Below are 217,111 nucleotides of genomic sequence, written 5' to 3'. Positions count from 1 at the left end.
CCAGGGCCCTATTATTTTGCTTCTGACTGTCTGTGAACCTATTCTCACCAAGGCAGTTATCTTCTTCTTACACTGTTGCTAGTTTTACCCTTCCTCCTAGTTCTTGGCACCCTTTGAACTCATGAGTCTATGAAGGCTTTTGTATGCCTCTTACAGGAAGGCCTCCAGGCATCCTTCAGCTCTCCCTGCATACTGAATTATTTCTGTGTGGATGTGTGTCTCTCAGTGCACCTGGTTTAGCTGTATGGATTTATCATGTGACGGCAAAGCCTTGTACTTTACTTCACTGGCCCAACGTGAACACTCAACTCACTGTTTAGAAGCATGCGCCAGGCGTGGATGCATGATGTGCATACCTGGGTGTTGAAAGTGTGTGCCTCTGTTTGCTATCACAGGTCCTCCAGGGGCACTCGGAGGACCGCTGGCTGCCCTGTCAAGGACGAATCTAGAAGACTGGGCCCTACTTGGACCCCATAGAATGTCATGCTGAGCAGAGAAGAAAAGAAGGGAATGAGTTAATATGAATGCTGGCAGATCTCAGAGAGTATTTTGCTCACAAAAACTGAAAATAGCATGTAGAAGTAGGACATTTGAGCCTTATGGAAAAGAGTTAAAGGATATGTTGTGACAAAATGCTCTAAGCCCCGTGTGGGTCTGAAGCACTACGGATCCAATGGGTCATTTTCAGCTCATGAAACATAATACAGTTAATGTCTTGAAAATGAAGATTTCCATGATGTCAGAGGGGTAGTAGCTTGGGGGAGGGAGGTTACCACCTTGTGAGGGGGGTAAATGTCTAACTATTGTGTCACTTGGATACCTGAAACTAATAAAACATAAATAGTTAATTAAATAAGAACTAAACTTAAAAAAAATTTTTTTAAATGAAGATTTGCCCCCATCTGCCTTTATAACGCAGATGTCCCTAGCCACAGACTTCCACGTCAACAACAGGACAATGGATTTCCTTCAAGCAGCAATGCTATGAAACTCTCATAGACACCCTGGTTCCCAATAATTTTCCTATGAGATCTGGGAAATAAGTGTCAACAGAGCAGTAAGGAAGGAGGGAGAAGCTGTGGGAATGTTGAGGGCTCTGGCCTCTGAGCTTAACTCATTGGGCTCTCTGAACCTCCCCCTCTGGCCTGGCCCGGTCCTCTTCCCCCTGAGACTGGGCTTTGCTTTCTCATGAGTGTTGAATGTGTCTTGAATTAAACATTTCATTTAAAACAATGCATTTTCCTCACATGTATTAATTGCCTCCTATGAGATAGTCATATTACATCAAGACTGCTGCTAGTCCATACGGTGCTTTTGGACAAATCAGAAAAGGCCTCCCTTACACTTTACCCCCCCTCTATTAAAAAAAATTGTCATAGGGACCATTTTGTTTGAATAAGACCCTTTAGTGCCATCTTCAGGAAAACTGTCAGTGACGTCTAGCGTTAATAAGCACAGGCCCTAGAACCAACCAATTTAGATTCAAAATCTACTTCTGCCTGTTCCAGTAGTGTGACCTTGACAAACTGCTTAACTTTTCTGAGCACTAGGCTTGTCCCACTTGTAAAATGGGTGTAACATACCTAACTATCAAGCTTGTTATGGGGATGAAATGAGATGATATATGTAAAGCCCTTGGTATTATGTTTATTAAATATTATGGGTTGTACAGCAATGACAGGAAGAAACACACATACTAACAGCACACATATTGTGTAAACTAAAAATAGGATTTATTGGGGGGTAACTTATAAGCATAGAAGTAATGAGTGTGCGTGAGGCTCTGATGTCCCATTATCCAGCACAGAGGTGTGTGCTGGACCCAGCACAGTGGGACAGGCACATCACGGGAAGACCCCAGGAGAGGGCCCCTGTGCTGTTAGTGCTGTGTACACACTGGAAAGAAGCATGGCATCATCCAGGTACCTCTGTGGTGATGGAGCTTCCTTGTTAGAAAGGGGAGGGCTCCAGAGCTCAGCCTGTTCCTCCCTTAGCCTACTGACAACTGAGCTGGCTTCTTGCTGCAAAAGAGGAGGAAATGGGCCTCCAGGGACGTAGGATTTTCTCTCTCCTGTAAGTGTCACACAAGAAAACGTGGGAGGAGACTAAGGCATTTGCTTGCCCATGGCAAGGATTATACTCAGCTTTTCCAGTTTCTACGACCAGGGATTCCTGTACTCGGCCATGCTGCCTCAACTAACAAGTCAGCTTGGGAATCATTGAACCAGTTTAACTAAAACTAATTCCAAATCTCTTCAAGTCATAGATTGAAAAGCCATTAGAGATACTGTCATTCAATCCTACATTTGTGGACAGAAGTGAGACTCAAAGTAGCTAGTGGATGTGGTTACCAGTAAGCAGTGGCAGAGTTCGGACTTGAACCTTCATCTTCCAAATCCCATTTCCTCTAAAATTGCAATGAAGGGCAGTGTAACCTTGTGCAGCACACAAGTCACAGAGATCCAGTTAAAATAAGGCTTTAATGGCTTTAATCTACAAGGGTCTGAGGAAAAGACATTAGCTTCCAGAGTAAAGCAAGAGAGCAAGGAGACCCAAGGATAACTGATTCATTTTGTTCAAAACTTTTGACTTTTGTAAATAAGAAAGAAAAGCCAAATAGCAGATAGTAATTAGGAGAACATCACTTATTAAAACCTAAGAGATGTAATCAAAGGTTTGTTGAGAGGAAAAGGCATCCTTTTAAAACCTTTTTAGTTTAAGAAAAATGAATGTGAAGGAAGTGATTAAGTCAAGAAGATGGAAAAAACTTTTAAATCTAAGGAAAGAATTCAAAATGAAAGCAGACTATAATAACGATGAAAACCCAATCAGTTGAGTCGATTGTTGGGAGACAATCCTGCAAGTGTTACATTCCTGCCCTCTCAGGGGCAGAGGCTCAGGCTGCTTTTGTCCTGGACCATCTCTTCAAGGAGATTTGTGTAGCAAACAGCTTTGGAAGATAGAGGGAGTACCTCCACCCAGAGCCAAGGCATGCTTACTGTCCATTATAAAAGATTCAAGCTCCTTAAGCTTAGGATTCAGGTTCCTCCCCTGTAACTCAACCCATTATGTGAGCAGGTATCATGGCGAGAAGTGGGGCTGAGAGAACTGACCCAAATGCTGTTCCTGTAGCTCTCTCCGACCCAGGAGGCTCAAGTGTTCTGCCAGCCGACTAACTTGTTAGTATGTGAGTAGGGTAAAATCTCAAGCCCTTTGCAGGTCTGCACATTAATAAAGAAATTCAGAGCTCATTGGAAAGAAAAAAGAAAGAAAACAGCCACAATAATAAATAATCCATTAGTTAGCCTATCAAGAAAAAAAGGGGTAAAAATAAAGAATTAGAAAAAGGATTAACACACATGTATAGGAAACTATAATTTTTTTAAACTTTTATTTACTTATTTGAGATATAATCAACATATAACATTATATTAGTTTCAGGTGTATAACATGATTCAATATTTGTATGTAGAAAACTATAATTCTTATAAAAGAACCATTTGTACAAGTATGTGCTAATATCGTGAAAATTTGAGTGACATAAATCATTTTTTGAAGAAAATGTAAAATATCCAAATTTACTCAAAAAGAAGCAGAAAATCTAAACAGGCAATCCCGTGCAAGACATTGAGAGGCCAAAGCCAAGGTGTTGTTTTACTTAGTGGATCAGCCACATTCTTCCAGTGCCTGCCCATTGGCTTTTCCTGGCCTTCCATCAAAGGCGGATGACCTCATCAGCCATCAGCCAAAAGGGCTCTTGTTTGGCTCTGCTTAGAGTTGAGAGAGAAGGTCAAATCTCCCAGCCTTAACTGGAAACATTATGGTGTGACAAAATGACCACGTTTAATTGCATTTTTTCACTGGAGAAATAATTTTTATGAAACAGTACACATACATATTTCTTATGAGCCCTGCCTGTTAAATGTTATGCCGTTTTCTTTATTGATAACATAACACCTTTGCCCTGGAAAGGCTGGTTAAGGAGTGACTGATTTCATTTGGACAAAGACAGAAAGATTCCTTTGGTGCGTGCCAGTGCTTCCCTTTGGTTCAGTGTGCTGCCCTATAGGACGGCCCTTCCCTATGTATCCCACCCATTGTCACAGAGCAGTGCTTCTCCAACCAGCAGCATCAGCATTACCCAAGAACTGGGGAGAAAGGCACATTCCTGGGCCCCACCCCAGAACTACTGATTCAGAAATTCTGGGGGTGGGGCCCAGCCATCTGGGTTTTAACAAGCGCCTCCCATGATTCTGATGCAAACTCAAGTTTGAGAAGTGCTGCAATAGGCCTCATTCATGTTATCAAATTCAGCATCTATCAGAGCCCACTTCCTGTTGGTTGCATCAAAACTACTCAGAAGGAAAAAATTCCATTCTTGTGCACCCCCATCTCGCTATAAATAGTGAACACTTGCTCACCAGCGAGCAGCTGGAGTTCCTGCCCATCCCTGTTAGAGCGCTCCGGGCTCCATCCGACAGCTGCTGCAGAATACCAACAGTGGAAAGACAGCGGTGTTCAGACGGGCGGACGGGGAAATTCTGCCATCTTCCAGGCCCTGCTCAACAGACTCATAAAGTAGTTTAGCAATAGACATTTTTTTTTTAAATGAAAAAAGTTAAGCTGGAATTAATTCAGTTTACTGCCCCGAATCCTAACTCAATGTGAGATTCAAAGAGACAGCAAGACCTCAGGCAACAAAACTGGAAGGACCAGAAACCTGAATGCTTCCTGTCTTTGTTCCTAATTCACCGTTGGACCTTGGGAACATTACGTAAGCTTTTAATTCTTTAATATTCCGTGAAATATGAGAGGTAATGACCCCTCCTTCCTTCATCACAGACTGGTGGGTGGATTCAGTACATGAGCCAGAAAAGAGGTTTTAAGAGAAAAAGATCTACAAGCAGGACTGGCTATAACGTGGGTACTATGGCCCAGTCCCTACTCACCTCCTCCAAACTCAGGGGGAGAGTTAGCATTTTAAAGGGCTAGCATTTTAAAGACCCGCTAGCTCATACACACACGCAATCTGAGCTGCTCATCACACCTCAAGGCAAATTGGGCTGCTTCAGCCTTGGCCTTGTCCCTCTGACTTTAGGGGGTGGAGAGAGGTGGAGGGTGCTTTTCCATGATTCTCTCTTACCCCATGGCTACCTTGATCAAATATTGTGAGCCCAAACTAGGGGTTCATGCTTAAGAACTAAAAGGTACCTTTGGAGAAACTAGGCAGGATTCTTTTCATCCAGGGGCATGCTTTCCCTGTCACCTCCTGGACAATCTCCCCTGCACAAGCTCTTCTAAGAGGTCTGTGGTCTGCTGCACCTCCCTCCATTGGGAGCTCGTGGAGAACCATGTCTTTCCTTCACTATCCTTTATGCATTCTGGGTGCTCAATATATGTTTGCTGAACGAAAGATAAAAGAGGAATGAATGGATTAATTCTTCCCCTTTAAGAGCGCACTTGACACACATTTTATCCTACTTTCTTTCACCAGCTTACAGCAGACAACATTATCCCCACTGAGAACTGCCTGGGGCCATTGCTTCTTGAGATGTAGGATTTTATCACAACAAGGAAACAAGAAACTCAGTTGTCGCTCCTACACCCTTCTTTTACATAGTAAACCGAGGTTCAGAGGAAGAAATGACCTGGATCTGTGTATCCTCTAGAAACTTGATTGTTAGTATATTAAGTGATTGGGTGATAATCAGTATATCAAAGGACTGAGAAACCTCGAAGCAAAGAATGGATTTGGGATATAACTAACATCTGGGCACTGTCTTTGAGGAACGAAAAGCACACTCACACACAAGTCAGCATTTACACCCGTGTTCATACAACCCAACTAATTCAGCTGCAGTCACAGAGAGCGGGAGGTAACGCTTTTGAAAACAGGGTTGAAGCAGTTTGTCTCCCACAGACCTACCTGCCTGGGTCCTTTCCAGAGTTACGGATGGCCTCTCCCAAAGCCCCAGGGGAGAGGGAATGTGCCCCCAACGGTCCCTTATGTATTTTTCAAGGAATACTATCAGGACTTTCCAGCTAGTCTTGATCTATCCTTACTTGTTCTAATCATGTTAAGAGGGAGGCGTGGGTTTCGTCAGTCTTAGAGATGAAACAGCTGGGGCACAGACAGCAGCGTCCTGCCCAGTTGCGCCAGTCACCCTCAGGGAAGGAATTCAAAGTTTAAAATCCAGTTTCGCCGGCAGGGTGGGGCTGGGTGGGGCTCTAAGGTGCCGAAGGCTCTCCTGTCTCTGCTGTCTCCCCTTCCGCTGCTCCCATTTGTCTGCTTCCTTTGCCTGTCCCAGCACCTCAGTGTCCAGGCCTTACCCTCTCTGGCCTGGCACCAGGTCTTCCCCAGAGCCAACCACACTTTTATACCCCAGGCCTCCCACGTGACCTCTCCTCCTGAACGTAACTTGTGTCTCCTGCACCGATCTCATTTGTGCAAAGTAAAGGACTGCTGTTTCCGATTCACCAATGGTAGATCAGAAAGGGGGATAAATGGCCAGAGACAATGCCTCCATCCTCTGATAGTACAGGGGGGCCACATTCAGATCATACCACTTACTCTGCTGAACTGGGGTACATGCCCCTTGTTCTCCCTTGAAAGGATATATGCAGAAGGCCGTAAGCAAGTGACAGAAAAAGGTCTCCACAAGTCCCCAAAACACACCTCTTCCATGGTAATGGCACCCCCATTTGTGCACTGTCTGCCAGGTATCAAGCATTCCAAATCTCACCGCCACCCTGTGATGTGTTATTACCCCCATGTTACAGATGAGAAGACCAAGGCTCAGAGAAAGTCGTGGATATTAGCTCATTGGTGGTAGAGCTTGAATATGAATCCAGGTCTACTTGACTTCAACAGCCAGATTTCTAACTTCTACCTTCTTGTATGTTCAGCCTAACTCTGGCATGGCTGACTTGTTCCAAGCTGCACTGAGAGCTGGCCAGTGTCTTAGTGAGGGGTGTCGGCTAATGCTCCGGGGGTAGCCTCTTCCTCCTCTTCCACATCCCAAACTCTCGCCTCTGTGGGAAGCTGATTTCCTGCAACTTTTCTGTCTGGCCTGACCCCACTCCCTCCAATCTCTCTACACTTCATGGGTGGTTTCTGATGGAAAGGTGTGGAAGGCTCCTTATAACTATCCTATTAGTTCTCCTTTTAAAACATAAAAAAAAACAAGTTTGCATTATAAAATGTGGAAGCATGACTCAGTGAAGTAAAAAATTATGTCAGAACAAAGGACATAAAAGCCAGAACCCTTAGAAAGAGACATACCAAACCTGTATAACCCATCACAAGGCTGTTTTTTGCACTGAAGAAATCACGAGCACCTCTACCTGCTGTGTCCTTGAAAGACTCCAGAACTGCTCTAAGCAGTGGGAGAGCCTTTGTGCTGCCCTTGCAAACGTCACCGGCATTAAAACCCTGGCCCCATCGGAGAAGAAAGTTGGAGCGGTGAAACCAGCTCTTAACGAGGAGTCAGTCAACTGCTTCACTACTGACCAACCATGGGCAGGCAGGCAGCCTCTCTGGGCCTCAGCTCCCCATGTGCCAGTGACTTTCAAATGCTGGTACCAAGGTAATGATAAACAAGTCACCTGGAGAGCTTTTTAGAAGTTCACCTTCACCTTGCAAGTCTGAATCTCTCTCAGGTGCAGCCTAGGAATCGATATGTTTTATAAGTTCCGTCTGTGATCTCTACCCACGGTCAGATTTGGGAATCATTGAACTCGATAATATGTAAGCTACCTTCCAACTCTAAAAAATATATGAAATTTTCCTTTACTCCACTAAGGGCAGCCTGATAGCACCCCCACATCACTGGCATTGCCAAGTGCATCCCAAATGTCAGGGGAAATAGGGACATTAGTTTTATCGTAGACCAGAGGATGGATTTTGATGACCATTTGAAATCAAGACCCAGTGAGGGGCTTAGCTGCCACCCAACAGAGAAATGGGGTTTGGTTGTTGCCAGTCTGGATGGAAAGCAGTGAATACTTCTCTGGAAACAATTGGTAACACATTCTTTGCCAGAGTCCTGCTGGAAAGAATCCCTCCCTCTTTAAACAAAGCAAATTCCTTGCCTTCAAGTTTACTGACAAACAGAACCAACTTAAGAGTCTTATGTTTTTACGTCTGAACATACTGGATGAGCAAAACCTCTGTGATTGTAACATCCAGCGGGGGAAGAGATTTTAGAAAACAAAATGTAAGACACTAGTTCTTACTTTGGAGAATTTTTGAAAGAACTTCTATTACTGTTATGGATTGAACTGTGGGTTCCCCCAATCTCCCCCCCAAAATAAAAGATATGTTGAAGTCCAAATCCCAGGACCTCAGAATGTGACCTCTTTTCGTAACAGGATCTTTGCAGACAGAGGTGATCAAGTTAAAATGAGGTCATTAGTGTAAGCCCTAATCCACTGGGTTCCTTCTAGAAAGGGGGAATTTAGACACAGAGACAGACGCACACCAGGTGAAGACACACGTGGAGAAGTAGCTGCATTTCGTAACGCTGCATCTACAAACCAAGGAATGCCAAGGATGGTTGGGAAACACCAGAGCTAGGAAGAGATAAGGAGGGATTTCCCTGCATGTTTCAGAGGGAGCATGAGCCCTGCTGACACCTTGATTTCGAACTTCTAGCCTCCAGAACTGGGAGACAATATATTTCTGTTGTTTCAAGTACCCCTCGGTTTATGGTACTTTGTTACAGCAGCCCTAGAAAACAAACATAGCCAGCAACCTACATTTTAAAATAATGACAACAACAACAAAATTATGGCTGCCATCTGTTGCTGGGTTTTACATGCATGAATTCATTTAATCCTTTTAGTAACCCAATGAAGTGGGTTTATCATCCCCACTTTTATTCTATTGTCCTTTCCATTTTAGAAAAAGGGTAGGCATGGCTAAGTAAGATTAAGAAATTTGCTGAAGATCAGACAGCAAAAAAGGGGTGGATCATGAATTTGATCTCGTGCTACCTGACCCCAAAGCCTTCCCCATATTATACTGCTGCTGACACGATAGAGTAGGCTCCAAGGAAGAATTAAAACTGGTAAAGAAAACCAAAGTAATTCCTCAACCACTGAGGCCAATGTTTATGGCCTAGTCTCATTATTTTGTTTAAAGTAAAATTACAGATCAGATCTAATAGGTAAATACTAAAATAATTAAATAAAATGTAAAATAGTTTTAAATTAAGTTATCTGAGATGATCCAGGCCCTGCTTCTGTTAGCATAATCAATCGTTGACTCAATATATTAATAATAAAGATGATAAAAACAGTGATATAAGAAGTGTGACTATTTCCATTTCACAATTGATGAAACTGAGCCACTGTAGAGAGAGGTGTCTTGTCCAGACCACATGCTGTGGAGAAGCAGAGCCTGGGCAGTCTAACCTTCTTACTCCTAATCCAGTAGGCTCTGCCTCCTTTAGAAGGAAACATGTGTGATGTATTCCACATATGCCTGATTACAAAGATGACATCTATAACGTGATCCTTATTCTTCCAATGAGATTCTGTTCCCCCTGAATTAGCCCAGTGGAATATAGAAACTATTAGGTCTGCAGATGAAAGAGTCAGATGTCTGTAATAATTAATATATTAATTTGATTGCATACATATTTAAATCACACATTATATAAAAACAATCTCTTAATTAGGAAATACTGCTATTTTTTTTAAGCGAAGTTATTCTTTTTATTTATTTATTTATTTTTATCGGAAGGCACAGCTCACAGTGGCCCATGCGGGGATTGAACCGGCAACCCTGATGTCATTAGCACCACTATCGAACCAACTGCGCGAACTGGCCACCCCTGAAATACTGCTATTTTCAATCTCACAGGTCATGAGACAATTTTATTCAAACTCCTCAAAAATGTCATCATCACTAGAGCCCTTTCTTCTCCTGCCTAAGCTCTTAGAATTCCATATAAGACACTGTCATTGGAAATGTTACCTCATTTTGTATTTGTCCTCTAAATTTAGATTCATCATTGCTGCAAGTATAACTATTTACTGCTATTGCTTTTAAGTGATCCTTAAGGATTCATTTACATGATATACAACATTTAACAATTGTGAGGTCCTCTTTCAAGGAATACTAATTAATCATGTGTTAAAATTTCTTTGCTTCCTTTACCAATTCTGCCAGGAGACCCTCTCTAGAAGCTTCAAAATTAGGGTTGATTGAAGTTGTTCCAGGTTAATGCGTCTTTCCCAAATAAAACATTTTCTCATTCCAAATAACACAACGAATTTTAGAAGGACCTCCCTCCCGCCAAAAAAAAAGAGGTCCCCCTGCTTTGTGAGGCCTAACTTTTGGGCCATAAAAGCTTTGGCTTCAAGGTAGCAGCACAAAAACCACAAATATGGGCGGGTGGGGAACGCCTGAGTGTACTTACTGGTAATTTCAATAATGAAATGATGTCTTGCAATGATGCAACCCAAACTGAACCCGTTATTTTTTTAAGTTGTATTATCCTGTTTATACTTAGATATCTAACTCAGGCAGCATTTCCCTGGGAAAGCTCATGAGCCATGTGATTGTTATACACTCGGGTCTCGGTTGTGAGGAAAAGTTCTCCTGTTGATTCTACCCTCTAGAATTCAACGGTTGAAAGTGTTCGTGTCAGCCACACCTGGCCTCTGTTGCACGTAGACCTGCAGGAATGTTCCCCCCAGACAGGCTGAGAGACCTGCTCAGGACCGAGCTGTCCTGACCAGGTGGGCGTGGCTTTTGTCTGTAGCCTCAGCCAATCAGACGCAGGGCTGAGGTGTGGCCAGGACAGCTGGGCTGCCACCCTGTTCTGAATCTTCCACAGCCTAGGCCCTACCCCTGGCCCTACCCCCTCATCTTCCTTTGTTCCTCACGCACTAGTTTTCCAGAGAAACATTTAAATTGTATTTCTTATTCATTCTCCCTGTTTCGTTTCCTAGAGTTTCAACATATTTTTTTTCTACTGAGCATTGTGGGTTAAATAGGCTTTTGTGGACAAGTCTGGGAACATTGTTTGCAGTGAAAAATGCCTTCTGTGTTGGAAACAAACACCATACACAAAGAACTGTTGGAACACGACCTCTTTGTAGCGTAGGGACTCCCTGTCCAGCCTCACGTACCAGGGCTAAAGCCTGCAAGCCTTCTCTTTTCAAATCTGGGCAGCCTTTTTATTTTTTTTTAAAGTCTCAATCTGGGATGGAAAGCTATGAATCTGGCCACCTGGGGAGGATCCTAATAAACAAGACCATTTTGATTTTTTTGTTTGTTTGTTTGTTTTATCGTTGACTATCTAAATGGGAGGGGTGGGTATAGAAATAAAGTGATATGATTGCCTTCTTCCTCTTTAGGAAAACATCAACCCTCTGAGGAGAAGGGGTGGGAGGTGACTAAACTGATCATTTGACAAAGATAATCTTGATTAAATCATCTAACAACCATACTTTGAGCACCTACAATGTGCTGGCCACTGTTCTAAGCATTCCACTGAAAACTCTGACAAAACAAACAAGGTCTATGGGGAGACTGACACTAGGTGACAGAAAAAAACAAATAACAAGAACATGCAAAGTAGTGACAAACGCTCTGATGAAAATCAAACGGAGAAGTATTAAACAGGGGATGTGGGCCTGGGCAGCTGCTTTTGGTTGGATGGCCAGGAAAGGGCTCCCTGAGGAGGGATTTTTACATGAAGACCAAAACCCGGCTTGAGAAGATATAGGGAAGAGGATTCCAGGTAAAGGGAATAGTGAGTGCAAAAGCACTGAGGTAGGACAGAACTTGATTTTACTGTAGGAACAGAAGAGTCACTGTGGCTGGAGTATAGCAACTGAGAAAACCAGAGGGGACTAGGAGAGTTGCTTATACAGGTGGCAGAGGGACCAGATCCTGCAGGGCTCTGCCTCCAAGGTAAACTGCTCAGATCTAATCCTAAATGCAAGGACAACACTGGAAGGCTTAGGGGATCTGACTTGAAAGGCCCACCTACTCCAGAGAAGGCAAGAGGAGAAACAGAAGCGTCAGTGAACACGATGACAGTGGGAATGATGTGGCCATCAGGCTCTGTGTACTGTCCTTGCCGGGTGCCTTAATCGTTACATGGATTAATCCTCACAACCACTCTATAGAGTGGAAGGTACTAGAATTTTCCAATTACACGTAAAGAAAATAAAGCCTGGAAAAATAAAGAAATTTGCCTCCAGCTGGTAGTTTTTTAAAAACCTCCTTTTACATTTATGTAAGTTAATAACAGTCATGATAAGAAAACTTTTTTAAATAAACAAAAAAATTAAATCACTTGAGATCACATCGCTCTGAGATTACTACTGTTAAATCTTGGGTTGTATTTTTCCAGATGCAAATATATTATCTACTGTTCTTAAAAGCACATGACTGCTGACTTCTATATATAACATAATTCCCAGATTACAGATTGTTTTACATTTTTATTATTAATTTTAAGAATACTGTCCACAAATCCATCTTGAATGATAGTATGAAAAAAGTGTCAAACTGTAATACATAGAATCAAGTGTACTATTGGATAGTTAACTAATATGATGTACTAATTAGGAATGGAGTTATCTGGCAAATTATAGAATATTATGTATCCCACTTTGCCCACTTTGCCTATGCTTATATATTTTTAGAAAGCGTCTGAAAGGATATATACCACATTTTTTAGAGGTTAGTCTTGGTGGTTAGGGTTTCAAGTGAGTTTTACTTTCTTCCTCATATCTCTATAATGAGTGTTTTTCTTCTAAAAGTAACAAAGGACATGGTGGTGTAAAATTATAGATTAAGGCTAGATTTTTCCTAATTTAATGAAGTGCTCCAAAAAGTATTTTTCAGCCCTCTTCCATGCCCACAACTCAAAAGTCATCTGTCAGATGTAATTTGCTCCCAAGAAGGCCAGACTCAATCACCTGTGCTGTGGGCTTGTCTGGGTGGGCCCCCCAGTGCCAGAGACCATCTCCTGAGCACCTCCCATCGTGCTAGGCACCGCGAAGGTCATCATAGCAACGGCAAACCTAATTTCTGCCCTCCGCCTCAGCCACCACAGCCAGAAAAACAAACTGAGTGACTTGCGCTTGAGCTGTACACCATCTGAAATAAGTGAAGGTACTCTGAAATAAGGGAGGGCCACTTGGGACCTCCATACAAACATATATGCTCTTGTGCTTTTGTTCCCATGAAATTTGCTGTTAAGAGCTTCCTCAAGAACTCTTCCTTTACTCAGCAACGTTGTAGAATTGTTTCTCTAACACGGTCCTGTTATTTCTTTTTTCCTCTGCTTGTGCCTTGTCGTGGTTTAGACAGCTATGGCTCCAATCCCACTACTACTGGTTATGTGATCTCAGACAAGTTATTTAAACTCAAAGTCTCAGGTTTCCTCACCGATAAATGGTGACAATATTCCGTAAGGTCATTTTCAGGATTAAATGAAATCACATGGACCAAACTTCTGGGATACAGTAGACTATCTCTAAATGCCATTCTCTTCTCACTTTTCTCCTGCCCTCTAAAGAATCTCATTACTCTGCATGAGACGTGTGGGCCTTGATCTGAGCACCATTCAGCCCCGTTTCTGTTGTGGGGTGTTGGGCAAGTCTTTAAACCATCATGGTTTGGGGATTACTAAGAGATACAAATGAGATTATAGATACCAAATTACTTTTTTTTTTTAACCAAATTATTTTCTATTCAAGATAAAACTCTCCAAATACTAGAAGAGTGTGGCGACAGGAGAAACAAGCCCTTGGCTGAAAATGAACTTATAAATAAGATTAATCCTCTACATAACCCAAAAGCTTTCAATGAACATTTCCAGAGGGACTATTTTGAAATAAGAGAATTAATTGCAAAACACCCAAATCTAATGCAAGACTAGTGGGAAGGAAAAGGAACTTGACTTGCCCCTTTTGCTTATGTCATATACAACTGAGAATGAACCTCGCCTGCTTCAAATCACAAACTTTTGGCACATCTGAATGGGTAGAGAGTGGCAGGGAAGCCAGTTGAGAGAAGGGGAGTGTAAGCAATATGGAGGAGGTGCCCCGCCTTCCCAGCTGAGCAATAACTAGGCTGCCCCTCGGATGGGGACCCATGCTCAGCCCAGGCTTGCAGCATGCCCAGATGCCAGGCTGGGAAGAAATACTTGGGGTGTGCAGACGAATGCACTACAGCAGAGCTGCTCAACTAGCATTGTTCTCCAAGGAGACAGTGCATGGCCTGCCACTGGGCTGCTTCTCTGTGTTCTGTCTTGAGCACAGGAGCATTGCAACCGGGCTGGTTAAATTTGGATGAAAGATATTCCAAGAGGTTGGCCACAGCATCTCTTCCTAGGAATTGATCTATGGACTCAGCAAGGAGGATCAAGAGGACCTTACATAACCTGAAAGGACACCCCACATTCAAAATGACTGCAAGGCAGGTCCTAAGCGAAGTACATCCTGGGAAGGGATGGCTTGGCACCACGTCCCTCTGCTGCCTATGGGTCCAGGGTGTCATTTCAATGCCAGGGATCCCAGAAACACTTCATCAACCTATCCTTGTTTATGACTTAACAGGGCCATGTGAAGCATTTTTCATTTCTGGATATTCAGTCCAAAATCCGAGTCCTGTTTGGACACTTTGCTCTCCCTCTGTTATAGTAGATGGCACCTGCAGTGTCAAGGTGAAATTTCACAGCCTAAGTCATCACAGCAAAAGGCCAAGCTCTGTACTCCTGCACAGAAGAGGAAACACACATGAGCTGGGTACCCAGGAAAAGATGGACAAGCCTATCACAGCATAGGACATATGGCCCTTCATAAGCCCGATCTCTTTATTCAAAAGGTGTAGTAACCTGAGGACCGTTAGGCTGCTGTTGGCAGCCCATAAAGCCAAAATGAAGTACTTCTCCAAAAATTTTGGGTACCAGGTCACCCTCAGAAAGTTAGACTGGCAAAATCTGCACCCATGATACATTTGACTAGAATTCAGGGACAGTGAACCAAGACAGTAACTGAATTTGTGGCTGAAGAATTTGGAGCTACCCCAAATGCCCATCAAAGTGACTTGCCTGTCATATCAGGAGGGTAGAAATAGAATGTGATTACAACTTTACAAATGTAAATCTGCCTCGTTGGCTGTAGAAGATGCTGTGTGGAGAAATCAGTTTGAAGAGATGAGAGCATGCAAAAAAGAAGCCCAAAGTCTCAGAAGCTGACAGGGTCATCGAAGCAGGGATGGGTGGGCAGCCTCCTTCTTTCAGGACACTGTGTCAGGAGTATTTCTCCTGTGGAACACACGACTAATTTTATTTATTCTAACTCCAAGGTAACTAAGTAAACATCTGGATGGAATTTGTCTTCTTAAGTCCATTTACCTATAAAGGGAGACTGTGCTTGCCCTGATAGCATGACCTGATAGTCTGGTCAGTTGGTCATAATTCAGGTATGTACATCAGTCTCTGGGGTCTGGTTAATGTGAGTCCACTGGAGGAAGGTCAGGATCTGGGCCTTGATGATATTATGACTTTTGTGGTAAGTCAGTTAGCTGGAAATACCCTTCCAGTCACTGTGTACAGTAATGTCAAAAGACTATACAGTATACCCAGCCTCTGCCATGTTAGAATTTGCATATGGCTGATTGCAGGACCCAGCAATCTTAGTGAGAGCCCAGTAAAATCCTTTTTTTTAAAAAGCAAAAAAGTAAATTAATACTTAAGTTAAAAAATAAACATATTTGGTTTTGAGGATAGTTGTATTTTTCAAATTTCTGCACCCTGTGGATTTTTCTGAGTTTCTAAAGCAGTGGCCTCTTTAAAATTCATTTCCAATTCTTCATTTTTGTTTTTCAAATTGCATCACTCAGAAGCTTCAGCAGACCCCAGCCTGATAAGGCTTTTCATATTCCATCATGCAAAGACCAAAAGAACCAGGCCTGTGAACGGAGAACATTCGCCCGGAGTGGACCCAAACAGGGAGATTTGGGCTGCGTCTTCCCTTCCTCCATGCCCCAAAGTGTCTAAATTTAGTTTACTGGTTAGACTGTAATGGCATGAACATGTTGCAAGAACAAGAATCAAGCAAGAGAGGAAAAAGAAGCTTCATGTGGCATGAGGTATTTTAACGCCATGGCAACTCTGATGTCGTCTCTGTTATTTAATTCACTTCCTCAGGTCAGGTTATTCTGCCCTCTCTCCCCCCTGCACTTCCTGTTGCTGTAATCAAATCAGGTCACTCTGAATTCCTGAGTGCTCTTCAGGACTGCAGTCATGTCTATTTCCAGCAGAATGTGTTTTCTCCACCTCTTCCTTTGCTCCCGGACCTGTGTTTGGTGCCCTTGTTCCCCATTGCTCCTCTGTGCTCCACAAGCTGTAAATGCCTCTTTCATCCACATCTCCTCCCCCGTGCCCTTCTCCTTGCTGCTCCTTTCCCTGCCCCTCCTTCCTGCTGCTGCACTTGTCACCAACATAGTTAGCCGCTTGATTTGTGACTCAGTGCTTCAGAACCCGAGGACCGTGGCTCTCCTGAAAGGCCCATGCCTCTCTTCCTAGAGTAAGATAAAGTCCCTCCTCGTCCTGGGGTCTCAGTGCCATCGGGTTGAGATGACTGGGGCACTTGAACATGGTGGCTTCCCCTCTCCTTTTCCTGTGCATGTCCCCGGGACTCTCCAGGCTCTTTTAGCTTTTCTCCAGGAAAGGTGGACAGAGAAGGTTTGAGCCCAACTCCTTCCTCACTTCCAGATGAAAAAACTAAGGTCCAGAGAGCTTCACTGACCAGCTGCCTCGGCAAGTCCTTGGAGGAATCAAAACAAATAGGCTGAAAACTCAAACAAGTTGGCGAATTTGGTGGGGAAAAATCTTGTTAAGGCATGAGCTCTTATGATTATCTAAGAGTTCTTGCACTCGTTCCATCCTTGTCTTCCCGCCAGCAGTGTAAACAAGCAAAGCAGAACGGAGACACCAGCCATAGATCCGCAGGACACCTGGAGAGCGCCTTGCCTTCCAGGAGCGTGGAGGCTGGGAAGGCTGCCTGGGCCCCGCGGCCTCCACCATCAGGGCAGGTGAGGGGGCAGGGACAGCCCGCACTAGGGAATTCTGCAGAGTTCCACATCCATTAGGTTTTTCCCAATTTGCAAGTGCGCATAGTGGTAAATTGACAGAATTGTTCCCCTAAATGTAGGAAAGTGTATGAAATACAAGATACCTATAAAAATATATTTACTGGAAAAGTTATATCATCTTATAAGTCAGCCCCAGCCTTCTCTGGGGAAAGACATGGGTGATAAAAATGAAGAAAAGAACTCAGTATTTTCATTGCTTGCTGCAGTGGAAGAGGGATTTACGTTTCCCAAGCTGAGGGTGGAAAGGAGGGATATGTCCTTGGGTGCAAAGGAAGCAAGCCAGGCAGCTTAGCAAAAGCCACCCCTTGGTGTGAGCGTGGAAGCAGGTCCCACGTGGGGTGCCGTGCGGTCCCCGCGCTCCCAGCGAGGGCTGGTTCTGGCGCATTGATCTGCTGAGTTAGGCCCTGAGCCACGCAGCTGCTGCAGCTACGCACTGTGATTAAGAGCTTTGTTGATTTTCTAGCCCAGGACCACATCGGTAGGGACAGAGTACGACAGGAGAATGGCGGGAAGCCAAGAGGAAAGAGGGTTTATGAAATGAGCTCTCGATGAAGAAAACTGTGGGGAAGAATGCGGTGGAAGCAGATTTGGGGCCAGTAGATGTGGGAAAGTAGAACACCTCAAAAACTCTTCCGACTTGAGCTGAAACAAAGCACGTTGCCAACACAGGCAGAGGATCCCGTCTGTGAGAGAGACACTCAGCACTGTTTATCTACAACAGAATATTCCTCTCTGCAAAATCACCGCTGACATTGCCTAACCCTCATTCTGTACCAGGCACTGTGTTGGGCTGTAGGGTTGTAAATAACAACCAGTCCGTCTAGAGAAGGAGATTGAACACATACCTAAAACGATTTGCAAAAAATGCAAATGTATCTTCAGGGAGTCATAAAAACATTTCGCCTAAATTTTGGGCCCAGAGTCAGCAGGAATGAATGGGGGCTAAAGGAGGCAGGACTGGGTTGGCTGCGGCCTGCCTCACGTGCAAAACTGATGGAGGTTCTCCGGGTGGCGGCTTCCCATGCTTACTGGTCCGGAGGAGGCGTGCTTGGGGATGCAGGCTGGGCTCCCAGTGCTCCTAGGGCAGCAGGTGGAAAGGGAGCAGCTGACAGTTTGGGTGTGCAGTACAGGCTGGGAAACCCTCATGGCCCCAACCGGATGGCTAGACAATCCTTTGGAACCGAGAGATAGGCGCCGGGCATTTAGGACGCGATTCTTGCCTCCAGCCCCACGTACCCATCCACCACAAACTTGTGTATCTGTGGCTCACCTGTGTGTTTTGAGGAGAGATTTCTTCCAGCCTACATTTCCCTTCCCTTAGCCTTCTTTTAGTAAAGAAATAAATTACTTTTGCTTCCTGTTTGCTTTCAAAAAATTCTTTTTTTGCCCCTGAAAATAAACTGGAAACTGGGGAAGATGTGTATCTGATGTGTTTTTGTATGTCAGTGTAATACACAAGGGAGGAGATGACATATTCAAAAAAGGAAAATAAAAAAATATATAACTCAAAACCAATGAGTGACCAAGCTCAGTACCTAATGGCTTTTTTTTTTTTCCCAGTCAAAAATAAAACCCCATTTCTGTGGTTCCTGTGTGAAGATGATGTGACCTGTGTGGCTCTTGCATCATCTACCTTCCACTGCGAGAAACACCTTCTGTGTGCAGCTTTGGAACCAGGTGTCTGCACTGGAGGGCTTCGAGGAGGCTCACCTTCAGCCAGAAGAGTCCGAGAGCTGTAGACCAAACTGGACGCCCTCCGAGTGCTCCAGCCCAAGCCAGAGGGACCTTATCCCAGTGTAGCCTCAGCCGTTTATCTCCGGGGGGAGACACGCAGGCTAGCAGGGCTGCTGAGCAGCACCAGTCTCCCAACTCATCATCCACCACCCTTCCCTGTCTTTCTAAAACAGTCAAAAGGGATTGAAATTCCTGGCAGTGTCTGGGACAAATGTCCCTACCACTGTTGTTTTCTTCACAGAGGAAAACTGAATTTAAGAAGAAGCTCATAATACCTAGCATTTAAATGCAGAGCCAAAAGTCAGGTGCGGTCTCCCTGGTGCTAGAGGTTCTTTGAAATCTTCAAAGCCTCATTCGTTGTTCAGAAAACAAAATCAAACAACTGTCTTTGCTCCCTCCTGCCCCCTCCCTCGCGCAGTAGCTGTTCTTGGCAGCTGTCCCGAGCGGCACCCGGTAATTCCACGGTACACTGTGTCCATTTGCATCCATTTAACCAGCTATTTACAGCCACCCTTTATGCCACCTGTAAGAGGCAGCGCCACCATGACACTAAGTGGCTTGGCCGGGAACCGGGTGCCCCGTGATATTGTCCGCTTGAAAAGCCTGAATTTATGGAGTGGTTGGCACTTGGAGAAACAGGGTAACAGCTGGGGACATCACAGGAACGGTGCGGGAGGCGCCAGACGCACGGTCCTCCCTCATCAGCTCCGCTCGGGGGCTCCTTTGCTAAGACCACACGGCGAGGAGGACCCTGCGGGCCTTGCGAGCAGCCAGTTTCCTGCCTGATACGGAGTCCGCAGCCGTTTGGACTTGACTTTCTGAATCACCGAGACGCCTGGCGGTGCGGAGGGGGGCGGGGACGCGAGGCGCCGGGGTGGGAGCCGCAGTCCCGCGGCCTCGGGACTGGATGTCACCCCCTGGAGTCTGGCAAACATGCTCGTATGTGACGCGGCGACAAGGGGACACCTGCGCTCCCGTGCGTGCCGCACTCGTGCAGCTCCGGGTGGCAAACGGGGTGAAGTGAGGACGTGGGCGAAAGGAAGTTGAGGCGCAGGAGCGTCAGAAACACTGCCTTCGCGTCCCTGTTTTTGGAGGCTGTCCCGACGTGGGGGTCGGTGGGGGGCACCGCACGATGGACTTCCAAGCTGCCCGGGCACAGCTGGAGGCCAGGCGGGCAGGGCCCCCCGAGGGCCGGTACCCGGTGGTCCCACGAGCCCACGAGACGCCCGCGGCGCCCAGGACCGCGTGGTGCGCTCCGAGCTCACCGAGCTGCCCAGAAGCCGAGCAGAAACCCTGACGGGCCCGGGGCTGGTGGGCTGGGGCGCGGAGGCAACGCGGACTCCGAGCGCCTTTCGTTTCAAGGAGCCTTACTTCTGGGAAGGGACAGGGAACTGTCAATCAGCGAGGGAGGGAGCGCCCGGCTCCGGGTGATGTCAGCGGATCAGCTGCTCGCTAACAAAGAGGGGGTATTACAGGAGAAAGTTGCGGCGGCGGCGGCACCCCGGAGCCTCGGCGGAGAGGGGCAAGTAGGCGCAGGGAGGGGGGACGGCTGCGGCAGCAGCAGCTGCAGGCCCAGGAATTGGAAGGGCTGTAGGGGGAGGCAGTGCGAGCAGCCCCGACTGCTCCTCCTCTTCCTCCTCCTCCAAACTCGCAGGGTGCAGCCCCAGCGCTCGCCCAGCCGCCGGAGCGCCCGGAGGGACGGGAGGCAGCCGCGCGGCCCCGAGCTGGGCAGGGTCCCCCGCCGCCATGGACAGCGACGACGAGATGGTGGAGGAGGCGGTGGAAGGTACACACGTTTGTCTGGGTCCGGGGGCGGAGGCGCGCGGAAGGAGCGGCGGGCTGTGAGCGGCGCTGCGCCGAGCCCCGCGGCCGCCACGGTAGCCGACACGGGTGGCCCGGCTCCGGCGGGGGCGCAGGCCGGGAGCCGCGCTCCGCGGGGCCGGGGTCCCCGGTAGGGCACGGCGGCTCCACCCCGCCGGCCGCTGCCTGCATCCCGGGCTAGGAGTTTCGAAACCTGCCCTGCGCTCTTCCCCCTCCGCGGATGCAAGGTGGGGGTGCGCAGCAGGACGGTGCTTGGAGAACCGTGGTCTCCGCGGAGCAATGCCCCCGCAGCTTTTGGCAGCCCTGATCCCCTCTCCGGCCGCCGGCCCTTTCCTTCTTCTTGCCCCTGCGAATCACCGTGACCACGGCTGCGGCCGGCTGGGTCCCCCCCCCCCCCGCCCGCGCAGCGCGTGGTACCGAACCTGGCACGTGGCAGCCGCGGCCCGAGCGGCCGCTCCTCCGAAAAGATGAAATCATTGCAGGGCGAGGGACTAGGCTCCCGACCCGGGGCTTGAACGTGCGCAGACAGGGAGCGGGTGGCCCTCCCCTTTGCTGTCCCCAAGCGAACTCAGTCACACCGCCCCCTCCCCCTTCCTGCTTCCGAGCCGGGTGCCGCCGCCACGCTGTGCAGGCGCGCCGCAAGCCCGGACCGAAATTGCTGGGTGACACTTAACTTTCTGAATTCCATGCAGTTGGCTGTGGGTGATATCACCGCCGGGGTGTCGTGTTTCTCCGCCCCTTCTCTTCTAGCGCCCCTCCCCCGACTTTTCTCGCACTTTGTTTTGCTGAGTTTCTCCACCTCTTTTTTTGCTAGTTCTAAAAAGCGAGGTGGGGACGTTATACAATCTCGTTGTTTGTATCATGAGATGTTATGATTTTGTAACAGTGAATACTGGAAGATACTCTTTAGCGTATTTATTTATTTGATTCTACCCAGACAGTACGTCGTGATGTTTTGCAATATTGTGTGGTATTATTCCAGAATACTTTAAGCATCTAAGTAAACAATTTTTAGCTTTTGGTTGAATCTGGTTTCTACCTCATTTGTATAAACAATTTCTCATAAACGGTAAAGAGAAACAAAGTAGCAACACCGTACAAATGCATAAAGATACGTACTTATGGCTACACTGGGAAAAGAAATCCATTTTTATGTTTCCATAAAACATAATTGACTCTTCAGCAGCGCTCCAGAGGTCTTAGGATGAGATTAAGTAGAATAATATTTCTGAATTCTCTGAAAGGTATCCATTATAATGTAACTATTAAAACTTATTTCTTTATCCATCTTCAAAGAGTGTTTCTCGTTGTTTTAATTTCACAATGTTGTGAATTCTCTGATAAGTAAAACCAGTGCTGGGGCTTGCTGGGGCCCAAAGACATTGATGGAGTCCGTCCATTGAAAGGCTTCTTGCAATTAAGTTATTGACCTCTTGTGCCTTCATGTTGTGCAAGATAAATGAAAAAACGCTCTTCTCAAGTTGTCAGGGCTTTCTCTCATTCTTCAAAGGGTACTTCTACTTGAGCTTGTAAAAATTTAATGCAAACCCTTGAGCGTGGGGAGAGCTCCCCAGGTTAAACTATTTTCCCCTTTGAAGCTGCCTAGAAATAGAAGGCCCAGTTGTCCATGGTCCTCAAGCTCCTTGCAGAATGTGGACAAGCAACTTTAGAAATGTATCTCAATGTTGTTTTTGAGCTTGTCTAATTTGTAGAAACAGAGACCGTTCTTTATATAAACAAGGACTGTTCTGTTATATAGGGTGACTATATACATGATTGTCCAAAATCAGAATATGCCTGAGAATGAGAGGGATCAGTAGTAATACTTATGCTGGTAAAACAAACACAAACTCACAGATACAGAGAACAGATCAGTGATTACCAGAGGGAAAGGGGGTTGGGGAGTGTGGATGAAAGGGGTGAAGGACGTCAATTATATGCTGATGGGTAATAACGAGGCTTTTGGGGGTGATCACTTTGTAGTGTATACAGATAAATTACAAAGTTGTACACCTGAAACTTTTGTATGTATATCCTTAATGCCGGGACAACTGGGTAAGCCTTCAGCATTTGGGGCCATCCAGGACACATGATGACTCAGTTGTACCTGAGCGTAAACAATTAGAGTAACAGACTCTTTAAAAGTCCTCAGAAGCATCCAAGGCTCAAGCTCACACAGTGTCTAGAATGTGTGAGGAGACACACGGTAAACTGCACCAGTGGGCTTTTCTCCAGCCATTCTTGGCCTTCTTAGTGCTGTTTGTAATAGCCTTTACTTAACATGTAACACATCATGGGTGACTGGTATAAAGCTAGTCTGACTATCTTGGAAGGACCAACTAATCTGCCTCTCTCCATAAACAAAAACATTTCTCAGTAGTTTCACCGACTTAGCTATCATTATTATTATTATTGTCGTTGCTACTATAATTATTTAGTTCTTATTTTATGCAGGCTCTGTGCTGAATGTTTCACACACACATTACCCATTCAGTCTCATGAGGTGGGTACTAATATTATCCTAATTTTACAGAGGAGGAAACTGAGGCATAGAGCAGTTAAGAACTAATCCAAGGACACTCAGTGGGACAGCAGACAGGCTTGGACCTCCAGAACCCACCCCCATCGTACCCAACACTACATTTTTCAATTTTTTTGATTTTTAATCAATCGTCAGATATATGACATACTTGGCAGCCGAGCCTGGAAGCGACAGTTAAATATTATGTCAGTATCATTTCTTTATCAGTGGTTAACTTTCTAGAGGCTGGTTCTGATGGAGTTCAGTGACTTTCGGAAAAATGTATTTGGGGAAAGAGTTTCACTTACAGCCTCTACAATAAACATCCTTTTTCTTCCTCCTAAGAAATTTACTGTGGGGGGAAAAATTGGTCTTTTCAGGACTTGATTTGAAATGCCTTTTGTCTCATCATACACATTTGGGTTCTCTGTCAAGGCGGAACCAGCTCTGGTGAAGTGCTAAACTCAGGATGGATCCATGCGGGAGGGGAGCTGGTGGTGGAGGGCCGGTCGTGCACCTCGCCGCAGAGCTCCTTGGGGATGGCAGTGTGGCGAGCCCTGGGCCTCAGAGGCCTGAGGCGGCCACCTGAACTCCCGCAGTGGATTCAAAAAAATTCTTTTGAGTCTCACTGGTTCAGTGGGAAGTGATGTTTATCTTTGGGAATTGAAATATTTATTACTATAGTATGTCTTTGTCTCCCCACAGACAGACAGATGACTACAATGTGGTTCCTAAGATAATTTCAAATTAATATAGCATATCTAAACAGATGAATTACCGGGCTTGAGACGAAGTAAAACTTAACTTCCAGCTTGAGAAAGGAGATGGGGAAAGAGTTCCCACAAGGGGTGGAATGGAGTTGAGCCCAGTTGACGGGGAACATTGTGAGTATAGACATAGAGGTATGGAATTATGCAGGCACGCCCAAAGACAAATCATTGGGTTCTGCTATAGCAGAGGGCCCAGGAGGAGAAAAATGGAGAGTAAGACAGGGAAATGGTGGCTATATCACAGGTCAAGGGCTGGGCCTGTACTGGAAGCCACAGGAAGCTGTGGGTCCCTTAGAGCTGGGAACGACAGGATCAGAACCTGCTCTGGGAAAATGAACCGGCCGTGGTGTGCAGGTGAGGCCGTCACCTGGAAGGCTCTTGGCAATAGTCCCAATGTGCACTTATGAGGACAGGAAAAAAATGGAAAGGCCTGGAAATGTACAGGAGACACTCAGGAAGAACACTCAAACAGGGGAAATAACAGAATCCCGGAACTAAGGAGCCCGAATGAAAACAAGAATCTCAGTGTTCCTGCCCTTAGCCCCTCAAAATACCAAGAATATTTTAACTGTCTCCTTAATATCTATCCTGCCTGTCTCTGTTAAGATTGCTCACTCTCTATACTAAGGAAAAATGCACACTGCGTGTGCTGGCAGCGCCCTTTCCTGTGGCCACACCTCAAAACTGTGACCCTCACCGCTATTAATTGAGCTCTTGTAAAGAATTACCCTCAGAAATCAAATTATGTTTTTAACAACCAGTGTCAACGCATCATCATGAGGGCATGTTCTTTGCACCAAATCGAATAAGCTTGCCTTTTTTGTTATTATTACTTTTTTAAAGCAGTTCTAGTCTACAAAACCAGCAGTGCATGTAAGAGTCCCTTGTTGTAAGGAACACACACACACTCCACTCTTAGATCTCCTGTGAGTAAGCCTGAGGCAGTAAGCAGCTGGGTGTGTGATCCGGAGGGAATTTGCCAAGCCCAGATGTAATCATCACTGCCAGAATACAGGCCTGCCTCTCATCCGGTTAAGGAAAAAAACTCAGGTAACACAAAGGCGGAAATTTCACTTTCTGTCCATTCAGTAGAGAGTGGTCTTCAGAATAAAGTGAAAAAGGAGACTCGTGAGACTGTTACATTTTTGTTCCCTTTCTCTACCATCTGTAAATATGTAAAATGCTGCAGACACACAGACAGCACATAAGGTGGGACAGACAGCATGATTGAGCAGTCATTCCAGTGAATATTCCCTGTTGTTTGGCCCGGTGTTCAACCTCCGTTTAGTGGGAACTGGCCTGGATGGCTGGCTGTTGGCTGATCTGGCGCATTTCACAAACTGACCTCACTCAGAGCAAGAAGGACTCGGGTTTCAATTTGAGTTAGGTAACACTTGGAAGGGACAGGAATTCGCAACCAGGATATGCTGTTGGGAAAGGCTGGTGGTTCTATGAGAACTATCTTCATTACAAAGTCTCTCCCACTTTTCTCCCTGGGACCTGGGCACACCTCCCTGTTTAGAGGCACCTGCTTCCAGTTTGCCCTTCCCTAGAGAGAAGCAGAATGGAAAGACCTGGGCAAGGGGCTTTCAGCATTCGGTAGCACATTCAGAGCTATTACGGAGTTCCTTGGGCAAGTCATGTACCATTGGCTTCCTCCTCTATAAGCGTGGCACTCGGGAGACTGTTGTGAGGTTAATTTAGGTAAAAGGAATGCACGTAACCCAGTGCTAGATGAACAGTAGGCACACAAACCTTTTTCTTCACTAAATATCAGTATCTCTCTCCACGAAACTGACTAATACCAACAAGACAACCTGATCTGTTGTCCAGATGGCATTTCACCAAGAGTTGGACCAGAAGCTCTTCTAGCGCTGATGTCGAAAGACGTGAGGGCCCTGCAACCTGGTCTGTTCTCTTCCCTACGTCTCTTTCTTTGGGAAGTCTTTGTTGTTCTTACTGTTTGGGTTGTGCTGCTGTTTTCTATACAAAGTTCTGCTTAGGACAACCACACTCGGCTATTAAACACTAACGGTGGAAGCCTTGAATGATGACATCCCTTAATATTGAGCTCCAGTTCATTGATCACATCCTGTTCATTGATCACATTGTCCTCCTTTTAGAAGAAAACAACAAATAGGCCAAGAAGGGGTCCTGCAGTGGCCTGATAGAGGCAGATTCAGAACTTTCCCACAACAAGCAACCTAACAGTTTAGAATGGCAGGGGAGCGTCACGCATCCAAGCACTTCCTCCACTGTTTGTTGAAGAAACGGCCATCATTCCATCATTCGGCAGCTCTTCTCTGTTCCTCTCTCTCCCTGGAGACTAAGAAGGTGATGGGACCCCTCTTCACTGGCCTGTTGAAAGAGGCGTTGAAACAAGTATCCTTCACGAAGTGGGGTTGATATTTCTGCTTTCATCTCAATACCGTCCCTCTAGTGCTTTTAGTGTGTTATATGACACTTTCCATTTTCTCTACTATCTAAATTCCATTGCTAAGGGTGCATTTGCAGTGTTTTATTCAGAAATAGGACTATTGTCACTGAAGAAAGGCGGATATGAATTTACAATGGGTTTTCCCCCTTTGTGTTGTTCATGATTATCTTAATATTTCTCTTGATCTAAAGTAGAATAACCAATTTTATCAAACACTAACTTTTTAAAGTCTGAAATATGCAAACTGTTTTCTTTGAAGGAAGCATTTCCAACAAATTAGCAAATACTTCGATATAAGGCTAAAATGATTATTCTGATATTTATACTTAAATCAAAAGTAAAATGCCAAAACCAGAGGAATGTTAAGAGCTAAATCTAATTTGATCCCAACAGCATTTCATAAAAGAAGGCTTTTAGCTATACATTGAGTGGGGCTTCTTTTTTTCTAATGAAAAGGAAAAATGATTTATTTCAGTAAGAGAGATGTCATCAGTAGATATTTAGAAAATAATGGTTCAAATTATTTCATCTGACTCAAGTGTCATTGAATTATGTCACATACAATTTGTTATTGAGTGAGAAAAAAGCAATTATGGCCCATTTCCCTCCTGACCATTAATTTCCTGGCTCTAGGTAGAAAAAAAAAAATTGTGTGGAGAGGAAAGGAACTCTATCAATTGCAATTTAAGTAACAATGTTTTATTGCAATATATTCTAGGTAATATTCTATACAGAGTCAGATGTAGCAATAAAACAGTGTATTTGTTCATTGTTGTTTTATGCTTATGTAATAATGCAATAAAAATTTAAGAGCTTGTTTGTTCTCTATAAGAGTTTTTACTTACCATCTCTTCCAAGGGATGCTATTCTTTTATCACTTTAGAAGAAATCATTTTAGGACACTAAAGTGTTCATGGTGGTGAGATGGTTTGTGCTTTCTTTCATGTCTGTGAGCCATCTGGAAGCCACATTTAAGTGTTTAATGCCCCTGCATTGCACACAGTGTTTTCATCTATGACCCAGGTCATTAACCCAGGAAAAAGCCAGTAGATTAACTACTGCCTTCAGTTTCACCCGCCTCTGCAAAACTCAGCTCACCAGAATGATTGGGGAGACATCAATGAGTTGACTGCTGGGTTTTGGGAAATACACAGATAATAATTAAAAAAAAAAAAAAAACCTAAACATGGACTGTAGACATCAATGTTAGAATATACCAGTCTGTGACCCAGGCAGAAAGAGCAATTTAAAGAACACAGTATAGTAACTGCGGCTGATGTTCAAAATCACTGCTTAAATGGCCATGTGGATGCTTCTAGCTGCATCTAAAGCACAAGCCCTCCAAACACAGTGGAGAAGGTATATAACAAGGTTACTACTAAACATTCACACCTGGGAGATTTTGTAAAGGAAAGCAGTAAGTTCAGGATTAAGCTTAAATTCAAGCTTAGAAAGACTCTGAGTTCATGTGTTAGCACAAGGAGCTTTATAAATATTAGGGCAGTTTTAGAGACATGGCTAAGCCCCTTGTTTGAATGTGATGAATAGCAATGGGGTTTTCAGAAATCACCTGGCTGGTTATCCTGCACACCATACTATATAATGATATAGAAAATCATACTGTATAATAGTTCTAGAATCAGATGACTTATTGCAAAGATACTGTATCTGGCAATCGCCTGTAAAATGGTGCTATCTGAACTACATTTCTGTTAAGCATGAGTTTGGGGGCCTTAATGCCAAATATGAGAAGTACCATGTGGGGAGGTACTTGGTAAACTGAAACACGCACTGCAGATGATATTATTGATAAGAACTCTCGGTCCCCAGGAAAATGCAGGATTATGTTCTGTTCGTGTTCTGAAATGTGTCTGAGTCTCTCTATTGTGGATCCGTCAGTTCACAAAGTGTACAGAACAGTCAGGTCGACACTGCGCCGCAGGCAAAGTGGGAAGCCATTGCGTGCCCTCTCCTGTCTGGCAGGAAAGGGACCGTTTGGCTGCTCAGGGGCCTGGCTGGCGGCACGAGGGAGCACGGCTGCGTCGGTGGGGAAGCAATGAAGATGCTAAGTTTGCCTTAGTGTTGTGGTTCCCTTTCCCCAGGGCACCTGGACGACGACGGATTACCCCACGGGTTCTGCACAGTCACCTACTCCTCCACGGACAGATTTGAGGGGAACTTTGTTCACGGAGAAAAAAACGGACGGGGGAAGTTCTTCTTCTTTGATGGCAGGTAGCACTCAGAGTTTTGTTTTGTTTTGTTATGTTGGGGGGTGGGTACCAAATTACTTTGTTTGGAGGAATGATACAAATGAAATAATGTAAGTCGATGTGCTGGTGCAGCTGACAGAAAACGTAAAAGGAACCCCAACACACATGCATGCACTGCTTTGGGGACCAGGGAAGTCACCCCCTGTGGTCGTGGGGAAGCCAGCCTAAGGCTTAGCTCTGTCATCACTGCCTCTGGGGTGTGCTTGTCAAAGAGAGACTTTGCGGTGAGGTAATTGCTCAGTTGTTTGGTGGATTTCATCTACTCAGATAACGAGTCTCAAGGAAACCACACAGTAGGGTTGTTTATGTCCGGGCCCGGTCTGTGCATGGCCAGCAGTGACCGACGCACGCGTTTCCCCACGTGTACTGCACACTCCATTGCATTCAGCCCGCCCTCTCAGTCCTCGCGGTCTGGCTTCTGTTCTGAAGGAAGATTCAGCCACCTGGTTGGTCCTGCAGCTTCACCAGTTTCTCAGCATGTTCCCTTTCCTCATGAGATTGGTCAAGAAAACATGTAGCTGCCTGATCACGGCATTGTACACCAGAAGCTAAACACAAATGAATGCCAACTATAATTTTATATATATAAGGTGATGGCTCGGTGCAAGGTCGGAGGGATAGTGGATGGGGGGTCCACAGTGTGAGGGATATAAATGATGAACGTCTAAGTATTACCTTGTCTTGTGCACCTGAAACTAATACAAAAAAAAACACACATGTAGCAAAGGTCTGCAAAGCCACATCACCGTGGTCCAAGCACGAACAGGTAGACGCAGGAGGTGGACAGCTCTGGCCTCACAGGGCTGTAAACGCCTGTCTGGGGATAACTGCTCTTTCTGTGTGATTCCTTCTCTTGTGATAGCAGGTAAACTGTCCAGAGGGAAACTTTTCCTATTTCCTCCTTTCCTTATTTCCATAACAGTTTAGTTATTGCTCTCTTCTGGACAGTGTCTCTTTTTACCTCATGTTGCAATTATTCTTTCATTTATTCAGCAAATATAATTCATGCAAATGTCTTATTTCTTTTACAGAACAGAGGTTTCCTTGAGGGCAGAATCTTATGTTTCATCTCTTATGCTTCATAGCACTTTCCCTTAATTGGATACTTTAAAAAAATTATTGCTGAATGAGTGTGGGAGCTGAGAGAGAGTCGAATTCACCCAGAAAACACACACACACACACACACACACACTCATGCTTTAAATCAGGTAGTTTGATGATCAGAGCAAGTAACTGACTGGCTCTGAAAAAACAGCCCAGCAGGTTTGGTTGAATTTCGTGTTGGTTACCTGATTGCTTCACAGACCAAATACACAGAGCACTGATGGGCAGGACCCAGCTTCTGAGACGTAGCCAACTACACGTGAGCACCACAATACTGACCCCTCAGCCCTGGGGTGCCCCGTGGGCCACACATTTCCCCAGCACCTCCCTTCCTCTGTCAAGCTCCTCACTTCTAGCTCCAAGCACCTTCCTGCAGGCACCCCAGTGTGTCGTACAAATGCAGTAATTTGCATGCGTGTCATGACATGAAAAAACGGAAGCACTAGATCAGGTTTAAGCACAAGGCCAATAGCTATCTACAGGACAGGAATAACAGCCTATGGGATAGAAATAAATAACCTTTGTTAGCTTTCTTCAAATAGATGGGGACTAATGCCTTGAGGGGAGGTCAGTATCATGCTTTTATGACATATGACGAAGCGGCATGGTGACAGGTTCTCATCACCTTCTTTCTTAAGCCCACTATTGACATGTTATGAGACACCTGCGAAAAAGATTCAGTGTAAAAATTAATGAGTTAGTCTAGTCTTCTGACAGGAACAAAGGACGTGCAACTGATTAGGTCTTTCTAAGGGGGATGTAGGCTTTCGTCGTGGAGAACTCAGTTGTTTCTACAGGAAGCAGCACCTTAATTTACAGTTGTCTATTCATTTTTCTCCCTACTGCCCCTCCCAATTTTTAGGGTCTGATATGCTAGGTAAAATAAGACGGGGGCCCTACACCTTTCCTGCCAGTCAGGAGGATTTGGTATGGAAAAAATTTCCCCCAAAAGGCTGAGATCAGGTTTTAAAATAACAGGTGAGGAAACAAAAAGTTTCTATTAGAGTTTTAAAAAGTTGTTCAAACCTGTAGTACTTGCTTGTGTTCCTATCAAAGGGTTTGTTTGCAATTGTGGAACCTGTGTTTGCAAAATCACAACGTGTGGCGATAAAAGATTTAGACAGGTACATCCTAATCTTATATATTAATAAAACCTGAACCCAACTGTGTGATGTTTTTAAACTACTTTATTGAGGTATGATTCCCATGCAAAAAGCTGTACATATTTAATTTATACAACTAGAGGAGTTTGGAGTTAAATATATGGCCATGAAACTGTCACCATAATCGATGCCATTAACTGGGTGTGTGATTCATGGGACGGTGTCACACAAATATGAATTTATGTCAAGAAAATTCCAGAATCAATTTTTCCCTTAACATAGATTATGATAAACCCAAACAAGGATTTTAAATATTAAGATCACCAGGAAAATGGCCCTGTTAAATTTTTTAACCAAGTTCCTAGATAGAAGCAAAATATTTTACTTTGTTTTTAAATTACATGTGTGGCAAATGCTTGGTTAGAATTAAAAATTTCAAGAAATACAGAAATGTAAAAAGTGAATGTGTTCCCCTTTTGTTCAACCTCACCCCCATGTCACAGAGGTAACCACGATTGGCAAGTAATTTAAGCATCTTAATTAAATATTTTCAAGGCAAAATAAGAAATAAATACTTCTAAATCTCCAAATTAAGTTTAAATAGCCAAAATGTACACTGTTTACCTTTGTACTACTGTCTCAGCTTCAGAATGTTTGCTAGTTTTAAGATCTCAACAGTCTTTCCTTCATTGTATGACAAAATGTAACACAAAAGAGCTAAGTTATTACAAACTGCTTATCAAGTCGGAAATCTCAAGTCAGACCACTCATCCTTTACCAGACAGTTTATCACACGAATGAGGAATGAATATGAAAATTGACCCTTAATTTGAAAATTGTCTTTTCAAGCAGCTATTGTTTCCTATTTTTCCCTCTTATTAAAGGAAAGAAGAAAATCATCCTAAGATTAAATTATTGGGACTTACTGTCTGCTCTGGTCCTGAGGTAGACATTTATGCAGCAAGGCGAAAGGAAGCTTGGGGCTTTGTTGGCTCTGCAGTGATTCGTGGAGCACTGTGGGGTGTTATTAAAATGTTTAGTATGCAAAATACTTTGATATACACATCTCAAATTTTTATACTAATCCCTGATTCTAGATGTTTATTATGTTTTTTCCCTTAATCGTTCTCATTTCAACCAAGATTTATGGATATAAAGACAATTTAGCAGGACTTCTCAACATCTTAGAATAGTTACAAGGAAGTGGTATCTCAATGCTGATTGGCTTCGGGCTGTGTAATATTAGGGAAACGTGCGGGTTTTAGCTTGGTTACTAGGTAGAGATAATTCATTCAGTTTTATTTTTTATGTTGTTTTTTCTTCTCCTTATGGGCCAATTAGATTTCAAAGTATTATTTACTGCTCATGACTTCACTTTCCTGTGTGCTCACCATTTTCTGCTGTTGATTTGCTACATTAATGTGTCTGGCTAAGAGGGCTCCTTGTAGCTTATCGTCAGCCAAATAAAGTAAGCGAGGCTGTGCATCTGATGAGCCTGAAGAAGGCTGATGTTATTCCAGGTGACAGGTCCATGCAGGATTTCTTGTGTTTGCTTTTCAGAAAGTGCTTGCTCACATTTCAGAGAAATTGGAGATAGAATGGACTTCTGAAATCATGTATTCCAAACCTCCCACACAAGGCAAAAAAAAGTCCCTTCTCTATTCCTGACAGTCATCCAGCTTTTGTTGGAACCAGACTCAACAAATACATTTATCTGTATTCTAATGAACAGTGCTGATTAAGGCAAATATTTTCATGACATACAAGAAGAAAGGGAGTGGAAAAGAAGTGGATAACTCTGAATACTTTTCATCTGTTCAACATGGGACACGTTGCCTTCATATAATCTGGGAAGTCGGTTCTATAATCCTATTTTACATATGAAGAAACTGAGGCACAGAGTGGCGAAGTAACTTACCCAAGTCCCCCTAGTTAGTAAAGGTTGGAGCTGAGATTCCAGCCAAGGTGAGTTCAAGGGCAGAGCCACCCTTCTTCTCACTACATCTACTGCTCTCCTCTAACGAGACACGAGGAAATACTTCTGATCCTGACGACCTTGCTTCCATGCTTTAACTTTACTTGAGGTCACTCATTAGCTATAATTGTGAGAAATTCAAAGGAGTCCTGGGGTGAATTCAGTTACTTTCTTGTAGGAGTCTGAACAACTTGGTAGGCATTTGGCAGTTCGATGGAAGGATTTCCTGAGGAACAACTCAGAGGGGCCCTGTTCCTGAGAATTGGCCTCTTCCTCATTTGTAAAATGCAGATAATTGTGCCTACTTCTGAGTTGTTGCAAGGACCGAATGAGAAAACCTGCAAAGACCTTGCAGAGTGAACAATACCTAGTAGGCGCTCACAGGAAAGCATGGATTTTTTTTCTTCTGTTACTCTGTTATCTGCATTTTTCCAGCTTTATTGCGATATAATTGACATATAACACATGTAAGTTTAAGGTGTTTAGTGTGATTTGATACATGTGTATATTGAGAAATTGTTACTTCACACATAATTAACATTTTTGTGTGTATGGTGATAATATTTAAGATCTGTTCTCTTAACAAGTTTTAAGTATATGACGCAGTATTGTTAATTAAAGTCACCATGTGGTACCTTAGAGCCCCAAAGTTATTCATCTTACAGCTACAAGTCTGTACCCTTTGGAATAGAGTCAACAGAATTGCAACAACTATATATGTTGTTAGAGGGGTAGTAGATTGGGGGAGAGAGATTATCACTTTGCGAGACGTGTAAATGTCTAACTATTACATTGTTTTGTACACCTGAAACTAATAAAAAGAAATCCTTAATTTAAACAAACAAACAAACGAAAGGTCTGTCCCCTTTGGCCAACATCTCACCATTTCCTCTGCCCGCCCCGCCCTCCATCCTCTGGCAACCACCATTCTACTCTCTATTTCTGTGAGTTGGGCCTTTTTAGATTCCACGTGTAAGTGATGACATGACACATAGTGTTTGTCTATCTCTGTCTGACTTATTTTAGTTAGCACAATGCCCGCCAGGTCAAGGATGGATTATTATTATCTTTTATCATTGTTGTCAGTGTTATTATTAGTCGATAGCAGTGCTGGCAGCCTTTTCTCAGGGTTTGTTTTCAGAGAGCAAAATTCAATCTCACTAATTGCTTCTCAAATATTCTCTTGTCCTCTTGAGCCTTTATAAGAATCAGATCCCACAGGCTCCTAGACCATCTGGGAGAGGGTAAAAACCTCTGCAGGTGGACAGCACATGTTACACGGAAGCTTTGGCAGTCTCCTCTGCGCTGCCATCACACCGTGGAAGAAGCTGAAGCTTTCTGGCTGGATGGAGCCCAGCAGACATTCTTCTTCTTTACTTAGTTTCAAGTATTTTAAAGGAGAATATATATTGTCATATAAAATCATTCCTAAAACAATGTTTTAATACTAAAAATCACTATTTCATTTGGCTAGAGATGGGAATTTAAAGTGGAATTATGATTCCTTTAAAATTTCCCTCTTGGTTCTTACATCGTTTTACATTTTACTGCCCGAGGGGAAGGGAACTCATGGGGGCGGGGAGGGAATAGAGTTTATGCCCGTGAGGTGGAAAGCCCAAAACCTTCTAGATCCCAAAACTACGAAGAAGAAGAAACCAAAGCTGCTACGTGTCCTCAGACCACTTTTGTGTATTCAGATATTAAAGAGAATTTTTAAATGAAAATACAGTAATATTTGCGTAGAATGCAGATGTGTCAGTCTAGGTGAAAGAGAATGTGACCCATACTTTCTTTTTTCTGAATGTCCTCAGGGATTTTAAAAGTTTGGTTATATGTGTTTTAAGGAAAGAAGCAAGGAAAACATACCTGGAAGCTAAGATATATAGAGGTGTGCTTGCAGCTCATGAATAAACTAACGTGAGCAGAAAATTCTAGAGCAGGAGTCAGCAAACTTTTTCTGTATAGGGTGAGGCTTCTCAGACCACATACAGTCTCTGCGCAACTATTGAACTCTGCTGTTGTAATATGAAAGCAGCCATAGTGGATACAGGAAGGAATGTACATGGCTGTGTTCCAATAAAACTCTGTTTACAAAAACAGATAACAGGCCCTGGCTTGCCAGCCTCCTCTGGCTGAGGAAGAAGTTGGAGAGAAAGGAAGCACCCTTAACACCAGACTGAGAAGCTTTTCTTTTATTTCCCCCCATAACAGAGGATTTCAAAGCTTCACTGCTCATTCTCACTGCTCTGGAAATCCATTGGGATAACATGCCCCCTTTGTCATCAGATCCCATCCAAGCCACTATAAATATTTGTCAAAATAATGCAGTTAAGTTTTGCTCTCCAGTGCCTTAAGAATTTGCATTTGGGTATCTTCCATCTGTTGAGCTAAAAGGAAATATCAGTTTGTTCTTAGTATTATGGTACAAATAAGGGTGGGCTTCACTGCCAGGGGGTGGGACAAGCTACTGGATATGGTGGAATATGTGCAGGTCCATATGATTGTTTAACTGATTCACAAGACCCATGCCTTGTACATTTGATCATGAACCTGGGAAATACTGGCAGACTAGTCCATCCGGGAATAACTCCACCCAACACACAATTCAATTTTCAGAGCTGCTGAGAATCCAAAGTTAACCTAGTTTTCACAAATAATATCCAGGACACCCACTGAAAATGGTATGGCAGATAAACAATGAAAAATATATTGGTATAACTATGTCCCATCCAATATTTGGGACATATTTATACGAAACATTTATTTGCTATTTATCTGAAATTTAAACTTCACTGAGCCTCCTGCATTTTCTCTGGCAGTCCTAACAATGAAGATACAGGATTAGTTTTTTGCACTATTTATTGCATCATTATGTCAGTTGATTAGTTATCCTTCAGCAAGGCTGTTCTTTTTTTTAATTAATAGTGGGAGTCTAATGACAGTCGAATCTCATTAATTCCAACCTCACTGATTTAGAATTTTGATTATTTATGCAAAGGTTCTGCTGAAATGTACTTTAAAATAAGCCTATTTGTCATTGATAGTACAAACAAAAGTGAAAGAGAACTATTTATCTCCTTGGGAGACTACAAATAGTGTAATTACAATGTAATCAGAGGCTATTGTCATTTAGACTGTATGTTTCATTTAATAATTACAGACCATTCTGTCATTTATTGAAGCAAGCCAAGACTTGACCAGGCAGAGTCAGATGCAGTCCCCCTAGCCCTTGCATTCCACCTGTCCCCAGTACACAGTGTGTGCCAGTCTCTCCTGTTTGATGGTGTTGGTTTTGTTCATTGGGCTTTCTAGAACCTCACTACTTAGAAGGTACCCTATAAATGTGTGTTAGGTGGGCTAATGAATGAGTGCTATCTGTACATGGTAACATAATCAAAGTGTCTTTGTTGCTACACATCTTACATTTTATATTTAAAAAGATAAATTTGAGCTGGTGCCCCCCTCATTCCAAATTTGAGTCCATAAAGAGAGTTTTTGGTAAAGTTAGTTTCATTGCATAATGGCCTACGTGAGGCTAACACTGAAAACATGTTATTGAAATTCTGCAAGTGTTTTATGAGGAGAGAGAGAAAGAGAGAGAAGTGCTTGTAAAATCACCATGAGCACCCCTCTCTTCTGTGCTAGGATCATGGGTCTCAAACATTATCAGGCCGCTAATGATGTACAAGTAAATAAGGTTTAGCCTACAATCTTCCGTACTTGCTTCCATTTTCCATGATCATGTACACACATACACACACATACACACACACACACCAATTATGGCTGTCACTGACAATATATTAATGATTTCAAACAAATATGTAGGCATTTACACATGCTAAACTGCACTTGTATTATTGGAGACCACTATATGCAAGCCAACTGAAAGATCCTTGGGTCTACCAGTGAACTCTGGACCATTTGTGAGGGAAATTAGGCCTGAGTGGCTTATATGGGGAAAGCGTGACACCAGAATCTCTATTGCCAGGGAATGGTCAGCATCTAGTCTTAGAGACATACTCAGATGAGGCTTGTTCTCAGTTTCTATCTGTGGCTTCTTTCTTCTCTATTTCCTCCAGCAGAGAAAATGCATTCATAGGAACTAGGGGATTAAGAATGAAATCTCCCTGTATGTTCATAATCCCACCCACATTTCAGAAGTATTTTTCCCAGAAATCTAGGAGAATTCAGGAGGGTGATCAGGGGCTTTTGGATGTGAGCTGACTCATGGTCTGACGACTGCCTGTGTTCTTCCTTGTCTCACAGCACCCTGGAGGGGTACTATGTGGACGACGCCCTGCAGGGCCAGGGTGTTTACACCTATGAGGATGGGGGCGTTCTCCAGGGCTCCTATGTGGACGGAGAGCTGAATGGTCCGGCTCAGGAATACGACACAGACGGGAGACTGATCTTCAAAGGACAATATAAAGATAATATTCGGCACGGAGTATGCTGGATATATTTCCCAGTAAGCCTTGCGATGGGTCATTTTGCTGGAAAATAGCATGTTTTAAGACAATGCTTTGACTCTTCACAATAAAGAGTAAAATGTATTCTCTACATCAGCAAATGTGAAGCCATGAATGTTGAGTCACAGTAGCTGAAACTAACAGTTCATGGACTATGTCCTTTCAGTGACTTAGATTGCCAGTCCTTCCACCTTCCATGAGTTTCTTTTCAGTTGGTTTGGAAAGGGATGATTCAGCATGACTAAAACAAACTGAAACCAACTGGTTATATTGTGTACCACTAATGAAGACAAAAATACAGAACTTTTAAACAATATTTCTTTGATTTACTGTAGAAAGAGGTGGTAGAATATTTCATAGTTGCATTTAATTTTATTCTGTTTCTTATACGCAAGAACTAATCCAGCAATTCCCCATATTTTTGGACTTACTACACTGTAATTACTTGATTTTACAATCTTATTGTTTAATAAGGTGCTTTGTGGTTTATATTGCCTAAATTGATTAAAATTAACTTGCCTTTGAGTATATGATAACATTTTATGGTATGTCTGGAGTTTACTGGAGCAAAAAGATGTGGCAAAAACCATAATTGGGAATTAATGCTGTGATTTTTGTTTGCATTTCAAACATCCCATCTGTTGTCAGTAAATTTTCAGAAAATGTTTTAGAAAATCGACCTTAGAAAATATTTTATCTAATATTTTATTTTGTCTAGAGCTTCAGTCAAAATATATTTTTCCTTACTCTGAACCCTATCTTCCTATGATTAAAAAGTATTAATAAAAACAAAGTATCTATTACATGTAGAACAAGAAAAGTGGTCCCAGCCAGAGCTACTTATACATTATTGTTCTTAAAAAAATGTTATACTCTGGGAACAGGGCATAATCAAAGAACATAGTAAAACATTTTAAAAATAATTTCTAAAGCATTTGCACACCCTCTCGATAGGATCTGCAATAGATCAGAAGTCCTTTCAGTTACTGCCTAGAAGGAGCGAGAAGAGGAATGTGGTGGGGGCCACTTACCAGTTTAGAAAGACCTGAAGTTTCCTTGCTTCAGGAGTACGTGGGATGAACGTCTTGCCGCTGAGAGGACAGTGACTCTTGAAGTCAGGAGAAGTGGAACTCTGCGTGAGGATGTGTGTAAGAAAGAGGCAAAATGTGGTTTAGCAGGTTCTCCCACGACCTGTCATTTTACTTGTGACTGTGATCAATTAAGTCCCTAGAGATCAAAGATGCACTGGCCGAATGTGTGGGTCCACCTTCCTCATTGTAGTTGCATTTTGAAACCTAAATGGGCAACTACATTTTAGCCTTTAGCCTTATTAGCTTTTTTTAAATTATTTATTTTTTTCAGTTTCAGTTGACATTCAAGATTATTTTATATTAGTTTCAGGTGTACAGCATAGTGGTTAGACATTTATATAATGTATGCAGTGATCCCCCGATTAATCATTATCTTACTATAAACGCCAAAAGAAGACTCTGCCATGGGAAGGAAATATTGGGGAGTTATAAGCTGTCAAATTAACATGATTGAGAACATTAGCCTTCTCTCCAGTGGCTCTTGGCAGTGGAAGGGGCTAATCCCACCCCTTTGCTCTCTGGATTCAGAATCAACTAAGAAGCAGGCAGAGGTGTCAGGGATAACAGTGTGGGTTTTATTATGGCAGTGTTGGATTGGAGAGGTGGTGTGGGCTCCTACCTTCCCCTCTGAACCGAACATCTGGACCAGCTGCAGACAGAGCAACTAGAAAGCTGCAGATTTCTCCTGGGGAAGCAGGGCCTCCCTGGGGGAGCTCCCCTAAGGGGAGGACAGGAGTGGAGAGGTAAACAGGTGTACCTACGGGCACTGCCAGTTCCCAGGCCCCTGGAGACAGGGAGCAAACATGCGGCAGGACACATAGGAGCAGCAGGCTTTCTCCTGTTCTAACCCCAACCCAAAAGCGAGATGGGTGTCAGTGGGTGTCAGACTCTGCCTTCTCACTAATGAGTCCTCTTCTCAAGAGAAGGAGCCACTGGACAGAGGAGAGAAAACAGCTTCTTCCCCAACCCTCCCTGACACGGCAAACAAGGAAGTTTCTGTGATCTGGGGTCAAAGCAGGAACAAAAGGAGGAAAAACTACTGATTCTCCCTGCAGTATTTATAAGCTCACTCTATGGACAGCTTCTTTTTTTCAAAATTTTATCTTGGGACAGGGCAGACAAGTTTTTAATTAAACATTCATAAGCCCTTTTGGAAATAAAAGTAGAATCTCTGCTTTATTATTCTAGACAAATAAATTCACTTGCCCCCAAAACCAAAAGTTTAAAGCATACAAGGGTAAAAAAATGTAAGACCCTAGAAAGGCAGAATAAACAGCACCGCTGCTGGCTTATATTCGTTTGGGCGTGTAAGAAGCACAAAAGCTCTAACACCTCTCAGCTAAATAGCCACTGAAGCCTGAAGGCAGGTCTTGCAGAAAGCATCAGACCCATTTATGCCGGGTTATTAAGAATTAACTCGGGGAGGAGAAAGCCATAATAGATCCCTAATGCACTTTCTCCGTGAAAAATGCTTCCAAGTATTTTTCTTTCTATGAAGTGCTGTGGTTCGTTTTTTAGTTTATAACCTTTTTTCTCCAAAGAGCAATTAGATTCAAGGAACTGCAGAAATCCTGTACCCGATGTTATTCGTTCCTGCTGGCTTTCAGTAAGCAGCATTTTTGGGTTCACTGAGAAATTATCCTGCATTACTGACTCTGAGTAGCTGCTCCTAGAACCTCTGAGTTGGGGAAATAACCAAGCTTTTAGAAGATATCCTAGTATTACTATTGTTACATCAAATCCACAGAGGTCTTAGAATTTCAGTTATACCATAAGGACCTTCTGGTGGGGGAAAGGAGACAACTCTTGCAGTCTAGATTAGATTATTTTGTGATTATTTATTAGGTTGGTGCAAAAGTAATTGCAATTTAAAAGGTTAAAAATAATTGCAAAAACCGCAATTACTTTTGCACCAACCTAATATTAGATTATTTTTCGGTATTCCAAGTCACTTCAAAAAGTGTTTATGGATCGGGAGCATTTGAGATCTTGCTCCTTGTCATATGTCATCAGTTTAGCTCAATATTAGGTTGGTGCAAAAGTAATTGTGGGTTAAAAATATAATTGCAAAAACCACAATTACTTTTGCACCAACCTAATAAACTTATAAAAAATTACAAATATATATGTGGATTACCTTCTGTGTCCCTAGCACTTACCAGGATATAGAATTCTATGACAGCCTCTGCTCTAAAGCATTTAATGACCCTTAGGAATGAAGTAAGTGACAATTAAACAGGAAGCACAGCTGGCTTCTCTCCTGGAAAGAGGCAGGAGGGAGCAGTAAATAAAGAAGATTGGGAAGGAAGAAGTGATGGGGAAGGGAGTGGAATTTAGTTGATCTTTTTTCACTTTTTCTTCTAACTCCCAAAAAAGTGATGGTACAGGATTCTTAGAAAGGTAGTGTCCAGAAGACCTTTTTGTTTATCTCCTAGAAAATGCAGACAACTCTCTTCACTCACGTACACTAAATTAATTCTTACATACATTTGAACTAAAGATTTTCCCAACAGACAAGCAATCCAAAATACGACATTAAGAAGTGAAATCATATGAATAGTGGGTCAGACTGTCTTGCCACAAAGCCTCATCATACCTGGTACTGGCCCAAAGTAACACGTAGTTACATTTCCTTTAAATGTTTGTAACTAATATCACAAATATGACATATTTGTTTCTTAGATCATAAACCAAGATAGAGTATCAGTAACTTGTGCAGGATTATAAATTGCAACTCAATCTCTGACTCTAAATCAGGCCTCTCTGCCTCTCTGCATATAACTTCTAGAAGTTTATCCATATGGGGCTGGATGGGGAGCTAGGCGTCATGGGTTTTGCACTCTTTTGAAAAGTTCTGAGTTCTTAAACTGTTATGATCTGTATTAGTGCTATTAACCATGGGAGTACACAAGAGAAATTTCTTGAAATGCATGTCATAGAGATAAATACTATATATAATCTTCTCTGGGTTTTGGTTTCTCCCATTAGGATGGAGGCAGCCTTGTAGGAGAAGTAAATGAAGATGGGGAGATGACTGGAGAGAAGATAGCTTACGTGTACCCTGATGAGAGGACTGCACTGTATGGAAAATTCATCGATGGAGAGATGATAGAAGGAAAGCTGGCTACCCTTGTGTCCACTGACGAAGGAAGGCCTCACTTTCAACTGATGCCCGGAAGTAAGTAGAATCTGCTTCAGGTGGACTGCTCTAATTCCAAAGCAGGTTGTTAGGGCTTATATGAGAGAAGTTAATTTCTTCATCTAGTCCACTTTTATCAGCTTTGTTGCGTAAAAGACACCTCAACACCTCAATAGTTTACAATAGCAAACACAAATCTGCTGACCAGCTCATCTCGGCTGGGCTTGGCTGGACCAGGGTAGCCCTGGACTGAAAGCTTCTAGTCAGGTTTCAGTCTGCTCTATATGTCGTCATTCTAGGGCCCAGTTGGAAGGGCCAGTGGCAACCTGTGTCAAGATCTTCTCAGGTGGGTCACAGGAGGCCAGAGCATGAGCAGACACCTGTGATGCCTCTTAAAGCCTCAACTTGGAACTGACACAATGTCACTTTCACCCACATTTCATTGGTCAAAGCAAAGTCACATGGCGAAGCCACACATCAGTGGGGCAGTGAAATATACAGCAGGCACTTTCACAGCAGATGCTGAAAAATAACCTGACAAGAGTATAGCTGTAAAATTCAAATACAGGGAAAGAGTAAAGAAATGACAGCAATAATCCAATCAATTCCAAACATGATATTTCAGAAAAAAAACTGAACTACAGATTAATAACATTAAAGAATCAAATTAAGCAGATCTCCAAATTAGTACAAATTATAAAGCTGACTCAGCTTGAGCTCTGATTGGGAAAAGTAAATGCATATTGGCATCCAGCCCTCTTCAGAGCCTGGCATCTGCCTGGAATGCACACTTGATACATGAGTGAGCCCAATGGAATCCATATTAGGAAAAAATCCTATTTCCTTTTAGAAGTACAGTAGAGTACATAAAACATTTTTTTCTGATTACAAAATTTTATATTGTAGAAAATCTGGAAAATAGATAAGGGGAAAAAAAATCAAGACTTTTTTGAGTGTTTTTAGTGGTACCACATAGGAAAGCTGTTTGAGTTGGTCTGATTCCTTGAAAACAATATATGCATGTATTTCTAATCCCAGTTAAGCTATAAAGAGAGAAACAAGAAAAGATAATAAATGTAGGCATTAATGGGCCTAAATAATCTTTAGCTATTTGTGATCTGAAGGAGACTCTCCAAAGGGAGGTTTTGTCCAAAAATAGAACCTGTGGAACTTTACATTTAGGTCCAACTTGGGTTGTCTTAAATATCTCTTTTTTTTTTTTAAGTTAAAAATTGAGGCCCTCTAAATGCAATGTGGGGTTCTGGGTTGGGTCTTGGAAGAGAAAGAAAAACATTGTGGAAAAACTGGTGAAATCTGAAGAAAGCCTGGAGTTTAGTTAATAGTAATATAGCTATGCTGGTCTCTTAATTTTGACAAACATGCCATGTAACATAAGAAATTAACATTAGGAGAAACCATGAGGGGTGTTTGAACTTTCTACACTATCTTTGCAACTTTTCTGTAAATTTAAAATCATTCCCAAATCAAAAGGCTGTTTGTTGTTGTTTTTTAAGTGCAACAGCAATCGTTGAACTTCACACTCTAATATCTGTGCTGTTCACGTATGTTCCGAAAGGAGACATGTTATAATGTTCAGAAGTGAGGAGACTCAGGCCAGGGGAGGATCCCAATGGGTGATGCAAATTTTAAAACTTCAGAAGTGGCAGCATTTTTAGTGGCAGGATCCTTGAACTTCAGAGTCACTTAATTTGTGAAGAGAGTAAAGGGGGTCAAATATATGGTGACAGAAGGAGACTAGACTTTGGGTGGTAAACACACAATAGAGTAGACAGATACTGTATTATAAAATTGTACAGCTGAAACTTATATAACATTATTAACCAATGTTACCCCAATAAATTTCATTAAAATTTAGAAAGGAATAAATAATGACAATGGGGGGAAAAGAATCACTTAATTTGAGTCTCAGCTCCAACATTTACTGTATTACATTTTTGGGCAAGTTACTTTTATTTATCCTTTTGGAACTGTTTCTTCACTGTAAAATACAGACCTTGGCACCTACCATAAAATACCATAATGAAAGTTGTTGTTACTACATTCTTCTTGGTATTAGTAAAAAAACAAATTTTGGAAAGTCAGAGTAATCATTCTTAGGGGAATGATGGTTTTGCTTAGAACCCCTGGTTGCAAATAACGAACATCCTCTTCAAACTACCTTAAGGCAAACAAAAACAGGGCAGGGGAGCGGGGTGGAGAGTTCACTGTCAAGATTCTGGCGGTCTCAGCTATTTTAAGGACTGATGAACAATTTGGGTTTCAGAAGGATCAGAAGCCATGGCTGTTTGGGATGACTCAAAAGAAGCCATGCACAAATCTTTAGCATGCTGCCACTTTTGCTTCTCTCTCCAATTCTCTCTTCCAGTTACATTTATTGACCTACTGATCAGCCAATAGGTCAGGTCTTACAGGGTCATGTGGCCATCTGGCCCAATGGTCCGGGATGGAGGAGGAAAATGGAATGCAAATACCTCTCCTGAAATATTCCTGACCTCTCCCCCCCACACCCTTTCTCTCTCCTTAGATTTTTGTAACCACAGATTGCTTCCAGGTCTTCACTTTCTTCTTGCTCATTTCTTTACCATGCCTCTGGCTGGAATTGCTTCTCTCCTTATCTCCACATAGGAAGGAAGTCCTATTCCTGGCTCATTCCTATTCCAGCTTTAAGGCTTGGCTCACCTCTTAGAATCAGTGTTGGTCAAGTGAATAAATGAATTCTAGCCAAAGATCCTAGTATAAACTATAGAGAAAAGGAGGAAAAGTAAAGAATGCCTTCTGTTTGCCTGGAGCATCAGGAGTAGAGGAAGGGGCAACAAGCCTTGGGAAAGGTGGCATCAATTCGCTGAAAGCAGGAAAAGATGTTTGTTACTCCTATATGTATCTGCACAGCCCCCCGCACAGAACTTGCATGTGCTTGGCATTTAGCACATTTGTGATGAGTGTTAGTCTAAGGAAAGGAGATGGAAGTTCATAGGAGAATTTCTGCACAATAAAACGTGAATTCCATAGAAAAAGTTTGTTTAAAAAGTGTGGTTTGTTTGATATATCTCCTTGGGCAAGGGAAACAAAGGGAAAAAAAATAAATGGGAGTACATCAAACTAAAAAGTTGTTGCACAGCAAAGGAAACCGTCAACAAAACGAAAAGGTATCCTACTTAATGGGAGAATATATTCAACAATGATACATCTGATAAGGGGTTAATATCCAAAATTTATAAAGAACTCATACAACTCAATGCCAAAAAGACAAACAATCCAATTAAAAAGTGGGCAGAGGCCCTGAATAGACATTTCTCCAAAGAGGACATACAGATGGCCAACAGATATATGAAAAGATGCTTCACATCACTAACCATCAGAGAAATGCAAATCGAAACCACAATGAGATATCACCTCACACCTGTCAGAACGGCCATCATCAAAATATTAACAAAAATCAAGTATTTGTGAGGATGTGAAGAAAAGGGTACCCCTCGTGCATGTTAGTGAGATTGCAAATTGGTGCAGCCACTGAGGAAAACAGTATGGAGGTTCCTCAAAAAATTAAAAATAGAACTACCATATGACCCAGCAATTCCACTCCTGGGTATTTATCTAAAGAAATCAAAAGCACTAATTTGAAAAGATATATAACCCCCCATGCTCACTGCAGTGTGATTTACAATAGCTAAGATACAAAAGCAACCTAAATGCCCGTCGATACACAATTGGATAAAGAAGATTTGGTACACATGGAATATTACTTGGCCATAAAAAAGAATGAAATCTTCCAACTCTTGATATATGGATGGACCTAGAAGGTATTATGCTAAGTGAAATAAGTCAGACAGAGAGAGACTAATACTGCATGATCTCACTTATATGTGGACTCTAAAGAACAACATAAACTAAGAAACAAAACAGAAACAGACTCGTAGCGACCGACAACAAACTGATGGTTACCAGATGGGAGGGGGTTGGGGGACAGGGTGAAAAAGGTGAGGGGATTAGGAAGTACAAATTGGTAGATACAGAATAGTCACAGGGATGTAAAGTACAGCATAGAGAATATAGTAATATTGTAATAACTATGCACAGTGCTGGGGGGGTACAGACTAATCGGGGGGATCACTTCTTACATTATATAAATGTCTAACCACTATACTGTATACCTGAAACTAATATAAAATAATATTGAATGTCAACGGTAATTGAAAAATAAATTTTAAAAAATAATAAAAATAATTTAAAAAGCCGATTCCGAGGGGGGAAAAAAGTGTTTTTCTGTGGTTTGTTTTCCTTCCTTCTTTTGAACTAACTTCCTTTCATGGAATGCATGATGGTCCATTGCCAGTATGGTCTCAGATGCATGCCTCAGCCTTTCCCTGCCCTGCTTCTATGCAGGAGGGTCTGCCCCTTACAGGCTGCCTTTCCCAGGCTCCTGTGCCTCTGGCTTCTGTCGGGGTTTGGCCAATTGGAGGCACTGGCCAGGGACATGAGAGAGAAGGGAGCAGGGAGAAGCCCTCTTTGTATCCAGCAATATCTCAAGAAGTGGCCTCTCTCCTGACTTCCTCTTATACCAAGAATGTCTCCATAGTTCCAGCTTCGCCAGGCTACCCCAGACCTAGAACTCTAGGAAGCCCCGCTCTGCCTGTGTCCTTCTGGCTTGGGGTTGTGGCTTCCTGCTTTTGCCAGTTTCTGGGCTCTTCAATGCCCCATCTGGCTTCTCAGCTCTCCCATCCTCTGTGTAACCAATTTCCTGAATTCAGCTCTCTCTAAAATACTCTAATGGTCTGTTTCCTAGTTAGACACTGACTGACTGGGTTGTTTTCTAACTCTTAGTTTGAGACATTAATTTGGGTTTTGATTGTAATATAAAAAAAGGAATAGGTCCTGGTAACCCCTGAGAACCTCTAAGGAATTGCTTAATTGGAGCATTGTGTGTCTTCCTTCACTGTGCTCTGGGGTGATTCTCTGAGGCTAATCCTTTGCAGAGAACCAATGTTAATTCTAGGCCAGAGGTTAATTCTAGGACCATAGTTTCTGGAATAAATTACTAATTGGCTTTTGAACCACTTTAATAGAAATAGGATGACTTTGTAAATGCTTCATCAAAAGTAGTTCTGTTCTTAATTCTGGTGAAGCCAAATGTTTATTTTCAGTGAAAGAGACAAGTGCCAGGGCTGGATGGTTGGATTCTATAGACTGTGTCTAGTATGAAGAAAACCACAAGAAAATTTTAAGACCATTATCCAATATGATCTGACCAGAGAGATCTCAAAGTTTCATGACAAAGCATTTTCTTGATTAAAAATTATAATTATGCAAGCATCTTTTAAACCATTTGAGTCAAGAAAATTCAAAAGCAAAAATAGGATTTTAAGGGCTACTTCTAATGGCTATTCATTCAGACCTGAAACTAAAACTCAAGAGCAAATCTAAACACCGTGTCCATTTATTTTGAAGAAGTTGATTCTAGTTGGTATAACCTGAATCAACATTTTTCGTTATTTAACTTTTCCTGGTCCCATGGACACAGAGAAGTTTTAAATGCTTCCCCCTAACTCTGTATCCAGACTGAGACTTTTGTTTGCTTTTTAGGTTCGGTGTACCACTTCGATAAGTCAACTTCATCTTGCATTTCTACCAGTGCTCTTCTTCCAGATCCGTATGAATCAGACAGGTAATTTTTTCCTTGTGGTTTTAATGGCACTGTTTGCATGAGGTTAAATAACCCTGGTGGTGGGAACGCATGGTCCTCTGTGGCCCTCTGCTCAGGCCACATTCTTGACCAGAAAACAATGTTCATATGTTCTGAAGAAGAATGTTTTTATTCTCACATAGAATCTGTGCCTGTAAGAGAGTGTCTCCACTGAGAAAGCACAGAACAGCTCGTGTATCCATTCTAGAATGAAATCTCTACATTCGGGCCAGGCGGCCAGCTATGCCCTGCCCAGAGCCCTTTCTCGGGGCTCTGGTGCCACATGCTGGCCTCTGGGGGAGCATTTCACACTCTTTAAGGCTCTAACCTGGGCAGGGACCAGAATGCCTTCTTTTCTACTCAGCCCAGCTGAGGGAGGCTGGAACGCAAGGCAACTGACTCACTAAGGGAGAACAAGAGTGAAACGAAGAAAATATAAGAAGCATAAAAACATTTCAGCTTATGAATTACAAGTGTCTGATGCTATAAGCTCACTCCCCAAGTGTCAAGTCCTGTTCCATTTCCTGTCTTATCTAAACTCAGCTCCTGATTCTTGCTATAGCTTCTCTGGTGCCTTTCTGGGGTTCTTATTCCCTAGCAACTGGCCTATTGATGAGTTAAGAGACCGTCTCTTGGCCTCACTCTTTGTAAGCCTGGCTTACAAAGCCTGGTTTCCATTCACTTTCTGCTCCCATCTGAGAAATAGGCCTCTTCTTGGTTCAACGGACACGGTTGACCCCACAATATCATAATGATTGAATGGCCTCTTTCTTGACGTGAGGCTCTGGCCCATTTACAAAGGGAAGGGTTTGGTCTCTTGTTAGCCTTGAAACACAACAGTATCATCACCATATGTGTGTCTTTCTGGTTACTATCATTGTGATGATGTTGGATACCAATATCCTCAAAACTTACCAGTGGTTTATGAATGCAAACCTTTTATGTTACACTCATGGTTCTGTGGGTTGGCGGAGGTTCAGTCACTTTTGACTGGGCTCATCTCAGAGCAGCTGGACTAGGCTGGACTCCAGGTTTCAAGTTGGGTTCAGGTCTGTTTCACGTGTCTTCATTCCAAAATTCAGGCTAAAGGAGCAAGAGCCACCTGGGCCATTTTCTTCTTGAGGCGATGAATAGAAACTCTGGAGGTGGCTGGCAGAAGCTTGCCATGCTTCATAACACCTGAGACCTGGCATGCAGTCACTGTGCCCACATTCTAATAGCAAAGCAAATCATATGCCCAAGCTCAAAGTCAGTCAGGCAGGGACGTATCCTCTGCTGGTTCTGAAGAAACACTGCAAGGTCACATGGCAAAGTGGCAGGATGTATAGTTCTCTCATAGGAGGGAGTAAACAGTTGGAGGTAGTAATTCAGTCTTCCACTCCATAAAATAAGCATGAGATCCGTGTAACAGAAATTACAGATGACCAGTTTCACTAGGGCCATCACATCCCAGTGTCCGAAGGAACTGAAATAGTTGATGGAGCGTGTGCTCTCTGTTAAATCCAGTTCAATAATCACGAGTGCTGTTTTCTTGTAAAACAAGGGGTAGGCGAACTTTTTCTGTACCGGGCCACATAGTAAAGATTTTAGGCTTTGTGGGTCTCTATTGCAACTACTCAGCTGTGCCTTTGTAATACTAAAGCAGTCATAGACAATACTAAACAAATAGGTTGGGCTGTGTTCCAATAAAACTTTATTTACAAAAATGGGGGGCAGCCAGATTTGGCCCCTGGGCCAGAGTCAGCTGACCTGTTATAAACTCCTTTGTTGGGAAGTGCTTTTTGGATGGATTTTATTAACTATTTGTCACGCTTTCACATAAAAGATTCATCTTGGGACTTAATTAAAACAATTTTTCCCTCCTATTTGGCACTGACAAACCTGGGTATCACTTTAACTAGCTTTGGAAAATGTTTTATTTGTCTAGGAAGACAGTGAAAATTGACACACTAACTAAAAACATAAAATTTTTAAAACCTTGTATCAAGCACTGAGTTGCTTTATGAATGTCCCATAATAACCCTTTTATTAGAGAACAAATTTTGAACATCACTCTCAAAAGAGATATAAGTACCAGTTCTTCAATTTCCAGTGCCAAAATATTTTAATTTTCCTTCCTCCCTTCCCTCCTTCCTTCCCTCCTTCCTTCCCTCCTTCCTTCCTTCCTTCCTTCCTTCCTTCTTCCCTGCCTCCCTCCCTTTTTTCTCATTGGATTATTATTGAACTGACAGTTTGGATTCAGCAGCCATAATGATACTTTGGTGGTTGGTGTAAGGAGTGACATATCAAACTTAAAGAATCATTATTTGACTCTTTTTGCTATTTAGGGTTTATGTTGCTGAATCTCTCATTTCCAGTGCTGGAGAAGGACTATTTTCAAAGGTAGCAGTGGGACCTAATACTGTTATGTCTTTTTATAATGGAGTCCGAATTACACACCAAGAGGTGAGTGGAGTAGAAGTGGAAAATCCACTCGATTTGTTAAAGGGCTTTGCTTCAAACACCCTTAATTTTCTCATTAGTCCCTTTATTTTAGTATTTATTAGAAATGTAAAGGAACAAACAGATAGGCTTTTTTGTAAAATTGATTGGGTATTGTCTTATAGCAGTCTTCAGCCTGCTAAAGCAAAAATACCATAGACTGGTTAGCTCATGAACAGCAAAAATTTATTTCTCAGAGTTCTGGAGGCTCAGAAGTTCAAGGTCAAGGTGTCAGCAGATTTGGTGTCTTTTGCCAAAAGTCCACTTTGCTTCCTGGTTTATGGATGGCCCTCTTTTCTCTGTAACCTCACGTGGCGGGAGGGTTGAGGGAGCTCTCTGGGATCCCTTATATAAGGCCATTATTCCATTCATGAGGGCCCCTATGACCTAATCACCTCTCAAAGCCCCGCACGTTGGGGTTAGGTTTCAACATGTGAATTTGGGGGGGAAACAAACATTCAGCTTATAGTAAATGTTTTCCTCTGTGAGTCTTAAAATGATTTTTTTTTTTGGAGTTCCACAACTATTTTATTGAAAGTGGGGTGGCGCTTTCAATAATACAGTGATTGCTTTGTCCTGGACAATACCCAGTGTCTGAAAAACTGAGATCCAGTTGGACTTTGTCAACAACTAATTTCTGACCTTGGGCAGGGAGCTTTATAAGAAGACCCCCTGTTTGTGCAAAAGCTATACAATCCCCTTCCTGGCTTCTATTGCCAAAAAATAATTTAAAATAAAAAGTTAAAGAGTCGAATCACTTCTTGCCTTTAGGACACAATCTTTGTTGTATGTCCCAGATTTCATATTTTGTTTCTGTTGTTATTTCTTCACTTCACAATTAACTTCCTTAAGTATCTGCTTAAGAGCAGAAAGTCCAACGATTCTAGCATAGGTTGTACTCTCCATCCTGCTCTGATTTGTATTGAGTGTATGGGATTTAAATTTATCACTCATCCCCCACATTCATGCCCTCACTTTTCACTTACTGCTATGGAGTGAGAAGGGGGGAAATGCCATGAAATAATGAAGTTCTTGCACATTCAAAGCAGTCACAAAGTAAAAGATGGCAATGCACTCCACCTGAGCTGTGGTCTGGCACACAATGACCCCCTGTGACGACCAGACCTCTGGATTAGCAATCCTGAGAGGCCCAGAAATTCAGCATATGAAAGGTGGCTCAGGATACTGATATACAATTTACTTATTCAAATCTTTTACAGATAAAGAAACTGAAGCCCAGAGAGGTTAAGCAATTTGCCCAAGGTCACAAATACAGCCACCCGCTAAGTTCGAGCAGGGTTTCTCATCGCAGAATCTGGCTCTGGGTAAATGAATGAGGCAACCTTCTTGCCCTCCTGAAATTTAGATTCTGTTGGGGGGATAAGAGTACACGACTAATGGCAACATAATAATAAATAATAGCTTAATTATTTCATGGCATACCATATGCCACATATCAATATCACAAGACAGGTCTGGAATATTAAGATCCATAAAGATTTTTTCCCCCTCCCATCACTGCTCTATCCCTACACCTACAACAGTGCCTGGCACACAGCAGGCACTCAGTAAGTATCTTTTGAATGAATATCGGATACACATAACAGCTTACATGTAATTTAGAGGCAGGAGAGTTGGTATACCTCTGAAAGTCAACAGTTTTGTTTGTGCGCAAATGTGATCGTCTTTGTTTCAAGTGGCTGCTCTACTGGCCTCAGCAGATCCTGGGGTGTGGTTTGGAGGCCAGAAGCCTGTTGGTTGCACTGCAGATAGTGAGTGAGTCATGTTGCAGATGAGAAAGCAGGCCGGTAACTGTGACTGAGCTGGTCACAGTGATTGCCCGCCCACCTGTAACAAAGATGTGGGACTTTCCTAGAGTGCAGTTTGCCATTCTTTATATTTCTGGTTCTTTCGTTTTTCTTTTGCTTTCTTTTCCTCACTGTAGGGGTTCAAGGGATTTGGGGACTGATCCAAGAAAAAGCCATGACCCCAAGGGGCAGTAGCACACAGCAAGCTTGGGTGGGGTTCAGACAGGGTGCATGAGTGGGGATGTCCTCCCAGCATGAGAGGAGGAGGGCTGGGAACTCCTGAGAAAGAGAGATCGTACATGTCCAGGTGGCACGGAGCATGATGAGGAGTCTGTGGACCCGAGAGCTCCAAGGAAAGCAACTATCTGGGGTCTTCATGGTCTGGGTTTATCTTATCTGTTGCTCGAAGCTGGGGAGTGAGGGGTCCCCTTCAAAGCAGACTCTAAATGGCTGAAACTGCTTTGTTTGGGCTTTTTAAATTGGATGTGTAAAAATTTAAGTGTGGTGCTGGCAGACTTTTGAGGTGACAGTTTTCAGCCTGCAGCAAATAAACCAACAACCGAGGGATACCTGGTTATATTTTTGGGTATCTTTGTAAGGGACTTTTAATCCTTTTTTTTCATATAAGATAAGGCAACAATCAATAAATAGGAAGTTGAGCTCCCCAGGGATGGCCACATATGTCTTTTGCACCAACAGTGGAGGGGTGCCTTAGGCTCTTTGCAAGTTCGTGGCACTCAAACCATGAAGTTCAAAGACAAATGAGTTACATCTATCGATGTCCTTTAAGCTTTGGGGAGAAAGGTCCCCTCTCATGCTCACCTTTTTTGTTTTTTGCAGGTTGACAGCAGAGACTGGGCCCTTAATGGGAACACCCTCTCCCTTGATGAAGAAACGGTCATTGATGTGCCTGAGCCCTACAACCACGTGTCCAAGTACTGTGCCTCCTTGGGACACAAGGCAAATCACTCCTTCACTCCAAACTGTACCTACGACATGTAAGTGTGACACTTAGTTGCTGGGCAGATCTGTGCCTCAGGGCCCTGAGGTGGAGGGGAGCTGGCGAAAGGTGTTATCCTGCCCCAGATTAGGCCGCTCCCTCAGAATCTCCAAGGGTCCCCCGCCAGGGGTCTCACGGTTATGACTTGAAACTCAGAATCTAAACAGCCCCACTCTTTGGCCTTGGCAGGCTAAGAAATGGAAAAGTGCTTTAAAGAGTAGAAATGCTATGGAAATACCATACTTAGTGGTTACTGTTTATTACGGCTCATTTTTGTCCTTCAGTTGTCTCATTCTGGAAAATTAAGGATAGTGGTATTTAAAATAGTAAAAATTGAAATTACTGTGCATAGTGGACATGAGGGAACGCTTTTATGATGTGAAAGGAAGGAGGAAAATAAAATCCTAAGCATATGGCCTGCAGTCTCAGTGTTGGAAGAGACCTATAAAATCAGAGTGCCTATTATTTGACAATAAAGACGAATGAAGTACTGACACATGCTACAGCATGGATGAGCCTTGAAAACGTGCCAAGTGCAAGAAGCCAACCACAAAAAACCATTTATATGAATTGTCCACTATAGCCAAATTCATAGAACAGAATGTAGATCACTGATTGCCTAGAGCTGGGGGGAGTGGGGAGAAGTGGGGGTTTCTCAAGAGTATGGGGTTTCTTTTGAGGGTGATGAAAGTTTTTAAAATTATAGTGGTGATGGTTGCACCACTGAAAAATTACTGAATCGTTCACTTTAAATGGATGAATTTTATGATATGTGAATTACATCTCAACAAAGCTGCTATTTTAAAAAATCAAATAATCCTACCTCCTTCTCGTGGTTTGAGCCTCCCCTTCCAAATGTTTATTGAACCTCTTCTTGGAAACTGCCATTGATGAGGAGCTTACTCTTATCCCTAAAGGCAGCTGTCTGGACAAACTGATATAGATATTATGAAATTAGCTTTTGGGCTCTGATGATGAGAAAGGTCTTTTCACTGAGCCTAAAAGGTTTTCCTGTCACACCCAGCCCTTGGCCCTAATTGTCTCCCTTTCTCATGCATTATGTCAATCTCTCTTCCACCCAGTAGCCCTCCAAATATTTCAGTTTTCATGTGCCCCCTGAATGTTCTCTTCCCAAAGTCAGCACCTCTGACTAAAGGATGCACTGGGATTTGTTGTCCTATGATCACTGCTGTCCTTCGCTCAACCTGAGAATGCCGGTTCTTCCCGGGAGCCACGGAGCTGGGTGCAACCTTTCCTGCTCAGCTGTAGCTTTCGGTCCCCCAGTCCTCTAGCTGTTAACGTAAGCAGGATCAGATCACGTGCATTTAATCTGTAGGAAAATTGCCAGGATGTGACTGTCCCTTCTTGCATCCCTGAGATGGCTTAAAAATTGCTCTGGCAGTGACTTCTCTCCTTGGCAGTCAGCAACAAGTACTGAAGCTACAACTTCTGTTTAAAGGGCGGGTAGAAATGGCAAAGGACGTGTGTCATGTGAAATGAAACTGACACTGTTATTAACGCCAAGGCTTTCATGGCCAATGTGAATTAGGCCAACACATGGCTTCAAGATGCATGCAGCTGAACAACAGCCCTTTAAAGCAGGGGTAACTGATGATACATGCTACGTACTTAGACTGCTGTTTCAAAGCAAATCAGTTCTGTAATGTCACTGTAAGGACATGATTTTTCTCCCCAAAAAGAAGAGAGCACAGGACATAAGTGAAGGAACCATTTGTATAAAATCAAGCCCCTGTACTCTTCAGGGTTATTTTTTAAAAGTCCAACATGACCAATTAGTTATTTGGGGCAATGGGAAGACCACCTGAAGGATAATCAAATATAACATTCAAGTATCAATTCAGGGCACTTACTTGTTTCTAAAAGCATTGGTATTGTTACGCACACTCAACATAAACAAAACAACGCCTTTGTTTTCACTGTAGTCTGGTACCTAATGCCAAATGGACACACAGTCGAGAACGACTTCCCTAGTTATAAATACAGGCAGCATGTCTACAAGCTAACATTTTCTGCGCACTAACTCTGGGCCAATATGGTCCTTCTCATGCATTCTCATTCAGTCCTCCCAGGGACCCCGTGGGGCAACTCCTGTCACTCTCCCAGGTCACAGGCAGCACACGCTGGTCTCTCAAAGGAGCTAAGTGTTCTGAACGGCTGCGTCTTAGCCCCCGCCATCTTGAAGAGCTTACACCTGAAACTGAGTTCTTTCTTTTCAGTCTGTCCATTTTCTACTCTCCGAAAAATCAAGATAATGAGCAGGAAAATGAAAATACAAGCGGGTTGTAAGAGAAGCCTTAGGCTTCTCACAGGAAATTTTTCAGTGTACCAAAAGATGAAACTAGAGCTCCATTTCAGGAGTTTTGTTTTTGTTTTGATTTTTTAATGAACTATTTTAATTTAGAGACAAAGAGTTGTGATTTTAACAAGAATTCCTGAATCCCTGATCCTTGAGAATTCTGTGCACGTGCACGAGCACGCTGTCTCTCTCACACATGCATATGCTCACCATAGTAACTAATACGAGTTAAGACCTCATTTGGTGCCAGGCACCGTGTCAGGTGACTCTCGTTTTGTCACAACAACTCCTGTCGGATAAGGGTGACTAGTGTTACGATTTTGCAGACGAGGAAAGTGAGATTCAGACATAGATACCAAGGTGAGCTTTCCAAAGGAGGCAATGATTTGTGTGGGACCAGCACTCACATGAGAGTCTTCCCACCCCAACTCAAGTATGCTGTCAGGCGGGGCACCCTGCTCGCGGCGCCATTTGCCACGCAGGGTGGCCTGTGGGCTCTCTGCTCCCACTCCCCACATAAGAACGCAGGACACGGTGAGGCCAAAAAGGAACACCCACGGAGCCATAAGTAGGGGAGTCATACCACTATATTCTCACCGGCGACATCCGCCTCTCTGCAATCCGCTCTTGCTAGCCCCCATCTTTTGCTAGCCTAGCCACAGCCGTTATATTAGTGGCTAATGGCTCACTGGTTACAGCTGACGGCCAACTAGCCACAGTTGATGGACATTTGCTACCCGAGCCAGCACCTTTCTATGTGAGGCCGAGAGCCTGGAAACTGCTTTCTGGGTCTTTGTCCCCACACATGCTTTCGGGGAATCATGGCCCCCGAGTAGGGTGGACATAGAGACCCCCTTGGAGTAAGGATGACATTGTTCCTTTTAACCCCACATAAAAGATGTCTCTAAGCCATAGACATATTCCTTTCCCACCACCGTTAGAGGGAACCAGCCAAGGACGTGACTAATGCCTTATGTACCAAAATACTCTGGGCCTGGAACCTTCTCCTTTGGTGTCTCAATGCCTTTTGTTAGAAATGTGACAATAAATGAATGAGACTGATTTGACCAGATGCGTAGAAAAATTAAGCTCATTTCTTTCTGGCCATGCCTTACACCCGTTGTGGGTTTCAGCAGCTGTTAGGGTAGCTGAGTCCGTTATTTATTTCGTGTCCTCCTGAAGGGAGCTGGGCAGGTGATCCAGGTTGCAACCCTTTGGCGGAGGTATATACATAGTGACAGCTCTGCCTGTTTCTGAAAGGACTCCATACAGGATGAGAGGCTGCTCCCTTCACGGGATACTTCACAGGGAAATTGGCAGATAGTTCTAGACTTCCCTTTTGAAGAGAAACCTGCATCTACGATTTTGCTAGGAAGGAACGCTTCCTCTATCTGTATAGGATGGAATACAGAGATTTTTGCTTTTGGAAACCCACAGGGCTCTTTCTTACAACTCCAAAAGTGCCCTGGTAACGCCTCCCCTGGCCCCTTCCCCCAGGTGCAGCCAAGTAATCTGATGCCACAGGCCCGATGAGCTGAAACGTTGACGGATCTGATTTCTCATTAAGGACAGATTTTTGATGTTGACCATGATTGTTGGCTTATAAATACAGAGTGCCAAATATGCTTGAAAAGGAAGATAAGAGCAGTGCTTTTTAAAGTTTAATGTGCCTATGACTCACCAGGGGGTGTCTGAACGATGCCAGCCCAGCAGGTCTCCTCTTAGCACTCCTGGAGGGCCTACCCATGGTGTCAGCATTACACCAGGTGTGATTCCCGAATCAGCCCCCTCCGTCCCTGCCTGCGCCCCTCACCTGCCCGGGAATGACTGTGCACATCTTGATGTCTAGGTTTGTCCACCCCCGTTTTGGGCCTGTCAAATGCATCCGCACACTCCGAGCTGTGGAAGCCAACGAGGAGCTCACCGTGGCTTATGGCTATGACCACAGCCCCCCAGGGAAGAGTGGGCCTGAAGCCCCCGAGTGGTACCAGGTGGAGCTGAAGGCCTTCCAGGCCACCCAGCAGAAGTGAGGGGCCTGGCTCTGGGCTTCAGAGACCGGGAGTCGAAACTTGGATCTATGCACTTCGTTTATCCGACAACGGGACAACCAGGGACTCGTGCTGTGACATCACGTCCTCTCACTCTGCGTTCACAACAACTTTCTCGCATACTAACTAGGTTTGACTGTATTACTCATACCAGATTTAAAATTAGCTAGCCCTGCAACAACGTCCTACTGAGAGGGATTGTGGAGCACTTGAATAAGACAGCATGATGTCCTTGGGAGGTTCAGGTCTAAATCTGTACCACATTCAGAGATGCCAAATGATGAGACTGAAAAAGGGAAAGGAGGGTTTGCAGTCATTTTTAGTCCGTGGTTTTTCCATGCTGTTTTTTCCTATGGTCAATGCAAACTGTGTTGTCATCACACTTGCAGATGTGCCATATGGAAGAGAGAATTACTACATTTTTATTCTCTAAATGTAGTATAATTTGCCTTTTAACCTTTGATCTGTATCTTGCAATAGAATGGCTTTGTTCTTTTTCCTAGCGAACAGAACCCCACTCTGAGTCACTTCACCCCTCAGTCCTGTTCCCTATCTGAGCTACCTTTTACAAGAGAAAACTTCCCAATGGATTTTGTGTCAGTGCCAGTGTGTAGATCTCTCTGGCTCTATATCATTGCTTCCTTATTATGTCCTGATATAAATAACTGGCTCATAGGGCCGGGGTATTATTATAGAATTATTATTCGCGCATGTAAACAAAGATATCTTTGCTTTAAGATGAGAAGAGTTTACTTTGTTTGCATTAAGTTATGGAAGAGTTGTAATATATAATTTAAGAAAGAAGAGAGAGAACTTAGTTTTTCTAAGCAGTAAGCGTGGCAATTTTGCAATACCTTCAATAGTGCTAGTAATTTTTTTCTCCTTGCATACACATTAAATGTATATAACATACAACAGTCTGGCTTGTGGCACAGTGCATTGAATTCAAAAGTCAAAAAGCAAACTTGAATTCTAACACAGAATTCACAAGTTGGGTTTTTTTTTTTAATTGCTACTATTAAGAGAGACATACTGATCACTAGAAACAAACCAAACCTTAACGCTAAAACTCTTTATTATTGTAATTTCAAAGCACTTATCTGCTTCAGAGCATTGTGAATTAAGAATATCACCTGTATAGTTTAAAAGCAATGATTATCAGTAGCATTTCAGCCATTTTGCAAGCCATATGTAATCACACCTGCAGAAATAAGGAGAAAACCTGTTTTTAGTTTAGCTGATAGGTATGTGACATAACTGCGACGGCTCTGAAGGAATTCAGGAGTCTGGGGTTTTTGTAAGCACCCTCACCACATGCCAGCTATGTCTCCTTTAGATGCCTGGATGAGACAGCTGGGAGGCCTGGAGCACAGCAGTTGCTCCAACTTGCAAGTGTCAATGCCAGCACCTGTCGCCTCCGCCAGTTTGGATTGAAAGCTGAAGCTTTCCAAGCTGTAGCCCATGGTGAGCTCTGGCTGAGAAGGCTTATGGGGTGTGGGAAAAGAGGGAAGAAACAGGCAGAAGGAGGCTTGATATTTCTTGTCAATTACACGTTGCTCTTACTAGGAAGAATTTCACAGAAATACTTGATCCAGGGCTGCTCATGACTTTCAGTTCAGGCAGCCTCTGGGCACAGGATTCAGCCCTCAAGACAGTGACAAAAGCAGCCCTTCTCTTTTTTTGCAAAGCAGAGCTGGAGGAACTAGGTGGCAGTGGTTTCAGGCAGACAAGCTGATGGTTCACACATGAGAAGTTGTCAGGGCTGCCGGAAAGATCTCCCACAAAGGGAACTGAAGAGAGTGTTTAGGTTAAAAGGCACCCAGGATAGGATCGCTTCTATTCTGTAGAAAGAGACCGGTCTGTAAACTGTGACGGATGGGCAATCTTGGTATTCTGTAGGTGCTTTAATTCAAATGGGTCCCAAAGTGAGTGACTGTTATTAGGAAGAGAAAAATGGCTTTCATTAACCCCAGTCAGTTGTGTTGTGGAGTCAGGTCAGGGAGAGGGCGGCACAGGTCACACCTATGACGCAGCCATGAAGCTTTGAATGTTCCTGAGCGTGGTACTGCTCTGGCTGGGGCTGCAATGGGCTATGATTTCTGTCCTGATGGGCTACTCTAATTACCCCATTCACATGGAATCTTTCTTCCTTTTTTCTTTTTTGATAAAAGGAATTGAAGAGTTGTAAGTAGTGATTAACCAACTAATCTATTTTTTAAATTAGATATTGAATGATAACACTCTGAGTTTAAAACCTACCAGTGAGTCTGTGACATTCAGACAAATCAGAGGGAACAAGACACCCAAGCAGAGCCTTTCTTTGTCTTTCTCCCTCTTCTCTTCTATGTGTCTACTGGCTCTTCCTTCTCCTTCCTCTTTCTCTTGTCTGTGAAAATGCCTGGGTATCCATGTGTAACAAGACCCCCAGCTGATCGCTCCCACTCTGTTCCTCTGTGTCCCCTGTGTTCTGAGCTCCTGTCTTGCTCTGAGTGCCATAGAGACACTCCCTTTCCCTCTGTGTCCACGTCTAGCGCTGCTGGTTGTGATTTCCCCCTGCCATACACAGACACACAGCCTCTCTCTCTCCCTCTCTCTCTCTCTCTCTCTCTCTCTCTCTCTCTCTCTCTCTCTCTCCCTCTCTCTCTCTCTCTCTCTCAAAGCCAAATGTAAGGCTTTGTCCACAGGGTAGAATCAGAGGGGAGCTTCAGATTCACTGTTATGTAGGTAGGAAAAGAAGTCCAGGGGGGTTGGTGTTCCCTAAGGAAGTAACTGGGGAGGAAATACGGGTGTGTTCCTTGTCTGAGCCAAAGTCTGAGGGGAAAAGCCTCGGGATGTATTTTTCTGCTGAATCTTACATCTGCTGTAGAAGAAAATAATGTCAGGAAGCAGCCAAAGCTGGTAGTTTCATCAACATCAACATCACAACAGAAATGTGGAAGGTTCCATGTGGTGGGGGGAAAAAGACGGAACTTTTTGCTCTCCCCAAAACCAGCTGGCGCCTGTTGAGCGTGCGGGATGCCATGGTCTCAAAGAAATTCACTCAGAGCCGTCTCAGCCCAACCCCTGCATGACCAGATCTTTCCTTAGCAGCTTTTCTCTGATGGAATATTATCTTTGTTAGAGTTAGGAATAGGAACTAATCTGTAGGAGTATGTCCTCAAATGGACATTTGAATGGACTAACAAAAGCATCTGTAAGGACTGAATTTCTGACGAAAAGGGAGGATGACATTTAAAAAAGCAACAGGTTAGGAAGACTTGAGTTTTGTTAGGACCTATTCTTATTTTAACCTGCTTCATTCCTGGTCTACCTGAGAAACTAAGAAGGAAATTTGTTTTTCAAGACCTCTTTGAACCTGTCAGGGGCTTGGTTAAACTCATTTACCTTCTGGAGGTTCTTCACACTTGAAAAACTATTTCCTTATCACCAACAACCTGAAAAGGCCACTGTGGAGGCCAAGTGTAACCATTTACAACATTTAATGTAACTATTAAAAATGCAGTAACTGTGAACAGTGAATTCAAGGGTTGTCTTCTCAGTGAGACAGTATGTGGCACTTTGGTAACTTTTTCCTTTAATATATACAATTTTAAATCACTCTGCAAAATGCATTTAAGATCTTCCAAGAAGGTATAGTTTTCTGTTTTGCTTTGTTTTAAAACAGTTGCCTCAAGTTTCTGTCATAAGAGTAGTGATTTAGAATCCAGACATTTTTTGTTTTAGAAAAAAACGAGCAAAACTATGTTGCAAGACTGATCTTTGTAGTGTTTATTTGCCACAGATCAAAGGTTCACAATATATTAAATTTACATCTACTTGAGGTATCTTGACAGATTTTTTTCTTTGATCTTTCCCTTCAGGAATTGGACCCTGTGTCACTTTTTTTATTTTAAAAATACTAAATTTTAATAGTTTTGTTTTGCCAAATGTGTGCATATATATTCAAAGCAATGGAACTACTTCAAGCCATACAACCCCAGGGGTGGAAACCCTTTTCACAAATTTTAATGTGTTTGTATGTAAATAGATGTTTGTATGAAATATTTTCATGGTAGAATGAATATATTTAAATGAAGTTGAATTATTCCAGTGCTATTTAAACAAATTACAAAATTTTTGGTGAGAATATCTGAGTCTATCGAGATATAATGCAGATCAATTTTGATTTTTAAAAATCTAAAGCCTACAGATCGACTCTGACCCAAGGCAACTTCCCTGCGTTGTTGCACCTGACGTGGAGAGAGCTTGTAGGCTTCCCCAGTGCCTCAGCCGCTTCCTGGTGTAAGTTAGGTGCTCGTGGAGGTGTGTCCACATTTCAGTGACATCGCTCTGGGCCTTCGAGGGCCTGCGAGCGTATTCGAGGCATTAGAGACACTGGTGCATTTATCCAGAGCACAATTTCCTTGCAGGGCAGCAGAATCAGAAGCCAGACGTGGCCGTGGGACCCTCAGAAGTGGGTTTTCGGGCCGCCATCAACCGCCACCTTACTGCCTAGTCACACATGTCAGGGAGGCTGCCCTCAGTGGAGTTGGGGTTCAGACCTCAGGGGGGGATTTCACGGTTCGCCAGCAATGCCTGCGTCCCGGCCTCCACCTCACAGAGAGGAGCGAGGAGGGTGCTGCTGGCGAGGGGCCTATTTGTCAGCACAGTACATCCTGTCTCAGCTCTGGGAGACTATGCACGTAAGCACCAAACTTCCAACCAGAGAGAGACGCCCTCTGATCACGCCTATCCTGGCTTCCTCTGCCTGTGACTTTAATAGCAAGACCGATCACAGCCCTACCACATGCCTCCCAGTTCTCCTGACGCTTCTGTTACCAGAACGCTCCTTTACAGCGTGAGTCCTCTTGAGTGGGGGGTTTCTGTTTTCCACTTTGGTCCCAGATATAATGAAATGATCCATTTTCTGACAAATTTTCACTGTGTATACTAGCAATATGTACACACATGCCAATGGATCTTAACATATCAACTTGGTTACATTTGGGGTTACTACAATTACTCTCGATTCGTGCAGTGGGAAGTACAGGGACTACTAATGTCTGCTTGGCATAGAAGAAATTAGGTTCATGGTTCTAAGCTCCCTACTTCGAAAGTTTTCCCCCTGGGTTTTCTACGTTCTCGTTTTATCCTGAAATGCATTTATGAGGTTGTGAGGTATGTTTAAGATAAGGAAGTCAAGGGTTCGCTTTCGGCATTTATTGCAACCAAAAGTTAATCCATCACAGTTAACGAGCATCTTTGATTGGTCTTTTGTGGAAATTGAACAAAATCTATGAGCCTTATTCAGTATCTATAATTCTATGATTTTTTTAAATTATGGGAAATTAATGAAAGATGTTTACATGAATAACGTTTGCCCTTACTGTGTTATGAATGAGTTTTTTGTAGTGTGTCTGGGTGCATGTGCAAGAGAGTAGGAAAAATGTTTCTGAAACAAAACTTGACAAATATTTGTAATGAAAAGTAAATTTAAAGATTGCTATAATTGCGCTATAGAAACAATGCAAGTATTAAACAAAATATACAATCATCTGTCATTGTCTTCCTTCGGTCGTCAAGGGCAAAAAGGCAGTAACATTTTTGTTATGACACTCTCACCTGTATATTTTAAATTAGTAAGCAAACTTTATATTTTAAGTTGTTTAACAATGTCATTAACCAGTTTCCATTTTCAAAGCATTGTAGTAACACCTGAGGAGGGGATAGAAAGACTAGGAGCTTGCATGACTCCACATACACCCACAAATCCAGAAACATTAGCAAGATAACTCAAGAATGTTGGATTGATGACGTAAATGTTAAGGGCACTGAACATAAATGAGAGGATGAGGGAAGAAATCTGGAGGATGGGAATGCAAAATTAAAAGATGGGCCCTCACTGGTCTCCCTCCTCTGCGCCCCCGTGGGAGTCGACAGGTCCCCTCAGGCTACAGGCTGCACATCCTCCATTGTTTAATGACTGAAACATCTAGCTCACTTCCCCCTCTGGTGACATGCTTTGGGGGACCAGCAAGTATGTCTGTCTTACTGGATGCATACAAAGCATTCCCCAAATATTTGAGGTGAGAATGACTGAACCAGAGTGTCTTTTTAAAAAAAAAAAAAATAGTGTTCTCAGTTTGCTCATTTATTTGGCATGTATTTCTTAAGCTTTTTCTCAAGCTTTACCATCTAGCAGTCACTATTCTAGGCCATTGAATAAAAACAAATCAGTGAACAAAAACAAAGTCCCTGCTTTGTGGAGCTTACATTTTCATGGGGACACCGGTTGTGAACCAGCGAGAGAATGACTGAATGTGCCAGGTAAGTGTATGGAACAAGGAAGTAGGGTAAGGAGTGCGGGGAGAGGGGTGCAGGGGCAAGATCCGGGAGACCTCACTGAAAGGGGAAAGCACAAAATGGGGAGGTCTGGGGAAAGGTTGCAGGCCCAGGTGGGGCTGCAAGGAGCCAAGCCCTGAGGTAGACGTGTCCAAGAACAGTGGGGTGACTGGTGAGGAGGGAGGTTTGGGTGATGCACTCAGAGGGAGCTGAGAGGGAATCAGATTCTGCAGGGCCCCTAAAGCCATTTTAAGGACTTCATTTTTAACTCGGAGTGCAATGGGAGGTCAACCAATGACGTAAAATATAACAGCTTTGTCCAACTTAGTTTACTGCGGGTCCACAACATGCTTTTGACATTTTAATTGCTAGTAGTCCTTCCCCTGGTGGGTTCTGAACAGAAGAGTGGTTGAGACCTGCCTTCCTTGTGTGACAGGATTACTCTGGCTGTTAACAGGTGGAGAACAGACTGGAGTAGTGGGTGAGGACCCAAGTGAAAACAGGAAGTAGAAATGATGGTGGGTGGGCAGAAGGGATGATAGTGATGGGAAGTGGTTGAACTTTGGATATACCACAAAGGCAGAGACAACAGAATTTGCTGAGATGTGGGGTTAGGTATAGTAAAATGTAGGTTTTATTATTCAGGTATGGTGAGGCCAACGGGTCAGGAGACAGGTGCCATTAAAAAGACAGTTCCCAAGAGGAGGAGGGTACCCCAAGACTCGGGCTACACGGAAGCACCAGGGACAGTCAAGAGGCCGAGGGAGCAGGGGAAATCTGCGCCAGAGCCTTTATTGTGGCTTCTAGGGGGAAGGTAGGGGAGGCACAGCAAGCAGGTTTAGGATTGGCTAGTTTTCATCATTTCCACGGGCTCTGGGGTGCAGGGGTTGCCTTTAGCTGTCCGGTACCTGGCTCTGGGGTGACAGTGGCCCAGAGTGTAAGAGTCTGCAAAGAAGCTGGTTGCCGTGTGGGCTCTGGATGGGCTGGTCTGCATGTGAAAGCTATACATTGTTTGCTGTCTCTAGGAATTGGTAGCCCCAGGTCAGCAGGCCCCAGTTGCCAAAGGCTGAGAATGGAAAGGAATGCTGAATACAACGGGAAATAGGGAATTGAAGCCGACTCTGAATCCTAGTCCGAGCAACTGAAAGAGCAGAGTCATCACTTGTGAAAATAACTCTGAAGGGTGGTCTCACCCTGTTTTTATTCGTAGTTCCAGAATGACCCATTAATTCTGTCATGGACCAGCTCCCTCTTGTGGTAGTGTTTGTTCTCATACTGCTTCTGAAGTGAAGCTATGAGAAAACAAACTGGACCAAATGGATGATGTAATGCATTTTAAAAACAAACACGAGAGCTGCAGAGCTGATGTTTACTCCTGTCGTCAGGTTGAACTTTGACTGGGCAAATAAAGATACCACTTCCAGGGCTTTTTTATTTTTTAAATAAGCCCACATTTTAAAAAGGCTAACAGCACTTGCAGCCTGCAGCCAACTCCGTTGAACACAGCTTGTTTATCTTTTAAAACAAACAGAAGCATTTCGATGTCACCCACCTCTTTAAAATTGATTTAGCTAGAGCACATTTTCTGCAAAACAGGGGTTATGAGTTCATTGGTCCTAAATTAACCTAATCTTGTATTTCTGATTTATCACTTTTTCTTTTTCTTTTTTATGAGTCAACTAGCGTGTGCCCAAAGAGTCAGAGAACAGCAGGGGAAGTTACCTTCCAATTAACCATATGCACAAGCCATACAGAATTAAATGGAAGTTGTAGATACTTTCACTGACAAGCAGCTTCCTGAATTTCTTCTAGACTAGAATCTAGCTCCTAGCCTGGAGAAGAGGAATAGTTTCTCCAAAACAAGGAAATCTTAAGTAGCTTGAAATAAAAAATGGGAGTTATTTTCAGGCTTACCATGTGAGCAGGATACACACTGCGGGGAGTTGTGTCCATCCCACATGTACTGAAATTAGTCCCTAAAAGGAACTTCTCCCAGTAGAATAATGGTGATATTAGAGACATTTCTAGAAACTTCTTTACATAGAACTATTCCAAATACAGCATCTGGCCTGTGTGGGTTGTATGCGTGTGTGTGTGTGTGTGTGTGTGTGTGTATGTGTCTAGGAACACCACTTATCTAGGTAAGATTTGCAGCACCCACAACTGCGTGGAACACAGCCAGAAACCTGACAGCTGGTGACTTCCGAGCAGTCAATAATTCTTTAAAAGTTCACGTATTTTGCCCTGTAGAACCCCTGACACAGCCACCATGGAACCTCAGATTCCAGCCTCACGGTCTCTGACCCAGTGAGATGTGAGAGCCAGCAAGAGAGGGGTGGGAGAAGCATTAGAAAAATGCAGCTGGTTTTCTAAGTCTCTTTTCTAGTTTTTCAGCCCAGTGGCTTGAAACCTATAGGCTGAGCAATGTCTGCCCCGGTTCATGGCCCACGCTTCCCCCCCAGCTTCAACAGGCAGAATCACGGGAAATGTGGGAGCTATGCAGATTCTTAGGCCCCCAGCCAGAGATCCTGCATGTGGGATCACCCCCACCCCACCCCCTGCAGCACACAGAACACCTAGTATTCAGTCCAGTAAGTGATGTTCAGGATGATTCCTGAGCAATTCAGATCAAAGGACCTGGCAGGTACTGCATCTAATGATCAGGGTCATTGTCAGAGCACAGGCTTCCCCCAAGAACTCAAAAATCACTCTCTGGAAGCCGTGTTGAGATTAGGGCAGAGATTATCTAAAGTCACCAGAGAAAGAAGAAAAAAAGGCTCTCAAACCAGCAGGACTTGATTTGACAAAATATCTTTTAAAACAATCAGGATGTTTGGCATTTTCTTCAAACACCAATAAAGGAAGTGGGGAAGTAGGTGGGGGTGTAGATAAAAGCAGACTGGCTATGTGTGGATAATGAGAAGCTGGGTGTGGGTTCAGTGGGGGTTCATTATCATATACTGGGTATTTTTGTTTCCAAATATCTATAATAAAAAGTCAAAGAAAAATAGAAATTGAAAAAGAGAAAGTCATCAACTATAAACATACCAAAAACAAGTGTCACAAACATTACCTGTCCTAATTCTGTCCAAGTAATGGCCTTCCTGGAATTCCCTGGGCTTACTGGCAAACTAATCTCTACTGTGACATCAATCTATGAGGTGACATTAAATCTATTAGGTCACATGTATATAAGTGAACATTCCCCTGGTTCTCATTCCTGGAGAAAATACTCTAGCACAGCACCTCAATCCAATCATATTATTATCTGTGACCAGATGAGGATTCTGGTTCTGATTCTAGTCTTATGAGTTTGGTTAACGAATCTGTTCTGAAAGGTGGAGCTATTCCCAAAGTGCTAACAAAATATCCAGGTTCCGAGCCTATAAAAACCAGGAAAAGCACTAAGCCAAGGAAATTCCCAAGATAATGAATGTCTCCTGATGTAACCTCTACGAAGAGGCCAGGAAGGTCAATAAACATACAGCCCATCCAGTTTGTGGTTGCCCTCCTTGAACTTCTGCAGTAACAGTAGCATAATTTATTGAATGTTTACTATTCCGCAAGCAGTGTACTGGGTACTTTCCATTAGTTATCTCACTTAGTTTCCATAGTAGAAAACACTGCATGTAATTACTTGGGAAAGAATTCCATCTTAACTGGTAGTTAAAAGAAAACAAACACATGAAAGATTTTTCATTAATCTGGAAAAATGTACCTTTGTGGAATACTCACTGCATATTATCTATAATGTAGTGGGGCTACAATGCCATGTGCAAATAAGTAAATAAAAATAAATATACTTAACAATTGGTAAGCATTGTTTTTCTAACAAGAATTTCATTGGTACTCCCCCATCTCATTACAAGGAATTATAGAATGTACCATTTAAGATAATAAGACTAGTAAATCCATTTAGCCAGGCACCTGTAAACCCTATTGTCACAATCCACTGCAAGTGAATGCACAGTGAGGGTGCAGTGTAGACTGCAGAATCAGGGTACCTGGATCCCGTACGTGTGAGGCACGTGTCTGTCTGACATCCGGTGTCAATCCATGGATTCAGTATGAGCCATGCTGAACTTCTGTATCTACATCACCTAGATTCACACACACAGAATCCTGCTGTCCTTCCCACACTACAGTGGGTTGCCTTCCATAGCCTCGGGTGGATGCTCTTATTCTGCTTGGTGGAACAGCATTTCCTAGTATAACAGAAGAAACTATTTATTGTTTTATTCCCATTTAAAAGAGGCTTCTCTCCGTTCCAAAGTCTGGTCCCATCAACCTGTCATCCCAGCTGTGGTAACTGCTCAGGTACACTGGACACAGTTAGGAGACTCACCCAGGACACATGGGACCGGGGTAAGCCTTTAGGAGGGCCCAGGATACTGAAAGGTCGTGAGAAGAGCATCTTCAATTTGAGGCCAAAAGACAGGACTCTATGAGCCTTGTGCTCTTTAATGCTCTTTCCCCTTTGTAAACAAGTCCAATAAAAATTGCCCCACTAATTTCACAGGCCTGTTTTAAGAATAATGCAGCTAACTCCAGTGGCAGACACTGCCCCAAAGCCATTCACATGCCATTTTCCCCTTTGCCTTCTGTGCCTAAAATACTCACATTCCAAGAATCCCTTGCAGCTGGGATTGGCCAGCAGACCAAGTTTCAGTCAATAAGATTTCGGGGAAAGGGGGCGGGCAGTCACTGAGTGGAGCCCCCGGGAAAGCGGAGCAAAAGGAGGACACTCAGCTGGTGTGCTGCCTTCACCTCTTACTCTCCAATCCACTTTTTTGTTTTTTTAAATTTAGTCTTCAGTCTTTTTTTTTAAAGATTTTATTGGGGAAGGGGAACAGGACTTTATTGGGGAACAGTGTGCACTTCCAGGCCTTTTTTCCAAGTCAAGTTGTTGTCCTTTCAATCTTAGTAGTGGAGGGCACAGCTCAGCTCCAGGTCCAGTTGCCGTTTTTTTAGTTGCAGGGGGCGCAGCCCACCATCCCTTGTGGGAGTAGAACGGGCAACCTTGTGGTTGAGAGGACGCACTCCAACCAACTGAGCCATCCGGGAGCTCAGCTCAAGGTGCCATGTTCAATCTTAGTTGCAAGGATTGGTCCTTGCGGGACCAGAGGAATTGAACTGGCAACCTTGTTGGTTGAGAGCCCACTGGCCCATGTGGGAATCAAACCGGCAGCCTTTGGAGTTAGGAACATGGAGCTCTAACCGCCTGAGCCACCAGGCCGGCCCTCCAATCCACTTTTCACACAGCATGCAGAGTCATCTTTTAAACTAGTAACGCAGATCATGCCATTGCATTGCTGAAACCCTTCAATGGCTTCCTAGTTCAGTTAGAATACAATCTAAACTATTTACCATAGATTGGCTCCCTCTACCTCTCCACTGTCATTCAGTCCACTCCCCCCACACACTGCAACCCAGCCAGACCTTCTGTTCCTCAAAAATGCCAAGCGTTTTCCTGGCTCCAAGCCTCTACACCTGCTGATTCCTCTGCCTGCTGTAGATCTCCACCAGCTCTTTGCATGACTTGCTCTCAACTGTCAGCTTTTAACTCATACAGTCAGAGCAAGAGATGCTTTCCCTGACCATCCTGTTTTAGAAGGCCACCTGCATTTACCCTCTATTTCGTCACCCAATTTGTTTTATTGTTATCCCTCATCCCAATCCACAGTTGTTTTCTGTATTTGCTTACTTGGTGGCTGTCTTTTATCGCTGGAAGATGAGCATCATTGGGCTACAGCCTTTGTCTCCCTTGTTTATTGCTGTATCCTTACCCCTTGCACGGTGCCTGAAACATCCAAGACATTCGTTCAGTATCTGCTGAATAAATGAATGGATCTCCATCTTCTATTCCTCACTTCTTCATCAAAGGAAATGAGATGCTAAACAAGAGTTCATAAAGGGAATAATAAGTGCTTAACACAGGACATGTATGATGGTTGGAAGACTTCCAGGAAGGGGTAAATCAGAGAAGCCAACTTGGTAGGAAAAAAAAAAGGGAGCAACTGTGATTGGCTGAGAGTTGAATGTAGTGGAAAATACTGTTGCCATCATTGCCCAATAGCTATTTGGATTGCCACGGCTATCGACACCTCAGGGCCTCTTGGAAGAAGACACTGGAAGTGAAGGTGACCCAGCCCGTGAAGATAAAATGCATCTTCCTGCACAGTCAGCATCACATGCCAGGGCTGAGGTGGCTCCCTGTTCATTTCAATTCCCCTTTCTCTTTACTTCCTCTCCTCACAGGCCTCCTCTATTCAATCCAACTGACTCATCTCCTTGGGGTTCTTTAAAGCACTTGTTAACATTTATTCTCTCTGTGTGTATCTATGTACAGGTGCTCCTTCACTTACAGTGCGATCACATCCCAAGAAACCCATCGTAAATCAAAAACATTGGAAGTGGAAAATGCAATTAATGCATCCAACTTACTGACCATCATAGCTTAGCCTAGTCCACCCTAAATGAGCTCAGAACACTTACATTAGCCAACAGGTGGGCAAAACTATCTAACACAAAGCCTATTTTATATTCAAGTTTTGAATATCTCATGTAAATTATTAAGCATATCGCTTTCAGACCACCATAAAGTTGAAAAATCATAGTCGGGACCGTCTGTGTCTATATGTAAATACACACACATAGATTTGTTATTATCATTTTGCAGAAACTTTTGAAAGCAGGTGGCTGACTTGCTGAGTGATTTTCAAATGGCAAACACTTAAAGAAAGGATGACTGTGTAGGAAACAAATCATACTCAAATATAAGATACTGACCTCAAAGATGTGGAGACTATTATCCATAATCAGGGCTACTGTGAGCAGAATAAGTGAGACTAGTTCCTCCTCCTTCCCACCATGTAGTCATTATTTTGCAGAACATTTTGCAAGCAAGTTGCTGACATCAACAGACTTCACCCCTAAATACCTCCACAGGTACCTCCTAAGATTCTCCCACTTAACACAATACCATTATCACAGCTAAGAAAATTAACAATCATTCTCTAATACCATCTCGCACACAGTCTGTATTCAAATTTCTAAGCATTCTTTCTTTTGGAGGTCTCACTCCAGATGCTATCAAATAGATTAAAATGCACCCACAATACAGTTTTTCTGGAAAAATTTTTTTAATGATTTAGTTACAAGTAAACCATTTAATTTGTGATCAGTTAGTTTCTCAGCAAGCATGGTATATGGTCCTTTGGAAGCGAAATAATCTAACTTACTAATTGATTTAAAATATAATTAGTTTCTGGTGAGGATGTGGAGAAAAGGGAACCGCTGTACACTGTTGGTGGGACTGCAGATTGGTGCAGCCACTATGGAAAACAATCTGGAGGTTCCTCAAAAAATTAAAAATAGAACTACCATATGACCCAGCAATTCCAGTTTTATTTATCCAAAGAAATCCAAAACACTAACTCGTAAAGATATATGCATTCCTGTGTTCACTGCAGCACTATTTACAATAGCCAAGATATGGAATCAACCAAATGCTCATCAATAGATGACTGGATAAAGAAATTGTGGTACATTTATACAATGGAGTATTACTCTGCCATAAAAAAAAGAATGAAATCTTACCATTTGCAACAACATGGATGGACCTAGAAGGTATTACGCTGAGTAAAATAGATTGATAAAGACAAATACCATCTGATCTCACTCATATGTGGAATCTAAACAAAATAAACAAACAAAACATAAACAGATTCATAGATATAGATGAACAAACTGATGGTTACCAGGTGGGAGGGGATTGGGGGACTAGATGAAAAAGGTGAAGGGATTAAGTACAAATTGGTAATTACAAAACAGTCACGGGGATGTAAAGTTCAGTATGGGGAATATAGTCGGTAATATTGTAGTAATTACGTATAGTGCTAGGTGGGTACTAGACTTATCTGGGGAATCACTTCATGAATTACATAAAAGCCTAACCACTACGCTGTATACCTGAAACTAATATAATATAAAATAATACTGAATGACAACTATAATTTTTAAAAAATTACCATTAGTTTTTATGACTATTAATATTTTATCAGTTAATGTCAGCATGATTTTTAGTTTGTAGACATTTCTTAATTTTATTTTCATATTCTGAGGTCGATCCTTTTTTTTTTGTTCAGGTCTCAAAACTTTTCATAGCTCTTCAGAGAGCGCCTTGGTCCTAGGCTTGGTAAGACGCTGCCTGCTGGGTAGAGAGCTTGCTGGGGGGCAGGAGATAGGAGAAGGGGACTCAGCGTGTGGCCTCCAAAATACAAAGATGCAGACTTTAAGCCCAGAACCTCCCTCTCCGAGGCAGCTGCCATTGCCTGAGTTTCCAAACCTGGACTGAAGTGAGGAGTTCTTGAGGCTCAGAGAAAGAGAGAGAAAAAGTTGCTTCTAGGAGACAGCAGTTTCCAGCCTGTGCAGCCCAGCATTCATGGGTCATTTCTGAAAAAAACAGGCTTTAAGACAGTAATGAAATGTAATCTGAGCAAGCCTCTGAGCTGGTCAGAAACTCCAGACTAGGGCACATGGTTTGGAAGAGTTTGGTGGCTTTTTGTTCGTTTTGCTTTGTTTCTGCTGTAGGGGATATCTGAAATCAACAGTATCTAATTTGAATTCAATTCATATTGAAAAAGCGTCTGACTGTAAGAAATTTCAGGATGCCGTCCCCATAAGACAAAATACAATAGAAAATGGAGAAGTTTATACTAGAAACTACTTTGTCAACTGAAGAAGAAAGGAGTCCTACTTATGCTTCCAAGAGGATTTCATTAGTATAAGTCAATCTAATAACAACTGCTTTACAGCATAAAAGGGGGCGGGCATTATTATTGGCCCCATTATGTAGATGGGGAAACTGAGGCCTAGAGATGTAACATGGCTTATAGAGGTCTTCCTGAGATTCAGCTGGTAGAACTGCCTGCCATCAGGATACAAGAGAAAAAGATGAAGACTTCAGTATTTTTTAAGTTCATTATCTTTTTAAAATTAAGAACTGCTGCTTTGTTTTTCTAAGCTTAGGAAAGGAGTTAAAAGCAGAGTGACTTCATTCTTCCTTTCATGTAACAAAACTCCCAGAAGACACATGTTCTCGGCACAGTCTGGATGCAGTATTGCTATAGCATCATGCTGGGCATGAATTGCTCATTTTCACGAAGCATGACTCAACCTTCACATCGGGAATTTTTTTCCTCTTGAAACCTCTTGGAGCCAACTTGTTAAAGACTCAAGAGGAATCACTTAAGGACATGAGTGATTGTCAAATGGCCAACACTCTGGGAAAGAGGGTGACTGTGGAGGAGACAAATGACATTCAAATACTAGATACTGACAGAAGACGGGCAAGCTGTTATATGTGATCAAGCCTCCCAGAAGCAGAATTAATGAGAGCAATTCCTCCTCCTCCCACTGCAAGAGCGTAGGGACGGATGGAATGAGAGTGGTGCGATTAAAAATGCTTCATTACTTTGACAATCTTGATTTAACATTTTATGATCTGTTTCTAAATCCAGTTTATGTTGATAATTGTAATTAATGACTCAGTTAAAAAAAAAAACAAACCTCAAAAAGACCCTTGGGTCCAAATAGAAGAACATCGCCCACTGGGTTTATTAAACCTGGTGTGGAGTTTTTAGTTCCACCCACTGGCTACACAAAGGTTTTTAGTGAAATTCTTTTGCTAGATTTCCATCTCCCCAATTCGTTCTTGCAAACTACTATGCTGCATTTACACTTTAACAAATGGATCCAAAGTCTAGTACAAGTCTTAGTTGGAAAATTTTCCAACAAAATGGAAAACTCTAACTTTTAAAATGCTCCAATAAGACAATTTTTATAGGTGACAGAGACTTTAGAAACATAGCCCATCAGACAGAAACGTTTCCAAACATCCACCAGGAAGAGATAGTGTTTGTTTTTGTAAAAATAACTCTTAAGTAGCATATTCCTTACTATGAAATACATTCCAGACACCTTTCATTATAGAAATGGTCAACAATTGACTGATGTCACTTTATAAAAGAAAAATGTGTTGCACATCTTTCAGTTTGGTAAGTACTATAAACTCTGCCATGAGATAGCCAGTGAATCATCTGAATGGCACGAATCGAAATAAAATTTCTTTATGGCAAAGTTGGTTTATTGAACTTCACGAGGGAAATGTTACAGTGACACTATTTCACCACAAAATTATTTAACTTTAGATTTCATGAGGAAACATATTAGCAGTATACTGTCAATAAAGCATCATCATTAATAGCTAACTATATTAAATTCTGGATTAGCTTCCTTTGGTGTTCTCAAATTAAAACTTCTCCAGATATATATGTTTTCAATTAAAAGGTCACAGTTAACATAAATTCACACGAGTTACAAAATGTATTTGTGCTTTAAAAATTAATTATTAGTCGTCTGATAGCCACCATTTTGGAAGTGATTTCTCAACAGTCAATGAAGTGTTTTTATACATATTTTAGAAAATACCTAAAAGCTTTATCTCCATTCAACTCATATGTATGCTCTTTGTAAAAATAAAAAACATACATATAAAAAATTAAAACAAATCATTACAAAGATACAAATACTTTAAAATTAATAAATATTAAGATGAAAAAAGTAAATCCTTTCTCAGACCTATAAAGAATAGTTAACTACTAACTTCTTACAAAAAGAAAGTTAAATTCCTTTTTAAAAAACCATTAACACTAGCACTGAAAAAACATAAATGTGCTTGGAAAGTCTGTAAACTTTCTTCCCCCACTTTAGAAAATATTTTCAAAAGCAATAAACAGATTCCCTTCTTTAAAAAACTGTTATACCCATCATCATTATTACAGCTGTCACTGTTTTATTATAAAAATAGTTACAAATCAACATTAATTTAGATAAAGTCAAATCCTTTTTAATTCTAGCATCTCCCTAAACATAAATAAAGCCAAGTTGTTTTTCCTTAATCTCTAATATTTAAAACTGAAGAATTATTTTCTATAATTATTACCTGCAGTTAGTTCAGTTCATAGAATTGTCTTTCATAATTAAATTATCCGGTTAGGACCATCATGGTGATAAAACAAAAATCCTAGATTAGACACATTATTTAATTTGTTTCCCACATTCTGAGATACTGTAAGTACAATCATCTTTTGGCTTAAGTTCCTCTAAAATGATGAAGGACAGCAACCTATCAGAGTTAGTGCACACACTGCAGTAAACGTTCATGGCTTACGTCTGTTCATATGATAGCTTCGTATGCAAGCTTACTATTTCCTCTGTGCAAAGTCTTAACTTCAAAACAAAAGTAGGGTAAAAAACTTTTTGAAATATTCTTTCCACCACTGAAGGACAGACAAGATATCTTTCAGTATTTAATTTGTGTTTCAGACTGAGGAGGAATAGCATGTTATGGCCATAAAATTTAAAGATTTTAAAAACTGATGTACTGTAACACAATACTATTACAAATATATGGGGACTCACAGCAATTAGAGGTCTGTCCTCGGAGCTACAATCCAAATGGAAGATGGTTTGTTGTTAATTCAGCCTTTAGTCATTAAGTTGATTGGGTGTGAGAGAGAGCAAGAGATACTATGCCAGATACACTTCCAGAAATTACTAAAAGCTAAGAATAGGTCTCCTGTGGTAGCCAGGAGCCACGTTTACCTATTTTGCCCCCAAGTTACAACTCCTCATATGCTTTCAATTTGTTATTCACTGTTTAAAGATATCATAATAAAATATAAAGCACCTTATTATGTCATTTCATTTGCATTAAAATTTAACTTATTTTGCATATTTTAATAGAATTTACTAAGAAAACAATTCAAATTACTCTTCTAAAAGTAAGTTTTTATAGACCTGATACTGATTAGAAATATCAAGCATCGCAATCTGTTGGCAAAGTCATTCTTTATGGACTGAGAACCAGAGCACATTCGATGCCTTCTCCTCCCACTGGAACTAAAGTCTTAGCTCTAAAATGCACCGACAGTAATGCAATTAAGTCCATCAATACAAAGAAAGAAGTCTAAGGAGAGGCAAATACCAGTTTTTATCCCATTTGAAGGACATACCGTTAACCGTGCGCTGAACCATTAATATTTGGTTTTCTATCACAGGACACAGGATTGAATAGTCACTGACTCTGGAAACCCCACCACACGCGTATTTGAAGCCCCCTGCACCGGGCTCTCTCGGGACAGATGTTCTGATTCGTCCCAGCTTGGCTTCATTTTCAACCTCACCTGAAAAACCAACCTTTTCCTTGTGCTGTCACAGTGACAAACTTGATTAAACAAATACAGAACACAAAAGTGAGCATGATGATGATCAACAGAGAAGTGTCAGGATGATTCACTGTATTTGAGATGAAATCTTATGACTGTCACTGTCATACTTCCAAAGTATTCCTTTAGTCAAAATTAAATAGTATAACAAAGACTGTTATTTAGCACCAGCACGTCACTGAAGGCTTTGGTTCAGGTTTCAGGATAACTCCGTTATCAGGGGGTTGACTAAGCATTAATGGTTTGTGGCTCTTAAGCTTATGGGCCAAGGTCATAAATATAGCTTCCACGTGGTCATTATCATTGGGGTTTTTAGCAGAGGTTTCAAACAAAGGCATACTGTGTGTGTCAGCAAATTTTTGTGCCAAGTCTGTAGGTACCTGAATGGCACTTCTTAAGTCACATTTATTTCCAACGAGAATCCGTGGTATGTCACTGGCTAGCAAATGTTGTTTGCATTCTTCTATCCAAGATGGCAGGCTGTGAAAACTAGCCATGTTGGTCATATCATACACGAAGACCACGGCATGGACGTTCCTGTAGTAGTGCTGTACCATGCTCTTTCTGAAGCGTTCCTGTCCTGCTGTGTCCCATAGCTGGATCTGAAAATGGAAGGAAAAGAGAGAGAGAGAGAAAAACTGATTCCAATTATTCATACTGAAAATCGAAATCACCTTTGCATGGTCTTTAGCACTCCTTCCCTTCTATTACTTTGTTCCCTTCCATAGTGCCTTTTCAGTGTTATTTATGGGATCCACATTTCATGATGCTAGACACCTTGCAATTAATGCAAGCATCTGAACAAATATTTCAATTTAGCATTTACATTTCAGTAAATCAAATGTCTGAATAAAATTATGCCTCAAAAATTGATTTTAAAATATTAAAACTGTATCATGTTTCAACAAACGTTAAGTGTCTAATTCCTATAAATTTAGTTACTATATGCCCTTCTCTACTTTTCACAAGTCTAATTTAAAACAGCAGATTTAGGACAGATGTTAGAGTCATGAAGTCTAGCCCCCAACATACACACACACACACACACACACACACACACACACACACAGGGTCTATGAAATCCAAGCCCCCTTGAAAATTTTAAAAGGCTAAAAAAATTCACTTATCTATCCTAAACATCTCTACCAACAAAACACAATATCTCCTAGCTGAAATAAGAGAGAATTGGGGAAAATGACACCTAAAGATGGCCCTTTGTAAATGCCTCATTAACTCAGTAATTACTTTTATTGCTCTCCAATAAAGTGTGAAGTTATTATTTCACACTTCTTCTTTCCCAGAAGTCTTGGTGTGATTAGGAGGTATAAGTTCATCAGGATTGACAGAAAGAGTATTGCTGAGTCCACCCCATCCTAAAACAAAACCAACAGATGGTCTTAGGGATAAACAGCCTCATCATCACCACTTGCGTTTATCGAGGACTTTGAGACAGGTCTAAATTCTGTGTATTTTTTTGAAGTTTAGTTTTCATAAAAGAAATGCATGTTTGTTATGGAAAACAGTAAAGTAGAAATAAAAGGGAAATTGACTTAAAAACAATCAATAATGTTTTGGTGTATTTCCTTTTTGTATGCTTTTTTTAAACTTATAAGTATATTGTGCTTGAAACATTATAAATCATTCTTCACTGATGAAATTACTGTTTGAATAGACTTACAGGAAATGTTATTAAAAGAGAAAAGATCAGCTCCAATTTATTTGGGCAGCTTTTAGATGGGTCATCCAAATTATTTCCAAATATCTTTCTAAATGTTAAAGATACATTTTTTAAATAAAAAAAAACCAGATATAATTCACATACCATAAAATTTACCCTTTAAAAATACACAATTCAGTGGCTTTTAGTATATTCCCAAGGCTATGCAATCCTCATCACTATCTAATTCCAGAACATTTCATCACTCCAAAAAGAAACCCCATGCCCATTAGCAGTGACCCCCCATTCCTCTCCTGAATGATGCTGAGCAGAAACAGGAGAGGCAGAAACAGTTTCAGAGACATAGAGAAAAAACTGAGGGTTGCTAGATGGGATGGGGTTGGGGATAAAGGAGAGGGTGAGGGGATTAGAAAGCACAGTCAGTAACCACAAGATTGCCACAGGGATATCAAAGATATTTTGGGGAATATAATCAATAATGTAAAGATTTTGTGTGGTATCCGATGGACACTTGTCTTATTAGGGAGACCACTTCAGGGATGGTGTAGATGCCTGATCACTGCACTGTACACCTGAAGCTGAATAATAATGAATGTCTGCCATAATTTACTATATATATAGTCACAGGATGTGGAGTACAGCATAGGGAATAGACTCAAGGGAATTGTAACAGCTATATATGGTGATAGAGGGGTAGTAGATTGGGGGACAGGGGTTATCACTTTGTGAGGGGTGTAAATGTCTAACTATTACATTGTTTTGTACACCTAAAGAAAAAAGAAAAGAAACAGGAGAGGCAGATTTGCTAGGAAAGATGAATTCCTTCAGACATTTGAGACAAAGGAGGGATCATCCAAACAGCCATGTTGAGAAGACAGTAGGAAATGCAGAATGACAGGAGGACAGAGGTCTGGGCCAACCAAAGACTCGGAAGTAGTCTTCACAGAAGTGACAGCTAAAGCCGAGAGACTACTACAGGCGAGAATGTAGATAGAAGAACAGGTCAAGGGTAGACTGAGGCTCACCCTGGAATCGTCCTCAATTGCTGCCACATTTATTTTCCTCTTTTAACTCTACATATGTAATACTTAGGAACAGATGAACAAATATAGACTTTATTACATTTCCTAAAGCATTCAACTGATTCTGAAAGAGCACCGCTACACAACATGCTCTTTGTAAAAATTTCTAATCCACAATTAAAAACATTTAGCACAATATCCCATTTTTACGAAACAAAATAGTCTAGTATGCCATTTTATTAAAGTAACATAGAGCTGTCCAGCTTTCACTTTAAAATGAAATTAGAAGAAAAATCATTTCAAATTAGGCTTATAATTTTCCAAAGAGAAAATATGAACACTTCAGCAGCACTTAAGATGGAGTACAGGTTGGGCTGGCCTGGTGGCTCAGGCGGTTAGAGCTCCATGCTCCTAACTCCGAAGGCTGCTGGTTAGATTCCCACATGGGCCAGTGGGCTCTCAACCACAAGGTTGCCAGTGCAACTCCTGGAGTCCCGCAAAGGATGGTGGGCTCCGCCCCCTGCAACTAAGATTGAGCAGGGCACCCTGAGCTGAGCTGCCTCCCGGATGGCTCAGTTAGTTGGAGCACATCCTCTCAACCACAAGGTTGCTGGTTCGACTCCCGCAAGGGACGGTCGGCTGTGCCCCCTGCAACTAGCAATGGCAACTGGACCTGGAGCTGAGCTGCACCCTCCACAACTAAGACTGAAAGGACAGCAACTTGACTTGGAAAAAAGGCCTGGAAGTACACACTGTTCCCCAATAAAGTCCTGTTCCCTTTCTCCAATAAAATCTTTAAAAAAAAAAAAAAAAGATGGAGTACAGGTTAACAAAAAAGCAGAAACACTACATGGGATAAAGCTCTTCTATTCACTTTTTTTTTAAGACACTAAAAAAATTAAGTTTTAAAAAATGTGTCCATTGTAGCTGTATCTTTTTCTGATACAGAAATTTCAGAATGTTTCTGTAGTCCTTTGAACCACACTAAATATCTCTCCCAGGTTTTCCAGTTGGAGGTACAAATCAATGGCTAAGGCCTTAGAAAGAAGAAAACAAAACTGCGTCCAGGTCCTTGTTGACATACAGGTCAGGCTGAAGCTCAGGAAGAATGGCCCCAGAAAGAATGTTTTCTCCTTACTCCTCTCACAGGACCACAGGGACCAACTCTGTGCTCCCAGTTTCCTCACACCTGCGGTCCTGGTTTACTTATCACTGCCAGCACTTATCCCAGTGTTGTGTTCTACTTTATACACTGGACATGCTTTGTATTTTTTCAATACAAGTATCTCTTCAATTTGCACCTGACTCATCTGTGATCTTAAAGTATGAATGGCAACCAGAAGCAGGTAAAGTGCTATCAAATCTCAACTCCTCCCCTGTCTCCCTTCCCTCTACTTATTGTAATATCCTGCTCCCAGTTGGGGGGAATTTCTCTGCCATTCATCTGCCTGCCTATGCTCTACTTTATTTCTGCTTCACTCTCTGCGTATGCAGCTACAGACCTGATGGAGCCAAAGCAGAATGATGGTGTTAAGCCAACAGGGAAGAAGAATCTCCTAAAGATTACCAACTGACCTGGCGCTTCATATATGTTCTCATCCAATTCTCACACCAACCTGACACAGTATCATTATCTCAATGTTTCAGAAGAGAAAATAGACTCTGAAAGATTAAGGATCATGCCTAAGGACTAGAGTAACAAACCACCCCCAGTTTGCCTGAGACTGAGGGGGTTCCAGGGATGTGGAACTTCCAGTTTTAAAACTGGAACAGTTTTGGGCCTTCTTGGTCACCCTACTAAGGACACACAGCCCATCTTTACCCTTTCATAGGTTCAGATTTGAGCCAGGTCAGCTGGGCTCCAAAACCCATGCACTTTCTCCCAGAACTCCTGCTTCTCCCAAACTAAGGTTGCTCTCAAACCTCAGAAGCCCGATTATTTTCCTCACCTACAGTTCCTGGGCCTAACCTAATTCTGATGAAAATCTCCAGTCTCTTCTTATTCTATCTTTTCCTCTGTAATGGACACAAATCTTTTTTGTATCCCTAATATAGCACACCCAAAGGATCACCATTGGTAGCTTCAATGGGACAATGAAAAACTAAAGTGAAAATGAAAAGGCAAAACGGCCTATAGAAGGATGATTTTTTTTCAACCCAATTTCTTCTTGGCTGTACCATCATCAGCATTTAAACCCCTTTGGGGTGGGGGGATAGGATGGTGGTTAGGGAACTAAACGTTAAATTGTTCTTGCCTCAAGGATGAGGGTGTAGGAAGGAAGCAGTGAGCCTATTTTTCCCCCATAGAGGATTGAAGTAAAGACGAACATCCCATTAGGTTGGTGCAAAAGTAATCGCAGTTTTTGCAATTATTTTTCACCTTTGAAACGACAATTACTTTTGCACCAACCTAATAATTTAAAGCAAAAACGTAAATGCAGTATAAGGCAGGCAGGGCAGTTCCTAGGGTCTGCACGTTTTAAGGGGTGGTATCAGCAGATGGCCGAGGTGTTAGCAGTGGCTTGGGATGAAGACGAGTGTCAGGTTTACACCATCAGGAGGCCTTGGCCCTGTCATTGGTCTTCATTCCCCAGTGCCCCATTCCAAGTCCTCGGAACCCCCGTCTTGGCCTTGGGCTTATGATCTTCTCCACTATTATTACTGTGTCCTTAGTCTCAGGAGCCAGCAATAAACATGAAGAAGAACTGGCAGCGAGTGGCAGCAGGAATGTGCTTCTGGCAACACCAGCAGGAACTATCATAGTATGCACAGAATGTTTCTGCAGGAAAACGGATTTTTCTACAACAACTCAACGTCATACAGAAACTACAGCAGCAAAACTGGACGTGACACACCTACCTAAGCACTTCCTCAAAGACAACAGGGCTTCCCTGTCACAATACAATACCCAGGGCAGCGCTCAGGGGACTGTTTAGTAACTGATATTTACTAAACAGATTCTCCAAGCGTGAGACACTGCGCTGTTTCTCCTGTGGTCTTACTTCACTGGCTTCCCGCACAGGGGACACTGCCAGTGAGTCAGTGGGTGCCCCCCCCCCACTCGTGCTACTCAAAGCGTGGTCCGCGGACGAGCGGTTGCTGCATCCCCTGGGACCTTACCAAAGCAGAATCCGCCTTAAAAAAAAAAAAAATGCTGGGTAAAGGGCACGACATTAAAGTTGGAGGAGCACTGCCTTAGAAGTTTGCTATATACAAATCCTCCCAACCCCCAACTCCCCCCTCCCCATCAGCGCTGCGAGAAAAACGGAGCGCGCACACCGCACAGGCCCGCGTCTGACCCACGGAGGGGCCGGCACACGCGCCACGCCGGGGCGCCCCTCCCCCCCGGCGGCCCCCCCCCCCCCGCTCACCTTGATGCGCTCCCCATCAATCTCCACCGCTCGTTCTCGGAAATCCACCCCGATAGTCGCCTCCGTGCGGTCCGGGAAGCGGCCGGCGCAGAAGCGGTAGGTCAGGCACGTTTTGCCCACGTTGGAGTCGCCGATCACGATGATCTTGAAGATGCGGGAGCGTGCGGGCGGCAGAAAGGCTGACGCCCCCGACAGCGCGCCGCTGGACGTGAAGCTCGCCTCCAACGACGACTCCATCTCGGAAGCCATCCCCGGCGCCGCCCCGCGCTGAGGCGCAGGGAGGCCGGCGCAGACCCGCTAGGAGATGACGCCGCGCGCGCGAGGGCGCCCAGCCGGCCGGCTCCGCGGAGCAGCGTCGCCGGAGCCACCGCCCCGCGGGCCGGCGCGTGCGCGTGCGCACCTTGGCCCCGCCCCGCAGGTGAGGCGCCCCCCGCGCAGCCCCGAGGTCCTCCCGCCCGCGCCGCCGCCGCACCCCTGCTCCCTCGGGCCGGCGCTCGGCCGCCGGGACGGCCTGGAAGCAGTCGGGGCTTGACGGCGGCGCCCCAGGCCTGGACGCGGGCTGGCCCGTCACGCCACGTCCCAGGCCCCCGCCCTCCGGAGGAAGCCGCGCAGGCAGAGTGGGGGCGGGGAGAGAGACGGCGGGGACGGCGGAGGTGCCGCCCGGCCTTGTCTCGCGAGACCGCCGTGGGGCCGCCTCCGCGCGGCCGTGCGCCTGCTGAGGCTGTGTCGGGTCGTCCGGGGGCTCCGGTGTCGCTGTGCGGGGGCCTGCGGGGGCCTCCCCGCGCGTGCGGGTGCAGACGGGCGCCCCGGTCGGCGGCGCTCCCTGCCTCCGCCCGCCGCTCTGCCCCGCGGGAGGTGGGACGGCGACCAAGGCGGTGGCGTGGGACGCGAGGTGCGGCCGGAGGCCCGGCCGGCGCGGGAAGCCCTTGCGGGCGGGCTGCGGGCTGCGGGGAGTGTGGCAGCCTTCACTCCTGGCGGGCGCGGGGCTGTCAGAGAGTGGGCAGGAGTCCCGGGTCGCCCACCGCGTGGGCAGCCGCAATTCCCTTAGCCGCCCGCTGGGCCGTGTCACGGTATCCGCGCGACCCCGGGGCCCCGGCCCAAGAAGCAAAGCTCGCCCGTGGGCCACTTGGGAGCATGGCACCTGGGAGTTACTGCATGGCTCCTCTGATGAGGATAGACGCCATCGTGCCCGGGTGCCGTCTCGTGCCCGGGTGACGAGCGTGCGCAGGAAGCGTCCGGCCAGCTACCTACGGAAATGTAATAGGAGAGACCCCCCAGCCTCGAAGAGCCTTCTCCGCATGGCCGTGAATGTTACCGAGGAAACCTGCCATACGTTAAGTCGTACAACGGGTCCAAAATGTGCAAACGTTGCATTTCGTGAAAAGTTGCATTGCGATGAGACTGTGCTTGTTTGTTTGTTTGAGCCAAATGGTTTTGGCATTTTGAAAGTCAAGGACTATGGAGAGGAGGACATGGCACGTCTTCAATAGAGTCAGGGGGATGAGAGAACACTGAAAGTTCTAGGAAAGGAGATAAACTGTTTATTCCATTGGATACAATGTAGTCAGAGCAAATTAATGGTAGAACCTGAACGTGGCCAGAGTTAACAGGAATTTACAACCTCGTTGAAATGTGTATGCCAATGACATTTATTCAGTTTGCTGTTTCGGGTACTAGGACGTGGGCTGGAAAATTCTGATTGTTTATCTGTGAAGTTATTTCCACGAAGATTAATCATCCCAGAAAGTATATTAGCGAGCGTTGGAATATAGTGCTCTAATTTACTCTATCCCATTCAAAGGAGAGAATCAGAAGATTTAGGACAAAAAGCAGTTGAAGAATTCAAAAATGTGGATAATCATGTAATTTCAGAGGGTGGTGACAAAAGTATCAACATCTTTGCACCCCAAGACCTTTGCTCTTTGTTTTTTGTATTCTGGCTTTTTTGGTTTAACTCTTGCTACACTGTATTAGAAATTCTTTTATCTTGTCTGTTTATCCATATCCTATTCATATTTCACATCCTTGCTCAAAAGCCTCATCTCTGAAGCTTTTCTTGATTAGTTTAGCTCAGAATGTTCTTTGCTTTAATCTAAGTCTAACACACTTTTGGGGTATTCTTCATTTGGTTTTTGAATGCTGTCTTCACTGTTTGTTTCATAATTATGTGTTGTCTTACCTCCTGGATTGTCAACTCTTGACTATAGACTGAAAGCTCGTTGTTATTCAGCAAATGATGAATAAATGAGTGAAGTGAGAAATTTCTTGTGTAAGGATTATCAATTTGAATCCCAATTATACACAGTTGAGCACCACTGAGATGGAAAAATCACAGTGGACGCTGGACATAGTTATGAGTTTTGTATTTTCAGCTAGCAGTTTGAGAGACTCGTCATGAGACTAAAGTATATGCCACTCTTCTTAACTGAAAAACACCAGAACCTCCAGGTTTGATATTTGAAAGAGAGTCTATATTATACTATCGGGAAGAGTAGACTTTTTTAAAAGTGGGTAAATTTTAGTCTTATTTCTCGCAAAAATAACAGCAATATTTTGTGGGGATTATAACACATAGAAAGGGAATGCATGCCTACAATATCACAAAGGATGGGAGGGAAAAATGAAAATATCTTATAGTATATGTGTTGTAGTATGATATTTTTTGAAGGTAGACTGTGATGAGTTAAAGATGTATATTGTAAAACTTAGAACTAAAATAATAAAGAAGTATAGCTAAGCCAACAGAGGAATTAAAATGGAATACTACAAATTAGTCCAAAAGGAACCAAAAAGGTAAAATAAAAAATAAAAATGTAGGTTGTTCAAATAGAAAACAAGTATCAATCATATCAATAATTAATTGTAAATTTAGACACTGCAATTAAAAGGAAGACATCTAAATAAAAAAGCAAGGCCCAATTATGTACTGTTTACATAAAAGGCATCACCAACATGAAAACAGATAAGTTCAAATTAAAATAATGGGAAAATATGCAAACAATAAAGCTGGATCACCAGTATTAATGTTAGACAAAGTAGACTTCAGGAAAAGGAATTTGGTCCATCTTCAAGACAAGTGATAAAGAGGGACATTTCATATAAAAGGGTCAATTCACCAAGAAGGTATAATAACAAAGCTTCAAATTACATGAAGTAAAAACTGACAGAAAAGAAATAGAAAAATCTATAATTATAGCTGAGATTTCAAGTCCCCTCTCAGTATCTGATAAGAGAAGTAGACTTTAAAAATCAGTAATATTGTATGTGAACTACAATAAAAACATAATTATGCAGAGTGAAATATTTTTAAAAAGTAAATATTGTATAGTCTCATTTATATAAAACTGAAAAACAAACTAGATATAGAAAGCTGAGGTTAGGGGCTCGCCTGGTAGGAGGGAGGGATTACCGAAGGACAGGAGGAAACTAGGGTGATGGATATGTTTATTTGGTGATTTCATGGGTGTGTACATATGTCTTTACATTTTAAGTATAAGCAGTTTATTGTATGTAAATTATACCTCAATAAAACTTTTTTAAAAAAACACTTCCCTTTGAGGACCATCAAGTTCCGCTTTTATACTATTTTATGTCAAATCTGAGTAAAACATTAGTGTAAAATTTTAATAAGATCAGAGTGTGTGTGTGTGTCGTTTAATTTCTAGACAAGATAATCATGACAAGATAAAAATCACATGATTAGTTATAAACTATTATAGTTAAATGATTAAATACCTTACATAAGGAAAAATGGTCCACAATATTTTATTTCTAATGATTGAAATTGCTTCACTTTACTAGGGAATAAATACTAGGGAATATTTAAATTCAGAGTATGAGTAGATAATGGAATAAATAGTACTGTTACAACTTCATGCAATAATGTAAAAACAGGTCATTCATTGAGAGAGAAAATTTAGTTTTATTCATTTAGATGTAAACTGTAGAGACAACATTAACATCTAGTTATTTAATACTGAGTATATTGTTGAAACTTCTTGACCGTTTCAATTTCTCTTTTATGTAGCTATTCAAGGAACATACAGAATGCCTCAGCCAATTACATTTCCTTCCAAAGGGTGTTGTGAATGAGACGGCCAGTGTGGCTTAATGCTGCCCCCGTAAGTACAAGGCTCAACACAGGCAGCTGATTGTGTTCCCTACGCTCAAGGCTTTTCTGTATTACACGTACACACTACAAGCAAAACCACACCAAACCATAAAAACCACCAACTTGATCCCAGCCCTAAGGAGTTAGGGAAACCAATGACTAGGCATTTCCATACAGTGTTGTAGGTGCTCTGAGAGCAGAAGTACAGAAACTATGTGGGCTCAGAAGAGCACCAGGAGCGTGTGGGGGTTCAGGGAAGACCAGTAGGGGAGGAAGTTTATAATAAAACCATTGAATAAGAGGAGTGATGAATTAATGAGGTAAGAGAGGTAAGGAAAGATGACATTCTGCAGTGCCCAGTAAACTATTTTATCCTAGAAGTAATGGGAAGCTTTTGAAGGATTTTAAGCCAAGCAATGAAATAATTAGATTTGTATTTTAGGAATAAGTATTCCTAACCAGAATAAGTATTCTGGTTGCAGTAGGGAGAATAGATTAAAAGGAGATGGGGTTAGAGAACATTTAAAGGTTGTTGGAATAGTTTGGGCAAGAGGTGATACTAAAATAGGATTATAAACAGGAAAGTGGAGAGAAGTGGGCTTGAAAACGGTCAGATACAGTAAATGTGACTTGCTAAAAAGCTAACTGTGCAGAATTAGGAAGAGGGAGACACCAAAGATGACTTCCATGCTTCTGACTTGAGAACTGAGCAGAAAGAAGAAGGTGCCCCGAAAAGCGGAGGAGCAGGTTTTGAGAACAGATAAAATTCTATTTTAGCTCCTGCTGAGCTGAGGGACTCGTAGTATATCCAAGTATATCTATTTAACAACTGGATGTATGACATGATGTTCGGTAGGGAAATACGGAACCCTTCAGCACATAAGTTATCACTGATACCACAGGAGTAGAATGGAGCACTGGATGTATTTCAGGAAACGTGCCCTGCACATACAGACATGCACAGAGTGGAAGAAGACGAGCAGAGAAAACAGAAGGAATAGCCAAGGAAGTCCCTGCCTTCTCACTCCACCTCAGGCCGGCAGGACTTCCTGCTGCTCCCTCAGGCTCCCAGTTTTCCATGTATGCACCCATCAAGGCATATATTCACCTGTCATTGAATATATTTATCTTCATCTCTCCTACCAAACAGGATCTTAAGGCCCCAATCATGTCATATTCATCACTGGATTCCCAGGACAAAGGACAGTGCCTGGCAGATCGTCTTTAATAAGACTTTTATGAAATAATTAATGATGGGAAAACATTTATTGAGTATTTTTTGTGTTTGGGGCACTTTACACACAAGGTCTATTATTATTCCCATAAAGGGTTAAGACTCAGAAAAGTGAGCTGCCCAAGTTGCCAGGATTCAGGTCTGAGTCTTTGTGAGTCCAAGCCTTTTCTACTACATCATACTCTCTCCGAAAGACTGGTGAATGAAGTCTATCTTTTACAAAAGCAGGAAAAAAGGGATTGCACCTTATAGAAAGTACAGGCACTGATCCTTATGCTAAAGAGGGTGCAGTCCTGTAAAGTCCTTAGATTCTGTCTTTTGGGATGTCTGCTGCATGCCATGCCTGCCAGAAAGTGTGGCCAATCAATGGCTGTTTGTCTTACATCCATAAGGAAGTTGAGCAGAGACTGAGCCAAATACTACCACACTCAGTGTTTTGCACAACATCCCCTGCAAGGGTCCAACAATTATGACAGCCATGAATCTAGAAACGCTCCTACAAAGGTCAAACACTGCCTGGGACCCTCAATTTATCATTTTGTTAAAAGAAAAACTGGGCCAAAAGCTGAGAAACTGTAGTTCCATCCAAACTTTTCATTCACATTATACGTGGTCACTGCTCAACCGTCACCCAACCACCAGCTTCCTCTTGTCTCCAAACTGCTGTGTGCCTGACTGCATGCCCTCTTGACCCCTCACCCTTACCTTTCCCACAAGACCCTCCTTTGGGCCTTTCCATTGTGGGCTTTGGCAACCTATTCCACTGAAAATAAACTCACCTATACCCTCTGTTGTTGATGAGTATGTCTTCTATTTCCTTCACCTCTTTCTCAACAATACTGCTTCCTTTTCAGTTTCCTCAAACTCTATGCACCACAGACTTAGAATTGATACCACATTTTTTCCCATATTCTATTTTAAACCACTTCACTCTCTGGTAAAAACTTTCATTCCTTTGAAGTTCATTCCGTCCAGTTTTGTCACCATTTACCTGCTTTGTTCCTAACATCCATTAACCTCCAGGTCATTTCCCCACAATAATAATATACCTGGATTGTGTTAATCCTTTAACCCTCAATTCCTTTCATTATTTCCTAGATCTCAATATTCATGTGAATGGTCCGTTGAACACCCAATCATCACAGTTCCCAGGCCAGTTCAACTTCACTCTTTTGGCCACATTCCACTTTGTTCTGGAGTAGTTCTGAGGGATTTCAATACCCTTACCCTCTATCCATATTACCCCCAGTAGCTTGATCCACAATCTCAAAACCTCCTTTCCTATATAATATTGCTTTTTCTTCCAGTTTGTTTTTGGTCCCACTTTCTTCCATATCTGGCCTGGTTCTCTTAATTGGTCATGTGACCTGTTCTCTCACCAGTGCTTTCAATACCCCTCCATTTTTCTTTCCCCGTTATCTCTCTTCTCACTCACCTTTCTAGAACAGTGCTATATTCTGTCTGGTGCCAATGCCCTCAGCTCCTTTCATCCCTGTCTTGCTCCTCCATCTGTCATTCACTTCACAGTTCTGCATAAGTCCTATAATATGCCTGGCCTTGTACGCCATCCGGCTGAGGTAGTAGAAATAATCATGCAACGACTATACTTTCATGATTCCCAAACTCAGTTTGGTAATTAACACTGTTCATTAATGATTTTGTCTTTGGTCAGCTGTTTATTCCAAACCATCTCCCTTCTGTTCAAACCGCCCCCAGACCTATCTTTCACCTGCTGCTACTTCACAAATAGCATCAGCTATTATTTCCTATTTCACAAAAAATATGGAGGCCATCACAAACCTCTCCTCTCACAGCTATGTATTTACCTATAGCCATTCCCTTCCTTTGAATGTCTCAGAAAAGGTAACTTTTTTCAGGACCCACTTTTCCTGTCTCTTTTGGGACCTGGCACCTTCAATTTTCTTCCTCTACAAGTTCCTTTCAAATTACAATCATGCTTAAATCTCTCAAATATCATGACTCCTCTTTTTCCCTTTATCTCCTTGTTTCTGCCCTTCATCTCTTTCCATCTCATTCAAAGCTTTTGGAAAAAGTGGCATTCTCTGGAAGTGTCCATGTCTTCACCTCTCATTCCCTGGGCAACTCATTCCTGGGCTTCAATTCCCACTACTCTGTGGAAACCGATTTTGCTAATTCGATAAAGGACTTCCTAATTGCAAAATCTAAAAAACATTAGAGGTTGTGAGTTTCTAATAATTTTCAGCAATGGTAGTGTTATCACTCATTTTACTCGGGAGGAGTGTCTCTTTGGCCTGCAGCACACATGTAACATTGCAGTGGGGGTGAAAGGTAAGCACACATGGACCCTATTATTTTCTTGGTTTCTAATGATAATACTTCAGCAAGATGGCCTGGCAGTCTGTAATCATGAGTACATCTGGAACACAGCTCTTGGCCACTTTAGTATTGTCATCCTATCCACTGGAGCGGTTTCTGATGTAGGAACTGCATTTCACTTAAGGGATACAGCGAAGGTAGTTTCTAATTCACAAACTAGGTCTATGATCTTAGATACTTACCTTCATCTTAAAGATCCACTTCCCCATTGTAAAAGGAAGTCCAAATGTCAGCACAACAGGAGGCTGGGGGCGGGGAGAGAAGTTTGCAACACAAAGCAGGGTCAGGATAGCAGAAGGGATAAATAAATACTTGTAAGAACACATAGTTTAGAAAATACTCACATTTTTATTTCAACAATTTTTTTTCTCTAAGGAAGTCCTAAATAGCACTTGAACTTCAGTACTAGCTCTCTAAGCAGAATAATGGGATTCAGGAACAGTGTAGTTTAGTTGCCTTGAAATGAAAAACCTGGGTTCAAGTTCCTGCTTTAACATTCACAGTGACCCTGAACACGCAGCTGATAACGGGAGCGACATGGGGAAGGATACACACGGATTCTCTGCCCTGGCTCTGCTACTGGCTGGGCGCTCCTTAGTGAGTCATTTAAGACGGAGACACTTATCTTCATCTACGTTATGAGCACTTTGGAAATTACAAAGCGTAAAAAACAATGTTTTTGATTATTATTAGAGCCTGTTTCCTCCTAAAAAATTGTTACACATCCTGATAACGCTCCCTCCTGCTTTTTATCTTCTGATCAGCCTTGATAGATGAGTACAAAGTACCCTTGACCTTTGGGAGCATAGAAACCAAAGTAGTATTTGTTTCAATTGTAGATAGTTTCCCTACTTTCTGAATTAGTATTATTCAGTATTTTGTCCACCCATTTTTTTCAGTGGGAAATAAAAAATTGTTTTAACTATAAAAAAAGTATCCTATATAGACCCCAAATTAACAAAAACACCAAATCTTAACACTGCCACATTTACCTCAACCATGTTTTTTAGGAAGTAAAAATCATAAGCCATCTACATGCCTCTCCTTCCTCTAAAGAGAAACACGGTCCTGAATTTTGTTTAAAACTCCCAAGCCTGTTTTTAAACTTTTACTTTACATGAATATATCCACAAACCAGTATACTAAATATTGTTTTACATTAAAAAAATTTACATACAAGATATACAATATCTTGTATATATGATGTCATTTAACTTACTTTTTTTTGGATCACCAGTTTTGGAGAACAGTCCTCATTCACTTAATGCTAGCTTATTCGTTTTATAACTATACAGCGTTCCATTAAATGAATATAGCACAATTTATCCATTCTCATGTAATATTTTATTTCCAGATTCCATTATTATAAACAAATTGTGATGAATATTCTTGCGTGTCCCTCTGGCAAATGTGTAAGAATGTTTACAGGGTAGAATTTCTAGTTCATAAAATATGCACATGTTTAATTTTAGTAAACGAATATTGCCAATTCCCTCGTAACGATTATTAATTTTTACTCCCAGTGCCTGAAAGTTCCTGGTGTTTTTGAACATCATTGCCAACGTTTGCTATTCAGACTAAAATGTTACCAAATAGGTAGATATGAGTTATAGTGTCTTGATTTTGACCCCGTTGAACCCAACCTTTGAAAAATTTTGATTCAATACAATTATCTTCTACTTGTCAACTATTTCTTTGTCTCCTTTTGTTAGTTTCTCTTCCTCTACCTGCTTCTGTTGGCATTTGTGAGCCATCATCTTTGCTCTGTCTCTTTCAGCAGCCTTGTCCCAGGTCATACCACTCAGAATTCACTCTTCAATCACCTCTTCTAAGTTTCAAACCCAAATATCTAGCTGCTTCCTACCCATCTTAATGGGACTTACATGTCTCATAAGCATGTCCGAAAAGGACCTCACTTTTCTCCTCAGTTTCTTCCCAATTCTTACTGTTTAGTGATACCGTCGAAGATAAATTGTTTTATGTCCAAACCCTGGACACCATTGTTAACGCTTCCTTCTCTATTCACGACCCTCTTCCCTCCAACTGTCAGCTTATCCAATCTTTACCATCTCAGTATCTCTTGTATACCCTGCCCTCCTCGCCGTGTTTACAGTTGTCCTTACCACTTCTCCCCAGGTTATATTGATCAGAAGCAAGCACGCTGGGGTTAGACACACCTGGGCTTGAATGCATCGCTTTATCACTGACTTACAAGCTGTGTGGGCCTGGGCAAATTATGAGCCTCAAGTTGTACAACGGGAGGGATACACCTCATATGGTTTTCCCAAGGATTGAAGAGCTAACAGATGCAGAACGCTTCCTACATTGCCTGGCACATAGTGAGAGCGCAGTGAGCGATATTCATTAGTTCAGCTTGTCTCCTCATTAGTCGGTGCAGCCACGCTTGCTCCCTGCTCCCATCACATTGCTAGCAGAAGTCTCTCAAACACTTATCCTTCCCTCATTCTCCATTAACTGTCCTTTGCTTACGCAAAGCCAAAGTCAACCTCTTAGTAAGTCATGTAAGTCTCGTTCATCTGAGTCGCAGCCTCGTCGCCCAGATTCTGTTCACACTAGTTCACATCAACTCCGAGTACTCCATCTTGTTTCACGTATCTGTGCCTTCAGAACAGCCTATCTTTTGTCTGTCTTGGAAATTTATCTTTCTCTTTCCAAACGGAAGTTTTTCCTAGTACATCCAAACAGAAATGAGTACTGACTCATAGGAGTTTATATATTGCTGCTGCAATTACTTCTCAATTTGTCTGTCTCCTTTACTAGCCTGGGAAAAAGGTGCGAGCAGACTGTGTGTCACATGTCCTCCTATGAAGCCTAGCTCCCACAGGTAGTCTTGTCACTACTGGATGGATGGAAGGAGGGACCATGGGACTGGCCTTCTGTCACACTTCTACAGCAGCACTAAGAAATCTGCCAAAGTCACTAACACTAGTAAGTTTCCATGAATGTCACGATGATGGAGGATGGAGGTATTACAGGTGGTTTTCTCTAGTGTGTGGGAAGGCAAAACAGTGTAAGTACTAGCATGTGTTGCATAAAATACTACAGAAAAACTCAAAAATTGAGCTGTTGGTATCTAGGAAAGACTTAGAAACTACATTATTTCCTGAATATGCTGGCCCAATGTAGTGCAGGAGAAAACAGAAAAATAAGGATAATTAAGTAGAATATTGACAATTAAACAGGAAAGAACATCCTTTTGCAAAAACTAGTATTTATAAATGAATGCTTGGAGTGGCCAGTTAGCTCAGTTGGTTAGAATGTGGTGCTAGTAACACCAAGGTTGCCAGTTCTATCCCTGCATGGGCCCTGTGAGCTGCGCCCTCCTCAAAAATAAAAAAAAATAAAAAAAATGAATGCTTATTATGTATCAGGCCTTATGGTAATCACTTTATATATAGTATGTTACTTGATCTTTCCAACAACTCTATAAACTAGAAATTCATAGCATCTTGCCTAAGAGACCTGAGCCAGGATTTAAACCTAGTTCACATTCTGACTTAAAAGTTTATGTTGGGCGGTTAGTTGGCTCAGGGGTTCGAGCGCAGTGCTCATGACACCAAGGTCACCGGTTCAATTCCTACATGGGTCAATGAGCTGCACCCCCTACAACTAGATTGAAAAACGACTTGACCTGGAGTTGAGCTGTGCCCCCCACAACTAGATTGAAAACAACGACTTGGCATGGAGCTGATGGGTATGGGAAAGGCACAGTTCCCCAATATTCCCCAGTGGAAAGAGGGAAAAAAAGCTTATGTTTTTAACCACATTGTACACCAAGTCACTGTTTATACCGGAAATTTGGCATTTAGTCACAAGGATCAGAGAAACTAAAGCATAAGGCAAGCCTCCTATGTGAAGCGTCCAGAACAATTTAGACTTTCCAGTTTGCAATGGTGGAGGAAAATGGTGACAGACACGGATACATGTCTATCAATCCAAGAATGGTGAAAGTATCAACACAATAAGGACCATTTATCACATACTTGAACCAGTCAAGAATAAACTAGATAGAATTGAGGGGTGGTCTATAAAACAATTCCTATTTTACTAAAGAAAAAAAAGTTAGCTTGGATAGATTTGGGACATATAGCTAGAATGTTATTTCAACAGGTCTCATAAAGCAGGTTTTAGTTTGATTGTGTAGCATGTAAATCTCCTTTCCAGGTTCTATACTAACAGCCCAACATTTAGATTTAAATGGTCTCTCCTAGCATCATGGTTCATTGCACATCTGAGATTTGCTAATAGTAACTCACTTGTTTACAGAAAATGCAGCCCTTTAGGGAGAAAAAAATACACATTTCATTGGGGGTTAGGTGTGCGCAGATCTTCAGGGAGTAGTCTCTACCACACGTCCTTATTTAAAAGCCTGCTGACTGTGCTTTGCTTTGATATTCAGACACTCAAAAACTCAAGCATCTGTCTGTCGCAATTATATTTTGAAAGTTGTTTCAAAGGAGAGAAGTTACCATGACATTCAACAAAACTATGAAGACGTGATTTTTTTTTTCCTTTGAATACCAGTGTCTCAGTAGTATAGTAGTAGCATGATTTAAGTAGGAAAAAGCATGGATTTTGAAAATAACCAGCTCTTGACAGAAAGCTCAAATACAAGTTCTTCCCCTTAATAGAACATGGGGGAAAATTCCTTTTTACACTGACATAGTTGTTGGCCCCGTTGATCTCTTTGAGGAAAACAAGCAAATACTGTATTTTAAACTTCTTCCTAACCAAAGACACTGGTTCTCAACTTTGGATATACCTTAGAATCACTGGGGTACTCTTTAAAAGAAAAAAGAAATGAAAGAAGGACCAATACCCCGGCCTGACTCCAGATCTTTTAAATCAGAATTTTTGCAGGTGGGCCTGGGCTTTGAGGTTTGTTTTTCAAAAATAGTTCCCCAGGGGTTCTAATATACAACGAGGGTTAAGTGTATGACTTGAAAGGATTCACTTGCTACCTTACGTAGAGATCAGCTGTGGGCCACAGCTGTTGTGATGAACACTGGCTGTAAGGTCAAGTGTCTAGAAATAACCACAGCAGATCCCTACCCAGTGTCTCCTTGCTTGTAATGATTAACAGTGGAGAGACTAGGCTGTAAAAAAGAGCCCTCCAGATAGTTGGTGAATGTGTTACCGGTCTCCTCATACTGTTTGAAGGATGAAAAACAATTACCGAGTGACAATCTTTGTAGTAACTTATTTCCACTGGATGTTATCTGGGTGTCTGGTGGCAAAAGACATAAGGATGAATAAATTCCCCGCCAACTAATGCCACAATGAACAGGCAAGTGAAAAGTCAGGGGATGGTCCATCAGTCATCTGCTTCCTATAAGGCTGGTCACCCCCATTCCTGACAAACTATAGGAAAAAAAGAAAGATGTGCGAAATCCATTCAATATAAATAAAATATAATGGATCTGTAGTTTTGAGGGAATTCCTGAAGGCCAACAGAGAGGGACAGGACGAAGATGAATGGGAATACTCTAAATCAAGATAAGGGATAAAAAATTTGTGAGCCTTTGCAGGTGACCTGAAAGTTAATAGTACTTTATTGCTATTTTCTACAATCTGTAGAGCAGTAATAATATTTACAGCAAATTTAACAAGGATTTAAATATCTACTATGTATTATCCTAGTCACTGTACCTTTATACTAAAATGAACCCAGTGTAAATCCTGGAGATTTCATACATCACATTGGAAATGGATTTACGAGTCTGAAACAAAGCATTAATCACTTAACTTCATAATGTAATTAGACATTTCTCTCAAATAAAAAGCATCCTAGCAGGTGAATGAAAAATGCTATGTGAAATTAAATGTTTGAAATAACAAATAGGCTCTTGAAATAAAACTAGTCATAAAAAAACGAAACAAAACTACAAGTTGGCTTATTCTTAGGTCCTTTTCAATGAACATCTGAGCAAGTAATGTAAACAGTACAACAATGCTAGCTGAATGAGTTTCTGAAGACTTGTACTACTGTTATTAATGCATTTTATTTTTTTACTGTTAATAAAGGGAAAAATTAGTATCCCATAGTTCAGAACTTAGAGGGAAGGTGTCTGAGAGACAGGCTATTGTTATCTATTTCTTTAAATGGCCCCCATTTCATTTTTAAATGTATCAACCAGCAGTATGACTACTTGAAGGCAAATAAGTAGTTCAAAAGAAAGATGGGAGGTAGTAGCTAACTTAGTTCTTCATTAGTAATGAAGAAACACCAGAGTTTTGGAAGAACACTTTAGAAAACTCAGTTCCTATCCCACTTGCAATGAGGCATCAAGCACTAGACAATGGACCCAATAAACTTACAGATCAAACTAAGCAAGTGGCAAGTTTTAAAAAGATCAATGTTAGGAAACCATGGTTGATTGGAATGATAGCCACAGAATGGGATGGAGAGAGGCTTCTTGTTAGACAATGCATACAGGTAACAAGGCAAATGCAATTATTGGCTGAAAGCAAACCATGGGATCTAGAACATATTCCAGAAATTCTTCACTTGTTATGTTGTCTCTAAATGAGAAGATAATTTGTACTTATTGAGGCCAAGTTGAAGATTTAGCAACAGCAGAAATCTTTGTATCACAGATAAAAAAACTTTTCATTATCATTCATCACTATCAATTTATTTTCAGTTAGGAAGAATTGTACCACTTGTATGAAATAATAGACCCTTAAATAGAAACCAAGGTCTCATATAAAAAATGTTAAGAACTACAAACATTACAGTTTTGTTGGAGCGCCAAGTATCAACTTTACTCTTGCTACAGCCTTGAAACAAAATCTATATTGTTTTTGGCACATAGAACTCTATAAAAGAGCACTAAATATTGATTCTAAGCTTGTCTATAGCCGACAACTAGTAAAAGTTCTAACTTACATAGTACCAATTTTTCCTTTCTTCTGGCTACTATCCCAAAATGGCATTGCTTCAAAATCAACTGAATAAACTGAGAGGCTGGGAACCTTCAGACCCTCTTTCCTGCACCACTGCTCCCTTCCCTCTGCCCATTATGTCATCGTAAGAGGATGTCCTGATGGAGGTAGCAGTGTTAAATACGGTGTGTAACTTAGAGCATGTTAATAATACTCTTCTGCTTTACTGAAATAAGAGCAATTCTTTCCTCCAGAAGCCCCTGCACACTACCATCACTTTTATTTCATTATCCATGTTGTAGGTCACACATTGAAAGGTGAAAGTGCAATTCAATAAAGAATAACCTTTTCCAAAAATATTTTACTGCTACAAGTTGTGAGATTTCAAACCATCAAAACTGGAACAAAACAAAGTTTTCAGCTCCCTATGGTGCAACATGCCATTTCAAAGGACTTTATTTTGGCAGTGGATTCGGCAAAGTTTAGATGATGGCTGAATGGCATCGAGAAACCCTGTCAGTAACTTACACAAGTGGAGCATGAGCTAGCACAGGAAGACCACCTTCCATCCGAGAGGTCAGTCTTTCTTTGAATTCTTAAAAGTAATTTCAAAATTTAAGGCTGGTAATTACTAAGACAAGTATATACGTATCTTGAGAGAAAATCCAACACTTAATCACCTTTTTCTAAACAGATGCTACACATGGCAACTAAAATATTCCTAGAAATTGTGCAGAAGAGAGACTTCCCTGAATTTATCACATCCTACCTGAATCTAGACCACACCTTCCTGGTCTCTCATAATCACAGCTTTCATTTCACAGCTCTAATAGCAATACACCATGAAGTACAAACAACACTGTGAAAAACAAGGGCCTGGTTAAACCCACGGGAAAGCTATGAACTAATGTCGGGACTACTTTTAGTCATGCCATTATAGATCACAGTTTATTCTTGTGCATAATAAATACAGAAAAATGTTGAAAATGCATGATTCAACTAACTGATTAAAGTTGAGTACACTAACTAGTCAGATTTTAATTTTTAAATGAGAAATGACAAGAGTAGTAAATATGAAGAAAAACAAAAAGAACTTTACTTTCCTATGTTATTACAGGTCAAGGGACCCTTTCTTCTCAAAAGGGTTGATAACACCAGTTCTTAGCAATAAACATAAGGCACTTGTTTAGATTACAACATAACTGCATTTTCTTTTCCACTTGTTTTTCTAACCCTGTTTTCCCCCCACAGTATCATTTGGAATTGAGTGAATGAGGCAAATGTGAGATGACCCAGTTGATACTACTCAGGGTAAAAGAGTACAGTACAATGTTTTAGGGGTGATGTCTGGACATGCAGTGGACCCTGTCAAGGTCCTCTGACACCAGACAATGTATCACTATCAAGTAAACCTGAAAGAAAATACAGTATTTATTCAATAGTTCCAGCAAAATTGGGTTGGAATACAACAACATATATGTTGGGAATCTAGCTCTTCACGGTGGCCTCTGCATTGAGAGTTCTGAGTACTTAGGAATATTCATCCTAAGACAATCTACATCATTTGAACATTGTCAAGACAAACATATGAATTTCATTTCAATATACAGTAGAGTTTAAACATAATTCACACACACCCCCCATCGCATGGCTGGTGCCTCCTCCAAACACCTCTGAGTGGCAGAGGGAGCACCAGTGTTCTTTCCCAACAAGAACGTCAATTGCCACTCATAGGAGAAATTTTTTAAAAAGTTGGATTTTTTTGCCATCTGTTAAGATGTTCCTGAGACAGGACCAGTTAAAACATAACAAGCACTGGAGTTCAGTTTGTACTTTTCTTTACATCACTAAACCGTTAGACTGGGATGTGGAATGCAGGTAACATACTATGAAAGGCTGAGTTTAGCACAACTGTCAAATCAATAAAAGGATCAGGTCTCCTGAAAATTCCCTTTGGAATATATTTTCTAGAAACTAAAAGTACCACAAAAAGGTCAGTTATATATACAATTGATTTTTAATCTTATTTGCTCAGATCTTGTAAATGCAATGAGAACTTTGAGCCAGAGGCTAGTTCTCAGTGTAGAGGTTTAACATTTTAAGGCTCATTTTCTCAATCAAAATAGCAGTTTTCTTTTCAAATTATGAATTCCAAATTACATTCACAGTACCTGCCGCCATCCTAGCACTCAATAAAATCTCCATGCAGAGCAGCACTGCATTTGCATTTCGGTGTTTCCTGCCACCAGCACTCAGGCCTGTCTACAAAGCTCCCCCTGCACTAGCCTTCCAGCACACCATCTCTGGCCTGCACCTCTGTTTCCACCTGTGTGTTTTCACAGAAGCCCAACACAGACTAGTTGAAATATTCACACAATTGTTTTTCAAAACAATTTATTGCATCATATTTGGTACCTTATGTTTGACAACAAAAAGGAAATTACATCTGTAACTGCAGGAAAAAGAAGCTGGTCTGTTATTGAAAAAAAAAATTTTGGGCCCTTTAAAAATTACAAAGTCTTGGGCTTGCCTGAAACAACTGAGCAAGAAATATATTCTTAGAAATGTAGGGCTTCAAGTATTACAAACCTGTGACACTGTGGAAAAATTCCAGAGGTATCTAAACTGCAGCACTTTTTTTTCTGCATATCATGAACAAGGCCTGCTGAGGTTTTAACTATTAGTCTCTTGATCAGTCATAGAATGGTAGTCAGGAGTTCTGCTCTTTAACTTCAAGCCATGGTAGGTTTTCTTTTTTTCACTCTTGGGTGAAAAAATTCATGCTTGCTAATTAGTTGGTGCCACATCACAGTGCATTTGGTTCTTGCATTACAGTTTCAACAAGTTTGGCCAAAACAATGCTGAAAGGTTTGCATTGTTATTTTAGTTCTTCAAGTTTTAATTAAATTGAGATTGTTCTAACTGGTTCCTTCAGTTAAAAACTGTGGTACAAGAACACCAAACTGATCATGTACAGTGAATTTTGGAAACACAAGCGTATTGAACACCCTCTAGGTTTCTTCGAATTCTGCTTGGTATATGTTATGTCCCAGCTTATACAACATGAAGCATCTGTTGTAGGGTTCTCCGTAAATAGTGATTCACATTTGCATACTTCCTATGGCCAGAATCAACCCCGCAACAAAACCACACAGATGCTAAAGCCCCAACAACTCTTTGTGCTCAGTGAAAGAATCCAGTGCTAAAACAGCATTTATGCTGTCTGAGATATAGTAAAATCTCACAAGACAAATTTAAAGTAATATTTCTGCCACACACCTGCTTTGTTAGCTGTAACAGCCTCCAGATTTTATATAAATTAGTTTAAAAACATGGGTGGGTAGGTAGGAAGAGGATAAGGTATCTTTTTTTTACCCCTCAATTTTAGCAGCTTTTAATGTTTAAGAAACTGAACCTATATCCTGTAATATGTTAGATATTTTATATATACTTTTTCAGCAGGATAAAAAACGTAAAACACTATTTGAAGGCAAGAACATTTACTCTTCTCATTCTGTGTAAGTCAGAGCAATGCAGCAGGTGCGTGACAAAAATATTATACACTAGGTATGGTCCAAAGTCATTCCATTTGCTTGTTTAATGATGTTCAAATTTCATTGGCCAGTTCTTCAGTTTCTGCAGAACTATCTCCATTAACTGTGATCTTCATATCCTCTTCATACCCAGGAGGCATGAAAGCCAAAGCATAAGGGAAAAGCTTATGACAATTTGCTCTATAAACTTCAGCAGCGTCTTTACAGTCTCCTAGGCTACCATCACACAAGGCGTCTAATACCTCCATACAAGTCTAAAGAAAGAAAAAAGGCCATGTTATAACTTGTCCAAAAAAACATTTTTACTGTGAAGTTATCAGACATTTTGTTAACAACAAATTTCTGAAACAAGACGCCAACGTACACATGTAAGAAATTCCCACCTTTCACTCCCACCTTTGTATTCCATTAGAATTAGTTTCTTCAGAATTACAGGGTTAATGTAAAAGATGAATGTGTAAGCAGGGCCAGGACTGGGGTTGGGCAAGCAAGGTGTGTAAGGTACTACATTTAAAGAGATGCCCACTTTCAGTAAATGCTGGACCCTAGCTGGCCACCTTGCCTCTGCCTGGCCTGGCCTGAAATATAAACGTCAAACTTGACACACCAATGTCACTTACTGCACTTGAGCATTTTAACTTCATTGGAGGCTTAGAGGCAGTTGGCAAAGTCAAACATTGTTTTTCAACCTTGTATTCAAACTAAAGAGAGCCGTAAGATTTATGTCCAATAACTAAGCAGGAAAGTGTCTCAAACACAACGTGTATATATGTAAAACTAATTTGTTCATGAAAATTGATAATTCTTTCAACCAAATCCCTAAGTAGATCTGCTTACATTTCTAAATAATTCATGGTGACAGCATTTCTCATGTTGTTTTTCTTCATCTTTTTACTTGGAAAACAGTTTGTACTTTCCAGATATATAATACCCTAAACAAGCTTTGCCAGTCTAGAAAGGTTCTAATCTAAATGATACAACCAATGAGGCAAACTTTTCTTTCTTAAAGATATTTCCTTCATTTGCTACTAAAGGAAAATATTTAACCGTCTTTCAGCAAGTGCTTTTTTTATCTGGTTGATTATCATCATACAAAATAGCTGTCCTTTGTCTTCAGTCTAACTAAAAACTGTATTTTGCAACATAGCCATATTATCTTTCACACTACCTAATCTCATGTTGTATTTACAAGAATTGGTATTTACTTCTGACAAATACATCTGAAATATGTCAGAATCTTCAATGAGACCACTGCTTGCTCAGAAATGCATATGAACTGAAATCCAAAATTACCAATGGAATGTACATGTGATTTTACTAAAACATTTCTAAAAAAAATTATTGTTGACAGGTGTGAAACTAGTTATTAAATGCCAAGTAGCCTACTGTGCATGTCTGAACAAACACACAACCCTAAATAAATGTAAGTAAGTTTCTGATATAGATTCATAATGGTTTGGAGAACAGTATGCATAAATAACAAAAAAATTATTTGGTGAAAACTGTTCTCTTGATAAGAGGAATAAAAAGTAATCAGGTACACTTACAAAGAGATTACAAAAAACTTTACCTGGAGGTTTCTGTTAGTGAGGGATTCATCAAGTGTTGTTGCCAGCTCTACAGCTCGCTTCTGACTAGAAGGATCTAAATAATATACCATTTTGGCAGCTAAACAAGAAGGAAAAAGGAAATCTGTTTCATTTTAAGGTAAAACCAGCATCTTACCCTCCATATATTCAAATATAAAATACAAGGTATATGTGCACACAGTGTGGCGCTTTATTAAAAAAATGAGAAGAACCATTTGAAACACTTTTATTAAAAAAAAAATAAAAATAGTTCTAGAGGGTAGACCAGAAACAGCCTAACTGTCCAAATTAGGAGAATGATTAAGGCAAGAGACGAAGAAATGCAAATATTCTAATAATATGTTTCCTTGTATGGTGAGACCATGGATAGTTTTCTTTCTAAAATGAGCATACTTAGGGGTTGAGGGGAATACCCAACCATGATGGTATGAGCCAAAAAGCTGAATTCACAATTCCCCAAGGGCACACAAAACTGCTGCGTTTCTTAGCCAGGTATTGTAAAAGCAGCCTAAGGCTCCACCTACGTGATCCCACTGAGTGCAGACTTTAGCGCTTCCTAGTAGACTCTTGCCAGATGACCCTTGACTATCAGATGGTTTCTGGTGCTCAGCATTGCCAAGTTTGATGTCGTACATAAACACGAGAAACTGAAGATGATGGTCACATCCAAGTGAATTTTAAGAGCACATTGACGGGAGAAAGAAATAGAGAGCTCTTCTTTATTATATGTACTGCATCACTAAAGTCAGTTACACATGCTTCTTTGTAATGCCTATGCTGAACCAGGACAAACTACTGACTGACCTTGATTCATAGTAATAATTTTGTCTGAGAAATGAACAAATGTATAGGAAGCATATTTAAGCTGCGTAATTTTCATGGATTAAAATGTGACACATGTTGCCTCTTATATGCGAAAAATGTGTAACCTTGACACATTAAAATAAAAAATGAAGTTGTGTTAGGAGGCTAAGAGGTAAGGACAAAATAAAGTGATTACCTGATAGTCTGTGTGGCAATGAATCAGAATTCCTTTTCAGAAAAGTTTCATTAAAATTCTTTGGATTTGTTGCTCCAAAAAGACGATTCATTTCTTGTTTTAATACTGTTCTAACTGTATCAGATAAATCTTTACTTTCACATACTGCTGAACAAATTAAAAACAAACTCTATTAGCAATGAGAAACTGATAAAGTTTGCTGGAGTTAAAAAATTATCTACTGATGAGGCCAATGAAACAAAGCAATTATAGACAAAGACTAGACAAACCTACAGATAATTCAACATTTGAAGAGCTTACCCATATAAATTTAAAGAATGTGTGTCAGCAGAGTAATCTAATGACTTTCTAGAGGCATTCAAAGACATTTCATTGACAGATGATTCATTTCCAGAAAAGAACAGAAAGCAAAAGAGATGACCGAAGATGTAGTTCCATAGCCTTCTAAACCCCTAGGGGCTGGCCCCCATTAATTTTAAAGAGTCTGCAAAGCAGGGCCTTGGCAGCACCTACCTGGTAGATAATGTCACAGCAAATATGCAGTGCTGAGGACAACAGAATTTCCCTCACCATCTCCATCTTCTCTATACCCATAAGTCATTACAAACTTATCAATAGTAAAAGAAAATGGTTGACTTCATTGATCTTTATTTTCAGGGGTTATGTGAACTGAACTATTACTACACAATAAACTCCAAAGGACCATCAAGGTATTTTCCTATAATGAATGAACTGTAGTCATCTTATTCTCAGGCCTTGGGATTTGGAGATGGAAAAACTAACCCACACTTTTCTGGAATGAATCCTAGTTACGCTTTGTTTCATTGTTGGCAGACCTCAGAGATATTGCAGGTTTAGTTCCAGACCACCACAATAAAGCAAATTATCACAATAAAGCAAGTCACACAAAGTTTTTGGTTTCCCAGTACATATAAAAGCTACTGTGTTTCCCTGAAAATAAGACCCAGTTGGACAATCATCTCTAATACATCTTTTGGAGCAAAAATTAATAAGACATATTTATATTATATATTATATTACATTATATATTATATTAAAGACCCGGTCTTATATTATAGTAAAATAAGACCGGGTCTTATATTAATTTTTGCTCCAAAAGAGGCAATAGCGCTGAATGTTCAGCTAGGTCTTATTTTCAGGGAAACACGGTATGTTTATACTATACTGTAATCTATTAAGTATGCAATAACTATATCTAAAACAACCAATGTACATTAAAAAATACTTTATTGCTAAAAAGTGTTAACCATCATCTGAGCCTGTTGAAAAAATGGATGGTGCTGATAGACTTGCTCAAAGCAGTGTTACCAAAAACCTTCAATTTGCAAAAAAGCAGTTTGCAGAGCGCAATAAAACAAGGTATGCCTGTTTTAATTTGGTATACAGAGACAGTGTGGAGCTTTGAGCCAGACAGACCTGGGTATAGATCTAGGCTTGGACAAATCACAACCTCTCTGAACCTATTTCTTGTTCTATAAAACTGAAATGATACATCTAACCTACAAGGATCACAGTAAGAAAGAGCTAAGATTAAAAGAACTAATTATGTAATAGATACTCAATAAATTGTAGTTATTATTTTTGTCATAGATTGAAAACGTGAATAGGTTTTCCTTATGGTTAGCAACTATGATGGTGGCTTTTTTCAAACCTTCTCTACAACCAAGTATTTGTACTCTGATAAATATGTATCCCATTTACATAACTTATCATGTGAAGCAAAAGCTCCTTACTAATCCTTACTTTGTGCCATAACATGCTGGTATTTTCTATTCTATTTTTATTTTATGTTTTCGAATGCTGGTAATGACCCACCCACTAACTTGCTTTCATTTCCTCACCAACAGATCATTACCCTAAGTTTAAAAAACACTGAATTTCTGAGTAGTAAATATCCAAATGAAACATTCTCTACATAATTACTAACTAAATAATTGACTGATATGAAATGATAAACAGCATTTCTTCTATCATTCTATGAAATTGGGTGGTTCAAATAAACGAGCCACTAGTTAAAGAAGTTAGCTTAACGTCCATATGGCTGTACTTTCAACTTGGTATAAAGGAATCCTGTGGGGTTTAACAAAAATGCTCCAATTTTGCGACGTTGTACTAAGTACACACCTGTTCTTAACAAAGCTATTAAGCAGTATATCCAACTTCTTGAACGCTTTTTGAAGACACAGTGCTTCTTTATCACTACAAATTATCACTGCTTTCATGGCCTAAATTTAGTCAAAACAAGAATCACTTTGTAAATCTCTTTCTGACAATGTCAGCCGAACACCTGGGGCAATGGGGATCGCTAACGAGGACGTTCAATAATCCTGCCTCTGTTCCTCTGAAGTCCCTGAGCATTTCAATTTTCTGAAACAACCGATGCAAGAAAATAGTCATGTTCATCAATCCATACACTCATTATAAGCAAATACATTTAGAAATGACAATTTTAATTCATATTTCACAGGAAAGTCTCTTAACTCCATAACACTTGTATCTATTATTTTACTACCTTTCAGGAAAGAATCGATCATACAAAAACAAAGTGTTTATGTTACTTTTGAAAACAGTTTAGGTGTACTCCATCCTTATTGAGAATGGATTAAAACTATTATTTCTAGCCTTAGTTTTCTGATGCATGATTTCAAAGTTTTTTTTTAATACAAAAAAGAGACTAAAAAAAATTCTTTTTTTTGGTCTAAATATAGCAGTTCTTTCTTCTATTTTCTATAATGTGGATATATTATTTATTACTTTCTGATTTTAAAAACATTGAGGAAAAACATTTCCATGATTCAGTTTTCAAAACAGGAATCATATCTTTGACAAGCATAAATATAATTTAAATAACGCTTTAACTCCCCCCCCACCCTCCGGTTCAAGCCGTTGTTTCTCAGTCTAGTTGTGTAGGACACAGCCTCCTGGTCCATGCTGGTATTATGAGCCTTGCGCCACCCCCCCTCCCCCAAGGCTGAGGCAGTCGGTCGCCAGTTGTTGGTCGGCCGCTCACAGCAGAGCACAGCAGCTCTCGCCAACCTCCAACCTCCGGCTGCTCACAGCAGCCTAGCTCCAAGGGGAGCTGTTGTTCACAACCTTAGCTGTAAAGGGTGCAGCTCACTGGTCCATCTGGGGATCGAACCCACAACCTCGGTGTTAGAAGCACGGCGCTCCAACCACCTGAGCCACTGGGCCAGCCCTAGGCTTTATTTTTTCTTAGAAGACAAAACAATGTTCTAAACTGGGACAATTTAGCAATTTTCAAAACAATGATTGGGACATCTGGTTTAATCTTACTATTTTATATAATGCATGGATTCATATTGGACTGGGTAGTTAGCAATTAGATAGCTAATTTAATAATATTTCTAAAGTCTGCAGGTTGGAAACATTCAATTTCTCCTTCTCCAGTTACTTAAAAATCAAAACAACAATATCAACACTATTTGACTACAGGAGTACATTATCTAAATTAGTAGAAAGAACAATATGAAGACCTGGACTCTCGTCCCTGCTTCATTACTAATTATCTATGCTACCTTGAATAAGTAATTTAATCTTTTAAGTGTCCCAAATTTCTCAACTATAAAATGAGAGAAAATAAGCAGAAAATTTTAGAGAACCTTCCGTTCTCAAATTCTGCAGTTCTATGGTACTTCACATTAAAACTAATGTATGGAATCTTTCTGTCAAAATATTTGAGAAGTACAGTGATCAATGTTTCAAAGTTCTTTTTAACCTGTGTTTAGTAACAAAAATTGTATGATTCAAATTGTGCTAAACAGAGATAAGGGGATAACCAGTGAATTTCAAAGAGATTGTTCAATTTTAGAACAATTTACTATGAAGCTTAACATAAAATGATTCAAAGCTTCAACTTACATGTTAACTTTTTAGAAACAAAGGTTATTCTCAAATATCTGGACTGAACAATTCAATGTCAAGAAATACATGACATTTCTAGTCTAAAAATAAAGACCCTCAATACAAAGAAAAGAACCCTGTTTTTTCTCTCAGCTAATTTAATATGCAACGGTTTTAAAATGATTGAGTGTATGATAAGCCTGTAAAGATCACTTATACAATCACAATCAACTACTATAATCAAATACTTAAATAATGGAAAACAAGAACATACCAGTACTAAAGAGTCGAATCATACACTCATGAAGCCAGGGATGACTAGAATCAATAGCAAATGCCCGCTTTACTGATTGTAGCATCAAAAGAAACTTTTCTATAAAAAGAAAAAGTAAGATATATTTTGATCATTTGATAAAATACAATGCCCTCCTTTGGAGGACTAAGACCTTTCAAATAGAAAAACTAATTTAGAGTCAAACCATCTGAACTACAACATATGACTAAAGTAAATGATTTCTTCAGATTAGCAACATTAGCTAATGTTTTCCACACAACATTCGAGAAAAAAAGATTTATAAAAATTTAGATAGCAGTCAACAAAATCTGAACTAACGCCATATAAGCAAAGAAACAAATTTGAAGCCATTTCATTTCCTAACCTCCTTTAATTTAATCGAAATAAAGGGATTTTTCCTGCTACTTAGAAAACATTGTTTATGCTTAACACTATCTCCTTTTCTCCTTTCTTGTGTTTTGTGACATGTAAAATGGTTTGCCTCCTACCTGACCGACCGGTCCTCTCCTGTCAATCCTTGGCTGTCCTCTCCTCCCCAGAAAGGTAGAATTTCAGTCATTTTCTAATCTTTATGCTATTCCCCATGCATATCCCTGTTTCCCAAGTTTCAGTAGTGTTTTCACCTGACGAATGAAGATTTGCAACAGAATACTCACCATAGTTCCAAGCCTCCTCTATGACCACCTCTTTGTTAAGACTTCCCTAATTTGGTACCATTCTCCAAATATCAAAATTCAAAACCCCAGGCTCCTCTGACATTTCCATTTCCCTGACCAACACTCAGAAAGCTCAAAGCAGTGCCACGCCGTCTTTTACTACCCATTTCACTCTACTGCAGTGGAGTCCCAATACTAGAGAGCCCTTCAGAGGTAAGAACACAGCCAAGTCCACTGAATGGAATTTAGATCGCCTTTCCCCACTTTAAGCAGAACAGCTTTTACTTTATACTTGGGATTTATTTAAGAGTATTTGTTGAAAAGGGAGCTGCAGTAACTGTTTTAAAAGTTTTAAATTATTGGTTATGTATTAAACTTACTTTCCAAATTATAAAATAATCATTGTGGGAAATAGAAAATATAGTAGAAAATATTTTAATCATTCAAATTCAAGAGACAATCTCTGTTATCTTTGGATCTATTTTTCCCAGCCACTTTATATTTTACATATCCATATAAGTATCTTATTAAAATTAAAATCAAACAAACTTTTTTGGTCCTATTTTCAAAAAAAGTTATATGGCAACCTTTCCCCCAAATCACCAGTTCCTTTTTGGATAAATATGATTTTTTTAATGGATCCTCTGTAGAGGTACCATTTTATTCAACCTCTTTCAGTAGGGCAGTTACACTGGACCAACAAGCTCCGTGGGGCTGTACTAACCCTTGTTTCTTCTTCCCTTGAGCATGCATCACCTAAGCGATAACCTTGTTTCTTACTGAACCATTTGGATGATATCAATTCAATGCCATAAAGTCTTCTTAGTATCTATTTCTATATATAATGTAACCATTCTAAACCTGGCAACCAACACCCTTCATTTACATCCTTCATTTATACTTTACCTGGCTAAGGCAATATAGCCAACCTCAACATTATTTACACACACTTGTGTTTTCTTAACAAAGCCTCTTCCCTTCTATGCATTTTTTCTTTTAGAAATATGATCTATCCTTCAAGATACACCTCAAGCATCACATCTTCTATTTTTAACAACAGCTAATAACAGCTAACATTTATTTAATGCTTACTGTGTCGCAGACGTTATTCAAGCTCTACATGTATGAACTAGTTTTATCCACACGTACACGGTAATAACTACATCTGACCTTAATCCTAGTTAACGTATGTACACCTACGTTGATTTTCATGTCCTATAAGAGATATCTGTATCACTGCAACATACTATGTGTGAACAGCAGGCATTTCCGTGAGGAAGCTGTATTGGCATCTGCTCAAAAACCCTCCAGTGGTGAGGCTATTGGAGTTGGGAGACTATAGCTAAGAAACACAGTGATCAATTTTATCAGGGCCACTATATCCTAATTGCCTACCTTTCCTAAAGTAAATTTCAAAGGCAAAAAGATGAGTTTCTATCTTGTTCTTCACCAAGTTCTTCAACGGTGTTAAAAATTTAACAGCTTCTTCCAACGGAGTTTCAACCTAACAAAAATAAAAGATATTATATAAATGGAAGAAAGATTTTGGGGGGATGTGATGTCACTGTATTAAAAACTTTTTGTTTTTTTGTAAAAATCAGTTATCCATCACCCAGAAAGACAGTTGTATTTTTAATTCCCATAATCTAAAGAAAAAGGATTTTGAACTATATTAACTCTTCACTGGTTTTTAACCATAGAGATTACATTATCTCTAGATAGAAACTATCCAACAATTAAGAAGATAAAATAGAACCAGGGAAAGAAAGACAGTAAAAGAAACAGGTAAGATAACGGGTGGGGGACAGAGGAGGGGTGTGAAATAGGATGAAGAGGGGTAAGAAGAAAATTGGAGAGAACATTGCTGAATAAGTGAATGTTCTTTTTAAATTCAAACAAAGTATAATTAAGCTATTAAAAATATACAATATCCATTCTGTCTTGCTTTATTCCATGACATATTCTATAAAAATTCATATTATTCAAATGCCATACTAATGGTGAGATCGCATTTGAAAAGATTTATTTTTATAGAACTGTCTCTACCACCTTTTAATTATGCAAATGTCACTGAATCACTTATCATCGGTACTGGGCAGGTGTAATGTTTACTACATAAGTGTACTATACTCCTACACTGAGTATTGAGACAAGACTATTCTCTACAGATTGTGGTGTGGGTTCGGAACAACACCAATTTTATCAGAAGGGCACTGAATATCTGGGTTCTATATTTGTCTTCTCTCATCATAGAGGCAGTAAGAATTTATCCTCAATAGAATGTGGATTTGCCCTATTATCTGACCAACATGTTTGTTTGCAGTACAATAATTGTCGTTTCACCAACACAGACTAGCCAAGGAAATTACTTCACAGCATTAAAAAACAAAAGTTAAACAATGAGGTGAGAGCTATAGGATTGACCTCGTACTAACTAGTGTGTAAAGCAACTGGCATTATTCTGAAGGATACATGCTCTAAACCAGAAATCAGTACGTGGCACTGGCACTCTAATAGCTGCAGACACAAGAGACAGAGGAAGAAATAGGGGCCCTCATGACTATACCTTTCTCACCCATTTGTAAATGTTTTACTTCTTATTCCCATGATTCTAAGTTCTACTGAATTGGAATTTGGGGTATACAGGAGAGAAATGTCTACCAGGGAAAGGTAAAGAACTGGAAACTGAAATGCCATCCATCTCTATCAAGCTTTTCATGCCTCTCGGGGTGTAGATTGAATGCAGGTCACTTAGATATGGCTGCTATTACAAAATGGAAACAAGGAATGTAGGGAAGTGAATCAATACAAGCCCTATACTAACTGAAATCAAGTATTTGAACTTGGAAAGAGAAAACAGAGAAATTAATTGTCTACAATTCTAATAAAAGAGAACGTGTGCCCCCAAGGAGATCTGGATCTGCTCTCCCCATGATTCTGCACACCTCAGTTCTGTGTGCCTCTCGTAGATAAAATTTTCTCAGGCTAAATCTAAGTGTTTAGCAATATGCACATAAACACAATAAAGCTAACTACATTCTACATTTACATATACATAATGCAGTACGGGGTTTTATACACACTCACACACACACACACACACACAAGCATATAAGCAGGGACAAGGTTCTAAAATCAGTGCCTAAGACAAAAAAAAAAAAAAAAGGAAATAAAAAGTATGTTTTTTTCTTATTTAGAAAACTACCTTGGAAAATCCCTTAAGTTGCAAAGACAGATCTATAGATATGACTGTATCACTAGTTTACATTATGTATAAGAAAACCATGTATTTCAGTACCAAAATCATAATCATTACAGCAAGATGTTCACACTAGGAAAGGCATATGAGAACTGAGATGGACTAAATAAATGGGAGCCGTACCTCCCACATCTTATACTCAGCTGCGGTCTGTGCTCATGGAGTGGAGTAATGGATGGAACTGTCGGCATTATGCATACTCTTTTCGTCTCTACCAAAAACGACATCCTGTCATGAAGATTTGAGTTTACTTAAGTTACATAAATGTAGATGGGAACTGCAGACATTTGCAAGGGCAGTTTTGACCATATTGATATATAAACTAACCTGTAATCTAATCTGTATGTTAAGATACGTTGTGTAGGAGTATATCTCCCTATACACTCAGCATAAACAAAACGTTTAAACTATATAGATAGAATACTGAAGACTGATTGCCCTTGGTAAGGAACGTCTGTTTTCATTACAGGAAAATAATCCAGCCAAGATGACTGCTAACTGGAAGAAGATGGGTGGTTCACGAGGGAACTCAAATACCAACTACTGTCTTGGGAAATGGTAGAGAAACAAGCAACACAGCGACCACCAAGACTTCAGATTCATACTGAGTAAACTGAGTACTTAACTCACTACTGCAAATTTAATAATGCTTTTTATTTACGTGAGATATCCATCATCCTGAACTAGAGACACTAAATTTACCATTTACCACACAGAAGAATGCTGAAATATAATTATCACAAAAAAGCATGTATGGATTGTAGACTCAGACTTGGCAGGCAGCTCTTAAAGTGGCCGACAATGCCACTCCTGGTTGTGAGGGCTTGATGTAATTTGGCATTGCCACCACATTGAGGATGTGGCTGAGTGGATGCTATTAGAGAGGGGCATTTTGGAACAGTTATCCTAGAAAGAGAAGGATGTTATGCGCCTAATGGGTAAGAACAATATATACTGAAGAGCAGTCCATACACCTGGCTGCCTTCCACTAGGCTCCTTCCAAATAAAGCACATTCTGTAGGCATTACTTTGTTCTGAGACTCTACAACCTTCTAGCTAAGATTAGACTACAACTTGACATCTGGCCCCAAAGCTGCCTTTCTAGGCTGGACACAAGGAAAACCCAATAGCCTACAGGAGGCCTGGTGTTACAATTCTGCTCTGTGGGGTACTCTTCATTGGACAGCGACTAAACAATCCAAATAGATCCTCTCTGTAAGAACTATAATGCGAGATATGAAAAGTTATAAAGCAAAAATCATTAAGGAAAGCCATGTGATAGAGAGAAAGCAAGTAGAGAGAATAATGGTGGCAGGTAGTCAGTTATGGTGGTAAAAGCAGAAGCAATAAAGTTGAGACCTAAAGATGGAAGGCCCCTAAAGTTGGTATTATTCCTGAATAACTTTGCAATTCTCCATGAGGCCTAAAAGGTCAATTTTCTGTGCTTACTTACTTCCCTATATATTCTTCCAATAAACTCCTCAAAACAATAAAAAGGTACTATCTTTGTTCCTAGAAAAAAACATAATTAGTTGTGAAAAGATGTCAATATATCCTTGTGAAATCTAAGCTGGATTTCGCTGTTCTTGAATAGCAACAATGCTATTTAAGGAGATATTACTGTCTGTCTGCTCTGGTATAATTCTAAAACTATTTCCAGCTCTATTTGTTAGGTATTATAATTTTCCTTTGTTATAAAGCAATCAATGATTTTTGAACTTTTAGTTACTAGTGAGGCTAAAACTGAAACCTAGGGCAACGTTCTTATGACTATACTGCTTTAACACAATAAATTGTGCAGTTATTTTCACATGGCATAGGAGGATGTCAAAGGCCCAAAGAAAAAGTACATAGGTAAATTGTTAACCAAAATGGTTCATGTGACAATGAATACCTTGGTTTTAGCTTAATGGTTTAAAATGGCAGATAAGATTTTAGCTTGGGGGAAGACATTTAGGGACTTTTATGATATTAGGTGCAACTCACATGGTTCAATAAAGAAATATTGTAAACTGACAACATGGGTGAGAGATACACAGATAAAACTCACTTTTTAAAAAGTTGAATCTATATATAAAAACTTGCATATTCCCACTTAGGCACCACATTCTTTACACATGTATTTTCTCTCATCCCTAGTGGGGATTTTTCCTAATCCCATTTTATAGATGAGGAAAACATCAGAGAGGTTAGACAAAGTGTCCAAGACACACAGTGAAGATAAGAGCTGCCACATGGACCCAGATCAGAATGACTCAAAAGCCAAAACTTTCCGATACCATACTAGATTACTCTGAATCACAGTCATTATTCCAAGTTTTGAATGTGAAATATGATCAGGGGAGAAAAAGTCAAAAAAGACTAAATTCAGAATGACTTTTTGCTCTAAAATCTGTAATCAAATGAGTTGAATAGAACAGTATAAAATGACAATAGCTGGTCACGAAATTTCACTGAATTATGCTAAACACTATGATGAAGTACCTTGGCCAGTTTTTCAGGGATAAGTTCTTCTTTCGGACCTCCAATTTCCTCATCATCATCATCTTTCTTCTTTTTCTGATTTCTCTGCTGCTTTTCTTTTTCTGCATTTTTTTTCTCTTCTTCTATCTGGGCTTTCTTTTGAGCTCTCCTTTGTTTATTACGTAGCTTCTTTAGTTCTTTGTCAGACATGTTTGCTGTAGGCAGTAAGTGTTAATGAAATTATAAGCACGTTAATCAGATTAGTAATGATCAATTACTACTAAATATTTCCAAACTCCCATAAAAATATTATTATACATGTTCATGTGTCAATGTGTATCTAGCCTTTTAATGAGTCCACATTTTATACAGAGCACTGCTTAACTTCTTCAAAAAGATTTTTGAAAGCAGGTGGGGACCTGGTGCTGCAACCATAGCAAAGCAAAGAAGCATACAAGTTTCAATAGCCATATTAAACTACTTGCAATTCTAGGAATATAAAAGTTTTTCGTATCTCCATGGCTTTGGACTATGCTTTCTCTGAGTTATGCCTTCTTTAACGTTCTCAAACAGTTATTCATTCTCTACTCTGTGCTGCCACTATGTCTTATGTATTTTGCTTGTCACAATATTTGGGTGTATACATCGGTTTCTCTTTTAGATGGTGAGCTCCTTGGTGGAAGAGACTGTCTTACTTGTAATCTTTGTATCCTCAAGGCCTACCTCAGCACCATACCAAAACACAGAGAGAACACTAAATATTTGTGATTGGAATAATGAATAAAACTATATGGTAAATTAAAAATCTGACATTGAAAAAAATTAACATCTCTTGAGGTACAAACTGTGGAATGTCTCAAAAGAAACACTGGGAATCTTCTGATGTATGTTAGAACAAGACACCACACCCACGACCCACCACATTACTTTTTCAGAACTTAGTTCATGACAAAGGTGGCGTTTTTATGACAACCTATTCAATATGTACTGTTGAGGAGTCAACAGTCTATTGGGGATAAAAAAGTCATCCTCCATGTCACATCACATATAAAAATCAATTCCAGATGATTAAATAGCCAACAAACTATAAAAATAACAAAACATCATTATAAGGAAACAAAATATTTATAAATACATTTTAAATCTCTAAGTAGAAAAGCCTTTTTAAGCAAGACCCAGAAGCCACCAAAGAAAAAATTTCATCTCATAAAAACTAACTTTCACATAAGGAAAGATACCCACCATAAATAAAGGTAAGACCTACGTGACAAGAAGAAAATATTTGCAATACATAAAGAGGAATTAAGAGCCCTGAATCCTGAACATGTGCAGAACTTCTACAAATTAACAAGTTTAAAAATAAGATGGACAAAAGATATGAATAGCCAATTTACAGAAGAAACCCTAAGGCCACGTGAAAACACACGCAGATGCTCCATTCTTAAAAAAACCTAGGAATGGGTGGCCGGTTAGCTCAGTTGATTAAGAGTCTGGTGCTGGTAGCACCAAGATTGCCGGTTCAATCCCCACATGGGCCATTGTGAGCTGTGCCCTCCTTACAACAAAACAAAAAAATCCCAAAAACAAAAAAACAAACAAAAACCCTAGGATTTATAAATCAGTATTTTTCCCAAATAACAAAAGTAAAGGACAAATAACAGTGTTAACAATAAAGTAAAATAAAAGACAATTTCAATACAGTGTTGGTGGCAATAAAAACTGATAAACCTTTTATGGAAAGCCATTTGACACTATTTCAAATTCTCTTTGACCCAGCAATTTCCACTTATAACAATCCATGCTAAATAAATATGTGCTTAATGATATGCAAGAACATTTACTGTATCACTGTAACGGTGAAAAAACAAACCCACATAAGATTCCTACATGGTATTAAAATGATTAATGATGATAATAAGCTGTATACAGACATGGAGCAACACTACGAAATGAAAAAAGTGTAAGTTGCAGAACCCTAGGTATATTATCATCCCATTATGGGCTTTAAAAAAAATAAAGGAAAACCAAAGCAACTACAGAGAACCACCCTGAAATGTGTGTGTAGAGTATATGTACACAATAAAACTCCGAAAACTGTAATTGTAATCAAAGGAAAATGAACCTGTCATAGGGATAACCTTTTGAAAGGAGATAACCTTTGGGCAGGAGAAAAGTGAAAGAGGATTTTTCACATTGCTAAATATATTTCTGAATTGTTTCAGTTTTATATAATTACAGTATATTACTTGTACAGTTTGGAGGAGAGGAGGAAGGCAGAAAGAGTGAACAAAAAAGGTAAAGAAGCCAGAGGATCTCAGCTCTCAGCTTCAATTGTAAATTGTCCTGTAGAATCTTACTGGCATTTTCTTTCTACTAGAAGAAGCAACAACAGAGATTCAAGTAAAATCTGTACAAGAGTTTCAACATATGATCTTAACAAAGTTCTACACTGTTCTTGGCTAACAGGAAATAAAATTTAACAAAATTTAACAAAAAAACCCCAAGCTCTTTAGCAGGAGGAAGGATGCACAAAGCAACCAACCATAACCCCAGAAAAGAGGTAAATTTAGGATTGAAAAAAACCTGACACATTTTATGCCCCAACTCCTGTAACATTTTCATCATGAATAAATGACAAAATATTTAGATGTACAATTAATTTATATCCTTCTATATGCCTAGATCACTTACATTCTGAGATCCTTTCCCAAATAATTTTCTAAGGAAGATTCCACCCTACACACCCTAACATCCTGTTATAAGAATGGCATGGCATGGTAAAAAGTGGTCACATGATTAGTCACTGGGCAATTTCACTAGCTTAATTCCAAGCTGGCTTTAACTGTTAAAGCAATATTCATCTTTTAGTAGGTTAATTGTAAGATACTATTAAAAAAAAGAATAACTAGATATACTGACAGCCAACACTAATACAGAGTGCCAACACTAATTATATATAGTTAGCAATTTACAGTATTGTAGCTAGCAATTTACAATATAAGGTAAACCAATTATTAAATGCAAAACTCATGAAATTCAACTTCTTAAAAGCTAATGACCAAATTAAAATCTTACTTAACTTTTGAAAGTATACAGTAAACAGTATATTTCTTGTTGCTTAAAGAAACTCACAGAATGACCATCATCATATTTTAAGCATGTATACAGTCATCTCTAAATATCCTTGAGGGAAGGGTTCCAGGATGCCCACAGATACCCAAATCCATGGATGCTAAAGTCCCTTATATAAAATGTCCTAGTTATTGCATAACCTATACTTGCATATAGGCTACAGAAGGGTACACCTACATATCACTTCATTTGCATGGATTCAGTATAATGCTTGGCAAATTCAAGTTTTACTTTATGGAACTTTCTGGGATGCCCCCCGCCCCTTTCCAATCCAGGTGGTTGAATCCACAGATGCAAAACCCACCAATGTGAAGGACTGACTACAGTATGTTTCCACAAAATACTTAACAAAATGCTCAGGAAAAAATTTGTTAGACAAAAACATACAGATACACATACCATAGCAAATAATAAGAAATCTTTGTTTATTATACCTGTATCAGCTTCGTGTTCTTTATTCTCATCTGTAAGGGGGTTGTCATGAAGCTTCAAATAGATCTCTATAGCAATTCTTGCTGCCTTGAAGTAAAATGGATGCTGTCGAAGTACATCTTCTAGTTTTAATAAGTCCACATATGATCTAAGGGTAATCTTCCTCATACAGTATGTATGAAAGTCAAACTGGTCATCAGTGATTTCTATAAAATGCTAACAAAATTGTCTTTTTTATTATACTAAAGTATAGGAATGTCAAAGAAAACTACAAAAATCAAAGGCTTTGAATTACTTGTTTCCCAGGCATGAAAAAAATTAGTAAAATAAAATTTAAAAACTACAGCCATTCAATATAAATACTTGGCACATCAAATAAGCAAATATAATTGGCCAACCACTAGGAAAGTATATGGCATACACCAGGCACTGAATTATTTGTTCAATGAAAAGGAAACACGATGCTTTAAAACATATATATTTATTCCTTCCTTAATCATACTTAAATAAAGCTATAATGACAAGTCAAACATAATTTATTAGTATACATAATGGTGCAATACAGTAGATTTACATGTTAAACATTCAGTTTTTATATTTAGAACGATTTGCAAAGGATTATAATATGTAGTATTTGGTAACTTTTCTGAGAATACAAATCTGAATCCTATGCAACAGTAATGCTGGTATGCAGAAGAGGAATCAATTAGCAAGTAAGTTAATCAACCAGAAATTAACACAATTGAACTAAGCTCTGAGGTCCTCTACTTCACAAAACAAACATGAAATTATATAAACATTTCCTCTGTGAAAAACAAAAATGAATCAAAAGTGAAGGGGACTAAGAAAACAATGAATTTATCAAAACATGAGGAATTACAGAGGCTACAGAAATATTGTGAAAAGGCTTCAAAGGTTTTATCTTTTAAGTATCAAGGGTATATGGCATCACTAATCAACAGGACAAACAGGTTTCTAGGATAACTTAATGAGCTTTGTATGTGTTACTAAAGAAACAGTAGCAATTTGAAACATTGAAAAATAATGAAAACATAAGCAAGATACAAACTTTCCATAAAGTTTTTTACATGAATTCTTGCAGGAAGAGTAAACAATAGGGAAGTCTGCTGAAAATGTAGTTTATAATACTGAAAAATGTAAATACTGACATGTAGAAATCACTTACTGTGAATTATAAAGACAAAAAATAAATAAGACCAATAGGATTTGCCCCAAACCTTCACCATTTACCAAAATAAAATGAGAAACTCATATGTACAGGGTACTTACTCTTTCAATTTCATGACATTTCTTAAGTGCGTCACCAAATTTATTCATTGTCTTATAAGCCTGGGCACATTCTGTCTGGAACCACATGCATTGCATTTCATTCAAATTTTCTACCGCTGATGTTCCTTCCTATATGAAAATCACATATATTTAAGACCATTTCTTACTAAATAAGAAGGAAAAGATGGTCAGTTGAATTCTTTTAAAATCATTTTCTATTTTTTTAACCATTCTCAGAGCAAGAGAGAACAGTTAATATGTGAAAGAAACTGAAATTATATTTCTAAGCACTGAACAAAATATGTGCCTTTGTAAATGATTAAGCAAAAGATCTACATAATTGGGGTTGGAGAATAACATAAGAAACATTAGCACATAGCAGGTACTCAGATTAGTATCAGTTCTCTTCACCCCTAAAAAATCTGAACAGCCACCAACATAAATCAGTTTAAAAATCCACTGTACAACCATCTAAAATGAAAATGTTTTACACTAATATTGATTGTTTTTTTCTGATAAGGTGATTTAATTAAAATCCTGACTATTTTGATATTAAAAATATTAGAAATAAACTCTGAAAAATAATTAAGGTATAAAAGTATTAAATGTTTATTCATAAGAACACTAGCTGTACAAACCCGTGTAAACTTTGAGCACATTTCTTCAGCCTCCTTTATCAGATTGGCTTTTAGCATGTATTTTGCACACTTGGAGTTGATAAATCTGTCTGCTGTGTCCAAGGCCTGAGCCTCATCCATCCACCTTGCAGCTTCTTTAATATTCCCAGCATGCTTATAGTGTATGAAAACAAAATAAACCCAGTCAATATACTAATTTTACCATGCAAATAATTAGTTACCTGTTGATAAATAACTTAACCATAAACAAAGAAAGATATTCTTCTGACTCTTATAAAAAATCAATGTAGATGCATACATTCTACCATAATATAAGTTCTGATACCTTTCTGGCCATGCAGACTATCAGCTCTCTAATAGTAAAAAACTGAACTTTTTTTTTTTTTTTGAATAATTTTGCCTACTGTTATAACCTCATTGCCTACGACAGTAGCTGGCACATAGTGATGAATACTCAAAAATAATGGTTGAATCAAAGAATAAACCAATAATTGAAATCTTTTAAGTCAGAACAACATAATTCAATGTAAAGGTCATAAAAGGCAAAGTGATGGCCAAATTTCTATTCCAAAGGAAACATGGAAACATCATTGATTAGGACCATTATTAGAGATTCCACAATCCCCATTCTAATTCACCTAACTAGTTCATTGACTCAAGCCACACCACTAATGAACATCACCTGGCTTTGAAAAGTGCTTTTAAAACATTACTTAATTTCATTACTTTTTGATAAGTAAATTATTGGTTTATAATCCCTTCCCCAAGAGCTTTTATTACTAAATTATATTTGTATTAAGATAGAGAAGATGTAATTTTATTTTAAGATGATGCTAGATCATATAATTAAAGATTCTCATTCAAGAGGAGTTGAGACAAAAGAAATCACAATATGTGAAATTCATAGTAGAATCTTCAGTTTCATTAAGATTACCAGATACTGATATATGATCACACTCAAATGTTAAAAGAAACAAACATTTCACAGCAAATATAATTACTTTCGATTACCAATATTCTTACTACTTAAAACCAAGAAATTAATCAGATATGAAGATGTGTGAATGTATCAATATATAACATGAATAACCATATATATAACTATATATATGTATGTGTATATAGAGGTGAATGATCAAATTAGAATGACCACAAGTCTAAAAGTAATCAGACTGAGAAATGTATTACACTTGTTCCATGTTTTATAAGCCATCAAATAATCATTGCTTTTATAGCATTTAGAATCCATAAAATATATGAAAAAATTGTCAGTTGCATTATACTTTATTTAAAAAGGGGGAATAGATTTTTACCTTATAAATTTTAGCTTTCACAAGAAAGAGTTCTATCAAAGTAGGTGTACTTTCAATAGCAGTATTTATGTATTCCAGAGCAATAGATGGCTGACCAATTTTGTCATAATGTTGTGCCAAGTAGTACTGAACCCAAAGTAATGTGGTTGGTGGTTCCTCTTTTCCATCATCTTTAAAAAATGGGGAGGTGGGGAGTGGGAGAGGAAAAAAAACCAAGATTAGTCATTATGTATATTAAGAGGGTACCCATCTCAAAATGTGTACTCTATTAATAAGGAAAGCAGTGTGAACTGTGCCATTTATACATCTAGCTATAAAACTACCACTAAATTTGTAAGGTCTTTGGAAGGGACCACACTTTTTGTTCTATATCACTATAGCCCCTAGCACAATGCCTTGCATTTATTAAGAACTTTACATAATAAATATGGCAGATAAATGAGATCAAAGATGTAACAAATTACCTAAAAAGGAAGCTGAAAGGGGTGGGAAGACAAGTTGTACTAGAAATATGAGAGTGTATTGTTATCAAAGAAAAAAATATCAAAAGAAATTTTCCATTAATATGAGGTTAAAAAAAAAAAAAAGACCCAACTGCTTCGTTGGGTTTCTAGCTAATGTACTAAACTATGCAGAAATATACTTGTGATGTGCTAATTTTAAAATTTGGTGATTATAATAATCTTAATATATTTTAATATTATGCTGAATATTCAATGATGTATAATTGAGGTAGAATAAAAACTATATCCCAAAAAAGAGATAAGTAAAAAGCTTATTCTATATTTAATTCATAATTTAATTTTTATACACTAAGAAAATGTGTGAGTTAAATACACAACCCACACATTAAAAAGTGCTTTTTAACACAAATTTCTAAAGCCTGAGAATTGTTATTTGCTTTCAAAGAAAGCAATAGATTGCTTATTTTTATCCTGGTAAAAGTAGGATGGCTCAGTGGACAAACAATAGGAGTGGAACTCACCAACTCCCGATCTGATAGATCTGCAACTAAAGTGCTGCATATTCTTGGGCATGTCATTGAACCTCTTCCACATTTGTAAAATATGTAGGAAAATGCTGATAATCAAAGGAACATCATGATGATTAACCAATGAAACCATGGTAACGCCTTCTAAAAAGTATTACTAAAATTAAACTGAGACCTAGAAACAATGATCAAACCCAATAGCAATGAGTATCCCAGGTCCCATACTGGGCTTTCCCACTGTAGAAACCAGGGCTCCTTGGGAAAAACAATTGATTCCAGGTCTCTATGGGTAGCGCACAAGATGAACTGGAATAATCTTGTCATACCAAACTGCGAGGAAGCTATCAACTACTACCATGGTATATGGGGGCTGGACCATTTAAAACTGCAACAGTTTAAAACATGAAATATGTTTAAATCTATGAATTCATAATAATACTTTTAAAACGTGTATTAGCCATCTTCGAAGGATGATACTAAATCAATTATTTTGAAAATGTAAACAAAAAGAAGGTAGAAGAGGCAAGGGAGAAAAAGCTGCATTTATCTTGCTTTTCCTATACTCAATGAAATATTGAGTATATTATCAGATATGTGCTGATAATATGTGCAGAAATAGATGAAGGAAAATTTCCCTTTTAAGGTAATAAAAAATGAATGATGGAATATCACCCGTCTGTAATTCCTAAAAGTTGCTAACATGTAAAACAAACACTACGTGCCTCCTGATGAAAGAACACACCACCACCCGTGAAATAAGCTTGCTCATCACTCATGTTTAAAACAAAACATAAAGCAAACAACCAAAACCATGTTCTAATCTCATCAGGCCTCTGGTCAGACGTGCCCATTAGAAGTTTCTGCTGTGATGGAAAGGCTCTGTATTTTTCCTGTCCAATATGGTACGCAGTAGCTTCACATGGCTACTGAGCAGCACTTGCAATGTTGCTACTGCAACTGAGGAATTAAATTTTTAATTTAAAAAATTTTAATAGCCACATCATACCAGACAGCACAGTTATACATCAAATTAACAATTTATAGCAAATTAAGAGGGGTACATTCAGCAAAATTTAGGAAAACTCAAGAAAAAAACTAATTTCTTTAACAAACAAGTTGAAGAAAGGAAAAGATGGAGGAAAAAACCTATAGATTAAAAGAGAGTTAAAAAATATCAACCAAATTCAAAGTATAGACTTCATTTGGATCTTCATTCATACTTCAAAAACAAAAAGAAACAATGACATTTCTAAGATGACATTGTTTGGTATTTTAAGAAAATATTTATGTTCAGGTGTGGTGAGGATATTATCGTTACGATCTCTTGAATATTAAAATATTTCATGGGTGAAATGGGGTGATGTTTGGGATTTGCTTCAGAATAACATGGCAGTAGAAGGAAGCAGGTAAGAATATAGATGAAATGAGTTTGGTCATGAGTTAAAAAATCACTGAAGCTGGATGGTGGGTAAATGGATGATCATTACATTATCACATCTAGTATTGCAGATGTTCTAAATTTTACATAAAATGTTTTTCTTTCTTTCTTTCTTTTCCAAGTCAAGTTGTTGTCCTTTCAATCTTAGTTGTGGAGGGTGCCGTTCAGCTTCAAGTTGTTGTCCCAGGGGGCACAGCCCACCATCCCTTGCGGGACTCAAGGAATTGAAACTGGCAACCTTGTGGTTGAGAGCCCACTGGCCCATGTGGGAATCGAACTGGCAGCCTTCAGAGTTAGGAGCACGGAGCTCTAACCGCCTGAGCCACCGGGCCGGCCCCAAAATATTTTTCAATAAGCTAATGTGATTCTCTTCTTACCAAATATTTTCACAATGTGCAAATTAATGCATCTCCACCTTAAAGGGAAAAAATGTTTAAATATACTAAACTTATTGCCTAAATAATAAAAAAAAAATACTGTCCTTCTGACTAAGAATTTCATAGTATATTAAAAATTTCAAGATGTTTTTAAAACATAAAACTTGAGCACTTACCATTGGGATTAAATAACCGGCAGCTTTTTAGAGAAGTTTCATAACCTACTACTAATTCTTCTATGATTGCCACCTAGAGTACAAACATACAAGCACACTTTAATTAAAAAAAAAATTATATATGTATATATACAGTTACTACTCTTGTGCAAAATTTATTTACTATTCAAGGGCTAAACAAACATTCACACACACACTTTTATAAATCTCTTAACTTACGCATAAAAATTCAAAAGCAAGTAAACCATATTTTTGAAGGTGTGTAGTAAGACTTAACTTTCTAGAATCATACTGACAACTCCTTTCCCTGCTAGAAAATCTAGCATCAAGCTGAACTAGAAATCAGGAAAGGGTTGGACAAAAAGACAAAAGACAAAATATTGTGGATGATTTTTATCTTGGCTCATTTTTATCTCAACCCAACATAAATAACACCCACAAGTAACATTTGCTCTTCAGGGATCGAGAATTAAATACTATGTGAAAAGTGAAATTCCCTAAGTAGATGATAACATCAATTCTCAATTCCATAATCCCAGGGAAAGCATCAGTACCACTGACATATGGTACAGTAGGTAGGTTTCTGAGGTCCAGGAGAATGAGTGGCTGTCCAGGTTCTGGTTTTTCCTGAGTCATGACTATACTACTTCCTCCTGGCTTCCTAAGAGATCTGTGAATACTTTTAATTTATTAATCCTCTTCTTAGTTTAATCCATCTATACTGGATTTCCAGAAGCTCTCTTAAATGACTCAACAGATTAACACCAGCTCTCTCTATTACCTCAGATAACTGTGAGGATTGAATGGTCACAGCTAGATTACTCTGGTGTGCCCATGTTTCTCTGCTCCCAGAAGCTGAGCTACATTCTTACTAAGAGTTTTCTTTTCCCAAACCTGTTTGAATCAGTTGCATTTATTATCATCACTGCAGAATAGAATTCAATATTATGTAAATTTAAGAAATGAGAACAAAAAGAAAGAACTTGTTTCTGTAAGTTGAATATCATGGAAAGACGCAGGATAAATTGAACATTTTTAACCAATTTAGATTTACATGCGATGACCATATATATCATAAAAACATACAGGATTCTATAATCAAGACTGCTTTGTAAGCATCAAGTTCTCGCTCTATCAGGACTGGAAATAACAGACCACATTTTATAAATGTGATTCATGCAAGAAAAAAAGTGAAGCAGTCATTAAAAGCCAACGCCTTGGGCCTCTCAAGAAACAATTGGTAAAAATCTTACATGCTTTAGGTTCAAATGTTTAGCATGTTTAATTTGTCCCATCTTTCTGATTCTTCACTTGTAACTCATTTTTTTTTTAATCCAACCAACATGTCTTGATGTCACTGTACTTGTAAGCAAAATAATTTAAATTATGATTAAAACACCCTCTTAACAAGCATTTTGAATGTTGTAAAATATAGCTGAAAGAGTAAGGTGACTTACTTGGACAACAAACAAACTCTTATGACATAATTTTTTCTACCAAATAAAAAACAAGGATTTATTAAGCTAAAACTTAGCCAAAAAAAAAAGTCACTTTTGAGTTTCACCATGAGCAGGGATGAGAGAAAATACTGAAGAAATGAGAGAAAATACTGAAGAAATCACTACCGTACCAAGTTTCATACCTACACTGACTCTTTAAAGTATACACCAGAAACAAAAGAGAGAAAACGAATAAGCCATAAGTTATTTAGTTATAGAAAGAAGAGGATGAAAAAGAAGAGGCCAAGACGCATTTAAACTGCAAGCTAGGAAGACTGATACAAGATGTACAAATGTGTACTATGTGCCCAGATAAGCAAGAATTAACTATTCGAAATACTGAGCAAAGAAATGATAGTCCCCCCACCAAAAAAAGTTATCTTGCTTTACCTTTTCTTTATCTTTGTATAATGACCTCAAAGTATTGAAGACAGGTGGACAACCCTTGCTGAAGTTCATCCTTAGGAACTTATCCAAACATTCTTTAAACTTCTCACCTTTGAAGAAAAAAAGTCGTGTTGACCTCTATTTACCCAGACAATCCTAACAATGTGTACTTTAACCTCAATATGCACATTCACATATTAAAACCAAGGAAAGAAACCGTAAATCATACCATCATTTGCATTCCTTTGCAATTATTCTCACTTACCAGATAAAAAGTTTAATGGCAGTCTCCTTGGCACCAGTCCCCTGGGATACTTAGTCCAGGCCTCCTCATAAATTTTTAGTCGTTCTAACATATTAGCTGCAGGCAAAAAAGAAGTATATAATTATAAGTTGTATATTTTTCTAGCAAATTTCTCAAAGTATATAAAATTTTTCATATTAAACAGAAAATTTGAAGATGGGGAAAAATATTTTATAATCTAACTACTTCAATGTCAAGTCATTTTAGACTATTTCCTTCTAATATTTTCATATATTAAATACCTACACTCGTATAATTTTCTTTATCCTATTCTGTTTTAGGTAGCCCTTTAAAATCTGAGGACTCCTTTACTTTAGTTCTAAGAAAGGCTGTGATTATATTCCCATGTATGGCTTTGCCACTATTCTCTTCAGCCTCTCCTTTTCTAACTCCTCTCCTGATTTATTTTGGAGCTTCTGGATCTATCCCCTATCTTCCATTTCTCCACATTTCTTTTATATCTTCTCTTTTACTCTCAGTTGAGAACTTCCCCCTGACGTCAATCTTCCACTTCACTAATTTTTCATCAGCTGTGGCCTGTCTGCTATTCAACCCATTAAGATCCTTATGTCACTAAGTAGGTTTTTCATTTCCCAGATTCCTAACTGGTACTTTCACATAACTATTCATATTTCCTGGCTGCAATTCCCTGTCCTCATCTTACATCCCCTCTTTGTCTCTATACTCCTTTGTGCTGGCACTGATGACGATTATTCCTGTGCTGGTGTACCTATGATAGTATGACATTCCTTGTTACGAGGTTTCTCCTACAGACATCAATGTATCAGGAATGGCTCACTACCAGTCTTGAGGGAAACAGCTTCAAATCAGATCATCTTGGCTAAGAAACGGGTCTATTTGTAGATGACATGTTTCTGGACCTGTCCTCACTAGTGGGTCCCATTCCTGGGAGAGGGTGATGAGGAAAGGAGAGAAGAAGAGAGTCTTTATTTATTAATTAATTAATTTATTTATTTAATTTATATTTTTTTAGAAGACAGTCTTTAGACCCAAGTTGATTTGAGTGATGGAAATGTAGGTCTTCTTCCCACATAGGAAAGCACTGCTCAGCTTGGCCACAGCTTCAATGCCCCTGGCAGGACACTGCTGCAGCCACAGGTTACCACAGAAGTTATGCTTGCTTCTTTCCTTTAGGGAGACATCTCCATTTCTGTCAGTGGAAATCGCCCTTTCACGCTTTTGATGCTTTTTTTGTTACGCATTTGTGAATTTTTAAAAGTTGTTTCTAAATTTTTTTCTCAACTCTTTCTTTGAATTTGTGGCAGAAAAGAGGTTTCAGAAAATGCTCAGTCTGCCATATTAAATGGAAGTTTGCAAATGTACTTCTATATTCAGATTTTGAACCAATCCTTAACCATCGTTTTTTTCAACTATGCTTTTCAGTGAATTAATAAAATATATATTAACAAAAGAAGCAATTAAAACTTAGAAAGTAAGTTTTAAACAATACTACCTGGCTTAAGTGCCTTTTCCAAGCCTTTGTAATAGGCCCAGTTTTCAGGATTTCTCTCTTGTAATCCTCTATAAACATCAGTTGCATCTTCCAAACGAGATAATTGCAATAGAAGTTCCCCTGATAAAAAGCAAATTAAATTAGCTAAATATCTTTGGGTTATAACTTTAACTTTTCCTCAAATTTTCTCTTAAAAGTCTCTTCAATGTTGTGAAGTGGATGATATCCTCCTGAGCTCCCAATTCCCTTCAACAAGATTATTTACCATATAATTTTATTCTCTCCTTTTTTGAAGTTTATATTCACATCCTCAATTTATTCAGGTAGTTGTCTAACTCCAGGCTACTTTCTCAAATTCACTGAACACAATCATCAAGCTATCGTCTACTATTCAATTATTTCCTGATGTTATATGGACAATTTCAATACCTAAATTAACGACCCAATCCAATACCCTAACCTTATCATCCCTTAATGAACTATAAAACGATTCTGCTGTAGCAGCCCACAATCTTGGCCACACTCAAAACCTTTTTCTAAAGCTTGCCAACTAGCAAACAGGCCTCTTGCTTTGAGCTTAACTGTGGTGTCTTTCTCTTCTAGTCTCCTTAATCCTACCCCTTATCCTAGAGAAAACCCATTTCCTTTTTCCCCCTCAGGCCATCTCATCAACTCTAGTCTCATTGCTTGTCTTCTCTGGGCTTCATGACCAATCTCATCCCTGAATGAAATTAGCAGCCCCAAGTATCAAAACCAGTCTCAAAACCCAGACTCCCCCTTTTCACCAATTTTAAGGCCCAGATCATTCCAGGTATTTGCCCCACACTTTCTCACAAAGGGAAGCAAAGATATTAGATGAATGGACAGAAGCACTGGTATCACTAGGAATATGTAAGCTCCAAACTCAGATAAGCCTCCAACACTGCTCAGAATCCTTACCCTAATGGGCTCCTTGGACCAAAGGTATGATTTTCAAACCATAACTTGATCCTTGCACCTTCTGTTCTCCTCAGATAATAAAAACGAACCCTTAGAGAGTGCTCACTATGTGTTAGTGACTTTAACATTTCACGTGCATTAACTAATTCAATTTCAAAATTCTATGAGATAGGTTACGATTATTTTCATCATTTTAAAACAGAGAGACCTTACTTGCTAGAGTCTTTCAGCTAGTCAAATGTTGGAGGCGAGATTTGAACCCAAGCAATTTGGCTAAAAGAGCCCATATTCTTAATGACTATACCAGTGGTTCTCAGGGGCACTTTTTGCAACCCAGGGAAAATTTGGTAATTTCTGCAGAATTTTTAGTTATCACAGTAAAGGGGGGCAGGTGCTACTGCTATGTGATGTGTAGAAGCTAGAAATGGTGCTCAACATTTGGCAACATACAGGAGATTTCCATTCCCAACATCTCGGTCCCAAAATCTCAACAGTGTTGAGGCTGACAGCACGCTCTATAGTAATCAAAAGCCTATTTCACTAAGAACATCCTGCAACTCTTCTCCCTACACTACACCCATTCCCATCCTTCCTTTAATCTTCTCCCACCTTCTCTTTGGAAGGAACTAGTGAAATAAGCGTTGATGACACTTCCTGCCTAACTATATGCCCACTCACCCTCGTTAGGAACTTCCCAGCACTACCAATGATGCCTTTACTACAGGAATTGCCAAAGATCGATGATTGTACTCTCAGTTATCAAAGGAAGCAAATGAAATAATATTCCTAAGAGAGTATTTTGAAAACTCTCATGTACTTCCATAAAGAAACTGTCACCCAAGACTTGCCCCTGGTCATATAGCTAATTAGAAGCCTGCCAACGAAGGAACCCAAAGTAGCTTTTTTTAAAAAACATCATTGGTAATATAAAGCAGATTTGACAAAACTTTCTAAACGTATTTTCCTAACTTCAAAACATTTTTTTCTTTTTTTAAAAAATTTAAATTACAGTTGACATTCAATATTATATCAGTTTCAAGGAGACCTAGTTCTTGCCAATGTTGTCATCCTTCCATTAAGTATAAATCTCCTCCCTTTATAACTATTTAATAGACTGCTAAGAGATGACAACTCAAATGAAAGGGGCTGTCCAGGATCTCTAGTTCACATCTGAGCTCCAGGATCCTTAACTTTCCTTTTTTCCCTGGCCAGTAGCATTACCCTCTGCTCAAAGTTCATCTGGCAAATAACGGCTACGTCTGCTACGTATAGGATACCACACTTATCTAGTGTTCAACTTCCAGGGGAGCCAAAAGAATTTGAAACCAACCAACTTCAGTTCTCTGAACTAACAAGAGCAAAAAAACATTTCTTAGAAAGTACTTGTATTTTCAATTACTTGTTATTTTTCTTTCATTTTTCCATAATCAGTTCCTCAAGTTTTAAAATTAGAAGACTCCTTCTTCTCTGCCTTCCAACAAACGGCAGCATTGGAGATCTTTAAAGATCTACCCTTCCTATCATAATCCACACATAAAACCCAAATCTCTGGTTTCAATTCACGTTCTGTGTCCAGAAAGGCATTCAGATAAACCATAAAGAATGTTCCACATGTACTTTAGTAAACACTAAAGATTTATCAATATACACGACTGGTCATAAAGAAATCTGGTGCACACACACAGTTTGGCTAATAAGCTGTTTCTAAGAAATTTAATCCTGTCTTATAAAATTAAGCAATTGCCTCTTGTGTTTTGGTCAAACCTTATAATATTTTCAGATCAAAAATGCTTTAAAGAAAAAATTTTTGAGTGTCTTCATTCAATATTTTATTGTTTGCAATTTTTTACCTATATCAACAATGTTTAAACGAGTACTTTCCCACGTTACAAATTATTCAAAGTACAGAGTAAGAAATACATTTTCTATCATCAAAAGTTGAATTACATACAATGACCAGCAGCAACTACACTTTTGGCCTTACACTCTGTCTTAATTAAATACTAGAACAAATGACATTCTTTAAAAACAGTACCTTTGGTTTCTTCTACAGCAAGTTTATCACAAATCTGCTTTTCATAGGTACAAAGATGTTCCAGGGCTTCTCTATAAAGACCTGCTTCCCGAAGAACTTGATTCTGATATAAAAGGAGTTCACTATATTCATAATCCACTTTATCGGGCGATGTCTATATATGGACATAAGAAATACTAACAGTAAGAACTTTGTTTTCATATTAGAAAATTGTTTATACACTCAATATAAACAGGGAGCCTACAGATAATATCTGATTGATAAAACTCATTTTTAAAAAATTCCTAAATATCTGCGTAGGGAGCAATTAAGTAAATAATGACAGTATTAACTCATAACCCATTGAATAAGAATCCCTAAGTCCTTACATATAATAAATCAGAGAGAAAGGAAAGCTCTTCCCTAACAGTAGAATGTCAAATAATAAATCTAAAAGGAATAAAAAATAGAGAATCACCATTTTGCAACTATCACTGGCACAACTGACTCACACAAGACTCATAATCAATGAATGCTAAAACTAGTGGTGAAAGTTTGATGAGGAACAGACTATTCATAAAGTTGCCAACTGTTTATTAAATACAAAGAGAAAAACTAAGTCTATGTGATGAAACCTAACAGGCACCACCTTAACCAAGTAATCAAATGGAACAAACAGACATCATCTGCCGCTTAATGTGATGAACTGAGAAGGGCTCAATATTACTTCTGTGGATTCCTGCTAAAAATACCTAACTATAATAATGAGGAACCATCAAACAAATCCAAACTGATACACTCTACAAAAACACTGCCCTGTATTCTTCAAAAATATCAAATGTCGTGAAATACACAATGTCTTCAAAACTTCAGATTAAACAAGACCAAAGACAAAAGATAACTAAATGTAAGGTATGATTCTAAACTGCATCCTTAAATGGAAAAGAAATTCAAGAAAGGATATAAACAATTAATAAATTTTGAATATGGGCTGTGGATTAGATAATACTCTATTAATATTAAATTTTCCAATTTTTTCTATATAGTACTATCTATAGAATTCACAACGATAGAGTTATTCTCAGGAAATATCACACTAAAGCATTTGGGAGTAAAAGAGCATTGTGTCTGCAATTACTTACAAATGTTTCAAGAAGAAAATTTAAATAGATAAATAGATAAGGATTATAAAGTAAATATGTCAAATATTAACAATTAGTTAATGTGAGTGAACTCCTATATGAAGTTCTTTGTACTATTCTTGCAACTTTTCTGTAAGTTTAAAACTACTCCAATATAAAAAATTAGCAAGTTTATGTACACTTCTTTCTTTTAGTTATACTCAGAATCAGACCTAGTGAACTAGGTCTGGCTTCTCGTTGTTACCTGTTGTGTTTTCCTAAATTCTTCTAAAATCTTTGCTGCCATTTCATAATCTTCTAATAAATGGTAAGCAATAGCATAACCAATCCATGATGCTCTCTGTGCAGGTCGAAGCTGAAGTAGTTGATACCTTGTTTCCTTTAAGGGGGGAAAAACACCACTTGTTCTTAGGTTTACAGTGAAAGCAAATGCTCCTTAAAAAGATCATATTATTTCCCCACAATACTGAGCAATTTGCAGCACAATGCTGGGAATAATAATACAAAAGAGTTTCAAACATCCCCATTGTGTAGCTTTATAGAGGCAAAAAAAGATTTGTTAAGCACAAGGAAGTCCCCAAGGTAACCGTGTAAATTGTTTAAAACATTAAGAGCAGGTGCCCTTTATCATTTCCTGATCTACTTACTCTAAGAAAAGAGGATGGAAAAGATAATACAATATTTTCCCCTAGAATAAAAACATTCTTTTACTTACCCTGTAACCCTCAAGGTCTCGCATTTGAATCTGTAGTAAAGAAAGGTCCCTTAAGATTTGAAGATTGTCCTTATCCCATTTTAGCGCATTTCTGTAACACTTAATGGCTTCATCATATTTCTTGTCTGACCTCTGGAGAAGGCCATAAACATGCCAACCTAAAGGATTTAGTTAAGGATACAACCTAAAAGATTTAGTTAAGTCAAGAAATAATATTCCATTAATGTTCCCCAGGAAACTGAGAACTACAGCTACTTAAAAAATTACAAGCTTAAAAAAAGGAGAGAATATAAATATAGAAGGTGGTTTAATACAGCTTTTCAGAGCCAGAGAAAAGAGGTCTAGCTTGCCTTGTTAGTTCTGTGACCTTGGACAAGTTATTTAGTCTCCTTATGTTTCCTCAATTATAAAATGTAAATAGAAAATCTATAGAGCAAGGCATAGTACTCTGGTGACTAAATAGAATAACACATATAAAGTGCTCACTGCCTGGCACAAAATACTCGTAAATGCTCAATATATGTTAGATATTATTTTTGCAAGGAAAAAGAGGGAATGGGTATCTATGACATAAAATTCTTTTAAGTCATGTATACTTTCTTTTCTTTAGCTAAGGAAGTTACCTAAAGAACAGACAGAACCCTCAGTGCACAACAAAGTTCCTAAAAATCAACCACACATAAAATAGCATTGATTCTTTTAACAAATCAAAGTTTCTTAATAATTGATAGATGACCAAAATGGGCAGTCTCCTGCATGCAAAGAACTTGGAGTCCAGTAAGAGACATAGATATGCAAAATTACAGTTGTAAAAAATGCTATTAAGGGAGAAAATATGTAAATAATTCTACTCCCCTAATGCAGGTTCTTTACATTTTAGATCTTGATTATTACAAGTCACCCATCCTCCCACCTTCAGTCTCTCTGCTTTTATTCTCTCCTGCCAAAATAACCATAATCAAAAGAAAAAATCCAATTCCTTTTCCAGGAATTTACAGTGTTTCTTTCTCAGATCAGGTTCAAACTTTTCTTTTCTTTTCTTTTTTTTTTTTTCAGGTTCAAACTTTTCAATCTAACTTTTACACCAGAGATCCTCAACAGTCAGTAAAAGAATGCCTACAATGGCATGTGTAACTAAAAATATATTTAATACTATAAATTTTATTTGAAAAATAATCTTTGTTTTTGAATGGCAAGGTAAAACTTAAAATCTTCTCATCGGGAACACGATGAAAAAATATCTATAACAGTCTTATTAATTAATGCTTTGCTTACCTTTTCAGTGTCTGGTTACTCCCAACTCATTTCTGTTTACTGGAATAATTGTGGTAATTTTTGTGGTAATTTTTGAATAAGCTGTAACATTTTATGTAATACTCAGAAGTCTTCACTAGAATAAATTCATCAAGAACAAAATCCCTCTTTTTTTAAATTTTAGTCTGTACTATGCCACGGATCTGGTAAATGCTTAAAAATTTGCTAAGTATTTTAGCACTTAAAACTGTGTTAGCCCACAAAGTAGGCGAGGAAATATTTGTTTAAAAACTATTTAAAAATTAGTAACCCACCATTTCCCCCTCTATCTTTCCTCAGACATTTGTACTTGCTCCTATCCTCACACTTCCCTTAATGAAATAAAATTTATCTAGTAATTAGCATTAGCAGGGACTATGTTAGGCATCATTAAATCTTTACAACATTACAATGAGGTGGGTCTGATTACCGTCATTTTAAGTCCTAAAATCACAAAAAGAAGGTGAGCGGGGATTCAAACCTAAGCGAAGCACACTCCTAAGCTTGTGCTCTTAATCAGTACACTACATTGTCTCTCTATATTTCTTTGTGCATATCTATCTCTGAATTTATGATCATGATGAAATCTGCAAGGTACTTCGTTTTTTTTGAAGCATGAGAAGAACTTTCAGAGATATTTAAAAGGCAAGTCCCATTTATCTGTAAACAGATAGACATAATGTTAGAACATGGTAGGTATATAAAAATGTTCCCTGAATTAAGGCAGTTGCTATTATTGAAGAAAGTAACATCTTCTCTGGAGTTACGTGGTAAGAGGAATCTAAAACTTCTGACTCACAAATTGCTGCCTTAATTCAAGACACCCCAACCCAATCCTTAAATACATCTCAAAAAGGATACAGACATGACTCTTCAAGTCATTTCTCAAACCTCTACGAACCAATTCATAAGCTTCTTCCTTTTTTCCCAAACAGTTCAACGTTAATCCTTTCATAGCCAGGGTTTCTATTTTTAAAAAAATAAGAAAGGTAGAAAAAAGAAATTAAATATTAAAAATAATTAACATCAAAAAAGGAAACCATAATCTCAAAAACAAATGTTATATTACCCTAAGAGTTGAAAACTTCGAGAAGATTATTGGGAAATTTTCCATGTTTGCACACAATTAAAATATTTTTAAAAATTCACAAACCAAGTTAAACCATATTTCTCTACTTTAGGCCTCTGTAGTTTATTTTTCAGATAAAAGTTACAAAATTGCGTGAATATCTGGTAATTCATATTGTTACAAGTCACAATGGCTCTATTACTGTTCTTTAGAGGAATTCCATGTAATGACCTTATGTAATCATTCCTTTAAAGTAGGAAAAACTTTATCTTGAAACAGACTTTACCCCTTTGAACTCAAATTACATAAAGATTAAATTCATTGCTCAAAGATTAAAATATAAACAAATTATATACACTTATGATTTTCATAAATGTATATAAGAATTAAAGGTATTACCCTGAGGAAGAACTCAACATTTATAGGAAAATACAGATAAAGAAATTGAAGCAAAAGAGAAGGGGAAAAAATCATGTACAAACCATTATAAATCATGGATAAGTTTAAAGGAAAACAAAATATATTTGGTAAACATGACAAATTAATAAGGAACTGTAGAAAGTAGCCTTTTGTTGGCAAAATTTATTCTTCCAAGTTTTACCAAACATCTTAAAGTGCCTTAATTAATAAAACCCTGGGTGGCAATTAAGTCTAAGACATGTAACGTTAAAAAATATTTTCAGTTAAATTATGACACTTCACACGCAACCTGATTTCAGATATGTTAAATATGAAGAGAAACTGCATTTTAGAAACAATGACAACCTAATATCCAGCTGGCCAGAGAAAATATTTTTTAACAAACCAAAAGAGACAAATTTACATACTTTTATTCCCATTGCTTTCCATCTCCAAACAATTATATTATTATACTGCAAGTATACAAGAGTAAAGAAAGCTAGGAGAGAACTATTACTCTCTCGCTTCAATACTAAGAGAATATTATCAAATTAATTACCAAACAGCCATGTTTCCTAACTGTACAAATCAGACCTGTGAAAGCTTATTTTTCCTTTGCCTCTTCACGAGTTTAGCTACACACTCTTCCCTTACCCTGTAAACATCGCACTGCCTAATCTTCCACCATCACATTGGCAAAAGCTAAAAACACTTTCAGAACATGGCAATATATAAATTATGTCTTAAACATGACTGTCTTGAAAAACTAACTAAAATACAATGCTAAAGAAAAAGATGTTCGTTCATCAGCAAAGGACCAAATGGGCCCTTTCTGAATAAGCTTATTATAAGGAACAAAATTCTCCAGCTCAACCAAAGTTCTAAAGCAAATTTTTCTTATACCATCTTAAATAAAGTTACTTGTCAAACTTAAATAAGCATATTTGTCCCTTAACTTAAATGCAGAAATATTTCTGCATTTCCTACGGTGCCTTTATTGAAACAAGGAAAAACTCAGAACTCAAGTAGAATGTGTTATTGTTTTCTTGACATTGAATTCAAAATACAGTATGAAACATCTTCTCACAGGAGCCAAGGACAAGAAGGTCCATTCTCTCTGGAAAACAGTTAAGGCAACTGGAAGTGACAGAACCCAAGTGACAGAACCCAAATAAGTAAAACCAGACAGGTAAGCAAAGCCTTATCTACTTAAACTTACAAGTAAATATATAATAGTTAACACTCACCTCCATGCTCTGCAAATTTAGGGTTAGAGAGGATTTGTTTACAGAATTTCAATCCATTTCTATACTGTTTATGTTCATAACATCTCTGTGAAAACAAAAAAGAAAATTTGAGTTTAGTAAGAAATGCAAAAAATTTAAATTCAATGCTAAATTTTTGATTCTGTTAAATCAAACAGAATGATCAAATGTTACTTCCATATTCTCCTAAATTCCACTAAAATGCCAGTAAAAAAATACGGAAGGTTCAAATACAGAAAGTGAAGGCAAAACAAAAAGATAGAAAACAGATTAGAAAAAACAAGAAAATTAGCTCATTTCAAAAGGTCCAAAAGTGTTATTTGAAAACTGAAAAAAAAAGTAAAGGTGTCTATATTATATTTCAAAATAACATTTTCTTTTTAACTGAGGAAGTCTCTCCAGCTGTAAAGGGACAAACAAGGGCATACAAAATAATAAAGGGAAAAGAAAAGACCCACAACATGGCACACCATAATAAAATTTCAAAACCTGGAAATAAAGAAAAGGTCCTTAAAAACTTCCAGAGAGGGAGGGAAACAAACAACAACAACAAAAATACAAGCCACATAAGAAGGATCTGTAATAAAAATGGCATTGAACTTTTATTCCAAAGTAACAATGGAATATTGCTGAAAGCCAGAAAAAACTATAGTCTTCAAAATACAGAGTGAAATTAAGTTTCAACCAAGAATTCTATACCCAGCCAAATTATCCATTGAGTACATGAGTAAAGTGAAATATTAAGGATTCTCAAAATGCTAAAATTTTATTTCTATGCACTCTTCCTTAGCAAGCTATTAAAAAGGATCAAAACAAATGAAAAAAGAGATAATATAGAACTTAGTAAACAAGGAATTTAACGCAGGAACCCCCCCCCCCCAAATCCCTAGAGAACAACCACTCCAAAATGAAACAAGAAGCCAAAAGCCACCATGGAATAGGTTTCCAGCAAGGGCAAAAATAGAACTGATGTACTTCATAATATGGAAAATATTTATTTATTTATTTATAAGCAAAGGACAGAAATATACACACATTTTGGGGGGAAAAAACCCTAACAGATTTACAGAAAAATCAGGCAACTGCATAAATGAGACAGGAGAAATAAATGCTTATCTAAGAAAGTGTGGTCTTAGTGTAATATTTGGCTTACCATGAACAATACATGTATAATTATAAAAATGTAAACATTCAGTACCGATTGATCCAAATATTGTGACATACTATAACTATAAAGGGAAAGTGGGCAAACATGTGAATGATGAAGTTCTAAGTCCTCATTTTCCATAACCAGAAGTCAACAAATATCTAAAAGTCATGTATCAAGAAACAGTGATATATTATTAAACAAGCAAGCAAATACCCAAGAAAACGGCTAGAAGGATTGAGGGTGCTTAATTCCAGAGTGGGAAGTCATGGAAGTGGGATGACTTTTTTTCATCAAAAACTGTTTAGTGTTATTTCACTTTTGGGTGCTTTCATAATAATTTTTAAAGCACTGTATTTATTACAGAAAAAAACCTGCATCTAAAAGATAGGATATTCTATGCCAAAATCACTGTCATAAATTTAAACAAATATTACAATTTTTGAAATAACATATTCAAAATCTGGGAGAGATTAGTTAATGCAAATAATGACAAAATGATAGAAAAATGTGTAGAAATAAAACAATGAAAACGTAAATTTTTACATTTAACACCAAATCAATTGCTTAAGTTCAATGCCATAGCCAACTACAGTTATTCTATACCAACTATGTACTCACCATCTTTTGTTGTTTCACATCTCAAACCTGATATCCAAAACACAACTGATTTTCTCCCAGAATCTATTCTTTACCAAGTCTTCACTATCTTAGTAGATGTCCTCCCCTCAACCCATCCAACCAGATGATGATGCAAACAAACATTATCCTTGGTGTTTACCTTCCCTCATACTTCCATCCTCTAGTAGGTCTCATCAGTCCCAGCTTCTCTGCAATTGGCTTCCTAACTCTCTGCCCCTCCTACAATCAACTATACACTCAGTGGGCAGGATGACCTAGGGGATAATAGGGAGGTGACAGCAGAAGCAGTAGCTTGGGAGCTATCATTAACCGTATATGTAACCAAAGAAACATAAGACTAAGTAACTAAATTTAGTGTTCCTATTTACTTGGCAGAAAGCCTAGAAATAATTTGGGTTTTTAAAATATATTTATAATAATAGTAAAAACATTAAAGGAAGCAATGATGTTAAGACGAGGCTAAATTAAAAGGAACACTCGATTTCCGGGAACTACATACATACAAAGAACTGTTTAAAAACTGCGCATTGTGTTTAAAACCCTCAATTAGCTTTCTGAAAATTTATTTCTGCAAAAATGTAGTAAGAGAACTTCCACTTTTGGCTATGATGGGATGGGCTGAACTTGTGTTCTACCATAAACAACAAAACTGGACAAAATGTATGAACTAATTGTCGTCGGACACTGGACAACAGGCAGCGCAGACTGTAAACCAAGAGAGAGAGGGAAAAAACCATGACAAGCTTAGAAATGCCAATGCTTTACAGATCCCAACACAAGGGAAAGAATCCTAAGCAGAGCACAACGGTCCACAGAGATAGAGACAAAGGCTGAAGTTCAATGATGCCAACCAGATGATGACGCAAAAAGTGATGGAACTATTTAGAGAAAGAGATCCAATGATCTGCATGGGATCCCGTGCATCTGTTGCTGAATGACTGAGTCTTGTATATGTAGGGTGAAACATCATAAGGCCAAACAAAGCCGTAAGTTAAACAATTTTCAGGGCTCACGTGGCACTGAGAGTTCCAAGTAGCCAGAATGGAGTCTTCGATAAACAGCTGCAGAATTCAGTAAATATTGCAGAAAGGTCTACTCAGCAGTAGACAAAAACTAGCCCTAGTGTAAGTGCACTCTAGACCAACCCTAACAAAGCCACAGACTGATGTACAAGTATCTTCTTCACTACCTGCTTTAAAAAAATCCAACGCTGGTTAAAGGCAGTGAAATCCATAATGCCCAACATCCAATAAAAAATTACTATACAAGCTAAGAAGCAGAAAAACATGACCCATAACCAGGAGAAATAAAAGAGAAGTGATAGGATTATGAGATAAGGAAAACAAAACTTTTTGTAAGTATGCTCAAAAAGTTAAAAATAAAAACATATGAAGAGAGAAACGGAATATATATAAAAGAACCAAATAGCATTTTGGTTCTAGATTTGATTCTAGAGATGAAAAATACAATATCTACAATGAAAACTTCATCAGGTAAGATTAAAGCAATTATGACACTGCAGAAGAAAAGATCAGTGAAATGGAAGACACAGCAATAGAAACAACCAAACTGAAGTATAGAGAGAAAAAGACAGAAAAAATAAATTAGCCAATGGCACAATGACTACTTTACAACAGAAAACTGAATTCTAAAAGCAAAACAGATCTAAATGTGAGAAGTAAAGAAAAAAGCTTCTAAAAGAACATATTTTTAAATATCTTCATTTTGTTGGGTAGATCCCTTAAACAGGAAATTTTAAATATTCAAGATAGTGTTTAAAAAAAGGCAGGACAAAGAAGACATATGTAAAAAATATGTCTGACAAAGATCTTACATCCAGAATATATTAAAAAGTCCTATAAGTCAATAAGACAGAAAAAACACACCCAAAAAAGGTTATCTTACAGGCCAACAAACACATAAAAGGTGATTAACTGCATCAAAACCACAATGCCATGCCATGTAATTTAATTAAAATATATTAGACAACATCTGATGATGTCGTGATGCAACTGGAACTCTTACACAATGTTGTAATTGTGTTGACAAAATTGATCAATTGGTTCAGCTGTTTGACAGAAGGAATTTCATGGTCTAAAAATTATACTGCAATAAACCAGATTTTTAAAAAACACTGTTCAGCAGTATCTAATAAAACTAACCATACATGTACACTGACACAGAAATTCCAACTTGAGGTATATACCCAACAGAAATATAGACATATATTCACCAAAAAAGGGAAAAAAATGTGATTTATTAATAGTTGAGATAATAAAATAAATGCATGAAAGTGACAAAAATTAATGACATACCTGAACTAATAGTAATAAGTCATCAAAAACAATAACTCAAACTCTTTTATTAATTTACTTTGTATTAAAAATTGCTTTCTACCTAAGGCTTAAATTTACCAAAGCCAACATAGTAAATGTAATACAAAAGAAGTCTAGGTCTTCTCTGTAAAGTATACAAATCATAAACTATCATTAGTGTGTCCTAATCGTAGCATTATATTCCTAGGTAATTCTTATGTATCAAAAACAAAACTTTACTTCAAGGAATTAGTCAAGCAATAAAAAGAGCTGCCTTTGGAATCAAATAGTTCTGGTTTCAATCACTAATTTCAGACACTAAAACTAGTTATGTAATCTTAAGTACTTTGCTGAGTATCAAAAAGAATCCTTAAATCACAGTGACAAATCATCAGAAAAAGACATGTAAAACACTGAATATTAACAGCTGACACTTCCTAAGCATTTACTATGTGCCAGGCACTGTGCTAAGTGCTTTATCGGGAAAACTCATTTAAATATCTTTTTTCCAATTGGATATGTATTTTTATTATCATATTTTGTTGTTGTTGGCTCATTTAATCTTAAGAATGGCATGAAGTAGGTACTCTTTTTATCCTCATTTTAGATGAGATAACTGAGGTCCAAGGAAATCACTGCATAATTTGGCCAAGGTCACACAGCTATTAGACAAAAAAAAGTGAACTAGACAATCGGAATGCAGAGCCATTCCACTTAACCATTATAACTACCTCTCTACTATAGTTAAATAGGCAAAGACAGGAAAGAAAAGAAAAACGTGTTTTTAAAATAAAACTACTAACACAAATTATATAAAGTCATTGTAGAAAAGAGGGAGCAAGAGAAAGAGAAAAAAGTCAACCATATGCCCTTTTAGAGGTAACTGCTATTAACATCTGATTTTAACAAGAAAGTTTCAATACAAAAATTACAGAACAGTCGACTACCCTACAGTATAAAATGAACTTTTATAGATATAATTCACAACTAGCATATAAAAATCATAGACGTTTATATTCTTACTTGACATGCACAATGTGACTTTATTTTGTATAGTTGAACTTAAAATACTCAGGATTCCACTTGTTTTTTCCTTGGTCTTACTGGAAATACCTTAATTGTTTACAGCACCACTTTTTTCAAAGAGATTTCACACTAAAATCTCATTTAATCTTCATGATACTCCTGTAAACTAAGCACAAAAGGTTCAATCTTTATTGTACAGGTAAGATTTAAAAAACAATTTGCCAGAGACTACAAGCCTAGTTAGCGCAAAATTTAGACTGAGTTGCAGTTGAAAGTTTTTTCCACCACATACAGAAATTCCATTAAATTTTATTAACATAAATGTTATTAAAGCTGAGTTTAAATCTTCTAACAGATCTTCTAATCAGCAAATTTAACTGTTATCTCATCTTTTGTTTTATTTGCTTACTCAGTATTATAATCAAATGGGCAAGAAAAATGCCAAAATTCAGTGAGAGAGAGAGAGGGAGAGGGGGAGAGACAGAGAGAGAGACAGAGAGAGAGACAGAGAGAGAGACATACATTAAACCAACAGGATAATTCCACCTAATAACTGAATTTACCAAATAAAAATTAGAAACCAAACTCCACTTTCTTGGAATGATATGATAATACTATTACACTTAGCTTTTTATTTTATCACACTTCAAAACAGTAATTAAGCTTAAGTTCCTAATGATTATGTTCCCAATTAATTAAATTTAGCCTTCTTCCATATTGAAATTATACTCAATGTCACTAACCCAATTATCTCCTGTCAATGTGACCTATAAAAATAATTCAGCAAGGGATACCTCTTTAAATAACTGGTAAGAATTCATTCTCCCCCATCAAGAATCAGTGTGTGTTTAAGGAAATTGATGTCACTTTCTTTTTTTTCCTGAAAGTACTACTTCTACGACAGGTCAATCATTACAAACGAGAGTAGTATTCTCACAGTTTAATGGAAAAAGTAACAACAAATACTCAACTTAGTTTATTCCATAAGCTTTCCTCAAAACTTTTACTCTTGCCCAAGGATAAACTCTAGTAGCAAATAATGTTAACAAAAATAAACACAAAACAAAAATAGAGTACCAGTATTTCATTCAACAATTTCTCTTTCTCCAAACATATATAAGGCCAAATCTATATATAACTCAGCTTTAACACAGGTTTTTGTCTAATTAAAATGGAATCTTATAAAAGCAGTCTTACAATATAAAAGATAATTAAAAAGAGTCCTTTTTTGAACCATTGTATGTACAAAATGAAAAAAATATTTGGTTGTTTTTTAAAAATCCCATGTAACCATTATCACTAAAGTTCATTCTACAGAACTATATGATAAGACAGGTATTATGACAAGATTCTTAATGCTGCTCTGACCAAACCCATAGGCTTAATGTAGGTTTTCAGGGAACTTACTTTACTTTTATTTAGGGAAAGAGAGATGCAAAATACTACATGTAGTAGACTTTGAGCAAAGGTTTCACATTCAATTCATGTCAAACATATTAAGTTCTCCACAGCAGAATAATCCAATTAAATATCTGAAACTCTTATATTTGGGGGAGTTCTTAAAATTTCAGAACTGTGAATAAGGGTTTCCCTTAGTACAGAATGAACGCTGTAGTGCTCTATTTGTCCTCTTGCCTAAAACATGGTCATATGTTCATTCAAAATTAAACATGACAGTTTCAAAAATACTAGCATACAGCAGACTATTATCTTTCATTAGCAGTTCAATTTTTAAACATTAGCACTGTGCTATAGAAACAGTAAAGCAAAACAGGATACAATTAAAACAGAAGAAAGTATTCTAGTAGATTAAAAAAACCCACCTGCTAAATACTGGCACCATACACTGAGTCTCCTGCTTCCAAATATATAGGAATCGGGACACCAGATCATGCTTCTGCCAAGCATAAAACTGGGAAGTATGAAATAACTGTTTTCAAATGTTGGACTATAGCCAACACAGGACTGTGATCTCAGAAGGGAAAGAAGGTAAATAAATCCCAAGAAAATCTTTTTCTGCCTGGAGGCATTGTGCAGACTGCAGAACAGAATGGGGGAACCCAAACAGAACACGGCAGTCCTGCTGATCTAAGCACGCATCTGCGTTAAAAACTGCTGGAATAGTTGGTATTTATCAGGCAGGGTATCAGAGAGAACTGTACAGAAATGAAGCTTCAGAAATCTGCACAGGAAGCTTTGGCCAAATATTAAGCTGAGCAGATTCTATGCAAGATTCTACTGAGTCTGGGCCCAGAACAACTACCAAGTAGTAGTAGCAGGAGATGAATGACTGACTATTGGCACTCATCCATGGCTAGGAGACATAGGGGTTCCTACATTAAACACTCCACAACTAAGCAGAGACCCAGAAATGCCATACCTTAGGAATAAGGCTAATCTACACTCACTTTTATTAAACCTTAAAAAGCAGCACTGAAAAGAACAAGCTGATACACAAATTAACTGCAAAAACAAAACTCCACTAAGACAACAGGAACCGGACATTCAATATCCTAGTGTCCATAATAGTCAATATTATGAAAAAACAAAATTTACTAGAAATGGGAACAGAAAATTTTGACCCATGACCTACAAGAAAAAAAAAAGGCTATTTTATAGAATCTCTTTATCGGAGGAGACTTTAAACGTCACAGGGTACAAGTGATCACACAGCTCAAGTATGGTTTCGGTTCATTCTTTGCTAAAATGTTTTTAGACAGATACTAAGCCAAACTGTATCTCCTTGTATTTCACTGATTCTAGCTTTGTAAGAGTTAAACGTATTTGTTCTTTTAGCTGTTCCTTATATGAAAGTTTTAAGTCCTTTGACACTTAGGGCCAACCTCTCAGGTTAGAACAATACAGTCCCCACCCTTGTACATATTTTTAAAACTAGTAAAACTTCAAAAAACAAATACTATTTTAAATGGGGTTGCAAAATTTTTACTTTTCTAAATAAACCACTTCTTAAAGATCTGTCATTAGTATTTCAAAAAACAAAAGGCACTTCAATATTTTAAAAGTAACAAGTACGAAGTCTCAAAAAAGAGACAAGAAAGGTCTGCGGAAATTTTACATCTATGTGCTCATGCTGTGTGAGCATTTGGAGCCATTGTTCTATATCTCTCCAAGTTTTGGGCCCTGAAGTTAAAATTACAGGCATGGTCTTACTAGCTGCAGAAATGAATGTGACAATCACCATTTTGTTTCTGGATACTAGATCCCTGTTAATGCAGTGTAAAACGTGCCAGATTTTATCTTACCATTCTTTTTTTTTTTTTTTTTTTTACCAGCATTAAATTCTGTCACTAGAGAAAAAAAAGGATTCCTGCTTAACATGAAAGTCTGCTAAAGGAATGCTATAAGCTATGAACACTGATGCTTTGGATAGGACAAAATTCAATAAAAGTCAAGGTATATACATATTACTGAAAGGCAGCTATATAATAGAACCTCATAATTATTTCAACGATAAATACAGAAGAATTTTAAGAGAACAATGAGTGGCCATGAGAACACAAAAACAGAAGTATAACCAATTATTCAATCATATAAAACCTAAACTGCAAATTATTTTAAGGGAAGCTCTATTATTTTCAAGCATGGCACATAAAAACAAAAACGAATTCTTTATAGGATAATGGCTGCCCCTAACTTCTAAACACTCCACAAATCCTCATAAAAACCACACAGGACAGGAAAGAGAGCAAATGAAATCACCCACAGAATTATAAGGAGATGAGAAACTAAAAACTCCAATTTATAAGTAAGTATATAAGCACCCAAGACCAGAAGATCCAATGGGAACTGTCCAAAACAGCAATACAACAGGGTCCTCATGATGACTGAATACTTGTCAGATTAACTAGGATTCACCCTCAGAAGGAGGCAAACCACTTGTTGATAGAAAGAACTGAGTGACGTAATAGATGGGTGCAATGGCTACTAAGGAGTCAAAAAGAAGAGGTTTAGCAAGTTTGTAAGACCAAAGGTTGCAGTTTTAGCAAGACACAGCTTTGGAGGAGTCACTGTAGGAGGAAGTGTCACTTGAGGGAATGATGGAGAAAGAAGTGACTGAAGATAAAGACCCTACTAAAATTAGATAGAACAATGGGGGGGAGGGGCTGCACTTATTTTAAAACTGCAATTCACTACAGCAACAAAAGAGGGTGCTCTTGAACTAAGAAACTGAAGAAGCCACCCAAACCTCACTCCAAAAATTAAACTGTCTATATCGTTGGTCCAGTAAAATCCATCCAAGTAACCCATCATCCATATCAAGTTACTGACATAGAATTAAAAAAGTGAAAAAATTTTTGGCAGAGGAACACACACCAAAAACCCTAGTGATAAAAGATGTAACAACACTCCATCATGAAATCAATTAAATGTACACATAAAAGAACACCTCAAATCAGATCTTCAAAATTTAAAATAGAGAGGACAAATGATGGGAGGATATAAAACAGGAACAGACTGAACTTAAGAAACAAAAACAAAATCATCTCAAAATGAAGACTATATTACAAGATATATGATTTAAAGAGATAGAAAATAGGAATGCTACTCAAATAAATGAAAAGTAAATAGAGATGAAAAGAACGGAAGGAATATAAATACAAAAGAAAGGCAAAGAAGATCTAACAGGCAAAGGTCACTGAAGAAGGAAACAATACTCAAAACTACAATTCTTGAATTAAAAGAAAACATCAATCTACACTCTGAAACCATGTATCAATGAAAATGTATGCACAGTAATTGACACAGAGATATATCCTAGTGAAACAATTCAATTTTAAAGATAAAGGAAAAGCCCTCGAATCTCCAAAAATAAAGACCAAGTCATCTACAAAGAAAGAAAATCAGGTTGACATCAGCAACATGTAAGCAAGACAACAGCAAGGCAGTATTTTCAAGTAACTTAAAAAGATGTGAGTCAAGGATTTTATATCCAGCCAAGCTGTCCTTCAACTATCAAGACTATAAAAGAAAACTTAAAAGATTTTCACAAGCACTGCTGAATAATCTCTATTAGACAATAAATAAACTTCATCCAACCAAGAGATGATTGGGACAGCTTCAACAAAAGGTCTGTTGGTGAATATTAATGATATTTAATTATAGAACTAAATCTAAAACAAAGGTATTGATGAGGGTAGGAGAGTATTATGTAAAATGACATGCTCTCACAAAACAATAATTTTAAAAGTCAGAGGAAAAGAGACATAGAGAAAAAAGTAAAGTAGAATAAGCTCATTAATTGCTTCACACATAAGAAAATAAGACTCAATGGACCTAAAGCTGACATCAAATAGAAGCCAAAAAGAAAAAAAGGAGAGAGAGGACTAAGAGAATTTTTAAAAGGTATAAATATAAAGGTAAGTGACTAGAACAAAAATATAAACCTTCCAAAACCAAAATCATACAAAAACAAAATAAAAATATCCAACAAAATATAAGATACATACATGGTAAGGGTAACAAAATAAAGATGGGATCAATTCAACGAAAAGGCTAAAGTTTTTTTTTTTTTTTAAATAAGGAAGGCGCAACTAACAGTGGCCCATGCGGGGATTGAACCGGCAACCTTGGTGTTATTAGCACCAAGCTCTAACCAACTGAGCTAACCGGCCACCCAAGGCTAAAAAGTTATTAATAGACTACACCTATAACAAAACAAGTACTAATAATGCCCACGCTTTACTGTTTGCAAGGCACTTTCCCACATAGCTCACTACCTGACCAGTGAGGTAGGTCAGAAAAGTATTGTTTTCTCTTTTGTTCAGGTGTACAAACAGTCTTAAAAAGAGTAAGGAATAAAGGAAAGCAGAGCCAGGATTCAACCCAGAATCTCTCTATTGTTCTTTCCACATCAGGAGTCTTCGTTGAGCATCAAAATTGTTTCAAAATGCAAACTGAAGAAATGTGTAATAGTTTATTTCCCTGTTTTTTAAACCTTACTTAGTCTCCCCACAAAAAATCTACAGAATGACTTTGCCTGAAACTTTTAATACTCTGAGCACTAACCTTTTTATAATTAAAAAAAAAAAAACATTGAAAGAAGTTTAAGTCTCCTTAGTGGCACTGGCAACTAAGATGGCAAAGAATGTGACACTATCTCAGGTACTAGATGCAAGAAGTTCTCAGTAACCCGTCACACTTCAGCATGAAGTACCACTCACACGCAGGCTGTGTGATCTCTAAATCACTAAGTCAGATAATGGATAGTCAGTCTGATATAATGCTTGTTTGGAAAACACACATTTGCTCTAGTACCACTGATTTATTAGGGAACATTTTGAGCATACTAAATTTCAAATTTCATGTTTGCTTCTGTGGGATTCTGTCTGGGAGAAATTCTAGGTGATCACAGAAAAGTGCTAAAACGAGCAGCACTGGCACACATACCTCCATCTCCCAGCTACCTCCGGTCACCTTGTGTGGTATAAGCTACACCCATCCACATCTGCTGTTACAACTTGACCTCAGATTTCAGATACTAACTTTCCTTCCATCACTTCAAAGTAATTCACAAGCTGCAACCCTTCTGACACCCACTTCCACAAGCAAACTTCAGATCTTTTCCAAGGTAAAGGATAGAATTCACACTGCAGTATTCATGTATTTGTTAACCATTTACCATATGTAAAACTGTGCTATCATTTTTATTAGGTTCTTACCTTTGTTTTAAGTGTCAGTAATCAAGTTTTTCAGGGCTGTGTCCAACCCCATTTTTGCAAGCTGTTAGTTTGCACTGCATGATTTTACATAGTGCATTAACTTGCAGGAACCATGTCCTGATGTAGCACAAGTGAATGACTGTATAGAAAGCCATTAGAAATATACTTTTAACAAAGTAATAAGTTCCCAGACAAGAAAAAGCTGAAGGAGTTCATTACCACCAAACCAGTATAAGAAATGTTAAAGGGACTGCTTTAAGAAGAAAAAAAGATAAAAAACATGAATAAAATGACAATAACTACATTATCTGTGAATACTTTAAATGTAAGTGGATTAAACACTCCAATCAAAAGACATAAATAAGGTGGCTGAATGGATAAGAAAACAAGACCCATACATATGCTGCCTACAAGAGACTAACTTCAGATCAAAAGCACACAGACGGTTAAGTAAAAGGCTGAAAAGATATTTCATGAAAATGAAAACGGGGAAAAAAATCTAGGCTAGCAACGCTTATACCACACAAAACAGACTTTAAAACAAATAGTATCTCAACTGAAAATGTGTTCCCATTTTACTCACCAATGAAAATCTCAATGGAATAGAGCATATCAGGTAACAAAAAACATTACCCTCTCATCCATTTATTTCTATGCTGCAATTTTACTTTTAAATAGCCAAAAGATTGATTTTATTAAATTAAAATTTGAAGGAATTATTTTAATTCCAAATTAAGTGAGCAATATAATTCACAGTTTACCTAAGACGGAAAAACTATATGCAACAAGTTAAACTAGTTTTTTTAAAGTAACAACTTCGACACCAGTTAGTACAGCATGCATTACTAGCTATACCACGGAAATTCCAGAAGTCAAGAATACAATCATAGCACAAAATTCCCTCCCCTCCACACCCTAATATTTATACTAAGACCTATCACTCTTTTAAACTTTTTCACTTGCTCTTCTTGCCATCAGCACTGGCAAATGACATTCTTCTCAAAAACAATTTTCACTGAGAAGTTTTTCTCTATTAAAAATGTCTACTGCCTATAAATAGAAAACAAAGTTGTATTTAGATGTGACTGCTGATGACTGGCTAGGTTCACACATTAGTTAAGTGGCTTGCTCCGATACCCTAGCTTTCAGCGTGCCTTTCCAAATTCCAACAATTCATCTTGATTTTTAAATTTTCTGAAAACGATTCCCAAAGGAACTCTAAATTACAAATTTCTTCCCTTGTAACATTTATATTCCTGTGTCATAATAGCATATACAGAGGTCTTCACCCCACTTTGTCAGAAGAGTTGTAGAGCTTTAGGAAACTGCAGGTGACTGAGCCTCACTATCTGATTCAGCAAGCTCCACACAACATTCTCATTTAACCCAGATGCCATTTTTCCTCCAAAGCAACCCCCCCAAAAAATTCCTCTTGTGCTTTTGTGATGGGAGAAAGGCCACGTAAACAAACTAATGCTATGATTCATTCATAAATGAAACTTCCAAGGTCTTACCAGGTAATACAGGTTCTGCCTGATACTCAACAATTACCTCATATAGTAATGTACTCTACAAAGCCAAGGCCTCGCTTACTTCCCTTCTCCAAAAATCTTAATGCACACAATCCAAAGATTTCTCTCCTGTCCTGTAGTCATTGTTGTAACACTCACTTCATCAAATAAATATTTACTAAGTATCTATGATGGCACATTATTCTAACCAATAGGGGGAGAGCAGTTAAGAGAAAAAAGTCCCTATCCTCATAAAAACCTACATTTTAATTATAAATTAAACTTGTGTATGTATGTCAGATGGTGATAAATGATATGGAGAAAAAGCAATGAGGAAAATAAGGTTGAATTGAGGAGGACTTCTCCTGGCCAAGGAAGGCCTCTATATAACATTTAGAGGACATTTGAGCAGAATTCTAGAAAGAAGAGAAGAAATGAGCCATGCAGGCATCTGGGAGGAAAAAGTTATAAACAAACAGTACTTTGCATATGATCCCTATTGGACCTAGCTTTTTAGGTCCCAAAACACTTTTGGACAAAACTCTTTTGAACAAAGAAGATATATTTGAATCAATGCTCTGAGAGAAGTGCATTATCAGAAGTAGAAATATCAAAAGAAATAAGAATGCACACAAAGCAAAGAAATCCCTTCAGTAAAGGCTTGTTAGCCAGTAGGCTCTCCAGTCTTCTAATCATACAGGGCACCATGTCCTCTACGGAAACTGTCTCTTAACTGTCAAAAGTGGTAACCATTCACATGTGACTATTTGAATTTCAATTTAAATTAAAAATTCAGTTCCTTAGGGCCGGCCCAGGTGGCTCAGGTGGTTAGTGCTCCATGCTCCTAACTCCGAAGGCTGCCAATTCCCACATGGGCCAGTGGGCTCTCAACCACAAGGTTGACTGTTCGATTCTTTGAGTCCCGCAAGGGATGATGGGCTGCGCCCCCTGCAACTAGCAACGGCAACTGGACCTGGAGCTGAGCTGCGCCCTCCACAACTAAGACTGAAAGGACAACTTGAAGCTGAATGGCGCCCTCCACAACTAAGATTGAAAGGACTAAGATTGAACAACTTGACTTGGAAAAAAAGTCCTGGAAGTACACACTGTTCCCCCAATAAAGTCCTGTTCCCCTTCCCCAATAAAATTTAAAAAAAATAAAAAAATTCAGTTCCTCAATTGCACTAGCCATATTTCAAGTGTACAACAGCCACATGTGGCTAATGGCTATCATATCGGACAGAGCAGAAATGTTCTATAACATTTCCATCATCACACAAAGTTGTCTTGTGCACTATAAATGTTAAGTTTCAGTAAATCACAAATATTATCACCATGCTATGCTAACTTCCCTTACCATTTTTCTAGGAAAGGAAAATTCTGTCCTTTAGACTTTTAACTAACAACATAAATCATTCAGGCAAAAGTCCAAAAATAGATTAATGATGTACAATATTTTAAGAACTCCCAACTTAGATGTTTTTCTTACAGCTCACAGTAACATCTGGAGAGAGAAAAGCAAGCAGCAGCAGCAACAGTCATGGACCTAGTAACAAGTGATTGCAAGGCAAGAGGGTTTGTCCAACTTTTCCAAGTAGGCTAAAATCTACAAAGGTGTGGATTTTGTTCTACCCAGACCACCTCATTTCCCCTACTCCTCACCTCTATCTTAAGAAAGGGGTGTAAAGATCTGGTGAGACTTCTCAAACTATTCAGATAAATAGTATCAAGAGTAAGCAAAGCCACAATTGTCTAATGAGTTAGTTTTTCAAACTGTTAAAATAGTGTGTAATTACAACAACAAAAGCCCACAGAAACCACTTCTGGCAAACACAAATATCTCTTCTCTAAACTACTACCTAACATATATCACATTAAGTTCATGCCCATCCTTTCTCTAAACAAATTATAGAGAAGACACATTTTACAGATATTCTGACCAACTTGTAACAATGCTTTACAGTTAGAAAACAGTAACGTGGGGAAGAAAGATGGGCCAAACAGTCAACAAAATTAAATTTTAGATATCAACTAAACTAGAACAAGCCAGACAAATCCACTACAGAACCTGATTTTTTTTGCAAAATGATGTGTAAACCAGGTTTTCTTTGAAAATTTAAGGCAAAAACAAGCTTCATTATTTTTAAATTGAAGTTTAAAAAAACAAACTAATTTCATTTCCTACAGTTAACTACAAATTAAGTATGGTACAACTAACAAAGTAGTAGCTCAAAAACGGAATGCTGCTGGAATGATTTAAGTTACCAACCTAGCAATACGTCACTACAAGGCAGTGGAGTATGCCCAACTTTTCCCTTATCTAAGAGGGGAGGGACCCTGTAGTCAAAAGAGCTAACTACTATAACTGAGGAAGCAGAAACAATTTTGAAAAAAATCAAATACTAACTATACTTTTGGTTAGTAGTATTTTCTTCATTCGTAATGTAAGAGAATAAGGACATTATATCCCCTTTTCTTTCATTTAGTGATTTTCACATTTCTTCTTATCTCAATAAATCTTAGCACTTTGACTTTAGCAATGAACTTAAATGTTCTGCCCCACAATCACACCCAAAAAACTGTTTAGGATGCTTAATCAAAAATTGTTATTCATATATTATAGTCACAGGATGTGGAATACAGCATAAGGAATAGTCAGTGAAACTGTAACAGTTACATCCGATGTCAGAGGGGTAGTAGCTTGGGGGTGGGGTGTTATCACTTTGTAAGGGGTATATATGTCTATTACATTGTTTTCTACACCTGAAACTAATAAAAAAAATTGTTATTCTATGAATGGTTAAACTGTGGTACATCCCTATCATAGAATTCTACTCAGCAATAACAAGGAACAAAACCCTTCAGGGAATTATGTTGCATAAAAAATGGCCAATCGTAAAAAGCTTTACACTTCAGGATTTTTTTTAGAAAACATTCTTGAAATGACAAAACTATAGAAATAAACAAATTAGCAGTGGTTGCCAGAGTTTGGGGTAGAGAGGATGGGCGAGCGGAGGAGGGTATGGTTCTCATGGGGGAAGGGAAGGCTTCTTGTGCTGCTGGGACTGTTCTGTAGATTGACTGTTGTGGTAGTTATGTAACCTACACATGTGATATCACTGCATAGAACTAAAGACACAAATTATCACAAGTAAAATTTAGGAGTAATCTGAATAAGATTGGTAGATTGCATCCTTATGATGTTGAACTAGTTTTGCAAAGCATAAGCATTGGGGGAACTGTATAATGAGTACAAGGGATCTCAATGCATTACTTGTTAAAACTACGTGTGACCTTATAGTTACCTCAAAATAAAAAGTCTGATTTTTAAAAAAGTGCTACCCTAACAACTAGGAGAATCTGAATATGAATTGGATATTAGACATTAGGCAGTGACTGTTAATAATATGGTTATACAGGACAATGTCCTCATTCTTTGGAGATGCTCGCTGAATCATTTAGAAATGAAGTATTATGTCTGCGACTTACTTTTAACTCTTCTGTATGTATGACGAGAAAGCAAATCTGGCAAATGTTAAATATTAAATCTAGGTAAAGGGTTTATGAGTGCCCCTTGTATTCTTCTCTCAGCTTTCCAGTTTGAATTTTTTCAAAATAAATTGGGGGAGAAGATAAAGACAAACTGCTATCCTAAAACTATATTATAGTTGAACCTACACACCAATTAGTCTTTTAAAAGGTTTAGAAAAATAAATAACTTGTTCTGGTAAAACTATGCTAAAGTTCCACTACACTAATTAATCTTAAAACGAAACAAAACAAAAAGTGGCAATAAGGATTTAAATAAGAGTTACATAGGATTGGATACGACTTTTCCGGCGTTTTACAACATAAATTGACTAAATCTGAAGGGCATAGGGCTATTTTTCTAAAACCAGTTAGTTCAACATGGATTACTCTTATTTCTAGAAAAACTGGATCCCCAGAGTTGTTCTGCTCTTCAAACAAGTGAAATGAATTTAAACTGTAAGAGAACAGGCTTAACACTTGGACACACACACTTCCAAATTTTAAGTCCTAAATTTCGTAGACAGAGTTAATTCACGAAGAAACGTTTCCATGAGAAGGGCAACCCACACACTGAATGCCCAACAAAAAGATGCGCTACAATGTAATAATTACAGCGCCAAGGTTACAAGACGTATTTTACAATGTAAACAGGCCCTCCAGACATCACTGCAAACTGCACACATCTGAAAGGCAGCCAAGAAGCGAGTCTGAGCGAGCGTCGAAAAGATCCATCTCAAAAGTTCTTATATTGTCTCTCCTCTGCTGCTCCATTTTCCCGTCGGGGTGAATCCACTTCCGTCGAAAAGAAAACCCGCGTCCAGCCCGTGCAACCCCGAGCGCCCCACGCTCCACGTCCCCCCGGACCGCCCCCACGCAGCGGGCCCCACCTCCCGGGAGGGAGACGGGGTGGGGCGGCTTCCCGCTCAGAAACTGAGAAATAAATGTCTCTTCTCTACTCCAGAAAGGAGGGGAAAGGGGAGGCCGAGCGGCTGCAGACCCAGCGACACAGCGGACCGCAAGCAGCCAGTCGCTAGGCAAGCCGCCTTCCGTCTGCGGAACCCCGGCCTCCCTCCCCTCCCTCCGTTCGGGTCATTCAGTGACCCCGGGCCGGGCGGGGACAGGTGAATCCCGAGAGGAGAGGAAGGGGGAGGGACCGGCGATGGAGGGAAAGCCGCGCCGGGGCAATGAATGAGCCGCGCCGCGGCCGCACCACCTGTTCCTGCCCGGGCGGCCGCCCCGGCCTGCCGGCGGGGTCCCCACTCCGCCCGGGCCGCCCCTTCCGCGCCCAAGGCCGGGCCTCTCCCGCCGGCGCCGCCCGGCGATACACCCCGGGGTCTAGAGGCTGCGAGCACAGGGCCTAGTCCGGAACCGCGGCCTCCGCGCGCGGTGACGGGCCGAGGAAGCCCGCGGTGCCCGGCGCCCGGGCCGAGTGAGAACCGAAGGGAGGAGACCGGAGAGTTCATTCGGCCCGACTAGGAGGACGAAGGCGGGTCCCGGGCGGGGGTGGCTCGGCGCCCGTCGGACCGAGCTCGCGGGTGACAGGCCCGTGCACCGGCGGAATCCTCGCCACCGCTCGCCCCGAGCCTCACACTTACCAAGATCCGCTTGAAGAGCGCGTTCTCCTTGGGCGGGAGGCTGACGGCCGGCATCGTTCCGGCTCCTCCCGCTGCTCCCACCACCGCCCGGCTCGGTCAGTCTGTTTGTCCCACCGCCGCCGCCGTTCCCTGGCTGCTTCAGCCTTGATTGCCCCGATCTACTGCCGCCACCGGGCCTCGGGTGTCACCGCGTCGCCCAACCCCGAGACCCCCTGCCCCTCGTTGTCCTTTTTCCTTTCTCACTTAACGCTGCCGCCGCCTCCCCGCCCCCCCACTGGTCTCCGTCGGCGGTTCACGTGGTAACTGAACAGACCGACAGAGGCAGCCAAAATGGCGGACGCGGAGAGCTTTCCCACCCGGGTCACACCTCCCAGCACGCAGGCGCGACGACCTCCTTTCCCCACCTCCTCTGTCCTGGAGCTTGCTGGGAAACTTGGAGGCTGGCCGAGCCGCCTGCACTGAGAAGAGGGTCGCGGCGGGCACTGGGTTTTGGAAGCACTGGAGGGAGCCACGGGAGAGTGTCAGTCCCACGGGAGAGTGTCAGCAGTGGGTCGGCCCGCCTGCGCTTTAAACACAGCCGTTCTGCTCCTTCCTGCCAGATTGGCCTTTAATTCATTGGGTCGACTCGCCCGGACCGGGTGATCATGGCTTGAGCCTGAAGTGCTAAAATGCAGGCGTTGAAGAAGTGCTGCGCCCGATAGTGCACACAGTGCCGGATTAGCAGAGGCGGAGGGGAAATGAAGGCTTCCTACCCGTGGGGTTTGTTAGCAGATACGGAGAGGAGGGGGCTTGACGGCTGGAGCCTAAAAAGCAATTAAACGGGCCTGGCTGGGGTGTCAGTGATTTAGTTTATTCCTCAGATAAGCCCAGAAAGGTTAGCCGGATCTGAAGTGTCATTTTGCACTGCCAAAGAAGCATCTGAAGGTTAAAGTGTGTGTTTTTATTTCATTGTTGAATCCATACAATGCAGGGTTGATGACTGAGTCACCTTGGCGAGTGGAGAGTTAGGGACACTGACCCCTGGAGCTGGCTTCAGGCTCGTGCTTGACATTGTGGCGCGCTGGGCTCCCCATCACCAGGAATTTTCAAATCTCAGAAGCCCAAGAGTATCTGGCAAGGGTACTAACGAACTGCTGCAGCAGGCTAGGTCAGACTAGGCACCGACGAGGGCCTGTTCCACATATGCCATTTCATTAACAACCGACAGTAAAACTTAAATTTTAAAAGTGGCTTCCATTGATGATATACGATTTTTTCATGCTATATGAGCCATTTACCTTTATTTTTGATGACCTCTCTCCAGATCCTGAATTGCATCCGTAGCATTCTTTGCATCATGAATTATTAAATAACATGTGCAGTAGCTTTGCTCTTTTCAATTTATTTACCCAGATATTATACCGTTTTCAGCTTGCTCTTCCTTGACCCTTCCTTAACATGTGCCTTCAGTAGCATGTTTCCCAGTGGAAAAATCTGGGACTAACGCGTGGCTTTTCTAGCTGTTATCTCAAATGCCCTCTCTATTTCCTGCATCATAAATAAGGTTTTAGCAGTTACATCCTGGAATTTCCTCAATTTCTGTGCTCTCTCTTCAAAATTTTCATTAAGAAAATTGTACCTACAGGAAACTGTTTGATTTTTGGAATATGGCCAGTTTTTAAATCTTCAAAAAGAAACTAAGAACAAACTTAGAATTCATAAAAAAACAGTTATTTTGTAATAACCTTCAAACTTCACTACCTCCAAGAGGTCTTTCTTTCAACTATTTGAATTATTAAAAGGTAGAAAGATTGTCTATCTTCAGGTGATAATTTTCGCTTAGCTACTAACTTGGGTTTCCAAATCTCTGGCTTCATATCCAAAGTCCCTACAGCAATATTTTTTGCTATGATTTTCTAAATTTCTCCTGTAAATAATATACTATTTTCCCTTTAGGGACATAAAATTGGTGGTCTTTAAAACAAACTAGTTTTCACCAGAAGCTAAGTACCTAAATAGATGAGTCAGCAATATAGTTTGGCAATTTTTAAGACTCAGTGAATACTAGTCTGAGTTACATTTTTCTGAGTTATATCCCAGTTAAAATGCACCTACAGATAACAGTTGAACTACACAGTGATTTGATAGCCTGAACTCAATATAAAATATTCACTCTGATAGATCACCACTGTTTGACAAATGGAGATCCCATTTATGCTGTGAATGACTGCTATGCAGGAAGTTAACATATCCAAGACTAGATGATGATGATGATGATGATGATGATGATGATGATGTCATTCACCTGACCCCAGGTATTTGCATATCCCTATTGTCAAAATGCCTCTTCCAAAAAAAAAAATTAACCAAAAATAAATAAGTAAATCATTTACCTGCAAAATTGAATTCTAAAAGGGATATGTAGAGTGAAAGTTTCTCGATCTTCACATATGTAAGATGCTCTCTATTGCCACTTTCATGTCTTCATTATTAATTAAAATTTATAGAAATACAACAGAAAAGAAATCTATGTATTTGCCACCCAGATTTAACAAATGTTAAAATGTGACCGCTTCTGATTGGTTTTTAAGTAAAAACTTGCAGCTACATCAGGCACTCCATCCCTCTCCAGATCCTGAATTGATGTATAGTATTCTCACGCATCATAAATCAATAAACATATATGTAGTGCTTTTACTTTTTTATACTGTTTCAACTCTTGCTCTTCTTTCACCCTCTTTGGGAGGTGTGAGTTGAGTAATAAGTTTTCCAGATCTGGGACTAAGACTCTGTTTTCCTAGCTGCTAACTCAAAACCCCTCTCCCTTTGCCTGGGTCATAAATAAGGTTTTGACACTCAAATTCTGAAGATGCTTAAGTGAATGTCATGGAGCAACTTATACCAAAACATCATAGCTATTAGCTCCTGGCTAGAATTGCTTCATCGGGATTCTTTTCAAGATGCAGTTTCACCTACAGCTGCCTGCTCCGAGTATAGGGTTCCATCAGCTCTAACATGCTGAGAGAAATGTGCTTATACTTCATCACTTTCCCAAAATATACACCAGTAAAAGGATCCAAGGAACAAAAGAACAAAACAGCCTTTTCCAGCAGCAGTACTGAAATTAGTAATTTGCTTACTGGCTCTGTATGTTCTTACTAAACATGGCTTCTGTTCCAACTTGTTGGATATTAGCAAAAGCTGTGTCAGGACAAGCTTCCAAGGGATGATGTAAAAAGAATATACAACCGACTGGTTGCTGAGTGGACAAGAAGCGAAGAAGTTGAGAACCAACTACTGACTCAGCATGTTAGTTGAGTGGTTTGCTTACTTGAGCATGAGACCAGGAGGCTCAAACTAGGTTACAAACTATAAAGTGACTCACAACTTAGCAATCTGTTTCGCCATCAGTTACATGTAAAAATGAACCAGAAAGTATAATCTAATTATTTTACTCTCTGGTTAATAGAATTTCATTTTAAAAATTCGTTTCAATAACATTGCTAAAGAAAATATAGAAGGAAAAGAGATTTGCTAACATTTTGCTTTTAAAACACACCAAAGTGGCATTAGGTTTAAAGGATTAGAGTTAAAGTATTAAAATTTATCTCTTATACTTATTTTTACTTGTACATGGTCTTTAGACAGATTGAATTGAGAACTGAATACACAAAAATCTGGCTAAACTGTGAAAGACAAAACCTATTGTTCAATACAATGTCTTTATTAGGGAAAAAAAAGAAAAGTTGTTTACAAAGTTAGCATCCCAATGACATTATAGGATGGGTTTTATGTTACAGATGTAACATTGAGGTATAAAGAGGTTAAAAAACTTGCCTAAAAAATCATACGGCTAAAAAAAATGGGGAGCAGGAATGCCCTTTGAGCGCCACATTTTGAATCCTCTACAGCTCGTGGCCTCAGGGGACTGTCCACGCCTGTTCGGTGGCCTAATGTGGATCACCAGATCTGGGATCAGAAGACCTCAGTCTAGATCCCGCCTGCCCCAACTGTGTGATCTCGAGCAGCTCAGGGCACTTACTTTATTTTTTGAATTTTTATAAAAATTTATTTGAGCTAAACAGAGGACATGCCGGGAAGCAAGATCTCAACAGACTGAGAAAACGCTTCTCAGGACACTTATTTTAAAATGCCACGATTCTCTTTTCCGCACAGTATTGTGAGGCTTTGCTATGATAGTGCGCATAAGCCGATTTGGGGCACTGTAACAGGTCTTTTCAAATACAGAAGGTGACAAAAAATGTATATATATTTTAAGAAAGGAAAAAAACTATTAAAATTCTAATAATATATGTCCATAACAAAAGACGAATCCAAGTCACGTGTGTACATTTTTTGGCACCCCTCCCAACCCCGTCCCGTATAAAGTATATGTCACCTTGGATGAAAAGCTTGTCTTCTTTGAGCTTCATCTGTAAAATGAAGATAATAATCACAGCATATCATGCAGTCGTTGCGGAGATGAAATGAGACAATGCATATACACCATATGATGCATTAGTGTACAGTGCCTGGAACACACAATTCAATTAACCTGCTAGCTATTATTCAACAAGACACTTCAAGTCTTCTGGCGCACGTAGGAAAATTCCAGTAAATCTCTTGAGCGTCCCCGGAGAAGGGGGTCTGAAATCAACTCGGAGGACAGAGAAGTGGATAAACTCCGACCTCCGCCCCCCGACCCCCACCCCCACACACCTTTAATCATCTCCTTCCTAAACCCATTTTACAGACAGAAGCCCGACACCAGGGGCGCCGGAGTACCTGGCTGTAAATGCGATTCTCCGAGTTGAACACACACGTCCGACGCTGCGCGGCTGCGGAGCCGGCGACTTCCGCGCCTCCGGCCGCCAGGGGGCGCTCGGCCGGCCGCCGAGTCCGCGAGACACGGCTGGAGGAGGAGCCCGACTCGGCAAGATGGCGCCGTGCGCGTTGCTGCGCCCCTTGTCCAGGCTGCTGCGCCCGACCAGGCTCCCGAGCGGCTGTGAGTGCCCTTCGTCGCGCAGGCCGACCCGACCTCCCAGCCTGCCCCTCCCCGGGTGAGCCCAGCCCGCGGGGGCAGGGGGCAGCCGTGGCCCGGGCTCGTCCTGCGGTGACCTTCGCCGGCTCGCGTCCGGAGCCCACGCCACCCCCCACCCTGATTCTCGGCTGCCCGTCACTCGCCACCGACCCTCCTCCACGTGCCAGACCCCTCTTGGTCTGTGCGAATGGCCTTTGGGTTCCTCCTCCCCGCGCTTTGCTGGAGGGGAGACCCCCCCGGGAGCGCTCCCCACCCTCCCACGCCCGAGTCCCCGGGGGTCCGCAAGAGCCTGGGAACGAGGCTGTGACGGCGTCCCGGGGGCGGGGGCCGCCGGCCTGGCTCTGCCGGTGGCCCCGGGCGAGTTGCTTGACCTCTGAGAACCTGTTCCCTTGGCCGTTGAAGTTGGGGGTGGGGGTGCCGAAGGGAGAAGTAAAAGCCGTAAGCCACGTGGGAGTGTGAGGTGTCTTTCCAGCGAGGTGGGGAGTCACAGATTTACAGACTCTGTCTCCTTGCAGCTTCCGCGCGGTCCAAGTTCTACGTTCGGGAGCCGCTCCACGACAAGCCCGACTGGCTGAAAGTCGGGTTCGCCCTGGGCGCCTCCGCCTGCATGTGGATTTATGTGAGCCTTTTCTGCTTTGCGGCGTGGTCCCCGACGCAGGGAGGGGGAGAAACGTCAGTGTGAGGTTGAACGTTGTCAGCAGATCGCCCACACAGTAGGATATTTATGTAACTGCTGATAACATTTCTCCAGGAGGAAAATCCCAAAGACTGAAAAAATGTTAAGATTTCAGCAGCATCAAGAAACTATGTTGAAGCTGAAATTTGTCATCATTGTTACTTAGAGTGGTTTTGTCATGAATGGAAGTTTTACTACATGTTAATTATCCTTTATTAATGAGGATGGAGGCTGGTTGGGGTTTTATGAAGGCACTTTTTTTCAGATGCCATAGGGACAAATCAAGGTATACAAATAACATCCCGTTAGACTTCCAAAACCTAATGTTTTATACAAATCAATGTTTGTATAAATATATTGTTGGAAATTATACTTAGTGTGTAGTAGCTTACATGCAAAAACTCTATAATCTTTTAAACAACACTGTGTGCTAGGTACTATTATTGTTGACCTTGAACAGATGAAGGAAACACTTGGAGAAATTAGTTTGCTGAATCGGGTTCTCCCTGACTTCAGAACTAGCTAGCCACACTATAGACAGCGCTGAAATACTACTCCCTATAGATAATTTTGAAAAAAGTTGATTCAAAGTATCTGTGTTACATTAGTATTTAAAATTTTTGTTCTGTATCTAATGGGTTTGAGGCTTCCTCCACTGCCCCCACTTCCAAATCTTAAATCTCTTATGTTGGATTTTCTCATTAAAGTGGTTCAGCTCTTTCACATGGAAAGAAGTGAGAGATGTTCAAAGTCACTTACAACCTAACAATAGCAACTAAAAGTTTTCCTAAAAAGAAGCTTAATTGTTGCTGAGAGCTCTGATAGAAATTAAATCTTGAATTGCAGCAAATGTCACCCTATACCAACCATTGTTCTAGTTGCATATTCTGTGAGACAGTGGTTCTAAGAAAGTAGCCATCCTCCATGACATCAAATTAATACAGATACGTATAGTTGGGGGATGGGATTTGTCATTCACTCACAGTATCACACTTCGAAGGTTAGAAGTATTATCCACACATACCAACCTGCCTGTATCCCATTTAATAATCAAGTTCTGCATTGCTGTGCTGGTTTAGCCCCTCTGTGGTAAGGCTTTTCATTCCATTAACTACCCACTGGAGTGAAGCAATGTATTTGGAAAAAGTTGAATTTAAACTTTAAGGGTTGCCTTCTCAAATGGAGTTTGTTAAGTCGTAGTGAACAAGTATATACCTAACATATATCAATAGTTTTTGGACTTTTGCTTCTTAGCCTTTTCTTTCATTTTTTTTATTATTATTTATTTTTTCCAGTTAAAGTGACACTCAATATTTTATATTAGTTTCAGGTGTACAGCATAATGGTTAGACATTTATATAATTTCTGCAGTGATCCCTGATTAGTCTGGTACCCACCTGGTACTATACATGGTTGTTGCAACATTATTGACCACATTCTCTATGTTGTACTTTACATCCGCGTCTTAGCCTTTTATTTCTAACTAAAATAGTTCTAATTCTTTTAATCTGTCTTTACTCCTTTGCAAAATTAAATATTAGCTAGCCTCCTCTTCTTTAAGTTGCCAGGAAGATTACATTTCTAATTATAACTGTTACCTCCTTCTAGCTCATTAAACAACATAATGAAGATGTTTTAGAGTATAAAAGAAGAAATGGGTTGGAATAAACCTTTTAAACACTTATATGGTAAGTATGCAATTTTATAGGATAAATAGATTATGCAAGTTATTTTGAACTTTTTAAAATAATGTATTTTGGTAGTTTTTTTTAAATTAGGTTTATGCTCTTTAGTACCTATAGTCCTATCTGTGATGAATTTATGAATTTCTAATACCTTGGCTCAAGCATTATTAGCGTAATCATTTTTAACCATTATGCTTTGACTGTGTTCAAAGAAAATTGTTTAAGAATGAAACCCAAATCATATTATTTTATTAAATCTAATAGGGCTGTACACAGTGCCTTCATAGCACTTATAAAAAGTTATTATTTGTGTATATATTCCTTAATATCTGTTTGTCATATACCACATTTGAGTATAAATCCCATGAAAACAGGAACCCTGTCTATTTTATTAATTGTTATGTACTCAGCAACTTGCTTAATGCCTGGCCCAACTGGGAGCTTCGTATTTAGAATAGATTTATATATAAGGGCAGCAGATTGTTAAAATTTTTACTGCATGATCATTTCATTATGATTGTTACTACAACTAACACCCAGTTGGACAATTCCTGGACAATAGCTGCAAACAAGGTAGTATATATGGTCTATGATTCTGTGATTTAAAAGAGTGAGTTTATTTTTATATATATGGTACAATTTTGAAAATCCTCTTGAAGAAATCCTGTATTAACCCTTTTGTAAAGTAAAAATCATACTTATGAATCTCAACTTTCATAGATTTGGTTGATTAAAGTAGATAACATATCTGCTGAATAAAATATTAATAATATACTTTGTCCTCCCCATATTTAACAACTCTCAAACTCAGCTCTACGGTTTGCTTATCCAAATTTTTTGCTTCTTTTTTTTTTTTTCTATTTCACTACTTCAGTAGCCCATTTCACTACTTCAGTCAGCCAATCTAGAGGTAAAAATGAAATAGGTATTTAAATCAAAACCAGATGCTTTTGCTACTCTTTCGTAGTTCAAATAAAATATTTCTTGCTAAAACTTAAGTAAAATGAGGGGTTGATATCTCTGTGGATTTGTTTTCTAGACTTTTCCTGATGCTCTAAGGTGAATTTTTGCTGGTTAATGCTATAGTTTTAATTTTTTTCTCTTCATTATAGGTGTGCTCCATATAGCAACTAAAGCAGTTCAATCTGTTGAGCTGTAAACGTGAGAGAAAATGTTATATGTGAATATGTGTCAAGTCAGCATTTATGTTTTGCATCATAAATGAAAAAATAAAAATGCTTCTCTATTCTTCAGATTATGTATGTTGTGACAATGTGTAGAAAATGTCAATTCTAAGTACATTATTAGAAGTATTTCAGTGTGGAAGGTATCATCTGATAACAGGGTCAGTAGTAATTAAAGACACATTGGTAAGAAAACTTGTTAAGGAGATAGATTAAAAAATCACTGTTGAACTAGTTCCTCCTTATATCTTTAATTTCTAATCAAAACACTTATTCTTTAGTGGATCACGGTGATAGAATTACTTTATTACTCAAAATACAAAAGAGCTCAAATACTCTTTTCTCCTCAATGGGCCATTTTGGTTAAGTCACAAAGTAAAGATAAATCTTATTACCAGAGTTTCTTCTCATTCTGTTTCTTTGAAATTGAATGCTTTTCATTTGGGTGACTGGTTATGGCAACATGAGGTTTCTTGTCCCTTTTTGCTAATATGACTTTCATCCAATGATTAGCAAACTCCTGTTTAAAAGGGGGGGAGGGGGAGGGTTAACAGACACACATTAAAATATACTGCGTTTATTCCTCATCATAACCTTTTTTTGTGAATCAGTTAAAACATTTATATGCCACTTTAACTTGTAATTTAAACAGTGTACCATATATTTAAAAATTTAATATTTGTATCTCCATTCTGATGTTAAGTGGAAAGGTTTATTGCCTTATAATTGGTTTTGTGTGTGTTTTGGGCTCTGGCCAACACTTATTCTGGGAGATTCATGGCTCAGTATCTTTGGAAGTCATTTTGAATATAAACTCAGTTACATTATTTCAGAATAATTGTTTAATCCAAATCCAGGGAAAGACCAGATATAACAGTACCTATTAACTTGTCAATATGAAGTCCTAGCAGATAGAGCCTGAAAATACCTTAGGGGTCATGTGGACCAGTCTCAGAATTTTACAGATGCAAGAACCAGAGGTGAAGAGTGATTTGCCCTACATCACTGTGGTAGGTAGAATAGTGGACCCCCAAAGATAACCATATCCTACTCCCTAGAATCTGTATGTATGTTAGGTTATGTGGCAGAGGAGAATTAAGGTTGCAAATGGAATTTGCTAATCAGCTGAGACTGAAATGGGGACTATCTTGGGTTATCTGGATGGACCCATTGTAATCACAAGGGTGCTTATAAGTGGAAGAGGGCCACACGAGTGTGTGAGAGTGGTGTGATGTGAGAAAGACTCAACTGGCCATTTCTAGCTTTGAAGATGGAAGGGGTCCAAGAGCCAAGGAATGGAAAAGTAAAGAAACAAATTCTCCCGTGGAGCCTCCAGAAGGTAACACAGCCCTGTTATCACCTTGATTTAGCCCTATGAGAGCCGTATAGGGTAATAAATGTTTTCTGTTATTTTAAACCACTAAGTTTGTTATAGCAGCAGTAGGAAAGTATTGTTGTCACAGGGTAATAGAGAGAGACCAAGACGTCAGGTATCAACTCTAATCCAAGGCACTTTGCACCAAAGAAACACTTAAAAATTCATATCCCTAAAGGGAACAGAAAACTCTAAAGCACTCGAAATTCTGGAAACTGACAGCCTTAGTTGACAATAATAACTGTCACTTCAATAAACAATACTGTATGTCTGTTACCCAGTGTGGACTTTCATCTTGATTGTGCCTCTTTAACTCCAGGGGGAGCCATTCATGAAGCCATTTGGGGCTGTCCAAAATGGTGGAAATCTATCTGCTATCCCGTACACTAGCCAGTACTCCCATGTGGCTATTGAGCATTTGGAATGTGATTAGTGTGACTGAATTTTTAACATTATTTAATTTTAATTAAGTAGCCACAAGGCGCTGGTGGCAGCTGTATTAGTACAGATGTGGATGCTTCTGTGAGGAACACCTAGAATTGTGCTAAATAGTGGTGCTGGTTTAAAAAAAAAATGCTTTGTAAATTAAATATTGAAACCTAACTTAAACTATGCTAAGGTAATGAAAAGATTATGAGGATACAGAATGACTCACAGACCCCCAAGAACAGGAATACACCTCGACTCAGAAATAACCGGGGCCTGGGACTCAGATGTCATCTTCTGCCCTTGGCTCTGCAGTCTGTGTATCTGCTTTATTTCCTCTGCACATGGAACTTCTCTTCCCCAATCCACATTGTAAAGAAGGCCACAGGCAGTAGTTCCTAGGTTTACATTTCAGTTCAAGAGAGTAGCTGAACTGAACAAGAATCATTCTGATTATAAATTCCCAAGAGAATTGTCAAAGGATGGTTCCTTTAGTAGTGATGTGAGTTTCCGTAAGAAAAGAGGACACAAAATACAGTCATATGTCAAATACAGTCAAGTTTTTTATTACATCAAAGTCAGGTAGACCTTTTGTTAGGTTTAGTGCCTATGAGGTAGTCATTTAAATTATTTTCTTAAGTTGCCATGGAAAAAAAAAAGGCTATATGAACTCAATTTCAAGTATAAGAAGTTGTTATGCATTGAATTGTGTCCCCCCAAAAAATACAGGTTTAAATCCTAACCCCAGTATCTCAGAATGTGACCTAATTTGGAAACGGTAGTTGCAGACGTAGTTAGTTGACTTCATACTAGTGTAGGCTGGGCCCTTAATCCAATACGAGGGGCGTGTTTATAAGAAGAGAGGAGACAGACACACACAGAGAAGACGGCCGTGTAATGATGGAGGCAGAGAGGGAAATGACACATCTCTACAAGCCAAGGATTACTAGCAATTATCAGGAACTAGAAGAGGCAAAGAAGGGTTCACAGGTTTCTGAGGAGGATGGATGGCCCTGCCGATACCTTCATTTCAGACTTCTGGCCTCCATCACTGTGAGATAAACTTCTGTTCTAAGCCATCCAAATGTGTAGTGATTTGTTATGGTAGCCTTAGGAAATAATACAGATGTGTTAGGGAACGTCCTGTGTATTTTGTTACAGAAGAGAAAGTGCGTAGATGGGGAGGAGATTCTGAGTGTCCTCCAAGAATAGTTTCAGAATTTACCATCTTGATTACCTTTTCCCCTTCATTTTATCTAAATATTTTAAATATTTAGATAAAGAGGATACTTTTATTAGGACTTTCTTAATTGCTTGCCAATTTGTCTTCCTAGACACTGTTCTAAATGGTTTCACTTTGTATCCATATTGATCTGTTGAAAGTAAAGATCATAGTCTAAGAATTTAGTGCTAAGAAAAACAAAGCTGTTTTCTAGCTTTCTGTGGAGCCCTGGAAATCACTCAGTCTTTGACAATTTCTTTTAATTACATAGCATTTAGGCCTTGAATAAGTATGGTTAATATTGCCAGGAGAGAACCCTTACAGTATGTTTTCAAAACTAATACCATCTTTGTCAACAGTCACAATTAGGTGGAGGTCATCTTAGATAAACCAAGTTATCTCTGACCCTAGATTCTTGTTTTTCCAACAAGACCAAGAAAAATGTCAAGGATGTAGACTCAAGGGCAGCATTATAAACAGTGTGACCAAGAGCTGGGAAACTTGCCTGAGCCTCACAGAGCCTTCTACAGCAAAGGCCTAATGTTAAAATTCTCTCAGGTTCGGGAGAAACAACTCGCCACAGAGTGAATTTGACAACGCACAAGCATGTCCTCTCTTGAGAAATGTTTTATCAAGATGTGAAAAAAGTTTGCCATCAAAATGGAAATCCACGTATCCTACAGGAGCAGTAGAGTAGGTAGAAAATTCCCTTTCATCCAAGGGGCATAAGCTTTTAATAACCAAGATGAAAAGGGATCTGGAGAAGTGGTACTATTTGTCTCACAGTTTTTGCCTTTCCCAGCTGGGATGGCCACAATCGCGAGGACATGATAAGCTCCCCACTGGACTTGACCATCTATGAGATAAGATGGTGGAATAAAAAGGATGCTGTCATGTGTGCACTGAAAGGCAGCAGAACATAGTAAAGGAGCCTTGAGCTTCAGCCTAGGCTGGAAGTCAAAACCTAGCACTGCCTCCTCCAATGAGCTGATGTGCTCCCTACCTAATGTGCTTTAGCGCTCTCAACAACCCTAGGAATAAAGGGATTATCCACATTTTACTGAGACCGATAAATCAGACCAGGTGTCTGACTCCCAAACTCGTGCTCTTAACCGCAGTATTATACTACCTTGATTTTTTTTTCAGATGTTAACACAGGGATGATCAACGTTCCCCCACCCACTCCTTAGAATTGTTCAGAGGATGAAGTACAAACATAGATGTGACGCTACTTGGGGAAAAGTTTTTAAAGTCTACACGTGTGTTACTTTTGAATGATTTAAACCAGTTTGGTTGTAACCAAAGCCCTTAGATTACATCTAATACTGACATCTGATCAGAAATTTCTTTGTGATCATTGACCCTATTGACAGAGGGTTGGCAGCTACCCCTGAGAAAAGATACTGATTCAGTCAGAAATTATAATCTCTGTGAGTGATTGCAGAAATCACATCTTGCTCATTGAAGAATGCCTTGGAACAGTGCCTAACACATAATAGATACTCAATAAATGTTTGTGAACTAAATTATAACCAATCCCCTGCAGCTGGCAGGGTCCCTAGCTACTGTCGCCATTTTGACAGATACTTATAGACAGTTGTGCTGACAGATTAGTGGCTGCTATGGAACCAGGGGATGATCCAGAAGGCCTTGGATTACATCCAAATCCTGAGTTTACAACTGAGCTCTGAAGGGGAGCCTTGAATAGTTTTTCTGGGAGCCATCATCATTTACAAATGTTTACTCATTTTTAGGGGAGCTTCCAACACATCAAATAACTCTAATGCATGCAGTATACATGCATGTACTGCTTTTGACTATTCCTCTCCATGGCAACCAAATCAGAATTCAACCCTAAGTACATGAAGGAAAGAATGAGCTGTAATGGTAGACAGATTTGTTTTATATTGTTTTTTAATTTTAAATCCGATATGGCGAATATGGAAGTGGTTCAGAGTGTTCTGGACAGATTTGGTTTTGTCAATCTGTCCTGGCTGCTAGCAGTTCATTAAACATTCTACACCACCAGTGACACAGCTAATCGCTAGTTGCTGCAGGATGTGTACCTGATGCTGGTCAAAGGTAGCAAGTACTAATCTGCGTTTTGTTGCTTTCAAGACTACCTTTTTTTTTTTTAGTTTCAGGTGTACAAAGCGATGTAATAGACATTTACACCCCTCACAAAGTGATAAGCACCCCCCCAATCTATTACCTCCCTGACATCATATATCGCTGTTACTGTACCATTGCCTCTATTCCCTATGCTGTACTCCGCAGCCTGTGACTACACACATATTTAATTATAGCTGACATTCAATATTATTCAATTTCAGCTTCGGGTGTACACTGCAGTGGTCAGGCATCTACACCGTCCAAGAAGTGGTCTCCCTGATAAGTCCAGTGCCCACCTGACCCTCCACATAACCTTCACAACATTATTGATTATAGGACTACCTGACTTCTTGGTGGAGGGTCTGGCTCTAAGCCCCTCTCCTGCTGCTTAGGAGTCTAAATCTGACCTCTCATTAACCGAAGATTACCCAATGGCTCTTCTTAAGTGTTTAATCCCTAGAAGTACCTACCTATTCTGAGTATCCAAAAAGCAGTTCTGACCATTGGCTTGTATTCTTCAAAAGAGAATATGTTAAATACTGTTAGAATTGCGTTCAGAACTAGAATCTCCAAGGAATGTTTAGTTACTTAAGTAAATGAGCAAATATTTTGTCTGTAACTTGCCTTAGAGAACTTGGAACTAGAAAGACTATGTTTACGTCTTTTTAAAAAAAAGACCACCAGTCCCTGGACATTCCTCCCCACCACCGTTTACTAAAGAGAAAAATTTCCAACCCCCTCAGAGGGTTGAAGTGAGAATTAAAGGAGGTAATATGGGAAAGTGCTATAAGCTGTCAAGTGCCGAACACACAAGGGATTACTATAGTAGGAAACCGTCCCCACCACGATTCATCATTTAGAAAATGATATAAACATAAATGATTGGTTTTCATATTCAAATTGATAAATTGTAGCCACGAGGCAAGTAATTGAAATGGGGGGGGGGGACACTAACAATGTAGCATTTTCAGTTGATTTGGAAATACTAGTTTTACATCTCATAGAGTAATGTACAGCATTTGGGGGGCTTGTATTTAAAGTCATTGTAACAGTCAATTGCCCAGCGAGGCAACCATTGCCGGGGAATCTCACGATTCTGAACGCCAGGCAGTGCCCTAACGGGAGGCTGCGGCTACCCTGCTCTTACCGCTCCGTTTCCAGGAAACGTGCAGCCACCTCTTTGACTCCGTGAGCACAGCTGACGGACTACGTGAGTTAAAGTGGGTTCAGCTTTCATCCGGCATGCTAACCCACGTCTATGTTCCGGATGCGAACCAAAAACATTTCCAGCCTCCTTGAGGAATTCCACTCCGCGGAACAGTACGGAGCAGGCAGGTGAAGGCCACTTCCCGCTTCCCCATCCCTTTTCTTAGATGCCGCCATCAGTTCTTGGACCCCAGAGAAAGCAACAGAGCTTGGAGACTTGGGTCGACGGAGGAAGGTGCGGACGACCCACTCCTACCCGCCCCCCGGGGCCGCTGGGGGGGCTGGGCAGGGGTCGTCGCCCCTCCCCGGGGCGGGGCTCGTCCCTCCTGGCCGCGCCCGGCTGAGCTCCCGGCCACAGAGGCTGCAGCGCGGCGGGCGGCGGGCGCGATGTCTCTCCGCAGGGCCGCCTCCAGGACCCTGGCGCTGCCGCTGAGGACGCCCCCCGGCCGCGCGCCGCTCCGGAAGGACGGTGAGTGCCAGGCGCCGGGCAGGCTGTCCAAGCCTGACGAGTCCAGGAGCCTCGCGCGCGGAGCCCGCGGGCGCCCCTGTAGCCATCTGTCGCTGGTGGGCCAAACCCGACCCGGAGCGGCAGAAGCCCGAGTTGGAGACGGGGAGGAGACATGGGAAAGGGGAAAGCGCCCCGAAGTTATTGCAGACTTTGACAGTAGGGAGCCTTTCCAGCGCAGCTTCTGAATCCGGGCTAGAATTCCTGGCTTCGAATCTTGATCTTGGGCAAGTGATCTCACCTCAGTTTCCTCCTCTGTAAAATGGGACTATCACGGTTGCGTTCCAATGCGCTAGTGAAAGCGCTTAGAACAGTGCCAAGCCTACAAACTCTTGGCTGGCTAGCTGTGTTCGTATAGGGACCAAGGCACTCGCCAACTTCATGGGGAAGCAGAGGCATGAGTGGGAAGGTGGGCACTGACCAGTGCGCCCGGCAGCGCGCAGGACGGAGGGCCGCCCCAGGGGGAGACGGTGAAGGCTCTTGAGTAAATAAACTCAGTACGTGGCCGGGCGCGGCAGCCTCGACCCACGAGCCCTGGCCCTGGCACCCGGCGAGGAAGCGGCCTACGAAGCGCTTTACTGGGCGGTTGCAGGTAGGCCTGGAGCTGCCCAGCTGTTTGGCTTGGTCATCCTTGTATCTGTAACCTCTGGGTGTGCGAATGCTGGGGAAGAGGAAGCATATTCAGCAAGTTCCTGGCGGGGAAGTTGCCGTCAAAGCTGGACGCTTATTTTTAAATAAAAATTGACAGGTACGGAAGCGCCAAGCATCGCGCCTGCAACACTGCAGGCGCGTGGGCGCGGGCGCAGGAGGACGTGTCAGCGCGCCTGGGTCGCGCGCCGGTGCGGTCCTGGCCCTGCCGGCTCCTCCCGAGTCCTCACCCGTCTCCCCCGTTTCCCTGCCCCTGGTCGGCGGGGCGAGGCTTCTAGGCCACCTCATGGAAGTTCTCGGTTCTCCCTCCAGCCGCCGCACTTCCCGAGGCTTGTCAGGTGGCTTTGGCCCAGATCGTGCGTTTGAGCCGGAGAGAGAGAGAGACTCCTGCGGACAATTCCATGGGCCTTTGTTGTTGTTGTTTCACGTCGATTAGGCCAGTGGTGGTGCTGGTGGGAGGGAAGGAAGATCTGTCCAACTAGCTGTGTGTCTCTCTTAAAATGCTGGTGGGAAGAAGTTGCCTCACGACACACAGAAATAAGGTGTCTTCGTTCTCCTTGACCTTTATACCGAATGAGACAGAGCAACTTTTTTTCTTTGGTGAAATGGAGAAGCCATTCATCCTAAACTGCTGAAGATAACGGGGCTGTTGTGATTGTGGGTGGGGAGAAAGCTGAGTCCCTCGACCTGGTCTTTCTCATTATCTGTGCGCATCCCCCACGGAAATCACCCGCAGACAGACGCGTACACACTTTTTTGTTTTTTGGTGGCTGCACATGTTTCAAATAACGTCCTCCCCAACTTGAGGCAAAAGAAGTTTAACATTTCTAAATAGGCAGTGAGCAATACTGGTTGTAGCAGTGCTAGTCTTTCTCTAATTTTCACCTAATTACTTTTTTTGTAGCACCGATTTGCTTGTGTACTTGAAGAATTATTGTTGACTGGAAATTTGGCTTCAGTCATGGACATTAACCTTTTGGTTCTTTCTATTTTGATGAAAAATAAAATTGTTTCAGTTTTATTGAAGGATAAAATTTTAACTGCCTCATCAAATTGTGTTCTCTGGTTTTTGCTTTTAAAAATGTAACTTTTTAATGAATAAATAATTTAGGTTTATAATAGGTCATTGGAAAAAACACAGAAAGACAAAATAGAAGTCACCTGTAATCCTACTACTCAGTGGATACCACTATTTATATTTTAGTATACGTAACGTTCCACACCTTTTTTCCCTTATGCATTTTTTCCCTTAGGCACATTGCTTCCATATATCTGGGACAGTCCTGTATACATTATTTTGGTACAACTTTTCATTCAATATATTGTAAATATTTTCTCAAGTAAATATTCTTCTGGAAAATGTATAATGTCTATTTGTTTCCCATTGTATGAATATGCTAAATTTGTCTAATTGATCTTTCTTGAATATTTATTTCCCATTTCATTGCTCTTTTAAATAACTTTGCCATAATTGTATTTAATTCTTAAGTCTCTGATAATTTTCTTTATTTCTTCTTATTTAAAAAAATATTTTCCATATTTATGTCATTGATAACCATGAATATTACACATTTCTATTTAATAATAAATATATTTTTAAACCAACAAAAGCTCCACTACAAGTCCATACCATAACCTCTTAGCAGAGTCTATTTAGGCACATTTGCAGGGAAAAAAATTTGTTTCTAAGAGATAGTCACTTACATTCAAACTAAGAACATACTTATGAAATCTCTCCAAGTTTGCTACTACAAAGATTTGTAATCAGTGCAAAGGTCTTAGATTTGCCCTCTGCAAGTCATAACGTCTCACTGCCCCCCACACCTATTTGCTCTATGACAGGCCACATCAAATTCCTTTGTCCTTTCCCAGTCACACAACTCATGCTTTGGCACATGCTGTGCCTTCCGCCTCCAGTGCAATTTTCCCTTCCCTTATTTATCTGACAAACTCTTACTTTCCTTTAAAACTCAGGGAATGTTTTTTAAATTGTGTCAGCTACCTTGAGCCAACTAGCTGAGTTTTTCCACTGTATTTTCATGGTATTGTTGCAGCTACTACTTATATCTATTACAGCATTTGTCATACTGCATTGCAATTATTTGTCTGCAGTTACTTGTCTGTACATCTGTTCCTTCTTTCTAGATGGTGAGCTACTCCACGCTAGGAACCTTGTGTCTTGTTCACGGTTTTTTCCTTAATGCTTCTAAGAATACCAAACACATAATCGGTGTTCAACTGTATTTGTTGATGGATTAATAAATGTCTCTACTTTTTTTATCTTTAAAATAAAGAATTTGAGCTACGTGAACTTTAAGCTCCTTCTAGCTTTAAGTCTATTATAAAAATTTCAATTCCAGGGCATGTAGTATGTACAAATTTTAGCACTATAGAGTAAATATATTTAACTATAACAATACAGCTTTTACTACAACAATACAACTTTTATCTATATTTAGTTTCTACAGAATTGTACTTTCAGATGTGACTTTGCTGTAACGTTTGCCTCAAAAAAGCTTCTCACCGCCCATGTTTAAAGGCTTTACATTAGAAAATGAACGCTTCTTCCTATATTGACGTTTGTATTACAGATTTACAGAAGTGTGTTAAATTTCAACATAAATGTTTTATGTAGCATGCAGATTTTAAGTACAAATATATTTAATTCATTTTTTGGAAATGTCTTTTCCACTAAATCCTTTTGTGGAGTACATACAGTAAATGGATTTATTTTGCTAATATGCATCTCATTTGACGCTGACAATTGTTCAGTGCTTTTGTCATTTCTCCTCACCCACACCTGCACTCCTTTCAAGAAAAGCATGATGCTAAGCATCACAATGACAGGTTTCATAAGTACTTGTCAAATTAGATTGGGAAACTGTCAAGTGGAATTATTACCCTACCTCTTAACACTGTCTTCCCTTAAGCTAATGTCACTTGATGTTAATAGAATCTAGGTTCACTGAGCAGAAAATATTTTTAAGATGTAATTATTTAAAATAGCTTTGCTTAAGTGGTGTGAACACACCTAACTGTGTTTAAACTTGTTTTCTTAGCGTCTCTCAGATGGGTGTCATCTAACAGATTCCCTGGGTTGCCTGGATCCAACACGATCTACTATCTGGTTGTTGGTGTGACAGGCAGTGCTGGTGGATACTACGTAAGTGTTGAAATAACCAGTGTGTTCAGCAACTCGTCTATTTTCAACCTGTGGTTAAACTCAAAGCAATGTCAAGGTCAGGAAACGGGATTAATTAAATAACAAGATTCTGAAGATTTTTTTTAAGTAGAAAAATCAACATTTTGTCATACCACTAAGTGTGGGTGACTTTCAATAAAAACAATGTCATTACAAATATTAAATATAATAGCTGACATTTGAGTGTCATTGACAGACTCCTGGCTTATTGAATAATTACAATTCTAGAAGATAGGTACTGTTATTAACATTGAACAGGAACTGTTTTTGAAAGATTAACTTTTAAAAAAATGAGTAGACTTTATTTTTTAGAGCAGTTTTAGGTTTACAAAAAAAGTAACAGAAAGTCATGTTATTTGGAATTGGGGTTCCCAGGTACTCCTCTCACCCCTGTCCCCCCCCCCCACTTTTCCCTGTCAACAATCTTGCTTTAGTGTGGCACGTTTGTTACAACTGGTAAGTTAATATTGACACATTATTATTAACCAAAGTCTATAGTTTACATTAGGCTTCACTCTCTGTGTAGTACATTCTATGGGTTTTTACATTTGACAAATGTATAATGACATGTATCCACCATGACAGTACCATACAGAATAGTTTCACTAAAAATCCCCTGTAGTTACCTATTCATTCCTCCCTCTTCTCCCCAATCTTTTTACTGTCTCCATTGTTTTTGTTATATCTTTTATATCTTTATATACTTTTATTATTTAAAACAATATTCATAATTTTAAAAAAATTCAAAATAGATATATAAAATTTTAAAAAATGGTTTCCTCCCTGGTCCTTGTATTCATTCCCCACCCCCAGATAATAACTCTAAAACAAAGCTTTTAATATTGATAATATGACTTTGGAGCTAAAACAATGGACCATTTGTGAGTTAAATATGATAAACCTATTGAATCATTCCCATTTTGTCATAAACTTTGTGAGTCAAAATCTGATCTACATTATGAATAAAAGTAGAATAAGCATATTCTTTGGAAGCCATAAGAGTACACAATCACTATGTTTTGGTTTGACCCTACAGACATATGCGTAAAGCGATTTTTAGTCATAACTAGGAACAATTTGTAGGACTATGTAAATGGCCAAACCAAAATACACATTCTAGTCTTCAAAATTTTGAGAGCCTCAAGAAGTCAGGAAACTTCAAACATGTCACTTGCATTATTGCCCTCCACTAATCTACCAGCTTTCATTCATACCCAGATTCCTTTGCTTCTATCATCTTTCTGCTGTTTAATGTTGAATTCTTCCCAGGGCTACTATAGTTGGATATAGGCCTCTGGAAAAATCAATATTGGATTAGGCCGTGCAATTATGTGAGAAGCTGAAGGCTGACATTCATCTGGGCATCTCTATACCCCTAATTATGTTTACTAGTGCCAGACATGAACCTGTCCCGTCTGCTAAATCTTTCTTTGCCAAAGTTATGGAAGGTTATGAACTGGCTACTCCTGAGAGCCCTTTCTGGCCTTGTTCTCTCACAGTGGGCGTGGAAGTTGGACAAGTGATGATCTCTGAGACTCTTGCAAGTCCCTTTCCATCTCTAAGATTATGTAGTTTTCATCTTGAATGTCGGAAGCCTTAATTTTTAAGAATCGTAGGCTAATTTCAGGAGGAAGTACAGAATGTGAGGCACTCGAAAACTTGTATTCTAGTCCTCCCTCCCCTTCCTTGTCCTGTACTAAAGTAAGTTCTCTGTTAGATTTATCTGAATTAAATCCACAGATGCTCAGTAGCCAAGAGCAGTCTTTCATTTCCAAGTCAAATCTACTACTAAGGCCTCTTAGAATCTGAGGAAGGCCCAGGGCACTTCAATTTTTTTAGAATCTGCATGTAATAAACAACATAATGCCAAACTGGTTTATAAAAGTTGTGGTATATTTTAAATGCTTTCATTTAATAAATAAGTCATATCACTTGGAAATAAACTCCCCCAAAGTCTAAATTTGAGATCCCCTCTTCTAACAGGCCTTTCTTCTATTCTGCTTGATTATATTAGATTTGGAAAAGCTAGATTCTCTGGGCCACTCATGAGTGTGAATTTTTCTAACGTCATCATCTCTTCAATTCTGCCTAAAGGAGCTTTTTCCTCACCTTGTGTTCTAGCCCCTTGAACGAGACGTCCCTAATGTCCCTTGGGACATTGCTGCTGGAATGGTCGTTTCAGGGAAATGAACTTCGCACAGGTTCACCTTTGATGTACTGCAAACCGAGGGTGCTGACTCAGCACATTGGTCCGATAAGCTGTCTTTATCTACTGTGTGTGTTCTCAGTTTTCTGTTAGAGCATTTGTTTCTTTCCTTTTTTAAAGCATTCTACCTAATTATAAAGGTTTTCAAAAGGGAAACAAAAGAATGGATGGTGTGCATTGATTGGTTTCTCTTCTTTGAATTGTATATACCTTTGAACTTAAGCTTTGCATGTTGAATATAAATCATGATTAAAAAAACGCTCAAGAAATAAACTTAAGCACACATTTACTTTCAGACTTATAGGACAGTAACATCAGAGCAAGTCAAACACACTGAACATACAACGAGTTTGAAAGAAAAAACCAAAGCAGAGTTACAGCCATTTCAAGGTAAAGTGAATTTATTATTATCTTTTTTTCCTTAAGGCACTGATTTCCATCTTCTTAGCCTAGCAACAAACACTATTTGCTTTTGGCTTGTTTACTAACTAAATCCAGAATGGCTCTGGGTAGGAGTTCGTTCAGAAAGGAAAAGCCCAGCCAAAACCTAAAAAATACTGTTCTATGTTTTGGATGAGTGCATTTGATAAAAGAAAATGTTTTACATTTATACTGCTGACCAGCAGTTTTGACTTCTTTGTGTGGTAATATTACTTTTCCCCTACTGAGGCTTCCATTCATGCAGGCATAATTTTAGTACCTGTCTCTCTCAGCAGCTTGATCCTTCATTTCCCTCATTATTTTTTTAAATCATAAAACTAATTTTTGTTTCAGTTTTGGCTAAGACCAGTCGTGTGTCTTTGCCCAAGTATACTTGACATTAGTGGAGGAACACTGAGTCCCTCAGTTGATCCAATTAATAAAATGGCAAGTATAGGAACAGAAACTTTACATTTTCACCCTAATGTATATTTCTTGCCTTAAACTGCTTGCTTTAAATCATACTTTTCCCCATCTCAACTATAATGCGATTATGATCGCTTACTATGATCAGTTTTGGGGAGAGAGATAATAGCTGCTCAGTTTTAGTCTTTTAGTCATGACAATAGTAAGAAACAATATCATCAGTAAACATTATTGAATATAATCATGCGAAGGCTGATTGTGATAATAATAAAATAGAGCCTTTCCATAGCAGCTTAGTGGTTTTAAACCCCTTTTTATACATAGTGTTTTAATCAGTTCTCACAATGGCTTTGTGCGATAAATATTTTTAATATCCCCATTTTGCAGATGACAGAAATGAGGTTGAGAATGGATTAATGATTCCTCAGTTATTGACTAGTAAGTTGACTACTTTTCTATGCTATCTCATATGACAGTTGGCTGTATATTTTCCTGTTCTTTGTATCTGAGTAAATAATATATGTAAATTATTTTTTTAAGTTCAATAGGTTCGAAAGTTTTACCGAAAAGCAGATTCCCCATTTTCCCTCCCCAGAGGCAACCAATAATACAAGTTCTTCTGAATCTTCCTGGAAAGAGTCTTTGTAAATATAACTACCTAGGTATATAACTTATCCCCTTTTGTCCTAATACAAACAGTACCAAACTACACATTGGTTTTTCCTTGTTTTTCTCACTTAACAGTCTACCTTGAAAACCTTACATATCCGTACATATAGATCTGTCTCCTTTTTTAAAATGACTGCACAGTGATCCATTGTCTTCCCATGCTCTTTCAATTAATACTTTGCTTCTTAAAACTAAAACTACCTTATGACCCAGCAATTTCACTTCTGGATATTTATCCAAAGAAACCTAAAACACTAATTTCAAAAAATGTGTGCACCCCTATATTTACTGCAGCACTATTCATAATAGCCAAGATATGGAAACCAAAATGCCCATCAATAGATGATTGGATAAAGAAATTGTGGTAGATTTATACAATGGAATATTACTTTGCCACAAAAAAGAATGAAATCTTATCTTTTGCAACAACATGGATGGACCTAAAGAGTATCATCCTGAGTAAAATAAGTCAGACTGAGAAAGAAAAATGCCATATGATCTCACTTATATGTGGAATCTAAAGAACAGAATACATGAACAAACAAAACAGAAATAGACTCAGAGATACAGAGAAAAAAACTGATGGTTGCTAGATGGGAAGAGGGGTTAGGGGAAGGGGGAGAAGGTGAAGGAATTAGAAAGTACAAATTGGTTGTCACAAAATAGTTATGGGATGTGAAATACAGTATGGGGAAAATAATCAATAATGTTGTAAAGACATGTAGGGTGTCAGATGGGTACTGGAGTTATTGGGAGGATCACTTCATAGGTTATATAAATGCCCAAACATTGTGCAGTACACCTGAAACTAATATAAAATAATGTTGAATGTCAACTATAATTAAATAGTATATACATATTTAATTATAACTTATATAAGTATATAATATATATAGTCATAGGATGTAAAGTACAGCATAGGGAATATAGTCAATGGTATAGTGACAGCTATATACAATGTCAGAGGGGTAATAGACTTGGGGGGCTTATCACTTTGTGAGGGGCATAAATGTTTAATCATTATGTTGTTTCGTACAACTAATAAAAAATCACTCAAAAAATTTATACTTTGATTAATGGACTAAATCTTAAAGGTGAAAAAGAGAACCTTTCGGGAGCGACGAAAGCAAGTTCAGAACCCCCTGAAGTACCTTCAGTGGAAGCTCAGGCGGTCGCTGCTGGAGAATTCCCCGATGCCACTGTTGCAGTCCTAACAGAGGCTTCAGGTCCCCACCCTGCGGAGGCTGCCCTGGTGGAGACGACGGCAGTCGGTGCTGAAACTGGGCCAGAGGTTCCAAATGCAGCCACCGGAGAAACCGCAGAAGTCAGCACCGAAACGACCTCAGAGGTTACCAGTGCAGCTCTGGGTGAAGCTGATGCCATTAAAAATGATAGAGGTACAAGAGAGAACGAAAGCAATGGTGAATTTGCCGAACTAGAAAAAGGAAATTCTCCAATTGAGTCAGAATCCTCGGCTGAGGATGATTTACAGGAAGAAGCCAGTGTGGGTTCTGAGGCCACCTCTGCTCAGGACTAATTTCATGCTGATTGACACTTCAGTAAAAAAATGCAATAGAGTCAATAGGTGCTTTTGTAGGTTTAGTAACCTCAGTTTTTTACTAAAAAAAAGGCTGCTTTTCTAGAAAACTGTAATATGCCTTGAAGAGTTTTGATATCTACTGACAGGTTTCAGGATTGAGAGATTTGAGATTTTATATGTCTGAAGAGTTTTCTTGTGTCTGAGATAGAATATGACAATGCAGTAAAGAGCTTCAAGAGTTTCATTGTGGATTTAAATTTTATATCATAGGAATTGAGCTTTCTATACAACCCGCATTCCTGTTAATTTTGCTATATCTTTATTTTTACTTCACTGTGTGTAAATCTAGATTCTTGAATTTTGATTTGAACTCATTTAAATAAAATTAGAAAATCTAGTGCTTCTATTTTTATTCATTAATATTTATATGTATAAATATTATATATTAACATATGCACATATATCATCACATGAATGTTGTGATATTATCCAAAACAATCATGTAACCAAAGGAGAACTCTGCATATAGCATCATATATGTCCTTCCTCCCATCACTATTACCTGGGGGCTGTGCTGATAGTTTCCGTTTCCGTTTAGTTCAGTTCAATCACTGTTTATTGAGGACTTAACACTTTGTGCCAAGAATCATTCATTCCTTCGCTCATTCATGTATTCAACAAATATTAACTGAACACCTATAACCTACCGGTTTTAAGTGCTGAAAAAAAAAAAAGATAAAAATTCCTACACTTCCCAGTTTATATTCTAGAGTATGATCAAACAATAAACAAGATATATTGAAAACAAGAAAGTGAAAGGGATATGAGCGTCGGTTAGAGATGGAAATTGTAATTTTGGAGAGGGTAGCCAGAGAAGGCCTTACTAAGAAGCTATGTTGTGAATAAAAACATGGAGGATGCCTAAGGGACCTAGTCATGAGGACATGGGGGTAGGAAGGGGGGAGAGCGAGGGAGAGTCATTCCACATGGGGGAACTGAGAAGGGCAAAGGCTCTGAAGCACTATGAGATATATATATATATATATATATATATATATGCACAAATTTGAGGCATTCCAAGGTGGCCGTGTGGCTACAGTGGAGTGGAAAGAGGGCGCATAGTTGGAGATGATTTCCCAGAGAACGAGAATGGTTACGCAGGGACGGGCTAGATCCTGCGGGGTCTAGGAAGATTTGGGCTTTTATTGAACTTGTAGTGGATGCCACAGTGCTCTGCCCGGACCCCCTAACTGGGCCAGCACATTTATTCCCAGCTGCTGCGAGTGCGACACACCCCCTGTCACCCCAGGCCGCTCACAACAATGAATGACTGAAACCGTGATACAAAAGGTGGGGCCCCGAGCAACCAGGTGGGGGCTCAGGCTGAGGTTGGTTTCCAGCAGAGATTACATCCTTGCTTCGCTTTTTTCCCCTGTCCTACCCACTTTCCTTCCCCGATTCTCCTGAGAGCATCCTTTCAATAAATCATTTGCCCCAAAATTCCTGCTTCAAGCTGTTCTAGGGAACTCCACCTAAAATAATTGCCTTGGGATGTGGTTCTAGGAAGCGGACCCGAATAATAGGATTCTGGAATCACACCACTCTCCAGCAAGGGGGCAGCCAGGACCTCATCACTGCTGGTAGGTGGAGGAAGGCTAGTCCCTATCTGTCTGTAGCAGTGTGATTGCTCAGATTTTCACCGATGCTAAACTAGGGAGAGATGTAAGTGGCAGATGATATAATGTCAAACTCTGAGGTACAGGATGGTATCTTGGATTTGTTATGAATTTGTCTCAATATCAACTCTGCATTAGACTCTCAGAAGTCTAAGGCCCATGGTACAATTAAGGGATGCTGTTTTACTCAACATCCTGTAAGATGGAGCAGAAATATTACCGAGTGCCACTCTTAAGTTATCAACACACACACACAAAAGCATTCTTCTCCACTGTTTCGGTTAGGATGGGTTCTGCTGCAAGTCACAGAAAACTCAAAATGGAGTAAACAACAGACAGACAGTTATTATCTAAGTAGATATCCAGAGGTCAAGCAGCTCCAGGGTTGGTTTATTCTGTGGCTCAGTCGTCCAGAACCAGGTTGTTTCTATTATTCTGCTATTATCAAGAACGTTTGGGCTTTATCCTGGGAGGCTTTCTTCATAATCACAGGGTGAATCACTACAATTCTAGGTATTTTACTGAGCCACAATAATGTCCACCAGAAGCCTTTCAAAGACGAGAATTTCCGCCTCTTAAAAAAATAATTTACATTTTTTGCAACATTTTACTGTGGAAATTTTCAAACAAAAGTAGATAGAACAGCATAAGGAATCTTCATGTGCCCTACAATGTGGATTTATTAATGATCAACTCTTGGCAAATCTTGTATTCATAGTCCTACCCACTTATCTTCCACCACCACTGCCTGTATTTAAGATAATAATGACAACAATAGCAACAATAATTGTTGGGTAATACTAATTATCTGGTCAGGGATCAAATTTCATCAACTGCCTCATAAGGGTTCCCTCCACCCCAGTTTGTTTTTTGAATCAGAATCTAATTAAAGTCCTCAAATTGCAATTGGTCGATACATATATTCTTAAGTCCCTTTTTCTATAGGTCCCCCCTCCATCTCTCTTTTGTTTTTCTTTATAATTTATTTTTTTAATAAACTGGGTCATTTGATCTGTAGAATTTTTCACAGTCTGGATTATGTGTTTTTGTTTTGTTTTGTTTTAACATGTTCCTCTGCCCTGTACTGCCTCTTAGTTTGCACAGTATTTAGATCTGTAGGTTTGATCACAGTTGGGTGTATTGTTTTGGCAGGAATACGTCATAGGTGGTATTCATACTTCCATCAGGAGACATACAATATCTGACTGTTTCTCTTTGTGATGTCAGACATTATGGTGATACTGTAATCTTGTCATTATTTATGTATTAGCAGGACTACTTCTCTAAAGGGGAACTTCTTTCACCAACTGTTTGCTTACACTGAGCTACAGTTCAAACAGGAAAGACAGAATAAGGATTTGGATCTTTCTTTTTATTTCCAGTTTTCAAAATAATGAGATGGCTCCCTAGCCTCCTCCATAAGTGACCAATAAATTATTTTTTAGCATCATTATGAACCTTTTGAACATAATGTATGTGTTTCAATCAATTGCAGTTATTATCCTTACTAATGCTCAGATTTCTCATCATTGACACATGGGAGATTCCTCAAGTGGGCTTCTGAATCCTTTTGACTCAACTCTCATAGTCTTGCATAGCTTCATTGCTTTCTGGTATGATGAGATGTAAATATCCTACGCCAGCCTCAGAGTCAGCAGTTTCTTTAAGGAGCACTGCTTCTTTTCAATGTGATTGTAGTCTTTAAGGATTTCAGGATTTAAACTACAATCTGGGTGATTAAAGGGTGTCCATTGCTGCTATTGGGTTGGTCATTGCATCGAGGCTTTTAAGTGGACAGAGCTAAGAAGTACATTTTTTAAAAAGATAACATATATCATGAATTCGTACTGATACTTCTAATTCAAAGTTAGGGCCACAGGGTTTTTACAATTTAACCTGATTGATCTTCTGTTCCACTCCAAAAATTTGCATCTCAAAGACACCAACAGAATTACTCAAGTGATTTGTCCCACAACACACAAACTGCAGTCTCGAAATAACAAGTGCTCTCATTAATAATATAATTACTAAAAACACTTCAGGATTTATTTTTGGAGTACTTGTTATCCTTGGTGCATATACAGTAATATACTGTGATTGAAAGTCACTTACAACAGCTCTTCTGTGCAGTTGTGCCATAACTCTAATCGCACTTTCATATTGTTTGCAAGGGATTACCTTTTAAAACTATTTCCAACTTCTTAATAATTATATAAACTCCTTTCTTGGTTCTAACGTCAAATCTGTGAAACAAGATACACGAGTATGCAGAGAAGCCTAGCTTTTCTCTCTATTTCTGCCATCTGGTTCCTTCCATTTTGTGGGTTTTTTCTTCCTTCCTTATTTTGGTATAAGCTATATATATTTGTTACCCTTTCTTCTTAGGTAAACAGTAGTATACTATACATACAGTTCTCCACTTTGTTTTTTGTTGTTTTTTTCACTTAACTACAGCACCTGAAGATCGCTGTATTGTAGTACACAGAGATAGTCTTCATTACTTGTCATGGCTGCATAAAACTCCACATGAGAGTACCATGGTTTACTCAACCAGTCTCCTACTGATGGACATTTGAGTTGTTTCCAATATTTGCTATGACAAATATTGCTGCAATGAATAGCTTCATGCAAATGTCTTTTTGCATTTTGACAGTGTATCATTGGGATAGATATGTGAAAGAGGGATTGCTAGGTCAAATACACATGTCATTTTGCTAGCTATTATTGCAAAGTCCTTCCATAGGAGCCATACCACTTTGCACCCCCCAAATAGCAATGTATGTGAGAGCCTGTTTCCTGACAAAGTATTTTGTCAAATGTTTGGAGTTTTGCTCATGTGATAGATAAAAAAAACAATATCGCAGTGTGGTTTTAATTTGCATTTCCTTTATTAAGAGTGAGGTTGAGTATTTTTTTTATTTGGTTAAGGCCCATGTATATTTCTTTTTCTGCAAACTATCTGTTCAAATCTCTCGCGTATCTTTTATAGTGGCGTCAGTATTTTCCCATTCTATGTTTTTAGAGCTCTTTATACACTAGAGATGGTAAACTTTTGTCTATTGATACAAGTTATAAATATTTTTTCCAAGTTTGTCCTTCATCTTCTTACTTTACTTATGGTATTTTTACAATACAAGAGATTTTTTATTTTTCTGTAATCAAATTTATCAGTTTTTTTCTCTCTATTGTTTCTGAATTTTGAGCCATTGTTAGTGTAGTGGATTGGGGGGAAAATAGCCACAAATTCTTCCCCTGTATGCACACTCCTGTGAATGTGATGTATATACCTCTTTCCGTCAAGAGATGGAGACTGTTTTTCCATCCCCTTGAATTTGGGCTTGCCTTGAACTTTGGTGTGATAGGATGGTGTGGTAGTGACTTTGTGCAAGTTCTCACACTCTTGGAACCCTGAGAGCACTGTGGGAAGAAGCCTGAGCTCACCTCCATCAGAATGAGAGACCATATGGAGAGAGGGGCCCCACCTACCACTAGCACTAACTCCAGATATGTGAGTGAGGCCATCTTAGACCAGCTCCAGCCTTGACTGGAGATGGCTGCAATTGTTTGAGTGAGTCCAGGAAAGACCAGGTAAGAACCACCCAGTTGAACACAGACCAGATTGCTAATCCACAAAATCGTGAGTGAGTGAGACAGTTCTGCATGAAGCCGTGAAGATGGGGTAGTTTAAGCAGCGATATATAGTGAAGATAGGTAGGAAATAAAGCTTAACTTTGAATTTGGTGCAGACTAGGTTTCGTGCTGTTGTATTTCACATTCCTCAGAAGGGATGAAGAAAGAACTAGCTGTGTGTGCCCAGTCGATCCAGAATTTGTCTGGCTTAGCCTCCGGGACAATTGTGGGCTTTCTGAAAAATTGTTTAGAACTCCTAATTGGCAAACGTGACTGCACACGGAATGATTATTTTTCCTTTTAAAATTCAATATTTTTTTTAAAACAACCTTTTAAAGCAGTAGTTGTCAAGTCTAAAAGCAACCTATATTTTGTTAACCTTTTTCAACCTTTAACAACCAGTGTAATGCAAGTTTAACAACAATATTCCACAGGCAGCATTTTTATTATCAGACCATTGACTGATTTTAATAACATAAAAAAGGATACTAAAAAAGTCATAGTGGAATTAATAAGAGTATGGGGCTCATAATGTGAAACTCATTGCAAAAGATAAAAACTGGCAGCAGAATCAGAGAACTAAGTTCTCTTTGATGAAGATAGGGATATAAAGGAAGACTAAGTTTAGGAAAATGCAACACACATTCTAATCAATGACATGCTGTGGGGACAGAGCCCCAGAAAGCAGTTTCCAGGCTCTCGGCCTCACGGGCCTCACGTGCAAAGGTGCTGGCTCAGGTAGTAAATGGCCATCAACTGTGATTGGATGGCCATCAGCTGTGGCTAGTTGGGCGTCAGCTGTAACCAGTGAGCCATTGGCCACTAATATAACTGTTGTGGCTACGCTAGCAGCAAATGGGGGCTAGCAAGAAGATGGTGGCGGGCAAGCACAGATTGCAGTTAGGACAGTGTGGGTTGTGGACCGTGTGGCTTCTGCTTCCTGTGTCTCCAACCCAGCCGCCAGGGAGAATATAGTGATATGACTTCCCTACCTAAGCTCCGTGGGTGTTCCTTTTTGGCCTCACCATGTCCTGTGTTCTTATGTGGGGAGTGGGAGCAGAGAGCCCACAGGCCGCCCCGCACGACAAATGGCTCAGCGAGCAGGGTCTCCCACGTGATTCCCCGCATGACACATGCCCATGAAATTTAAATATTACTTTAATTGTTAAAAAAAAGGTATGGAACAGTCTTGAACAATGATCAGAAATAACTACTCTGTTCATTTTTTTTTTTCAATTTGAATTTTCTATTACAAAGGACAGTGTATTCCAAGCCAGCTTTTGAGAGTTGAAGTTGGATTCAGGGAAGATTAGTTTCTGAACATGTTAGTAATTTCTGTGCCAAGTATTTGTCCTGTCAGATAGCATCTGTTGACCAGAATCAACACTGTTCATTGTAATAAAGCACAATTATATAATGCTTTTCCTCAGTTAAATGTCCTTCTAAAGACATTTCTAGAAACAAGATAATTTATTTTATTTAACTTTTTGGGTAAGTTTTTAGTGAATAAGTTGGAGGAATCTGGAAAGTTAAGTATTATTACTTGAATTTTTCACATGGATATATAATTTTAAGTGCCCAAATGTCGTGCAGGGTCTCTGCTCCCACTCCCCGCCCAAGAACGCAGGACATGGTAAGGCCAAAAAGGAACACCCACGGAGCCATAGATAGGGGAGTCAAACTAATATATTCTCGCTGGCGGCTGGGCTGGAGACACAGGAAGCAGGATCTACATAATCTGCCTAACAGCAGTCCGCGCTTGCCAGCCACCATCTTCTTGCTAGCCCCATTCCTTCTCTGCTAGCGTAGCCACAGCCGTTATATTAGTGGCCAATGGCTTATGGGTTACAGCTGACGGTCAACTAGCCACAGCTGCTGGCATCTGATCACAGTTGATGGCCATTTACTACCCGAGCCAGCACCTTTCTATGTGAGGCCGAGAGCCTGGAAACTGTTTTTTGGGGTTTTGTCCCCACACCAAATTAATGATTAAACTAATATGAAAACTTAATTTTTCTTTTCTGAGATGATTTCTCAGGTGGGAGAAGAGAATGAAGAGAAAAATCAGATTTTCCTTTATCAGGTGACATGAAGATGAGAAGACTGTGGGCATTATTACTTCCCCTTTACCAATGAGCATCTCTCCCCACATATCAGAAATGCTTTCATTCAGAAGTAGGGAAAGAATCTCCTTTGGACTGGAAGATTCTATGTAGACTGTGGTTATATGAGTATTTATTGTGTCTCAAGCCGAAACCAAACAGGATAACCAATTAAACTGATTTTTAAAAATTCATCTTTAAATTAGATGATAATTGATTGAATTTATCATGAAGTGGTTTTATTCTATTATTAAGAGATTTAGAATAACAGTTTTTATTAGATTGGTGCAACAGTAATTGCAGTTTAGAAGGTAAAAAATAATTGCAAAAACCGCAATTACTGTTGCACCAACCTAATACAAAGCCACGACCCAGTTATTTTAGTCATATAGAAATTTCAGTAAGGAAAATATTACATTTTTTGGATAACTTCAAATAGTAGCAAAATATTCTGGAACAAAACTCTTTTGAATTTACCACCGTCATACCTCTCACTCCTCCCTGTCTTCACCATCTCCAACTGTCTCCATACTGTTACCTTAGTTCAATTCCTCACACCAATGGCTGCTTAGCAAGTCTTCCTGCTATTCAGTTTACAGTTATCCTTCTAAAATGGTAAGTTGATCCTGTTATTTCCTAGTTTAAAACTTTTCACTAGCCCACCAATATCCGATGGAGGACATTTCTTTTAAAATTAGTTTCAGGTGTACAAAACAATGTAATAGACGTTTATCATTTATATCCCTCACACAGTGACAACCCCCTTCCCCCATCCACTATCCCTGTGACATCGCATACAGCCATTGCATTTCCACTGTCTCTATTCCTAATACTCTGCTTCTTGCAACTATGTATGTATATAAAATTGTAGTTGACATTATTGTTCAGCTTCAGCTTCAGGTGTACAGTGCAGTGATCAGGCATATACATCTTTCCTGAGGTGGTCTCCCAAATGGGACACGTGTCCCTGATGGAGGACATTTAAATGTATTACTTTACAGTCAAAATTCGTATTCTGTACTATGACATTCAAGGCCCGCCACAAACCACACCTGTCTAATCTCTCTCCAATCTTATTTTCTGTCCTTACTCCTGTTTTCCTGCAGCCTCCAGCCACCTTCCCTTGCCCATAATCCAGACAGCCTACATGACCTAACAGCATCGTTGCTTGAACCTGCCATCCTGTTTTCTGTCTCAGAGATCTCGTACATGTAGTTCACTGCACCTGGAAAGACACTCCCAGGCCCTCTACTGGCTCTCTTTCTGTCTGGTTACTCAGCTTAGACTTCACGTGCTTTGCTGCACCCTTTCTCACCTAACTGAGCTAAATCTATCACACTTTCCTTCGTGTCATTCTGTACGTTACTCTTATTGCATTTATCATACTGTTTTTTAATTATTTGTTTATGTTTTAGAAACTCCAACTAGAATGGGAGTTGCCTGAGAAGAAAAACCAGGGTAGGGCCCTCAATAAATGTGGCATGAAATCAGGAGGCTCAGGGAATGATGGCCGGTTTTATAGAGTTGACTTCCATGAAACTGCTGATATTTAGTAACTTTAGAATTACAGAAAGAGCAATTCCATAGGATTCGACCTAAATATGTTCCAAGAGGTAAATCTGGAGAAAAATTCAGATTGCTAACTTCACTAAAATATTTACAGCTTCTAATGTAAACACAGAATTTTGTTATATTATATGAAAACTCAAGTGAAGAAATCCCCAAATGTAAATGTGTTTTTCTTTCCAAAAAGCAATAAGCCTATATTTTTCTCCTCTTAGTACAAAGACTACCTGTGATTCTGAATGGGATTTTCATTCCAGTTGTACTTTTTTTTTTTTTAAAGAAAGTATTATATTTATAGATATCTTGCTCAGGTCTCTATCTCGACCATTTTCCTTCACATCTTGTTAACAATCTAGAGGACAGGCATCGGGTTTTGGTTCAACAGTGCTCTGGTAAGCCTTGTCAGCTTTAGAAGGCACTTCACCACATTAGCCAGTTGACACAAGAGCCGTAGCTGCAGGCAGATTCCAGTGCAATCACATGTGCCACCTCCCATTATTTTAGCTTCACTGTTCCCGAAGCGATTGTCTCCGAAGTATTTATACATGACGCTTCATAACAGTAACTGACTTTCTCCTAAGCTGAAAGTTGAACCGAAATACCCAGTATCATTATATTATTCCTCAAAACTCTTTTAAAACTGAAGTCAACATAATAAAGTTGATATAAGAGCTTATATAAGTTCTTGCAAAGACATTCCTTGATGATAACTTACTTCAAAAGATTTATCCATGGAAACAGCAGTAAATGAAGGAGGGTTCCTAGTACCGTTTTAATTCTTTTGTACCTATTGGCTATTTTGGTTACAGTAATATTTTCTGCTTCTCCCTAAAAGTTAATTTCCTGTTTCCTCATAACTCAGTATTAATTGGAAGCAGAATTTCTCATAGTCTTGTCAGCACATGCAGCTGGCCATCATCTGGACTGTGTGGAATATCCTTGTGTGGATGAGTTTTTTCTAGTCAAGTCCCCATAGTTTGCAGTGTAATATAAATATATGGCTAAAAACATATGATTAAAAAATGAAAGAAGTGGTGTATGTGTGTGTGCAGCCCCCCCCCAGATATACTAATAGAGCTATAGCGATTAAGATACTTGGCACAGGTGGATGGGTAAACAAATAACCGATATAAAAGAACAGGGTGCCCAGAAAGCCCACATGTATATAGAAAGGAGTATTATGACTGATTAGAAATCAGTGTGCAAGTGATGAACTCCTTAGTAAGCAGTGCAGGGACTATTCAGTATGCATATGGAAAACAAAACAAAATTAGCCTCTTACCTCACAATATACACACACAAAATTCCATACGGATTAATGACTTAAAAGTCAGAAGAAAAATTCTAAAATTTTTGGAAGAAAATAATTCTTTGACTTCAGAAAAGGGAAGGATATCTCAAGCGATGTGGGGACACAAAGTGTCTCAGTAGCCTTGCTCCACAGCAGTGCCCGGACACGTCTGCACTCCAAGTTAGTTAATGATGATTAAGGGAAGGTAGTTTTCTATTTGTTATTTACTTATAATATTCACCGTTCTGGACTTCCAAAGGTATTTATTGTCACATTCATACTCTGTGAAAATACAGGGACATGTAAAAACAGTCAGAAAGAAGAGGTAATAATTACAGATTCATGAGTAATTTTATCAAATATAAACTTTTCTAGCACTTTAAACCTTCCACTCAAAGTTGATCACTCACTATACTGACTTCAGTTGTAATTTTAGTTTTAAAGGAGCATGAATATTATTATTTCTTTTACATGGACAAGAAAGCAATGATAATGCATTTAATTGGGATGAAAATGAGTCCCACTTACTACATCTCAAAATCTTAGGACTTGGTGGAAGTCATCAAGAAAACCCTTTTCTGCCTGACTGCATGAGTCCCAGAGGACTCTGTGGGAAACTCGGAAAACACAAATAAATGGCATTCTGCAGAAGGCATTCCTGGTCCACTACTGCAGCCTCCACACTAAGGAAAGATAAAACCAGCCGGGCACTTCCCCAGTCACGACAGACTGGGGTGCAGAGCTGCAAAGTGACAGCCCAAGTGTGCAAAGGGCCCCAAAATGCAGCCGAGAAAGCTGTCCCTTCCCTGCCTTCGGCCTGTTGGGACAGAGAAGGACAGAGAGGGTCCCCTGTATTCCCAGAGGCAAGTGATAAACAACTGAATGAGAAGGGACTCTAATTATGGTGACATACATACAGGGATAATAGTGGGGTTTGTTTTTGTCTCTTTGGGATTTTAAGAATTAGAAATTACTTGCTTTTTATTCCCCTTTGGCTAGTTTTAATAAAAAAAATATAAAAAATTCCTTTGCTCTGAACAGTTTGAAAATATTTTACTTTCTTCCAAGTATTTTCCTGAAGTAATTTCCTGCTTTACTTTCAGAAATGTAAAATGTGGGACGGGGATAACGAAAGATTTGCCAGACTTTAGGACAAATAATACTTATATAAGGCTGAATCTAAATTATCCCAAGAGAAGTTCAGGCTTGCCATCTTTTATAATTGGTTAAAAAAGATGGGACTAAAAAGCTAAAAATCTGTCATTTGATTGCCTTACAATTAATATGGAAAAGCTTCCAGCTCCGTTTCGAGGTTGCCGGGCTACAGGACCGAAACACCCTTATATAATTCCTTTCTGGGATCAGTACAGGCTCTGTGATTTGCTGAATGATCAAAGAACGGTGGTTATGCTGCTCTGCATCTGAATTTTTCTGTCAAATGGAAATTTAAGAACAGTTTTTCGCCTCAGCCATAGGTGTCATGGATTTGAGACTAGATTCTCATTTTTAATTTTTAAAAAAATTTTTATGGTCAATAGGGAATTGGGAATCCTGAACTTGAAAGAGAAAGAAAGGGTCCAGAACAGTACCTGGTTATAATTTCCTGCCAGTCATTTCCCCCGCCATACAGCAAAAATCCTTGCTGAAAAAGGAAAGAAAGGTGATTTTCCTTACTCTTAGATTTTTCTGAGCACGAAAAAAGAGCCAAAGTGGTTTTTTAATGTTCTTGTGGAGAGAAGAAACAAAGAAAATCAAACAGTGCTTCTCAATTTTTTTCCTTTTTAAATGACTACTAAAAACCTTTGGGGTATCAAGTTTTGTTAATAGAGTTCTCTTAACAACTTCTTTGATTTGGTGAAGTCAATTCACTACTTTTCAATACTCTGAATAACATGTATTAAACTGCCTGCTATGGTAATGGCATTGTACTAGGGTGGACAGACTGAGAAGCTTACATTCTAGTTGGGGACAAAGACAAATAAAGAAAACGTGCTATATGTGTGTTAGGACACAGAAATGTGAAAGCAGCTATGGGAGCCTAAAGGAGTGGGGAAGTGGGTCGTGGTCACCGAGAGCTTCTTGGTGAAAATAATTTGTCACCTGCGTGATGGAGGGTGATTAGGGTTAGCCAGCTGAAGAAGTGGGGACTTGGGCCAGTGGGTATTCGAGGTGGAGAGGGGAGACAGGGTGACCATTCAGAATCTAAGACGTTTAGGGTCTGCAGACGTATGGGCACTGCTACTGTTTTAATTAGAGTGTGTGTGCCAGTGTATAGTGGATGAGTTCCAGTGCTACCCCAAGCTCTCAAATCTTGGAATAGAACCCAAATAATCACAGAGTAGGGACATGTTCAGGCAGGACCATTGTCTTTCTGGTCCTTTCACAGTTCCTGCTGTCTTCATGCCTAAAGCATTTCCAAGCTTTCACACGAACTAATATTTTACGTGGATGTTATATAATCAGAACACCAATACCTAGAGGCAATTCTTTTCACCGTTAGTCAATTATTTTATTGACTACTTTTTGTCTCAGCTAATCCATCTGGATTGCATTGTACTACTTTTCAACCATGAATAATATTTTCAACCATAATATTTTTAAGGCAATAAAACATTATGACAATTCTTTGGCATTTTCTTGGTTTGGAACAGAGAAATATATAATAAGGCACTTTATTAGATTTTTTTTCAATTTAAACCTTCATTTTTCAGGAAGTATTGTAATACCTTACATCTATAGCCTAACCACTATATGTTAAACGTGACCCATTTAAGAGACAATTTTTTAAAATATCACTATTTTAAAGCATATTTCCTGACATTCTTCTCACCTCCCCACTTCCCTACTCCAAACCCAAAAACTCCAAGCAAGAGTACAGCTGCATTTCTGGGCCACATAAAGTGATCATTTTTGTTTCTGAAACCTGGCATATCTCTGTCTAGAACTCCCTCTGTGCTGTCTGCTCTCAGGGAAGGTCACTCTCCTGGACTGCATTCATGGCTCAGGAGGACCTATGTGAGTAAAACACTCCCGGTCATCAGTGGGATGACAAAGCACCCTCACTCTTGACTTTCTAGAGTGACCTAGTGAAATGTTTTCCTTTGAAGTGTAAATCACACTTGATTCCTTGATCACTGGTTTCCCTGCCCTTCCCTGGGCCTCCAGGGCCCTCGCCTCCTTGCCAGGACAGCTGTTTTGGGGCTGAAGCCCTGACAGCACCACAGGCTAAGGGCTGACTGGGCTCCCATTCATACGTTCATTCCTTCGTCATTCCATAAGTAGTTATGGAGTGCCTACGACATGTCAGACACTGCTCTAAGCAGACACCAAAAGAGACAAAAATCCGAGTCTTCAAGAGGCTTATGTCCTAAGACACATTTCTATTAGCCCCGGCGCCCTGCTCTCCATTCCCTTGGCTGCTGATACAGGTCTCTGCCAGTGTGGCTGAGGCTCAGTGTTTCTTCCAGGCACTTTGTTTTGCTCCAGTGTCACTCTTAGAAGTGGCCTTTCTCATACAGCTCTTCCAACTCATGACATGCAGACATTTTCCCAAGGCATTCCCTAGTATCTAGGTCAGGAGAAATCCCTACCTCAGCTACACCCTGTGCCCCAAGTCAATGCCCGCCCCCGATGGTTCCGGTCCTGCAGAAGGTCTGGGTCATCAGTTCAGACTCTCCCTTCCCGACAGTCAATTTCCCCTCAAGGATTTTCCTCTCCCACTGACGTTTGAACTTTCTGATTCCTCCCAGGCTCCCCACAGCCATCTTTGCAATCAGACATGTGCTAATACATGTGAACTTTAAAGAAAGGATCTACATCCCAATTTCTAATCTCACAAAGGTTTTTTTTCTCCCATCCCTATAGAAATTTTTAGATGCAAATAAAAATGAGAATAGAGTATCTACCAGCTTCCCTAGACAACATCCAAGCTCAAAGCCAGTGGATATTACCTCTTTTCATCTAAGTGTCTAAGCCCCAGGCCTTTGTGGAGCTAAAAAATATCTTATTATATGTGAAATACAATACACATTGCGCTAAAGTTTTTAAAAAGCTATCTGAATATCTCCTGGCTTTTTATTTTAAATTAAGCTCTTTCCAGTTTTTATGGTAAAGAAGTAATAGACAATCGTTTTTAAAATTAGAAAATAACCATAGACAAAAATATAAGCCATGTTCCACTATTCAAAGGTAATGATACTTATAATTCCATTGCATTTTATATATTTTAGCTTCCTAGCTCTTAAAAATGTTTCTAATTATGTTTTAAATTGTACTGCCCTCAAAAATCATAAAGGCATAGAGTATAAAAAGGTTCCCAGTTTCCCCTACAATAGCATTTCTGACAGCTACTCACTGTTAATACTGACTATATTTCTAGACATTTCTATGTATACATAAAGTTAATACTTTCAAACTTTTTGAATCCATAGAGGTTTTTGGGTTTTTTTTTTGTTTTGGTTTGATTTGTAATGTTACACTTCTTTTTTTCCCAATTTTGTTGAGGCATATTTTACATATCACATAATTCACTCATTTCAAGTGTACAATTCAATTACTTTTAGTACAGCTTTATTTTTTTTTTAACATGTGCAGCTGTCACCGTTTATGAGTTTTAAAACATCTTTATCACTCAGTAAGATCCCTCATGCACATTTACTGTTAACCCCCGTTCTCCTGAGCCCTGACCCGGGGCAAATACTAATCTACTTTCTGTCCTTAGAGTTTTGCCTTTTGTGGGTATTTCACACGAATGGTATTGCACACTATGTAGTCTCTTGTGTCTACTTTCTTTCATTTGGCGTGATGCATTTATTTTTAGAAAGTGCAGGAAAAAGTTTATGGATGTTTAAAGAGTTTCATTTGAAAACGATCTCTCACAAACAAAAACTACAGAGAAGTTCTAAGCACTGCTAACATTAGGGAGGGGACCAGCAGCACTCAACAGCCTCTGAGAGACCCTGAAGATCGCTACGTTTTTCGACATTCCACTCTTCCCCCTAGTGGCCAGGACGAAAAAAGGCTGTCATGTTGGTTAGTTGGAAAGCATCCCAGCTTCTTCAAATGCTTTTAAATGAGAGGCATTACTTTTGGGGATTTCATGTGAGCGATATTTCCTTCTGGTTTATTGGAGGCCTTTTATAAAGCAAACTTCCTGGGAGGCATCATTTATCATTCTCTGCAATTCTTCTACCATCAAATCTACCAGCCTCCCCATGTGGAGGGGTTTACTATGGTGTTATAAGATCAAGGCTCTTGCCCAATTGCCCAAGTTCAAATCTCAACTCTGCCGCTTGCTAGTTATAGGATCTGGGGCAAATTACCCACTCTGTGGCTGAGTTTCTTCTTCTGTAACACCTGTCTCCTGGGGTGGTTGTGAGGACTGAATGAATTAAGATCCATGGAACTCCTTAGAACAGCTCTGGCGCATAGTAGGACTTGAATGAATCCTATGTATCGTCTTTGCACATTGTCTGTCTTCGTTCCTACTACCACAAACTGCCAAGCCAGCCCCTCCCTGTGCTTTGTTATGCCCACCCTTCTTCCCAAGGATTTTGCTTTGGTAATTTTTTCATCTTTCTCCCTTTGTAATTTCCTCTTCTTTACTCGATCAGATCATCCCACGTCTTCCATCTCCAGTAGCCTCTCTAGTGTAAGACACCGTCATGCACTGCTCATCACCGGACGACTGCTGCAGTCTTCTGACCAGTTGCCCTGTTTCAACCCCTACAGCCTACCGTCACTCAGCAACCTGAGTGTTTAAAAGTATTTGTACGTTAAAAATACAAAACAGAATTTGTTTCTGCGCCAAACTAATGTTTTGTGGGAGTAGGTGATTTGAATACTCTGTGGGATGGGTGCTGACTTCCTAGTCAAAAATTGCTCCCTGCAGCCAACTACTGACACTTGACAGTCCTTGTTTCTCCATCATTCTAACCACAGACTTCCCAGTTTGGGAGGCAGTCCTGACACAGTGCCCCTTTTCACCCACAGATAGTGTCTGGGATTCATTCTACTCTTACTAGCCCTATACTTCTGGCACTTCCACGCTTCCTCAGTGAGCTCTGGGACCCTAATACCTACCCTTTGAGCTGCAACCTTCCCAACCACTTGCTATGTTTGCCTAGCGTGTGAGCCTAAACTTTTGCTGCTGTTTGCTTTAGACACCAGGACCCTCTGCCAGAAGGGGAATCTTCCCTGACTACTAACTTATTGGATTTGGATACTCATAATAATGCTCATGTCTTGTTATTTTTCTTTTCAAGGGGTTAGACTGGGCCTCCATGCCCTGTAGTTTCTCGGGTCCTGCTGGAGTCCACGCAGACCACTCACACTCCCATTCACCTTACTCTAAATAACAGCCCCACACCCGGAGACTCCTGCTGACGTGCCCTGCCTGCCAGATTAGAACTCCTTGGGTATTGTGGGCAGTGGGGATGCTTATGCCCCCTCAGCACAGACATATGCAATTGGCCAAGTTCCCGTAGCAGGTTTTCTTTATTTTGCTATAAAAGTAAGGAATAGGTTCGTTCCCTCTCTCAGTCTCATCAGTCCGAAAGCACTGCCCTATGATCAACTGGCCAGGACGGCCTCCATCCCCTTCTCACCTTGCCACGGCAGGGCTTCAAGTTTCCAAGGCTAAGTCACAAGAATTCAGATGGAGGCCCACATACCATATGTCTATATATGTATGAATTATAAATCAAGTGGACAAACTGTTTAATAAAATATATCCTCCAACCGTAAGAAATATACCTGCAGAGTAATAAAATTGAAATATATGTAAAGCTATGTTTTTTAATATGAGTAAAAATTGGCAAAATATTGAAGATGAATGAATTCAATTATTGCACATTTAATTATTATTGCATATTATTGTTCTAGTGATGAGTATAGAATAAAAGAGTTCATAACTCATAAATGTTTACATATTTTTCTCCTCTTCATGTCAGCAAAGCCCTAATTATGCTGTTATAATCAAGATTTTCACAGCGATTAGCCTGGACACTCACGGTTGTATGCCATTTGGGGAACGGCAAAAGCTCCTTTGCTCTGTCTCCAGGTCTCACACTCTTGGCCTCGCCCTGCTCCCTTCAGTTTCTGATCCCAGGTGAAAAGAATTTGAATAGAGAGTTTGGGAGAAGAAGCTGAGTATGCGCAAGTTCTTCCTCCTTCTTTTCTTGTTGGCTTTTGCCTGCCCGCAGGGAGCACACGACGGCTCCACTCTTCCATGTGCTTGTCCAGCACCATCTATGACGAGGTTCAATTTGGGGTGAAATATTAGGTAATCCATGTTACTAACACACCTATTCCACATCCTTTAACGGCCTTTACAGGCCATAAAGGTGATATTTTTGCTCTCCTGCTGCCTTGCTTTCATCTCTCTCTCTCTCTCAGTTGGTTCCACATTTGGGCAGGAAACAAAGATATCATTCACTGGGCCCTATAAATTCCGACATGCAGAGGGGATGAGGTTCCTATGGGAGTACAGTCTGGGCACTGTGCTTCTTTCATAGATTTGCCCAAATGTGGACACATCTTTTAACTCATTCTCCATAAAACATCTTAAGCCATAGTTTTACTCGAGGTTCAGAGAGGGAGTGCAACACAGAAAATAATTCATAATCACAGCTCAATCCTGGCTCCCTGCCTGGCTCCTGCACTGCTGTAATTGACCTGGGACAGCTCACTCTGTCCCCCCAAACCCGCTTCACCACTCTAACCTCCCTATCTCTGCCTCAGAATCCAGTCCCGACAACCCCCAGCTCCTACTGAGTCCCAGAGAGAAGAGGAAGACCTGCTCTCCACCAATCTAAGTCTTCAGTTTCTTTCTGTCCCCGAACCAACTTTTCCCCAAGTTGAGTGACAGTAGGAACATAGTTTGTCAGAGAAAAATTTGTCAGAGAAAATTTCAGCCCCATATACAGGCATGAATTCTGGTCCTATGGTTCTTACAATACCGCTGGAAAGTACGTTTTCTGGGTTACACAGTGTTACCTAATATCATGGGTGGTAAACCAATCAGTTACACAATTCACAGTGAACTACACTAAGCCTGGGCCAGTTCTTTTCACAGCCTTTCCTTCTGCCTGAAGAGACTAGGCCTGAGCCTCCGTTCTACACGCTCCCCCCTCTGAATTCTGCATCTGCAGACAGCTTCTCCAAAACTGTGCGCAGGACTCCTCGGAAGCTTGCAGAGTTTGGTTGCCTAATATTCTGAGAAAACTTAGAGGGCAATTAGTGAAGTATGGCCTAACAGTTACGGCCTTTGTGGAGATAATGGCACCGTTGATCATATGTCCCTGAGCTCATTATTGGGCAGGTGTGTCAGTAGGGTCCTGAAGAAAGCAGATAATGGGGCCGAGTTAGAAGGTTTATTGGGGAAGAAAGCCTCTGAAAGATAAAGGGGAGGGTGCAGGACTGGGCAGAGGTAGCCGTCAGACCGTAATGCAGATCTGACACTTGGAAAAGAAAAAGGAGGAGGAAGCAGATGGGCAGCGACGGCCACAGGCCAACGCAGGTCTGATAAAGTCTCAGCCAAACCATCCAGAGCAGATTGCCTACGAGACGAGTCCAGCTTCGGCGGGAACGATCAGACCGAGCAGCCCTGCCATGCATGGTCACTGGCTGGGGCTGCCCAGGAAGAGCCCGGCTTCAGCCTGAAAGCCTAGGCGAGCACTTCCTTGCAGCTGAACAGCATGTTCTGCCTTGAAACGAGATCCAAGCATACCGTGTTTCCCTGAAAATAAGCCCTAGCTGGACCATCAGCTCTAATGGGTCGTTTGGAGCAAAAAATAACATAAGACCCAGTATTATTTTATATTATATTATATTATATTATATTATATTATATTATATTATATTATAATGACAGGTCTTATATTAAAATAAGACCGGGTCTTATATTGATTTTTGCTCCAAAAGACGCAGTAGAGCTGATGGTCCAGCTAGGTCTTACTTTCCGGGAAACACGGTAGTGCCTCCTTGGCTTCCACAGCCATGAACTTGCTATTTATTAGCCAACTTTCCATCCTGGACTGAGTGAACCCTCAAAAATGTTTGGATCATCACTTTAGCAAGACCCATTTCCTGACCATTCCCTTTCTCTTTTCCTTCTTTGCATCATGACTGCCCCTTTCCAAGCCATTGTTTCTTGCTAGGACTATTTCAATAGTCTCCTGGTCTTCCCATATCTACTCCTGTGATGTCCAGGCTGTTCTCTTCCCACCGCAGTCAGAGGCATCTTTTCAAACACAAGTCTAATCAAAATGCTTGGTACCTTAGCATTGCTCTTAAAGGATACATTTAAATCCTTGACCTCATCTCCAAGGTCCTGGCATCAACTCTAACTTCCTCTTCATCCTAATCTCATATCCTTCATTCATTATGCTCCAACACCGTGGCCTTCCTTCTATTCCTAGGAAATGTGCCTTGCTTCTTTCTTTCCTGGGGTTTTTGTATACTTGTATGCAAGCCCCTCTGCCTGGAATGATTCTTGCATCCTTCCCATGTCTAAAAAATACAGCACGATGCAGTTTGTTGTCTGTTTATTTTTTTCGCTATTCATCATACTCTAAATTTCTTTTTAAAAATTAAGCAAAATGGAGAGAGAGAGACAGAGAGAGAGAGAGAGAGAGAGAGAGAGAGAGAGAGAGAGAGAGAGAGATATTAACAATTGATAAAATTAGGTGAGATGTTCTTTGAGCAATTTTTTCACTTTTCCACATGCTTGAAATTTTTCAAATTAAAGAAAATTAATTTGATTTCACATTCCAACTTGACATCACCGCTTTGCAGAACTGTTTTCGTGGTGTGTAACCTGTGTAGCCGCGTAGGTCCCCACATTCAGATGGGCCCTGTGCTTGGTTTAATGTTCTACTATCGTTGCTGCCTTGAAATTCTTAATAATTTTTGAACAGGGCCCTGTAACCTTCGTTTTGCACTGGGCCCCACAAATTAGGTAGCAAGTTTGCTCCTTTGGGTGGAAGCATTGCCTTTAGAAAAGCCTCATTTTTACAGCAAATAATTTACCTCAACAGTATGCCATATTAACACCCATTTTGTCACACTAATTAATGTGTTAATTAATTCATTAAGACAGCAGAGCTCTGAAGGATTGAAGCACTGAGTCTCCAGTTTTTGGTGTGGAGAAGCAGCTTGCACAGGTCCATCATGCGAATACCGCATACACTGGGCTCCCTCAGGGCCTCAGAGAGGGGAGTGGGAGGGGGAAATGACGGCACTATTTACTATTTATCATGCTATTTACTCTCATTCTGCTTAAGTTAGAGTATTTTTCTTTAAAAGATGAGTGAAATACACTAGATTATTTTACCTACATTTCTAAGAGGTGACATTTCTATTATTCAGTCAGATAAATGACTATAACAGCTTGGTTTTTAATGAAAAGCCAATGGCATTCTCTTTATAATTTCCTTTTAGTATTTACGGTGAAAGGTCAGACTTCCAAAATTTTAGAAATCTATATTTTAGATGTTTTTCAGTGTGAAAAACAAAATCCTCCATGTGATATTAATACACTTTCAATTTACATTGAATCTTAAATATTGATTAAGGAGGTATTTTTCTCTATTTTACTAAATTTCTTTTGAATTAAAACTGATATAATAATGTCCTTCCAAACATTTATTTGTTGAACTAGAGTTTGTATCATTCATTTTATTCAATATTGTTTTAAATTCATTTTAATCAGTTCAAAAAACATTAACAAATATCAATCAGTAGATCTTATTGCTTTTCATTATCTTACTATAAAGGCAAAGAGTGCAAAAGTCAATTTTTAAAATAAAAAAGGAAGACACTAGAGGACTTGATGTATTTTTGTTGGATGACAGTACAAATAAATGAGTGAATGAATGAATAAACAAATCAATAAATGAATGAATGCCAGGCACTAAGGGGAAGAATGGAGGAGACATGGAACTTAAGTTTGGATATATATGTATATATATTCAGAACTCCATCCTAGAATAAGAGACTAAATGGTTGTTTTCATTCTGCCTTATGATATGCACTTCAGGTGGAACTAAGCCTGCTGTCCTAGTCATAGCTGGATGGAGGCCTGGGCACAAGCTGAAGACAACAGAATAAGGCATGAGGTGGACCAGCTCCTCTGAGGCCGTTTGGCTAGCATCCTACCCAAGGATAATATTCCACAATAAATGGTGAAACTGACTCAGATAAAATATCTCTTTGGGGAAATATAAATGCTAGATATTCCAAAAAGAAGGTGAGTCATTTTAGCTAAGCTTGCTACTGTGAATAAAAGTCTGCATCCTGTGGTACCTTTTACACAATCCCCTGAAGGAGGAGCAGCAGCATGGGGCAATTTCCAAAGCTACCTTTTCTTTTTGTTCAATTACAGTTGACACTCAATATTATTTTATATTAGTTTCAGGTGTACAGGATAATGGTTTGACATTAATGTAATTTACAAAGTGATCCCCCCCAATCTATTTACAAAGTGACCCACCCGGCACGATACATAGTTACTACAATATTATTGACTATATTCCCTATCTATACTTTACATCCCCCTGACTATTTTGTAACTGCAAATTTATACTTCTTAATCTCTTCACTTTTTTCACCCAGCCCCCAACGCCCTCTCATCTGGCAACCATCAGTCTGTACCACCTTCCTTTCTTGCAACCCCAAGTTCCCACATATCCTTGCAATATATCCTATCACTGAAGGTGATCTCTGTGTGTCCCTCTGGTCTTCAACAAGCTAACGAATTCGGAATATATTATTATAACAAAAATCGTACATAGGCTGGGTGGAAGCAACCCAAATGTCCATCAAAGGGTGAATGGATCAACAAAATGAGGTCTATACATAAAGCGGAATATTATTCAGCCTTAAAAAGGAAGGAAGCCTTGTCACATGCTACAAATAGATAAACCTGAAAGATACTCTGCTAAGTGAAATATGCCAGTCACAAAAAGACATACTGTATAATTCTACTTACATGAGGTATTTAAAGTAGTCAAATTCATAGAAACAGAAAGTAGAATGGTGGTTGTTAGGAACTGCGAGAGGGAAAAATAGGGAATTGTTTCATGGGTACTTCAGTTTTGCAAGTTGAAAAATGTGCTAGAGCTCTGTGCACAACAATGGGAATATACTTAACACTACTGAACTTTACACTTAAAAACAGTTTAGATGGTAAATTTTATATTATTTGTTTACTACAATTTAAAATTTTTTAAATTATTCAAAAAAAAAGACTTATCTAGGCCATTGAGATCTGGGGACCATTTGATTCACAAAAGCTGAAACTCTTCTCCATATACATCTCAATGATGGTGGTTTAAAAGGTCTCTTTAAGTTCTTGAGGACAGTTATGTGGTTACATTGTTGCTAAACTTTTATAACAAACAGAACTCTTTTATTTTGCAAAACATCAAATTGGGTTCCCAAATGGCTTCATTTTCAAATCCTAAAAGAATTGGTTAATTTTATATTTGGCTAGTAACACCTTTGGCTTTAATGTTTAGAAAGCATTTTTAGATGTTATCTCATTTGAGCCCCATAAGAACAGACCTTGCAGAAGATAAGGTAGGTATTACTATTTTCATTTCACAAATGAGGAAACTGAGGCATAGAGAGTATATGTGACTTGTCATGAGTCACACATCCAGTTAGCAGCAAATCTGAGTATTGAAACCTGGATCCCAACTCCCAGGAGAGAGCTCCACCACTCTAAAAGGAATAAATATAGTATGTACTGGTTAACCTCCATTTTAGCGACCTTAAAGTTTTTGTTTTGGTAAAATCACAATTTCATGACGAAGCAGATTTTCCTTTTAGCCATGAGAATCATATTTATGAGAATTGTAACTTTTTGGACCATGAGATATAACCAAGACACATGGTTCCCCTGGTGGCAACATAATTTCATTGTGGTCAAGGTTAAGGACACTTGACAAACTCAAACCTTTGTAAAGTGATGACTAATTTAGCCTCTCTTTTCACAGAGTCTGGGACTTTCACCGAGTCTTTGTCCATTTGAGTCTGGGTCACAGGGGACAGGCGTGAAGTTGAAGGTCGTGTTGGGAAGAAAGCCTGTTTTTCCTATTCTCCCCAGCCCCAACCCCCATTCTTTATTCTATAAGTGTCTCTGTCTCAAATGCTTCTGAACTGACATTACTTTTCCCTCACACCCAGTTATAATCAGGTTAGAATGCAGAATGCTGTCCTCTGTCCCTCTCTGTCCCTCCGGCAGGTAAAAGAGAAGGCAGTGGTCTATCATCAGGGACATGGTACACATTTAAACAAACATTCTCTTTGGTCAGAACAACTTTTAAAAATTTCCACATTGGTGTAATGAGATAGGTAACATATCCTGTTTAGTGGGCAAGAAAGAAAACTCAGTTTTGTTGACTTATAAAAGAGTGTTGACGTTCACTAAATCAGAAATGTTGGGAATTTAAAGGATATTAGGTATGGTTTAGGAAAAGGAAAGTGAGACAAATCTAATTTTCAGATGTCCTGTAGTCGAGATAATGAAAACAAGTCCTTTTAATTGCCTTTGTTTTCTCCACATTTCTCAGAAACTTGCATTTACACAATTTTTTGTCCTGCATACAAACCTACTAGGTTTGCTCCCAGCAGTTTCAAGCTCTTTGGGGTTGCTTGAGCATAAGGAGGAAATTGCCTGATATACATTGAAAATTTTGAACAGAAGAGGGCACTAAGTCAGAATGCTTCAAACTTAGCTCACCAGAGACAGGAGAGGGAAGGAGGGAGAGATAGGGTGTGTATTTTGTTCTGGGCAAATTATGCCCAGAGACTGAGATTGTCTTTGCCAATAATTTATTCAACTTATGTTCACTGTGGGAATCATAATTCATAATAAATAATATTTCATAAGCCAACAGCATAGAGGATAATGTCTCTTAATAAGCCAATAAACAAATAACGTACTCCAAACCAATGATAGATTAATCACACTATTGTTCCAGACAGAGGGGAGAAGACAGAAAGAAAGTCCAAATTTAGTCAAAGTATACCTTGCTACCAGTTGGTTCTGGGTAGACTCAGGTCTGTAAAAGGGCTAACAAGCAAACAGTTTAGGCAAGAGGCAACCTTATCACCAGAGACAGAGGATCCAGAGTTGAGACACCTCTCTAAACACACCCCTGTTAATTTTAACAATTTACTGCCCTACACCTCCATTCCACTTAAATTCCTTACTGACTACACACCCCAAACCTACGCTCCTTTGTCTTGTCGAATCTCCACACATTTATGGTTTCTTTATGTGAAGGATATACAGCAAGTGGCCTGCTCCACTTCTCTCACAGAGAATTATTTTTTTTAATTTTCCCGAGTACATGTTATAAAAATTTGGGATTTCTTCCTGTTGTTCTGCCTCGTGCCAATTTTATTAAGAGCCCAGCCACAAGAACTCAAGAAAGGTAGAAGAAAGAATTCCCTCTCCGTGATACCCTGAAGGTCACAATATCTCATGCAGCAAGTTGCCTTGAGAGAATAAACCCAAATTGCCAAGAGTAACAGAAAAGAAAGATGGAGGAGCCTCCTGCAAGCGAGAGGCTTTGTTACAATGGTTCTTGCCAGACCCATGGTTTATCACCATATTTATCACCATATTTGGCTAAACTTGTTCAATTCTGTTTTTGTCATGTACCATCAAGAGTCCTGATAATTCAATGGGTAAAGTGCAAAGTTCTTTCTTCTTTTATCTTTTTCCCCCCAAAGATACAATGATGGTTCTATAATTCACTCTCAGCATCTGCTGCTCATACTGGGGATGTTACTGGGAATGATCTTTACATTTCAGGGAGGCCAGAGATCGATTGGGTTTATAATTTTAGAAGGCGTGGATTTACTCTCTCGTATTTGAAAACTTTTCCAAAGTGGCCATATGTCACTTTTTAAATAGGAAAAAAGGCCAAACTTATTCTAAAAGAAACTAAATCTTCAGTTTAGAAAGGATAAAATTTGTATTTCTGTTTGAGGGCCCTAAATTTCTAGAGAGGATATGGATAGGCGCTCCAATAGAGTAAAGCAATCTTTGTTTTAAAGTACTTTCCCACAGTTTGTGCAAAACTGTTAACACAGCAAGGAGGTTTCCTCCTCATAATTTATTTCTGTTCTGATAGTGAAAGTTTCAACATTGGTGTAATGAGATAGGTAACATATCCTGTTTAATGGGCAAGAAAGAAAACTTAGTTTTGTCTTGTTCTTTTGTTGCCTGGTTTTAAAGGCAACGCTTTCTGTTTTAGTTACAAGTACTTAACATGTTTATTTCTTATTTTCCTCCATTTTGTTGAAATATGCTAAATTTTGACAATGAGCTACCTTCATCCTAATACTACTACTAATGTAAACCAGAAGAAACTGGGGCCTCCACACCCTTCAGAGATTTAGGGAAACTTGATGCCAGCACCTGTTTGTTCTATGGACTGTAAGAGTCCAGATCTGGCCTTGAGATTTCTGAGAACTCCTCCAGATTTGCTTCCTCAGAGCTCCCTGTGTATCTGCCTTAGGCAAAGATGGACATTACAGAGTGCACTCTTCAGTGCTTTCCACTGGAATTCCATACCTGCCAAGCACTTTGTGAGGTTAATATCTTTGCCAAGGATTTTTGGGGTTGCTAGATGATGCATCTCTCAGGGCACAGCCAGCTTTCTATCATCTCAAGGAGTCCACCTCTACCCTCTGTCTCTACAGTGCAATCAACACATTCTTCTCCTTATTCTAGGCTGTTCGGTTCTTTTTCTTTTTTTTTTTAATTTATTTATTGGGGTGACAATTGTTAATGAAATTACATAATTTCAGGTGTACAATTCTGTATTACATCATCTATAAATCCCATTGTGTGTTCACTACCCAGCGTCAGTTCTCCTTCCATCACCATATATTTGATCCCCCTTACCCTCATCTCCCACCCACCCCCCTTACCCTCTGGTAACCACTAAACTATTGTCTGTGTCTATGAGTTTTTGTTTCTCATTTGTTTGTCTTGTTCTTTTGTTGTTTTTGGTTTATATACCACATATCAGTGAAATCATAGGGTTCTCTGCTTTTTCTGTCTGACTTATTTCGCTTAGCATTATACTCTCAAGATCCATCCATGTTGTCGGTTCTTCATACTTAGGTCCCAGCTTCCAAGCAGGCTAATCATGGAATTTTCCTAACAAAGGTGGATCTCATTCCTAAGAGAAATGATTACACCGGTTGCTAGGAGAATAACGTTTCCCTATTTGTTAAACTAAGAGAGAGGAGTATTTGACACCTACCTGGGTTAATGGAGCTCTATCTGGCTGACGCCTCTGTCATCCCACTGATCCAGAAAGGTTGTTGGGTGGTGCTAAGAGTCTCCCATTCTCTATCCCTCCATGTGGTCCATTGGAAAATGTGAGCTGTGAAAGAGGAAAACCTTCCTAAATGAGTATATGCATGGGAAAAAAATGTCATGTCTGGCAATGGAAACTAATAGACTGTAGTCATATTAACTTCCTACTCATTGTGTTAATTATTCATGACCAAATTTTTGAGGTCAGTTGGCATTATTTATATAAAAGATGGAAGACCTAAGATACAACAAGGTTTGCAGTCAGTTACAAATCTAGGATTATATATTTCTTGCTGTCCTGGCATCATTTCCAAGGCGCCTTCAAACCACAGATCATGAATTCCTAGCTTTAAAGACCAGTTTCTATAAAAAAATGTCCCTAATAAAACTTAGAGAAGCCAACCAAGGTCAACATTTATCCCCAAATAATTTACAGTCCAACTCTGGTACTTGCATAACTACATATTCAGGAAGTTATTCAGTGCCACCTGGGGGAGTTCTTACAACGAAGAATTTTGCAGAAGATGATAAACACAGCTTAACAGGGTAGAAAAGTTAGTCAGACATCCATGAATATACATTTCTCTTTTTGAACTTTATGAACAAGAAAATTAAATTTAAAAAATTTAGTCACTATTTTAGTCACTGCAAGGATATAAAGTTGTTCATTCTTGTCCCTGTCCCCAAGAAACTTGCAATAGGGTGGACATAACAGAATAATAACAATACTAGTAATGCCAATCTTTATAGAGTACTTATTCTATTATAGGCACTGTTCTAAGCATATGAAGCAAGTGAGGCACAGAGACGAGTAATAATAATAGTTAATATTTAGTGAGCACTAATATATGCCAGAACACTATTCTAAGTGCTTTGTATAAACTAACTAGATCATTTAATTTTCATTGAAAGCCTAGGAGGTATATAATATTATTTTACAGATTAACTAAATTCATCCTTACAACAAGCTTATGAATTAGGCCTTATTAGCGTTCCTTTTTGCAGATGTAAACTGGGGTATAGAGAAAATAAGTTCAGGAATCAAACAAATGTAGTCTAATGCCAGAGTCTGTATCTTAACAACTCTTAAATGTACTTTCTCTATATTCTACAATCTAATTATATGTATATTTAATTTATATGAATTCAACCATAAGCACTGAGAGACTGAGAGAATGACAATGGAATTAAGTCCCTCTTCTTACTCTACTCAGCTGGCACATGCTTTGCAAGGAGTGTGTATGGAAGATAAAGAACTGTCCTGCTCAGTTCCTGTGACTCCGAAAGTGTGGACATTTCGTCAAGCTGGGGGTGGTGTTAGCTTTGAAGATTTTGTTGTACTTATAATGTAGGCCAATTAGCTTCCTCTCGGGTGTGATGGCGATGTCTTTTAATGCTGGAGGAGAGCGCAGTTGATTTAGGAAGAGCAGTAAGTTGCTCTCTAAATTGGAGCCTTCCTAAGAAATTTCCAGGACTTTTTGTGGAGTATAACTTATTTTTTTCCTTGCTTGCTGACTTTGGAGCCTAACCTCTGTGTATGGTGTAAGGCTGCCGTATACAACGGTTACAAACTAAGGCAAGGTATAGTGTCTTTGGCAAGGTAAGTACCCAAAGCAGCAATGAATCAAAGGAGGGCAAAAGTCATATTTAGTTTGGTGGGATGGGAGGTTCTTTGGAAAATGAGAAAAAACTTCATGGAGGAGAGGCTATTTGAGGTAGACTCTGAAGGACAGGTAGCTCTGCCAGAGAGAGGAAGGGGGTTATGGGTAAAAGGAGGGTCCCGCGCAGGCTACATGGGAGGGAAAGCTCAGGGAGTGATCAGCGAGGAGCCAAGATGCCATTGGGAAGAGTGGGGAGTAAGGCTGGAAAGATAGACAGTGGTCTGCTTTACAGGCCTCTGTAGGGTAGGAGAAAGCTTTCCTCCACCCTTTTAGGGTCCCTGCCTAGGTCTGACAAAGACAGATTAACAGGAGAAAAGCATTCAAACTTATTTAATAGAAGTTTTACATGACATGAGAGCCCTCATAAGGAAACGGAGACCCAAAGCAACAGACATGAGTATTTTGTGCTAGGTTTGAAGCAGGGTGGATAGTCTTGGATGAATATGATAGGTTAAGAAGTAGGAGGTAACTGTAATAAACTGGGAAAACCTAGCAAAGACTATTTTTAGGGATTCTTCTTAGTGTCCCTCTGTCTTCAGAGACAAGGCTGTTCCTTTCCTCAGGGTATAAAGACAGTATCTCTCACGTAGGGGTTTTATGGCCTAGTATTTCAGGGAAGATGGGGTGTGTGGGGGGCAGGAAATCAGAATGACCTTCCTTCTGCTGTTTTATTAAACTTCTTCAGTTCAAAATTTTTAACATCCAAGGTGCCATCTATTGGGGCAGTGTGCCCTGAACCCCATTACCTTCAAGGCCAAGTTGAGGAGTTTGTACTCAGAGGTTCTGTGTAATGATATCTTCCAAGCTATGCTTTCAGAAGATTAATCTGGCAGGGATGTATGTGGAACTGGAATACCATTAAGCATACCAGTTACACGGCTAATGCTGTAATGTGGGGAAAATATAATAGAGTCTTGTATGAGACACTTTGGTTCACACACAAAAAAAGGGTGGGGGGAACCAACTCGATGCAGCCTAAGCTGCAAAGGAGAGTATAAGCAAACTGAGGGGATTCAGAGAAGCCTGAGGCAGGTGGGCAGCTGGACCTCAGGTTAATAAGCTTCAAATTCAGGGCCTCTTACTTAAAGTAACTGCTACAGAGAACCTGGGGTAGGCCCTAGCAGTATACTCACATGGCCAAGGGTTTTCGTAAAATTGTAAAAGTCATTTTAACTACAGTTGATTAAGATCACTGTGTCTCTACTTACTCATTCCTGGAGTCTGCACCAGCCACTGCTGGCTACTTTTTCTCTTGGGAGAGGGTTAGAAGTGGGGAAAGCTGACTCCACAGTACCTGAAGTCATGGACTATTTCAGTATTTTGCAACAGTCACATGTTTTCTTTTTAGGTTCATGTCTTAGATGAATCATTTCTAATCCTTAGATGGAGCATTTAAACACATGCCAACTTGAATTTCTCTTTAGGGTCTACATAAAATAAGATAGTCTGTCCATTATAAAATTGTTCTAGCCTTGCAGAATGGGCACAATGAAAAGTTGAGGATTCTAAAATACATTTTTTGAAGATTCAGAAGAGAAACTCATATATAAACAAGACAAAATTATTTATTCAAAAAGGTGATAAAGCTTGACTGCACATTTTCACTCTAATTTGAAAAGACATTTTGGAACATTTTAAGAAAATGATAAGATTAGATTCCTGATTTAGATGAATATGGAGGGTGCCATTTTTTTATCATTTTAAAATTTATCTATTGAATTTATTTAGTTTTGAATACATATATAGATTAAAATTAAAGAACTATAAAATGAAAGTGATAAAGGTGATGGTCATACCAAAAATTGTAATTCAAGATCATAATTTCAGATCATGCCAAAAGCAATAAGATAAATTCTGAAAATGAGTAGTAAGTAAGCTCTGGATTATTTCATACCACAATTGACAAAGAAGAGTGAATTATAGGAACACATCAGCAAAAGATGTTAAGATACGGCCGATTTGACATTAAATAGTGACATCCAGTTTTCCAATCTGCCATCTGCGGTAGAACTACCACCAAGATGCAGATTTTCACGAGAACCCTTACTGGGAAAACTATCACTCTCCCGGTTAAACCCTTGGATACAGTAGAAAATGTAAAGGCCAAGATCCAGGATAAAGACGGAATTCCTCCTGTTTAGCAAAGACTAAGCTTTTCTGGCAAGCAACTGGAAGCAGGACGCACTTTGTCTAACTGCAACATTCCAAAGGAGTCCACTCTTCATCTTGTGCTGTGGAAAAGGAAGAAGTCTTACACCACTCCCAAGAAGAAGAAGCATAAGAGAAAGAAGGATAAGCTGGCTGTCCTGAAATACTATAAGGTGGATGAGAATGGCAAAATCAGTCGCCTTCGTCGGAAGTGCCCTTCAGATGACTGGGATGCTGGAGCTTTTCTGGGCAGCCACTTTGACAGACATTATTGTGGCAAATGTCGTCTGACCTCTTCCTTCAACAAACCAGAAGACAAGTAATTGTCTATGGGTTAATAAAAGACATGAACTGACAACAACAACAACAACAACAACAAAATAGCGACATCCATAGAGACAGCATAAGACTCAGAATCACTACTCACTGAACATTGAATAACAAACAAGTTAATGAGTGTTTTCAATTTAAAGAATATTTGACATTAGTCACTGCATAAGGAAAAGACATTGGAATGTGCTGAAATCTTACTTCAATGTGATAGATGTCCCCTTAAACTAAAACAATCCTAAAAACTTACATGACATTACCAATAACAGGATGTGAGGCTGATAGAAACTTTTCTAAATTATCAATTGTAGGAAAGTTTTAATTTTCAACACTAGAAGAAAAATTTATATTTTCTATTCTCTCCCTAGAAAATAATATTGCAAAATCATCACATTAAAAAGCAATGAGAAAGTATGAAGGCAATGAATGTAGGAAAATTATTTTAGAGGAATGTCAGACAGTTGATGAACAAAAAAGTATAGTGTATTTTATTTTTCTGGGTTTTATAATATTTGAGGTAGATCAGCTTTTAAAAATCTGTCATTTCTGTGATTTGCTTTCTATTCTAAAGAAGTATGCATATTCATATCTAATTTTGTAGTCACAATTTTCTATTTTTTTTAAAAAGAGGGTCCTCCCATATTGTATAAGCGTCAGGTCCTTTGAAAGTTTGGAATGCACTGGATCCAGAAGGCTACCAGGAACCCACACCCTTGTCTCTTGCTCTCTACTGTTTGCTTCTCCCTGAAGCTGAGCCACAGCTAAAGGACTCTTTTTTTCTGCTCTCAATTTGCATATGGCAGACTACGGCTGTCCTACAGCTACCAACACACACATACAAGGTTCTAGACACGTTAAGAGACTGTAGATGGCATGCTGGTCTCAATTGCAAATTCCTGAGAGAAACACCATGACAGGCCCAGTTAGATAAGGTGCATCTCGCTGGTCACATGGCATAAGCATGGCAGGACCAGTGCCTGGTTGTCGGAGAATGAGGTTGGCTCCCCTTGCAGTTGAACTAGAGGGATCCTGAGTAGGAATCAAAGTATATGAGAACAGAAGGAAAAATTAGAGAGCTTCACAGCTGACGAGATTAGAGAGGGGAACAAAACAAGAGTGTTAATTGAAGGAGCACACTTTATAGCTCAATATGGGGATGGGAGTAAAATCAAAGTGAGGGTCACCAGAAGACTAACTTCTCAGTCATTGCAGGTAAATCAATTGCCTCATCCCGATTGGGAAATTCGCTTTCTTGGGCTAATCCTTGGAAGCTTTGAGTTACAATTGATTACGTGAGGCCCCATTCCCTTCTAACATTTCAAAGCTCATTTCCTATCTGCGAGGACATTTTTAAAGAAAGCTTTTATCTCGTTGTAGCTCATCGAGATTTTTTTCATATGCTTCCTTCTTAATACTATCATTTCAGACTGAAGTTAACTTTGTAAGTTCTAAAATTAAAAAAAATAAAATCAAGTGTTTGTTACCTAGCATACTAAATGGCCTTAGGCCCTGGTAAATATACAGAAGGTGCCAAAAAAGTATATACACATTTCAAGAAAGGAAAACATTGTATTAAAATTGTAATACTCAATATATACTGATAACAAAAGATGAAACAAATCATGTGTATACATTTTTTTGGCACCTCCTGTATGTATATTTACTGTAATTTGCCTTCTTTTTTTTCTTAAATCAGATCTTTGAAATATTTTTCATACAAGACTAGAAACAGCTAGTACATCTGGAGTACACAAAAGACTTTTGCTTTTTTACCCTACTTTTCATTCCTTTATCCCATTCACTTATCTCACCCTGAAAGCCTGCTCCTGGAAAACAGGATCCCGGCTATGATATTTTTGTGGGACGAGGGTTCCCACAAAGTCAATCAAAGTCAATCACGTACGCTACATTCCTGGGAATCAGTCATTAATCTCTTTTTGAGACATCTAAACCATTTACAGAAAAACCTACTGTTGCCATTTAAAAGCTTTGTACTCAAAAAGACTCAGTGCCACCCAGTTGGTCTGATAACCAGATGTGCATCTTATTTCAACACAGACCTGTTCCTTGTTTTTCTCAGCACGCTGTCATTGGCAAGTTCAGTACTTTCAGGCTGAGAGGCAGGACTTAGCGCCTTTGCTCTAGTATTAATATCTAGTTCCCATTGCACAAGTATTACCTTAATGATTGAAGGGTTCTTTGGGCTAATGGTAAGTTAAAAATACTAAAGACTGAAAATTTCAGTAGGACAATATAAAAATAATTAAGGTTTCCATCACGTCAGTTGGGAAAATACTAAAATTGGCTTATAATAAATGTAAACCACCTTATAAAAATATACAGGACCTCAAGAGGAAAAACAGAAAAGCAAGATAATTTTGAACATATGGCTATGGTTAGCTATAGACAAAATTGTAAAGTCAATAATTGTCTATATTTCAGTCAACAATTTGCCTAACTAATTTTAGCTCTTTCCTGATATTTGCCTTACCTCCCTGATTTCCATACTCTCTCTGTGCCTCGCTAGATACAAGCCTGTCTCTGTCATTCTATACCTGATTTCCTGCCCCCCCCCACCATCTTACTTAGTCCTTCCCTGTCCTGCCTGGCCCTACCTAATCAATTAAAAGGAGCTAGTTCATCGCTAATCTCCTTCCACTAGGCTCAAGAGCACCAGCACCGACATTTCCAAAGACCTTCCTCTTCCCTAGCTCCCATCTCAGTGACCTCAAAAAGGGAGCTTGTAAAAATAAGAAAACATTGGATCCAAATTCCAACTTTGCTCAGCTGTGTTAACAAAAGCAAGTCACTTTTAGGTCTCAGTGTCCCCCACTATAGGATAATTAGGTTACAGTAAATATATGATATTCCTGACAGATCTAAGAGAATAAACGCTGGAGGTTAGGGACTCCTACCTTGCCTCTTCCATCTGTCGAAGCTTAGTTCTCTAGTCTGCACTGATCACAAAGGGACCTACTTTCTCCTCAGTCACTCTGGGTTGGTAACAGAATTAATCCTTGTTAACATATTACTCTTCTTTCCCTACTCATGTAACCAAATAAAAATGCAGACTTTGTAAGTGAGCTCTGAAATTCTCTACTAGTGGAATAGAAGCCAATTTTAGGCTTGTTGAATTGTGACCCGGCTCTTTCACCTAACTCAAATCACATGTTGAGGTATTGGCCTGTTCCTAAGGAGAGCACAGGATAGGGAGAAGCTGGCCTGAGCATACTTCCAACCAGGAAATGAGAGGAGCAGGAGCAGGAGGGAGATGAGCAGCCTGCTAAGAGCACAGAGTCTGGAGCCAGCTGCTTGGGTGTCCTGCCTGGTTCCACTACTCACTTGCTAGTGGTCTTGGAAAAGTTGTTCTATTCCTATAGTCACCTCCATTTCATAATCTGCAAATTGATAATACCTGCCTGACTGGGTTGTTAGGAGGATTAAAAGAAAAGAGAAAAAGAAAGTACACATTCAATCAACACTATTAAGATGATGCCAAATTTCAAAAGCATTTTGTTGGTACTTAGGACTCTGAGCACACAGAAGTATAGATATTGTCAATTACTATACCTATTCATGGACTCGTGAAGATTCATTTTAACCATGGAATTATTTTTATTTCCATCCATCCTTCACACTGGGGAAGTTAACAGTCTTTCGTGTAGATTCACAGTATTTTATAGTAAAACTCTCTTCTTCCCATTTATTCCATTCTTTTCCGTCTGGTATTCCAATTTAATTATGGTCCTCCTGTGACGGTTTTAGCCTCCATATTGATTGGATTCTTATCCTGGCCTTAAATTTCTCTCCTTTTGCTTAGCAGTCAGGGTCATCGGCAGATATGGAAAGCCGACTCAGACACAGTGCGGCAGACAGGAAGAGCAGGATACAGGAGCCACAGGCTGGAGTAGAGGGAATACGTTGGCAACTGGTGGAGAAGGGAGTGTCTGGAAAGAGGGAGATAAGGAACCTGGCCAGAAACACTCAACCATTTGCGGTGGTGCCTCCCATGTCAGGCAGAACAGGGATGACAGACGGAGATGAGTAGTGCTGACGCTGGCAGCAGCGCCCAACAAATTTGGGGGACGAGGACGTGAGGCTGGTGTCAAGCCTGAATAAGAGGGCAATATTTTTCATCCTTGATGTTTGGACAAGAACTGTTGAAATAAGGCTGTATTTTAGAGGTACTAGCTGTTAGGAGCACAGGCTCTGAAGAGGGAGTCAACCTCCAACTCGTGAACTGTAAGATGAAGATAATTATATGGAACTCCTAAGATTAATGAACACAAAGTATCTACGTAGTAGTATGCTAATAGTGGCCAATATTATTGTTATTAATGCTGTTATTATTTACTATAACTAAAATAATGCCACTCATGCTGATTAGCTCACCAATACGAAAACCCTCCAGAGAAGAAAGCAAATAAATAATGGGAAAAAAAGAAAGCTTTGGTTTACTTTTCCAATCTTTAGGGTGATTCAGGAAATAGATGAAGAGAAAATTCTATTAACTCATTTTAATTTAGTAGCACAGAAGAAACAGCTAAATGCCCTTGAAAACTAGTCAGCTCACAAATATGAAAATTTATTTTAGATCATTCCCCATGAAAGATATTTATCTTTCAATTAACTATTATAGCATTTATCTTGAATTTTATTTAAAAACAATTTTATTGAGAAACTTTAAAGGTTAATATGATCTTAAGTCACTAATAAAATGTCTTCATATACATTTCATTTGGACTTTTAATTTTATAATAAAGGTAAGGAGGCAAATTGGTTTTAAAATTGAAAATATTAAAATCCTAACTAAAACAAAGTGTAATCCATCTTAAATACTTCAAACATTTTAATAAAGCAATAAAATGTTAATTTATTTGTTCTTTAATTAATAAAATGCTTCCAACTAAAGCACTATTTTAAAGAGAAGGTTGTTTTTAAAATATATCAAGAACTCAAATTATGAAATGACTAAGTACTTATTTTACCAGAACTATTACATGGTAAAATAACACATGCAACTTATGAGGATTTAATTTCCCTTCTGTATTCAAACTTTTATATTTCCCGCTTATTTTACCTGATTGCATTTGATGGTATAAATGTCATCCTCAAGAATTGTTTCATTGGATTCTGGAAACTTAATATGTCCTCCCAAATTATTTTGGTTTTAGTCATTCTTTAAGGTAGGCCTCTCAATATACTGTGTTCAATATATAATGTTTAAGAGATTCTGATTCATAAAAGGCAACATGATACCTAAAACAAAAAGTGAGTTTTTGTTTTGTCCTTTGCAGACTCAGAATATGGGAGAGTTATGAATAATCATCTTTGTAGAAGCTCAGAAAAGGGCGGTGGGAGAGATGAATATAGTGGATCACAAACAAGGTAGGTTAACACCAGAATATAACTGGACAGTTGCCTAGAACCACTAAGTCTTTAAGGAGTGGCAAAAGAAGAGATTTTTCTGGCTGTTCTCAGAAAGTCTACACAGTTGTTGGTAACCTGGAGATTTGCCCACCAGCAATGAGGGAATCTAACAAGTTTAAAGATTGTCACTCAAAATTCACTACAGCAGATGCTCTAGTGTTGGCCAGTTCCCAACATGGTTCCCAATGGTCTTCATCTCGGGGTATTTATGTCCTTGTGTAGTGTGACCTCTCACACTGAATTAGGACTGATTTGTACGACCAATAGAATATGGCATAGTGATGGTTGTGACTCCAGAGGCTAGGTCAGGATAGGTAGCACAGCTTCCCCTAGTTAGTTCTCTAGGACTATTCACTTTGAGAATTTCCAAGGGTTAGCCCAAGAAAAAGCATTTCCAGTTTGGGAGGGGCAAATGATTTCCTGGCTACCACTCGAAGAATTTAATCTTGCGTTCCTCATGTTGATTATTGCTCCATTCCCTCAACTGGGCCCAGAAGGGTCCGTTTCCCATTTAGTATATATACCTATGATCTAAAAGTAGAAAAACCTCTTTTCTTGGTTAGCCTATCTTACTGAAGACAGGCTGACGTTTGTAAAAGACTGTCTTAGATAATTAGAGAGAACGAAGGGGACATAAAACAGAAAAAAGTACAAAAGCATTCTGCCTAATTACACGTTACATAATCTCATTTATATTTAATCTTTTTTAAATATTTAATCTATATAAATGCATGTGTATGTATATAAATGCACAGAAAAAGGTCTCGAACCTTAAATAGTCAACTATCATTTATGGTTGGTCACCTGTGGAAGGGTGTGGGATGGCTGGGTATGCGTGGAGGGTGAGGTGTGGAAAGAGAAATAGAGAAGGAGACTTAGCTTTTTAAAAAGTCTACTTTGTATTATTTGATGAGAATATATTAATGAACCACTGTATAATTTAAAAACTGTGTGATATATGGAGTTGCCGGATGGCTCAGTTGGTTGGAGCGCAAAATTGCATGGGATGGTGGGCTGCGCCCCCTGCAACTAAGGTTGAAAACAGGCGACTGGAGTTGGATCTGTGCCTTCCACAACTGGATTGAGGGACAGCGACTTGACTTGGAGCTGATGGGCCATGGAAAAACACACTGTTCCCCAACATTTCCCAATAAAAAATTTTTAAAAAATTGTGTTATACATAAAAAAACAGAAGTAAAAGCAATCTTGTCACAACATAGAGACCTCCTATTCTATGATCATTAGCATGTTTCTAGGACTGCTGGCCACATCAGCCTCTTCCTACTGAACCTGAGATTGTTAGAGTGCTGTGCTGCCAACATGCTGGGTTTTTCACTTGGCCAGCTCCCAGAAGGGATGTAGCCTTCTAAGATCTACTATCAAAGAGATGCCTCAGAGACACCAAGTTTGGCACCTTCAAGGCCAGGAGAGCAGATTGTTCCATCTCTTATTGTACCAGTCAAAGACTATAACACTAATTCTGGGTAGCAAACCATCCCATAACACAGTGCTTAAAACAACAATGCTTTCTTTCTGTAGGTTACTGGCTCCAAGCTGGGGATGGTTCTAGACCTGCTCCATGTCTCTGGTTCTTCTTGGACTAGAAGACTACCCAGACATGTTCTTCACATTGTGCAAGGTGGGTATGGAGAGAGGCAAGCAGAAACATGCAATACCTCTTAAGGTCAGGTTCAGAACTGTCACACTGCCACTTTTGCCGGTATATCTTTGCCCAAAAAACAAAACAAGTGGAATGAACTAAGTGCAAAATCAGTAGGGTGAAGAAGTATTCTAATGGGAGGAACTACAAAGCCACATTTCAAAGGGCATGCATGCATGGAGCACTGAAGAATTGGGAAGAATAACGTTATTATCCAGTATTGTTATCCACCTGGACTTTCCAGCTTACTTCCAATTGGCAATAGGGGAGACGTATTTCTCCTAATAGTAGCTGACAATAGGAATGATTTGACCCCACAGGTGAGATCTGCTCCTAACTTTAGGAATTAGGCCTTGTCCTTGCATGCTCCTTAATGTGCCATGTTTTTGGCATGGAGATGCAGTAGTATTGATTAATTCCTTCAAATATCAAAGTAGACACTGGTTCCCATAGGTGATAGGTTATTTCACAGTAAATAGGGGATTAGAAATACTGCCCTAGAAAGGGTGCTGTGTTTGTAGTTATCTTGTTTACTGTGTATTCATGGTTTGAATGTTAGAAGGCTTTATACATTCTTCAGTTCTAAAGGGTGCCAAGACTTACCATGTTTTAGAACTCAGGAATCCATCAAACTTCATCAGAGTTAAGAGGATCTCTCTGACTAACCCTATTTGCTATCCTGTGTTTAAAAGTAAAAATATCTTAAGAAGTCCCCAGCGTTGCTTTTGAAGATAAGAAGAATCATCCCTCCCTCTCCAGTAAATAAAGAGACATTAATAGCTTTAAAAAAGAAAGAGAAAATCATTAAATTCCTAGGTTCTTCAGGGACTTAAATCGGTGGGGCCTCCTGTGGTTCTCCGACATTTGAGTCCTATTCTAGGGTAATTTCCATGGTTCCCACGTTATTTTCAAGAACAGCTACCACTTAGGTGCCTCAGTGTTTCTTCTTCGCTCCAAACTATTGTGGAGAAGCAAAAGGAGCAAGGCTGGTGCCCAGAAACGAACCTGGTGAATACTGCGCCAGGTCCATCCGAGTGAGGCTGCAGGAGCCCGAGGGGAGCAGAATCAGTCCCCACGCGCACGGGGCAGTCACTGCTCTTTGTTAAAGA

The 217,111-nt window shown here is 39.7% G+C and overlaps 5 protein-coding genes and 1 pseudogene across 8 annotated transcripts; 4 read left to right on the top strand and 2 right to left on the bottom strand.

The window, feature by feature from the left end:
- Positions 1-19,405: 19,405 nt before the first annotated feature.
- On the top strand, positions 19,406-62,456 carry SETD7 (SET domain containing 7, histone lysine methyltransferase). Of its 2 annotated transcripts, none has more exons than XM_081077659.1 (9): positions 19,406-19,703; positions 20,517-20,648; positions 28,514-28,643; positions 37,134-37,335; positions 41,416-41,605; positions 47,168-47,249; positions 49,595-49,712; positions 52,397-52,554; positions 56,723-62,456. In XM_081077659.1, the coding sequence occupies exons 2-9, from the start codon at positions 20,609-20,611 to the stop codon at positions 56,901-56,903; spliced, it is 1,101 nt and encodes a 366-aa protein (XP_080933785.1). In that variant the 5' UTR covers positions 19,406-19,703; positions 20,517-20,608; the 3' UTR covers positions 56,904-62,456. The 2 variants fall into 2 exon arrangements, with proteins under 2 accessions (XP_080933785.1, XP_080933784.1); XM_081077658.1 differs by having other exon boundaries at positions 19,500-19,838.
- An 8,173-nt stretch (positions 62,457-70,629) lies between these two features.
- Positions 70,630-82,001, bottom strand: RAB33B (RAB33B, member RAS oncogene family). The gene is made up of 2 exons (XM_081077657.1): positions 81,604-82,001; positions 70,630-76,134 (listed from the first exon to the last, which is right to left on the bottom strand). The coding sequence occupies exons 1-2, from the start codon at positions 81,850-81,852 to the stop codon at positions 75,694-75,696; spliced, it is 690 nt and encodes a 229-aa protein (XP_080933783.1). The 5' UTR covers positions 81,853-82,001; the 3' UTR covers positions 70,630-75,693.
- Positions 82,002-96,474: 14,473 nt separating this feature from the next.
- NAA15 (N-alpha-acetyltransferase 15, NatA auxiliary subunit) lies at positions 96,475-154,015 on the bottom strand. 2 transcript variants are annotated; one of them, XM_081077653.1, is made up of 20 exons: positions 153,645-154,015; positions 135,180-135,264; positions 133,326-133,430; positions 131,172-131,329; positions 130,701-130,835; positions 129,336-129,489; positions 126,362-126,481; positions 124,849-124,944; positions 124,587-124,693; positions 122,698-122,770; positions 119,716-119,885; positions 118,403-118,555; positions 117,765-117,893; positions 116,477-116,690; positions 112,932-113,125; positions 108,584-108,692; positions 106,512-106,610; positions 102,356-102,502; positions 101,337-101,434; positions 96,475-100,020 (listed from the first exon to the last, which is right to left on the bottom strand). In XM_081077653.1, the coding sequence occupies exons 1-20, from the start codon at positions 153,696-153,698 to the stop codon at positions 99,820-99,822; spliced, it is 2,601 nt and encodes an 866-aa protein (XP_080933779.1). In that variant the 5' UTR covers positions 153,699-154,015; the 3' UTR covers positions 96,475-99,819. The 2 variants fall into 2 exon arrangements, with proteins under 2 accessions (XP_080933779.1, XP_080933780.1); XM_081077654.1 differs by having other exon boundaries at positions 97,137-100,020; positions 102,356-102,499.
- A 4,367-nt stretch (positions 154,016-158,382) lies between these two features.
- NDUFC1 (NADH:ubiquinone oxidoreductase subunit C1) lies at positions 158,383-163,860 on the top strand. Its single transcript, XM_081077652.1, has 4 exons — positions 158,383-158,628; positions 159,180-159,283; positions 160,949-161,028; positions 162,138-163,860. The coding sequence occupies exons 1-3, from the start codon at positions 158,562-158,564 to the stop codon at positions 161,006-161,008; spliced, it is 231 nt and encodes a 76-aa protein (XP_080933778.1). The 5' UTR covers positions 158,383-158,561; the 3' UTR covers positions 161,009-161,028; positions 162,138-163,860.
- A 4,802-nt stretch (positions 163,861-168,662) lies between these two features.
- On the top strand, positions 168,663-178,562 carry MGARP (mitochondria localized glutamic acid rich protein). Its single transcript, XM_081077542.1, has 5 exons — positions 168,663-169,019; positions 172,763-172,866; positions 175,408-175,501; positions 176,345-176,395; positions 177,721-178,562. The coding sequence occupies exons 1-5, from the start codon at positions 168,938-168,940 to the stop codon at positions 178,161-178,163; spliced, it is 774 nt and encodes a 257-aa protein (XP_080933668.1). The 5' UTR covers positions 168,663-168,937; the 3' UTR covers positions 178,164-178,562.
- A 29,893-nt stretch (positions 178,563-208,455) lies between these two features.
- Positions 208,456-208,905, top strand: LOC308509085 (ubiquitin-ribosomal protein eS31 fusion protein-like; annotated as a pseudogene). The gene has a single exon. The product of its transcript is annotated as a ubiquitin-ribosomal protein eS31 fusion protein-like (transcript).
- The last annotated feature ends 8,206 nt before the right edge of the window (positions 208,906-217,111 follow it).

Source organism: Rhinolophus hipposideros (assembly GCF_964194185.1).
Source record: "Rhinolophus hipposideros genome assembly, chromosome: 16".
NCBI lineage: Eukaryota > Metazoa > Chordata > Mammalia > Chiroptera > Rhinolophidae > Rhinolophus > Rhinolophus hipposideros.
This window is presented reverse-complemented; position numbering and strand designations above follow the sequence as displayed.

Coding starts and splice junctions, on each gene's coding strand:
- NAA15 (XM_081077653.1), bottom strand. CDS start 153,698: ATGCCGGCCGTCAGCCTCCCGCCCAAGGAGAACGCGCTCTTCAAGCGG. Junction 130,836..131,171: donor GAGACCTTGAGGGTTACAGG/GTAAGTAAAAGA, acceptor CCCCCCTTAAAG/GAAACAAGGTATCAACTACT. Junction 126,482..129,335: donor TGCTGTAGAAGAAACCAAAG/GTACTGTTTTTA, acceptor GCTTTTTATCAG/GGGAACTTCTATTGCAATTA.
- NDUFC1 (XM_081077652.1), top strand. CDS start 158,562: ATGGCGCCGTGCGCGTTGCTGCGCCCCTTGTCCAGGCTGCTGCGCCCG. Junction 158,629..159,179: donor GACCAGGCTCCCGAGCGGCT/GTGAGTGCCCTT, acceptor GTCTCCTTGCAG/CTTCCGCGCGGTCCAAGTTC. Junction 159,284..160,948: donor CCGCCTGCATGTGGATTTAT/GTGAGCCTTTTC, acceptor ACCTCCTTCTAG/CTCATTAAACAACATAATGA.
- RAB33B (XM_081077657.1), bottom strand. CDS start 81,852: ATGGCTTCCGAGATGGAGTCGTCGTTGGAGGCGAGCTTCACGTCCAGC. Junction 76,135..81,603: donor TTGATGGGGAGCGCATCAAG/GTGAGCGGGGGG, acceptor TTCCATTTTCAG/ATCCAGCTATGGGACACAGC.
- MGARP (XM_081077542.1), top strand. CDS start 168,938: ATGTCTCTCCGCAGGGCCGCCTCCAGGACCCTGGCGCTGCCGCTGAGG. Junction 172,867..175,407: donor GCAGTGCTGGTGGATACTAC/GTAAGTGTTGAA, acceptor ATTTACTTTCAG/ACTTATAGGACAGTAACATC. Junction 175,502..176,344: donor AGAGTTACAGCCATTTCAAG/GTAAAGTGAATT, acceptor CCCATTTTGCAG/ATGACAGAAATGAGGTTGAG.
- SETD7 (XM_081077658.1), top strand. CDS start 19,796: ATGCTCGTATGTGACGCGGCGACAAGGGGACACCTGCGCTCCC. Junction 37,336..41,415: donor TATGCTGGATATATTTCCCA/GTAAGCCTTGCG, acceptor TTCTCCCATTAG/GATGGAGGCAGCCTTGTAGG. Junction 52,555..56,722: donor CCAAACTGTACCTACGACAT/GTAAGTGTGACA, acceptor CTTGATGTCTAG/GTTTGTCCACCCCCGTTTTG.